We start from the raw sequence: 288,358 nt of genomic DNA on the forward strand, positions 1-288,358 counted from the left end.
ACAGCCAGTCATCGATCTCCTTCAACGTGAAGGACACCGTATTAACTAAGTGGTGGCCATCTCTTATTCATACGCCGCTCGTCACTTATCGACACCCCCTCTCACTCCCGTAGTCTGATGGGATTTTCACGGTTTATTTATGGGATAGGACGATAGAGAGAAAGATGGAGGAAGGACGAGACGAGGTAGGGGAAGGTAAATGAGGGGGAGGGGAGAGTGTAAATAAGATACAGAGATGAAGAGGTAAAGTGAGGGATACAGGAGAAGGTGAGAGATGAGTGAAAGCCAAGAAGAGGCGAAGAGATGTGTGGCGGCTAAATGATGAATGGAATGTCTGGAGGCTTCAAATCACACAAAAAACACAAGAGGCAGACTGAGAGATTAGTCCCAATGACCCACTTAGCAGGAGAGAGGCAAAAATGGCTTTTAGTTTACACAAATGAAATCGGAGTGCGAGGATGAAATGTTCTATTACTAACAGAAAGCAAGCTGAAATCTAAAAGGAGACACGGGCTGGATAAACATTCAACGCGTTATGGGCCTTTAAAAGTAGCTAAAACATTTTCTTAAAACTCCTTTACTTCCAGACCCTGAGGCTTTTTTTTTACCATAATGATAATTATCATAATGGTGATAACTATAAGACTAAACATTTTGACTCACGTATTAACAAATCCAACATTTCTTCAAAAACAATTAAAAAAAATAATGACGATACATGAACTATAACAGACAGCACTATCGTTTAGAGTTTACAAAGTCACGTCACCGCGTAGCCCGAGAGGAATGAACCTGAGTCGACCTCAACCCTGGATTTTGAAATTAATGAAAAATGTCATTAGGAAATGAAATAATCATAAATCAGTTTAATCATCCATTAATGAAACCAGCAGGCGGGTTTGTTCCTCCTTTTTTTTGGCAGGCAGGGATGAATTTGGATAAGGAACAGTGTTGTAGGTTTTTAGCCAAACCTTGTCCCTTCTGATTGTAGAATGAATGAAAGTTTTACTCACATAAGATGAAGACGACTATCCAAATTATTACAAGCCAAGTTCAATGTCCTCCACTGCATTTTTCACTAACAAGAAGTTCTGAATTACTGCAAACATGATCTGTTTGAATCACATTCGGACCCTAATGTCTAGGAGGAAAATGTGATGCAAAAGTCCAAAATTGTCTATTTTTTTTCTTAAGTTTCAAAACTTTAGATTTACATGCAAAACCAAATTTGGTTTACTGTCTAACTGCATCAGTTGTTTGGATTAGAATCAGTTTTACCACGTTCATAAAGAAATATGATAAGACCTCCACTAAGTTAACGAGAAACCATTGATCGATAATACTCCATGTTGCCTTAAGTCCACAGGCTAAAGAGGGAAAACTCACCACCATCACTTGAGATCTGGCGATGGCACCACTGGGTGTTTGTAGCAATGCTGAGCAGAGGTTTGAGAAGGTTGCTGGATGAGGATTTGGTGCAAAGCCATGCACTGTTTATTTGCAGTTTGTACATAAGAAATTGCTCAATTTTTCTGATACAGTTACAAATATTTGCAGAAACTAAGGTTAAGATAACAAACATTGTAATCTCAGTCTGCTTTCTGTATCCTGCCTTACAAATCCAACAATCCCTGATGGATTGCTGTACAGCAAAGCAGGGTTTTTACACTATAGAGGAATTGTTCTCCTCCCCGAAAAAAACAAAATTCAAAAAACGTTTTAGCCAAAGCCAAAGAAAAATCACCAACATCCTAATCATTTAATTCCATCTATCCATCCATTTCTTTGCTTATTCAACATATTTGCTTATCAAATGGACAAAAACAACTATAAAGTAGACTTATTGCATTTACAGTACATGTTTAAAGGAAAAACACAAAATGGGTTTAGAGATTTCAAAAATAAATGTTTAGGCAGAGGTAGAGCAAGCCATTTAAATTTTTCATTTAGTCAAAACAAAAAATACTATATTAAAGACACATGTAGACACCATGCCACACATTTTGAAGCTTGAAGTTTGTTATTTTGGTTTTCAGTTCAGTTCTTTTTTATTTCAAACATATACATTCACCAACATTTCATAAAATCATTCCATACAGTTGTTTGAAAAGGAGTAGGCAGAAGTATATACTTATTTAGCCCTACCCCCTCGGGTTTACATCCTCATCATCTAAATTTGAACAACAAAAATGTATACAATGCCTTCTACTTAGAACATAACATCTCAAAAAAATATTTTCACATGTTCAACTAAAACTATATTTAGATTTGCTAATTTGCAGAAGAAAATAAACATGAGTTTGACTGCTGTCTTGGGTTAATTGCATTTTCTTCATTCTTATACTTATTTAATATTTCTTTTTTGAGTTTTCAGAGACTTGTTTATATGGATCTATCTGAGAAATTGAGAATACAACATGCTGCAAGCCTGTTGCACACTACATCACATCCTGCTTTACTCTTTTTCTCAAAAAATTGATTAGAATTTACAAAATGATCACCGTGTGGTATTAAATAAGGCTTAAAACTACCGACTGAGACCGTAAAATTATCAGGAAAATTAAAAACTAGTTCACGGATGACATAAAAAAGGGACTATTTTTTACACAATTAGACTTTCAAGAACATCCACCGGAGTTTCCCCTTGCTGGCCATCAAAAAGAATACAGGTTAACGATATTTCCACATTGACCTCACCGTTCAGAGCTGAATTTTCCATTCCTCTTTTATACACTTCTCAAAAAATGAAAGAAATTGGTTTTAATCTGAGTATAGCATCAGGTCAGTTAAACGTCTGGAATATTGATCTGATCGAGTAGCAGAGAGGGTTGCTAATCATTTTTGGTGTTATGAAATTATCACTAGGTGTGGGGCAACAAGGAGACAGCCCGCCAACCCACCTCCTCATCATTTCTGATTTTTTCTTCACTAGTTTTTCATTTGGTTAGAGTCAGTGTCACATGAGGCAGGTTAATCATGAGCAAAGGTCTGGAGAAGCCATGGAAACAATACGCTTGTTCATTGTTCAGCGTGACCAGTTTGGTGGTGGGTCAGTGATTTTCTGTGGCTTATAGAGATATTAGGAATAAAATTGTTGGACCCATTGTCAGACCCTAGACTGTGGGTGTAGTGGGTCCTGGGTTCTTACCTGTGCATGACAATGCCTCATGTGAAAATATGGAGGCAGATGCTGGAGAATTAAGGCACTGATACCACTGACTCACCCCCACACTCCCCTGACCTAAATCCAACAGAACACCTCTGGGATGCCTCCCAGATCTGGTATGAGATCCCCCAGGACACCATCCATTGTCTCATTAGGAGCATGCCCTGACAAGGGTCGGGCATATATAAGCACATTGTGACAACAAACTACTGCATCTGAGTACCAAGTTTTGAAAAAATGGACTAACCTTAATTTTTACACTTTGATTTCTGAGGTGTTTTTGAATTCAGTCCTCTGTAGGTTGATAAATTGAATTTCCACCAAATGACGTGGCATCCTTGCAATCATAACACTCTGTCCAGTCCATATCATTAGAGATACCCAGCATGATATATAGTACATCATCAGCTATCGTCAGCAGTCATGTTTTCAAGAACAATTTTCAAATATACAAGTCGAGATTTTTTAAAATGTAAACATTTTCCTTCAGACTGAAGTAATTGCCTTAAATTTATTCCACATCAACAGATATGTTTTTAAAAAGTGTAGATATGCTAATTATTTACTTTATAATTCACTCTCTTGTCAGATTATAACCAGCCACAGACAGGGAAACATTTAAACTCATGACTTGAGCTTCTTCATCCCAGCGCCTGAGGAATAGCGATGACCTCCTCTGCCTACACTCACCATCCACATCATATATATATATATACATTGCAGTGCAGATGTGGGGCAGTAACGCTGTGCGACCCTTCATGTGATGACGCATGTTGCATTCACACACATACACAGTGCACACAGAAGCACACTGGGCTTTGACGCCTACAGTAATTATGTTCTGATGAATCACTGCTATTTCGTTTAGTTATTCCCACACACACACACTCAGCACAGGATCACACATGAGTGTTTTCTGTTTCTGTGGAAAACATGATGAAGTATGAAGCAGTCATTTATAGATAGATAGATAGATAGATAGATAGATAGATAGATAGATAGATAGATAGATAGATAGATAGATAGATAGATAGATAGATAGATAGATAGATAGATAGATGTTTGAGATGCTGATCATCAGTTCAGGGCACTTCGGGTAATGGCCTCTGGTAGCCTCTGTGTGTGTGTGTGTGTGTGTGTGTGTGTGTGTGTGTGTGTGTGTGTGTGTGTGTGTGTGTGTGTGAGAGAGAGAGAGAGAGAGAGAGAGAGAGAGAGAGAGTAATGAATCAGCTCTTTGGGATTCAATAGTCTAATTATTAGTATGAGCGCACTAACAGAACCTTACGGCCTTGACTCTGTGGATGTTGTGAGTGCGTGTCCACTCACTTTGTGTTGCTTCCACATCACGGCCAGCGGTTTGACGTCGTGCTTGGCGTGTTTTCCCTCCTCCAGACACTTCATGCACACGGGAGCCTTGCAGCTGCTGCAGTACATACTGAAGTTTTCCGCTTCGTGATCCACGCACGTCGCCGGTTTCCGCGCGGTGGCGGGCGGCTGCTGACCACCGCCGCCTCCGCTAGCCCCCGCTCCTGCCGCCTTGTTTGGCGGCGGCACCAGTCGGTGCTTGGCGAGGGGACCGCGGGACGGGTGGCATCGCTGCTGGCAGGCGTTGCAGTAGTAGACGTCGCACTGCTCGCACATCACCGCCGCGTCCACCGGGTTGCGGTCGCACAGCTGGCACTTCACCGCGTTGGAAGATGAGGAGGAGGCGCCGCGGGTCTGTTGGTACCGCGCCACGATGGCCTCCAGCAGCCGGTTCCGAGGGAAACCCCGGAGCCCCCGCTCGTCCAGAGAGACGCTCCGGTGGCACAGCGGACAGGTGAGTGTGCACTGTCGGTGGGGGATCGCAGGCGGAAACACCCGCACCCCGTTTGGAGACTTGAGCTGGCACGGCGTGTAGGAGCCGTATCCGCTGTCCGTCTCGCTGTACAGACTCATCTTGTCCATGTCCAGGTAGTCGTAGTCAGAGCTGCCCGAGGCTCGGCTCTGCACCGGGGTCTCCCCCTCCGGGGTCTGGACGGTGATGTTCCGAGCGCATCCCAGGCAGACGTTGTGGGAACACGGAAGCAGGATGGGGTCCTTGAAGAGAGACCCGCAAACGGGGCATTTCAACTCTTCCTCCATCGCTCCCGTCTGTGTCGGTGGACCGGAGAGGGGAAGCTGCTTCTCCGAGAACGCTCCAGCACCGAGTGACTGGACAGCTCCCCACACTACTTTGCGCATGCGTAAAGAGGGGCGGAGATTGTGATCTGGGTTGACTGATCGAGCTAATTTGGAGGATTTGAAACGCCACATATTTTAGATTATTATGGTTGGTAAAGAGGATCTCTGGTCCTTTTCTCAAATTACTTTGATTTGACATATTTAAGCTAACGCTTCAGTTATGTAATTCACTTCTTTCTTCTTAATTTTGTCCACAACATTGGTTTATTTTCTAAGATTACTAGATAGAAAATGATAAGAAGAAGAATTTGATTCAATCCCTGCAATTTTGTAGTCTTTCTTTCTTTCTTTCTTTCTTTCTTTCTTTCTTTCTTTCTTTCTTTCTTTCTTTCTTTCTATGTATTTTACCAAAAAATGCAAACATTGAAATAAAAAGGGGGGGGGGGGGGGGGGGGGGATCGCTCCTTAAATGTGTTATAGCTGGTAAAAACTTAAACTTTCTTCATCTGAGCTTCTTTCTGCCAGTATACAAGGACAGTAACTGCTATCATTATGTCAAATGATAATGCTGAAGCGGATCATTTATTGTGACTGCCTCTATACTCTGCATTTGTTCTGCCTGTTAGTCTGAAACAAATCAAACGTGATAGCAGAAGTACATGCAATCAATAAAAATGGATTAAACTAAGTTTAATAGGAGTTTCCATGCAGGCTCAAAATGGATGAGGGACCATCTGAAGCCACTTCGATCCGGTAACCTTTGTGTTTTTTCCCATTAGTCTTTTGTGTTAACTAAACATTTAATTGACTAGACAGCGGGCATGACTGAAGTCCTTTGGGGAGCAAGATTAATCCGACACACTGGGACAGCTTTTCCATTTATTAGCCCAATTAGCATCCCATTACCTGGGTTTCAGATCTGCTCTGCAGTGAAATGAGAGCGGGCATCTGCACAGCCACGTTAAAGCAGAGATCTCTGCAGATGTGGAACATCCTGCAGTGTCCTTGCCAAGCATAACCTTTAACTATCACCGAAGAGAACCTCACTCCAGCATAATCCATCACGAGGATGTTTACTCTAAAAAATAGATCTTCAGTTACACATTTGTTCTCCAAGGAAGAAAAAAAGGCGAGCACTGCGTTCTTCCAACACTGCAGTCATAAAAGATTTTTTAATGTAAAATTAATCTGAGCTGAATTTTAAGAAGATGAATAACTTGCTTTAATTACTAAAATATAAAAATCAGATTCTTTTTTGTACCACATTGGTGGGAATCATGCTATCAGACCTGGACGGCAGAGTGGAGAAGTGGTTCGCACTGTTGTTTCACAGCAAAAAGGTTTGGGGTTTGAATCCACTATCCAATCTGCCTGAGACCTTCCTGTGTGGAATTTTCATGCCGAGTGGGTCCTCTCCAGGTACTCAGACAGGCAGTTAGTGGGGTTAGGCAGATTGGTGATTCTAAATTAGCTGTAGGGGTGAATGTGAGTGGTTGTTTCTTTGTGTCAGCCCTGCAACACCCCCGTGTTTTGCTATGTGGCAGCTGAGGCTCGAGCTTCACTGTGATGAGTGGAAGAAGATGGATGAGTGGGTGGGAATCACCTTCATCAGTTTCAATTTATTTCCACATTTTCATGTTATCAACAGAGCTACATTAGTTTTTATATTATGTTTGTGGACATTTGACAAATTCGATTTCAGCATTTATCTCAGTTTTGTCCCCCACCAGCTCTTGAAGGAAACATCTGGCTGTTTAATTTGGACAGCAGGTTTCTGTGTCTGAAAGAAATCTGCCTGCTGCTTCAGTTCAAACTTGAGCTATCACTTATTTCAACCACAGTACAGTAACAGTCAGTAGGAATATTACACTTAGATCTCTGTAGAAAGGAACTGTAGAGTTGAGGGTCTCTGTGGGCTGCTCACGTTAATCAACCCAGTTCATATTAGAAATCATTACTTGACCCTTTGTTAATATAAATGTTAATATAGGATTTATAGTTAAGGTTGTACTTGTCACTACAGAAGTTTGTTTCCCCCACTAAAAAGAAAAAAAAATGATCTAAGTCAAAATTCTTGGTTTAATATCAACATTTTGTGTTATCTCAAAATTTTAAGATAAGCAGGTCAAAATTTTACTTAATAGCTGAAATTTTGAGATCAATATCTTCGCAACACCATTTACTGAAAAAGAAGCAAACTATTATCTGTTCGTCTCATGAACTACGTGCTTTGTATTCACTTATAGTTTGACTGGTTGAATTCCCTCAAATAATCCCACCAGCCTGATGCCTCTTCCCTAAGCTGAGGCTTTCCTCGAGCCCTCGATCACATCAGTGATTATGATGAGATGAGCTGTGAAGCAGAAAGAACAATCATGTGCTCAATCGCATCTAAAAATATCAGCTGTCATGTTTTCGTTGACTCTGTGACTGTTGGGAAACACTTTAACAGAAAGAGGAGGAACTGCTCGTCATTACGGTAGTGCCACCAGACCGGCTTTACTGCAGGAGGAAGAGCAGTCAAACAGATTTATGTTCACTGATGTTTCTTGAACACTTTGTCACTGTTGGATTTTAGGATGTTGTCCAGAAACTAAAGTTTAACACTTAAACTGTTGAGCTGTGTTCATAAACGGTTCGACTGCCAAAACTTGATCCAAGAAGCTCAAAAACTGAGTTATAATAAAATCAACTATATTTTAATTTAATTCCCCCTAATTCTAACAGCCACAAGAGGGCAATGTAGCGTAACCCAATGATCAACTCATTTTTTTTTGGTTTAATTTAGTTTACATGCCATAAGGCTTTAGTTTTGCATAACCACAGAAAAATAGATACAGCTGACATAAATCCAGCCCTTCTCTGTATCCATTAAGAAAATCAATCCTTTTTGACCTCCACTAAGTGTATCAAATAAGGTAGAATGGGGTCATATAGAAAAATCATGACTGGTCTGGCAAATACTAGTCTGAGCATGAGGATTATTAAACTACCTGCATCACACAGCATGTTGAAACTGCAGAAATCTTTTGGAGGTGAACAACAGCTGCTGCCTGATGCCTTGGAGCTACAAGTTTAAAAACAGCAGACACACCTAGTATGCAGTATATATCGACATCTATATAACATGGCATCACAGAGGTATATATATTCAAATGGCTGGGGTTGTGCAGAAAAATGATTAGTCCTTTGAATCTTAATGTACTGAATAGTATTTCTTTTAAGAGAGATTTGATGCGAACATGATCTAAAAATGGCAGCAAAGACCACAGAGGGATTTATTAATGTAGTAACTGTAAGCCTTTTCTATTAAAGCAGGCTCACACCAACTAATGTTAAATATTTGTTACATTAATCTGCTTTACATTACTATATGCTAATGGGTACCATTATTATTATCTAAACTTGTGTTTTTCACAAGACTCCCAGCAAACAGTTTTACAGTTTTACATGAAAAGTAAAACCGTTTGCTGTAAGGAAAGGTTGCTGATAGGGAGCGCTTCTTTTATGCACCATGGACAAAAAAGGAAAAGATGAAACACTGCTGAGTTATTGAGCAAACATGCCAGCCAAAATTAGAAGATGAGAAAATACACCATACCGTGTTGCACTCAGTTTCACTTAGTACAGCAAGAACAACACTTCTTTCATTTCATTTCATTTCATTTACTGTTTTACAATTCATGTTAAGATACTTTTTCCCCCCAGTGACACACCATCTGCTTCTTTTAGATGCTTTACTTTATTGTTACAATGAAAATGTTATGCAGATAAATTGTATTCCTTCATAGCAGAAGTAAAATGCTTCTGTGTTGTGAATCTCTACCATGAAACCAGCACTCAGTTTTGCATCTGGGAGACAAGACACCCTCTCTACTTTAATGCTTGGGCTTAAACTTTTCCTTTAGGGTTACGGTCGGTTGGACGCTGGGTGGGGGGGGCTTCCCATGATGCACTGAGCGTTTCTTCTTCACGTGTCTCCTTTCACTCTCTGTGTCCTTATACACCACTACTGGATTTAATCATTACTTATTATTCATCTCTAGCTCTCTCTCCTAGTCTGCCTTTTGTCCGGTCTCTCTGCTCTTTCTTTCCCCATCACCCCCGACCAGTGGCAGCAGATGGCGCCAGAGGTTTCTTCCTGTTGAATGGGAGATTTTTCTTCCCACTGTTGCCAAGTGCTTGCTCACAGGAGGTTGTGGGATTGTTGGGGTTTCTTTCTAATATTGTAGGGTCTTTAACTTGAAACAGAAACGGCCTTGGGCCAACTGTTGTTGTCAATTAATGATATATAAATAAAACTGAAATGAATTAAACATCTTCATCATTGATAAAATGAGAACTCTGTGCATAATGATCTTTATTCATTTCCGTGTGTTATTTTTGAATAACAGAAAACATTTAGCAGTGCATTTCACTTCAGTCATCCCTTTTAATCAAGTCCTTGTGTGCTTGAATACTTTAGTGTCTAATAACGGTCGAATAAGTAGCCTCAAAATTAAACTTTCAAATAAAATGATCTTTAGCCATCATGGTAATTATAGTGTTTGTCTGATCAATAGATTCATCAGCCTCACACAATCATTGCACCTCTTTCAGAAGAGCTTAGTCTCCTTAGTTATCACGTGTCAATAATCACTGTTAATACATTATGCATTTTGAGTTTAGCTGTTGGTTATTTTTTTATGCATGTAAAACATTTGCAAAGTTACAAAAGTTTAGGATAATGCAGGTTATTTTCTCCCACTGCCTGGAGCACATCATTTGTGATCCAGGTTTTCATCTGTGATTTATCTGTATCAGATTAGTGCAACACCTTAGCTATTGGCTAGTGTGACCTGCCCTTAAAAAGAACAAACAGCTGCCTTGTTTCCAGTTCTGGTTGAAATGTGTGTGGGTTTTCTTACTGAGTGTTGTGTCTCTATTTGTAAGGTTATGGCAAGAAAACCATTTCTCATTTTGACTGGACAGGCTGATAAATCAAAGCAGGCTGGACTTTATTTGGAGCCAGTATGAGAAAAATATTGAGAAAAAAATATTGAGAAAAAAATTCTGATGAACCACTAAAACTAAAAACCTATAAATGATTATAATATGGGCACTTTAAGCTGTCTTATTCTAGTGCTATTGTGACTCTTTTCCGTGATGTATCCAGTGATTTCCTGTCCTGCAGCATAAAAACAACCAAAAGGTGCTATGTTTATTTCTAAATTGGGAGTTGAAATTGCAAGAACAGTCATTTAGAGAGTGTGTAGGTGTTTCATGGCCGCCATTCTTGCGCCTCAATTCAAGCCACAGAAGTTCCTGTCGGTCTCAGACCACGGATGTGGTGCTCTCGGGGTTGATTCGTACCGGCCTCGTGCTCTTCCTGAGGTCCTGCAGCTGCTTGGCCGGCTTCCCCACGCTCTCCTCAAACCTCCGCTCAACCACCGGCAGCACGGTGTCGTGGAGGAAGGAGGCATTCTGCATGACAAAGGCTTTCTTCTCAGGGTCCTGCTCACAGCGGAGGCTGTAGTCTACGTGCTGTACGGCCACCAGGATGATCTCCCTCAGGCTCTCCAGCAGCACCATGTGCAGCTCAGGGAAGTAGAGCTTCAGGCCTTCCTCTAAGAAGCTCATCATCTGCTTGGTGAAGGCCACGACGGTATAGCTCAGGTTCACCCAGCAGTCATCACCTGTGTACTGCTCAAAGTTAATGCCACAACTGCGCATCTCATCCTGCACAAAGATAAATATGTTAATGTTGCAGCAGGTAAAGGAAAACAGTGATTTGTGGCAGCTTTCATATGAAATCCTCAGCATTTGTTGTAACAGAAGCTCTAAGCACACAAGCCAAAATCCCTGCCTCCAGAAATTACAACATAATTAAGCATGCAAAACCCCCAAAATATGAAATTATATAAAAAGGAGCTTTAAAGGTTCACAGTGGAAAAATTTCAACAGTTGAATCATTTAAGCAGATTAATACCAGATTATCAAAGCTTTGCTTTCTGTTACTCAATTTAGGAGGTTCTTGGTTAAAAACAATTAAACAATCAACAATTGAAGAAAACAAAAGACTGAGTGAGAAACCGTAAGAACCAAGAGACAAAACAGAAATAATTCAGATCCACCTTAAGTTTAGCCAAAGCCTCAGGAGTCATGAGGTTCATCCTCCTCCACATCTCCTCAGAGTTTCTGTGTTTCGTGGCCTCGATGATAATATCTTTGTAGCTCTGGAGCGCTGCCTTGATGTCTTTGACCAGCAGGGACTGCAGGGTGAAGGTCAGGTCCAGGCCGATCTCGGTGAGCTGCTGACAGTGTTCTTTAGCCACTTTAACGCACTCTGCTGCTGTCGACAGGCTCTCCTTACTGTCGAACACCTAGCAACGAGGAAATAAAAAAATGTACTTTATTAAGAAAACCATACAACCATAAATTTTAACTTGCATGCTGCATGCTCTGGCTGCCATTTAAGAGATCCTCTTGTGTTGCAGCAATGCTTTTCAGTTCTTTGCCCTTCTCAGATGGCTTTTTTTATTACTAAAACAACTCAACTTTTTTTATACACCTGAGACCCAGAAGCTTATCCTCTGTATACCAAAACACATTGTTGGTTATTTGCATATTTTAAACCATTAATACCTAAGAACACCACCGGAACACACAAATATTGCATCATGTCTCAGTAGCTTAGTATGTTTTTAGCTATAAACAATGCAGAATATACAAATGATAGATGTTACATATCTTCTAATCATAGGGGACGTACCTATTACTCAGGGTTTTATCATCTGACATTTTAACTACCTGCTTGCTGAAGGCGTCCACAAACATCCTCATGGCTGATCTGGACCAGACCACGAAGGCAGAATAGCAGCCTGTGTTCCCGGCAAAGTCCATCTGAAATTCTTTGGCCGTCTCCAGCAGGCTGGTGAAGAATATGTTGCAGAGTTTGTGGATGTAGAGCAGCGTGGCTCCTTCGATGCGAAGCTGCCGTATAGCAGTCTGCACTGCAGCAGCGCGGTTCTTCAGAAAGAGCTCACAGGCTTTGGTGGACTGGCCTGAAACACAGATGACTGTGTGATGAGACAGTACAGATGTTCATGGCAATTACATTGTATTTTTGCAAATACATGCAAACTGTGATGCATTATGGGAATCTGAGGGCCTTTATATTTATGACTGTAAATGTACAACATGTGTAGCTATTTCTCAGCTGATTCTGGTACGTTTTTAGTATATGTCTTGAAACCTATTAAGCTTAATGGGGAAAAAAAGTAAACTGGATGGCAAACTCTCCTTGACTACATAAAGAATACCTGGGAGTGTAGTGACAGGAGACAAAATGTTCTCTCTCTTTCCTTTTGATTGAGTTTTAAAAGAGGTTTATACCCTACATACTCCTGCTAAAGGATAATGTTTTGCCCGAAAAAGGTCAAGTACTGAAAAATTGCAAATAAACATGTTTTTGCAAACCAGTCAGTATGTGGGAGTCTGTTTGCAAAACTCGGGCATAATTAAAAATGGATCCACTCGAAGCTGTTCTGCACCAAAGCAAAATACAAATTTCTAAGGTTTTATAACATTCGGTCATTCAAGAACAGTTCTGACAAAAAATAAATAGTAAACTATATATAAACTATCATGAGGTTAGTTCTCTTAGTGCTCTGAATAGGAAAGTTATTTTCTTAATTAAGTAGTTTGAGAATATTCACCTTGACTGAAGATGAGGGGAAAAACAGTGAATACATACAGATCACCGCAAGCACAGCTTATTTGTCTGAAAATTACACTTTAACTGCATCCAAGGTCGAACTCGGACAACAAGCAATTTGAAAGTCAAGTCCATGCAAATGATGGAAGAGAATGAGCTAAACTCCCCAAATAATGAACAGTGAATTGTGGAAACCCTGTGAGAGGGCTGAGCACATCCTTACTGTGAATACACTGAATATAAAGTGAGATCATAGCAGACAGGTGTTATTTGTTTTGGTGATGTGTGCAAACTTGTTATTTTTGATTTTAAAAAAAGGACCTAGTCTGATGAGCTGGGAAACAGCCCGCCGGGTTGCTTTAGGACCGCCACGAAGTGACCGATCTGGAGACAACTCAAACACCAGGACCTCTGTCAGCTGCCGCACACGTTCATCCACCTTCCCCCTAAGCTCTTTAACCTTCGGGGTGACAGGCTGATCTCTGAGATACTCATTGAGCTTGTCCAGCAGGTCAACAGCACCCTCGAAGTCTCTCTGGGCAATGCACACATCCAGATCCTCTGGCAGCTCCTGGATCCACTCAAGGCTAAGATTCACGCTCTCCTCACCATCAACCGTGTCTTCATCATCATCCATATCAAAAGGATTGGTGGATACCTCAGCTCTAACAGGAGAAGTGGGGACCTCCTCCTCCTTCTTATGCCTGTCTTTGGAGACTTTGTTTTTCTTGGTTTCATCTAGGATCTCCAACCACTCTTTCTTAACTTTGCTGTTCTCTGCCTGGAAGATGCGGCTGTCTGGAAACATTAGGATCTTGAACATGTCCTTCATTGGTGGGTTGTCTTTCACGTTAACCACAGCAAAGCTCTCCAGGTCATACAGAGCGTTGTATTTATACTTAACCGTGCCACGGCGGTTAGGCAGCCAGGTGGCAATCAGCAGACAGTCATTCATCAGGAAAGCGTGCACCTTCTGAATGGGGGACATGTTGTCAACATCAAACTCTGCAAGGTCCCCATTGTAGATAAGGTGCCTGCCTGGGGTGTCCATGATGTTTTTAACCCCTTCCACTTTCTCCAGCAGTGAGGTGAGGGTCCTCTGCTTCACCTCCTCAGTCTCTTTGGGAAAAGCTGCCTGCATCTCTTTAGACGTCTCATCCTTATCTGTGGACAGCAGGGCCTGAGTGATACTCTCCATGATGCTCTTCTGTTCAGTCAGGATGTGGCTCAGCTGGTACATTTCGCTCTCCAGATAGGAAATCTCTTTGGCTGTTTCGATGAACTGTCTGTAATTCTTGTAAACATTTTTCTTCAGATTTTGAGCCGTTTCGTCGGCAAGGTTTTGGATTTTTTGTCGGTGCTCCTGCAAATCCCTGTCGCCATCGGACTGCTGTGACAGCTGCTTGACGTAATTTTGCGGGTCGAAATTGGGCGATTCGAGCTGCTTCCGTAGTCGGTTCCCCGTTTCCGACATCTTTTGCCGTGTAACTGTTTAGTTATTGAGATAAATTGTTGAGAAAATGTAGAAAAAACTGGACAGAGAAACAGTTCATCGAGGCTCCTTGGTTCATATCCGCTTGTAGCCTAAACAGGAAGTTGACACCCTGGAACGTCACGGGATACAAAAAAATAATAAAACAATTTTAAAAAATCTAAATGATCATAGGTCGTTCATAATGGGTCTTATATTTATTTTTTAATATAATTTAACATATGTTAATGATTTATATTAGAAAGCCGTGTTGCTTTTATTTATTTAACTGGCGGAAACTACTTGAAATGAACAACACTACAGTTCCCATAATCCATTGCAAAGACGTTGCTTGACTACATAATCGAGTTTATGGTAGTTAGGCAAAACTAAACCGGATATAGCATTTTATGATTGAAAGAATGTTCCATTTTAGAAAAAAAAATATTAGTAGATGCTACAGAACGCATATGCAGATAGTTTGATATTTTAAACTTATACATCAAAACAACAAAGAAAATAGCCATATTGAAAACAGGCTTTTACTTAAAACTTACTTAGTCGTTTAAAACTACTTAATTGTTTTACTTTGAAACCCGTACCGGAATTTATTTTGTCCTATTGTGACAGACTTGACACACGGATCTTCGCACTAGCTTTGGTCTGACGGTTAGTAATATGAAAATGTCACTGAAAATTTCATGACAGAAGTTACATGACAGAAAGTATTTGGACGTATTGGTAATCTGTCAGACTACATTTTGGGACGACGTAATGCTACCGCCTGTTTGAGACCTGTACAAACTGCATTAGCTAGTTGGCGCTGACAAGCTAACTAAAAACAAATAACATAACAACAAATATCATCAAAACAACCACAAAACTTTTCTCTCTTGTCATGGATGAGGATTTCCTGCTCGCTATTCGGCTGCAGGAGCAGTTTGATCAGGAATACCAGGCTTTATTATCTTCATCAAGTGGTACTGTAGATGATAGTTTCGGGCAGAGCAGTAAGAAACGGAGAGTGGAGGTAGCTGGAGGTGGTAGCGATGTTGTTCCCTACTGGAAACCGAATCCCCAGCTTGAGAGGCCAATGTCCATTGTGGACGAGTCCTGGGAGATGCTTGACCCTAACCCCGACGTCAGGGTTATGTTTCTGGAGTTCAATGACATGTTCTTCTGGGGTAAACTTAGCGGTGTGGAGGTGAAGTGGAGCTCGAGAATGACGTTGTAAGTCATGCATGTTTTTGTTCTTGTTAACTCCCACAAAGTTGTCTACACAATAACACCTTTGATTTTTGTGCGGGATTTGGTTTTGCGTGTCTGTAATGTGTCCTGCTCCTCTTTTTTTTTCTCTCTTAGGTGTGCTGGAGTTTGTTCTTATGAGGGTCGAGGTGGACTGTGTTCAATCAGGCTGAGTGAGCCTCTGCTGAAGCTTAGACCCAGAAAAGACCTGGTAGAGGTGAGGTCGACCTGAACACCATTCACATCAGAAACACTGGGAAAGAGCTTGTTGTAGGGGATGAAATTTATACATCTATCATTTTACCTTCCTAACCCCAGCAGTGAATGTGTGACAGTGTGATAGATTAGAGCTTGTAATCCTTGTAAAAGAGGACAATTTTCATGTTCTTAATCAGTTTATTTTTCCCTGGTTGCCACAGACCCTTCTCCATGAAATGATTCACGCTCTCCTGTTTGTGACACAAAATAACCGGGACAGAGATGGCCACGGACCTGAGTTCTGCAAACACATGAACCGGATCAACAAAGCCAGTGGGACCAAGATCACTGTAAGTGTATGTTCTTGAGCATTGAACTGGTAGTCTCATAAGAGACATTTTCAAACTTATTCTGTTTTGTGGACCACGTATACATACAAACCTTCAAATTTACAGTTGTATTCAGAAGTTTACATATAGGCATCATGGGCTTGAATGTCATGGGAATTTGAGGCTTTTAATGATTTGTTTGAACTGCTGTTCAGGGTGCAGTGATTGAACAGCAAAGTAATCAAGAAACATTTGAATTCATTTAGGATTTTCTCTAATCCACACTGGATCAAAACTGCATATAGGCCCAAATCTAAACATACAATCCCACTAGTATTTGGTTAAATGTTCCTTAGCAATTTGCACCTTGAACAGATGTTTTTGGTAGCCATTAACAAGCTTCTGGTGTAATTCTGGCTGGATATTTGATCACTCCTGTTGGCATTTAAAACTCACTTCCTCTCATCTCAGGATGATAGTTTGGGTCTTTTTCCAGACCCTGCCAAAGCAGTGACACATCCAAAGTTGTGAAAATCTAAGATGGAGAGTTATCTAAGTGTCTTGGCCTTTCGTATTGCTCTGAGTATTGGTCAGTCCAGTGAGTCCTGGCAAAGAAAAATTACCATTTGGAGCGAATCGTGATCACTAACAAGAAGTTAGTACATTTATTAAAAGTTAAAAGACATTGTAGAACCTCCACCAGCAATTATTAAAATATTTAAGTGAATGCATGTATATATTTGAGCTTGACACTGAGGATTAGAGGAAATCCAAAATAAATTCAAACTTTGACATCCACTTCTTGTTTTTGAATGCTGTACCATTATTCCATCCTGAAGAGACAACAGAAATCAGTAAAAGCTCAAAATTACATGCATTCATGTCTTCGTTCATTTTCATGCTGGATTTTTATTTTAGAAAACCTTCAATTGTTAATGCTTCTACAGCAATTTTTTGTAAACCCATTCATTGGGGTGGCTGTAGCTCAGAAGGTAGAGCAGGTCACTGCTGATTGGAAGCTTGGTGGTTCGATCCCTGCCTCCTCCAGTCTGCATGTCAAGTATCCTTGGGCAAGACACTTACCCCAAGTTGCTCCCATTGGAATCTCAGTATAGAGATGGTGCTTGTGAGAATGGGTGTGATTGGGTGAATGTGGCATGTTGTATAGAGCGCTTTGAGTACTCCGGGAGAGTAGAAAAGCTGTAAGAATCAGTCAATTTACCAGTCTATTGGGCTGGATTGGTCATGTTTGGCATCCATGCCCATTTTCATAAACTTATGTCTTCCCATCTTTCCTTTCTTTCATCAGATCTACCACAGCTTCCACGATGAGGTTGATGTGTACCGGCAGCACTGGTGGCGGTGTGATGGGCCCTGCCAGAAGCGTAAACCCTACTTTGGCTACGTGAAGAGGGCCATGAATAGAGCTCCTTCTTCTCTGGACCCTTGGTGGGAGGATCACCAGAGAACATGTGGTGGCACATACACCAAAATCAAGGAGCCTGAAGGATATGGCAAAAAATGCAAAAAAACCAGCAAGACCTCAGAGAAGAAGGCCACAGGAAGTGGCAAGCCTTCAAGTACGACTACAGGTAACATGCCCGTACACGCCTGTGTATTAAGCTTTAAAACATTGTACCAACAAACAAGAAAATCTTGTTCATATTTCAAACATTTTAAACCTCAATGAAAAATGTTCTTAATTTTCTGTGACAGCCTCAAAACAACAGTCATGTCATGCTTTTATGCCTGACCGCTTTTAACTGTGAATAGATTGTTTCCACTGAGTAACTTGAGCATGTAAAATCAATTTAAATCAAATGACCCCCTGCTACAGAACATGCAAGAAATATAAAGAATGGTATTTACTGAATTGGCCCCTCAGAGACTCTAGGCTTACCCACTGGACAGCTTTGGAAACATTAAGTGTGTAATTACTACACAATTATTAATAATAATAATAATAATAGTAATAATAATAATATTATTAACTTCTTTACACTTTCAGAAAAAGGAGTTTCACTGGTTAGGCCCACTTAAGATCAAAGTGGACTGTATGTGGTCCATAGTGTGAAAGGAGTATGACACCCCTGATTTAGAGCATCTAAATGAACTGACTTTATTGTCAGAAACTCTGGTCTTGTATATAAAAAGATATAATATAAGAACTGAAATTAAAGAAAAAGCAAACCACGTCCACTTGAACTAAGTTACTGGATTTAAATACATTGCATGGCTGACTCTAAATTGTATCATTTCCTGTCCCAGGTTCGGGATCACAGGATATAAGGAACATCATCCCATTTAGTGGGAAAGGCTTCATCCTTGGGGGGAAGTCTCAGGACTCAACGTCTTCCTTGCCATCTCCCAGGCCACCACTTCCTGTTGTGAAAACACCATTGTCCAACCCTGTCCCCTCCCCAAAGAAGTTCTTCACGCCATCGTCCCTGACTAAAAGTGTCTCCTCTCCTGTTCACTCTAACAAGACCAATGGGATTTCCAACACTTTTACCTCAGTCAGACCATCCACTTCCATGGGGAAAAAGCCACCTGTAAAGAGGTCTGTCGGCAACGCGAGCCACTTTGTCAACATAAACGGTTCACCAGTGAAAATGCCAAAATCCCAGAGCAGTAGTAGCAGCCAAGGAGGAGATAAGATCAAACAGAGTTCCATTGACGACCTTTTTAATAGCACAAGCCTCAGGAAGTCAGAGACCAAAAGAGACTCACTGATATCACCAAAGTCTTCCACAAATGCTGCTTCTGCCTCCTCTATATTTCAAAAACAACAAAATAATCATTTGACTTCCTCTCCCAGCACGCCCAGTCCCAGGCCTGACATAACAAACCATTCCAAGGTCTCATCTGTAGTTACAACCGGATCCCAGGGTAGCACTTCAAGACCTGTACAGTCCAAGTATTTTACTAATTCTGACAGTGACAGCACATCAGCGGCTGTGGGTAGGAATCAGACGCCAAGACAGAGGGCGTGGGATGACCGCAGCAGCTCTGCCAGCATCTTTGACTTCTTCCAGAAGACCTTAGGCAGCGATTCAGCAACATCGAAGGAATCAATTAAGGCAAAATCACCAGAAGTGCTGCAGAGAACTACCAGTGCCACCACCACACCCTCCTCTTCTGCTTCTCTGCAGTCCTCAGCAGGACTGCACAGTGTTGCCTCCTCTTCTTCATCCTCCTCCTCCTTTGCAGTGATGGTCTGTTGTCCAGTGTGCCAAGCAAAGATCCAGGAGTCAAAGATCAATGAGCATCTTGATTCCTGCCTCTCTTGAATAAGGAGGTGATAACTTTTAGAAAGTCAGAATAAGTTTGATGTTGCACTAAAACTTCTTAACTTTGGATGTTCAATAAAATTTTATCCTTGTTTGTTCAGTAAGACGTGGCATAGTGATTTTAATGATTTTGACAATTTAAAGAATGACATTCTCCTACTTTCTATCACACTATGATTACTTCTGCGATTTCACTGCATGACTTTATGTCTGCTGTAACAAAATTCCTCACTGAACTGGACTGCATTAGAAAACTATGACAGCAGTGTTTTGCGGAAGAACGTCAGTGTGATATTACCGGTTATGGTTTGAATTCAGAAACCGTTTTGTCTTAGCCTGCAAAACCTATTTTTGTCTCCTCTGGAAGTGGATATTATTGATTTGTGGTTCCTGCAGTGGGATGTACCCCCACCCCCCAAACCTCAGGTCTGCATCTGCTGCCCTTCAGACAACAGGAGACGCCGTCTGTTCTCTGCTGATCTGATCTGTAGGAGTCAGGTTTCGCACTTACTAGCTATTTATTTCTGCAGGTCATCACATTTGCACTGCACCCAGCCTGCGGGGTCAGGTGGTGCAAGGACATTTGAATTTACTCAGTAAAACACTTCACCAGTGATATCCTCAGTACAAGAAATACTTGGATGACTAAAACGTTACAGATTTCTACCTGAATATTTTATTCATCTGTTTGGGTTTTAATTGCCAAGTAAAATATTTTTATTGGTCTGTTTGACTGAATATTTCAGTGTGGAGTGAATTCAATGCCAGTATTCAACGGTTGTCTTGTGTAATGATTAAATATCCAGAAGAAAGTGGTAAAAATCTAAACTTTGTACCCTTTGAGCTAAATGCTTATCAGGTATTTGCTGTGCTTTTAGCACTGTGCTAACATATACTGATTAGCAGTAAACAATACAGATGAGGTGTGATGTATTATTTGCTTGATGATCAAGTGATGAGAAGACTAGATTAGTGTCTAGACTTAACCCTGTATTTGGACATTGACTATAAAATGCAGTCAATTTCTTTATGAATTTTCAAGATTTTTCAGTGAAAACAAGAAAAGAAAAGTTTAATCATGTTAAGGTAGCAGAAACATAAACCAAACCTTACAGGCTTCCCCACAGAAACCACTGAAGACCAATTTATGTGTCAACAAGTCAATATTTAATCAAGCATGTCTTAGAGTAAATCATAGATTTAACCTGATAGTTGTTTCCTCAGCCTACATCAGACAAATGTCCTTTTGACCATTATTATATTAAGATCGCCAGTGAAAATGTTTTAGTTTTGTAAGACTAACATTATTTACTTAAATGCAGTTTACTTCAGATCACTTTAACCATCTGATCAAAAGTACTCTGGATAGTTTGGGTTTTTTTAAATAGCACAAACGCTTTAGTCATACTCAAGAGAGAGAACGGGAGACAGACAAATGGTAAATGGTAAATGGCCTGCATTTATATAGCGCCTTACTAGTCCCTAAGGACCCCAAAGCGCTTTACATATCCAGTCATCCACCCATTCACGCACACATTCACACACTGGTGATGGCAAGCTACATTGTAGCCACAGCCACCCTGGGGCGCACTGACAGAGGCGAGGCTGCCGGACACTGGCGCCACCGGGCCCTCTGACCACCACCAGTAGGCAACGGGTGAAGTGTCTTGCCCAAGGACACAACGACCGAGACTGTCCAAGCCGGGGCTCGAACCGGCAACCTTCCGATTACAAGGCGACCTCCCAACTCTTGAGCCACGATCGCCCCAGTAGTAGTTCAAACCAGACCAACCAACCAGACAAGTGGGTGTAGCAGAGCTGGTGGGTAAGCAGAAAGACGGAGAAGAGGATGAGGGCAGAGGTCAGGCAGCGTGAGGCCAGCTGCTGATCATGACTACGCCCTCCTGTTCCTGCAGGAAAGACTGGAGCAATGCCAGGGGCGTCAACAAAGCATGTCGGCAGCAGCATGTCAATTACCTCAGTCTGCTGCTGCAGCTTTAATTGCCATCTGGCTCCACAGGCACAGAGGAAATACTGTTGGGAAAAAGGCAAGGGTGGATTTTATATTTGATTCTCAAAAAACTACTACGCTTAAATATCTAAAATCTTGTACTTGAATGCACAACAGCTTCTACTGAAAAATACGGTAAACTCTATTCATTGGGGTGAAGTTTGTTATTGCCAAATTACAGCTGACACTAAAAACACCACTGAAGATGCAACTCTATGCTTTTAGCTATGTAAAAATGATAAAGAAAATATACAGTAGTTCAAACCAGACCAACCAACCAGAATTAAGAAGAAAGGCAATTTAAGCAACTTTGGATGTGGTGCCAGATGGTCTGGTCTGAGTAATTCAGAAACTGTTTATTTACTGGGATTTTCCCACACAACCATCTGAAGAGTTTATAGAGAATGGCTAGAAAAAGAGAAAATATCCAGTGGCAGAAATGCTTTGTTGATAACAGACATAAAAGGAACATGATTCAAGCTGATGTGAAGGCAAGATTATCTCAAATATGTTGTTTCAACCAAGATATGCAGAAAAGCATCTGTGAACATGCAAGACATCCAACTTTGAGTGGTGACAGTAACAAAAAACCACACTGTGCACCACTCACGTCAGCTAAGACATGAGTCTTAGCTGACATAAGTGGCACAGGGTCACCAACAGAGGACAGGAAAAACATTGCCGGTTCTGATGAGACTTGGTTTCTGCTGTAAGATTCAGATGGTAGGGTCAGAATTTGGCATAAACAACATGAAATCGTGGCTCAATCCTACTTTCAGACTGCTTCTGGTAATGTAAAGGCGTGGGCAAGTTCTGGGCGCATGACGCCTATTTCCAGCAGGATAACATCAAATGGCCTGGAATCTGATGTGGCAGAATGGGAGATCTGCGGCATGGACATACACCTGACAAACCCGGAGCAACTCTGACACTATCGTGTCAATATGGACCAAAATCTCAGAGGAACGTTTCGGGCACCTTGTTGAATCTGTGCCACGAAGAATCAAAGCAGTTCTAAAGACAAAAGAGGGTCCAACCCAGAACTAGCAAGGTGTACCTAATAAGGTTAAGGTGATCTAATACTTGCTCACAGTCCTTTCAGCACTGTCTTGTTTTCTTCTTAAATCCTTCTTAAATATGATTCTTTGAGTGTTTATATATAATGAAAATCTACTGATATATACAAATATCAGGATCTTTTACATTGAACTCAAAAAAAACAGAAGCGTGCAAATGTTACAACCCATAAATACACGAAACTATACAACAGTTTTAGCTGCTTGTATATACTGCTGGTTTAAAGACACTTTTGGAATTTGGTCTGATTTTTAAGTTTGTTTTATTTTATCCTTAAAAGTGAATTTGCCAACTGCAGTGTAGGGGTTATGGAAGATCTGAAAGCAGCACTAAGAAGTCATATTAGATTCACTGTTTCCTGTCTTTGTTAGAACAGAAAGAGGCTGTTTAATCACTCTAGCAGCTCCAGAACAGGACGATGTAGTGTAAACAAAGCTCAGCTGTGGTATTATCCGACCAGCCTTTGAGTTTTTATTGCTATTTATTGCTAATGTGGCTTCCAAACCTTTTATAATTGTGTGTGTTATGTGTGTGTGTTTAATTTATAATACCACTGTGTAGAATATTGCCACTGCAGTTACTGTAATTCGGTCTGATTCCATTCCCGTTTGTCACAGGGAGGAAACAGTCACCCCCGTCCACCGCAGAGGGCCTCTGAGCAGAGGAAAAATCCATGACAGCAGTTGTTAGTCCAGGCCAGCCCTCTTTCCTGAACTTCTGTACATTGACACGCTATAGGGAGCTGAATTCCTGCAAACACACCCCCACACACACGCACATTATTTCCTTTCAGGTCTGTTGTTTCTCCCTGACAGTGATGCATTCCAGACAAGCTCCAAGTTCAGTGCAATGTCACCCTGTTGGCTGCTGTTTGTTTAAGAGCTATTGTTTCATGTAGAGGTGCAAGTAATCCCTCTGCAGAAATCAAATCTGTTTAAACTTACTCTTGAACTGCTGTTTTAACAGCTTTTGCCATTTCATCAACTGTCACTTAGAACTTCTGTGGTTAAAAATATTTCATAATCTCAGCAGTGACAGCTTGTCCAATGTTCTGAAATGTACTTGTTTCCGAGTTAAATACACTCTTTTAATATATTTCTATTCTTCATGATGCTAAATCTTTCTAGTGTAGGGACACATGAGTATCTTAATAAGTTAATTTCTTAATGTTTTCATATATATCGCATACATTAATATATAATATATATATTGTATTGTATACCTATACTGACTGCTCGGTCTAGCAGGCGCAAAACACCAGCAAAACACCAGGTAGACTGAGCAGTCAGCTAAGTCTGCAAGACTAGGCTGACCAAGCTGTGTACTCTAAGTACAAGATCCATTGGGTTCTGGGGTCTATCACACCAGGCAAGACCCCAGGTGCAGGCAGTGTAAAGATGCCCCTGAGACAATTCAGCACATAACAGAAGGGTGCAAAATGATAGCAGCCAGGGCATACATGGAACACCATTACCAAGGAACATTTGTGCCGAGTGTGCCCTGGAAGTCCCGAGGTCAAAGTGGGCGACACCCCCTAGGGTGGTGGAGAATGACTGAGCTAAGATCCTGTAGGACTTCCAGATATAGAAAGACAAAATGGTAATGGCTATAGTGGTGGTAGAGAAGCAGAAGAAGACGGCCGTAGTAATCGATGTAGTGATACAGAATGGCAGCAACATCAGGAAGAAGGAACACAAGAAACTTAAGATCTCTGTCCAGAAGAGTGCAGTCCTGGGAACAGCTAAGATACTGTGCAGGACCCTCAAGCTCCCAGTCCTCACTGCTCAAGCTTGAGGGATAGACTGCCATATGTCTGTGTGTGTGTGTGTGTGTGTGTGTGTGTGTGTGTGTGTGTGTGTGTGTGTGTGTGTGTGCATGAAATGTATGTATTCGTTAAGCTTAACTAATTTCCTCAATAACAGTTGTTTTAGCGATTTATTGCATAATATCTCATATAGACACAGACCGATATACAAAATGCTTGAAATCTACAAAGAAAAATACAACTGAAAATTTTGAGGGAAAAAAGAAACAGAATAAAGCTCCTTTGGTAGCTTTTGTACTGCCAGCAGTGAGCTCAACATAAGCTGATATCTTTAGACCATTATTAGCTGGATCCAGTAAATGATGCAAACTCATTGTGCTTTTCGAAAGGCAGATTAACACCACCCTGCTGGTTACATGCCTCCCTAGGGGGTTGCAATCATATGCCTAATCCTTTGATCTCAAGAGGTAGTGATGATGATGATGATGGTGCTGCTGCTGCTGGTGGGAGCTTATAGAAGGACCTGTCTGTTTATAAAAACCCTGGACAAAACAGATTGTCTTTGATTGGTCTAAAAGGCTAAACTGTACAGCTGTGAACGATCAGCTGATGGCTAATTGTTGTAAGAGCAGGGTTTCGGGGAGGAGGACAATGAGGACAAGGTTTTCACAAAGACATCCTGTGTTGTCTCAAAGTTATTAAATATGAATATACAAATATGAAGCCTGATTTAATGGCTCTTAGCTTTCTTATAGCCTCAGTTTCCTGTTCTTAGCTGACAGTAGTGGCACCTGGTGTGGTCTTCTGCTACTGTAGCTCACCTGCTTCAAAAATTTGACATATTGTACATTCAGAGATGCTCTTCTGCATACTTTGATTGTAAGGAGTAATTAATGGAGTTTAAGTTGCTGTCTTCCTATGAGCTCCGTTCAGCCTATCTATGCTCCTCAGACTTTGACATCAATAAGACAGTTTCACTCAGAGAACTGCAGCTCACTGGACATTTTTCTTTTTCGGAGATGGTTGTGAGGGAAAATACCAGTAAACAGGCTGTTTCTGAAAAACCCAGAGCAGCCTGTCTGACACCAATAACCATTCCACATCCAAAGTTACTTAAATTGCTTTTCTCACACATTATGATGCTTTATTTAGCCAGCTTTAATCTGTCACATTTTAACAAGGATGTATGAATATTAGAAGGATCTAAAAATTGTGTTTGTTTGCTTATTTGTTCCCATTCTCCTGGTTATTTTTAATGATGTCCTCCATGCAGGGCTTAATATACTGGGAGTAGTGAATTCACATAGGTCTTTCATCTTACCTCGGCTACTAAATGTTATATGTTATAAACTAACATAAGGCTGATATCAGTCATTGTCACAAAACTTGAAGCAGAAAATATTTCTAAAAAATGTTTAATCTAAAGTAACTGTCGGGTCTATCAAAATACTTTCAAATTTAGCATACTTTGAATAGTTTTGAAAGTAAATGTGTAGCAGAACGTTAGAACCTCATACATATTCACTTTCTGTGCTATACAACGTGCCAAGAGAAGCACAAGTTATCATAAAATCAGCATTTTTGGGGGGCAACTTGCAAGCAAGTAAGTTCATGCACAATGAAGACCCTGACTGAGTCTCATAAGGGCATTTAACACTTTTAATGGTTATTATAAGAAGCACATTAGCAGAAGTAGAGAAAAGAATCTTAAGATTTCATTAATTTCAGTACAGCGAATAGGAATACAGGGCTTCAGGCTTCATCCATCTGCCTGTGTGTGTGTGTGTGTGTGTGTGTGTGTGTGTGTGTGTGTGTGTGTGTGTGTGTGTGTGTGTGTGTGTGTGTGTGTGTGTGTGTGGCACAGCACATGCTTCTTTCTTTCTTTCCGAGTAGCGTGTGTGATGCTTTTGTGCTGATTTCATGGTTATTGTTGTGTTATTGTTGTGATCGGGCTGCAGGCTGGGGGGTGGAAGTAAGGCCCACCATCTGTCCTTTATTCGCACTATTGTCTTTCACACACACTACTATCACGACCTTCAACCCCTCTGCCTACAATAGGTCACCTGGACACACTCTTCAAATAAACCAACGGGCAAACATTAAAGTTTAATGCTAAAAGAAAATTTGGAGTAGACATATTTACACACAATGTGTGATTTCTTTTTAAGTGTAGAAGCAATTTTTTACATATGTGAAATTTCTAAGATTTCTTTTTTCAAATTCAGGGGTAAGCAGTTGTTCAGTGTTTTTAATATAATCGCGCAATTTGTTGTATTAGAGTAGATTGTGTACAAATGTACATTTAAATGCCATCTCATCTCTTGTCTGTTTAAATTGTATTCTTTGTATCTGTTCAAAGATCTGTTCAATAAGATACACGATTTCCTATAAATATATGTGTTTTAAATAAAAGTCTGCATGTTTTATGCATATACGTGTTGGCAGGGAAACGCCCAGCAGCCACTGTGTTAAAGGACAGGAAGCGGATTTTACTATTCGGCCACAATCCGAGTTTGGACACTTTACAAGAATCACCAAAACATAACCAGAAGTTCTTTTCAAAGTAAAAGCCGGGGGACGTCGTATAGAAGTTTAATAGAATAGAAGAATGGAATCTCCTTCCACTGTCATTGGACATGTACAACGAAATTCTGGTAACGCCACACCAACTGTTCAAGGATTAAAAATATCAATTGTATGACAGCAAGAATAAATAGCAGACCAGAGGAGTATATACAAACAAGATGAATATATACAAAACTAGAAGGCATAAAATAGAGAGGCACACATTAGAGGACATGGTTGCAAAGTGCTTGAAAGTAGTGCAATGGAGAAATGGAGAAAACACCCATATGATTGTAATAGGATCTCTTAGAACAGCATTTAAACTTTGATTATTGTTCCACGTTTTTATTTTGTTTCAGTGCATGTGTTCTGTTGAGTTGTATGTTTGTAAAAGAAATACTTGCAGGAGTGATTTTTTTTTCTTGAGAATGGTATAAGATGTTATAATTATGATCCTAATTTATAACATAAGGGATACATCGTAATAAAAAAAAAGAGGTGTGAGATGCAAAGCATCCACCTGTGGGAGAATTCTGCAACAGAAAAAAGGTAGTACAAATATAACTTCTAGTAAAAGAAAGGCTTCTATTAATCCTGGTTCGAAGCAGGACAGCATGGTGGTGCAGTGGTTAGCACATTTCAGATATGTGGTTGACTCTTAAAGCCAGCTGTGAGTGCTTGCTCTCCTTGTGTCTAGCTTGTATTATCCAAGTGGTCTCCTCCCAAAGCACCAAAACATGCTTTTCATGTTAAATGATGTTTCTAGATTTATCAGTATCTAAAGGTTAAACCCTACAATGGACTGGCGATCTGGGATGAGAACGTGTTGCACCCAGTGACAGCTGGTATGGGTTCCAGCCCTTCTGCAACCCTGAATTGGATAAGTGAGCAAGAAGATGGATGGATATTACAAGGCAAAGTTTTCACGCTTCTCCTTATAATATTACGGGCAGAAAAAAGCCAGTATGCTTTAGCAATTATTGTTTCTGTTATTTTTGTTTTTCTCTCTTCCCACGTTCATCACACTTTTTTTAAGCTGATGTGATTTTATTTTGACGATCATACCGGAATTCCAGCGGCTTCACTCGGGATAACTGAACGTGGCGTCGTTGGCTACCCTGGGGTGAGAAAAGCACGGCTGTTGCTCGGTTTGTTCAGTGTGGGAGACTGCTGTGTGATAACAGTGTTTGTGGCGTCTTTGAACTGAAAAAAAAAACAGGACTTTATAGACACTAGCTCTCCCCGCTTCGTAACACATAAGACGATGAATGGTAAGTCAACGAACGGCACGCTGGGGGGAATGGCCTGCATCGAGGGTCTACCGCCGCTGCCGAAGAGCCTGAGCGGGTTGCTGAACTCAAGCGGCGGCTCCTGGAGAGAAATGGAGAGGATGTACGTGAAGAAAACCATGATCCAGGACGACCTGAGCAGAGGCAGGAACAATGCCGATAACCTGCTGGCCAACAAGCCGGCCAACCTCGATGCAGCACTGGCTCTGCTGCGAAAAGAGATGGTAACATTTTCAGTGTTTTCCTTTATTTGTCGACAGGAAAGTGGTCCGTTTACCACTGCTGGTTTAATCCTAGCGATTTACATTCACAACCATTCAACCAAAATCCCTAAAGAAACTGCAGAAGTTTTCTTTTTTCGGCTTTTGGACAAACTTGTGTGCATTTTAGCTGAGAAATTAAGACTTTTTGAAAACAATAGTCTTTTGATTGATTCGGCATACAAAATTAACCCGTTCTGCATTATATAAATAAATTATGAAGTTAAAAATATTGATTTATGTCCTGTCTGTTTGGGATTTTTGTTCAGTGAACATACAAATTATGTTCACTGTTCATTGTTATCACTTCTGTTAAGTGTGTTTTCTCCTTGCTCTGTTTATTAAAGACTCGCTAGTTAATTAACTTAACATGCCACCCAACCACCTAGAAGCACTTGAGGATAAAAACGAGATTTTTTTTAAATGGACTCTGGTGTTAATAACAGCCTATATAAGAAGAAGGAAAAAAGGGGATCAGGAACAGCTTTGCATTGGATGAGACAAATTAAGCCATTAGGCTTGTGCTGATTTGGATTCTAAGCTCATTTTAATACCTTTTAGCTTCAGTATAAAAGTTTCTATTGTGACATACAGAAACCAACACAAAATCCTTCAGTGAACTAATACCTGCTATCACATTTGCAGAGATGTAATCAGAGTGAAACTCTTACTGCACACTGTTTTACACTCCCTTGCCAGCAGCAAGGATTTTCATACTATCACCGGACCAGATTTCATTATTGAGGTAGATTCCCAGCAATCTTGGTTAATGCTTAACAATAGCTTGTTTTCTTATGTGAAGTCACGTAGCTGAAAGAGGTTAAACTGCTGCTGAAACTCTAGGCATTTGGATTTATTAATTTTTTTCCTAAATCTTTCTTTCCTAAATCCCACTGACTCTTTATGTCCTTTAGCCTTGGCAGAGTAGGTTCCTAATGTTAGCCTTATTGCTTTGCTGCTGTTAATGTATTACTGTGGGGTTGTTGTAGTTAATAAGTTGTCAGTGTCCTATATTTTTAAAGACTCTAAGCTTGTCCCTGTGCAGTTTTAAAGAGCACAGTGTTTGGTGTGCGTTTTAGCTGCCTGTGTTATGCTTGACCACTGAGTGTGCCGTGCCTCTAAGTTCAAACTGCACTGTCAGCTCAGCCGTGAGGTCAGCAGCAAAAATGCCCTTTACACACCATCATCGTGGCCTTGACACACCGATGTCACAGAGTCAGCTGAGGCCACAGGCGAGGATTATTTTTATTACTTTCTTCTCTTTTTGTTTCTTTGTTAGAGGTTAAATTTAGTGACTGTTTAGGTATTTTACTTGAATAATTCCTTTACAGTCACTCTTTTGTTGCTTATCTTTCTGTTTATGTGCTAAACGGTTGAGAAATAAATCAGATTTTCACTAATGCCAAGTTATTAAGGTGATTTGCCAGACAGATGTTTTTGGAGCTAAAACAATGAATTCATTCATCTATATTTTAAAAATAAATTGGCTATTATGCCGGTAAAAGCCCCACAGGCCCATTTTATTATTAAATGGGCCTGTGGGAACCCTGGAAGATTTACTTGCTATAGAAAGATCCTGGTTACTGAATGCTCAGAAGTATAAGACTGAGCTTTTATTTGTAGGCAATATTGGCCACTGAAGGATGGTTGGAGAGTTTAAGTGGTGCAACTGGTGTAAATTTCATCATTTAAAGGAAAACTTGCTAGGCTCCATGTTTGTGTCCTTACACCCAGCTTGTTGTGGCACTACACTATAAGGGCACCTGCTATGCATATGTCCGTGAAGTAATTTAGAAAATGAAAGCAGAGCCGCTTGTTCGTGGTTCCTGTAGCTGTTTGTGTTCATGTCAAGCGATTATAATCCCAGGTTATTAGACAAAATGACACGTTTAAAAAATTTGTAGAACATTATCTCTGGGTTTCTTAATTATTAAACTGTGAACAATTAAAAAGGCAACAAGCTGCTGAAAAATAATCTAATAAGCTAATGAGTTAGCTGCAGCTGTACTTCCCTGGGTTTTTTAATGCTAATCCCTATACTGCCCCCTGCAGGTGGGTTTGCGTCAGCAGGACATGTCCCTGCTGTGCCAGCTGTGGTCGCTCCACGAGTCCATCCAGGAGTACAAGGGGAGCTGCCAGGACCTTAGCGCAGCCTCCAGCCTCAGCATGATGGAGAATGGCTACTTTGACGAGGATGACGAGTATTACCCGGAGCCTGGTTCCACTCCCACCGGGGAACAGCCGGATGGAGACATTGGAGATGGGATGGCAACAATGGGGGCAGCCAAGAATGGGAGCGGCAGTGGCAAAGGGGACAGCTGGGACTCCTTTCGCGTTAACATCTGAGGCCTCGTTGTCAGCATTTTTCTTAGTGTGGATGCATATTTTTGGGTTGACAGACTGGATTAGGCTGGAGGAGAAACCTTTTTGGCCTCCAGGGAGTGAGTGGCTGGTGAGAGACAACAGACTATGGCGTCTCGTGGAACTGTAAAAATCCAGCTACCTTAAACACCTCCTCAGGTCTAACATCCGCCTGCTTGTGTTGCAGAACGTTGTTTCTGCAGCGTGACCAGGAGCTTCATCAAACTGCAGATCTGAGCGATCAGATATTTTGAGAAGTTACTCTCTTAACAACCTCTGAAACACTCAGGGGTTGGGATCAATTGTATCCAGCGACTCGATATAGTCAAAATTCGGCAATATACATATATATATATATATATACACACACTTCTTTTTGTAAACAGCTTTATTGCTGCTTCTATGTCCGTTTGTTTTGTTAGACAGTCACTTTCTTTTTGGCTGAACTTTTTTTTTTTTTTAATTTACATATACAAAAATATATGAACAAAGTTTTATTATTTATTATATAATATAAATAACAAAATATTTGCTTTCCTGTTACTCTGACATTTTCTACTGCACCATTCCTCAGCATTTACTGGTTGGAAGGAATCCCAGAAATCCAGAGCTTTGCAATCAGCATTGGTGCAAAAAGATGACTGACTCTGTGGACATATTAATGGAGACAGTGTGTGTGTTTCTTCTAAGTGGTGAAACCATTAATTTACATCAACCCCTTGGGGTCCAACCAGAAGTAGTAGTACGGAGAAAGAGATGAGGTCCTCATATCCACTGAGTTTGTGTGCAGGTATGAGGTCTTCACCGTCCTGCCTTTAGGTGGAGCAGATATCTGCTCAGGAAATGTGAAATCTTCAGAATGCTGGAAACAGTTTTAACTGTTTGCAGAGGTGAAAAACCCCAAGCCCAGCGTGCTGTGTTGCAGATATAGTGCTTCAGCACTTTACAGGCATATCAGACATGTCTCTGTTCTCAGACTTTGTAGTGTTCAGGACACATCTGCCTGAATTTAACTTTCTGCTTTAATATTATCTATCTTTAAGAAACATTTACTTAAAGATTAAAACAGAACTCAGTTTATTTCTGGATCTTGGTTTCATTGTATTTATCAATTTAAGTGGGGGTCCGCCCCAATCAAGGGTTGGCTGGTTCAAACACTGAACATTCAGATATTAGTTTCTTGAGGTCAGTATTAACATGAATAGAAATGCAAAGACTACCTAAGTTGAAACAAGAATTATTCTTCAAAATAATAGAATTATTCTATTATAGATGATAATGAGCATTAAAAGAAATTATGAAGCCACATACAAATATGGCCAAGAGCTGAGCTGTGATCTGGTAGCTGGAACATTTTTCATTATGGAAACAAAAAATAAAAAATCTACACATTTTCTCACTTTTTCATGGTGCAGTTTGTTTTTAGACACTTTTTTTTTTAAATGGGACCTATTGTGCTGATATCACTTCCATGCTGGCTTTGTATGATTCACAGTTTACAGTAATCTTTCTTTGAGTTTAAAAACAAACAAACAAAAAAAAAAACCCTTGCCCTTCATGGGGATTTCTTACTGACCTCCTTTTTTTATTGATTGATTTTGTTCCTTTTAGAAACATTTTTGCATAATAGGTCCCTTTTAACTTTTTCTGGTCCCAGTGGCCTTCAAATATCACCTACAGTGTAAATAAACATCTGTAGCTCTAGACCTAGTAGCAACTATCACATGAAAACCCGGTGCTTTATACTCTTATGCATCGAGATCTTAACCAATCTCATTTTAGCGTCATGTGCTCTGTTAAGTGTGACAGATGCCCGTGCAGGATTAAGCTCATTTTTAAGTCATCCTTGAGGAATATAAATCTGATTATATCAGCATTTGGTCATCTTTGCATACGTTATAGGGGCTCTTTAACGATCTCTGCTTCCATTACAATATGACGGTGGTCATTAATTAGATTGTAACAAAAAAAAGTGCTTTTGTTTTTGCTTTGGTTGGTTTTTTTTTTTAATCAGAAGAACTTGCCTTCATTGCCTCATCTATAATAAAAAAAACAACTAAGTTAAAATTCCTTCAATCTAAAATCTAAAATCTTGACTGTTTAAGACTTTTGGATGTGAAAATCCTCTTTGTAAACACATGAATGGTCTACTCAGGCTTCCTAAGTATCTAAACTCTGCAGCAAAGGTCTCAGCTCAGCCTGTAGCATACAACACAGCTACAGACACAGCACAGCAGCTGTGCTGTCAATCATAAATTGAGTTTCTGAACTCACCATCGCTTTGAGAAGATATCGAGGGTTCATCTTTGCACAAATGTGCTCATATTTCGTCACCTGTCTGTACGTCAGTCCGCTATTTGAACACAAACCAAAGAGAGTACGCCACTCAGCATTGTATTTGGTTGACGTTGCTGATGTAGGCGGGATCTGGCTATGTTGAACTTAAAACTTAACATCTGGTGTCTTGACGAATGTCGTTAGGAGTTTTTTGGAGCTGATGAATGAAGGACATTTGGTTGGCCTTTTGAACAGTTGGCCGCCTTCTTCCCCACTCAAAGACCAGCGTTTTCAGTTGACTGAATTAAAATGTCACCGACCAGTGAAAGTCTAGAGGATTGATTTATGACAAGTATGTGAAGAGTCAGATGTGTCACAATAACATGTGGATATGAAACCATGTTTCCGCAAGCACAGTAACCCTTGATCTTCTAACTTCTCTCTAAAATCTGTCGACATCAAGAGTTTCTGATTTAACCGGAGTAGTCTGACATTTTGGGAAAATGTTTCAGTTACATACTTCATCTGTTAAACGTAAAGTCAAACCAGCACAATCACCAGATGGGGAAGTAGCTAGCATTACTATGTCTTACTGCCTCCATTTCCCAGACATGGATTAAGCTGAGATAGACCATAAACTTTTTCCCCTGGAGGTCCTCCTAGGATTTAGTCTGGGAGGAGGTTTAATCCGTGTTGGAGAGTAACAAAATCCACTGGCAAGCACTTTTAAAGTTGCCACTTTGACATAGTTTTGTTATCCATATAACCTGGACCTGGTGTGTGAAGTAATTTTAAACATTACCATCACATGGGGACACAAAGTGAACAATGGTTGATTGTTTTTTGAGCAGGATGAAGTTTGGGGTGGAGCAAAGCTAAACTCTGTTGTCACCATAAAAGGATGCAAGTTCTCCTTGAGGTTTATCGTATTGCTTTTTTTCCTGATCTAAGCTTGGACAAACATTTTTTTGCCTCTTGCATATGTAACTACTCACTTTTATTCTGAACCTTTCCATAATGCATTTGCAACTTTCTGACTAGTCTTATTATTTAACAGAGTCCATTGACTTTGGTTCCAGTGTTCTGATAAGTTGAAATGATTGTTCTCTGTTTCTCTCTGTTGCTTTTTATGATCCACATTTAATGAAACTTAACTTTGTCTGTGAAGTACACCTGTATGCGACTGCTGCCAACATTTCTAGTCGGATTACACATTTAGGGTCAGGTAAAGCACCTGTTTTACTACTGCAGTCTACTGCTAATCTGAAGCCGAAAGCACGTTTGATTAAACGGTTTTAAACCACTGACGTTTAGGACACGAGTCACATCTTGATCCCAGGATTTCTATTGGATGTCTACCCAATTAGTGCCTTTTTATAAGATGTTCAAGATGGGAATGAACATATACCATAAGTCATATGAACTGATTGGCCTGTACTTTGGTTTTTAAAGCTGCTACATGTGGAATTTGAAACATAATGACTTTAGCAATCTCACAAAACTCATTCTGAAGCTGTGCCAGAAATAAATGAATGTCATGCTGACATGTCGCTCTCCTCCAACTCCAACGAGTCCCTAATTTGGATCTGTTGTTAATTATACTCTTCTCTGTCAAAAGATTGTTTGGAATTTTATTGGCAGGGATGCAGCTGTTGGGAACGGTGTACTGCTGACACCCACTGAAATTTGAGTTGCTCTAGCAAAAGTGAGACATCTCTCTTCCTGTTTTGGTTGATGCTTAGAAGAAATTGTACACCTCAAAATAAAAGGACCCTAATGTATGGCGGTTATTTCTTCAGAATACAACTTTAAAGTACACGTAGCAATTTTACCGTCAAGAACTTGTATCAGCCTTAAAGTCAGCTGAGGCATTTGCAAACCGAGCTAGGTGGTGCACTCCTCACTTGTTCTTCAAGTCTGTTTTTTGCACTTGTTTGTGCCTGTTGCTGTGTTAAATCCCCAAAAATACGACTACCTGACCCTCTTTGAGTTTGTCACTACTACACAGGTGCATGGTGCTCTTTGTACGCTTACACTATTGTAGCTTAACCCAGCACAAGAGAGCTAAGAAGAAGCTTTAAATTGAACACCAGCAAATTGTACTTAATATTGTACCGTTGCCACGTGTGTTGCCTGTTCTGTAGACTAAAATATGCCCCTTTTTCACATGATTATTGGATGTGTAACATGGAGATTTCATCTCAGGGTAAACTTTAAAAAAAATTGTTGGTTTTTTTTGGGTGGTTTTGACTCCTGACAAAATAGCATACTTCCCTTAAACAATGGCTCTCGAACTAAAGGTGAACAATGCTATGTCACACCCACTTACAGTGAGTCATAATTATGATTCAATGGTTTGGTGCAAGTCTCAAAATCAAAGGGCAAACTTTGCACCAACTTTGAACAATCAGGAGGCGAAGACGCCAAGTGCAAAACAACCACAAAAGCTTGACATAGTTTGACTTAAGTGCGGATTACCCCTGCAATCACGGTCACGCCTGAGCGTTCACACCCATGCTTTAGTGGTTGTGAAAAGCGTTTTGGAAAACCTAGTGAGGGTTGTGGCACTTGAATGGAGAATAACTTGAACATTACTTCCAATGAGGAAAAAAAATAGCTGAAGGTGTGTAATGTGTGTGCGCCTTTTCTGCAGCTGACCAAATCTGACCTGTGTCCAAACCTGGGTTTGAAAACATGATTGAGCCAAGACAGTTCATTATTTTACAAGTGACATGTTTATCAGTAGGCCTGAGTATGCAGATGTAACCTATTGAGGAAATCAGAGAAGTAAATGCAATTTCATTCGTGTTTGTTCTTTATATCTCTTATTGTAATCGTTCATTAACTTGCTTTAGTGAAAAGAAGGATTTTATGTATTGTTTTTTTTTGAATAAGTAACATTTGGAGAACACGTGAAGGCTGTGTTGCCGCCATCTATCATTCCTCCTGTTCTCTTATCCATGAATGACCACACTGCTGTTTGTTTGGACAGTACTCTCTCATAGTTATACTGTTATGAATTTAATAAAGCGGTTCTGTACTTTTCAGGTTTTTAGAGTGATGTTTTTTTTATGAGGGAAATATTGATCGTGCCTTCAGACTTCTAAATTAAACTGACATGAATAGCAGATCAACAATTAAAGCACAGTTATGTTTTAGTAGAATTTAATTTGATACTTTGGGGAGATATGAGATCTATGGGTATATTAATGATTGTACCAGATCCAATGACATCCTCTCCAGGTGTTTCTGAGATAAAGCATTCATAAGGATTGTGAAAGTGAGCTTATAGGAACCACGTCCTTAGTTCCATGACACAAGTGGCTGTAGATATTATGCTCTTGGTTGTGTTTTCTATCGATCTCTATTTTCATCTTATAACTGAAAAACATCTGGAGAGCATTTCATTACATCTGGAATAAACGTTCACTTGGACGCAAAAATCAACAGGTCAGGTTCATCAAAGGTCAAATCTCTCTCATTTTTAAGTTATTTCCCAGGCCCACCTAGAGGGATTTATGTATATTTTTTTAACATCCAGCCCAAAAGTTAATTTGGACTTGGGGCTGAACTGATTAGATTTTGGTCATCAAATTTTACTATGACCTCACTCCCGAGTGCAACTAGAGAGAATTTCAGTACATTTGGAACAAATGATTTTGGAAGTAAAGGTTCGGATATTTCACCTTCTTAATCTACTTACTTACTTTCATGTATGTAAAATTTAATGTTCTAATGAGATTTATGACCATTGGTCAAACACATACCTCAGGAACAGAAGGAGGATTGTGACCATATTTCATAATTGGTATAGTTCACTGAATTGGTAGCACCAACCTTCACATTATACATTTCATTTGGACAGACTGGCTGGCAGACACCTGTAATGTGATCATTCTGGTTTGAGCAGAGTAGCCAGCAGCTCTGTGGGGCTGCAGATGCTTTGAGTAAAATGCAAATGTCAGCATGCTGACAACAGCAATGCTAAATCTCTCTTATCTAGCATAGTATTTTAATACACTATCACTCAGCATAAAGCCCTAAGCACACAGTACAGGTAAAGTTGTTGAGGTTGTGTTTACAATAAAATTTAGAGTATGTATTTAATTTTGTAGTGATACTTTTGTTATTTTTATATATTTGTTTTTGCTTCAAAACCTAAATTGTGCTGGTGAAACATTTAATGTGCTAATGTGTGCACAGATACAGCCTGCACCAGGAGATTTTCTGGAGAGCAATTCATTTCAAGCTTGGTGGTCATCCTAGGCTAGGAAACATCCTGTGGTAACCTCGAACATGTGTTCCAAATACTGCTCTAACCTAAAAACTTTAATCCACTTGTGGCACGACTGGATAAGTAAGTTGCTTGGTCTTTAATTATTATCTCAATCTGTTTTGAAGTTGTTGAGACGTTTCACTTTCGATCACTGTTACTGGCAACCTGGCAAACTAACTACTAATCATGTAGGTATGCCACAAACAGGCTAAAAAAATAAAACCTTTACATTTGCACTGTTTACACCCAAAATCTTAAAAAAAAAAAATCCAACTAATACTCTAGGAGAAACAGCTCTTTCACACCAAACTGTGCTTCCTTGCCATCTCCCTGCTGCCCTACTTATTTCTTGTTCTCAATGCATCTCACTCTGACCTGCATTTAAATGCGCCAATCTGCATTTTGGTCTAGAGTAGCTGCCATGCCTGTGCAGTTCCAGTGTAATTGATCATTACTGCAGCAGGATGTGGTGGCTTTGATGTAGCAGCTTCTCCTGCTGGGAGGTTGGGATGAATTACTGATGATGATAACACTGTTTATATTTTCATACTCAGAGTCTCTATGTAAATTCTCACCAACCTCCCTGAGAGACTTAAGAAATGGGTCATGCAACAATATCTCGGTTTCATACAGCATGTGCACCATTTTTTTCCCGTTACCTGTTATCACAGTTGCTGTGTATTTGCCCTGTGTGGTGTTTATCTAAAAATTACACGATCTGACAAATCTGATGGCTACTTTTTAAAAAGTGGACTCTAGATTTTAAGACATTATTTCAAACATGTTAGAATAATACAATTAAAGCACCAAGAAAATAATGATCAAAGTGAATTACTTGATGTGTTCACAAAGGAGTAAAAACAAGCATATGCTTATTTAATCCTACCCTATTCTGCACTCGGTAATCACTTTACTTCCTGTTTGTATCCTGCATTTATTTGATTTTATAAACCCAGATATATGTATTTACAGATATATGCAGATGTACACACCTATCAAAAATAAAAAGTAACAGGTCAAAGCCTTTTCCCCCCATTACTTCAAAAAATTGTCATGCTTCCATTCATCACTCAGTCTGTTTCGCAGCTTCACTCCACATAGAGAGATCAAAAACTTTCTATTACATACGAACACAGAGATGGTTTAAATATAACTCCCCCCCCTCAAATATTATCCACCATCCCTGTAAAAAAATGTTTTGGATATTGTGAGGAACTAAGTAAGTAGGAAGTATAGTTTATTGTTTTATACAGAATTTGTACAGTGTGAAAATGAACCACACTGGTGAATTTTATTGTTTTGGATTTTAAGGGTATAGTGTTATAGATGATCCATGATATTTTGTAACCATTATTATGGATTATCCTTCTGGTCCTTTTTTGCAATATAAATAATTATGCTAGTAGTATTTATAAATATTGCTCCAAACCTCTAAACAGTCATCTGAATATGGTGTAACCAGTGAGCAGTAGAGATTGTAGTAGAGTAGTGATTTCTGGATTTCTGTGTTTTATTTTATGCAGTTTTGAAACGCTTCTCAAAACCTCACTATGTATATGTTCTATCTGAGATTTCTGACTTCGCCTGTTATCACATCAAGAAACTTATTTTCACGAACTCTTCAGTGTCCATCCCATGTTTTATGAATCAAGAATGGTGTATTCCTTTTACAATTCACAAATATCAGAATTTTACTTTTACTTACTTTACTTTTTTTTTTTGTGCTGTCAAACCACTTTTGTACTTTGCACATTTTCTTTAAATTTGCCAGGTGTCCCCCAGGTGTCTGTACTGGGGCCAAATCTTTTCATAATTTATGTAAAAGATATTTGTCAGCAGGCTCTATTAAAAGGATTTTTTTCCCCCAGATCGTTCTTGTATGTTCTTGGGGAAATTTAAAGGAGCTACTAATAAGTGATAAACTAATTAAACAGTGCATTTGACCAACAAGTGATCGTTTGAGGACTCTTATATTTGCCTCGATGTTTTCCATTTTTATTCTACAAAAAGAAATACTTTACTTTTCTCAACACTGTCCTAAACTAAGCAGTGAAGTACATTTTACTCAGTCACCCAGCATTACAAGCAAAATGATTTACATCTGAGTGCATTAAGGAATGATAATCCCGTACAATAGAAATCATATTTTAACATTAGTACAAGTTATTTCATACAGTGAGTTACAGTATTATTCATTCTATCCAAACTGAAAGTGCAGTTTATTACTGATACATGCTGGTGATGGTTTAACCTTTGAATTTCTTGATTTTATTAAAAGTACATTTTATTGTCTCTTTCTTGTACTATGCTGTGTTTAAAGTGTCTTATAATTAATTTTGCCAGATCTAATCTCAGGTCTACAAAGCATTTGTCATTTAGCAAATCTTTGTGAGAGGTTTAGATTGTTTGGCACTTATCCTTTCGTGTCCATGGCCTTCGTGCGCATATCTTTGACTACAATTGCTGGAAATTCCTACATGGTATAAATTTCCTTTATACAGATTCCAATAAAAGGCAGAAAAGCTCAACAATTCCATTTATTGGAAAAACAGACATAACACATGAATGTGACCACAGTTCTAACAGAACAGCATTTCTGATATTATTTATTTATTTAACCACCCAATGTAAAGGTAAAAAAAACAACAACTGTAACATTTTGGGCTTTAAATACATCGATCCATATAAACCAATGGGCCAAAACAATACAATTGCATGCAGGTGACCTGAATAGCAGACTGTGCTGGAACAGACATGATCCAGAGGCTCCATGCCATATCCCCTTGAATCTGTTACCAGCCTCCTCTTGTCAGACACCTCAAAAGGTCCTGTCTCAACTGTGATAGGTCGGAGCTATTGTGTGGCGTGAGGGCCTGCTCATATAATGCCAGGCATTTGAGGACTGCCACATTTACTTTAGTAATGAATTTAGGGGGGGAAAACAGTTTACTTCCACCATTGCATGATCATATTTTGTTGTCATTGTAGCAGCTCCCACAGGTAAATGGTGTAGTTGCACACTTATGTTAATTAAGTAATGATGAAAGTTTAGTGAGTCATTTCATTATTTTTACAGTGCTATTTGATGTCCTGTTTTTCTGGTGTATTTTCTCTGTGAGCATGCTCTGCATATACCGGCCTCAGTCTGTATCGTTCGAAGCTCATGTTGTCTCTCTGTGCTCTGGTCTTGTGCAGGCTGTGTGAGCGTCTGTTAGGAGATTACAGCAGATTAACATAATCCTGATTGAGAGAGCAAATCCAAGATGCGCATCACTCTCTCTACAGGGAGGGATGAGGCAGATTGCCACATCAGTGGGATCGACACAAGGCCAACAAACATCGTGAAAGCTGTGTTTATAGTGAATATTGCAAACTAGTGGTGATGTTTTTGAGTTAAAGTTGCCAGTTGGTATTTTTTGCTTCTAATTCTGTAATTCTGTGTTGTAATATGTGTTTTTCTTTGCGTAACTGACGCCCACAGAGTTTGTTTTTGTTATACTGTGCTCCTGTGCACTCCTCCTTTCCTTTGTGTTGCTCTTTTCAGTCCACTGATCCCAGTGAGGCCAGTGCATACCACACTTGTTTGTGTTTCTGGCCTTGCTCTGTCTTTTTGAATAAAAAGCAAATGACTGCAGGTTTAATACACAGCCTATTTCCTGGTAATGTTGTATTTCCTCATTTGAATATGCATAGTGGACCTCATCCAACTGTTCTGCTCCCCACTGACATCAGGATTTCTCCTGAGTTTCAGCTCTTGTCTCTTGGATGCACTGAATCTGAATTACAATTTCATGCAAACGTTCCAAGCTAGATCCTATCCTGGCTTTGGTGATTTCCACTGTGAGGCTAACTTTGTGATCTGCAGTGATTCGACAGATTGCCGTGGAATTTAGCATATTTTCCTCTGGAAGAGAGCTTCAGTGTCTTTCAGCCCCAAACTCTGTCTCATGGAGAAATACACTCAAACTAATGACACAAATATCTGTCTCAGCTCTTTGTGTTGAGTACTAACAATGTAACAAATATGCTAACACAGTTAGCTAAAATAGCAATGGTGACAGGCACTATAGCAGCTAACCCAACGACACACAACCTCAATTCAATAAAAGTCAGGAGCCTGTGAGTAATGTAAAAAAACAGAACGTAAGGATTTATAAATCCCATAGAAAACATATCAAATGTTTAAACTGAGAAAATGTATCATTTTAAGAACAATAGTTCATTTTGAATATGATGTTAGCAACGTGTCTGCAAAAAGTTGGGCCGGGGGCCATGCTTACCACTGTGTAGCCCCTTCTTTTGAAAAGTCTGTAAACATTTGGGAACTGAGAAGACCAGCTGTTGGATTTTTTAGGAGATGAATATTGTCCTATTCTTAGGACTAGTCTGATGGAGGATTCTCACTGCTCAGCACTCCTCTTGGTCTTATTTTTCATTTTCTGATATGCCAAATGTTATCAGTTGGTGAAAGATCTAGGCTAAAATTCAGCACACAGACTCTTCTACAGCCATGCTGTTGTAATACGTGTAGTATATGGATTAGCATTGTCTTGCTACTTATGCATAGCATTCCCTTAAAAAAAAACATCATCACAATTGTAATATATTGTACTCTAAAACTTGATATACACATGTCAGGGTTGATGGTGCTTTTCCAGATGTGCAACCTAGTAATTCCATAGGCACTGATGCACCACTATAGCATCAAAGACAGAGGCAGAGTGTTAATAATAAACCAGATGGTCCCTCTACTCTTTAGTCTGGAGGATTGCATATATTATTTGCCTATATTATATTATATAATATTTAATATTTTGATGTAGACTAGAAATTGATGTGAAAAAAATCATGCACCATTCATTTCTTATAAATTTTATTTTGTACCAGGCTCTAAACGTGATTTCAGGCAAATTAACATGGAAATCGATGGAGATTGACTAACTCCTTGAACGGCATTTTCTTTCACTTCTATTTTGTTTCATTTGTGCAAAAAAAACCACAACAAAAATCACATTTAAAGAAGCACAAAGTTCTCCTAAAACAATAATCTAACATAAGGAGGTTTCCAACTGATCAGCTTAGATATTAAATGTGCCACCTTTTTCATTTATGGATGGAGGAATCCGCTTTAGCCTCAGTTTATACCTTTCAGTGCAGAATTAGTTTTACTTCTCCATATTGTACCTGGCAGGTAAAATGACTTCAGGCTTACTACTGTTACAGTAATCTGATTAGTAAAACTCAGATTAAACCACTGCACACCACAGTAAGAGACCAGCACTTTCCACCATCACACAGTCAGTGGTTTGTTCACAAAGATTTTGTCCAAAGGTCAGTGACAAAGGTGTGTTTGTGTTTATTTAGGATTTTGTCTTCTTATTGAACTTAAATCTAAAGACAGAACAGGTGGATGTGGCATTTTAACAACATGAACAGTGTTGTGTCTTTTGTGACTTTAAGGATTAGAATTTGAGATCAAAACTTGGTCATGAGGTAAAAGCAGAAGCAGGCCCGAGCTTCTGTTTTTATGCAAATAACGTATAGACTACAGGGTGTTTAAGTTCATCTGGCTGACAGGCGACACATTGTGAATGTCTTACATGGCAGACGTAGTGCATAGGGTGCAGCATTCATAAAACACAGATCCACCCTTGGTGAGGACACTTAAAACATTCCACATCAGTGTGCTGTCTTTCCAACTATTCAGAGGCTTGTAACAACAAGCAGAAGCAACACGTATACAAACAGTGAAATATCTCATTAAGCTCTGGGTGAAATACAGCATATATAGAATAGGATGTCTTTTGTGTAATGGTTTTTATTTGCAATTATTTTGTCTTTTTATACCCCAATATGACAAACACTCTAGAGAACATGTAGTACAAAAACAAAGTATCTGCATGATGTTTCCTATGCACAGTTTTGCAAACTCGCTCTGCAAGTTTATTCCACATGATTTATTACAGAAGCATATGCTGTCTGCCTGACAAATGTTAAAGGGTTTAATGTTGCGGTTGAGCTGGAGATTGTTGCATTTGGCGAAAGGTTGGATAAACCATGGAAGGGTCGCCACTGTGTCACAGTGACAGACCACCATTCACACCTAATTTAGAGTCATCAGCTAACCTAACCCCACTAACTGCATGTCTGTGGACTGTGAGGGAAAGCCAGGGTACCCACGCAGACGGTGAAAGAACATCAAACCGCCCACAGAACGACTCCACCTGGCCAGTGCATTTAAACCCAGAATAATTACGCATTTTAAATCTCTGCATTCATCATGTGAATTTTGCGCAAGAACTAAATAACTGTTTGAGAGGCAAAGAGAGAAAATACGTCCTCAGTACTTTGAAATAGCTGGAAATGAACAATTATTAATTTATAGGCGCTGAACTGAATTTTAAGACAAAAAGAAGAAACAATTCCCCTTGTGAGGTCAGCACAGGGGTTTGTGCCTTAATACTGACAAACAATAAAAGTTCAAGTTACAAAAAGCTGCTGAATTTTTTAAGTGGAAGAATAAGTTTTATGGCTTGCTGTGGCAAACATCCCATCCACTGTGAATGAAACTCGAATTTTTTTTACTAGTATCCAAAATGTTAAAGTTTAAAATGCACAGTCCAAAAACCCTGTGGCTATATCCATCTTCTATCTACAGTCTATGATACAGCTAAGAGTTCAGACTCTATTGTGTCTCCTCTTCTGCTTTCAGTAAAGTAACACAAACAGCACTAAAACAAAAAGGAGAGAAAAGCTATTTTGCAGCTACTAAACTGATTCTATTTGTTTGTGGTAATTGTATCTTTAGACCTTACATCATTGAATATCTGTCACATTATCTGTGACTTTGATAAGGCGGCATCATTCATCTCACACTCACAGATGTATCTCTAAAGAATGCCCGATTGCTTTTCCCAGGTTCAGATCCATGTTTACGCACTGTAGGCAAGTGTGGTGAATAAAGTCCACTCAGTTCACAGGTGCGCCGTCTCATTTCAGAGTTTGTTTTATTGATTTAACAACAGAACACACAGAATGTGTCTGGAATGTGTCTGTGTTTATTTCCAGACACATTCCAGCGACAGTAGGCGGAGGTTTTGTGGAGCGTTCCAACTGCAGCTGGTCGACATGTTTTTATCATCATTTCACATCACACGTGTGATAGCAGCGATCTCCTGCAGCTTGATCTCTGAGGATTTCACATTCTGTGCGTTGAAGCCACATGATTCAAACATCGTGCATTTAAATTTAATGACACATATTTTAAAATGCAATTTCACCGGCTCTGTCCTCACAAAAGTGTAAGATTCGCTTCTAGTATTGTTTCTAAATGATTACTTGGGGACATTGGAGTGTTGATCAGATCACTCACATCATAGTAGGCTCTGAACACATGAAAGACATTTTCAATATTGTTATTTAAAAAACACCATTAAAAATCTTTGCTATACTAGTCAATTATGACAAAAATCCCAATAATGTCATCAAAACAAAATACTGGATCTTGGTTGGAACTACATGAGCAGTTCTCTCATCAGCAACGCTGCAATAAATACCTGCAAAGTCACCCTGTTCCTGTACACTCCCATATGTGTGTTTAGGTTAATTTTGGCAAACAGTTCACCAATTAGCTCAGGAATGTGAGGACTGCTGCGTGCCCAAACTGAGAAGTAGCTGTTGTCAAATTACAACCTCGGGGTCTGTGTTTGTGTCATTCCTCAAGAGTGGCTCAGGAACTGGAGCATGTTTAACAGGAGCTTGGATCAGGAGACGTCTGAGTATATTTAGTATACACATCCAGAAATGCATACACTATTATATATTGTACATATATTTATTAGTTTCAGGTTGGCCATTCTTGTATTTTGCTCGTTTGTGTTGTTGTGTTTGCACATCTCTGTTGCTTGTGGGGCTCGCACACAAGAATTTCACTCGCATGTGCTGTGCCAGTGTGCCTGCACATGTGATGTGACAATAAAAGTGATTTGATTTGATTTGATTTGAGTGACATTCGTCTCCCTCTGTGACTTTTTTTGCACAACGTACCCCAGGTTATCCATATTAAAACCAAATGAAAACATTTCTCCTGTATGAAAATGTCTCTTTGCCTCTACGGAGAGCACAAATTCTCAGTCTGTCATGTTGTATCACATAAACTCAACACGGATCTGGCCTTTTTTTGACATGCAGTGTCAGTCAGGTTTCTAGCACACAGGAGGAGATGTGTTTCATACCTTTAAATAAACACAAAACACATGGCTGGCATTACTAGCCAGCAAAAGCAAAACAGTTGAAAGGAACTTGAAGAATTCAGCTTTGAACATTTCCCCTCTTAAATCCCATGTGTAGAAAGTCCATGATGTTGGTCACTCATTCCTCCCTGAGACAGGTGACACTTCCATCTCATTAAAATGTCAACATGTCCTGGATGCTCCACGAAAGCTTCTTACAAGCCTGAGCCACGCAGGTCTCCGACAGCAGGCCAACACAAACGGCCATCAGCGACAGACGTCTCCTGCTGTTCAGGATCACTGGAGAGGAGATCAAATTATTAATGCACACCCTTTTTACATGCTTGCTGTGTTATTGGAGTAATCTGGAGTAACACAGAGAATGTGCAAACCAAAATAGTGTGAACTTAAATGGTGAGAAGCTGAGAAGGCACCTGTTATGTAAAGAAAGGAAAAACGGCCACACAAGCTGGACGTGATGCGAAATTAAGCAGTAAGAAAGGTGAATTCGATACTTTGTTCACTGCTCAGAGGCTCGCCGCCAAACACGCAGATTTTTGTTTCCACAGATGCTGAAGAAATAATGACATGAAAACCAGAAACATGGACCTGAACCTTTGTGTTATATAATACGTTTATCTTCAAGTGCTGGGTCCTCTGAAGTCAGGATCACAGCAGCAGGGAGTAAGCTGCCAACTGCTGATGCAGAAGCAAAGAGGGCAGAAGCAAAGCTATTTGATCAGCAGTGGATCTCTTACCTCTGATCGCCTGTGAATTTGAGGTGAGCACAAATAGTTTGATGAGGCCCAGGCAGAGCGGGGAGTAATCGTGCTCCCAGATGACAGCGGGGATGAGGAGGACTTTGCCGTAGCACGATAACAGCAGGGCTCTGAGGAGCAGGCAGAGCTCCATGGTCTCACCCTGCAGGCAGCAGACCACCACCCAAAGGAAACACAGCACTCCGCCACAGAACGCTGACAGCTCTGAAGGTCCAACAGAGACACATATATAAGCCAGATCATGTAGCTTATATACTGAAGATACATGAAACAGGAGTCAGTATGAGAAGATGGAACCTGGGTACTCAGGTCAGCCACAATCAATTGGGACAAGTAGGTTACCCATGTGACACAAAAATATTTTCCAGTAAATAATATAATTTTATATGAATTAATGCTGATGACACTAAGTTGGTGTCAGTGATGAATTTCACACAGCTTTTGGTTGTAATCATAGATGTGTATCCTCATATCTGGAAGTTTTCCATATAACATTAAGTGCTTATAAGCTTATAAAAGTCAAAGAATAATTCTCTTTGCAGTTTTGGAAAATAATAGGCAATCTAAAGATGTCATATCGGGCTCTGTGACATTATGACGACTATTATTATTTAAGTAATAATTTAATACTTTACTCAACTTCCAGACACCGTTAACCCTCACGTGCTCCTATTTCATTGATGTTTCCTTTGCTCTGTGATAACACACTGATAGAAACTGTGTCTTATCATCTTACCAAGAGCAGCCAATCCAAACATGCCGTAGAATTCCCATTCCTTTGTGTATCTGATTATATCAGCAGGGTCACTGCTCTGCTCGGAGCCATGGAGCATGGACCACCTGAGGTAGGCTTCACACAGCAGGGAAAACACACACAGCTTCCAGTGGATCTGCAGAGGCAAAGATTAACATGTAGAAACACGTGCATGCTGGTCAGAAGTCATGATAGCACCTGCACAAACGAATACGTGTAAGCCAGGACACACAAAGCACAAATCTTTAAAGTTATCACTCGTGCAATAAAGATAAAGGTGTCATTTCATCTGAAACTATCACATTTTAAGAATTTTTTTTTGCTCAACCATCTCTTGATTTGCCTAGAATTGTTTTTAAATGTGTATGTGTGTGTGTATGTGCAGTTCCTTTTTTACAGGCCCGTTCACTTACTTTTAAGCCTTTTCCCCCACCTTGTAATCTAAGGCAATACTTGAACATGTATATCCATTAGACTATTAAAGATACAAGTCACTGGTCTCTCTTACCATCAAAATGAATCAGGATCTGTAATTTAGGACAAATACCTAAAAAGCCAGACTATTAACCAGTTAAAATGTGAAAACAAACAAAAAATAAATAAAACGGAAGCCTTCCATTAAAGTTCCACATTTGAACAAACACTAATAAAAAAACTTCAAACTACAAAAGACAGCAAGTGATAATTTATTAGACTCTTCTAAGTCTTGAAATGGTAGATACAGCAGGTCTTGACAATGAAAAATCTGAGGTATTGTGAAATTAAATTATATACCATAAAGAAATTGTCACTACTTGTTTTTTGCAATGTGAAGGGTTTTTTTTTTTACCTGTAAAATGAAAATGCTTGATTTTTTTTCAATTATTAACCAACATTGAGACATTTTAATGTGTCTGTAATCTGTTTGTTTGTGGTAAGAGAGGCCACTGAATAATATTTTATATATGAAGCTAAAGTTTCCCAAACTTTAGATCATAAAGTTAATATGCAGATTAAAGATGGTCAACCAGAATGTCCATATTGTTTTGCGATGGAATGACCCATAATTTGCTTACATTTAGTCTTGTGTTGAACAAAATGTGCCTGAAAGCCTGTGTCTTGCACAAAATGGCATCGATGAGGATGATGACTGGGTCATATTCAATGTACTTGTCCACTGGCTTCTGGCAGGACTCCTGGAGAAACACACACGCAGAGTTTATGTCAAAGCCCTGCTATAATGTCTCTCTTTATATCACCTCCCAGATCTACTTTAAGAAGCACGCAGTCCATGTTTAGAAGCTGGCTCCAACTAAGGCGTGATGGTGATCGCTGTAATTAACATCTAAGACATGAAGTCCAAAGTTTGCTTGTTTACTTGCTATTCAGTAAAAAGGCCAGAGATCAGTGCACCTGAGAGCAAGACCTCAAAAAGAAAAAAGCAGTCACCATTTCGCTCATAAACCATTTAGCAGACAAGTTATTTCACTACAAATGTGTCTAGTTGCAACAGGAAAAGGTAGGAAGCTGTATGATATCTGGTAGGTAGCATCCTCATCGCACAAACGGTGTGACTTTCCAACGCACACATATTGTTATCTTCAGGATCCCGTTGCTGTAATCCCTGTGGAGTTCCGCTGCTTTTTCGTTACATTCAATACATCTAAAATCATCTTTTCCCATCTTTCATCTCTACACAGCTACGAGTAGCATGCTAGTACCCGGAAGTAAACCGGTAATAATAATGATTCTCAATATTTCAGTGGAACTCCTTCAAAATAAAAGTATGTCTTTGCCAGGTTCTGAAGGAGTGTCAAACGCCACTGAAATACTGCTAAATGACCTTGCAAAAACAGGAAAGAAAAATAGGAATTGTGAACAAGTAAACCTGATAATAAAAAAGCATCAATGGACACAAACCTATTAATATTATTTGATAGATTGGTAAAATATATTTGATTAAGATGTCTCGAGATAAATAAGTGTGGTTTTAACAATGTATGTTTTTTCACATTTACTCCGTATGCTGTCTTTACATGAGCATTGCAGTTTGAGATCACAGTGGAAAGGCTCAAAACCTTCAAAGATTGTCAAACTTAAAAGAAGACCATTGTTTATGATTCAAACAACTTTTCTAGATTTAAAAATAATTACATTTCCCCCTGTTTAGTAATGCTGGATAAACATGAAAAGTTAGTATTGCATCAACTGAACTCTAGCTGTCTTCAACACTTTGCATCCAACTCATTTGGTGCCCCAACCTATATATACGACACTGCTTTTCCAAGTTAAAGTGCAGCTGACAGTGTGTGTTGGAGTGAACCTGTTTTCACGCATGCAATATATGTTTGTTTTTGTGTTTTCTGTTTTACAGAATATGATTTTACTCTGTCCAGAGGTTGAATGTATATGGGTATATTCACTGCAGATACTTTTAAAAGAATATACAAAGAATTTAAGCTCTTTTCTCAATATTTTATGTTGATCAAGCATTTTATGTGGATGTGGACAGGACTAAAAATTAATACATCAGCTGGACAGCTCAGACTAAGCAGTTTGGAGAAAGATTTAGAGAGGCAAGGCACAGCTTGGACTAGACAGGAGAAGAAAAAGCTGTTTTCTCAACATAACTGACCAAATGTAAAATTAGCTCTACCAACCCTCTACCCCTATTTAAGTACTTAAATGCACTACTACTGTGCAGCTGCCCTATGAATAGCTTTTATTCTGATTTGTTTCATTGCACTTTGAGACAGAAGAGAACATTATACTATTGCCTACGATGTCAGAATTGGTTTATGAAGACAGACTGCATACTCATACTGTTGCGAGTTGCGACTAACCTCAAACCACAGATTCAGCCCATCACAATGTCATACGATTACCAGTTATTGCATAAAGCTGTGGATCATGTGAAAAGACTGACGTCTTCATTTCATGCGACATTGCTGTCTGAAATAGTAGAAGTTGAGAGCTATATACGTGACACTAGACCACAAGGGAGTCTGATGGGGTGTAAATTCCTCATACAAGCTAAACTGGATTGGGAAGACAGGATTCCACCCTTTACAAAGGCATGGCATGCAGGTCAACTGGTCAAGAAGTGGAGTACATACATAATTTAAAATTTTAAAAAACAAATTTAGAAAAATGTAAAAAAAATAATTCGCGTTGTCTAACCTTAAACATTTATAAGTTTATAAGTTTATAAGTCTCCTTTTGATGAACAAATTATCCTAGAAAATTGCCTATACTTTTATATTGAATCTCATAACGGAAAACCGTGATTTCTGGCTTGACGCTCGCGGAACCGGTTTGACAGCCGCGGAGGGTGTTGGGAAATGTGGTTTAATAGCTCCCTCCGTTTTGCGGGCTTCTTGTTCGCGTCCCGCAGATTCGCGCGTGAGGGGGGCGTGCCCGTTTGGGTCGAACTGCGGCAGCTTCCGCCCCGTGGCGTCACACATGTAGCACAACATGGCCCCTGCCAGCCGGGCTGTTGTTGTGGTAGCTCTCTCACTCTTGTACCTGTGCCGGGCGATTTTCTCCACCGAGTTCTTCTCCACTCTCACTTTATTCAACAACGACCTCCACAAACAGGGATGCAGCTCGCTGTCTGAATGGGAGGACTACGCTGCTGACTGCGGTAAAGTCTGCCTTTTCGCTGTTACTTTGCCACGTCCTCTCTGATACAACTGTCACTTGGACCCGGCTAGCCCAACCGTTTAAAGGCTAACGTTAATACGCCAATAACAGTAAGCGGTGACAGCTCGAAGGGATCATTAAGAGTAGCCTTTCCTGCCTCAAAAATAGTCTTTTTTTCCGCCAAATATGAAAGAAAACAGAGTTCAAACACAGGAAGTGGAGTTCAAGTGTAAATAACTGTAAAGAAACTTAAAAGTGCTTATCGAAAAGCTCACTTCAGTCAGCAAACTGTATGTTTTACCTTAAACAAAGAGAAGTAAACCATACTCCAGCCAAAGAACGTGCAATTTAATGTCGTCTTCTGCAGCAGTAAAATAAATATTTAAAGAGGAAAACTGAAAAGTTTTTTATAATTACAATGTCCTTTCGCTGCATTCGGCATGTCAGTAACTCACCCACTTCTATAGTTAGACTGACCAAAGCTTGTTGCAGTAACTATAACTGAGTTAAAAACCTATACAACGTGTGAAAAAGACATTTTAGTTCATTGAAATATTAATTAAAATTAGAATTCTGAACAAAAAGACAACCAACTGTAAATGTGTTACTTTCACTTGCTTAAAAACAAAATAAAAAGGAACTGACGTAAATTTACTTAGATTTGTCATTAAAGTGTTTTGTGTTCAATCGACTCTTAGTTGTTTTTTGTTTTTTTCCCTACAGTCTTTAGTTTACCAATACAAGCCTTTCATCTCATTGCCTGTTTAGATAGTTAAATGTAAGGAAAAGCAATGCGTCACCTGACTGGTTTGTTTTGCATGATGGCACGTCTGACTTTAGAAGAAGCTAAGATAAAATCTGTCTGTATGTAAATGAAATGCTTGTTTACTTTAACGCAGCCTTTAAATTTGGCAGGTTTCCTGTAAATGTTGCTGCAGGCTCGCAGTAGCCACCTCATCTCTCTCTAGCAGCAACACCTGCAATATGCAGGGGCGAGTCCTAAACATGAGCCCAGCATGTACTCCACTAAGCTTCAGTTACTCATTATTTTTATATATAGGATAATAAAAAATTATATCTACTGATAACATGTGCAAATTGATAATAGAAAAATGTAGCACGTTACATTACATGTTAACTCAATGTGCTTAACATGGAATATAAGGCCCATTAAAAATATACAAGGGACCACTAAGAGCCTGATCTGCTGGCTGCTGGGGGAAAATGTTATGTTTGATACCAGTTAAGAGTCGCAACAGCTGAATACAGGCGTGTAGAGATGGGGATTTTCTTGCCTACAAACCAAACCAAAGAAGCTCTGCTATACTGCTGAAGGAAATTTAGCGGAACTGTAGCAAAAATATTGTTTAGTGCTTTTAAAAAATGTGTCTTGTTTTCTCAAGCATAAAAATATTGTTTTTCTTCATCTAGTGTCCATATTTAACTGAAAATTAAGGTAATGGAGACTGATATGCTGAACAATGCTTACATACGTTTTCATACATCCAAGAAAAAGCCTATACACAGACCATTAAAAAACAACTTTAAATGCTAAACTCTTTACCTGCATAGTTTGTGTGTGTGTTTCTTAAGTTAGATTCACTAAAATGTCAGAATGCCTTTTTGTAGTTGTAGCGTGTACCAAACAAACATACTCTTTGCCCACGTTTAGTTTGTTGGAATTATTACGGACACCTCTTGTTTTCCCTGTGTCACTGCATTTAGGACAGAAATAATGAGAGATAATATAGTTGTACAAGTTGAAATAAACAGATTCTTAATGATTTGTGAAATATGAACCACGACATTGTTTCTTAACTTTTCACAGTGTTTTGCTTGCTTCTGATTCAATCAGAAGATTCAGTTCTTCTCACCGAAGGGCTCAATGTGGTGGTTGCTGTTACTGTGAAAATTACACCTAAAATGTACAAAACAAAGTAAAATAACACAGCGGCTTTACACCCCTAAGTTTATAAGGAACCATGCTGCATGCTCTTTTTATATGATGGACAAAAATGGTTGTGGTTAGTATTCATTTTGTACATTTGCAGCACTTAAAGACTGTCACATGCACATCATTGATCATCGTCTCATGATTTAAAGCTTTTGCCTTTTGGTCTGAGGGGCTCCGAAAATGTCCTGGAGAGCACTTTGTAACAGGCTTCATGAGTTTGGATTTCAGTGTGTGTCAGGTCAAGCCTGCTTAACTTCTCAGATACTTTTCTTTCTTTGAAACTTTACAATGTTTAATACAATTTAAAAGACATAGTAGCGTAATGGTCTGAAATACCCTGCCATTATGAACCGTTTTGTTTCCAGTGATAAATACTTTGAATCTTTGTCTTTTCAGAGTCTTCAATTTTACAGTTGGAAGACCCAGACTGTGAGGAGGGAAGCAACCCGCCCTGCGAGTCTGTGTTCTCACTTAATGCAGAGAAGATCTTGGTGAGATTTCAAACACTAGTCTAGATCTAGAGCAGCCATGGCCTGTAACGGTTTCCTTTAGAGTTAAAAAAAATAGTATATTTTATATATAGTCAAGTATATATAGTCAAGGTTAAACCACAAAACACAGGTGTGTGTAAGCAGTTTATAAACCTTTTGAAATCTGTGTTCTAATGTTTTTTTTATGTTTTTTCCAAAGCAAGACATTCTGGTTATGTTTTAGTTTTACACACATTTTCTCTTCAGCGAGAAATAAAAAATCTTAAGTTTCAGTGGTGATCAGATACTTAAGCTCACAGTGATGGGTGTGGTTGCTTTTGGTGCTTACACATGTAACCACACCCTAAGGTGCTGTTGGAGTGTGATACTGACACCCTATAATTCACCTCTATTTCACTGCTCCAGTGTGTGAAAATAAATGTACACTGCAGGGCTTCAACTTACCATTTAAAAAGGCCCAAATTTAATGACCTGGTGAATTTTGCAATAGAATGACATTCACTGATTGCAGTGATCATATTGGATCTATGTATCCCCCCCCCCCAAAAAAACAAAAACAAAAAACAAACAAAATGCAGTTCCTATCCATGAAAAAAAAAACACACAGAAGAGTACGGCACAGCTCATGGTTGGTGCTCTTCACCACAAGCTGCAAGATAGATAGCTTTTTGGGGTTGGTGAAAGTGGTTAGTGAGTTGATAGACGCAACGTCTGTGCTAAAGACGTTGTGACACACACACACAAAATTGCAGGTTGGCATGCTAGGTGCAGAAGCAACTGAAGACAAAACCTGATCTAAGGGATCTGTGATGAAGGCTGCAAGATGTTTAGGATCAAGATTTCTTTTTTAGGGCGTGGGGTGGGAGTAGTGCAGTCCCACAGTTTTATGTTAGGTGAGATTTGATAAGGATCCCCAATAAAAGGAATGGGGCAAGTGCATGCCTTGTCAGTTGCCTTGTAAAATGCTGCCGCAGCAACATTTCCATGCTGTCCAATTTGGATACAGTAATTCCACTGCAGTGCTGCCGTTTGGGTTAACATAGCAAGTACAAGATGGAAAAAAAGAAGCATTGTTGTTAATGCAGTAGTTTATTTTGCACATCGAGTCTGTGGTTGAAATTCCTGTATGTGCTAAATTTCCAGTTACAGGTCTACTTTGAAATCTTTATGCCTGCATTTGGAATTTGAAATAAAAAGTTGCTGAGTTGTTCTCTGTTCAGCAGTAGATAATTCTTCAGAGTAACCCTGAGATATTCAGCAGGGCTCTTAAAATCGCTCGTAAAAATATCCTTGAAAAAGCTGTTAACAGTTATATTGAAAATGTCATTTTACGCAAATTGTCAACACGTTCTAAAGCTCTCCAATGAACTGAAAACACAGGTGTCGACAGCATTTAAGTGTTGTCTTTTGTTTTTTCTCCACTCAATCGAGTTGCCTTCACACAGGAAGGAAATGATTATTTTGTGCCTCTCTTGACATTTCTAATTTGTCCTTCTTGTCTTTTTTTTTTTTTCTTCTTGTCGCCATCTCTTACAGAATCAGGCCAAATTGTTTATAGAACAGAAAAAAATACCTTTTCCTGTAGATAACCAAAACACAAATGAAGAGCTTGGTAAGTCAGCATGTTGTTCAAATGCTGTGCAGCTAAAATGCAGCTTTTCATTGTCACTTTTTCTGTCATTGCAGCTATAGGTTATGTTCTCATAGGCAATGGACTTTATGATGAAGCCATTAAACACTTTTCACTCTTACTGCAGGTATGTGTGTGCATACATGTTACCCAATACGGCTCTGCAAAAATTACCTTTCAGTTAACCTTTGAGAGATGTAGAAATTCTTTTGATGCCAAACAAAACACCTTTCTTTGCGTATTCTGAACATTTGTTCTGTTTGATACAGGGTGACCCAGAGCTGGTCAGTGCCATCTACGGGAGAGGGATAGCTTATGGGAAGAAAAGTCTGCAGGTAAGTGGCAGCTGTAGAATTCAGCACCAGTGTAAGACTTTATCACCCACAAATATGAGTCAAACATGTTACTGGTTTTAAGCAAGCCTGTTGTCTATAAATTAAGCGATTGAATGGATCTTCTACATATTGAACCTTTTTATATGATGTTTTTGTTGTCTGGATTTCTACCTGCCCAAGAACAAATGATGCAAATTAGCATGTGGCTAACTGGTTGAAGTGTGTCTTTCCTGCAACAACCCAAAAAACTACAAAGCAAATGTTTCTTTCCCAGGATTTTATTTTCCTTTTATACCATCTCACATTTTTATGTATTATTTTGTTGCACTTTAAAGGTGCTGTAATAATACAATTTACTTATTTATTTACTAGCCATTAAAATGCATTTAAAGTGGGCCACTGGTTATAAGCAACCTTACTGGCGACCTGATATCCAAGTGGTGAAAGCAGAGAGCACGTTAAACTCACAGGTAAATCTCTCTTTGTGTGCATGTGCACTGTCGCTTTCCACTAAAAGAAACAATGCCACAAAATGAGCTTAAAAAGCAACTTTTCTTGTATTGTGGGATACAAGTCTCAGTAGCAGAGGTTTCAGATGTAACCGCTCTTGTTATTTCCACAAAGAGATGGGGAGTCTGTGAACGCATCTGAGGAATACTGCTTTCAGAAAGAGGGAGGACTGTTTTACACTCGATGTCAGATCTTCCTTTTATCCTCAAAAAATTCCCAGAGTCCCTTAGGCAATAGTCACACAGGCCTAGAGACCTGTTGGCAACTATCTGGACAGGAGAACTTACATGAGGAAGACATAATTTCCCTAGAGGTTGCCAGGAAATATGTAAATGATTATGCATGAAAGATATTGAATTAAAATATAAGCAAATAATGTTTTACACCTAGTTTGCTAGGATGCCCGTCATAACTCCCAGCCTCTGAAATGTTTAAAGAGCTCCAGCAACAAAGTAAAACCCAAAGCCTGTAACCAGAGCAGATTCTTTTTAAATTCTTTCACTATAATTTTTGGGAAACAACTGTCTGCAATGACTAAATAGGTGAATCAAAACAAAACTGCATTTCGTTGCCCTGTACCTGTGCATGTGCAATGACAATAAAGTTGAATTCTATTCTATTCTAAAACAAACACTACTAATATTCTGCTTTCAGTGTTATGCAAAATGGTTTTTAATGCAAGCTAATCTGTGATTGAAGCATAATTTAATGTTGCAAGAAGGGAAATAAACCAATAATATAGTGTTTTCATTACTGAAGCAGTTATCCATCTGCATATCATCTTAGTCATAATATATTTATGAACTGTCGTAAGAGATCATCAACGGCTGTGGCTTAGGAGGTAGAATGAGTCCTTTGTTTAATGGACAGCCTTTATTTGCATTTGTCAGATGTTGAAATATATTTATTCATATTCTCGTTTTATGTTCTGCCAAATTGTTCTCAAAATCAAATTTAAAACAATTCTGACCTCCGCTGAGTTCGGGCTGCACAGAGAGTTGCTGTGTGGATGTGTTTTGTTGGACGCCTTTGGGGAGGTTTGTGGGTTTTGTTTTGGTTTATTTGTCCTCAAATAAAAAGAATCCTGTATTTTGTTGACAACAGCAGTTTCAGGTAAATGCAGAGTGATTCAGTGTGACATTCAGTGAATGCCAATTCAATCTGCCAGGATGCTGCGGTTATGGTAGTGTGCCCTCCAGAATAGGGGGGAGAAGAAAACTGCTTAGAGTAGTTTTTGTGTTTGGTGTTGTTTGTGGCTTTGTTCCAAGTTTTGTGCGCAATATGTTAAAGTTTATGGCAACAAAATGTAAGTGCCTCTCTCCTCTTGTGTGTCCATGCCAGGATATAAAGAATGCCGATTTGGCATTGTACGAGCTCAACAGAGTCATCACCCTCGAGCCCAGCTGGCCAGAGGTCTACGAGCAGAGAGCAGAGGTGAGAGGTGACTCTGTGGCAAATGTGATCTATTATTAGTGTTCCTCAGCACTGATATATTTTATGGCTTTCAAGTACTGCAACAAGCTAAGACAACAGTTTAACCATAAACAATCAGGAGAGTCTGTTCAGTGACAGGTTGCTTCTCCCCAAGACAAGAACTAACAGACTTAAAAACTCCTTTGTCCCACACGCCATCAGACTGTTTAACTCCTCTCTGGAGGGGAGAGGGAGGGGAAACAGGAGGACAAAGGAGGGGGGAACAACTAAGCTGTAGTGCCTCTTCACCTCACTGTACAATACCTTGTGCAATACTTTTTGTAAATAGTCAACAGTGCAATAGACTCAATACTTGAAATGTGCAATTCACTTGTATTTTTATTTTTTATTCCTATTTATTCTATTTATCCCCTTCGTATATTTTATTTATATTTGTCTCTGTATTTATGTGTGTGTGTGTGTGTGTCTATCTATCTATCTATCTATCTATCTATCTATCTATCTATCTATCTATCTATCTATCTATCTATCTATCTATCTATCTATATATCTATATATCTATATATCTATCTATATATCTATCTATCTATCTATCTATCTATCTATCTATATATATATCTATCTATCTATATATATATCTATATATATCTATATATATATATATATATATATATATATATATATATATATATATATATATATATATATATATATATATATAACAATTCTGTAACTGTAACTTCGGTCGTTGCTGTGCTTTTTGGAAGTCGAATTTCCCAGAGGAACCCACCCGAGGGATTAATAAAGTTCTATCTTATCTTATCTTAACAACTGTTGGTAGCAGTATAATTAAACTGATTACATGTAGTTGCCTTCCTCCTGTTTTGTAGCTAATTTTTCTGCTTCTAATTGTCAAGTTTCGGATTAATTTTGAGCTTTAATGTCTAATCAAGACTAATCTAATCAAGCAGTCAGAAGTTGTACTAAAGAGAATTCGTGTTCCATGAACTTTTTAGGTTCAGTTTTCAAGTGGAGTTGGTGACTTTTAAAATGCATCGAGCTGTGTTGTTTTGGTTTTTTAGACTAGAAAATACATCACAGCCAAATGAAAAAGATCTGCAGTCAGTGAGTCATCAGCCAGACATAAAATGTGAATGAGCTACAAATGTGCTCCAAGCAATCAGTCACCTCTCTCCAAGTCTGATGAGCTCCTCCTGCTTTGATTTTCTCCCAAATGATTTATCTTGACTGTTGAAGTTGGATCAGTTTGGAAAGCACAGAGTTTTTTTTAATCATAAAACATCATTTGCATTATTCACAAATAACTCCCCCAAACAGGTTTTGTCGATTTCATCTGCTTTCACACACACTGCATCCTGGAACTTTTCTAGGCATTACCCAGCAAGATATACTTGATTATGCAAATTAGCCTGGCAGCTTCCTACTGCAAAGTCTCTGTGATAGCCGATTATTTTGATGTAAGACTAGAGGATGTTGAATTCGCAGCTAGCGAGCTGCTTTGCCTCCTGGACATTTTACTCAGCCTGCACCTAAACCACACTGAGTTTTTTTCAGAAGTGAGAACGTGCCAGGCACAGACTACATCCTGTTGTGCACAACATATGAGAAATGGTGTCTTTATACGAGTCTGATTCTCTTAACATGTTCAGAAACGGCTTGAAACACATCCTCAATAAATGTTAGCAACTTTTCATATAATCATGGTTACTGATGAAGGTGATCTCTTTATATTTGGACAACACATATAGAAGTAGTAGCAGCTGCCTTTTACTACAAATAATCGACAATGCATTGTCATTTTGAAAGAGGCAAAATATAAATTTTAAAGTGAATTCAAATAAGTTTTAAGCTACAGTATAGCAAATAATATTAGGCAACAGCAATATTCAAAAACAGTTGGGCACATAAACAGTCACCAGACATGGTTAGAGTTCTGGCAACTCTCACAAGATTAAAGAAAAGAATTCCCCCACTGCAGGTTTCACTCTGCTGTTTTATTTACCATTTCCTCTTTGGGACTTTTATACCATTTGAATTTAAACACAACACAGTGAAAAATGTAAATAAAAACAGAATTAAATGCTTTGCAAATCTCAAAACCCATAAACCATATTTTTATTAACAGTAGAGCATAGAAAACCTATCAAATGTTTAAACTGAGAATAATATTAGTTTGCTTTGTGTTTGATGGCAGCAACATCCCATGTCTCTAAAAAAGCTGGGAAAATGTCATGTTTATTGTTGTGTAGCATTCCTCCTCCTTTTAACAAGAGGCTGTAATCCTCTGGGAACTGAAGCAGTCCCGAGTCCAGATGTGTCAAATGTTTTCAGTTGGTGAAAGGTGTGGGCTGCATGCCAGTTCAGGACCTGGACTCTTTTTACTATGAAGCCATGCTGTTGTATTAGCTGTACTGTGCAGTTTAACATTACCTTGCAGAAATATGCAAAGCCTGTCCTGAAAATGATGTCATCTTTTGAGCACTGCAGTGACTGAATCATGCCTGTTTTTCATGAAATAAAAACAACAAACTTATCTTTATTCCCCCCAAATGTTCTTTCGATGCGGTGTAAAAGCAAAGAAAATAATTCAGTTCATCAGTATTTTGCAACAATAAAATTAAAAAGATGAAATGTGCAATTCGGTGCTTGTGTGTTTAGATCCTGTCTCCTCTGGGTCGCATCAGTGAGGCTCTGAGTGACCTGACAAAAGCCATCCAGCTACAGCCCTCAGCTCGTCTCTACAGGCACAGGGGAACGCTGCTCTTCATTTCAGAGGTTTGACAGTCAGATGCAGCATGAACGTACATATATGCCTGTATGTTTCCATGTGATGACTCTGTGCTTTGCTCTCTGTTCAGGACTATGTGGCCGCTATGGAGGACTTCCAGCAGTCTTTAGAGCTTAAGAAGAATCAGCCTATTGCCATGCTGTATAAAGGCCTGACCTTTTTCCACAGAGGCATGCTCAAGGTGAGCTGTTCACAGTCTCATATTCCCAGTATGGCCTTGTCCATATCAAAGATAAATAAACAATGTGATATCACTCACTGGTTAATGAATTACTGTTTGGAAGACTCGTGGCCTCCACCATCACATTTTATTGTAACCAGATATGACCACAGATAATGACATAGTGCACTGATTAGCTGTTTTTTTTTTTGTTTTTTTTTAGCAAAGTGTATCTCTAATTCTTGTTATAAGGAGTATGGATTCCACTGTATGTTATAGCATTATCAAACTTGACAGTCTGGAGTTTTGCTCTTGTTTTTTTCTACAATCAGATATATCAGAATTTCACTAACAGAGTTTTTGTTGCACAAACATCCTGTTAGTGCATGATTACACCTCATTTGTGTATCCTGTCTATATTTATCTTTTCACTTTTAATTACCAAAATATTATTTGAGTCAACAACATCAAAGAGGATTTAATTTAATGCAAACTAACAGGGTCGTTCTCAGCTCGCTGCTGGAAACACAGTCACAGAAATGTATTCAAATGTCAGCTGACTGTTTTGTTTTTTTGTTTGGTTTTTTGGGGGGGTTGTTTAAATATTATATTTGCGACTTACAGTGTCAGGAGATGAAGGGAAGGAGATGAATAGCTTAATACAAGCTCAAGCTTATTGGGTTTCATGCATATTGTGTTCTAAGCTTGTCTGCAGATTTAACTTATTTACATATATGCAGCTGTGAAGCAGATGGAACCACATGCTTTGGTAAAGTTATTCAATTTGCTTTAACAAAAGTCAACTTTGTTAAAGTTGACTTTTTTTTTTCATTTTCTTCCTGGCCTTTCTGACGGATGAGATTGTTGCTGTGTTATACCAGAGTTTTCTGCTAGCTGTTTGTTGTGCTTGGTGATGTTTAGCACGTTCATGCTGAAAGTGTCTCTTAATGCTGGGGTAGCTGCTTTCGTCTTTGATAAAATCCGCTGTGCACCACAAGGGAAGTAAAAATGGTAGATGAATGATAAGATGTTGCTTAACTTCTAATTACTATGTTAATTTAAAGTCTGCCCAAGCCAAGTGCATTTTTATTTCCCACACACTGACTAATGTGTGCAGAGCAGCACTTGAATCTACATGACATGTAGATGCTAAACATAAAGGATTTCCTGGGGGAATCCCAGCTGCAGCTCCTGCAGGCAGCTGACAGTTAACTGCAAACAACAACATTAGCGCTTTTAATGATAGTTGCGAATGTGATTGTTGAACTAATTGCTTACTCTAAATGAGAGAGTTGTGCCCATTGGTGGAATCTGCTTTTTATTTGCATGCTATGCACTAAGGTTGGGCGATATGTACATTTTTTCTAACTGACATTCATCGGTCCCATATATGACGATAGGCGATATATCTGCACAGGTGACTTTTTGATGGGCAGAGCAATGTAATCATGCACGGACTGTTTTGCACGTTTAGAACACAGAAGAAGTCCAAACTTGGAGGAACTAGTTGTCCAAAAAAATTGAAAGTCAGCAATTTCGGATTTCTTTGACTTTAAACTGGATTAAAGAGCCAAACCTGAGGATGTAACCGCAACCACCGCTTGTGCAGATGTATAGTTAAATAAAATGTTTTGTTTTCTATTTCTGAACATAGGCTGCTGCCTTTCTTTCTGTTATGAGTTTGAGTAAATAAATCGCTCCATTTGGGGGCAGTCTGAGGAGGGTGCATTTGCTCCCAGCTGGAAGAGGATGACGTTAAAACAGCCCTATTTTTTTTTTTTTTTTTTCCTTTTTTTTTTCCCCCCCATTGACTGCTTCTTTTAGCTTCAACTGACATTATTAGCAAACCTACTCATGGGCAAATAAATAAATAAAACGACCAGTGAAAGGCTCAACCTATCGTCGATGGTTGATAAATTCGTCCAACTGTCCAACCTTACTATGCAAAGAGTGGCTGGACCAGGCTGAAATATCTGAACAGTTCTTAGTTGGCTTTCTATGGCACTTGGTGTGAATAGTCACAGATGGTGTCTGATGATCCCCTGTCTCAGTCTCTCTGTTGCATCACTATGATACTGATTTCTTAAATATCTCAGTTGGCTGGCTTGCCACAATATTTTGTAATAACGTTGTGCTGAACACCTAAAACTATCAGCATTACTGTCACCTTTGTTTGTAAAGCTAGGACTGTAATTATAGTAAACAGTTTAACTGTTAAACTAAGTGTTAAACAGTTACTGCTACACTCCAGCATTTAGCCATGTCCACACTGGGGTTACATAAGACAAAATCTGAATGTGTTAAAGTTCTGAACCACCTGCTGACTCAGAATTTCTGGTCTGCGTGTTCCTTAATGCATTTCCTCTCAACTGTGTTGTCAATGTATGTGAAAGGTTGCTTTTTTCTTTATCAGGAAGCCATTGAGACCTTTAAAGAAGCACTGAAACTGAAGTCTGACTTTATAGATGCCTATAAGAGCCTCGGACAGGCCTACAGGTACAAGCACTCTGCAGCATGCTTTCTTACTCCATGCATAAATGCAGGATGTCACTTTGACATAGGGTATTTAGCCAAATATCAACAGTTGCTTTTCCTCTTCCTTCTCCCAGAGAGCTTGGTGACTTTGAATCAGCCATGGAGAGCTTCCAGAAAGCCCTCATGCTGAATCAGAACCACATCCAGTCTCTCCAGCTCCGTGGCATGATGCTGTACCACCATGGCTCTCTGCAGGAGGCCATAGGCAACTTCAAGGTAGAATTATCCACAACGAAGTAAAACAGGCTGTCCTTACACCCCTCTCTGCAATTTTAGGAATTTTTAATTTACACAGGGTTTGCTAGCAGCAAAAGGAAAGAAGTGGTAATGGATTCACATGCAATGTAATTCTCTTGTTTTCCTCAGAGGTGTCTTCAGTTGGAGCCTTACAACGAGGTGTGTCAGTACATGAAGGGGCTGAGTCACGTGGCCATGGGGCAGTTTTACGAAGGCATCAAAGCTCAGACTAAAGTCATGTTGAACGACCCTCTGCTGGGGCAAAAAGCCAGCTCTGAATACCTCAAAGTTAAATACCTCAGAGGTGGGTGGGTCTTTATATATATATACACACACACATGCATACACATTATGACTGATCGCAGATAAAGAGAAGAATGCTGATTCAAGATCAGTCTTATTTTACAGGGTAAATAAAAAGTCTGCTCTCCAAGTCAGAGCTCTGCCTACAGGATAAACTGGCAGATGAACAAACCTCAGAAACCAATGACTGGGGTGATTTATGGCAGCTACAACTGTCAGCTTATAAGACTGCCGCTAACATGCTTAGGATACCGCGTGACACCTGGAGACTTCCTATAGAGTCCATTCAAGACATGTTTTCAAAGAACCTAGAGCACAAGAGTTGTTCAGGCATAGGTGTGCAGTCTATTACAGAGTCTATACTGAATGCATTATTACTAATTGTTTTAACAAAAAAGGAAACGGACAGTTATATTTTAGATTCTCCAAAACGTCACATTGCTTGTTTTTTCGTGTATTTTTCATATTTTCAAATGTTCAGAGTTTCTTTGAGCATTGGAGGCTTTCATTAAAACAATTGTTAAAGTACAAAGTTGAGGAAACAAGGGGGGAGTGACATGCAGCACAGCTGAGGTCAAGGCCACCAGATGTGACATACAGAGGAGTATTTCCAGTGTATTACTTTTGCATTAAAGAATAGCATTTTCTTCTGATTTAATTTTCAGGAGAACTATTGCAATTTTAAAAAACCCAGGAATGTTAGAATTTGATGGGCTTTTTAAAAAAACAAACAAAACAAAAACAGGAAATTAAGGCTTCTGAATGTCCTCCTGGTTCATCAGAAGAAAGCATTCATTCATTCAGTCTCATTTGTGCTTGTGCCCTTTTTGTATTATTTGGCCATGATAGACTCTTCTGTATACCTTAACCATGCTTTTTCTTTATTTTTAGCTTCAGTATCCTTTGACCTAAACCACCACCTCATAATGCACCACCTCTGGTCTATTTACTTCTCACATAAAGGTCCTGTTTACTTGATTTCTTCCAGAGTACTCTCGTTACCTGCACTCCCACCTGGATATCCCAGTAGCAGAGTACAACGTGGACCAGGACTTACCGGGAAACTTTAAGAACCACTGGGCCAAGAACCTGCCTTTTTTAATAGAGGACTATGAAGAACAGCCTGGCCTGCAGCCACATATCAAGTGGGTTTGGGGGACTGTTAACTCTGACCATAACGATCAACTGTAATAATGCTGCGATGATGAAGTGATTAATCTAGCTATTCTTTATATAAATGTCAAGCTTTCTCTGAGGTCAAAGCAGAAATTATTGTGACAGATTACATTTATTTTCACATTTCAATCTGAATTTAATTTAGGATGCCCTACGCTTCACCTTAAGTCTGTCATCATAAGAAAATCTAGGAAAATCAGGACCATCATAACTGTGGTTTCCTGAGCTTCAGTTTGTAGCAGTTTTCATGAGCTAAAACACGAGGCAGCGTTTTGTGGTTGAAAACCAACACCTGCCATGTTTTCCATATGACACGAAAGCTCCTGTGTTCATCAAGTAGATGTTTTTATGCATGCATGTCAGCAGGCTCGAACTACTTCATCTGTTTTGTGATATTGTAGAAGGTTGACAGCCAGTGTCTAGGAAAAAAAAAAGTGCGTTTCATGAAAGCCTTATTCTCCACGTCTTTCTGGTTGGCAGAGACGTGCTGCCACAGAACTTCGACAGCTACAGCAATGAAGTTCAGAAGCTGATCTGCACGGCCGACCATCTGGGGGCACTCATGCAGTATGACACTCCTGGTTTTCTACCCAACAGAAGAATACACAGAGGTACCACAGAGACAATGCCACAGTTTGAAAAGATCACCAAGTGTTAACAAGAGCCTAAAAATAAAGAGCTGTCTGTGCTTCTTCAGCCATGGGATTAGCAACCTTAGAGGTAATGCAGGCCATGCATCGGACATGGAGCAACTCCAAAGTGCGAGTCAACGGCAAAACCAGGCAAATGCAGTGGAGAGACATGTTTGACATAGCAGTCAAATGGAGGAGGTGAGAAACACACAAAATAAAAAGGACTTTGTACCAAATTTATATGAGATCACTCAGATCAAATTTATGGAGGCACCATTATGTTTGACATCTGTATTTCCATTGGAAAAGAGTGGCATAATGCAGAGACTGTAGGGAATTAATTTTAGCATCACTCTTTTAAGTGCATGTTTAGCTTGGACAGACATTAATGAGTAAAACACCTAGAAAAATGTTTCTTTCTCATTCCACAAGAAATTGGGTGTTGTGAAGAGGAACTATGGGATCCTAATTATCTCCAGGAAATGACTCTAAAACTGAAAACTGAAGGAATAGGAAGGATACAGATGCTGACATATGATGTTTCAACTGTCCTGCATTGCAAAATGAAGTCTAGACTGAAGCTGACACATGGCTTAAGTTTTTACCGTGTGAGCACTAGAAAGAACTCAGCAGTCAGGTCGTTTTTCACATTTCACTGTGGTTTACTTATCCTGGTAACTAGCCTGTTCTCACCAATTCTGGCCAAATTCAACAAGTCACTTTCCCACTAGAGTGTTTGATGTGTGGTTAATTAGATTGCAGTGTTGAAACACTAAACGGGCCTTTCCTGTACTCGTAGGATCGCCGATCCAGACCAGCCAGTTTTGTGGTTAGACCAGATGCCTGCCAGGAGTCTCAGTCGAGGCTTCAACAATCACATCAACCTCATCAGGTAACAACTTGGCCTCGAAGACGGCGTCAAACACTCTCATGGGTTACAGGATTGAATTTCCATATGGCCTCACCTTGTAGTGCAGAAACATTTATTTCAATTTCTTGGAATATGACGTATCTCTATCATTCTGTTCCCTTTGAGAGCCTCATTCTGAGAAGCTCCTTGAAAAGTAGTATATTGAGGTCTGTTTTTTCCCTCTTTATTTGTCCAGGGGGCAAATTATCAACATCAGATACCTTGCCTACTTTGACAACATACTTGACTTCATCAAAGACAGAATACTGGTCTACCACGGGTAAAACCTGAATCACAACTCCAATGACTTTGCAGAATTCCTTGAAGCATCATCTATGGCTTAATTATTCTTGCAGTGTTTTTGCTGTTTCTGTAACCAACATGTTCTTATTGTCTGTCTCAGGGCATACAACCCCAGAGGCCTCCTGGAAGTCCGCCAAGCTCTAGAAAATGTGAATAAAGTAGAAGATTTGCTTCCTATAATGAAGGTAAGAAGGATATGAGAGAATCTAGTTCAGGTTGCACTCAAGGATTCAAGTGGATATTAGTTTTAGTCTACTAGTAACACTAGTGATGTTCATTACTTCCCAGTTTTGTGTGTGAACTTATATCTATAGCTTAGATCTGGAGCCTAGATCTATATGCTGTTGATCCAAAAAATCACATCAAACTTGACTGACAGAAACTGAATTCGAAAAAAACATAAAAGTTTAAACGCATGTATTACATTTTTCCATATTAAATTTAATCAATATTTGGTTGTCATGTAGTTTAAAATATATTTTGATATTGATGAATGTTTGCCCATAAGAGACCTTTTAAAGCAGCACAACATCCTGTTTTGTTTTTGTTTGTTTTTTTTGTTTGGTGTGTTTCTTCCTGAAGCAGTTCAACAGTAAAACCAGAGATGGCTTCACAGTCAACTCGAAGGTGCCGAGCCTGAAGGACCCTGGGAAAGAGTACGATGGCTTCACCATTACCATCACTGGAGACAGGTGCAGTCTGCCGTTCTCTGTGTTCAATATTCTAAAAGAACACTTTCTTCAACACTAACATTTCATATAAAAATTAAATATAAATATTTGAACAGGGGAATAATAATCACAAGGATCTCCTAGAAGGTATATTTCATGAACAGTAAAGTATTTACATACGTAGGTATGTGTACAACACAAAGGTCAATCAAAAGGTGCTAAGAATATATTTCTTGTGCACAGATAAGGAGCAGTAACTGTCAGAATTTCACATGTTTTACAATCAGCATTGGGAGCGCTGGATTTTTGAACTGAATTAGAATTATTCAGGTCATTATAATAATAATAATAATAATTATTATTATTATTATTGTTATTAGCCATACCTGCACAGTTGTCTCTTTCCACTGGTACTATTCATCTTTTGTAGCTCCCCGTGACTTTGTCCTTTCACTTTGACTGAAATCAAATTTAAAAAATGTCAGAAACAATGGGAATTTTGTATCTCTGAAAAAAGTGACTACTTAAAAAAGGAGGGCAGTTGAAATTTAATGTTTTCATTTAATATGTGCAGACTCATTACTGCAAAAACCAGTAACACCTGTTTTTTAACATGTGCTCCACAGTTTTTAGGTAGATGCTTTACACTTCTACACACATAACCAGATATTTCCAAGTTTTACCCTCTGAAGTGTTTAATTTTCTTTTATTTCAGGGTGGGAAACATGTTATTCTCTGTAGAAACGCAGACAACTGAAGAGCGGACGCAGCAGTACCAGTCAGAAATAGAGTCCATCTACAAAGACCTCACAGCCAAAGGAAAGGCATTGATGTTATCAAGCGAACTCGGGGTAAGATTCCTGCTGGTAATAGAAAGCAGATGGTGGTGCAATGTGAAATATCCATTTCTGGACAGCTTTAAGTAGATGACATCTTAAGTTAACAAAGGATGTTCCTTTCTCTAAAGCAATACCTGCAAATAAAATGTTGTTTTTGTATTCCAGCTTTGGTTCTAGTTTTTTTTTCTTGCGGTTTCATATCTCTGATATTGTCTCTAGTGTCTGGGGTTTGGACATTTGGCAAAAAGATTTTTTTAATATATTTTCTGAAGAATAAATAGAAAATATTTACAAGTTGAATTCTGTTCAAGCAGTATCTAGCAAAAAGGTTTTGTATCGAGCTAGAAACAGTCACAGCTGCAGGAGAACAGATGGATCTGTCAATATAAACATAAAAACACATTAAGTCGTATTTATTATTTATTAGAGTAGCAAGGCTGTTTACAATCTCTTTACATAAGAGATAAAAGTCACTTTAGAAAAGACAAGGCAGTGTTCAAAAGCAAAACAAAACATAAGCCTCATGTCTGTTTTTTCCTCAGCGTCTTCCTCTCCCCTCTTATTCCCACTCTGGCCCTCTCTACTGGAATCACATATTTTACTTGTCTAGACAAGCAAACTATGAGTAGAACTGATTAATTCTCTGTCACTGTTGGATTTAGCTGAGTTTATTTGCTGCCATTCATTTCTGTTGATGGTTTTCTGTCAAACTGCCGGAATAAACAGAACAAACCATTTAAGCAGTTTGTCTTGATTAAAAAATCTGTGCCGGCAGCCTACCGTGACTTGTCTGCTAATTTATACAGACAGCACAACAGTGGTCCTGACTAAACAACTAACAAACAAGAACTAAACAGGATGTTCTCACTCCTCTGTAACAGAGACCTGGAACAATGTGAACATCCCTCCTGGCTTTCGCTCTTTGTTCTGTTTTATTATGTCTGCAGCCTTCTCTGCTTTCACCCCGTTAAGATAAACCGTAACTGAAGACAGCACACAGTGCAGCAGAGGTCACGACTACATTAAGCCTTTGTTCACAACTGAACAGCTGATTCTGTGATGATCTTTGTTCTTTCAGGATGCAGATGCAGTGTGTAACCTGATCCTCTCCTTGGTTTATTACTTCTGCAACCTCATGCCTCTTTCCAGAGGATCCAGGTAATTTCAAAGTCAAAACAGCCCACAGGTGCAATATGAAGCATTTCTACATTTGAATGATAAATGGGAGAGAGAGTTTCTTTGTAGCTGTCATCTTAGTTTGGAAAAAACTCCCAGAAACAATGGCCTAGTAAGACTGAAAGATAAATGCAGGATAATAATATTAGTGTTATTTTAGTCTGTGGTCTTGAAACTTGAAACTCTTGAAACATGTCAGAGGAAGTATTCAGCTAATGAAGCATCACTTTCTCCTCAGTGTGGTGGCTTACTCAGTGGTGATGGGGGCACTGATGGCCAGTGGGAAAGAGGTCATTGGTAGGATCCCGAAAGGAAAGGTAAATTAATGTGAATCTTACTTCAGTAGAAGAATATATAGCAAGTTTTTATTGACTTAACACTAATCTCTATGACATTTGTTATATATGGAAGTAATGCATAGGACCAAATGCAATTTTTTAGCAGATAATTAAATATTTTAAATGTAATTTTTTAAAAATGGGTAACAAAAATTTGAAAGCTGTCCATTGTCATTTACACTGGTGCTTACTCTACCATATGTTATGTAAGATTACATTGCTTATACGGTCTAGAATGTGTTTCTAGGTCTCAAGTCGTGTTTAAATGAGCACTATGTACATGTAGGTGCTGATTTACCTGGTGCAGAAGGACTGCAGACTTCATGATTTCCTCTTGCAGGAGTGGTGCAACATTCAGAGATTACATTTTTTTTGGTGATTTGTGGTCACTTCATCTTCTGTACAATTTTGGACCATCATCACTTCAGCCAAAGTCCAGATGGTTTCAGTGGTCCAGAGTGGCAGCAGAGCAAAGGTTCAGTCTTCAAAATAACATATAATCAGACTGGAAAACTTTTTCCTCATAAGAAAGAAAAACCATTAGCTCTGCAGCAACCTCCCTTGCTGACATATTTGATAACAGTCCAGGATAATCGGTTTAAATCCGTTTAGTTCTTTTTGCCTGATTAGTGATGACATCAGTGTCTGCTGCCTTCACCTGCTTCTCATATGTTAACTAATAAACATGTTTAATTAAACTTCAGGTCATAGTTTTCTTCAACTTTGCAGTGCTTTTTTGGTACTTACTTTAATAATTAGAGATTACAAGTGCTGGGATGTATCCGCTGAATTGAAAGTGGGCCAGGGGTCAGTCCTTGTCTAAAATCAGATGTGGTCTTTCATCTATGATACATCCTGGTATCGCTGATCTCTGTCTCCTGCCGTTTACTGCATGTAAGAGAGGATTGTTCGCGTTCCTTGTTCGTGTTCAAGTCGAGAGTGAAAGCAGGTGTCTCACAGATGGTATGAACAGTTGGCAGCCCTGCTGTGTTTTTCTTCATATTGTTGCTTCTTAAGGAATTTTCCAAAACCCTTCATGATTTAGTCTGACCACATTGGAAAGAAAGCGGGCTTCTCATTTTTGCTACACAGCGTTTAACTTCTATAAAGTTATCTGTCAATTTTTAGAAAAGCTTTCTTTTTTTGTAAATCTGCACTGCAAAGAAAGAGCAGGAACTGGCTTGTTTAACTTCAAGTGTGTCTTGGAAAGCATGGTGCTCAGGTTTATTTACACGTCTCTTTATTTATGGAAATGTGGCCTTCGCTTCAACTACTGTACCTATCCTTTAAGCTGGTTGCGGTTGTGTGGGAGTTTGGGGGGGTTGTTTGTTTGTTTTTGCTTGATTTAAATATATATATATATATGTATATATCTTTTCAGCTGGTAGATTTTGAAGCCATGACCACACCCAGTCCAGATAGCTTCAGTAAAACAGCAAAGAGCTGGATGAATCTCAAGAGGTACAAAGAGTAATAATTTCTCTGGTGTGTTATTTGTCTGCTTCAGAGGCACATTATCTGACATTTTCTCTTCCTCTCTAGTTTACCAAGTTGGTACCAGAGTCTTCCATCTGTATCAGAGTCCTTCCCGACAACCAGAACAATGATTGAGGTCCTCAACACAGACTCATCTTCACATTGTCCAAAAAAGTCTTAACACGACTTGTGCACTGCAGAGAGGTCTGTTTAGGAAAGTCTTAATAATAAAGCTCCTGCACTGGGTAGAGCCTAAGGGACCGTCATCTTCTACATCCCAGTCAACACTGGACTGAGATCGGCAAAACCATCTCGGCACAATTAATTAGGAATTAATTATTTAAAATGTAATAAGGGTTTTGGCAAAGTAGTAGTGTGAGCTCTTTTTGAACCTTGAAGGAAGTGAAAGGCTTTTAATGCAAATTCATGGGATTGCTTTACTCTTTAAAGAGGTGACCTCTGTTTTAATTTACCAAAAGTTGATCTTACTGTTTTATCCAAATCTTTGTTGCCTGTTGTTTCTCCTTAAATCCATGTAAAAAATCAGCTTCTACTTAAAAAACATGGTTTGAAGGGTTTTCAGAAATCTTAGGTTGACGTGCTAAGTCACCTCTCTGCCACCTGTTTTAAGTTCTTCAACCTCTGTTGTCAGGCAATTCAACATTTTTCTTTTCTACTTCTTATAGCACAACCTTAACTCACAGAACTCTAAGGATAAATTTAGGTGCTTTTGTTATTACTGGCCGATGTTAATTCCTTAGATCCACACTCTGTGTTTGTGGAAACGATACTGGATGGTGAAAGCAGGATGTTTCAGTTTGTTTGGGATGCAGAAGAGATTCTGTCCACCTTTTGCTCTTTCTCTGCTTTATAGGCCTCGTGCCTCAGACACCCAAAGCACAACCAACGCCATCTGTCCATCGGTCGGTATGAACAAGCTTTCTTTGCAGAGTCATGCCGAAATCTCTTACTTTAGGTTACCAAGAATGTGAAATGGCACTTTCTGGTTTTATTTAACATTAAAGATTGTAATTGACACTTTAAACATTTTCTGTTAAACCACTGCTGTGCACGCACACAGAATCCAACCTTTCAGCAGAGAATGAGTCTGGGGGGTTTTAAAAATATGGAACAAAATTTTCAGGGCTATTGTTTGTCAGCACTTGAGCAAATATGATTTATTTTATTATTTTCTTTTTGTTAATGATGAATAACAGCAGTCAGAGATTTTAGAGAGCTTTCAGAGCCATTTGGTGCTTTTTGCGTAAAATATCAAACATTCACCAAATCTGCAGGTGTCTTGTCGTTATCAGTTTTGAATCTACAAAAATTACAAAAAGTCAAAAAGTTTCTTGACTTTTTCTCTGGTCTTTTATAAGTTCAATCATTTTGGGGGATTTTTTCATTACAAATGCATTAGACCATCTGTCATTAAAAACAAAAAAACTCTTAGAAATCTCCCCAGAACTTGTTTAAAACAAAAAATTAAATACACAAAGTTTAACCTGGCCCAATCAAGCATAACATTCAACCACTAAAACATTTTTCTTCCATGGAGCAACAATGGTAAATGATTGCAATTTGGTGTTATAATCAAAAAATAATTGCTTTACTATTTTATTGCTTGTTTTTGTAAACCTACATTTACAAATTGATGGATAATGATAATTATTTATATTATTTTGCATTAAAAGTATTGAGCATTAAGTATTAAGCTCTTGATTAGAGAGCTTTTGCATTCTGGTGATCGAATAAATATGTTAAGCACATGTAGCTCTAAATGGCTAACATAAAACAATTTCACCGTAAATAAAACCACAAAGAAATCAGACTGGCTTAATGAGAAGACACTTCTTTATAGTTTCAATCATTAGCTCTTAAACACTACATTTAAATTTTTAAAGTTTATGAATGTAATCGGACTTACCTGACCAGAACTTCAGATGATCGTCCTCTAACATCTGTGACTGTTGTGCCTTTAAAGATTCATTATGGATGGAGAAAAGCACACCGCATTTATTTCCTTCCTGTCTTCCCTCGAACTTGCATCAGCTGCCTCTCTTACATCGAATATTAGCTCATAGATTCAGTTTGCTTCCTCATCACACCTGAGAGCAATATCTTTGGGAGATAAGGGACATGTCTTAAAGATTAAAATATTGTCTTTGATTATTTTAACCCCCCTTTTTATTACATATGTAACAAGTTCTTGTTTGAGTTTTTGATATCTGGAGAAAATCTGGTCTGAATTGGAATGTACTTCAGTTTAAATAATAAGACTGATGGTGTGGTCTTTTTTTGTTTGTTGGTTTGTTGTTTCAGAAAATCTGGGTGAATCCTGCAGGATTTTTTTTCACTTAGGTAAAATGTAAACATGCAGTAACCTATGGAAATAAAATTTAAGCACAGTGATGAACAAAATGAGAAGGTGTGACTCACCTGGACTAATCTATCATATTCTGTGGCCTTTGATGCTTAAAGACACACCATTAATAGTCATATCAATACTGCAGTAGTTCTGTTTTTTGAATGTCCACAACAAAGCAGTCTCTCCAGTGTTTAATTGGTTTTCGCACTTCACCAAAACGTCAGGTCCTTTGGGGTTTTTTCTTATCGATGGTTATGCTAACTGGTTGTTATTTTCTTTTCTGTGCTGGGTGTCCCAGTCATTTATTTCTGCAATGGGCTTTAGAGTGAGGAGTGCACAACTTATCTAATGTCTTCAGACTTGAAGGAGGGACTTTTTTATGAAATGAATGTTCAGCAGTTAATAAAAGTGTTTGACAGTTTTAACAGTTTGTGGTGATTTTTGTTTTCCTCACAAGAAGTTCACAAACAATAATTTAGTCAAGAAGAAAGAAAAATGCATTCATGTTTTGGTGTGGCAGACCGTCAGTTCTGTCCTTACAACGTATATATATATTTAAATTACATGTACCAAATGAAAGTGAAGTCAGTAAAGAAGTGTGCGTCTTCCTTTGGCTGATCGCTCTAGTGGTCACCACAGCAGATCTGGTTTTCCTCTTTACCTCCCGCCTGGCAGCTCCATCTTCAAAATCCTTTGTCCAGTATATTCACCATCCCTCCTCTGCACGTGTCCAAACTATTGAACATTCACATCTCACAACTTTGTCTTCAAACTGCTCAACCTGAGCCGTCCCTCTGATGTACTCCTGTCTAATCCTGTGCATTCTGGGCACTCCCAGTGAAAATCTTAACATCTGCATCTCGGCCTCCTCTGGCTCCACTTTGTGACTTTTTGTCAGCATCACTGTCTCCAAATACATCATACCTACCGTCATTGTTTTAATTCTTGGTGCTGTCCATCTGTCACAAATCAGCTCTGACATCCACCCACTCTACCTTGAAAATACTCTTCTTCACCTTCTCTTATGTTCGCATGCTCATTTTCTACATTTATCAGCTCTTCACAGGACTCTCCCACCTTCTCAGCACACTCTGACTTGTTAGCACATTTCTATTTCTCTTTGATCACCCTAACCTTCTGTTCTTTCTCTCGCTGATTTTGAATTATGACTGTAAAATATCTGATCTGCTAGGTTTAAGTTTACTGTTATTACAATTATTTAAACAAATACAGTTAAAATGTAGAAATCACTCCACTTTCCCTTGAGAAAAGTATGTCATTATTGTATTATCTGGACTAAGAAGTATTTTCTTTACTGCAGTTCAATTTCATTCACTTAAATTTGTTTTTGGTAGCGTATGTGGGCTTCCATATAGGGTGGACAGGTCATGCTTTGTAGGCTCAGTTTCGTAGACACGGATTAAGCCTAGAGACAGGATAAAAGAAACATTCAGGGAAGTTCTCCAATGAAAAAAGGCTAAATCCATGTCTGGGAAACCAAGCCTGAGAGATTTGCATTCAGATTTAATGAATGCAAAACTCTGTTTTTGCACTGAGGCTCCTGCAGTGTTGTGCATTAAGAGTCATTTCACACCCTCATCATTGTCAAAATCTCTGATCATGTCCACAATCCTGGTCGACAAGCCAAGTCTATCGAGCATGTTAGGTCCATTATGTCTGTTTACCTTCAGTCACATTTGAACCATCTAAACGAGTAAGATTACTGTTTACCCTTTGCCATGTTGCCCCCTAAAAAGCTGCTTATTAACTGAGCCAGTGTCATCTAAGGATTTCATCACTATCACCGACTGTCAGCTGCAAATATCAGAACCTCAAAGTTCTGACAGTAAACACTCTTTACTGTATGCCCAGCACAGACAGCATTCATAATTGATGCTGAAAGTGGCCAACTGAATACACCTCCACTGACTGTTGGAGCTTAATGTGGCTGATTGACTGGCTGATAAGAAGGAAGATGTTTGTAAGAACAACAAATGAGCCAGTGATTAAGTATGTCTGTGTATAGAACTGAAGAGCAGCTCAAATTCATCTGCAGTTAATGTTTAGTTTTGTTGCACAGCTGAGTAGAAAAGCTTCTTTCAGAAATTACTTTCTCTTGCAAGTCTCCCTGCTCACCACTAGGTGCTGCATAAAGGTTTTCAGAGTCAGACCCACGTGATTTTGTCACATGGAAGATGTAGTTTGCATAGCATCGCTGCATTATAGTGCAGGTGACTACAGATTAGTTGTCAGAGTGGCTGTGGGCTGATGTGGTGATCATGGCTGAGGATGTGGCCGTGTCAGAGGAGATCTTAACAGATGGTCTCACTCTGCTGGTGAACATGGGCAAAGTTCTCCTGCAGAACGCCAAGGAGGAGGCAGCAGGTAGGGCTGATCCTAGTCGCAAACCCTGTTGAAAACCTTTCACACTTTAATGTGTGTTGCTACCAGAATATCTAAAAACTTCCTAGAAATGTATGTTTATGCTTTGTTAAAGTTTTGTTCTGCCTCTTTTGTAATTCGGCATATAAAATATGCAAATTATCATTTAACTTTTTTTTTAATGGAAACTTTATTACTGGGTAATAACCCTGTGTGTGTGTTATGGCTGTTTTACAAAGAAGTAAAACCACACACAAAAAAACAAAAACAGAACAATAATTATGTCTATGTTTGTCTGCCGAATTGAAGAAAAGATATTTTTATAATAAGCTGATGCTTTATCTTCGTTGATTAACTGCTTTATAACAGTCCCTAACCTTAAGAGTATAAGAATGCAAGAAATTTGAATGAAGTCTGGGTTTCCTATTGAATATTTTATAACTTGGCTTCTGGAGCCTTGTTACTGGATTAAAGGGGCCTGCTGGCATGAAGGTGGTGTAATGTAATCCCCGTCATGCCTATTGCCAACACAATGACATTGCACAAACAGCTTGACCCTGTAACTGTGGCCCTTTGTTCTGATGCAGACTCTTTGGAGAATTTTGTCCCACATAAAATCACCACTTTATTCGGCCTGATCACAGCTGGAGCTAGATTCTACAGCAGGTAGGATTTGGCCGTAGACGCTTAAAGAAGCACATTTGTCTGTGTCCTTATGAGAAAAATAATAACCGTTCAATCTGTTGAGCAGCATTGAAGTTAAAAAGAAATGTGAAGCGGAGGCTGTTTGGCAGAAGTCTTATCAGTAAGTATGTTTAAATAGCAAGCTGAAATAAAATGCCATTTATATTTTGTGTGGGTGATATAGAATTTTTCTATCCTTATTCCTTCTAGCATTTGAATTCAATGACACCATTATGCCATATTAAATAAATTTAATAAAATGATGTTTATGGAGGCAAACGTATGAGGTAGACCGTGATAATCCCAATACACTGTGGAACAACTGAGAGAAAACACAGATGATGAAACTCTTCTTTTGTCCCACTTGTAACTGAAAACGTTGCCAAAAACATCCCCAAATTTTTAAGACTTCTCTTTTTTGTTATTAAGTCAGCTTCTACTTCACAAACCGCAAATGACGAAAGGCTCTTCACAGCTATGGTTGCCAAATAAATCTTTAACAGCATTTAGCCACATACCAAGCTGAAGTTATTGCTTTACTAGTTTACAACATTTACATCATGTAACATTAATCACCTACAAGTGATCTCGAATAAAAACAGCTGGAGAAAAGAATAGCTCTTATTTACTTTAAGATAAATCCATCTGCAGACCCAAGATGTGTCAGTAAGTGTATGTTGCTTCATTTTTGTTAATGCTGAAAAGTCTGGCCCTTTGGGAAACTGCTGTATTCTGCAATCTACAGTCTTGAGCAACCCCTCATGTTTATATTCTGCTGTAACCTCCTAGGACAGGAGTCCCCAATCCCAGTCCACGAGGGCCGGTGTCCCTGCAGGTTTTAGTAAATGGTAAAATTTGTATAGCGCTTTACTAGTCCCTAAGGACCCCAAAGCGCTTTACATATCCAGTCATCCACACATTCACACACTGGTGATGGCAAGCTACATTGTAGCCACACCCTGGGGAGCACTGACAGAGGCGAGGCTGCCGGACACTGGCGCCACCGGGCCCTCTGACCACCACCAGTAGGCTACGGGTGAAGTGTCTTGCCCAAGGACACAACGACCGAGACTGTCCAAGCCGGGGCTCGAACCGGCAACCTTCCGATTACAAGGCGAACTCCCAACTCTTGAGCCACGATCGCCCTTTAGATGTGTCCTTGATCCATCACAGCTGATTTAAATGGATAAATTACCTTCTCAACATGTCTTGAAGTTCTTCAGAGGCCTGTTAATGAACTAATCATGTGATTCAGGTGTGTTGATCCAGGGTGAGATCTAAAACCTGCAGGGACACCGGCCCTCGTGGACTGGGATTGGGGACCCTTGTCCCAGGACCTGGCGTCCACATATGTGGACATCACATTTTGGGTTATTTAGACCAAAATTTTGCTCTACAAGGGCCTGATATCCACTTATAAGGACATTACATTGCCACTGTTCTATCGAAATTTTAAACGAATATCCTCATATGTGGCTCTCATTTTTCTTAGAAACAAAAAGTCAGGTAAAAAAAAAAAAATCTGGTAGTTCTTTGTTTTTACATTCATCGGGCCCCAATCAGCCCAAATATCAAAGAGAAATTAAAAATGCATGCCGTGGAAGAGGTCAGGTCTTAGGAGGTTAAAGCAGGCAGACTCTCCTGTAATGTTTTTCCTTTAGACATTTTCTTCTTCATTTTCTCTCATTTTTAGTCCAGTTGTTGCATCTGACCAGTTTCAGAAGTATGTTTAAGCAATTTAACTTTCAATCATAAAAGGGTACATAACAGATGAACCATTGTTGTGTCTACACACAGTAGAGAACTTAGTAAAATAAATAAATAAATAGTGTTTTTAGGCACTTTGTTACATCTTTATAGGAATCTGAAAAATGCCCAAAATAACACAGCTTAAAGAAATTCCAAGAACGCTGCCTAAGAGAATTCAGGCTGTGTGAAGAAAAAAGATGATCATATCACAGATTGAGCTAATTAAAATTGTAAAAACTCTGTTTTTGCTCATACATTTGCTTATATTTCAATAGACTGATGCACCCGTTTGACATTTTCCTAGCAAAATATGAAAAAATTAGGATGGATTTAAGACTTTTGCACTGAATTGTAACTCCTTAGAGCATCATGTATAAAACACGCAGTATTAGCTCAGCTGCACTCAGTGCTGTTATGATGCTGACTGATAGATCTTGGATGAACGACAGTGGTGCTGACTGAAGCTCTATCACCAAACTTGTGTGTTTTTCCAGCCATGCAGCAGTGAGAGAGCAGGTGCAGGAGCTTCAGCAGCTGGAGGTGTGTACAAGTGCAACTGTTATTTCTTCTTATTGTTATATTATCCTTATTTATTTATTTTTGAGCTACACAAACTTAAAATTAAGCTTATCTGGTTGAAATGAGTTTAAACTAAACCCATGACCAGTTCCTTTTGAACACTTTAAACTGTCTATTTCTTTGTGTGTGTTTGTGCTTGCAGAAAGAGTGGGACTCTTTCCTGGAGAGTGTGGACAAAGATCTGCAGACAACAGATGTGCAGCTGTCTGGAGGAAAGACGGCCGACAGTCTGAGCCCAGAAACTCTATTCACCGATGGAAGAAGTGGAAGGTAAGTTTGCAAACCCGGCCTGAATGTGGTGCACCAGCAAAAACCAGTTCAGAGCATCAGCTGGTTTGAGGTTATTGTTGTGTTGTTTTTTAACTGACCAACCTGGGAAGACCATGTAGGTTTTTTTGTTCCATGAAACCAGAGATTAGTTTCATTAAGATGTGTTGTCTTGTGTTGTATTTAAAGGAGTGTGACTCTCAGTCAGTACCTGGGTCAGGGTCAGAACCTGCTGCTGGTTCTCCTCAGACATTTTGGATGACTGCCGTGACGAGACCACGTGACCGAGCTGACGGCCAATCAGGTCAGCGTACCTTTATTCTTATTCCACTAGAAAAAACCATCGCCATACTGAATGAACTCCAACACTGAAAAACCACAGGCACACAAAAAACAAAAACACACTGTTACTTTTTTATGAAGACAGAATTGGAAATTGAATTACTAATTTAGTCATTTAGTAATCCACAAATTAATTGTTAGGATCAGAACAGAGAAAGCCAAGATTAAGGTTTAAATTCATGAAGGCCAGTTTGTGATGTTAATAGTGGGTTTAAGGTGGGCGACAGTGGGAAGGAAAAACACCCACGACCCAAGTTCGCTCATAATATTTTACGTCTTTTTATTACTGCATCTTTTTTATAAGCACTTAGTTTACAAGGACGAAATCTTTGCTGCAAGCACTGAGATCCCAATGAAGCCACAAACAAATCTTTTCTTAGCAAGACAGCCTATAACGTTGTGCTGAAATACCCCTTTTACCTCTTTGAGGCTTCATTCTGTCTACAAAAGATTCTAAGATGTTTTTCCATAGTGGCTGTCTTCACTTAATCTTGCATCCAAAACTGGTTTAAAACTTTTTAAATGTGTAAACAGTGTTTATCAGTAATTAACATTGTATCATCCCGCAGGCTCTGCTGGAGGCTCGGTCAGTGCGGGTCTTGGTAGTTTCTTTTGGCAGCGTCGAGGGCGCTCAGCTGTGGTTGGAGCAGACTGGATGTACCTTTGACATTCTGCTGGATCCACAGAGAAAGGTTAAGAATTTTTTTCCCCCCCGCTCTGATCATCTGATTCAAAAACTGTAACTTCTGCTTTAAAACAAATTCAAATAAAAAAAGTCAGTCCGTCTGCACATTTTACTACATTTTATATTTATATTCAGTGCTGGTCGGGAGGTGCATAAACTCTAAATAGGCCACTGTAATTTATAGAAAGTAGATTTGGCTGTGACTCAGTACAAACAAACCGAGGGACCCGGAGGATTTAGCAGCTGTTTGATGATGTGTCATAAAAGCCCAGCGACCTCAGCCTCCAAACCATTTATTCAGAAAAGTCAACCACCAGATGTTAGCTGGAGTCAAGTGGAAATAACCAAATATGAAAACAGAACATTTTCCACATGCCACACAAGCAATCCTCAGTCGCAAAAAATGCGACGCTGATGCATGCTACTGACTGTATAAACCGCATGTGTTCTTAAATGTCTCTTTTCTGGCACAGGTGTACAGAAGTTTTGGCCTTGGCTCATCCTACGCCAAGGTGATGAAGTTTGGCTGCCTGCTACAATACTCAGACTACGTAGTTGCAAACATAGACTTCCCAGATTTCCCCCATCGTCTGCTGGAAGACAGCTACCAGGTAAGAATGCACAAGTCTGTGAAAACCTTTGACGAGACTCTTGTGATGACACATTGAAGAAATCCTAGAAATCTATCCAAGGATGGATTTACATGCACGAGTATCTCGCATCCTTCTTCTATCCCTTGGATATTAGCAAAATGAAAATCCAAGTTGAGTCCCTGAAGTCCTGTGAGATTAATATTTTTTATCTTGTATGCAGAAGATCAATGTTGAACATTATAATTAACAGTGTGCATAGAAATAAAATGAAAAAATGCCCTAACACCCTCAGATGCACTTAGCCACCTTATATGGAGACAGCTTATGATTAAACTGAACAAAAGCACTGTAGATGTCTCTTTGGTTGAAGTCTATCTAACTGCTTTGGTAGATAAATGTGCTCTTTCCAGCTTCTTCTATTCAAACCTGACCATGATGTAACTGAGGACACTTTACTTTAAAAGTGAAAATTAAAACGAGGACAGAGGTGAGGCGGTGAGAGTGTCAGTTTGTAGAAGTCAGGATATGGATCAGATTCTTTTCTAACAATAACTTTAGAGATAAACATCCAGTGCCATCATTAAGTCCTTCTCTGCTTCAGGTCATTTTCATGTTCTTGGTTTTGTATGTGGCCCTAATTACAGGCTCATGTCTATATCTGTCTGTGTAGCTGCATCAGCCTTTTAGAGAACACGAAACCTCCGTGATCAGGGTTGGGAAGGCAGCGAAAAATCCTGTCTTGCAGAACACCAGAAGAATATTTTCTGTTTCTTAAAGCACTTTTCACAAACTATATGAGAGCAACTACTACTACTTAGTCGTTGGTTATAACCAGAAGCGCTTGGGAGGTCTTTTGGTCAGTTAAATGCATCAGGCGAGACATAAATGCAGGTCATAATTTGCACAGAAAACAATAACATATTTATTGTGTTTTGTCCTTTGGACGAAGAGGGCATGTATAGTATAAACTATAATGTTTAAGCTGAAACAGCCGGGGTTCCTTTAAAGGAAAAAGTAATTTGGGGCTATTTATGGGACTCCACAGGGTTCAGTTTAAAACTGCAATACGTTTTTATACCACTTGGGGGCAGTGACACATTCATATTGTCCTTTTAATTCAACTTTACTGATTAAACAGTTATTTATTTATATAGGCGGTATGTTATGGAGCAACATGTTCATTATTTTTACATTATTGCTACTTTAAATCCCCGGGTGACTCTTTTGTTTTAGAAAATTAATTTTAAATACTCCATAACAGACAGGACTACCACATCCACCGTAAAAAGTCAGACTGACCTTCAAATTTTACAGATTTAACTTCAGGAGTGGTGATAATTGAATAATGTGTGTTTGTCTTTTCAGCTAGGAGGTGACTTTTTGCTGGACAGTGCAGGGAAGGTACTTCTCTCTCATCCATCGAAAAACCCTCTGGACAGGCCGACCGTGGAAGACGTCTTGCAGTCCGTGGACTCCGCAGGACAGTCCACTAACTCTGCTCACAAGCAGAAGCTGTGAAATTCATTCAAACACAGCCTCAGGGGTTCAAGTCGCTAAACGCATCGCTGACTCCTCACGGCAAGCGCAGCTCTTTGGCTCGCGTTCATGACGTCACACCTTACACTCATGACATCATGAAGGGGTGCGACTGATGTTCCAGCGCGAGGCAGAGACATCTGCTCTTCTGTGTTGCGTCAGCATGGCGATGCAGCATTGCAAATAAAGTAGTGGATTTGATTAAAACAGAATTTGACAATATATTTGTATTATTTAAATTTAACAAAGACTGAAGATTTGTTTCAGGAATTTTACCTTTTAAAGGTGCATTTAACAGGTTTGGATTTTAGTGACCTCAAGTGACAGTGAACGGTAACACAGTTTGAATTACATCATTACCCACAAATCACACAGTGATATGAGACTACTGCAAAAACTTTTTTATTACATATTACCTATGATCCATGAGTAGTTTGATGATAAAATCACTACCCAGATAAGGCTGAGCACTAAAAATATGATGAAAAAATATACTGACATATTAATTTATGGTCAAGTATGTGCCCTTGCTTTATATTTTAAAAATGTGACATTTATATACAAAGTTTCTGTGAGAATTTAAGCAAAATTTAACAAGAACTATGACTTATTTTGTAGCATAAAAAAGGAATTTACCTCTATATTTCTAAACAGTTGTGATATTGCAAAGGTTTTGTCTTGGTATGAAAATGAAAACTCATTTTAGTCCACTGATTTAGTAGTACTATTTAAAAAAAAATGAAAAGTACCACTCCTTACGAGTGAAGCAAATCTCCCTTTTACCTGTTGAACATGTTGAACAAACTATAATCAAACCATAATAGTAAAGTTTTTAAAAAAAACATCCAGGCTTTTATCTACACTAGTTTTCTCTTTTGTCTTTATGCATGGACTCTGGTTCAGGATACATTTGCACACAGTGATGTGTCATTTTAAGGAAGTAAAAGAGGGTTCAGGGTGGGATTGCAATAACAGAAGTCACACCCAGCACTAGACTTTGTTAAAACATCTTCAGCATGAAACATAGAAATGCTGCTTAATTCCACTTTAGCCAGAGTACACACTGATTCATCCCTTCAAGTTCAGTATGTGCTGATCCTGAGAGAAAAAAATAACTCCAGCGTTCCATTTTTCTCTTTTTTGGAAACTTGACAAATATTTAGAATCCCATGAATGAAATCACAGCAGAGTCCAGACTGGCTTTAACTCATATTACTGCTGCTGCATGAATAATGTAATATTCATAAGTCTGATAAAGCCTTATTCAATCAGTACACATCTTGTATAGAAATAAAGGATTTCTGAGACATCGCTGTAAAACACTTTAAATACTATAAAGTATTTCCATTCAGCAAGAATCTACTTAAACAAAGCTACAAAGTTTTAAATGAAAATAAATTATTAGAAAATTGAAATGGGCTTTGTTTTCTAATGATCTGCTGGTGTTTAATGTCATAAAGAGAGGCTGTTTGGAAAAGGTTCCTTTTAAAGAGCCACCCTGTCATCAAATTCGCACATATAGTTCATGGTTCGATCGCAGTAGTGGTCCCACCAGTCGCCATCATCTGACGACATCGCCACGCAGTTCTCTCGCCTCCCTCCATCTGGCTGGCTGGACAGGAAGTGCTTACGCCACTGGAAGTACGTGACCCGAGTTCCATCGTCAAAGAGGTACAAGCCCTCAGAGCGGAGGTCGTTGACTCCCAGCCAGACCGGCCAGTTTCCAGGGTGGAAGAAGTTCTTTACGTAGTCAGCCAGGGCCTCTTGCTCCTTTCGATCACGGGGCATTGCCATGCGTCCTCCACGTTCTATGCACTTCCTGGATGCTCCGGCATAATCTTCCAGGCTGTTGTACACCAGGTAACACTTGTATCCAATCCGTTGTCCCTTCTCGCAACCTTTGAAGCAGAGAAAAAACAAGACTGGTGCATTTTCAGACATTTACCACAAGTTTCTGAATTGGCCACTTGAAGCGGACTCTAATAGAAATAAACATGTAACATGCATGGTTTTGGTCTCTATGGCTAATCTTCCCCTTCATTGTAACTGCATGGAAGACCGAGTTTATTTATTTATTAATTTTTTTAAATTGTGGTATATCTTGAACTTATGGACTATTAGGTGCATGGCTGCTTTGAGTGGTTGTGAGTAAATAAACTAAACCTCTTGGCTGTTTGTGGAACTTTTTAGAACATTTTTAAAACAGCTATCCACAATCTAAAGATGCAGCTTGCTAACATTAGCTGCTAATGTAGCATGCTATCGTGTTGTCAAAATATGACCACTTCTGGTTAAGGAAACAAAACAGGAAAAAAAAAACACATACAAAAACATGCTTTCTTTTGAAAGCAGTCGAACAATTTGTTATCCTTTCATAACCTTAATAAGTCATTGTTGAAAACATGTTAGCCGGGAGAAATTAGCATGGCTCTGTTATCTCCATTTTTAGCTGAATTTTGGTCTCTACCGTCTCTTAAGGGAATCTGTGTTTGCTGAATTTTTCAGCTTTATGCAAATGTTTTTGTATGCTGGTTAGTCTGAACAGGGAGCATATGTGGGTTTATTTTCCAATGAAAATGGTTACCATGCAACCAGAAGAGTGAATCAAAATAGATTCATAGCCTGAATAAAAACATGCTAAAACAAGCCAGAGGAGTGCGGGAAAAAGTGGTGAGTGTTCTCTCTTTGAAATGCTGGGTTTGATTTCAGGCTTGAGAACTGATTGATCTTCCTCTTTTGTTTTTTGTTTTTTTTAAGAGGATCAAGTCCCAAAACCAAACCAAACCAATGTCACGCCTCTTGTTATTACAGCTACTTGGTTGATGCCTGGAGTGCTGAGCCATCAGCACGATTTTTAGTTTAAAGGCACGAGTGCACCTCACGTACCCTTTAATTTTGCTCAGAGTTGACAGAAATGCTGTAAAATTTCAACACACCTCGTTGATACAAACATAGGCGTATTTGCATATTACTGAACAGTTGATATGTTAGTTCCTGCATGTTGCATCACGTGTCCATGTTGCCATTCAACCTTCCCTTTCTTTGCACATATCCACTGTCCTTCTCTGGCCTTCAGATTTTATTACCCCTGTTAATTAGTATTTATCCTCCAATGAAATTTTTAGGTGTATTTTATATATGCTTTTCTCACTATTTTCTCATTACTGATAGTTTAACAAATAATTTAACGCTACAAAACATAAAATAGAAATTTATATTTATACAATATTTAGTCTGCTATTTTAAAATGCCACAGTGCAGGATGGGATGCTTGAAGTAGATCTAAGGAAAAATGATACACATGTACCTTCGAGTCTTCCGATCTCCTTGCGGTTGTCCTTGCTGTGTTGGTAGACCTCCTGGATGCTGTCCTCCAGCTCACCGACTTTAGCTGCCATTTGAGTGATGAGGAGCAAGAGAAAGACGGGAACATAAAAGTAGGTACAGCGAAAGGCTTTGTTCCCATTAGATCTAAATCGAAAATAAAAGCTCCCGTGGTACAGCATTAATACCCCTACTCTCAGTTTCATCAACACCATCACCAGTCTTACCATCCATCCTGGAGAGACGATCCATCAACTGGCTGACTTTAACATCCAGAGTGTAGTGACCGACATTCAGCTTGTGGATGGCTAGGTCCATACTGGCCAGTCTGGATACTGTGGGCCAGAGTAGATTGGAAGTGAGAGCACAGTATGATATTTTATTTTTTTTAAAAGAGAACACACAAAGGAAGGCTACCGGCATACAGATATGTGACTTTCCAAAATCTGGACACTTCTTACTCCAGAAACAAAACAGAAAAGCCCTTAATTAGCCTGTCAAGAATGTCCAATGATACGGCCATCAGTCTGTGGATGCACTCTACCAACCAACGTTGGTAGCATAACTTATCTCTGTACTCTTTTTATTTTCTATTTTCTATTTGGGTTCCCCACCCACCCCTATAGTTTCTTTTCTTTTTATCTCTTTTTTCTCTCTGTCAACTCTTGAGGGAGATACCTCGCTGAGATGAGGCTTAAAGTTATCATGATGGTGAGTGACATCACAGATTTCTGACTCGTATGACCAAAACCAACACAAATTTCAACATTTCTAAAATAACGTACAGACATAGTTGTATGAGTTCTCAAAGTCCGATACTGGGCTGGTTGGCTCTGCTTCAGGTTCTGGTAGAATATCGGGAACATCGCCTCTTGTCCTCTTCACCTCTGGTTCATACGCCTGATGGAACACACACACACATAAAACTCCCAATCCATCACATGTAAGTGTGTTTAGTGTCTTGGCTTTAGTGGTTAAAGTAAAACAAAACCCAACTTCCATTTCTTCCCAAAACAAACTTATTAGGGTTGTATCCAAATTCCAGTTTAGACACATCTGGAGCTGTTTTACATTCATATTTTCCTTATCGCAGAAAGCAGAAGCATTCAATATCAAGTCAGGCCAAGAATTTTACTCCTATTACACTTATAGAACACAGAGGAGCTCAACCAAGTTTATCACTTTATATTTAGATTTAAGAGCTCAGTGGATAAAAATGTTACCATTTAAAAGTTGAATATCTTAGCTGGAAAGCACATGGTGTAGACTTTGATCGACAACAGCAATATATTTACAAGTATCAGCACGTTCCTTCAGTGGCTTATGGCATGGTGGAGGGAGAGGGGTGCTTTATTTTGAAGTCAAACACACATGCAGACAAGTCCAATGAAAGAAAAACCTGTCGGGTTGATCTGCTTCTCTGGGTGTGTCATCATCAGTTCTTCACATGTCCTTTCCATTACATCATAACTTATAGTAGATAAATCAACACAGATTACATCATGTTTTCCACTTTATTCTTACATAAAGATAAAGAAAGAACAACAAAATCTGCCTTAGTGTGTCTTAATTGCCTCATTCACTGAAACACTCACAGTCACTCATATACATTTACTACATATGAAAGGGATCAGAGTCTCAACCTAACAAACAGGCATGGCAGATCACAGTTAAGAAAATGCACGACAGTGAGAGCAGCCTCTAATAGAAAGAGCACATACAGCATATGAAGTCCTGACCTGTGCTGGTGCAGCGCTGCCTGTCCCCATAGGAACACACACTCCCAGAGAACATAAACACAGCAGAGCGAGCGAGGTGGCAGCCGGTCCCATTTTCTGCTTCATAGTAACTCTGCTTTTCCTTCAGCAGCAAAAACTCCCTCTGTACCTCCTAGTCTCTCTGTCTCTCTCCTTCCACTGTCTGGGTTTCTCTCTCTCTCTCCTTCACTCCTCTCCTACAGTAGGAAGCCAGTAGGAATCTCCCTTTAGATGTGTGAATGGGAGCTGGTGTACAGCCCTCTTTAAAAAAAAGGGGGGGGGGGGGGGGGGTCACAGGTATCAAACAGGAAAGTCAAAATAAAGCCCCTGTTGCCTGCCTGCTGCCCGCTCTTCTGTCCTCCTTCAGAACAAGAACTCCTTTCAAACAAAGGAAAGCTCTTTGTTTTTCCTACTACCTCCCATTTCCACTCTTTGTGTGCACACTGTGGAGTTACAGGTCTCTGTCCGGTGGAAAACATGTACAGTATGTCTAAAACGTAAACAGTTCACGAACCGTGAAAAACAGCTTTGTTACCAGCTTTGCATTAATGTATTTGAGGATTTACCAGGGCTTTTATAACATACTCAAACTAACAACAAATATATGGGATCATCCAAAGTTTATGATTGAATTAGGTTAAAATAAAAGCTTCATTCTTCCTGTCTTTTCAGTAACTGCTTTTTTCCAATTTTCCTGTCCTTGAGTTAGTGTGCAAGAAATGTTTGATTGGCCAGCAAAAAAATGGGCATTTTATTTCAGTCCTTGAAAGTGTAAATAAAAACAGAATGCAATCATTTGAAAACCAAATTTTTTAAACCTACAAACACAAATAACACATTTGTGAAATGAAAGTTAGGATGGGGATGAAAGAACACTGTAAAACCAAACATCTGGTGGATTATCTGACATATAAAAAGAGAGATGGGAGTTGGGCAGAAACCGAAACTGAATGTTTATGATGTTCAGGCTCTCGTGCAAAGCTGCATCAAAACCAGAAATGATTCTGGAGTAGAAATCTTTGGCACGGGAACATTTCTGAAAACCACTTGTCTTTGGACTGAAGATGAGGCGCACAGTTTGAAATCGAGCATTTGTGATGCTGTCGGCATGCTCGTGGCACGGGAGATCTGCATCTGTTCAGAAGTTCCATTAATGCAGAAAATGAAATATGCAGGTTTGCAAGCAACATGATCGTTAGCTTTCAGGAAAGATCATGAAAACTGTTATGTCTGCTGTCCAAACTTGTCACGCACTGAAAGCATTTGGAGGATAAAGAAACACAAATAGAGCCCCAAAACTGTTGAGTGACTGAAATTCCATATTAATGGAAGAAACTGGTTGCAGACTATACTAATAATTGAGCTACCAACTACCCAAATGCTGCATTTCTATCCTTGAGATGCTCTTCTAGGACTTTACTGCAGCCACCTTCAGCTGCTGCTCATTTGTGGGTCTTTCTGTATTTCGCAACTGAACTGTGCTTTATGGGGTTGAGATCAGGTGACTTGACTCGGTAATTGATGAATACCCCTTTTCTTTGACTTAAACTCTTGGGTTGCTTTTGCAAGATGCTTTTGGTCAGTTTTGCAGCATTTTTTTAATCAGAGCAGCGTATCGGCTCAAACACTTATAGTCGCAGCTGCTTCTATCAGCGGCTCTGTGATAGGCTGGCAACTTGCCCTGTGTGTACCTCAGGTTTTCCCATATGACAGCTGGGATAACCTCCAAGGCCCCCCTGCAACCCTGAACTGGATGGACGGACGGATGGACGGACGGATGGACAGACGAACTTCAAGCAGTCACCTACAAACACTAGTGATCTGGTTCCACTGGCAGTCATGTTTGAACATGACATAACGCCGCCTCCACCATATTTGACAGATAATGCGGTATGCTTCAGATCCTGACCTGTTGCTTTTCTGTTATCATTCTGGTACAACTTTTTCTTCGTTTCATTGATCCAAAGACATTTTCCACACCTGTGCAGCCTCTGTTAGATGTTTTCTGACAAAGTTTAACCTGGCCTTCTTGTTTTATCGACAGATTACACCTTGTTGTAAATTTGTATTTTTATTCTCGAAGGCATCCCTTGATTGTAGACTTGGACAATAATATTCTGAGCTCATCCAAAAGTGTTCCTGACTTTGTTAGATAATGTGAAGGGAATTTCTTGACTAAGCAAAGAATTCTTTAATTGTCTTCCGTGGTCTTTCAGGCCTTTTGTTGTTGCTGAGCTGGCCACTGCATTCCTTCTTTTTAAGGACGTATCAGACTGTTGATTAGGCCACTCCTAAAGTTCCTGCTATGCCCTCATTGGGTTTATTTGGGTTTGTGAGCCTAATGATGGCCTCCTTCACTTACTTCAACATCTCTTTGGACCTCAAATGCAGTGGTCCACTGGAAAGCCACCACATGCTAGATCAGCACTTGGAATAAACTTCAGATCTTTTATCTCCTTAATTTTTTCAATTAAAAATAATGAGAGAACAGACATCACCTCACAGTCGACTGCCAATTAATTTTGAGCTTCTGAAAATAGGGGACTATGCATAAAAATAGTTGCAACTATTAAACAGCTAATGGAAGATTTTTGCCAAACAACTTGAATTAAAGCTGAAAATATTACATAACGTCTCGAGTGCTTGATTTGAGACCTGTTTTCATGATTTAGTGATATTATGGTATCACATTTAAAATTCTTATGGACTTAACTATTTTTAGCTAAGGGTTTTACAGTTTGCAAGTCATACTATATATCATATCTACACAAACAGTCCTTTTATGAATTTGGCTGAATGTGTATAATATAAAAGTTGGACAGTTTTCTAGTATAATTAAATACATTGGTGGTAATAGAAATATAATTTTGTGAATTTGTTTAGGAAATTGTGACATAATGACGAACCTGGCACTGAAGAGAAACCTTATGTAAGTGGCCATGTGTGCGTATGTGTGTGTCCATATGTTTGGGCCTGCAGCAGGAGGTATGCCAGTTAAAATGCCACAAGAATCCAGCAGAATTTCCAGGGAAGCGAATGAGGAAAGGCTCTGCGATGTGGAGACTGGGTGGAGCTCAGACGGGGACTGTGAGGGACATTCGGGTCTGAGTCGGCAGGACAGCTGCACATGCACAGCTGTTTCAGTAACACAACTGATTCCAGACATGTTTCCAGACCTCAGTTTTGAGTGGAGCAATGGTCTGGAAAAATAAATGAGAGCAAGAAAATCCTTGCTTTGACCTCATGGTTCCTTATCGCTGGTTTATAGAAACATTGAATAAAACACAATGTATTCAAATGCATCATTAGAAAAATGTCTTCCTTTTTGCCTCATGGAAGATTTTGAAGCACACACTTGGGCTTGAGGAAATTGTCACTAAAAAGTTTTTACTATATTCTCAAAGGCCAAACAAAAATACCAAAATAATTCTCTGTACTAACAGTTCTGCAGAATAGGACTGAAATGCAAACATTGCTCACTTATCATGGAGTATATCAGCAGTAAAATATCTGGATGACTCAGTCAAATTTCCACCTAACCCTGTCATGTTTGACCTGGGAGGGAAAAAACATCAGTCAGGAACAACACTAACAGTTACTAGATTATTTCTTTTGGCTCATAAGACATAAGGTAACAAACTTTACACAACAAGAGTCCTGTTTCTGTTTTCGTTGTAACTTTAATACCATTCAATGATTTTCATTCACCCAGATTTTTGATGAAAAAATACATCTTCACCCAAACATTTCCTGAACACAAAGCAGCCATTCAGGGTCTGGAAGCACTGGGTGGTGCTTCAGTGAGGCAGCCGGACTGGACAGAGGTGCCTCAGTCCAGAGTGTCCACAAGCACTCATAATACATAATGTGATAAATGAGCAATATAAGATAGTTATGAGTCAACTCTGACCATTTAATATTAATTAGTTCTTCAGTCATTCATTGTAGTCTAATTATAGATAACATAAAAGTGCAGATTGAAATCTGCTAACCAGTCTGAGGGAGTAGCCGACTACTGCTGATACAGCTTTTTTATGACTGCACAGGGAGCTGTGCAAAGACTGAAAGTGCCTCAAGTGATTTCACCTGACTCAGTGGGACTGAATGTTCCCCAGTTTTGCTCAACTCTGCTAGATGCCGAGCGGCATTCTGGGTAATTCTGGTGCCAAATTTTGACTAGGAGGACGAAGCAAAAGCAAAATATCTCTGGCTCTGCACATGTGGTAGAGAGTGTTATCTACCATTTGGAAGATTGGTGGTTTGATCCCAGACTTCTCCTGTTTAGAGTCACCAATCAATCAAACATGCCTGGCTTTGGATCATGGGAGAAATTTCTGAGTTCTGAGACAGAACCCACACAGGCACATCGGCAACATGCAGACTCCACAAAAAGGTTCCAGCCGACTGGTGGATTCAAACCACCAGTTTGTTGTGGTTTGGCCTGACAGTTCAAAGTTTCAGATACTATTTTTGGATAGTAGTATATTTCAGATACTATTCAACAACTGAGGTGGTTCAGGCATCTCACTAGGATGCCTCCTGGAAGCCTCCAAGGCAAGATGTTTTGGACATGTCCTACCAGTAAGCAGACCCAGGACTTGCTGGAGAGATCATATCTCTCAGCTGAGAGGAGAGGTGGCTGGAGTGAGGGAAATCTGGGCCTCTGTGTTCATATGGCTATTATTTTATTTATTTACTTTTTGGTCTGTCCTGTCTGGCACTGTTAGCAATCAGAATTATTGCCTAAAAGCCAAGAAAAATGCCCAACAGATTTATTTTCCCAAGTAGATTGTACAGCTTTTGCTATACTGGTCCACTTGATTGTCATATTTTATTCTACCTTTATTATTAACATTATTATTATTTATTTATTTATTTATTTCATGAGTTATTGCAGTCAGAATGGACAGGACCGGAGGACAGGAAAGAGAACGAAAGGTTGGGAAGATTGTGAAGGTTGTGGGGGGAAATAGAGGAGAAGAGGAATATAGAGAGCAAAGACTGAAAATCTGCTTGATCACCTGCTGAGAGAGAGAGAGAAAAACAACACAACTTCACAAGTTCACAAAAATGGACAACAGTTGCAGACAGTAGATGCCCTTTGTGCAGCCGTCTTCACCAGTTGGTGAAATGTTTCCACTCACCTTATGGAAATGCTCGCATCAGCAGTAACAGTGGAGCTACTTGTTACTGAGTTCATGTTCAGAACTTTTGATCAGCTGTAAAACAGCCTGTTTCAGTTTAAGAGTTGTTTTCAATAAATTGCATGCTCAACAAAAATCTTTTGTCTCGCTCCCATTTCTTTTTGTTGCATGTTGAAGCTCTACTTGGAACCTTGTTAAGATGCAATCATGCAAAACATAATTTCTGGCCATTTTTCAAGGGCTCTTAAACTTTTGATTAGGATTGTATGTTTAGAGGCAGCAGCCAACCAAGATAATGTGTGTCTGTAAGTACCTGTTTGTACACCTGTGTGTGAGCGCAGTTATGTTCAGAAAGTTTCTCCATGTAAGTATTTAATTGTGGGTATGGGGAGCCATAGCCCTGCCTTCCAGGTCATGAAGTAGGCATGGAGGAGACATGGGCCCAAGATATCCAGAGGCCCCCCAGAGCACAAGAGCCCAAGGAGGACCACCGCAGGGGCAATCGTGCCACCTACCTAGAAAAGGGCTGAAGAGTGTCCCGGATGGGGGTCACCTAGCAGCCACTGTGCAGAAGCCACAAGGGGCTGCAACAACGAGCCCGCAGGCTCCACCAGCAGCTGACTACACCAGGGCAGACCGAGCCCCAGGCCTAAAGACCCAAGGGCCCTCCATGCACCGGAGGAGGCCCAACAGAGCCAGGGGGACCAGGGGCTTTTTCTCATCTAATATTAGTTTATTTTAAGTAAACTATAATAACCATGCTTTTTTGCCTAACAGCCTGTTCACTTAATATAAAGATTTTTGAAATCTATAGAAATATGCCTTAATGAAGCTTTAGATGACCATTGGACTAAAACAGGAAAGCAGCTTTACATTTGCTGTACAGACTTTACTTAAGTTAAAAAAAAAAACAATTTAGGTCCATCAAACCCTAGCAACACTGACAAATGTTACTTTACCTCAGTGCGAGAGAGCTGAGCAGCTATGCCTACACCAGCCCTTCACAACATACATAATGCATGAAACAGAATATCGCTCTTGCTTTCCTAAAATACACGCTGCATTGTGGTTGCTTTGCACCCCGGAGGGAGATGGTAGATTTAGGTCTAATGATTCTAAACGGGGCTGATGAGATGTTTTATCAGAGCAGCACAAAACTTCCTTCAACTGCAGCATCCTTCTCTCTCCTTCCTAATGACATGATGGATTAGGAATCATAGATGGAGAAACACAGAGTTCTTTTTCACCACTTTTTCTGTTGTAGGTTTTTACTACCATAAGCTACTGCAATGACTCCTTCCTTTTCCTCCACATGGAAACTTTCATCATCATGGTCTTTACTATTTGAGGAAAATATATTTTTGGGTGTCATGGAGGCATTTGTGATAGAATGAAAAAGATAATAGCCAGGTTTAAGTACAATTTGTTTATTTCCTTCCAAACTGTGACCCCAAAATGCATGAATGTGATGCATGTGTGTAACAGAAGATACAATGAGCAGATAAATATAGAAAACTAAGCATTACATGTAGATCTGACACAAGTGCCACCAAACACTATAAGCCTGCCCATTTACCTACGACACAATAGTTGAGTGTGAATCATTTCACACTATGCACACTAGATTTGTTCAGCATTATTTTGAGGTCAAAGGTGAAAGCTGGGAGGTGTGAAAGTGTTTCCAAGTAGCTGAATCCATGCAGGACATCTGTAACTGGTTCCCATAGCAGCCCGGACATACAGCCCATGACTTTTCCATGACTAAGTCTGAGCACTTCCCAGTTCTTCCCTCCTGTGTGTTTTTTTCCAAATACCAAACAGAACAATGCTGCGGTTTCTATTTAGCTACATTTAAACCAACCATCTATTTCTATGTATGTATAAAAGCTTTAAATACATTCTGCAATAATAAGAGATGTAACGGTAAAATCCCAAGATTTTTACTGTAGTAATTGCACTGTGTGGGTCAGGACTGCAACATCACGCACTACTCTAAATTTCTTAGGTTTACAGGAATATATAAGCATAAATAAAAAGAACATGAGCAATAAAGAATAACAAAAAATATTAACTTAAACCTGGATATGGGTTTAGTGTTTTGTTCCATGTTGACGAATAAAACTGTTCATTTGATAAACTCGTGTCTAGGAGCTACGTGTGAAATCAACTGTGCATTCACAGCACACGTACGCAACAGAATCATCAGGTTACTGCATGCAGCAGGATTATGTGACCAGCGTGTACATCAGATCGATAAACTTATTGATTTCAATTTTTCTCTGAGTGGATTTCCAGCAGACTTCATATCAAGTGGTAAATGTGGAAGTGTTTGGCAATTCTATGGACTCGATCCTATTCTGAGAAAGGAGAGGGGGGAAAAATCCACCAGGAAAGGAGCAGTGAGATAATGTCTTAACTACCCACTGAAGACGATTACAAGAACATAATGTGGTTATTTTAAAAAAATGGTGTCTCCTAAATCTAGACGTGGATGTCTGTGGTCATGGTAGTGTGGTCCTTCTTTAAAGTTATGATGAGGATGACTCATTCAGAGCAGTGACTGGGTCCTGCTGTGGTTTACCAGTTGTCTAGGAAGTCGAATCCGGTCTTCAGGATGTTGCTGCTTGTATTAAACTGAAAGGAGAGAAACAGAGAGATCCTGATAAATAGCAGTGAGGCAGAAGACACTGTACAGACTGCGTTTGTGCTATTATTGGGCTACCAACGAAGAAGTCATAAAAGACAAAGACCTTGCTTGGTAATGCCCCTCCCACTGTCCTACTCTTGCTAAAGACTGGCTGACACGGGAGGCTTGTCAGGTGACATGGACCTCACATGGGCTATTAAAGCTTGGGACTCTTTCTTTAATTGCACATAGCATCAGCCCTCTTTAGGGTTTGTGTTTGCCTCATGTAATTAAGCCAGTTTGTGACAGTTTGTCTATCATATTTTTTAATCATCTCTGTCCTGTTCAAGCCATTCAGTATTCTACCTGCACTCTTCATTACTGTCACTGGGCTTTGCATTTTTGGCTTTCTTGCAAACTGCATTGTCAAGCAGCTAAAGTGCTATGTGATTAGGTTCCAACACAAGACCATAAATAACATATTAGTCTTCTGTTACAAAGGAAACAAAGGTGGTCGTGTTGGAGAAAGGCCAGGTTTGAAAGACCAGTGATGTCTCTTGGCAGAATAAGTCGTACACTGTCATTGTGGCATCTGCGTTGATCCTGTAACACATCAGTCTGAAGCCTTAATACAGAAACACGGGTCAGTAATAGACTTTAGCCACTATGTCCAACACCAACAAAATGAAAATGTAGCAACTACATGTTAACTCTCAGCTCCAACGTTATGACACAAAATGTCAAGGTTTGCTGTTAATATCCAATATTAGGTTTCATCCTTATCAATAACACTGAGTCCTCCCTTTAATGTAAAACTTAGTTTCTCTGTGTCAGTACAAACGATAATGAAGCAAAACTAAAAACATAACCATTTTGTTAAATTACGTTTAAAAAAAAAAAAGAAAAAAAAAAGTTTTCTAAACTATAAATGTAAACCCGACCTTTAGAAAGCTTGGACCAGGTCAAGAACCAATATTATCATGGGCCTGTAAATACTGGGATAAACACATACGGTATGACCTTTTTAAAGCATATCTCATGCCCGGTCACCATCAAGCAGCAGGTACTTCAAAGAGCTGGGCCTTTTATTCTTAACTTTAGCTAGTGTTTAATAAAATCCAAAGCAAATGCTTAATTCAAATGTACTTAGTACTTGCAGTCTCTGAAAAAGGAACTTACCTGGGTAAAAGTGGGGCTGACGTCAATATTGGCTGAGCTCTCTTCCTCCTTCTCTTTCTCCTTCGAGACATTTGAAGGCTTGGACACCAGGTTGGAGGCGAACATTTCATCGACCGTGTTGCTGACGGATGGCAGGGTGCTCTGAGATCTCTCCCAGCCTGCATTTGTAGATGGGACGCTGATAGGTGGGGGCGGGTTTGGAGAAATGGAGATGGATGCCGGGGTTGCGCTGACAGCGGTGGGGATAGGAGGTGGTGGCACAGGAGGCTTGGGTGCTCTATGCTTGGTGGACCTAGTGGGAGCTGGAGCATGGTGCTCTGCAGTTTCAGGCTCCTTGGCGCTGACAGAGCTATCCTGTGGGAAAATGTAAAGAAAGCAGCATTGAAGGATAACGTTCAGAAACAAACCTGGCATCAATTTTACATTTTCTTTTCTCTCCTTCTTAAACTGTAGCTTGTTTACATTTGCCATCTGCTTCTACTCGTGGAGGCGTCACTGATGCCAGATATTGCAGTTTCAGGCTAGGTTCTATTTTAAGACACAGTCTGATAACACATGTTAAGGCTGGAACTTTCCATCTGTTATTTATCAGAAACTTTACAGATCATAACAAATGTTTTTGCCTGAGAATTCGGCATCATCCATAACTTTTTTTGAAGAAGTTGCAACCTTCAGATTGTAATCAGTAAATAGGATGTGATGGTATTTTTACATGCGTACCTGTCGGAGGTAGGATGGGAGGGGTTTCTCTCCTTTCTCTATGGACTTGATCTGGCTGGGGGTCAGGGACTGGAAGTCAGCTTGCTCACCCTCCAGCCTGGACCTCTCAGCACTGATCTTCCAGAAAGATGACTCCTCTTCTGGTCTCCGGCCCTCGCTGACCGACACCTTCCCAACCACACAGAAACAGTTATGCACACAGTCCTGCATTCTTAAGATACTATGAAGCGAGGCTTCTCGGGTAAAATTCCTAAAACCTATTTTAGGTGATCTACTTAGCTCTTTTTAAAAATGTGAGCAAAGGTGAAGGTTTTTCAGAAATAAATGTATCTGAAAACTTTTTTTGTGGCTACAACAAGCAATTGTTCTGTGAAAAAAAAAAAAATCACAATACCAGTAGTCAGGCATTAACCGTAAGAAATACAAAAAAAAATATACAGTTAACATTTCTGCCATTTTTACACAAAATTAAACAAACATCACCACATCCACTTTATGCTCGACTACTGCAAATGTTTCACTCATTTTACAGTCCTATTACAACAGCAAACACTTCCCTTCCAAATGTGCATGCTGAATCTCTGCTTCAAACATGAGGCCCCACCATACCTTTGTTCCTGCTGCACTCTTGCCAATCTGACCGGAATGAGTAACCTTCGCCGCTTTTGAGTCAGACTGAGAGGATGATGAGATCCCCTGGTCTACAGGGCCTGATGTCAAGCTGAAATCCATCTGACTCTGAAAGATGCGAATGACATGTAAGGGAGGATATACTTTATGTATCCAGAAAACAGACATTCCTGTTAATTTATTTTTACCTTTGTTTCCCACGAAAAAGGTGCAGAATGCTCATCCTGCCAGGTGATATCCTAAACACAAACACATGCTGTGATTAGTTTCAGCTTACACAGTCATTGTGCTCACTGCCCGTATTTAAGGGTATTTATACTAGGTTAGGTGGCTAAAGTAACATATGATGTGTGTATTTTCTATAATCTAGCGCCAACAAATACCTTGTCTATTGTAAGACTTCCTTTTGATACACTGGTTTATCGGTTAAAAGGCACCAAATGATACTTCCTACCTGCCAGTTTTTCTTAGGAGTTAAACACTTGTCAAAATCTGCTCATAGCAGCCTTGATATCATTTTTTAAAAAGTGTTGCTGTGAGCTGATGTGTATGTTTTGATGCTTACTATTATAAAACAGTAAATATGTTATTAGTTACAAGTATTTAAAGCGCATAAAAGGCGAACTGTCTTTGCAAACTACTTTTTTTCTGCATTTATCTTTTACAAATCAACGATTACATTAATAATGAAACTCGCATAAATACAGTGGCTCTTACCATATATAAAGATAAAGCCAATGTCATTTTAAACCCTTTAAAATATAAAATGTTTCACTCTTAAATATTTCTATTCATTATACAGTGACACAACACCATATTTGTCGCCAGCCGTCTCGCCACAGTGACGTTTACCAACATATTTTCGAGGCTACGTGGCTCTCGTTAGCAGGCTTTTCTTGTTAGCGGGCTATCCTCGCCCTAAAACACACCTTAAACACACAAAATCCAAACTCTAATGTCTTTTAAGTACCTCTTCTCCGAAGTGAACTATCTTCTGACCCGTTTGAATGAGCATTTTAGGGTAACAGACCACTTCTTCACGCTCAACTCTGTGCATAGCGTATCGGGCTCGGATATGAGGATCCATCATCCAGTTGTCGATGGCGTTGTCCTGCTCTTGCGGCGTCATTTTCTCCCAGGACGAGCCGTGCTTGGCTTTGATTTTCTCCCTCTCCTGCATTATTTTCTTTGCCATGGAGTTGATGGAGGAGAAGTACTCCAACTTCTTCTCCTCCATCCTGTGGGCATCGAGCCCCGCCACGGTTGCGACGGCCATCTTTAACTGGGGCCAGCTGTTGTTATTGTGAGAAAGAGGAAGCCGGCGTCGCTGAGTGGGCGTCACCATAAAATCCACACGGCACCACTGCTCAGATTTAAGGGCTAATAGCGCCATCTAGTGTTATAGTGTACGTGTAAATAAATATATATATATATATATATCTGGCAACCTGATACATATATATGTATTAGGTTGCCAGCCATACATACAGGGCCAATACATAAGAGCTTTGTAAATTACTAGCTATATTAAAATGATCAACAGGGATTAGCATAACATAGCATAAAGGCACAAGTTGCACTGGATAACATAAAGAGGAAGATAAAGAACATTAGTGGACAGGGTAGTCAACATACCTCATTGTGAAAAATGTTTATTTCTTATAAAACAAGCTGTATGGTGATTTTAATTGAGGATTGCCTAGGTAACACAATGATATTTTTCACCCGTGGTTCTCTTTTATGTGGCTCATATAAAATAACAGAGTAAGAACACACAGCATGACTTATCTAAGTAGTGCTTTTCCTAGTCCACCTCTTTTCAACACAGTAGGCCCACAGCAACAATTCTCATCATTAAGAAGGCCTGTGTAAGTATAGTTGGTTAGTTGAGTACTTTTCTTTTCCTGCATCCTTATGAATTCTGCGTCATGTCTTTCCTCAACCTCATGAAGTTGTTTTGGGGGCTATTCAAACGCTTCATGTGTCCATTAAACCTGTTGTGTGTTGTTGACCACTCGGGGGCAGTGGGAACAAGCTTTAAAAGCTGGGCTTTATAAGTTGTGGCCAAAAATTTCTTTTTTTTTTAAATTTCCTTTATCTATTTACCCATCTTATTTTCCACATACTGCTTATTGTTACACTTATTTGCCTTGTATGTCTACTGTACAAACTGAACTGGAATGACTGACTGTTAACTTTCATAATTTCAAATAAAGTAAAGAATAACAATTTTAAAAAAAGTTGTGGCAAAAACGTCGACAAACTGCTGTATCTTTACTCCTTTAGCTGCTATGCATTGATTTTAAGAACTGCAAAGTTAAATCATGTGCATGCTTTATTCATCTAATCCACATGGACAAAAAAAAGAACCACAGAGCTGCAACAGTCATTTGCATCATCTTTGTAAAGTTACAGAACTTCATAATCACATACTACTTTTAATTTGTTCTAATAGTCTACATCTGAGTATTGGTATTTATTTCTCCTCACAGATCTGAAATTTGTCCTTGATGTTTTACTTCTTCTCAGTGAGTCATTTATAATAAATCAAATGAAAGAGTTTCCAATACAAAGATAATTAAACATAAACAGAATTTTAAAACAAAATTCAAAACATAAAAAATATTTTTTTCTCAATAATATTTATTAAGATTACACGAGGTACAAAGACAAGCCACATGAAGTCACATATATTAATATATAAACATCAAAGCAAACCATTTTAAATGACATAAATGTACATTTCCAAAACATCCATGTCTGTAAAATCATCAGTACATCAGAGAAACAAAGAAAAAAGACATTTATAAAGCAAAGTAGTGCTAACAGTCATACCTTCTTAGCGCTACAAAATGGCTTTTAGTAAATGCAAACTGCAGCAGTTAAAACATATCAGCAGTGGGTTCAGAAATCTAGTCTTTAGATATTTAGCCCATGTAGTCAAAGGCCACACATCAGACTTTTCAACTAACACCAAAACATGCACCTGTAATATTATGTACAAAACCAAAAGTAAGTTAAAAAGAGACAAAAACAGTTTACTCCAGTGACAATATACCAAACATCAGATTGTTTTAGATGTTTCAGATGTGTGAGTTTATTGCATGAATTTCAAGCATTTAAAATAAATAGCTGTGAAAGACGTTTGTTTTCCCTTTTACAAATGTGTGCCAAAGCTTCTTGCAATGTATCCCTATTAGCCTCTTTGTTATTTGCCCTAGTTAACTGTTCAAATACTGCACATTGGATCAAAGCCGCACTTCTCAGGCTGTGCTGTTACTGACATCATTGAGGCTAAGTTTCTGATTTTTCAACATGGTGTCACTGGTGAAACGGGGGTGAAGGGGAATGGCGGTCATCGGCACTGTTTTGGCCTTTCGTCTGGATGAGCGACAACACAGCAGGTAGAAGATCTCAACCACGTTGAGCACAAGTGACAGGCAGGATGCTACCATCATGAACATGATGAAGATGGTCTTCTCAGTGGGTCGAGACATGTAGCACTCAACAGTGTAGGGACATGGGGCTCGGGAGCATTCAATTAGTGGGTCCATGACGAACCCATACAGATAATACTGCCCCACAATAAATGCTATCTCCAGGAGGATCCTGAACACTATGGAGACCATGTAGTTTCCCAGCAGATTACCTTTAATCTGCACCTTTCCTTTCTCGTTTGTATACTTTGGAGCTTTTGTTATTTCACTGCTAGAGTGGGTCTGTATATATTCTCTCAGCTTTTTCTCTTTGTGGATGACATGCATGACATGACCGAGGTAGATCAGTGTCGGTGTCGAGACGAAGATGATCTGCAGGACCCAGAATCGTATATGTGAGATTGGGAAGGCGTGGTCATAGCACACGTTCTTGCAACCAGGCTGTTTGGTGTTACAAACCATCTTGGACTGTTCATCACCCCAAACCTGCAATGTTCAGATGACAGTGTTTATTATTATTATTAAAAAAAATAAAAATAAATTAAGGTATTACATTTAGTCACACAGCAGCACAAATCCTATACACTGAAGTGCAAAATCAATGTCCTAACATATAGTAAGCAAGCTGATTTAACTTAACTTTCATACTAGTTTTATAAATGAACTCGTTTTACAGAGTTATCTGTGCTTTTTTAATTGAATAACTGGTACACTTGATTTGCCTGAGTATGAACAGTGCAGACTGGTAGATGCAAAGAGTCACAGACCTGGTACAACTTAGGTTAAAATAATTGATTTGGAAATTTTCTTAGCTTAACCAAATTTTCTAAGTGCATTTAACTTGTTCAGTATGCATATGTACATATAAAGACTATAATATATTTAACAATTATGAAGTTAATTTGAAAAATTCTCATCTTAACTATTGAAATAATCAAATTATTGCAGACCACTGCCTTGCGTTTACACTTTTAAGACAACAAACCAAAAATATATTGTATATTTTACATATTTTGTAAAGTGTTACTCTGTACAATGACCAGGCTATAAAATAGAATTAGGCTATATATCTATAGTAAGATCAACTTTAATAATAAAACTTCAATGTACCAAACCAGTGTTTTTTCACTGTCAGTGCAACCTAGCAAATTTATATTGAGAAAAACGTGTAATTCTCATATCCACTGTAATCCACTGTTTGTGAAGAAAATTTACTCTATCAAAGCATTATTTGAATTTTAGTTTCAACACTGTTTTTATGTGGACTTTTGTTATACCCACCAGAGGGCGTTTTTTTTGTTTGTTTGTTTGTTTGTTTTTAATTTGAAAGGCCAAAACTCACAAAAGTACCTAAGGCATGTGAGTTATGTATAATTCTTTCCCTCAAAAGATGAAAAAGTAGAAGCGGACCTTCTCTGCTCCAGCTCCAAGGATCATGATCCTGAAGATGAAAAGCACGCTGAGCCAGACCTTCCCGATGACCGTGGAGTGGGACTGGACCTTATTCAGCAGCGAAGACAGAAATCCCCACTCACCCATGGTTTCTGAAAACAAATAAAGATCCTTAATGACTGATAAGATGTGAATAAATTCAAAGTTTCATCAAATCTAGCCTTCGGCAGATCATTTAGAAAATAAATGTTTTGCTGAGGAGATCATAGTTTGTTTATTTAGCTGTTGCATATGCAGTACACTATATTCAAATTATATCTAACTGAGACAAAACCCTGAATTAAACTTAAATTTTAGAGTCAAATGACTAAACTGGCCTCAAATTTTGAGTCTTTCAAACTTATAGATTGAAGTATCTTATTATTTAAATTATTAACTTGTAGTTTGTTATAATCAATCAGTGGAAATTGTTAAACATCACCAGAAGCAGCAGAAAGTCTGCCCTGCTTCTAAGACAATCACATGTACTACTATCCCCAATAACTGTTTAGAAGTTAAAGTAGGAGCTGTGGAATAAATATATTTGATTGGATTTTAAACAAGAATGTACAAGCAACGGATGTTTGTATATGGCTTTCACTATATTTTTATCATATGAAAGAAAAGCCCTTTAGTGCATTAACAGCATAATAACTGCATATCACTGATTTATCCAATCTGAGAAAATACAGAAAAATGTAGTTAATCAGATGTTTACTGTCACAGATTATGTATAGTGTGTCATTTTGTCTCACTAACATACACTCCCTAATAATAATCAGTGCTCATCAGTCAACACATGACAAGATGCATCTTAAGATACCTTAATAATGAGAACATGACATTATTTGAATCTTATTCCAATATATTAATTAAAAGTTTACCCTGTTTACAGTTTATAATTAAAAATAAATGCCTTGTAAATGAGGAGGATTTTTAAATAGGTCATTCTGTAGCTTACCTTTGAGTGTAACAGCTCTTCTTGCAGGCAAGCGAATCAGTCACCAGTTGTAGAGCTGAATGGCAGCGAGCGTACCAAACCAGACTTGTCTATGATACCTTGAACTTTAGATTAGATGGAGTTGTGCAAGCGTGTGAGCTGTCATGTTGTCATGACATCTGGAAATGAGAAATCTCATGTAGACAAAATTGGGCTGAACATGGAAAATGTTAATGATTGCCAAACTTTTAACCGCTTGTACTTGATTTTTTCCCCTCTGTATTGGTTTCATAAGATGATACAGTAGTAGTTATCACTGTATGATAAGCTTCTTTAACATTTTGAATTCAACAACATTTGTCAGTTATGCATTTTTAGTCAAACAGTAACAGAGTCAACGACTAAACGGTGCAAACAGATTACAATGAACATGAACGCTGCTGCATTTTGTGAGGACTCATGTTCGTTTTGTCATTAAAAAAATGCTGAAAGTCCGAACAAACTGAGTAAGTTTAGTATTATAAGCTTCACAAAGACTGAGATATTGAACTGAAATATGCTGAGCTGATATATTTGATCTATAATGTTCCACTTTCTTTCTTTTTTTTCTTTATGTTTTTTTTTATGACGATATTCTCATTGTCTTTAGATAAACTTTGAAAGTATAGCGCGATCGATTACCAGTCAACCTAACAGCCGCACCCCATTCTGAAGAAATACCAGATTATAGATGGAAAAATTAGTCAGTCGCCACATGATTCATTTGTAACAACCTTGTATTAAACAATTATTTACATAAGTTTAGCAAAATGTAAAATTATTGCATTTCAAAATATGTTAAACAAAACTATCAGCTATTATCACTATTATCAGCTCTGGGAGGCTTTGACTGTTGTTATTTGCCAGTTTCTACACACTGTCACTTCAACTAATGCCACTTAAATAGTTTAATAGTTTAATTATTTATATAGCACATTTAATTACAACAGGAGCATTGACCAAAGTGCTGTACAAGAATACAACATACATAATAAAACAACTTAGAGTATTAAAAGCAAACACCAAATATGAATTAACAAACAACTCTCATGCTGTATTAAAAACCAGTAAATAAAAATGCGTTTTAAGATAAGATTTAAAAAGATTGACAGTAGGAGCCTGTCTGATGTGTAGGGGTAAATTATTCCACAGCTTAGGCGCTACGACTGCAAATGCTCGATCACCTCTATGAACCAGCCTCGACCTTGGTACAGCTAAAAGCAAAAGATCACTTGATCTAAGATATCTAAGGGGGGTATAAGTCTGCAAGAGGTCAATGGGCATTGCACTAGTTTTGCACAAACTGTATATAGTACTTGTCTTAAATTCTCTAAATATTGAATACTTTTTTCTCTTTTTTCCTCTTTATCATAATTATTACCGCTATTTTCTGTTATTTTCTTCTTAATTTAACTGCACACTTCTATATGCTCATGTAAAGCTGAGGAGCACGAGCCAAAGAACTTCATTATGGGTAAATGTGGCTACACTGTTTATCTGTACATGACAATAAAACTTGAAACTAGAAAAACCTAAAAAACTAATGAATAATGAAAGTAATTATTAGTTGTAGATATGAAGTCACACAAAATGTGTGTAAATCATGGTTTTTCAAAATAAGGGCTTATGAACTGAAAAGTGTGAACATCTAAAGACAAGAGATTGATAGAAGCAACGTTTCTTCAAGTTCAAGTCATTTATTTCAAACAAATAAGTATACAAAAAAAGCTGCTTACACATAACAAACAACATCATTTTTATCTTTCAGTAGGTAAATCAACTCATAGAAAATGAACAAGACAATACCATAACTTAGAGAACATGACTGGGCATACAGACATTTTTTCTCATTAAACTGTTACAATTTTTTTCATGTTGTCAGCAGAATACTGATGGCAGGATTACTAGTAGTTTACTGTTTATTTGACAGTTTTCCTGCTATAATCTACTTTACAGTAAGTTGCTGTATTTGATGATTTGCAGGATAGAACTGGCAGCTAAAGTTTGCTCGTATAATATAAATATGTTAGTATTGCACCTTTTAGTAATAGATTTTCAGGCATATACAAAGGAATGGAAGCAAATGCTAGAAGAATATATAAGTAAAAATACAACAATGTATTATGTGAAGACTTTTCTAAGCACATACTAACATATTAATGCAGAATGACAAAGCTTTTCTATTGTCTTTCAGTCCCTTGGATGTATCTGAATGCAGACACCGAGCAAGATAATACATTTTAATTGTCACAGACATGGTTTTTAATGACCGCTCAGGAGTCGTTTCTCATCCTTTGCCCCATCCAAGCTCCCTGCAACACTGTGGCTGGCTTCAAGATCTGCATTCATCCTGTTCTGCTTGAGGGCTTCCTCTGCAGTTGGCCACCTTGGACCTGAGAGGCTAGCAGGATATTCTGGAGAGGTAAACTTATGAGGGCGACGTCTACACCTGACCCTTTTGCAAATCAGGTAGAACATCTCAATGACGTTCAGAAACAGAGAAACACAGGCCACCACCAGCATGAAAATAATGAAGACGGTTTTCTCTGTGGGTCGAGACATGTAGCACTCAACAGTGAAGGGGCAGGGCTTTCTAGAACAGGGGAACATGGGGACCATGACGAAGCCGTACAAATAGTATTGTCCCACAATGAAGCCGGCCTCAATAACTATCTTGACCGCAAGCTGGGTCAGATAGCTCCCCAGTAGATTCCCCTTGATTTGCACCTTCCCCCTTTCATCTGTGTATTTGGGCCTTTTGCACTGGGTGCCACCAGGGCTGGAGAGCAGCTCCCTCAGCTTGTTCTCCTTGTGGATGATGTGCATGGCGTGGCCCAGATAGATGAGTGTTGGCGTGGAGACAAAGATGATTTGGAGCACCCAGAAACGAATGTGCGAGATGGGGAAAGTATGGTCGTAGCACACATTCTCACAACCAGGTTGCTGAGTGTTGCAGACGAAATCTGACTGCTCATCACCCCAGACGCTTTCAGCACCTGCACCCAAAACCATGATTCTGAACAGGAAGAGGACGCTCATCCAGATCTTGCCAATCACAGTGGAGTGTGACTGGACTTTTTCCAGCAAGGTTGACAGAAACCCCCAGTCTCCCATCTTTAATGACAGTGTTTAGCCTCTATTTCTGAAAAAAGAAGGCAAACGTTGTAAAGACATAACACCACACCTTATTTCTGAAACATTAACTACAACTTATTCTTTAATCAATAAACTCCTGGTGAATGAAAAGAGCTTACAGCTCTTTAGATAGATCATTTTATCTCCTAAAACCTGAGAAGGAAGAAGAAATTACAGTATTCTGACCCTTGAGCTTTTGGATCAATATTTTCCACACATAATCATTAATCATTAGAAAACGGAAGAACAAGAGACACAGTGTCATCAGACAAATGAGTAAAAGTGAAAAAAAAAAACTTTAAAAAATGTTTCTTTTAAAATAAGTACATGCAAATTTTTATGCATACAGAAAATTAAGCTATAATATGATTAAAACTATACCATAAATAAAATTAACAAAGAAATCTGATGCTGTTAATGTAATCAAAAAATAGTAATTATAACTGAAAAGTAAATTAACAACCAGCCATGTACTTACGATAAAGTAAGAAATGAATCTTTAGTGTGAAAAATTCCAATATAATAACAATTTTCTCTAATTGATAAAATGATCGGTTATCTAAAGCAGAGGAGAGAAACCGTTACATCTTACCTGTTGATCTGCTCAGAGAGGACTGAGTCTCGTTGAGAAAGATCACCAACTATAGTTGGACCTTGGATTTCTGGGCTCTGATCAGTGGCTGAGTTACGCAACACACATCTGTGAGCTAACAAGAGCAGGAAAAGTTTAAGAAACACCAGACCAAGAGGGCAGCGGGTGTAATAATTGACAAGTGTTCAGTTCAGTTGTGTCAGTGAACCGCCATTAAAGTTTGAAAATAAATAAAATAGGAATGTGTGTGTGTGTGTTTTCATGTATTTACATTTTTTGTGTGTGTTATATACAAATGAGGAAGAGGAGGAGTAGCATGATGAGTAACTGTATTTGTCTGAATTGGGAGGTTAGTTTGAAATTTGCACTCTATGTGAAACCATTAATCATGAATGTGTCAGAAGAGAAGAAGGTCTTCTGTCAGCTGCACAGTCGGCGAGCAAGAGATGTCACTTTAAAATAGCACTGGAAGTTGAAAATAAGGTGCATGTGTTCAAAATATATGTATTTATCAATTTCATTTATTTGTGTATTTCACACACAAATGAGAACTATGCACATGGATGATGAAGTACTGTGTAATTCCCAGTTGGGAGGCTAGATTGGAATCCGCGCACCTTGCTAAAACATTTGTTGATTTAGTCAACAAATGTTTTAGTCATGAGATTGTAGATAAGGTTCAAGTAGATGAACTGGTAAGTTTTGTGACTCACAGTAACATTCATAACCAGCTGTTTCCTGCCAGAATCATCAAAACATCACGCCCTGCAACCAGGAAATTATTCATAATCTGTGGGATTAGAAAAACTGTTTACTGTCACTTTTCTTATGCAGGTCAAAAGCTAAGCTAAAGCTAAGTGGTAGTAAATTAAGTTTTGTTAAGTTTAGGCAGAGATAGTTTAGCTCTAATCTTTTTTCTGTTTCTTATTGTACATTTTTCTGATGCTATTAACAAATGTGGCTGCTGTGGCTCAGGCAGTAAAGGAAACTGCCTATTAATCGCAGAGCTGATAGTTCAGATGTGCATATAAAGACACTGAACTAACTACCAAATACAAAAGAAATTGTCCGTTACATTTTAAAGAATAAATTGCATATATTTTTTCATTAGATTCAATAAACACTAAGTTTTCAAAAAAATTGAATTTTCCGGCTTTACAGGGTTAATATATTTTAGGTCATTATCCAGATCCAGATTTCATCAGTTTTGTAAGCATTACACAAATGTTAATATTGTGTTTGTGTATCTTTCTAAGAACTGGCAACCTCTCCAGAGTGCAACACCACCTCTTATCTCATGACAGTGTGAATGAACGCCAGCTACCCATGATGCTAAGATAGATAAGGGATTGAGAAAATTGATGAATGGAGGTTTTGTTCATTTTAAATTGAGGAAATTATTGTATGGGACATTGCACATAAAAATTATTTGAACATTTATTATGTATGTTCCATTACTTTTACATACAGGGTGGTTCATAGCATAAGAACAGGACAGTGACATTTCAGTCACATCTGGGTCTTTATTGAAGGTTTATTGAATCAGCATTAAACATTATTAAATGTATTAAAAGTGGAAAGCAGTTCACTACAATCATGTAATGCATTAACAGTAAACTCCAGTTGTCTATTGTGAAAAAAATGTAATTTTCTGCAGCCCTTTGCATGTGACTGAGTCTTGTTTGCAGAAGCTGGCCATTTCCCTCCCACCTGCTCTATTTAGTGCACACACAAACACACGTCTCCAAAGCCTCCAGAGCATACAAATACTGCCAGGAACCGCATGTACAACCTATTGCTGGGCTTATACATCAGATGTGGATCTCCCCCATGTTGTTGTTCTCAGGTGATCCATTTCTAGGAGCCTCACTGACTCCACTCGTGATGCCGTTCACCCCTAACTTTCGTCCTTGCAGCTCCAGCTCCAGGTTGACATAATTCTGAATCATCTCGTCCCGGTTTTTAAAAGCCTTCCTTTCTGAGGGTGGAGGAGTCACTGGGGTCACAGTGTAGTCCTGTCTCCTCGCCATGCATTCCTTCACCGCTTTCACACACAGATAGAACAGCTCCACCAGGCTGAGGACGAGGGAGACACAAGCCGCCACCAGCATGAACCAGATGATGACCGACTTCTCTGTGGGCCTGGACAGGAAACAGTCCACCTTGTGCGGGCAGGGGAAGCGGGTGCAGACATAGCGTGTCTGTAGGGAGAAACCATAGAGAAGGTACTGACCCACGATAAACAGAACCTCGAGGGCAATCTTGGCCAGGAGATGGAGGACGTAACTGCGCAGGAGGCGGCCACGGATGCTGATCTTGCCGCTGTTTTTGGTGTACTTGGGAACTTTATAGGCCCTCCTAAGGAGCAGATTGGTTTGGTCATCCAGCTCTTCCTGCTTCTTCATCCTTTCCTTCATCTTGGATTAGAAAAGCAAGAACACAGAGTTAGACATTTTCCAGGAAACAGATAAACCTTAATTCTGGCAGTGTGAACAAACTCTCACAGTTCCAAAATGTTCTGCCAAAATATGGCTGAACAGTTACTCCAAACTGCCACACTGTTCCAAGCTGTGTTTTCATTAACATTTTGGCTAAATGTATGAGCACAATATAAAATATCAGAGCAATGTTAGCATATGGTGGAACAGCTAATAATGTGCGTTGGAGAAGCACTGAGAAGCTTTTTTGTTTCTTTAAACTAGCACTAGAGATTTGTCCTGCTAAGAAAACTCCTTCTTAAGCCATCAAGAAATGGTTTGACTATCAATCCATTGTCTTCCGCTTCCAATTCAGGGTTGCGGGGGTGGGGGCCTGGAGCTTGCCCCAGGTGTCCACCCGGGACAGGTCGCCAGGCTAACATATAGAGAAGCTATTCACATCTATAGGCAATTTGGAATCATCAATTAACCTAACCCCACTAAGTACATGTCTTTGGACTGTGGGAGGAGCCAGAACTCATGCAAAAACAGGGAGAAAATGCAAACTCACACGGCACAGGCCTGGCCTGATGCTGGAACTGAACTCGGCACCTTTGTGCTTTCAGGCAACACTGCGCCATCATGCTGCCCCATCCAGAGTGCACCCCACCTCTCATCCTAAGGTAGCTGGGATAGACTCTAGCACTGCCACCCAGTCCCATGAATGTTTGGCCACCAAGGTGAAGAAAACATGAAATCAAATGTTGTGTTTACACTGGATCATTTCCAGCAGTGCTTGTAATATAAGCCCTTTGCAGGTTCCTTCTTTCAGCCAAAACAAAAGCTTTGGAGACTTGAGTCTACTAGCTGCACATTACCAGCAAATGTTACATTGTAAGTTTGGTTTATGTTTGACTTGGTTAGCCTGCAAAAGTGTCCAGGTCTTTATTAGCAAGTTATTTACTCTAATGGAAACCGGAAATATGGACAAAAGCACTGGACCACACCTCTTAATGTTTGAATTTTCACTCCAATTGCCACAGGTGTATAAATTCAACCACCCAGCCATGTAGTCTGCCTTTACAAACCTTTGTCATTCTAAAGAGATCACTGAATTCAAGTGTAACTGTAACAGTATACTACTGTTGCAACAAGCCAGTTGGTGAAACGTCTTCCCTGTCCGTATTCTTGCGAAATAGAAACAGACTCAACAATAAGTCACCAACACTCTCACTTACTCGATAACTACAGAGCTTCAAACCTGGAGCTGTTCAAACCTCTGGCATTAATATTGCAAAAACTGTGTGCCAGGAGCTTCATGGCATGGAGCAGCTCCTGTAGTCAAAATGTGTTGATGTCCCAGGGCTTTATTCCAAATATTGTTGCCATGTTAAAGCACACATAAATAGACATACTCATAAGGTGGAAAGAATAAAAGCTGTTATGTCTGGGGTGAAAAATAATGACGCAGTCTTGAGCTTCCTCTTTAAGTGATAAACATTAATGCTAACGATGGCGCAAATTAACTTCCCATAAAGGGTGCTAAAAGGATCTTCTCTTCCATGCAATTGCCACTCCCTTATAGGTGTGGCATGCATGACAAAAAGCAGTGATACAATTGTACTGCACGTACTGCAGCGACACACCTTCTTTTCAACGTGGATAACATGAAGGACGTGACCGAGATATAACAGCTTTGGAGTCGCTATTGCAATAATCTGAAGAAACCAAAAGCGCACGTGAGAGATGGGGAAGGCCAGGTCATAGCAAACGTTCTCACAGCCGGGTTGCTGAGTGTTGCACACAAAGTCAGACTGTTCGTCTCCCCAAACCTGAATGAGATCAGAGGAAAATTAAAAATGTTATTTAAAAAAAACACCATAAAGCTATAATCCTGGTTTTCACTCAGATATGTCCTATAAAAACAGCACCAAACCTTCTCAGCACCAGTTTGCAGGACCATGATGCGGAAGATAAAGAGCACCGTGAGCCACACTTTGCCGATCACGGTGGAGTGGCTCTGCACTTTATCCAGCAAGTGGCCCAGTAGATCCCATTCACCCATTTCAATCACCAGCTATCCTGCTTCTGTTAAAGAAGGTACAGATGAAATAAACACGGAGGCAGATAGACACAGCAGTCGAAGGCAGTCATTTCTGAAGGGATGCGTGGGTGATCTCAGATGTGTATATATTATTACAGAGAGTATTTTGTAACCTGACTTGCAGTTCAGGTCAGAACAGACAGCCTCACTCACAAGGCCAACTTTTTATCACTTCTTGCAGCCTTGTGACTGTGCAGATAGAGGCCACGGCTGCTGATTTCAAGTCTCCAAAACATACTTATCTGCTGGACACTGAAACCTTAGCCTTGGTTACCGCCAACCGCCGCCAAGCATAATTCAAAGAATTCCAGAAACTGAGCTTAAACTGTTCATAAAGAAAGTTTTTGCAGAGTTCATTTTAGATGATGATTTTAAAGCTGATACTGTTTCACGCAATATTCGGTGACGCTTCTGTGGCTTTTCTGGCCCACATTGCATTATCTTTGGATTTTAAATTACTCTAAATACATGATTTTTTGCAGCTGGCTTGTTTTGCCTTTGCCAGCTCTGATCCACATTTGCATGCTTACACTCAGTGTCTCATAACAACAACCATTAAATAAAATTCAATGATGAAACGCAGTTATCCTTGCAAATAAAACCCAAGTCATAACAGAGACATACTCCAACATCAGTCCATTAACTATTATTTTTCTACAACATGTACATCATTATCACTGATTTTCTTTCTTTCTTGAATGGTGAAATCAGAGATAGACTGCATCTGTATATAAAAATCAACTTACCAGCTGACCAAACTGAAAAATTGAAAAGAAAAGGTGGCTGAAGAGAGAAGTACCTCAAGAAGATGAGGAGAAGAGAAAGTGAAGAAGAAGCCGTCCTTGTTTTATTGTTCATTCAGCGACTTATCTGGAAGGACACCATCCTAACCACAACAGCAACTCCTTGTCTTAACAACAATTCAGACGTTCTGCTGAAGTGTAACCAGTCATTGGTTTATAATATAATTTCATTTTTGTTGCATTTCAGCTTTGTTGGACAGTGAAAAGAGAACGTGATCGTCTGCTGTACGTTTTCTAATTCTTTTTAATATTGGGAAATAAAGGAAGATTCAGGAGATGAACTAATGCAGAAGCTCGTAAGCATGACTGACACTTCAGGAAAACGGTGTGAATAATGCGGTTAGCTGAAAACCAAAATTAAGAATTGAATCATATGTAAAAGTCCCTTAAATGAATCTTTCAGAGCTTCCTACGCTTTTTCTTACACAAGTGAAACATTTGCTCAAAATCAACAGTGTTTAAATTTTTGTTAGCTTTCCTGTCAGTATTTCACTAATGTCCATAATCCATGTGGTCTTTTTCAAATTATTGCCCCAACTGTGAAAAATTGCACACGAGAAACTGGAAAAAAACTCGATAACCTCTCTGAAGGAATGACCTTTTACCTAGACTTAGCTGTGTGAGTTTTTTTTGCTGTTGCTTATAGTATTTTTGCTTAAGCAAATGTTTGTCTTTTCACCAGCACAGTATTCAGACTCTGGCGTCATATTTAAATCCTACCACAGAAGGGTTTGCACAGCACCGTGTCTATTTACTACAAACCACCACACTGCGGGCTCATGAGGTTTACAAGTTTCCTCTAAGGTTTACTCTGACCCAGGTCATCTGTGGGGGTTACAGACTGAACTCTGGAAGCCTGCATCGTCTCTGCTCTGTAAATAATTTACTCCGTACTTACACTTTAAAGAGAAAAACAAAGCCTGGCCTTCACCTTATTGATCAGTCATTGTATCAGAGAAGACAAACATGCACAAGTAAGGCAGAGGGCTGAGGTTTTATAAAAATATGGTTCAACATAAAAGACAAAAGTTACAGTACACACATGAAAACAACGTCACAAGTGATGTTGGAATGGAGGAGTTTTATTGGTCTGATTATGTGCTACAATAACACACGGATTTCACATTCCAGCAATCAATTAACATAATTAATCTCAATGTGTGTGTCAAATATCACACAAATGATTAACTAAAGCAGACCTATTATATTTTTCCACATTCATTTTCTCATATATGTGCTGTAATAGTTTAGGTTATTCATTCTAACCCACCTGCTGTTCAAATCTTGTGTTTGTGAGGGACAGCCAATTAGTTGGCTTGAAATGAGGAGTTAAAAGTGGTTGAATCAGTAACGAGATGGAAATTAGCATAACAGGTCCACTTTAAGCAAAATGCTCTCATATCAAATGTCTTAAATATTGTTTCTTAATAAAATAAAATACCATAAACTTCAGTACACCTTTAAATTGGAGATGCTTGAATATCACACTTCATTCACTCGTCACACACTTATCTGTATGTAAACACTTATATATATATATATATATTTTGCAACAGATAAACACCACACTGTATTGTAGAAAGCTTGACATTTAAACTCTTTGTTTGATTAGACCAGCAAATCAAAGAAGCCGAGGATACAATCTCGGTGCAAGAACGAGTTGAAATATAAACTATTTTTTTTACTTTCAACAAACATGTTTGTAGCATCTGGATGAGGTTTCCCGTACAGCTTTTTTATACAAACACATTGATGAAAAGGCTATCACATATTATTAGCCTGTTATTTTTGTTTTTGGCTCTGTGTATGTGTCAGATGCGCGTGGTCAGAGCAAAAAGTTTTTGGTTAGAATGAAGTCACATGTTATGTAGATTAATAGCAGATAAAAGCAAACCTTATCACAGTGCAAGTCAAAATACTTTCTTAAATTTATTCTTAAATCTAAATCAAGCCTAACTCCTTAAATTTAGACTTGTGTAATTAGTGAATTTGTTTATACTCGTTTCACTTCGGCTGTGTTTGTATTATATTGCTCTTATTTGTCTCACATTTAAGGTGAGGATTTTGATATTGTCTGCACTTATACACAATGTTCTCTTCCACTGAAGTGTTTTTGAAGATACACAGGAGGTAAAATGAGTTTCACTCGTATAAAATGGTTTCTGTGCACAAGACCAAACAAAGTCTTATTGTTAGGCTCCAATAATAATTGACAAGCTTGTAAATCCAACCCAAACACAGGTCTGGAAATAATTAAGGTTGTCTGGCTTCAAAGTAAACGCTGGATGTCACAGATTCATCAGACCATAATCTAGTAATGCAGGAGCAATGTTGAAAAAATGTTTGTACTTTTACTCATCATTTTAGATGAATTCCACTGCAGGTTCTTTATTAACTAATACCCAATCAATAGAAAGAAAACGGTAGTGTCAGCCTTATCAGAGCATCAAAGTTCAACAGATTTAATAGCAGAAGAAGCTGGAATGCAACAAGATTCGTGTAACAACAAGACCCAGTGCGTCAGATTAAGCTCTTAGCTTGAGCTAATGAGCACTCGTGATCCGAGAACCCAGATCCACTCTGGAATGCATCTCATCAATCCGTACTGCAAAGACAAAAAGAGAAGAGAACAGGATATGGAAAAAGTATTTAATGTTTTCAATTCTGGTTTCACAAAAGCTTTAACAGTATCAGAGATCATCTCACTCAGAGTAATATACTTCACATTTTTTACATTTTCTGTGATGCTGTCAAAATAAAAACTGATGACATGACTTCATTTCAACTGACCTGCAGGGTATGAGGCCAATATCCTGTGGTCCTGTTTGAGACTCCCAGAGTGGAGATGGCATGGCGAGCATAAACTTCTGGCTTTGGTACAAACCAGCCTTCTCTTCGTGATGGTGATGAAGATGATGATGATGGCTGCTGCTCACTTGAGGCTATCTAAATGGACATGGACAAAGATGAAGTTAAGCAGCTTGATTTCATCGATCTCCCTAGTTTGATAGCCAATTTCATACATGATGTGCAAACACGACAAGCCACAAATTAGCATCTATCAGAGTAATAGCAGTGGGGATCGTGGATCCAGCCAGACTTTTGCTGCCAGATTTCAGGTCTTACAGAACAGCTACTGTTAAGATATTTACCTGGAAGGGGAGCAGACTCTGAATGAATATGCCTTTGCTGCTGTACTCAAGGTGAAGAGCTCTTGACAAATGATCCAGGTATCCCTGAAATGTCAGAGGAAAGGTTGCTGTTGTCAGGAAAAAATAATGTTGTTGTGACTGGGACTATAGCCAGCACACAGAAGAAATGGAGATGACAGTTCAAAAACCTACATCATTTACTTTAAAGAGCGGCTTACTCTGCTGATTCTCAAACCTTTTTCTGGCTGACACTACTTTACATACTAAAAAAAAGTTACATTTTTAATCAATCATTAACAAACAATCATGGTTCAAAACTGAAAACAGAAGACTTTCACTTATTTTGCATAAATCCTGTTTGTTCAGCTTAGTTTTACAACATATTTTCCACCAGCAGTGGATCTACTTGCCACAAATCAAGAGCTAATACTTTAAGGGGATAGTAGTAACAACAGATCTTCAAATTGATCAGAGACATCAATGTGCTCTTCATCATATTACAAAGGATCTATACAGGCTATAGATATGTTTTACTGGCACGTCTCCATGCCTGCAGACTGTAACAGTGATTTGTCTCACAGTGGAGGCGGTGAGCGTCACTCTTCCAAGAAGAGGTCTGCAGCAGGCACCCGATGATATATTGACCACGGCACCTCTGCTGCGATCCACCATCCCTGGCAGAACCAATCGGGTCATCAGAGTAGTGACTGCAATGTTCCTGTTCACCAAATCCAAGAGGTGCTGTTCGGGCACTTCAATCAGGCTCTGGGGTGAAGCCAAAGATTCATCGACACAGTTTACCAGGAAGCCAATATCTTTACCCCTCAATGCTTCTTTGATGGGCTTGCAGGCCACTTGGTCCAGGGAGAAGTCAGCTGAGACCACAACAGTTTCCACTCCATAATTCTGGGAGAGGTATGCACTCATGTCTCTAACAGAGGAGGGGTCCCGAGTGACAAAGATGATGCTGATGGCATGCCTGGCCAGCTCCTCTGCGTATGCTTTGGCTACAGGCTCCGATGCACCTGACAAGAGAGATGACAAAGTCATGCCAGAGAGAACAAAAAAGTTTGCAGCAACATTATAGACATTGAACCAGTTACAGTGCTGTGAAAAAGGATTTGTCCCCTTCCTGATTACTAAGCTTTTTGCATATGTTGTCACATTTAAATGTTTCATCATCATACAAATTTTAATATTAGAGAAAGATAACCAAAGTAAATTTAAAATGCAGCCTTTAAAAGATGATTTAGGACATTCTGCTTACTCTATTATGTTCTCTACCAGAAAATCTTGATGTAAAATATCTGGTCATCAGTTCGTACCCTGAAGCTCAAGCATACTTGGGTTATACAGCAGAACAATGATCCAAAACACCAGCAAGTTCACCCCATAAAGGTTTTGAAAGGGCCTAGTCAAAGTCCGGATTTAAATGCTTTGGCGTGACCTTAAACAGGCCGCTCATGCTGGAAAACTCTCCACTGTGGCTGAATTCATACAATTCTGCAACGAAGAGTGACCCAAAATTCCTCCAAAGTGATGTGAAAGACTCATTGCCAGTTATCACTGGTAGATGGTACTTCTTGCTGTTAAGGGGGGCACAACCAGTTATTGGGTTTAAGGGCCAATTTTCTTTTTCACAAAACGCAAGGTAGGTTTGGATAGCTTGTCTCCCATTCATACATGCAACCATGATTTAAAAACTGCATTCTGTATATACTCCCGTTGACTTTGGCTATTGTTAATGAAATAGATTCATGAAATATGAATTTAATGAAATAGAGTTTACTTCAATTATGATATAACAGAAATTAACTCTGCTGCGGCCCATCCTTACCATAAACGACAGCCCAGTCACCATATCTCTGGGTCAGCTTCTTACTTGGGATCAATCTGGGCAGAAAATGCACCCTAACCAACGTGCAGCAGTCGCTCAGCAGGATCACTGCCCTGCTGGCCGTGTACAGAGCACCGACCAGCGCCAGGGTTTCAAAGTAAGAGTTGCACGTACGAGAAATTTCTCTGTACAAAAACTGAAAGCTGTCAACCGCCGCCATATCCCACGCTGGAGTTGATGATATAATTTGCTAACTAAAGCTTATTCGGTGATATAACGCTGGGACCTGTACGTGAATAGGTTAACGAATACTTCAGACGTGTAAATGGAAGCTACAACTAACCCCACATAGTAAAATTACTAATAAAAGCTGTAAGAATTCTCGTTTAAGAAGCAGGTATGTCTCCTCTGCTACACCCGGTGAAAACAGCAAAACATTGGGTCACGTGACAGTGTAGAACAGCAGTGCTGCATTCAAAACCGTAACAAAAAATCCGTCTAAATACTTTTACCTCATGTTGAATGATTTTTAAATATATTCAATAAGGTTGAAATATTCTTTAATTATCACATGACAAACAATAAAAGCAAGTATAAACTCTAAAATTAATCCAAAGACATCCTAAAGATCCAGATTTTTATTAGGAAAGCCAAATTCCGATTATCGTGGAGATACCATATGGGGGTCTCCCACAATGCACCACAGTTAACACTGGACGTTTCCATAGAGATACAGTTGTGGATAGCAAAGCGCTAGCTCGATGAAGCTCTTTTATATGCACAAAGACAAGGTGACTGATTTAAAAAGCTCTGTGCGTGATGGTTTCCGTTTGCCTTCGTTGCTTTTTAGTCCAGCTTCCGTTTTAGTTTAATTTTGGCACTTTTGTTTTTCAGCTAGCAGTGTTTCAATAATGGCAGCGTCAAGCTAACAAGAGAAGGGACACATTCATTGTTGTTAGCAGCAGAATTAAGCCTTTAGATTGCAGGACAAAATCAAACTGATTGTACCGTTATTTTACATTTAATCACACATTTACGTGGTGTACACTGTCATCATTGCTGTGATCGCCTGTTTTTCCAGATAGGTAGCCAATTTTCAAACCTGTTGGTGATGAAATTTTTTCCTCCTCACTAAATGAAACCGAGAAGGGGATAATGATAAAGGACGTACGTTTTAGTAACATGCTGGAGGTAGAAATATACACATGAGCACGTTTTGGTTCGTCTGTTGTTAAGTAACTTAATCTGTTATCTTACAGAGTATTAGTTTATATAGTTTCCTGTTATTTTTCGCCATTGGATGAGCAAATGTGTATTTTATGCTTTAGTGAATGGAAAGAAAAATGCCTCCTTTAGTCTCTTAGAAATCCCTCTGAATTAAAACCTTTTGTTTTTGACACAGCAGTAGCAGAGATGTCTGAGTTTGCTGAGGATGAGGTGGAGTTGCAGTCCTTGGTTAAGCAGTTTCTGAGAAGCATCAGTGACAAGATCTCTAGTGCTCCTTCACCTGAATGTGCTGAAGAGATCCTTCTTCACCTAGAGGAGACTGACAAGAACTTTCACAAGTGAGTCCATCATCAAACACCATAGCATTAAATGTAATGACTGGATCTAATAAAATAGGCTTTGTTATGTTTCTATGGGTATGTGTTCTTTGTGTTGTTTTTAGTATATATTTACAGTATAGGTGTGACTTGGTTACTTCTCTTCTTACAGTTATGAGTTTGTGAAGTACCTCCGTCAATATGTGGAGAACGCTTTAGGATCTGTGGTTGAAGAGGAAACAAACAACTTGACCAGAGAAGATGGACAACATGCAATTGGCTCGGGACACGACACTCTGATTCACGCAGTGACACAAAGGACTAGATACTCAGCTGAGTGAGTGTCTCTGAATATCTTTAGCATCTTTTTCTATTGGCCCATATTCATCATGTTTATTGTGTTTCAAACCTACTTCATTGACCCTCCATACTTTCGGATATACTGGAAAACTCCAGAACTCAACCTTCTTACTAAAAAGAATTTCAAATGCAAAACTTTGTTTTTTCTTTTGGCTGCACCTTTTAGGGTCGCCACAGAAAATCTGCCTCCATCTCACCGTATCACTTCCCTGATACCAGCTATCTACAGGGAGTGCAGAATTATTAGGCAAATGAGTATTTTGTCCACATCATCCTCTTCATGCATGTTGTCTTACTCCAAGCTGTATAGGCTTGAAAGCCTACTACCAATTAAGCATATTAGGTGATGTGCATCTCTGTAATGAGAAGGGGTGTGGTCTAATGACATCAACACCCTATATCAGGGGTGCATAATTATTAGGCAACGTCCTTTCCTTTGGCAAAATGGGTCAAAAGAAGGACTTGACAGGCTCAGAAAAGTCAAAAATAGTGAGATATCTTGCAGAGGGATGCAGCAGTCTCAAAATTGCAAAGCTTCTGAAGCGTGATCATCGAACAATCAAGCGTTTCATTCAAAATAGTCAACAGGGTCGCAAGAAGCGTGTGGAAAAACCAAGGCGCAAAATAACTGCCCATGAACTGAGAAAAGTCAAGCGTGCAGCTGCCAAGATGCCACTTGCCACCAGTTTGGCCATATTTCAGAGCTGCAACATCACTGGAGTGCCCAAAAGCACAAGGTGTGCAATACTCAGAGACATGGCCAAGGTAAGAAAGGCTGAAAGACGACCACCACTGAACAAGACACACAAGCTGAAACATCAAGACTGGGCCAAGAAATATCTCAAGATTGGTTTTTCTAAGGTTTTATGGACTGATGAAATGAGAGTGAGTCTTGATGGGCCAGAGGGATGGGCCCGTGGCTGGATTGGTAAAGGGCAGAGAGCTCCAGTCCGACTCAGACGCCAGCAAGGTGGAGGTGGAGTACTGGTTTGGGCTGGTATCATCAAAGATGAGCTTGTGGGGCCTTTTCGGGTTGAGGATGGAGTCAAGCTCAACTCCCAGTCCCACTGCCAGTTTCTGGAAGACACCTTCTTCAAGCAGTGGTACAGGAAGAAGTCTGCATCCTTCAAGAAAAACATGATTTTCATGCAGGACAATGCTCCATCACACGCGTCCAAGTACTCCACAGCGTGGCTGGCAAGAAAGGGTATAAAAGAAGAAAAACTAATGACATGGCCACCTTGTTTACCTGATCTGAACCCCATTGAGAACCTGTGGTCCATCATCAAATGTGAGATTTACAAGGAGGGAAAACAGTACACCTCTCTGAACAGTGTCTGGGAGGCTGTGGTTGCTGCTGCACGCAATGTTGATGGTGAACAGATCAAAACACTGACAGAATCCATGGATGGCAGGCTTTTGAGTGTCCTTGCAAAGAAAGGTGGCTATATTGGTCACTGATTTGTTTTTGTTTTGTTTTTGAATGTCAGAAATGTATATTTGTGAATGTAGAGATGTTATATTGGTTTCACTGGTAAAAATAAATAATTGAAATGGGTATATATTTGTTTTTTGTTAAGTTGCCTAATAATTATGCACAGTAATAGTCACCTGCACACACAGATATCCCCCTAAAATAGCTAAAACTAAAAACAAACTAAAAACTACTTCCAAAAACATTCAGCTTTGATATTAATGAGTTTTTTGGGTTCATTGAGAACATGGTTGTTGTTCAATAATAAAATTATTCCTCAAAAATACAACTTGCCTAATAATTCTGCACTCCCTGTATATATCCTCCCTTACTGCCATGAAATTCCTCTTAAAATAGAATTGCATTGACTGTCTTCTCCATCTTCAACATCATTTTCCCAACAAATTCACTATCCCACTGGGTAAATGGTCTGGTACTTCTATACTGCTTTTCTGCTTTGTATTTATTTTTTAAATTCATTTTTGCCCCTGCATCCTGTCCAGCAGTGAGGCAATCAGAATTGTTGTCTGAAGGTCAAGAATATTAGAATATTTTATTTTGATTTATTACAATCATAACGAAGAAGACCGGTGGACGGAAAAGGAAAAGACGAAAGAAGTTGAGGAGAACGTTATGGAGAAGGATAGGGAGAGAGAAAATGAGGAGAGAGAGAAAAAACACTGAGAATCTGCTTCAAGACCTGGTGAGGGAAAAAAGTAACACAGCAGAGAAACCACAGCAACAGCTAACATATGCATAAATAACAGTAAATAATGAATAATACATTTTACTGAACAGCACACAGTACTAATAATACAAGATATTTTTAGAGGCAGCAGCCAACTACAATAGTGTGTCTGTGAGTATCTGTTTGTACACCTCTGTGCGTGAGCACGCTTGTGTTCAAAAGGTATCTTCATGGAAATGTCTAGTGTTTGTGTGGGACACCACAGCCCTGCCCCCCAAGAATCACCAATGCATTAGTGGGTGGGGGCACCAGCCACTGGCAGGGCATGTGGCAGGGCCATATAGGCCCCCACACCTGACCTGATACACAAACAAACAGGCATACACAGACACAAGCATGAATTCACTACCATGGAGACACGCTGAAAAAATGAATGCAGTACACACACTCCCCATACACACTTTATACTCTCAGGTCCAGGCACCAATGCCTAAAGAGGGGCAATCAGCCCCTAAACACAGGAGATGGTCCCTTTCGCTCTTTTCTGCTTTAACTGAGCACTTTTTAAGCGTTATCACACACACGCAGAAATCTTTCTAACATTTGCACACACACTCTGATGGAAGCGTATAGGCAGGCGATCAAGCTAGCAGCCTCCAGATTTGCATGTGACTCACTTTACCTCCTGAGCCACAACTACCACACACACATGCGCTCAGCTCCATCTCAGCTGTCCAGCCTCAGCTGTCCTGTCGATGACCTTCACTCTGTCACCTCTAGCTCCACCTCCTGACTTTTCTCTTAGCTACCCTTTCTAATCTGAGCAACATAAGTGGTCTTACTGCCATCTCATACTCTAAACCTACCTTTTTATTAAGGCTGCTACCTTAATTCTCTTCTCCACCTACTCCACCTTACCTGCACACTCTCTCCTTACCTTTTTTTGTGCACTCCCCATTGATTTGGATCATAACCCCACCTCTAGTACCTCTATTCCTTGCATCACCATTCACCTTTCCATTTGCCTCACTCGCTCACACATTTTTTTCTGTCTTGATACCGCTGACTTTCATTCCTCTTCTTTCTACTGCACATCTCCGTGTCTGTAGGCTCTCCTCTACCTGCTCCCCACTCTCAATACAGATCACAATGTTGTCTGCGAGCAACACAGTCCACAGAGACTCCTGCCCAACCTCATCTGTAAACCTGTCCATCACCACAAACAAGAAGAGGCTCTAGTACAAATCTGTGTCCTACATTTTCATATAAAGCTGCCACCGGTGTTTTTGTACACAGGGGACATTTTGGCACTTCAAAAGAGGTTTTAGTGAGATTCAAAAGATAAATGTTAAGAACTGAAAGTGGAAAATGGGACTTAAGAACCTCTGCACATGTCCTTAATAGTAATTTGTCAAATTTGTACAAGCAAATACTTGACTTTCTGCTCTTAGCTCATTTCTCATCCACAGTCTCTATATTTTACACTGAATAAGCCAACTAAACTCCACTGTTTTGAACCTGTCAGTGACATCTTGGGTTTACTGTTTAGAGCCTGGGTGTACCGAACTCTCATGGTGACTTTAAGTAGCAGTTGGATTTAGTTAGTTGTATTTAATTTCAGTTTTAAGAGAACTTACTGTCATGTGTAGCCATCTCCCATAATCCCATTCTTAGCCAAAACCCTGGATTAATGTTCTTTAATAAGAAGCTATCCAAGGCCATCAAATGTATTTGTGGTATTAAAGTTAAGTTGTCAGTTGGCGGTTATTTTAAAAAGTGGATAAATCTCATTTGTATTTACAGTATATTTCTTTCTTTTTTTCCATATTGGATAACTGCACCATCCAATCTCAGCGCTGAATTTCCCTGCTTTCAGCTATAAATTGATGCAGTAATTACCTTTCACTTGAGTTTCATATGAAGCAATGTTTAGGCTTGCTGTGACTCATGCAATCATATTGGTTGACCTAGTTTAGCTCATTCACTTTCTCTCTTTATGACAGGTACCAGCAGATGATACACACCTTAAAAAACACCATGATAACAGTTGTGGAGTCTTTAAAAAACAAGTCTGAGGAGGACCAGCTGAGAAAGGAGGAGACGCACCAAGAGAAGCAGCATAGGCAGTCCAACATCCAGTTCACTGACAACTGCTCTGACAGTGGCTCGTCCTTCAGTCGGGTTAGAGAAAACTGCTTACAAATGATGCCAATAAACGCTTGTTTTATTAATTTTTTGCCTTTATGTTGTATTCTGGCCCCAATTTCTGGATGACATTAATTTCACAAGTTTCTTTCTTTCCATGATACATGGAACGGGGGTGAAAATCAATCTTTAGACATAGAGTGAAGCTGTTTTGAGAGATATTTTCTTTTTGCTTTTTGGTGAGTAATGACGCTTTCCCCCCCATTTCCTGTCTTTTTTTCATTCCCAGAGTTATGGATTCTTTAGACAAGAGCAGCTGCAAATTTTGGCTGAAAAGCTTGACTCCAGCAAGCCCAAAGAGGTAAACAACTTAGACATATCTTTTGGTTTTTCTTTAGGTCACTGGAGGATTCTGTAGCACAAATCCATCTTTCCCAGTTAGATGATCAGGTCTCTTCAAAGAGTTGCAGGCAAGAGCGAGAAAAATGTCCCTTTAATCTTTCCGTAGATTTCTAATCAGGGTTTTTTTTCTTTGTCTTAATCTTTTAACTTGACATTATCTTCACATTTATCCATGTTGGAAAAACTGGAGATAGTCTTGTTTAATTTTGCACTTAAACTGATTTTGAATCAGTTTGAGTGAAACGGTCGCTGTTTGTTGGCACAGTTAGCACTTGCAAGTAGGGTTGCAAGTAGACATTGGTTTGTGTAAAGGGTTAACCAGCTAAAAGGTTACGAACCACTCCTCGGCATAATTGGCAGTGTAGTCCAGGTGCTTGATGTGAGTCTGTGTGTAGGTGCGTTGGGAGGCTCTGAAGGTCCTCTGCCGTGCTCCTACATCTGATGTGCTTAGCTGTGAGAGCTGGAGCAGCCTGCGTCTGAACCTCTGCGTAGCTCTGAGCGAGCCGGATCCCGACCTCAGTGTGAGTCCTGAGCAGCCTCATCTGCACACTGCAGTAAAATAAGTAGCATTAATCATTTATTCATTAATAAATAAATCAATAATAACCATGTTGTTGTTATTAACGATTTTATGCTTTATAATTGAACATTGAAAAACCTGTTCCTCATTCCACGGATCCTTAATCTTCTTTCTGTTCTTCTCACTGAATTTTCTTATCATTTAGAACGTAGGTATCATTGATTGGTTATATAAATGGCTGTGAATGTATGTTCACGCGTGTCATCTCACCTCTGTCAGGATAATGCGCTGCGATTCTTTGCTAAAAGCCTCTCATCCTCTCCTCTGAATGTGACACGAGAAATTTACACAAGCCTGGGTAGGTAACTCTCAATGGACCCTTCTGGGTTTTAATGTAGTGTGCTGGACTGTTGTGTTTGAATTAAACAAAGATGTTTTTTAAAAAGTAAAATAAAAAAAAAAGTATATCTTAAAGGGTCACTTGTTTATTTACAGAGCAAATGAAAAGCAGCTTGTTATTCAGTGACACATGGGAAGTAGTTTTGGTTTTATGTTTAGATGGAAGGAGATGTTTGGTTTGTGGATATTATGGGACGAGGTTACTTTCAGGAAATTTCCAAGCAGAAAATGCAACTGTACTAATGTGATCCATGTTACTTACTGTATCTTTGAGTGGTTGTAGCTCACTGCTATACATCCAAAATCCATATTATCTTGTGTGGCTTGTAATAAGAATTTGCCTTTGAATGTGCAGCTAAATCTGTGGAGTCAAGTTTTCTGTCCCATAAGCTGAGCTTTCCAAGTGGCTCAGCTACCATTGACGTTAACAGGCCTGAGATCAGTCGTCTCCTCAAGCAGGTACAGCAACTTTTCTACAAGAGCTTCTTAACTATATCATGTCAAAAATAAAGTGCACACACTGTTTTTCTCTCTGTGTGTCTTGTTTCAGATTCGACTGATGAATGATTTTCAAAAGGAGGTGACTAACTTCTGGATACGTCATCCAGAGAAGTAAGTTGTCTTTATCTTGTTTCTTGATTGTGTGCCCAACCATCACAGACTATCCAGATGCTACTTTTCAAATCTGATGTATAAAAAAAAGAACACTTAGTACGTTTTTAAATGATTCATTTTAAGAGGGTGTGAAATTTGACCCACAAATACATATCACTTAATATACGTAATTATTTATAGAATGATGGAACGGACTGTGAACTTATTTTGTGTTTTTGTTTCTCGACCTTGCTTATAGATACATGGAAGAAGTTATAGAAAACACCTTTTCCCTGCTGTCCTTCCATCACGAACATGGCTCACCAGGAACTGAGAGAGTCCTGGAACCAGTTCACTTACTGGCTTTACTGGATGTAAAAGCCACTTGGTTTAAAAAGTGGATGGTGTGTATGCCCACAGTTTCAGATTTACACAGACTGAATTTTTGTATGAACCGCTGTGTTTGTGTATTGCATTTTAATGTTTTGATCTCCATCCTCTCTTGTTTATATTGCACTCTGTAACGTATATTTTTTCTGGTTTTCTCCTGGCCTCTGCCTCCCTCTCAGCATGGCTACTACAGCAGGGCTGTGATTCTCAGACTCCTGGAGAGAAAATACAAGTCTGTGGTGAGTGGTTTACTCAATAATAAGGATCTTTCACTGCTTTGTACTTCTGAAAGGTCTGAGACAAGAGGGGAGCAAATGAACATCAAAAGGATTAACCCGAGTCAATACTGGATATTTGAGGACAGTACAGATAGATATTATTAGGGATTTTTTTTTTTTAAAGTCAATATCAAGATATTCTCTCTCACATGCTTTCTGTCCATATATATGCATATAGTTGGAGCTAAATTAAAAGGGAATATATTACCATCTGCTAAGCTGTGATACTACTCTCTGTGCTTCAAATGATACTGAGTGCTCTGTAAACACTGCTGGACAAAATATGTCTTTACAACATTTCTAACTGACCCTCACACATTTCTTTGCTTTGTGGTTGAATAAAAGACATTTTTTTTCTGTTGGTGCATATTTGACAACAAAAATCCTGAAATTATTATATCTGTGAGATAGTGGCTGATAGTATCAGGCAAACATTATATTGGCCTGGTTCTTGGGTCATCCAAAAGGCATCAAAACTTGCATCTAAAACAGACATTGTGCTCATGAGAAAGCAAAGCTGTGATTGGACCAGAGGAAACTGGTGAACTGATGAAAATCTTGGTTTTTCCCAAACAAATCCATTTACCTGCAGAGCCCAAGGGTGACCTGTTTCCATATTGAAATGCTGTAGTCAGCCTCCAAAAGTTGATTCTGTTCATCTGGACGTAGCGTTTTCAGTGGGAGAAACGTTTCGCCACTCATCCAAGTGACTTGCTCATTCTCAGCTGACTGCAGGTTTTCCCAATCTTATAAACAGCACATTTGCATAATGACAGAAAATGCTACAGTCAGCATTTTCTGGTTTGGTTTTTGGGCCTTATTGAGAACCTTCTCCTAAATTCTACCTTTACTAAGATGTAAACTTGTTGAAAAGCTAAAGAGATTTTCCAAAAGACTGGCTGTATCTAACTGCTTCTGACACCTCCTATGAAAATGGTCCTGTTTGTGTCATTTTGTGGGGTGCAGGTGTAAATCACAGCCAAACAGTTCAGTGTACTGGTCTTTTAGACAAAAGGGCACAGAACAGGAGTGGCACTTTGACATTCAAGAATTGGTCTTTTTTTTTTAGCTCAAACCTCCCTTTTGACTGTGACTTTAGAAGAGTTACTGTGGAATCGCCGCTGAAACTTTCTCTAAAGAAACTGCCAATATCTTTCTGAAACACTGTAAGCCTAAACTGCTCTTGCATCGCAGGGCATTAAAATTCCCCACAGTGCTTGGATTTAGATTAAAAGCATGGCTTCTAGTCTTAAATCTCTTGATTGGATAAGAGGAGGTTGCACTGAGATTCTGACTGAATTTTTAAGTAATTGTTCAGTTTTTGGCCTGTTTATGACAGTAGTCTACAAATTTGGCAATGCACATTAGCCGTCGTCATTTTATTCAGCTAATTTAACATGCTTAGCATCCGAAGCAACATGCATTATATCTTTTCTTTCACAGGCTGTAGCAGCTCTTCAGCAGTGCATCAAGTACAATGAGTCCTGTGAACGTTTCACAAATGAGACAACTGAGTCAGGGGAGCAGCGGAGCATTGGCAAGTTAAAAAAAAACAACCACTCCCTAATCTCATTATTTCTTCATTAGGTTTGTGTACTCTCTCAGGCATATTCAAATACCAAACTTCACTCTGGGCCTCTCCCTGTGTGCTAAGCATCAGCACATTTGCAGTAATGCTGATTTAATGTGTCTTGTGAAACAAACCAAAAAATAAAACTCTCAGAGTGAACTACTGTGAAAGTCTAATGAGAAAGTAATGCTTCATTTGAAGCCTTTGAGTGTTCGTACCTAGACTTTGCCATCATTTATTCAGCTTCTTTTATGCACAGACATTAAAACATAGGTGGACAGAGGAAAAATGGTGGAAAGGACAAGTTATAACACTGACAAATTGGCATAGCAACACTTCAGGAATACATTACATATTACATGACGCAGTCCAGTTTTGAATGACGTTCTCAACAATGTGTACAAACAAGAGGCAATACTGGAGATTATCGACAGCCCTTTGCATCACCATTAAGTGTTTTTTTTTTCTCAAATTTTAGGAAACATTTTTTAATGAATTCCTTCTAACTTTTTTACGAAATTATCTGTTTGTGTCAAGTATTTGATAAATTAAAAATAACATGATAATTATAGAGTAACATGGACATGGTGCATATCCATTTGCAAAGCTACGTGCTAAAATGGAATAAACCAGAATGAATACAGGTGCAGATGGGGCATAAGGGAATGCAAGTGGAGCCTGTTATCTCCTGTAAGCCAGCTGGCTCCTTGAGACTGAACATTGTGACCTTGTCTTGGATAAGTTGCGATATGCCAGTTCCCTCGCCACTGATATAGTCCTCATAAAAGACATAGTTTTTTTCCGAGCTGTGCCTCTTTTGGCTTTCTGCTCTCTAGAGACACTGCAAGCCTGACACATTTTTTCACCTGTCAGTCTCATTGTAATTCTGAGGCCTTTGATATGAACAGTGTGAAAACTGTGTCCATCTCAGTGCTGCCACATTTTTTTTCCACATTGTTTTCTTCTCTTTTTCTCATTTTAGTTCCTTAAATCATCTGTTACAATATCAGTAATATATTGTAACAATGTATCACTTTGATTTTTCTCTTAATGTTTCAGGTTTGGTACAGAGGAGTGTTTATTCTGGAAAAGAGCTCGAGTATTGCTGCTTTGTTCACTCTCTGTGTGTCCTAGGGAAGCTCATCATCTACACCAATGGAAAAAAGCTCTTTCCCATCAAAATAAGGAAATACAAAGGTTTGATGGTGCAGGATTATGTTACATAACTCAACATGTCGTCTGTTGTATCATCTTGACACTGATCTTGAGAGTTTATTGCCATGTACAGATCGTCATATCTCCTTTAGTAGATGTAATCTTTATAGTGCAGGACTGTGTCTGATCAGCATGTATAATCCTCCCTCGAACAGAGATTTTAGCCCTCCACCCCACTGTAATTACTAATAAAGTTACATAATAGTTACATTTCACTTAGTCAGTTGATTAAAGCAGACTCATCATCTGACTTTCCTGAACTGTAATTGATTTACTAATTAATAACTCCTCTCAGGACATTCGTGTACAGTCAAATCACCCCTGTTGTGTAATTTTATCCAACATAGGTTACACAACTAGGGTGTTGACCAGCAACTCATGGATAATGACCACATCTTCAAGTGTTGACCTGGATACCCTATCTGTGTGTTATAGTTTATCACCTCCTAAAGCTTTCACTGCAGTTTTTTTAAAAACATGTACTATGACATTTTAAAATCTAAGTGCGGTATTCTACCAGGATTTTTTATTTTTGTATTTTTGTGAGAGCACCACTGACGCCAGGTGTTCACATATGTAGCTGTCTGGAGTCTGGAGTTCAGTATAACTTCAATTCACTGTCCTGCCACACAGTCGCAGTCTGTTCTGCCTTCAGATTTTTAGCAGTATATTCAGTGTTTAGTGTTTTCAGTTTAACATTTTCTTGTTATAGTTATAGTTTTATTTAATATAATGTATATATAGTTATACCATGGCGCTTTATGTACTCATGCTACGACTATACAACACTATAATAATAATGAGAAACCAAGCAATAAATTGATTCCTTATGAGGAAGAATTCGGTGAATGTGGGGAAACAAGAGAATCTCTTTTTTAAGAGTTCTTCAGGTTGTCTCACAGGTTACAGGGGGAGACAAAGATGTAGAGAGAAGAGATGAACATAGAAAGAAAGGACACAGTGTTTGAACTGTAGACCATCTGCACCTATAGGATGGTACTGGGAGATGAATCATTCAAGGTTAATGGCATGAAACAGATGCACAGTGAGAAAAGGAGAGATCTGAATATCTTTTTCTTAGTTTTCTTAAATGTTTTTAATTTTCTTTTTTTTTTTCAGAACAAAGTCCTACTCCCAAATATTTTCTTTTATTTAAAGTTTTAGAAAAGCAGAAGCTCTCTTTATTGTAGTACGTGCAACCAGGAACTGTTGGTGATATTTAGGCTTGTAATGAAATGTCATATTAAGACACTTTTAAAAGTCTGTGGATACTAAAACCCACTGTGCACATAATATGTTAAGTGAACTACACACAAGGGGCTGATCCTTGTCTCTAAGGTTACCTTAACTTTTGATATGGACTATTTCCTTACCCACCTAATATTTTTAGTCGCTGTCTAGACACGGTGACTATCAACTGATTGATTGATTTATTATGTCTATTTCAGATCCTGTTACCCTGACAGACCTCGTTGTCATCCTGCTTAACATAATGTATAAACACCCTAGACCTCTGGACAGGGATTCCTCACACACAGGTAGGGCATGCATACGCACACGCGGGTATATAGTAGAATTTCAGCTTCCTTATTGGTCTCTGTTCAGATAGGAGAATTTCAAATCAACTGCTGAGGTAGGTTAGTGACCCAACGTATGAGATGGAAAAAACTCCTCGGGCCATATCTTTTATCTCTTAACCTTGTACTGAGTCGTGTAGTACTTAATTTGTCTCCTTGAAGACTTTATTGCCCCATTCATTCTCATGAATTACGTTAGAGAAATGTTGGTCCAGTGATCAATGTTGTTCCCCACCTTGACTTTGTCAGAGGGTAATCTCCTTTGGCTGAGACAGAGAGTCATGCTGACTAAGACAGATATTTATATTAATATTTTACCTGCTGTCTGATGCAGATCACATGAAGCATTCTTGAGATTGTATTTTGAGCAGCAATATGATACAGCACAGTGCACTCTGCGACAGATTTAGTCTCGAATGGAGGGTAAGATGTTTGAATTTAAAGCCCCATTAGGCTAAGTTTCCAGCTATAACACAAACATGACTTGTAAATCTTCACTTTTGTAATTTTCTCTTGTTACACAACATTGAACTCTAGTTATACGTGGCTTTTAATAGTCTTAGAGTTATGTGCATGTAGTATTAAAAGCAACAACATTCTTATAAAGATTGGTCCCAGATATTCATTTATGATCCTCACAGACATCATCTGTGTTCTCTGTATCTTTGGGCATGTATTGGCATATATCAGAAATAAAGTGCTTCTCAAAAGCGCTTTACTTGTTCCACAGTTTGTCATGTTAGAGCCTTAGTCCAAAATGGATTCAATTAATTTTTCACCTCAAAATCCTACACATAGTACTCCTTAATGACAAAGTGAAAAAGTTTGCTTAGAGTTCTTTTGTTTATTAAAAATATAATAACAAGAATATACCACGTATTTAAGTATCCACAGTCTTTGCTCGTCACTTTGTTAAAGCGCCTATGGCAGCAGTTACAGCCTGAAGTCTCTTTGGGTATGATGCTACAAGCTTGGCACATCTATTTTTTTTGCAGTTGCTCCCATTCTTCTTACCACAACCTCTCAAGCTCCATCTGGCTGGTTGCATTAGTACACAGCCATTTCACAATAGTTCGCTCAAGGACATTCACACAGTGGTCCAGAAACCACTCCTTTGTTATCTTGTCGTCCTGCTGGAAAATGAACCTTAGACCCAGTCTGTGTTCAGAGCCTTTTGGAGTACGTTATCATTAACTACGTCTGAACTTTTCTTCGTTCATCTTTCCCAGTTCCTGCTAACAAAAAACATCCACACCACCATGCTTCAGTGTAGGGATGTTATTGGCCAGGTGATGAGTGGCACCTGGTTTCCTCTAGACATGGCGCTTAGCATTCAGGCCAAAAACTTTTGTTTCATCAGACCAGATAATTTAGTTTCTCCGGGTCTGAGAGTCCTCCAGGTGCATTTTGGGAAAAAACTCCAGGTTGGGTGTCATGTGTCTTTTACTGACTGGCTACTGTCTGGCTACTATATAGGCCTGGTGGACTGCTGTAGAAATAGTTGTTCTCTTGTAAGGTTCTTCTCTCTCCATAGAGGAATGCTGAAACTGTGTCTGTTTGAGGTGAAACATGAATTTAAGCCATTGTGGAATAAGGCTGTGATATGAGAAAAAGTCGGTGGATATATGCATATCTCAAAATAGTGGAAATACAAGTTCATTGGCCACTTTGTTAGGTACAACTTGCTAGTATTGGCTTGAATCATCTTACTGACATGAAAGCAGCACAAAATGGTCATTGATTGCATATTTAGGTGATCTAAAAGTGTAAACCTAGTGGGCAGATATAATCCTAGTGGGTATTAATGTAATTAGATGATTTCATATGCATTTAATTCAGCTAATTAATGTCGTTAAATGCATATTAATTCATTTACTTTCGGTAGGTTCAGACGTCCTGTCGCCCAGCACCCTTGTGATGGAGGTGCTTTGGATGCTATGTGAACAGACAGAATGCGCTACAGAGTGTCTCTATCAGACTCCAGTTATAGAGAAGCTACTAACTCCTGTTATAGCGCTGCTCAATGGACAGAAGGTCACAAGCATACCTACACACACACACACACACACACACACACACACACACACACACACACACACACACACACACACACCATTTGCAGATTACAAAAAAGGTTTTTGATTCATACAGTTTCAAGTGTAAAGTGTCCAACCATGACTTTCTACTCATAGTAAATAAGCATGTAAACTACTTTCCTTTTACATTTTTAGTGCAATAATTTTCAAATGGAGACTCCTCATCTTAAGAGTAACATAGCTGTCCTCTGCGTAAGGACTTGTCATCGTTCAGCCTTCCAGAAAATGGAATTACAGAGGCTTTGGTTATGAAATGTAGTAGTTTTTTCTTCAGTTCCATTATTGTGAAAGATAAATGTGTTATTTCAGTGTTGAGTATCTGTTCAGGTGCCAATTTTTCTGAAGCAGTTGGTAATTTTGTGTGTTTATTTTCTGTGCTTTGCAGGCTGAGTTAAAGTCTCCTGCAGCAACCCTGAGTCTCATTGCAGATATTCTGGCTCGTATTGCAAACACAGACAGAGGATTAGCGCTCTTCTTATTTGAGAAGAATCTCGTCGCAGCCCACAGTGAGAGGTGAGATGTTGTGATTAAATTCGCAGCGTCGTTTTGTCGTTCTTGATAGTAATGAATAAATTACATTTTCCTAACTTAGCTGGAAGATTTTAATACAGAGTTAAATTTGCATAGCAAATCCTGCTTATTCTGCACCGAGAGCAGATTGGAACATGAGGCTGCTGCTGGTTTGTGAGCAGCTGGGGTTATATTATACTGCGTTATATTCTGTTGCCTGACAATGACTAGTCTGCACTGTAGTTTCCTTCAGTCTGTCCAGAAACACATTCTATTGTTGTGAATGACCAAGAATGTATTTACCAACCACCTATGGCTTCACTTCTGTATGCTAGCTCATTAAAAATGTGAGTGTATGAAAGTGCTTTGGAGACCTCCAGTGTAGGCATGTAAAGCCACAAGTTGAAATTGCTATACTTACAATCTAAAAATCTCATGTTGTGGCTCTATAATAAACATTGTCTTTTTTCACCCTCGTCTGCAGAACCTTTGCTGCTCATATCATCATACAGTTCACCCAGAGGCTGCTCGACAAGGAATTGCCATCGTTGTGTGAATCTGATATGCCCCATTCATTATGTGGAGCCTTTATTTTAGTTTGTCGGCAGATGTACAACACCTGCGAGGGTCTGCAGGTTCTACGACCCTACGGCCTGCACAAAGCTTTAGCTGCTGCGTGGAAAAAGGTACATGTAACTAATTTGTGCTATTTGCAGAGACTTTATTATTTGACGTGGAGCTATTATAGATTCAAAGATTCAGGATTCAAGATTCAAAGTGTCTATTGTCATGTGTTCAAAGAAAAAAATGCATTTCTTTGTGCAATGAAATTCTTTCTTTGCTGTCCACCCACAGATGCTGATTAATATATACAATAGAAATAGAACAGACAAAATACAAATAGTACAAATAAATAAATGAAGACAGAAAAGGAGACAAAATATTGAAGTGTGAAACAGAGATGTGTGCAAAAGAGCTATAGCTTAATAATTAATACAGGTTAATTATTATTACTGTTCAAAAATAGTTCAGCTGTTCAAGAGTCTGACAGCAGTGGGGAAGAAGGAGTTGTTGAGTCGGGATGTTCTGGATTTCACACTTCTAAACCTTCGTCCCGATGGCAGAAGTGTGAACAGTCCGTGTTGGGGGTGTGTGGGGTCTTTGAGGATGGAGGCAGCTCTCCTCTGGACTCTGTGATGGTAGATGCTCTGCAGAGAGGGCAGCAGAATCCTGATGATCTTCTCTGCAGTTGTTATTACTCTCTGCAGGAGTTTGCTGCAGTGATGCAGCTGGTCAGTGTGCTCTCCACAATGCAGCTGTAGAACTTGCTGAGGATCGTGGCCGACATACCAAATTTCCTCAGCCTCCTCAGGAAATACAGCTGCTGCTGCGCCTTCTTAACCAGCTGTGAGGTTTTCAGTGTCCAGGTGAGGTCCTCAGAGATGTAGACGCCCAGGTATCTAAAGCTGCTCACCCTCTCCACTTCAAGGCCCCGGATAAACTGCGGCTGGTGAGGCCTCCTCTTCTTCCTCGTGTCCACTATCATCTCCTTTGTCTTGTCAGTGGTGAGGGTGAGGTTGTTGTCCTCACACCATGACACCAGACCGGCCACCTCTCTCCTGTAAGCCGCTTTGTCCCCTCCAGTGATGCGACCGATCACTGCAGTGTCGTCTGCGAACTTCAAAATAATGTTATCTTTGTTGGAGGTGACACAGTCGTGGGCGTACAGGGTCTAGAGGATGGAACTGAGGACGCAACCTTGTGGAACTCCTGCGTTTGTAATAATGCTGACTGAAGTCCTGTTGCCGATCCTGACGGATTGGGCCCTGCCAGTCAAAATGTCCAGTAGCTAGTCACGTAGGGTGGGGTGTAGGCCGAGTGTTGCCAGCTTGCGAGTGAGTTTGTGTGGGATGACAGTATTGAAGGAGGAGGTATAATCAACAAAAAGTACCCTGATGTATGAGTATTTGTTTTCCAGATGGGAGAGGGAATAGTGAAGGGCAGCAATGATGGCGTCTGACGTAGACCTATTGGGCCGGCGGGCATACTGCAGGGGATCCAGAGTGTCTGTGATGTTGCTCTGGATGTAGGCCAGCACCACTCTCTCAAAACACTTTTCGATGATTGGAGTGAGTGCAACTGGTCTATAGTCATTCAGGCAGGTGGCTGGGCTTGTCTTGGGGAGAGGGATGATGGTTGTGGTCTTGAAGCATGTGAGGACAGTGTTCTGGTTGAGGGAGAGGTAAGAACCTCCGCCAGCTCATTGGCACATGCTTAAAGGGCCCGTCCCGGGATGTTGTCTGGTCCTGCTGCCTTACGGGGGTCGATCCTCCTCGGGGTTTTGTGCACCTGGTCTATTGAGACCACTGACGGGGGTGGGGGTTGGGTGGTCTGGGGGTTCTGGCAGGTCCTGGTGATCTGGGGGGTCTAGAGGGTCTGGGAGGTCTTGAAGCGGGTGTAGAATGTATTGAGATCATCCAGCAGACCGCCTACAGAGCTGATGGTGCTGGTGCTGGTGGTGGCCCTATACTCTGTGATGTGCTGCAGGCGTTGCTACATCAGGACTTGCCATCCAGCTTCTCTCTGTACTGCCTCTTAGCCACTGTGATGGCTTTCCTCAGTCCATACTTCGCAGCTTTGTACTCCATCTCATTTCCTGATCTAAATGCGAGAGACCGAGTACGCAGCATGTGCCATACCCGACTGTTGATCCAGATCTATATATTATTATAGAATAATATATGTAAGATTACAGTAGTGGATGCTCATATTATGGGCAACCAGTCAGAAGAATGTAGGATTAAAAGGAGGATGAATAGCTCTGTAGAGCTGTAGGGGTGCACCAAGGCCCAGTATAAGACAAATGAGGATTAATTTGAACTTTGAATCATGTGAAACTTTTCTGCCCAAACACAAAACCATGTGTGCTTGGAAATAAACCAAACTCTACACCAGCTTTTCTTTAATAAATCTTGCTTTGGTAAAGGGAACAGTTTATAAACACAGTGCAGTGGGGTTTTTTGGATCACAAATAATACAGCAGTGCTTTACTGTATGGAAAGTGCACTCAAGAATTTCACATCCTGCTGTTTTGCTGACTTGAAACAGTTTAAAGAAATCCATTTTATTTCATCAAACATGTTATTATTATCTCTTTTATAAGAGAGACTTGACCCAGGTAGCAGATAAGCTACATATCATAAATGCAACACATAAAACATTATACAAATACCCACAACAAAAAACAGTAGTGTTGTATAAGGAAACCAATCACGTCTTCACCACAATGATACTTCCCTCAAAGTTAACAATAGATGTCGATTTTTTTCATTTCCAAGATGTGATTTAAGAAAATGCTGTTTTCCCAGATATGTTACTTTTAGAGTATAACTGTAAATATAACAAATCCAGGAGACATTTGCTTGACTAACTGAGCCATGACTGGATAAGAGATGATGGCCCAACTCAGTTTCTGAATCTTTTATCTAAATATGTAAAGGAGGGGTGTCTGTATGTAATGATCAGATCCCTGGCTAGAATATGTATGCTGTATTTCATTTACTTGATGAATGCCACGTTCTCGCTTTATTCAGTCAACACAGCTTGAAAAGCACCATCATTTCATGCAAATGGTGGGAATTAACTAACCTTTGTAATGTGCTTCATTTAGTTCTTGGAATGGTGTTTCTGACTCGACACAGCATCAGTTATCTTTAATCTGCAGTTTGTGTTTCAAAGCTAAACCAGAAAATATGCAAACAAAAATGAAGCTCTGCTGCAGTTCATTTACAGGGGCGTCATAGAGAAGGTTTCAGTGGCGCTGTTAGCATCCCTGGGTTTTTGTCCCAGTATGTTGAGTTTTTGGTTGCTTTGTGTATTTTCCGGGTTTTTCTTTATGTATTGATAGTCTAGAGTTTTGTTACCTAATTCTGCTCTGTGCTTTGCTTGTATTCTACTTCAGTTTTGCCCCCTTGTCTCCTGTCCTAGACTCACCTCCGTAAAGCCCCTGTAAATCAGTATAATCTCCATGTTTGGTTACTTTTCTGACTCTGTGTCAGTTTGTGTTTCTGTGTTCCTTTGTTTGTCTAGTTTCTGTGTCCTGTCTCCCCAGTCTGTCACATCTCATATGTAACCAGTAAATGATCGAATCCAATTAAGTCTGTGTTTCTGTTTTTTCTATTTTGGTTCCCGAGCTCCAGCAGTAAAGCTGTCTGAGTTGAATTCGTGTCTCCATGTCTGCATTTTTGATCCGGAAGCTATCAGCCACACCTTGACGCATAACAGGCAATCCTTCTGTCAAGCTGCCCAGTGACTGGTAGTGCCTCAGTAGCTGTGAAAGCAGTTCCGCCCCACAACCTACCTGTTTATTTTCAAAACATCTGGTATAAAAATTAACGTGTATGAGACATTGTTTTATTACTTTATTACTGTCACAAAATGGATCGTGTTCCTTTGAAAGTCTCAAACGCATGCCCATATTTGTTCAATGGAGAAACAAAATGCAGGTTTAATCCTGACTGACAGTGGGATCAGCTGATGCTCCATGTTTACTCACCTTCTTGTTTCATGTTAAGCAAATGAGATCCTGGTGTTTAGAGCACTTTTTCAGTCTGTCAAGAACCAAGTAAACAAATGAACACATTCTGTGGGATTTTGGATTGCTTAATTATTTATTTATTCGTTCTAATTTAAGGATGTAAATGTGGTCTAATATTTCAGGTGATCCTCATGTTCACAAACTCAATTTAATATAGAGTAATTAAAGTATGATTAAAGTATATTGTGTAATAATACTTTTTTTAAAACTTTATTTCTAGACCAGCTCGCTGTCAGAAAGGGTTCAGACTCCAGTACCTGGAGCTGGCGCTGGATCATCTACCCAAGAGCTGCAGAACATGTGAGGCCGCACATCGTAAAATCCAACTTTAAATAATTTTACAAAATGTCTATATTTATTACAGCAATGAATGAGGACACCATCCAGTAAAATACAAGAGTATTGGAGTTCAGCGGTATTTAATCATGTTTTTTTTTTCAGTGTATCTTCAACAAGAAGCAATCTAAATAAAATACTATAGGACACCATGTAAAATCGAATTGTAATACAATAAAGTGACTCTATAAAATGAAATTGCCCCAAGAGTTTAATAAAGCAATATGAAACAAACTAAAAATGGATAACTAAAAGTAGAATAAAAACAACATACACAGAAAATGTCAGATGATATTAAATGGCTCACAGTAAAGTACAGTGGTATCTAAAAAAATGTCTTTATGTGTAAGGAATTGACTCCTAGTGATTTTAATATTGTGTTTCTTGCAGTGGGAGGACAAAGCACCATCATTTTTCTGTCTTTCTTGTTTGTGAACAGGCTCATTTGGGAGGAGACATTATTGGACAGTCTGTTGAATTTTGGTGCCACTCCAAAAGGCCTTCTGCTGCTCCAGCAGACAGGAGCCATTAATGAATGTGTCTCCTACATGTTCTCTCGCTTTACCAAAAAACTTCAGGTAATAATGTACTTAACTGTTCGTAGTTAATTTGTGGTAATTGTCCTGCTTGTGTTTCCATCATACTAATTATGTACAGTAGTGTATCTCCAGTTTGCGCGCATTTTGATTGTGTTAAGCTTGAGGTTTCCTGAGCCAAATGCTCTGTAGCAGCACTCTGCTGCACATTAACACAACTACAGTATATAAGAGTAGCCACGTGGATGCTGCCAAATTCAAATGTAGTCACTGAGAGGCCAAAGTGTAGCAGTGACGAGATCAAGTGGGCTGTTGGGGAGTGGCATTATAAATTGATTTGCTCCATGAGATTCATATTCCTCCAATCAAAACGGTGCCAGCAATGCAACGTCAGATTTAAAATAGCATTCTTTAAAAATTGCACGTGGTCACAAAACGAGTCATTGGGTTATAAAGGCACTGTTAGTAGTTTGAGGTTATCGTCCTGCTTTCATCAGGGTGGGTTTTCATGTCCTGATAAGCACTGCTCATGACATAGTTACATTAATGTTTTATTGCATTTTATGGAAATCCTTTGGCAGCCCTTATTGATCCTATCAAAGTGCCAAAGTAATTTCATGCCTCTCAGAATCTTCCGGGTCATGCTGACTTGAGTTAGAGAGATACAAAATGAATAATCACTGATGAGACAAAAAAAGAGAAAAGAGTGATTATTGGAGTGCGTACAAATATTTGTGCAGAAACTATGGATGCACATTGTATTAAGGATTTATGTTGTATTATTCCCTATGCAGCAGGCATAATCTTTGTCAGATTTATTCATTCTGCTGGCTCATGTCATCAATATCATAATTCATTCTTCACAAGATGTGGTAATTTGTTGATCCTGCTCCTCCTTAAGGCCACAATCATAATTCCCGAGGACTCCTTAGTATTCACAGCACCCTGCTCGACACTGAAACACACTTTCTAAGATTCAAATTGTAAACACACATACACTCAGGCTTGCTGCAAACCTTAGCTGATCCCCTGTGGGCTTAATTTACCGCCATTGTTTACGCACTATTGTAATTGCTTCTCTAGTTTAGCATTTCAGTTTAATTATGGCATGTAATTATATTTTGTCTATTTTTAGTTGTGGCATTGTGTTGTAATTAATGAACGGCCTGCACACTCCAAAATCAATTTACAATTTGATTTCTCCACAGCATGTTTAGCTACATTATGTTGTGCCTTTCCAGAATCCTAGATTTACTTACACATCTCCCTTTATCATACATTAGCACTACATTTGACCTAAACCTTTTCCATCCTTTTTCCAAACACTCATTCATTTTTTACCTGATGAGCAAAAACTACAATAGTGAAAGGCTGAAAGATTTCTAGGGGTATGAGATTTCTGTGTGTTTTCTGTAGGTGAGCAGCTGCGAGAAGTTTGGCTACGGGGTGATGGTGACACAGGTGGCAGCAACTGCTCCGGGAGTTGTGGCTCTGCACAGTTCAGGTATTAATGCAGTTACTTGGACACAACAAACACTTGTCAGCTGTGATGCTCAAGGCTTATATTATAAGTTGTTGTTTTTGTGTTGTCGGTATAAAGGAGACTTCAGGCAGCTTAGGGAGAAATGTATTTGTCAAACTGTTTTTGTCTGGGTAAGAAAGAGTAAGAAGAGGCGTTTTCTTTTTTTCTTTTTGTTTTGGAAGGATTAAGATGGTGTGTGATGTGAGCATCATTCAGGCAAGAGAAAATGTGATTTTGTTGTCAGCAACACATTTACAAGTAGCATGGTGAATCATAGATAAATGGATTCACATATCAGTTGTATACTGATACTAGGTGTATCCATATGCAAAAGGCTCCAGGAAATACCGTACTCTTGTCAAAAGAGGCCAAAAAATGAAGCCAGTGAACAAATATTTTAATCCTGCATTCTTTCTATGGGCCAGAAGGGGCGACTCAACTGGTTATGGAAAAACAAAGTCTGATTTCTTATCAGCCCTTCGCATATAACAGCACCGCTGCGCTCTGAAACCTATTCTCTCTAATGACTTTAGCCACGCAAGAACAGTTCCCTGCTGTGTTGAGCAGCGCTGGCTGTGGAGCACTCATGTGTTCCATGATGTGACATACGTTTGTGCCATCGATAAAAAGGCTGACTGACAGAAAGAAGGATGACCTCAAAAAGTGATATAGTCCAGGCAGAGCTTACAAATTATGGGCCGTTTGCTAAGCTTTCTATGTGAGAGAGCCATTCTGTAAGAAAAAGACTCTACTGCTGACTTGATCTATGACCACTGAAAAACAGTTTATGATTTCCATCACTATTCAATCATTAAATTTTTTTGTAACATTATCTTTTTGTAGATAATGTTAACCTTCCAGTCAAAAACAATACTTTAAGGAAGGCCTGCAGTGTCATTTAGAAGTCTACATTCACCCCCAGCTTGTCACCAAGACCCAAAGCATCTGCTTGAGGTTTCAGAACTGGACTTCGCTAATCAATGGGTGCTGTTAGGGGGCTATGTCCTTGTTTTATATACAATACAGTACATTCCCTGGGTTATACAGCACTGATATGCAAAGATTAATTGTATATCTGTAACTCTAGAACTGCAGTACTTGCAGTTTTCATAGTTTAAATTTGTCATTGTACTCTGTTTGCATATTCTTCTTCTAAGTATAAAATCCCTTTTGTTATATTTGTCTTGTTAATTTAACTGAAATACACTGAAAATTGCTCACAAATTAATGTTTATGTGTCAATACAAATGCAGCTTTTGTTGCTGGGAGCTTCCCGTGATGCACTGACTATTTCTTCTTCCATGATACTAATGTTATGTCTTTACTTCATCATTTATGTACTGTAGTGTATCCCCAGTTTTCCAGTGAGGGCTGCATACATTTTGGTTGCATTAATGTTGTTATCCAGCCGTTACGTGCAAGCTTGAGGTCGCTGAGTCCAATGTTCTTTAACAGCAGCACTCTGCTGCACATTTAAACAACTACAGTGGAAAAATATAGCCAGTCAGAAGCTGCAAAAATGTAGTTACTGACAGGCCAAAGTGCAACAGAGAAGAGATCAAATGGGATCAAAGTGAGTGGCATTATAAATTTACTTCCTCCCTAAGATTCAAATCCTCCAATCAAAACGGTGCCAGCAATGCAACGGCAGATTTAAAATGCCATTCTTTAAAAGATCGCACACAATAACAAAGTCAGTCGTTTATTTATTAAAGCACTGTTAATAATTTTAGTTGCTGCGATTTAAAATAAATGTTGGTACAAAACATTTCTCCATGTTCTGTCTCAGGCTTTATACGGGCCCTGGTACTAGAGCTGTGGTCTGTTCTTGAGTGCAGCAGTGACGACGTCAGAGTGGTCCGTCCCAAACCAACTCCCATTGACCCCATAGATAGGAGCTGCCTTAAGGTATTGTGTGTGTGTGTGTGTGTGTGTGTGTGTGTGTGTGTGTGTGTGTGTGTGAGAGAGAGAGAGAGAGAGAGAAAGGGAGAAGGAGAAACTTCCTGGAGCCCAAAATGCCCCAATTTTTAGATATCTACATGATAGTACAGACACAGATTTCTTAGAAGTTTTGCTTTTCCATCATGTTTTTAGCTCACTGGTTACAAAGGTGTTTAAATTGATTAAAATTAAATTGATTCCAATTATTATTGACTCAGAATAGTGGTCCATGTGTTGCTGTGATACCAGCAGCCATGTAGAAAACTGACTTGTGAATATTCATATTTAAGAAACTGGCAATAGTGATTTTGTTAACAAGAAAGGCTTTTTTGCTCAGAACTGATTGGTTTATGGGTGTCTGGGAAAATAAGCCTTACTTTCATAAGACTGCATTTTTAGTTATGTTTTTGGCAGAATTTCTCTCAGGAAAGCTTCAACATTTCATTTGAAGCTCCAGTGTGCGCCTGTCTGTGTGTGTCTGATGCTTGGCCTCTGACAGCAGCCAAGTCATCTCTCTCAGAGAGACTAGCCAAGTGAATACGGACAGCCAGTGATGTGTAAACTGTGTCCTGCCACAGGCGACTTTAAAGCCTGCCTTATCAGTGGGTTATACATATATGCTGAGCTCAAAGGAAAACTAAATATACACATACCAGTATTTTGGTGAATTAACTCGAGTCTTTGCTTTAATCTGTGCTAAGTACAGTAGGAGGTTTGGTAGTACATATGAAGATAAGGAAGTACACACATGCACAGAAACATCAGAAGACACATGAAAGTATAGAAATTTTTATTTTAGAAAAAAAAATCCATCGTATGTTGTTTTTTTCTTTACGTTTCTTTGAAGCTGTTTAATATAATCTAAGTTGTAGCTCGTTTGTGCAAATGACTGTTTTTTTTTCCTTTGATGCTTTTGATGATATGTTTTCCCTCTTCCACCAGACCCAGTGAAAAGCGCAGGGAGCTTTCCTGTAGTTTAATATTCTTCAGGCTGCAATAGGTTTCTGCTCAACCACTCTGCTCAGAATTGTGTATATATGTCATATTCAGTTTTGAGAGTGTGGTAAACCATGTTTTATCTTTGCAATCATAAATTCTTTTTACATTTTGTTTTTCTTTGAATACTACAGATAGTATTTGTCATATTATCTGTAGTGTTTGTAGTTGAATAGTGTTATATTGTTATTATGTGTTAGGATTTGATCAATCCATGACGTGCACAAATGCATTCACAGTGGTCTTTAAAAGCAAATCCATTTTTCTCTCTAACAGCTTCTGTATCTGTTTTACTTTCCTCTCTTCAGTCCTTCCTGTACTTGGTCAACCTCCTCTCTTCTTCCCAGTCGGTGTGGGAGTTGCTGGGCCGGCAGCCTTTGGCCAACAAAAGCGAATACACCCTGAGGGAGATGCCAACCTCCATACCTGTAAGCGTTTTTTTTTCTTCTTTTTTTCCCCACACACTGCAGTTCTTTTTTCATCCATCTGAGGGCATGTTTGCACTTTTTATTTGGCCTCCAAACACCACCCACACATTTGTTTTACTTCAAACGCATTCAAATAAACCCCCCTCACACTGAGACTGATATATGTTCTCCACCTTACACATTGTAAATTCCCACACTGTTTTCGTTTTGCACCCTAACTGCTGCATTCTTGTTCAAAGCCTCTCATTTTACTCCACAGGATTTGATTGACAGACTGATTGCCGTGAATTCGGATGTGAAGATTCATTCTCTCTTCCGCTACGAAGAGAGTCACACATTCGGCCTGAGGTGGGATTGATATTTTTTTTTTCATATTACTTAACATCAGTGGGGAAGCACACGATATCGGATTATCACCTGGTGACTGCACACACACTTCAGCCTCTGGCAATAGGAGACTGGCATGGTTCTTTACACTTTGATTACCCAGCATTGAAAGGCTGATGAAAGGATTTCTCTGGATAAGAGAGAAATAAGCTGGGCTGTGTGTGTGTGTCTGTGTGTGTGCTTGTGTATTTCTATGAGAGCAGTGTGAGAAGGGTGGTGAAGGAGTTGAAGAAATTTATATAAAACGAAAAGGTGTTTCAGATTTGATTTTAGTTTTAAGGTTCAAAGTAGAGATTGGCTTGCAGTAAAGGCTGAAGTTAATACTGAAATACTGAGCTGAGAGGATTTAATAATGCCAGAGAAAATCTGCATTTTGTATCTTATGGGCTAGGTGTGCATTACAACAAAGATGTGTTGTAAATGTGTGTGAGGAGAAATAAAGCAGTGTGTCTGAGCTAAAGAATGCTTTGGTCGTTACATACCCTGGTACATGCGTGTCTTTGCACAGTCCTCCGATGGCAGCTGTGCATCCCTTTTCCTTTTTAAAAGCTTTGTGAATCACAATAGCTTCAGCTTGTTTGGAGTTTCGCTGACTCACTCTGTCTGTGCCTGTCACTCAGCCCACTCCTGCTAACATCCTGAAGCAAACTGAAAGGAACAAGATGCTCTGTTCATTTACCACCTGGACTGATGGAGTAACTGACAAACTCTGTGCTCTTCAGTGGCTTGCTAAATTTGGTAAATATAGCCCTTTGCCTATAATCTGCCATGCTATTATTTAGTTACTAGAGTACTTGCTTTAAATCAGTGACTCTCAAACGTTTTCTCGTCTGCCCTACTGCAGAAGCTAAAAAACTTCAAGGCTTTTAATCAGTGAGCCAAAAGAATACATGTAAATGGTAAATAGTCTGGTTCTTATATAGTCCTTTTCTACTCTACTCTACAACTCATTCACCCATTCACGCAAACAGTTCTATACTTTCTATGCATTGCAACTTGGAGTTAGTATCTCGCCCAAGAATATTTTTGCCTGCAAAGTGGAGCAGCCAGGGTTTGAACCATTAACCTTCCAATTAATAGATTAACTGCTCTCCCTCCTGCAATAAAGCCAGCCATGTAGTAATATGTGTAGTATTGAAGTTTAATTTAAGTAAAATAATATCCAGGATTATAGTTATTTAAGCTGCTTTCACTTCAAATTTCTGCTCTGCTCCACTTTTGGGGCCTCCCCCACAGTTTGAGAACCACTGCCTTAACCAAGCAACATCTGGAAAAATGTCCTATGTTATTTTGTGCGCCTAAAGAGAGCAAGCTCAGTGTTCTTTGAAGTTATGCTCATTAATTGTTAATTAATTGTAAATGTTTGCTTGAGAAATTTGGACAGTAAAAAAAATCGATTCAATCATCAAAATATCTCTAATATAGGAAGTAAAGGCATCTTAGGTAGTAAAGGTTTAAAATATACACACACACACGCACACACAAACAATTGAACCCAGAAGGCTCATTACTAACACATCATCACCTACAATGTGACTGCTTCTGTTTTCATTCGATCTTCTGATTATCCTTTGCCTGAAGGGATATGACAGCGTGGTACATGAATTGTGCTTTATTGATCCCAGAGGGGAAAATTGCATCACTAAAGCAGCATTTACACAGGAGGACACTCCTCTGATTAATAAAAAAAAAGTGTATCAAAGACAGAAAAAAGTAAGAATAAGAAGCATAAAAAGTGGCAGATGAGCATAAAAAAAAAGTTTTATTATATTGTTAGGGCAAAATATATTTAATACAGATATAGTGCAGTATACACATTATTTATGTATAAAATACATGTGAAAATGTCAGCAAAAGCATGTGAGAGGCATTTGAGATAAACAGAATAAAACCATGTGTGAATAAGGGAGAGAGTGAGCTTTTGATAGTCATTATGTAAATGCAGTCTTTTTAGAATTTCCATTTAACAGAAGAATACATATATTATATAAAGTGTTTTCGAATGTCTTCTGGTCATGTCATTGCAATGGCTGATTTTCTTACATCATTAAGTTCTGATCAGTAAAGAAGCAGAAATGACAGCTCAAGTTTTATGTGATATCATGTAGTGTGGTTTGGTTAGATTTAACTGATAGTGGCTTAGCAGCAGTTAATCTACAGCTACGACTGCATGAGATCACAAACTGACACCTGTTTGCTTCAAAGCTGCTGGAAAAAAACATTTATCTCATTAAAATGGGTTTATATAGGATTTTTGTTAGTTACAGTAGTTTCATATTAATGGAGAGAAAGATGATATCAACAAAAAAATTTAAATAAAAATGTTATTATCATTGAGAGAAATCAATATTTGATCCCCAAGCAAAACACGATTTAGTACTTGGTGAAGATACCCTTGTTGGCAAGCACAGCAGTAAGATGTTTTCTTATATTTGGTCAACAGGTTTGCACACATCTCAGTAGGGATTTTGGCCCACTTCTCTTTACAGAAACTCTGTACCGGTAAATCCTTTAGGTTTTTTTGCCATTCCATGACCTTAATGACTTTGTTTTTGAACTCCTTTCTTGCCTTGGCGGTATATTTTGGGTCATTGTCATGCTTCAAGACCAATTAATGACCCATCTTCAGTGTTCAGGCTGGGAGAATGAGGTTCTCATCCATAATTTTTCAGTACATGGCCCAGCCAACTGGCTTCTCAATGCAGTGAAGTAGTTCTGTGCTCTTAACACAAAGCAGTCCTAAAGCATAATGTTTCCACCTCCGTGCTTGACTTTGGGATGGTGTTCTTTGGGTCACAATCAGCATTTCTCTTTCAACTCCACGGATCGAGTTGATGCCAGAGAGCTCAATTATGTTTTCATCTGACTGCAGCACATCCTCCCAAGCCTTCTCTGAATCATTTAGATGTTCACTGACAAACTTAAGGCAGACCTGTACACATGCTTCCTTGATCAGGAGCACACAGTCAGTGTTGCAAGATTTCAATAGTGTATTACAAATGGAGCTACAGACCAAGAGTAATTTAAAGTTGATTTATGTTTTTTTCCATTTTCAAATAATCACACCAACAGTTGTCACCTTCTCACATGCTGTAGGTCTTGTAGCCCATTCCAGCCTTATACAGGCCTTGTCCCTGATGTTTTTTTGAGCCGCTCTTTGGTCTTGGTGGAGAGGTTGGCATGGAAGAAATTGATTCTGTCGAGTTAAGAAGCGAGTTAAGATCAGGAGTATCTGTGATTGATTGGTTGTAATTCATGTGCTACATGGCCACACAGCCAGTCTGGAGCCAGAATTTTGTCTGGGTTGTAGGGGATCAAACATATATCTAATTCAGTGACATGCTCAATCAATTTGTAACTTTGATGTAATGTGTTTTTTCTAGCTTTTTGTTGATATTCTGTTTTGATCTATTAAAATGAAACTACCATACAAATTATGTCATTCCTTTGTAGGTGAGCAAACGTACAAATTCATCAGAGGATTACATAAATACTCAGCTCAGGTGTGCTGGATGAATAAAATCACTGCAAACAATAATAAAAGGTTTAATTTATTTTGCTATTAGCAGATAATAAAAACACCTTCTGAAAATATTCCAATTTAATGATCCATGCATTTACAAATCATGTTCAAGCCCAGGCAGAAATATATCTTATTAAAGGGGTCCATAAAATAAACAAAAGCAAAATAGAACATATTTATGATAAAAAAAAAAACATTTTTAAAAAAATATGTTTCTATATGTTCATATTAGACGTTCTCAAACCTTTAGTGTTTAGCATGGAGTTGATTACTTGCCCAATTACTGTGTGGTGGACAACAACGCCCCCTGCAGTGTAAAGATAATTAAGCTCTGCAGGCTATTCTGAAAAATAAAAAAACTAGTGACAAGAATGTCTGACATGTACATTAATTCACAACACGATTAATTAGCATATTATGCATGTTATGTATTGTTTATGCACTTGTGAATGTCCCTAAGTGTGTATTTCCCATTAGCTGCAGGCAGTTCGTCATAGCATTAAGTTATATAATTACTGGTTTTGCCACCTTTATCTTTTTTCTGTGACTCTTTACAAGGAAGCTATTAGATTCCCTCCAGATATCCAAGGCAAATTTCTTGTTAAAATTTTAATCCTTAAAAGCCTTTGTTGTCATGGCTGGATTATTAAAAAACAAGACTAACCCTCAGTCTAACATTCATACACGATGTGCACTGGTTGTGTTTTTAATAATGTAGCTGCAATAATAGAGTTTTTTCTTTTTTTCAAACCACACAGCAGACTTTATGGGTTCTTCATTGTGGATAGTATTAGCTTTTCTATGCATCAGGTGCACCTGATGGTGTTTTATCTGCTCCAGGTAGCTTTTCTTGCATAAATAGAGTTACAAAATACAGCAATAAAAAGTTATGGACGACTGTCTAAAGCTCAAACTAGACATTTAGATGTTTTGTTTTTTCAATTTTGAGACGCACAGTTTTATTTTGTTTCCTCTCAATTAAAGAAAAACAGACAACCGGGCAAACAACTGGCTGTCTGATTTAAAAAAAAAAAAAAGTTAAATAGATATCCCGAAAGAACATTCACTTAATTTTGTTCTGAGCTCGTTATCAATAGCAGAGAGTGATTATCCTCAGCAGCACCTTTCGCCTTCTGCCTTGTATTCATGAGGTTTATTCATGAGTTTCTTGTCATGCAAACCTTATGTAAACCTTCAGATGAGAAATAGAAACTCTGCTTCACCTGAGGTCAAACGCAGACATATTACCACCTTGTGTGATTATGTGGCCACAGTCGATGAGAGTGTGAGGGGAGCCAGCCTCATTAATGTGCTCAGGTGTTGATATATCACGTATGCCACATAATGAATAATAGATAACACCTTCAGGTGGTTCTTCTATTTTTTTCCAGTCTCTTCTGGATATCCATTCACTTGAAAGGAACATATAAAAAGTTGTTTGAGTTTTGTTTAACATTATTATGAGATGTTGAGAAATGTGCTCATTGTGGTATATTTTATGGAGGTTCTCTATTTTTAGAAGCAGCATATTTGTTTCCTGGTATTCTCTGTTTACTGTGGTGTTCTTCTACTTTTTATATTGTCAACAAGTCTCTCAATACTTTTGAGCTTTAATACCCTGACTCAGTCCAAGCAAAGCAATATTTATACTGAACCCATAATTTTTCCTAAAAAGATATGATAATGTTACTGTGGAAATGTTAGAGAAATGTTATGTTTCACTGCTATTGTGAGCTTCAGGTGTACACGCTGAATAATTATAAAAACATTATAATATTTGGAATTGAGCAAAAATATGAAAACTTTTTATGGCCACTGTGCTGATAGAGTATTACAAACATGACAGAGTTTTTAGATAATATTAGTATAGAATATTTTGTTATATAATTTATAATAAATGTACACCCTTCTATTCTATATTAAAGTATAGAGTAATAGAGATATACTGACCTCCTTAAAGAAACTCTCAGAATCAAATCTTAGGAGCTTATTGGAACTATTACAGCTTATATTCTTGTGCGCTAACAGTTTTAAATCAGCCTCCAGGAGTACAACACAACTTTCGGTTCTTAATAGACTTCTATCACATTCAGTGCAGGTCTGATCACTGGCACTGCTGTCAAGCAAGCCAAAAGAAAGAAAGAAAGAAAGAAAGAAACCACAATTTCCACCCCTCTTGATCTTCACAAGCTAATGAGAGCTAAAATCCCCCAGCCCTTTCCCTTGTTGCTAAAAGCCTCTTTGTTGTCATGGCAACTGGCTCTCATCCCTCTGTTTTTTTTCTCTCTCTGTCTGAATTGTTTGGATGCCTTTATTCCAGTCTCTCCTATTCAAGGCTCTAAACATGCTGCTGTGGAGCTTCACACATTTCAACTGATGTGATTATATTTTAGTATTAGTGTGAATGTGATCTTAAAACTTAAAAAAAAAATGCCAGCAGTGAAAGAAACGGTTATTGGTGTCTTGTAAACTTGCATCACTGACTGTATATATACTTTGGGGACACCACAAAGCTGTTGCTGTCTTTACTGTATCTTGAAAGACTACTAAATAAAGACTGATACATGGGAATCAGAGGTGCAGATTCTCCTAATCACCATCATTTTTAGAATTAACATTATATTTTATTCAGTTTTAGTTTTTAAATTTATTATTAGTAGTTTATTGATTTAGTTAAAAAATCTCATTGAGATTAAAAATCTCATTTCCAAGAGAGACCTGGCGTCATGGCAGCAAAAGTCTAAAATACATGTACCACATAAGTACATAACAATTAAACAAATACAATATCCCGTACAAACATGTTAAAAATATACAAAAAACAATCAATTAAGAGCGACATTAAAAACAATCACACTGACTAAAATAATTATTTTCTCATCAGTTGACCCTATAAACTAATAAGGAACCTGCTTACTGAGTTCACAGACTCAGTGAGCATGGGGCATTTTCCTGTGGACTGCTATATAAACGCAGTTGTTTTTGCAACTTCCAGTTAGTGCTAAAACTTGCTTTCTTTCTATTGGCCTGCAGAGGGCGACTCCTACTGACTAAAAACAGTGTCAATCACTAGTTTGTTTTTGTAGTTTCCTATTAAATCCAAGCTGATCTTGATTTTGTAAATTATAATTCCATCCAACATCACGTGTCTCTTAGGGTGGGCTACCTTGTATTGCTTGCGACATCTGGGTTGCTATCAAACAGGAACCCACGAAAAGAATCGCTAACTGAGATAAATGACCCAAAATTATCTGTTTGGAAGCTGCAATAAGAACTGGTTCATTCCTAAGGAAGGCTGGTTGAGTGCTTCCTGTTATCACCACCTTTAGCAGAAAGGAATGAAAGGAAACCTGTCTCACAATTAATAGCAACACACAATCAGATCGTTCATGAAATAATATCATCAACATGGCCCACAAGTGACACAGATTATACAAATGTCACGTTTTCCATTTCTTGCCATAACCTGCTGATGTGTTTTGAATATTCAGGTAATGTTAAACTCAAAATGCTCTCTAAACCAACATTATGAGCTCTATTACTATACATACTATCATATATTACTATGTACTTCCCCATTAAAATGATCAAAGTGAATTGGTGGATCACTATAGCTCAGTTTGCATTAGTTAAACATGCTGCTTTTTAGCCTTTAAGATTTTCTTTAATTAGCCTTCACAGAGTCAGGAGTTATACTGGATGGTCTCTTCAGCATGAATGAAAAATAAGAGTGGACAGGATGAGAAACTAATCTCAATTTATCAAACCTTTCATTTCACTTTTAAGGTTATGTACTCCCTTATACTTTAAGATTTTAGCCTTGTTAATGAAGTGATATTTTTCACTTGTGGTTCTTTTTAAAAAGACCACCACGTTAGCAACTCATGTGACTTCTCCATTGACCTCAAGGATACAAGGATGGAGTTCTATAGCCATATTATTTCATGTACAGTCTATGGATAAATCCAAAGGAAAACCTTTTAGAGTGTTCTTACCAGAGTTTAAGAACATAAAGGAATAAGACATTTAATTGTTTTTGTACAGTTGGCATAAAAAGAGTCCTAAGGTGGAAAATGCAGTAGAGATTGCTTTGTTTTGTTTTAATGATGGATTAGCAGCTTATGTCATGTTGTTACTGTGACTCATTTGCGGTGCTAAGGGCCAAATGAAGCTGCTAACTGATATTTGCAGGTGTTCAGTCTGTGGGGCTTTCAGAGTGCGGCTCTAATATATGCAGCTCATTAACACGTGTTTTGACTTGTGGAGAATGGGTTAGATACTAATTTTCTCCCAACTTTTCACTGTATGCGCGCAGAAGTGGAAAACTTTGTTTCTGGGACGAGCTAGTTGTTGGTCTACACCAGTCTCTAAGTCTTGCTGGCCACATCTCAGGAGATTTTCTTTGTTTGCTGATTCTTTTGATTGAAAATGTATGAATTCGTTTAACATTTCATTTGGCAGCAGCATATAAATATTGATGTCTTAGATTGTTTGATTTCTCCCTCTGACTTCAAATGACAGAAGTCTCCCAAATAGCACACCCATAAAGTTGACCATTTGCATCTTACCTAATGCATGACTAATCGATCCGTAGGACGCTCATCAGTCATGCTGTCAGGCAGATTACTCCTGGCTTGCTGTAATTGGTTTATACATAAGTCTTGTGATGCATGTAGGTGTGTGGGCACATCATCAAGTAAGCAATCATCTGTCACAAGTGGGTGTTTTTACCGCTCGCATGTCTTTCAACATTAAATGAAGTGTGCCGCAGACGTGGTCACCATCAATGACAATAAGACTGAGGCGTGAGGTGAGATGAATTGCAGCGTTTGAAGTGAACAGATGTCTCGCTTCAAAAAGGGGCATAACAAGTCTGAAATAATGTGGAATAATCACATTTTGAGTGTGGCCATTAGCTTACTCTCCTGATCTTTTTTCTTTTAATTGCAAATTGCAAATAACACCAAATTACTAGTGCTGTCCCACTGCTTCACTTTGTGCCACTAAATAGCCATTTATACATTTCTGTCCTAATTACATGGTTTGGGTTCCTGTGAAGTTAACTATGCTGCTTTAATTGTGGCACGTGCCATTTAAACTGTTCAGTAATGTCATAGCGACCTCCATATAGTGGTTTGCAGGTTCACCTGACAAGCGAAAGATTCCCGGTTTGATCCTGGGAGGAGGCAGCAGTCCCTTTGGGGTTGTGTCAGGAAAAATCATCCAAATCAAACATGCAGAGCTACCTGCTGTGGCAACCCCTAGGGAATAAGTAAGAAGCTGACCACATGTTACGATTAACTAACACAACATAAATGCACTGTCATTATAAATGGCTGGCAAGGGCTTTGTTATGCCTTGTGTTTCCTTAGTTTTAAAGTTTAGAATTGATGTAGTTAACTTTTTCTTTTGTGCATCCTTAAGTTCACTCGCTTTACTCACTTTCCTTTAGAACTGCCTTAATTGTTCATGGCATAGATTCAGCAAGGTGATGGAAACATTCCTAAGGGTTTGGTCCATATTGACATGATAGCATCATGCAGTTTCTGCTCATCCATAATGCAAATGTAAACAGTTTAAACTTCTTCTATCTACATGCCTAAATGCAATGATTTGCTGCCTTGTCATTGGCTAATTATATGTGTACAGGCTCTACTTTAAGGTTATGGTTCCTGTGAAGTATCTACACTGCAGATGGTAGGGATGAAGTAACTAGATATATTTATTTTGCGGAAACACAAAATCTTCATGAGACGGTCTCCCTTAATGAATTTAAGATAAATTTGAATGACCTGGAGGCACTTTTAAGTTGATAGTCTCTGATGTTTCTCTATTTCACATGTTTTTCACTGTGTGGATATTCTTTGTATAACTGTTGTGTAACCACTGCTGATTGGCCTGCTGCCTAGCTTGGCCGGGACAAAAGAGACCGAAATGTCAAGAGTCATGTTTTCCTGATTAAATAAAGATTAAATAAGTAAAAAATACATTTTGTAGCATTAAATTTAGCTGCTGTCGAAGACAGTTTATAAATGATTTATTAGAAAATATTTAGCAACCGCTGAAAAAAACTACTATATAAATAGTGCCTTGGATTGCTTTCTGTGATAGTAAACTGATGTTATTCATCCAGAAGCATGCAGTTAAAAAGACTAATGCGACACCTGGTCTTCAACACACTTCAAAGTGGAATATCAAGTAGACAAACTGAAAGTAGGTTTTGTCCTCCATTTACTTGTTTCAAACTGAGACGAGGTCACAAGGCCCAGTAGACTCTCAGCCTCTTGCTGTGCTGTTGTCTGAAAGAGTGAGTAGAGCTGTCAGTCACACAGGAGTCCAAGAAACTGTCCAGCTGCTAAAAAGGTGGCGTTTCTCACAAGTTCTACAACACTCAAGAGACTCAAGACTCAATATGTCGAGTAATGTCCACAGATACCTGTCGTCTCTGAGCACATAAACACACAAATGCATTTTCAAAATTGAAATGACATTTTGTGAAAAGTGAGAGCCAGACAATTTTAAAAGTCCTTTTTAAATGTTTGAAAATAATTTTGACATTTCTGTAATTTAGTGTTTTTTAATGGCTTATTTTATAAACCTGGTTCACTAAAAGCTCTAGCACTGAAGAAGAAATTCTGCAGTGCAGACTGGGATTATTAGCTAATTAAAACAGTTTCATAAAAACACACTGACATCGCTTTTCTTTTCTTGCATATCCTAAATTGCTGCAGAAAACATCAAAATGAAGGTCGGAGACCTTGTTATTTTATATATGATTAAGATCTTAAAGGGCACCCACTGTTGGCAGTGAAAACGGCATCCTCTCTGGCACTTCACCTCATTATACCGTGTTACGGTTTTTGGCATCCTCTGGCTTTCTGCCTGTTATACCTTGCTATCTTGTGAAGTCTCTTTGTAGTGTAGTCCTCTCAGTTGTGCCAGTATGCTTAAGCATTTCAGTTCACTACTCAGGTATAAAGCATGGAAAATCTCATTTTGAAAAAAACAATTAGCGGGAAATTTAATATGAGAGACCAATTTTGGCAGAATTACAGTAAACATTAACTAGATTGTTATGATTATTGGTGCGTATCCTTGATGTACATATGGGAAAACTCTAATATGCTCTTAAATCCAGTATAATGCAAAATCAGCTTTGGTACTGAAGGGATAAAGTGGTGAGGGAGTGAAATTTGGTATTGGTATTGTTTTTTTCTTATTTTCTCTACTGGTCATGAACCTTGGCCTCAAACACAGAGTTTTCATTGGCTTCTGCTTCTTTACTTTCTCAAAAAGCTCCTTTGAGCAGCCTGTATGAGTCTGGCTTCATTACCAGCAACTGAAAATCAACCATGAAACCTTTCCTAAGGGTTGCTACTTAACAAAGCTTACAATTGGCTACAGCAAGCTGATGGGGGAAAAATTATGTTGGGCAACCTAGTACTTGCAGACATAAAAGGCCGGGGGAATTAGACAACAAAAAGAATAAATGGGGTCTTTGCCTGCACAATTTTACCCTGCTGTATAGTGTGGTAGAAATTACAGCTCGTTTTTCTCTGTGCTGCTGTTCTGCTACAATATCTCAGACTGCCAGGCCTCTCTGTATTTTGATGTCTATGTTTTTGTTTGTTTGTGTTGCTGCAGACTACTTAACGTGCTCTGCTGTAATCTGGACACCTTTCTGCTGTTGGAGAGCCAATATAACATCTGCTCCATGTTGCTGCAGAGTCAAATGCGGAACGTCACTGACCCAGACTCCAGTGAGGGGTATGAACTCATAAACACATGCTTAAAAATTTATGGCAAGTTATTTAAGAGTTTAGTCCATTAATATTTGAATGATAACACAATTTTTGTAATTTTGCTTTTGTACATCAACATCAACAATCAAGAAAGCCAATCATTTTCGGAGGCTCAGTTTACTCCACATTTAACTGAGAAGCAGCTTCAACCATGAGAGGTCTGTCCATTGTTATTCCAAGAAAAATTAAGCAAAATAAAGGCTCTTTAGTCAGGTAGCTGTTGACTTGAATCAATCACTCAAGTCAGTATGAGGTCCCGTGATGTGTTGATTCACATCACTGATTCACCATTGGGCTAGAAATCCAAAATGAATCTAACAGAGACAGAGCGAGTAAGAACTTTAGAATTGGAAAAATATACATATTGTTAAAATTAAGGAATTTCACAATACAAATAGATAATGATCCACAGCACACTGTAAAAAAAAAACACCAAAAAAGAAGGCATAAAAATTGGATGCCCTTCAATGGTCAGTTTAGTCACCCCTTGTCAATCCAAGCATGCTTTTCAGTTATTAAATACAAAACTCAAAGCAGAAAGACCCACAAACCAGCAACCACTTAAGGTGGTGCTGAATTTGTGGGCAAAATTTGGGACAGTGTTAAAAAATGCCTAAAATTTCTAAACTGTCAACTCCAAACTAAGTCTGTACTTAAATCACATCTTGATTGTTTGACTTACAAGACACCGTGGTGGTGTAGAACATTATAAGGATTGTGTCATTGTCTCAATATTTATGGACCTAACTGTTTCATTTTTTTATTGTTCATAATTGTTGATAATTCTCTTCAGTCTTTTTAACAGGTGTTTGTTTAGCTTTTGTTAAACTGAAGTACTAGTTTGTATTTAAGTTAGTAATGATAGAATATATTAATAGTTAATTACTAATATTATTACTTATTGCAGTTCATATACTATGTTGTTGTTTATTTTTTTCTGCGCTTGAAATCTGAGTCAAAAGTATAAACAATTCAGTATTTAAAAAACTAAAACCAACATTTGAGTTAGCTTCTAGTGAGTTAATGAGGCTAGCTCGCCTTTTAAAGTACGAAAACTTTCTCATTCAGAGGTGTAATATAATGTGATTTTTTTTCAGTTACCACCCACATCTCCTTGTTACATAGAATAGAATACAATAGAATAGAATAGCCTTTTATTGTCATTGTATATGTACAATGAAATTCTGGGCGCTCTACCCCAACTGTGCATGGAAAAGAAATATACATAGTAGGATGGCAAGAATAATAACAGACAAGATGAGTATATACAAACAAGAAGAATATATACAAATCAGGAAGAAGGCACACAAAAGGGAGGGACATCTTTCAGTGTTGGTGACACACATTTACTAGGTCCTGAGAAATAATGGTCCTGCTTTAGAGATCTAAAATGTCTACGTTGTGATGCTGGAAAGGTGGCTTTACATCTCATTTGACTCTTTGTGTTTACTTTTGTATGCATTCACTGGTTACATTCATGCGTTAAACACAACTTGGTAAGGTTTAGACTGTTTGTTTAGGTTAAGAAAGAAGTTGTGATTTAGGATTAGAGCATGCACCTAATCACTAATGGGCAGGGTACAGGTGAAAAAGGAAACTGTGTTCATAAATGACATCCCAGTGGACAAAGCAATGCTTACTGCCACCCCAGGACTTGGGAGACGTCACCTCTGGAATTAAAAAATTGCCCTAACCTAAATTCTTTCTTATGGCAAGCAGAGGGTGACTGCTGTGCCATTCAAAACCAAATAAATCTACAAGAAAATTGCATTGTTGCTTTAATATGACCTTAGCAGACATTTTCCCAATGAGCTTACATTCTCAGTCGCTACTTGAAAGCCATGTTTTATGAGCCCAGAATTGAGTGAAATAGATGATAAAACAGTCAGTCAGGGCTCCAAAACAGGACTTTACAAATCACTGAGTGGTGTCACAGTGGTTATAGTAGCCATCATTTATCTACAGTCTATGAGCTTACTGTAAAATTCAAACATACGATGTACAATAATTTCAGGAAAAGCATGTTTACTTGAAATCTGAAGAACTCCAACAACAAAAAGCGCTAATAGCGGAAGTTGTTTCATAATCTCTCTATGCCCACTCGGCTGTCACAGTCACTCTCATATTTGAAGGTTTTTTGTTTCTCTGTGAATCACTTCGATATGACAGAACACTTTTGAAATTAATCAGTGCTCAGGATGAGAAATTGTTTGTTTGCCTTGTGACAAATAAAATAAAATAAAGCAGAAAGAAAGGGAAAAGGCCCTTTCCGAGAGTTTATATTCAAGAGCCCTTTTCTGTTGTTCATTTCTGGCAGAGTCATTGCTGTTGGTTTGAATGGGAATGGCCCTGAAATGCCAGCTCGCATGGCATGTCTGAGTGCTAGCTCAATTTTTGAGAGTGATGAGTCGTTAATTCATCCTTCCATCTCCTGATCTCTTTTCCTCTCTTTTTCTCATTGTTATTATGAGCGTACTATTTCTTTTCTATCTCATTCTCATCCCTTTCCTTCTTCTCCATTCAGTGTCATCTAAACGTAACACATTTTTGGCATTTCATGACTGACTTTTTCTGTTGTAGCTCTTTTGCCCGTCTCTTTATTCATATTTTGCTTCTGACCTTTTCAGTATGAATAACACCAGGATTTATCAATCATTTTCTTTTACTACACTTCTTTTAGCCACGAGGGTGTATATATATATTTTTTCTCGTGCTTAAAAATGTATGCAAATTCCCTTTTGTGCCAAGCAGGCACCCAAAAAGAGCACCATATAAGAGAACAGTCCTTTTTATTACTCATTTCAAGTCCAAATTGCTGCAGCTGTTAGAACTATCCAGCATGGCTGACACCCTTCGATCCTGAAGTGCCTTTATAATTGGAATATTCTCTGATCTAATCGGAATTTGTAACTTGAAAACCCTGCTATCTTTTCTAACTTGCCTCACAGCAGTGTACAGTTTAAGTTATTGAGAGGCTTCAAACTCTGTGTAAAGTACTTCACAGGACTTAAAAACACATAGAGTGACTTCCAGTGTGGTTCCATTTTCATTTGAAGGGCAATCTTGCCTTTGAATGTTATTGGCAGTAATTGCACATGCCATGTGGGCATAATTGGCCAAAAGTTCCTTTTATATTTATATATGTTTTCTCTTTAAGTCATAACTAGAAATACCTATGATATACAAACTACTGAAGATGCATGACATCAAGGCTGATTTCCATGCTCATTGCTGAGCTCTTCTTTAACCTTCCTTTAAAGAGGGTTTGCTAAACGTCCGGAAACTTAACTTGATTTAATAAATGTCAGTAAAATAACCTCCAGTCTTCTCTGTTCTTCTCAGGACTATCATCATAGACAGTCTGTCAGTGGAGAGGAACCATGTGCTGGTTCGTGTTAGTGTCGTTGGAGGACCATCTGAGAGGAGGCTCCCTCCTCGAGACTTGCAAGAGGTGAGCTTTCCTTTGAATTGCATGGAATTAGTCATACCTTTCTACATGCTGATTTGACTGTTGCTGCCACTTAAAATTGGTTTTTTCTTTTGTTTTTTGTTTTGTACAAAACTGGCCCACTGGCCCTGGCTAACCCTTCTCACCAGTTTTTTGTAGTCAGCTTCTGATTGCAGAGTGAAGTCAACAGGAAAAAAAGTTACAGTGGATTCAGGGAAAGAGAGGACCTACTGGGCCAGTAACACTGCTGTTGTTTTTTTATTGTTTCATAGGATCATCTTGTCCTTTTTTTTGTTTCACAGCCAGTAAACAAGGACACCGCAGGACTCAAATACACAACCTGCAGCTAGGAGGTTACAGTTCAAAAAAGGCACACTTTAGTGGGCAACAAAGGTTTAGGTACACAGCAGATCAGACAGGGGAAAAACAGAGACAGGACCCAGGGAGAGCAGGCACAGTAACACTAAATGGCCCGGCAGCTTTGAGTATAAAAAACCATACGAATAATAACAAAGGGACAACATAAGCTGAGACTTGACTTGTTTTTATTTTTCCCTTCACCATTCCTCAAACTCAGTATTCCCCCTGGTCACAATCCGTGCAAAAACCCATCCCTCCACTTCTGTTCTGCACTTCTGCTACTCACAGTTTATTACAGATGAAGTGTCCTACTGATTACCATCAGAGCTTCAGTTGTTTGAAGCCTGCAGGTTTATTTGCTTATTTACTCAGCATATTTTGGGATAGAAATAAATTATTTAGGTGTTGTTTATGCAGAACTGAAAACAGGAACTAATTTATGCTGAGGTCAAGGAGAGGATATGAAATATAATTTGGAAGAGGGGGAAGGTGTAAATTGTTTCCGTCGTGTTTCACAGGTCTCTCTTATGCCCTTCCCCTGTTACTTGTAGAGAATATAAGAAATAGAAAGCTGTTAAATAAGTTCTTAATTTGTGTGAAGTCTTCAAAACGAATAAAACAAGTTTTTTAGAGGCATGAAATTAAGTGATTCACTGTAAGTGGTACAAGTCTACTCCAAATGTTTAGAGCTGAGCCGTATATATTTTGTGTTCTGCTTCTTTAATGTAACAGCAGAGCTAGACGTGTTATGTTGGGATCAGGCCTAAAAACATACTGGCAGCAAAGTTACTTTATAAAATGAGCAGAGAGGTTTACAGTCAGACATCAGTATAAAAGCAAAACACTGAGCACAAAAGCCTCTCTGCAACTTTACTCAGCTGTGCACACATGCAGAGATCTGCAACATCAAACATCAACTATTTTCTTTTGTATCTAGTATTGTATTACATAGCATAACGTTACATTCATTAAAATGCAATGTAATTTAGGATTTTAAAGAAACTGTTTAATGCTGTGAGTCAAATTCCCCAAAAATCCCAAAAAAGCAATAACGAACAAACGAAAAATACAGTTGTATTGTGACAGCCCTCTGCCCTGCCTGCTGTGTGTGTCCATCTGTATTGTTTTGCTTGTTCCTTTAGTTTGAGTTAATTAGCACAACTGGGAGCACCCGGTCAGTCTCCTTGGGGCATTTAAAAGCTGGCTTTTGCTCTCTGTCCATCCACCCAGCACCGTGCTATCTTTTTGGTTGGCTTTAGTCTGATTATTTTAGGTTATACACTCACAACACCACACACCTACCATCCAAACACTCATCCATCTGTTGACACACTGATAAAACTTATAAAGTTAACTGTGATTGTTTATTTTTGGTTGATAAATTGTGCAGTTTTTAATGTGCCTCTCCCATTACTTATCATGGCTCATGAGCCGAACCATGACAGACACTCTGAGGAACCCTGTCTTATACTTTTTAAGAAAGTGACTAGAGGTGCACTCAAATTGAATGTCCATGAATTTAATTAAACCCAGCTTGGTAGTTTTTGTGTAACCTTGCTGGCCAGCAAACAGGATTGAAAACTTACCTCTCCATCAGCTTCCTAATAATGTAAGGACACAGAAATTTAAAGGCTCGCTTTGTTACCTACAGTAACAGCAAGGTCATGTGGGGTTTGTCTCTATGCCTTCAAGTGCTCCTGTTTCCTGTCATATCCCCCCCCAAAACAAACAAACAAACAAACAAACAAACAAACAAACAAACAAACAAAAAATGTCATTTAGCACTTCAGGTTTGGCTGTAGCGGCAACTGTGATCCTGAATAGTTGTCTGTCTCTGTAATTGACTAGCCTGCCAATAGTGTAACAATATCATGCTGCTCACATATTCATTACAAGTTCTCAAGCTGCATACAGATTGTGTGCCATTCCAATTTTTTCCAACATCTTCAGACAAGCACATCATTGAGTGGTAGACTCAAATACCAACAGGGATTATCATGAGTGTAGGGCACAGACAATTGGATAAAGAGGCCTGCTTTCTAAACTTCATTAACATTTAGAGCATATTATTTTGGCAAGTCACATGCTGAGTTATGACCCAAAAGTTATGGTTCTTCAGAAATAAGTAATGAGAAAAATAATGAATGCGGCACTAAATGGCAGTGGGTTATACAAATAAAGAAATAAATGAAGGAGGAAAAGAGGGGGGAAAAAACAAAGAGGGGGCGAAATAAGTGATGGCACATAAATATAAACAACCATTTTATGAAATGCTACCAGCTCAGAGCAAAACAATTGCTCAGTAATGAATTCATCAACACTGTTTAACTGCACTACGCTATTCATAATTTTCCGTGTTTCAGAAATACTGTCACCATACATTATCATCAGAAAGATAAAGTATATTCCATTGAATTACAAACAAATGCTAGCAGCCCTGCATAATAATGTGTCAAAAATTCAGAAAAACAGCCATAAAATAGTCAGAGTAAGACAAAGAGAATAAATGGAAATAACGTGACTCATGCAAGTCTGAAAAGGACTTGCAGTGCTAATCACCACATCTTAATATGTTTTTGTTATCATGACATTGTAACCGTGTGGATTTAAGCGTAACGTATTAAACATTGTGTGGGCATAAGTGGGCATCAGGTTTTTTTTTTTAATCTGCTTGCTCTAGGGAGAAGGAGAACATCCTTACCCCTGGCCCTGGTTTTCATGCTATCCCGTACCTCGCTGCTACACTTTGGATCCACCAGACATCCTACATACCTCACCGGGTAGGAGGAACATTGATGAACTCACTAATAATATCTTAGTGTTATTGTGATTTTTTTTTTCACCTCTAGTCCTTTGTCTGTCTTCAGACTCCGAGATCAGTGCGTTTCTGTCTTCATGGAAAGATCCAAAGAATGACGGAAGCTGGGTGGAAGCCTGCCGAACGTTGTACTGTAAAGTCATGGCGTCAAAACCCAACGTGTTAACTGGAAAGGGTAAGCTGCTGGCTCTCTGGGTTTCTGTTTCTCCCACATCTAGTTAAACGCATCACATTTCTAATACACTACATTGCCCCCTGTGTTGATTGTAGAAGAGATGCTCTTGCAGCAGTTGAAAAAAGTGCAAATTATCTTTTTACGCTAAAAATGTTTCTCTTAAAGTGTGAGAGAATTTTTTATTTTTAAAAAGTATAGAAAAGCTAACTGAAGGGTCATGAAGAGTACTTCACAAACTGTGCTGGGTATGACTGAGCATTACTTCTTGAGGATTGGTGATAATGTATTTCACGCTATTTCATTCAAACAACAGTACCAGAAAGGAGACTAACTTGTGGATTTTAGAAAGAAATGGCTAGTGGTAAGAGTCACACCAATTAGAACATGTAACAGCTACCGATTTCAGAAATACCTGTGAAGAAGCTCGTCGAATTAATGTCTTTTTTGAACTATTTTGTACCTACAGCTTAATTCACGTTCAGTGTATCTGCACCATTTGCTTTAGCTATTTTTCTTTGCCTCCAGGAATGTGGAGAATGATGACAGATCTCAGTATAATTTCTGTGTAAATTTGGCTGCCACATCAGATTTGCAATTTAAAGAATCTTTTTAAAACAAATGACTGTTGTTGTTTCTTAGTTTCTCCTTAAGGAATATTATTTGACCAAAAAGATGAAAAATGCAGGGTTTAAATTAAAGGAGTCAAACAGTAAGACAAAGGCATATATTAACACTGTGCACCCCATGGAGGATTTCTCTTTTTGTTTGAGAGCACCAGAGTACACAAGGAAGAAAAGAGTGTGAAATGCTGGTGGAGTGGATGGTTTGATTGTGAGTGTTTTGTGGATCAGGGATGAGGGGACACATTTAAATTGTAGATGGGAATACCAATGAGCTTACTGGCTGAAAAAGTTAACTTTAAGTTTGTTCTCAGTGGTTCAACTGTAAGGATGTAAAAAATAGACAAAAGCAGAAAAAAACTGCTCAGCAATGCTTCGGTACCGAAGAAGAAGGTTGGAGAAGCAGGTAACTGTGTGTCTCTGTTAGCAGACAATGCTTCTAAGTGTCACTGGTATGTCTACGATTTCAGTATTTGAGATGTTAAGATGGAGAAAGTAAGACACAGAATACTAGGGGAGAAAGACTTTCTCCCCTTTCTCTGCTGTTACTGACGAGTGCAAGAATGCGCGTGTTTTCCCCGTGTTTTAAGCCAAGAGTAGTTGTAATTTATCGTTTGTAGTGAGAAATGGAGTACATAGCCCTGTGGGAGTGAGAATAATGGTGGGTGACAGTGAATTGTCAACTTTAATTGCTTGTGCTCTGCTGGAGAGGAAGTTATGGACCCAGCGGTGCTGCAGTTAGTTGATTACTTAATGGCATGGATTGATGGTAGGAGTAAAGTTTATGTATGCATCTTGAAAGGTGAGCACTTACATCTTCTAATCACATTCAAATAAGCTCTATTGGCTTTCACATAAGCCATGTTGTCACAAATATTTATGTTTCGTTAATGCCAAGGATAGTTTGGGCAAGAACATTTTAAGCCTCCTGAAAGGCTTCATAGATAAATCGAATTCAACTAAGACTAAAGAAGTGACTAGATTTGGTGTTTGCTGTTTTATAGTAACATATTTGCTTGACTGACAGAGTGATTAAGTGACTGTAAATAACACAAGTAATTAGTAACACCACCAAGAGACCACCATCCTGATCTAAGGAATTATTTAAATAAAATAAAAGTGTTATCCTCTTTCCACTGTTCTGCATCTGTGTGATGCAGTTATTCTGAATTCAGTAGCTATATAAATGGGAGAGCTAAAACTAATTTCACTGGTCACTGGGACATGACTAAAGCTCCATGTATAGAATCAAGAGTCAAATCTAATAACAAAAATACTTCAAAGGTTTGGTGACTTTGCCCAAAATAAGGTTTAAAGGGACTTTTTCCCTGTAGATTGTGCTTGTACATGTTTATAGCTTCATTATCAGAGTATTTTTGGAGCAGGGACAGGACAGCATCTTTAGTGTTTAAGAATTCTTCTATAGTCGTTTTTTTTTAAGGATTCTTTGACTCTATATAATAAAAAACACCTTTATTTAACTATCTCCCTCGGATTGATATTAGAGGTCTTGTCACATGATGTCTTTAGAAGGAAAAGAGTTAAATGTACATCCACTAGCAAGGAGCTCAACCCCCAATGCAAATGAAAAATGTTGATTGATAATGAAGCACTGAGCTAAGCCAGAGGTGGCAGTTTGGAGAAACTGCTGTAAGGATTGGCGGTGAGCTTCGCATATCCCTTGATATCGTAGCGAGAGGATGAAAAATTAAGAAACAAAGGAAAGGGATGATGGTAAATCGAAGCAAAAGCAAACAAGTATGAACAAACAGTTTAACTGTGTTAATTTACTTTAAAATCATTTTTATCCTTTGTTTTTTCTTACTGGTGTGTAAGACTTTTTTACAGGACTCTTCAGCAATCTGACACTGTTAATCAGATTTCACTTGATTAGCTGATCATCAACAAGTCTAAACACCTCACTAAAAGCAGAAATTTGGGCAGTTTACTGGTCTGAAGCATTTAGTTAGCATGTTTATGTTCCAGCAAATTCACCCCAAGGTCAGACCCACTCTAGAAATGTGGTCTGAACAATGCTCAGAAAATCTCCAAAAGTTGATTCTGTTCATCTGGACGTAGCGTTTTCAGTGGGAGAAACGTTTCGTCACTCATCCAAGTGACTTCTTCAGTCTCAGCTGACTGCAGGTTTCCCCAACCTTATAAACAGTACATTTGCATAATGACTGAAACCAGCCCACTGAACGAACAAAGGCCTGGGAGGTCAGTTCCTTCATTATAATTATGCAAATTCTCATGACCATTGATCAACAACCATTGATCAATGGCCATGAGTACCATTCACAGAGAGTTGGGGAATGGCTGCAATCACAGCATTGTAAGATGGTGAAAGATGTACCTTTAGGCCCCCTCCTCGATTCAGAGATGGTCTTTCCCTTTTCACGTAAATGGCCTCCTTGACTCCGCGTTCAAACCAGTGTTCCTCCCTGTCCAGGATGTGTACATCCTCATCATTGAAAGAGTGTCCACTGGCCTGTAGGTGTAAATAGACCGCAGAGTCCTGGCGAGACGAGGTAGCTCTTCTGTGTTGTGCCGTCCGCTCCGCCAGAGGTTGTTTGGTTTCCCCGATGTATAAATCCTGGCAATCCTCCTGGCACTTAACAGCGTGCACTATGTTACTCTGTTTGTGTCGGGGGACCCAATCCTTGGGGTGGACCAATTTTTGGCGCAGTGTGTTTTGGGGTTTAAAAGCCACAGAGACCTGGTGTTTAGAAAAAATGCGTCTCAACTGTTCCGATACTCCTGACCAGAGATGGGGAGTAACGCGTTACTGTAATCTGATTACTTTTTTCAAGTAACGAGTAAAGTAAGGGATTACTATTGCAAAATTGGTAATTAGATTACCGTTACTTTCCCGTAGGAATTCTGCGTTACTGCGTTACTAAAACCGTGATTTTTTTGCGAGAATGTCTCATGACAGTGACAGTGATCATATATCGAGTGCGGAGAGAGTATGAGCATGCAGCGTTTAAAGCGTGGAAGTACTGACCTTACTTTGAGTTTGATTCCATAAAAAGTGACAAAAACATTAGCGTCTGTTGTGCGTGGGAAGAAAACTTTTTACAGCGAAAAAAACCCCTAAACTTCCAAGCAAGCACTGAGTGCGCCATGACGTAATGGGAAATTCTGAGTCTTTGACTTTATTTATTTTCTGCTGTGTTTTACTTGCATCTATTTGAAAGACTGAGTGTAAACACAAAAAATATTTTATTTTATGTGCTGGAATGTGTAGAAAATAGGTTTAAATGTTAAACTAATTTATTCAAGTCAGAGAATGTTGCATATAATTTAATTTTTGCTTGATGCATAAAGTTAAAAGATTAAAACTGATAAAGCAAGTTAAGTTAAAAAAAAGAGACTTTTCCATTTGATTACATTTTGTATGATGGATTATGTAGAAAAAGTAGAATTGGGCTGAAAGATCTATCGCTTTATCACCTCTTCAGGTTGTAAATCGTGTTTTTAAAAAGTAACTAAGTAACTAATTACTTTTGAAAATAAGTAATCAGTAAAGTAACGGGATTACTTTTTTGGGGAAGTAATCAGTAATTAGTTACTGATTACTTTTTTCAAGTAACTTGACCAACACTGCTCCTGACACGTACGAGATCACTACAGGGATCACTACAAAATGCTCAGAAAAAAGAAAAAAGAGTGAGAGGGACATCTAAGAACCTACAGGCCTCATTTACTGTAGCAGGATCATGAATATTAAAGTTCGTGACAGTACAACTGGAAAAAGAACAAGTATGGCTTATTTAGAACGGTTGCCTCTTCCCTCTAAAAAGACCTTGACAGTACGACTTAGTGTTGCGAGTTATATTTGAGCAAACCACAAGGCTTCTGTAACAATGTCCTTTGGACAGTTAACACCAGAGTAGAGATATCAGCACAAACTTATCATACCACCTGGTGGTGGAGGGGCAATGATTTAGGCTTATTTTGCTGCCACACGACTTGGGAAACTTGCAGTCATTGAATCGACCATAAACTCAGTGTATCAGAGTATTCTGGAGTCAAATCTTAGGCGCTTTCTTCAACAGCTGAAACTGAGTCATGCAATTGGATAATCATCCCAAGCACAGCAGCAAATCTACAACAGAGTGGCCAAAAAAGAAAAGAAGCAAGGTGTTGCACAGGCCAAGTCAAAGTCCAGATCTTAACCTTATGGAAATGCTGTGGATTGATCTCTGCACATTAAAGAATGCCTGTAAACCTCAATGAAGTGGAGCAAAGCTGTAAGAAACACTGGCTCAAAGTTCCTGCACAATAATGTCCATGTGACTGATAAAGTCACACAGAAAACAATTATTTCATGTTATTGCTGCTAAAGGTGTTTTTACAAGCTGGTGAATCATGGGGTGGACTTAGTTTTTCACAGGACTGCAGTCCTATGAAAATATGACTACATAAACATTGATGATCCAGATTCAGGAGGGAGACCACCTCTGTGTGTTGGATGCACAAGGTCAAATAAATAATCTTTCTTATTGACTTGATGGGTGTAATATATGCTAAATATATTAATAGTGAAAAGAACAAAAAATCCAGATGACACAATTTGAAGGTTTTCAGGTTGTTTTTTTTTTTTAAAATTTAGCCTCCTTTTCTCCTGATTGCTTTTATTGAAATTCAGGTGCACTTCACACTTTTCCTCACCAAGATTACATAAACCTGATGTCCATGAACCTTTTAAGACTCATCATCAATGTCGTTGACAGCCACTGTGAAATTGCACCTACGCCTACTTTTCCTATGTAGGAGCAAATAGCTGTGATTCAACGAAGACAAAAATATATTCAAATGAAGGAGGGCTGACAATCTTGTCATTAATGCATGTACTGCACAGTGATTGCCTCCTTTCATCAGTACACTGTTGAAGCCTGTAAAAGCAACTACTCCACAGCTCATTTGAGGCTTTTCACTGGACGACCACGATCAAGATTTATTATCATTTAGGCTTGTCTTTGCTGTCGAAGTGCTATTTCATGTGTCACATCATTAACCACGTACAACCTGGTATTTCACTTCTCGAGAAACATTCAGTGAAGGAAATGTTTTATCTTTTATGAACTGACTACTAAAGGAAACTGATTTCCTGGGAAGTTTATTCAACAATTACTTGCGTCTATTTCTGAATATGAAGACACTGTGATTATCACTTGTCTTTGACAAGCTTCTATTCAGCTGGATGATGATATTGATTATGCTATCTCTTGGTTGAAACACTTACAATTAGAACTGTTTCACGTTCAATACCTTACTATCTTGTCAGCTTATCAATTCCCTAATTGGTTTTCCTCAGCAGCATATCAATGAAATGCATTCACTCGTGCTCAGAGTTACTGAGCTGTGGAGTGAATAGGTTTGATCAGCCCTTTTAGTCTTCTCTGAATTGGCAGCTTGTGAAATGATTGGAAGGCTGTGCCACTGTGTTTACAAAACACCTTACACTTAGTTCACATATTTAGTAGTATAACAAAAACATGCTTCAAAAAAGGTAAAAAAAAAAAGTATTTTATACCAGGACACAAACAGGAAAAGAATGGACAGTAGGTGGAAAAATGTTAATCAAAGGTAGCTAGTGTGAAATATGAGCCATCCAATCAAACAAACTTCACACAGCAGCAGACAACAGCCCAAGGGACTAGAATCCATCCAGGAATTTCAAGGAAGCTATAATACCTACTTTCCCAAATCCATTGAATCCAGAAACAAAAATAGTGGCAGCTGCTAGTGCTACCCCTCAGCTGCTATTAGATACATGTATACATGTCGACTTGTTTTCAAGTCATCTTATTCACAGAATTTTTTTAGAACACTTGACCTCTGACCTTGAGGTTTTGAGATTTCAACTCCTCCTTTTAAGTAATTGAACCTATGGTATCAATATGGAAAATCCTACGTCGCCTCATTGTCGAGTTATCACATTCATTAGATTTTCAGAAAACTTGAACTCTGACCTTGTGGTCAAAGAGACTGGAGTTTGAACTCTTCCAAGACTTTAAGTAGATGTACCCATGGTATGAATGTAAAAATTCTAGGTGACTGTGTTCTCAAGTTATCACATTCACAAGATTTTCAGAAAACTTGACCTCTGACCTTGACCTTGAGGTTGAGATCACTGAGATTTGAATTTTATCATTATTGTTAACATAAAAAGTTTGTGAACGTTCTCATATTCATAAACTTGCTTGTCCACACCGCCCACCTGCCCAACTGCCTTTTATGGCTGAGGTGTAAAAACTCTATTTGATTCGAATTTGGTCAACATCCTCTACAAGGTTATGGTCCTGTGCACCTCTGGATGACTTCCAATGCTTTAGCCCAATCTTTGACTGCTTGCATTTCTGCACATGCACGTTCACCTCGGATGGCAAACCTACGCAGAGCATCAGCTTTCAAACTGACTTGACTTCATGGCAAGGGTCATGACTGGTGGTGAGTTTTGGATCGAACAGGAGTTTACAATGTCAAAGTTGGCACATCAGATCAGCAATGTGGTGCATACTAATCTTTGACTTTCACAAGGTTGTGCACCATGCATTTGTCCCTCTGGGTCAGCCTGTAAATGCAGACTTCTACTGTAACATCCTGAGGCATCTGAGGCTGAGCATTTGGCAGAAAACGCCTGAACTGTGATGTGTGCTGTGGTGTGCCAGCACAAAGCGCATTGAAAAGACAGGAGTTCTTTGGCCACAAAACAGACTAAAACAAACCAGTCTATTCATTTGGCCTACTATGAGTTAAAACAATAGGTTAAACTCTTTGGCCTGTAGAAGGTTGGTTTTGTATCGTCTTTATTTGCTGTTTCTTCCTACCTCACCACGCTCTTCCTCTCTTATTTCCACAATTAGATCTTCAGTGACTGTGGGTGGTTCTTTGCGCAGACGTGTTAAGTGACACTAAAAGCCATGCTGACACAGTTTACTGAGTGACAGTCGGGGCCAGTGAATCCACAGTTGATACAAGATGTACATTTTTTGTGTTGTATTACAGTGCATGTAATTTTTTCGCTGAGCTATAATTTACTTTGTCAGAGACATCCTTATCCTAGAAGTGAAGCAGGTTTGTTTTTAAACTTCTATTATATATTATCTTTTATTAGTATTTATAATGCTAATGACTTTATGCCAGCTGAGCACACTGTACGTCTTACATGGAAAGTATCTGTCCAATCCACTTACAGCTGCTTAATAGCGTAGAAAACAGGATGGAACCAACAATCTAAAAATAGTTGAAAGCTGACATTTGACTGTTTAAATTGGATTTCCTTTGAACGCAATAGTTAATGCAGACCTGCTATCTTATGATTTTTTATGTGCCTGATCTTTCTCCTCAGTGCTGGCTGACCTTCTGGAGAAAGTTGTAGCCCATCTATCCAATTCTGCTTCAGAGTGCTTCTTCTCTCCAGCTCCGTACAAAGGTCAGTAAGAAGAGCAATACCCCCCCCCCCCCCCCCCCAACCCTCCATTCTTACAGTTTAGTCAAGGAAAATAACTAAAGGGCACTTTGTGGATCAGTGAAGACAGACATACCGAACCTCTGTGCTCTGCTCTGTTTACTTTATTTCTGGGTTATGAAAATTATGTAAAGGTAAATGTTGGTTACACTCCAAAGCATATACAGTACACACTGTGTATAAATGTTTTAACACCTAATTAACACCTTTAGTGCAGTGTATTTCATGTAAGTTTGAACTTGACACTTTGTTTTCTGTTGTGGGTTGTTATTGCCTTCTACTCCAGTCGCTTCTGAAAGGGCCTGTTGGCTCAGTCAGCTGAACTGAAGCCTGCTTGTGCTTCAGTGTGGAGATCTGGTTTGTTAATAGTCTTGGTGAACTGAACCCTGGCGATTAAACTAGCCCTGAGGATAGGAACCAAAGCTGGTGATAACAACTGTGTATAGACGGTATAAAAGCACCATCTTGGTCTTTTGTGACCAGACATGGCAAAAAAGACGTCCCTTTTTTGTCATGACTGGTTACAAAAGACCAAGATCTGATTGTTCAACTAAAGAAAACACACACGCATTGGCTATTAAGTTTTAAATGATGATGAGATTGTATGTCTACTCTGGGAGTCATAAACATCATTAGACCAGTGCACATATTGTCTCTAAAACACTTGGGTGGAGAGATGAGGAAACCTATCAGTGCTCTGTCTTGGTTGTTGAGTTAACTAATGTGGAAATAAAATTTATCCAGCAGTAAACCTGAGTTTGCGGTGAGGGAAGCATCTTGTACAGTACAGCACTTTCCAGCAGGAACTTCGATAGAATGTAAAATAAGACATTTTGTGTATTTTAAAAAGACATTCAGTGTGTTTTTGTTGTTGCCGCACTAATCAACCACTTACTACTAACTGCAATGGTAGTTTATTGGATTGGAAAGTGTGGCGATGCTCGCCACCTGGTCACCCTTCTTGCTTGTTGGTGTGGGCAGGTCTCATTTGTAGGTGCTGGAGAGCTGCTGTGGCTCATTTCCATCAGTGGCACTGGCAATCCCTGGGCTCATCAGTGCACTATAAAGGCCCTCAGAACCCAACTGTGTAGTGGCTCTCCTCCCTGAGAAACATTCTGGATTATAGTTTGGGTTTTTGCACTAAACAGCATTGTGTACACAGTCTCTTCAAGCATGCACTCACTTAAGCCACAGCCATTGACTGTACACATGGTTAGTTTAGGTTTTTCTCTTGTTTCTTTAATTTAAAATAAATAGTCTTTTTAATTGGCATTTGTGTGTGCATCTCCTGTTTTGTCATGGTTGTATGTCCCGGTTCGTGACAGGCTGCATGAGCTCATCTGGTGGGAGTGTAGTACTGTAGTATGTCAGGCATAAAAACGTGGTTTTCATGATAGGAGGAGTGTAGAGTAAGTGTAAATAAAACAGTTTAGAGATGGAATAGACTAAATATTATATTTTAAGAAACTCCAAATTTTCCACTTGTCACAGGGTCTGAGTTGGAAGATTTTGGTAAAGCTTTGTCCCTGAGGTAGTTGAAAAACCCCAGTTGGCTAAAGCGTTGGGGTTTTTTGTTAACAGACATGCTTATGCCTATTTAGTTGGTGTTATTTTTTCATCTAAATTTGTTAGTGCAATTAGCACTTTCAGTACTAATCCATAGCAATGTGTTGTATTTTTCACATTGTCTGTGTGTAAAATACACATGTAAGCATGGATTACACAAAGGATCCTGCACCCCAAGCTGGAAGGCAGGATAAAAATAGAGATCCCTGGAAACAATTCTTTCTGCCCTTAAGAGCAGCTTTTTCCACCACATGCTAAAATGTGTTATGTGTCTCAGATCGAATGAGTGAATGATCTTAGCAGGTTGGAGTATTTAGTAGCCAGTAGGCTAAACAAGCTGACTGATAGCAGTCAAAAAGGCATAATGCTAATAACTAAATGCCGCAACATCTTTCTACCTAGAAAGTCCCTAAAGGTAATGTGCAATAAGTGTCCAATTAGCATATTTATTTGTTCCAGTTTACATGTTTTTTATAAAATCAAGTTAAGTCAAATCATAGGTCATTCATGACCTTCACCTCAAAGACGCATTGCAAAGTTTAACATCATATTTACCATACTAATTGGTGGAAGGATATCAGTTTGAATTTCATCAGTGACTGTATGGCTCTGCTGAAATAATGCAATCATCTGGCACTTAGTAAACATTGGTATAATTATAATAGTGTGTCATTTGTTCAAGCACTCGAAACAAGTGCAGAGAAAGACTCAGAAAGACTCCAAGACTCAGCAATTTAAAATTAAACAGAGGTCCAGTTCTATAGAAATTAGGGTGTGGGGAAAAAGCATGAATGGCTCACACACTCAATATAAATTAAAAACAAGCAGCTGTTCATTACGGAAGCAGATTTACCACATTTCTGATTTGCATTGTTCAGCATTGTTGTTTATGTGTTTTGTTTTTTTTAAACTCACTCGGCCATTGTTTTGCACGGGTTAGAGGTTTTAATTAAGATGCAATTAGTTCAGACAGGCCACTAAGTCAGTGATTCCCAGCAGATCAGCTGATGGTTTTGCTGATACCCTTTGTTGAATATTCGGCCAAGTCTCATATAGGGTGCACTATTTAAGCTGCTTAATCAACCCACAGTTGTTGTGCATCTACAAGCCAGTCTGAAGTGCACCTCCATGTATGCTCCTCCTTTTTATTCTCTGCATGACCCTGTCATTGCTACTGTCTGTGCTGGCTCTCGCTGCTGCTCCCCTGCCGTATTCCTTGCCTGTACATGAATAGAAGGGTGGGGAGGTACAATATCAATTGTTGTGGAGACATTTTGGCCGATTCTTCTTTACGACATTGCTTTAGGTTGATTGAGGTTAACAGCTACATGTTTTTATGCAGAACTAACAAAGCATTTCAGTGGGTTTGGGGTCTGGACGTTGACTGGTCTATTGCATAACCTTAATTCTTTTCTTTTTCAGTCATTGTAGATTTACTGTTGCTGTGCTTGGATCATTGTTGCTGTTGCACAACAAAATTTCAGACATCTGATGGATAAATGGGCTTTTCCACCACCATGCTTGAGAGCATGTCTTTTTTTGACCTTTGAATTTTTTTTTTAACATTTAACATGCTAACTGAGGCCTTTAGAGTCTCTTGGATTTTGTTTTTGGTATCCACTCCCAAGAAAATCATAGCACTGTGTTAACACAGCTGAACGCTCTAGACCAACAAACTGCCAAAACGTTTGCTTTACAGAGGTGTTCACACTTAATCAGGTGCATTTGATTAGCAGCAACTGGCTGCTGCTTGCACTCCTAATTCCAATGAAAGCAGTAACAATGAACAGGAGTTCATCGAGTTCTTTGAAAACTTTCTTTTTCTGTAGGTTGAACTTAGTGGTTTAAAAAAAAGAAAGTGAATCGCAGTCTCTTGTCCTGGAAATCATCTTGGACATTTCATGGACAATATAGTCTGGCAAATGCTTTGTGGTATCAAAATGCTATTTGTTGTGAATGCAGGTGTGTGTGCTCCTTGTTGTTCCTTTCTGATGCCACATGAACTACAGAATAGGGGAGTGCAGGTGGGGAGAGCTGTGTCTGTAAAGATCAAATGGTAAAACTTTTTTCTTCAATAATCTGCTCAGTCAAACGAGGCTTGTATTTCTCTGTGGGAGACTTCTGTCCATAGGTCTCGCAATAATAACACAAACACACAGGCCTGCCACCCATTATTGTGTTACTCAAACACATTTGACTTTCTTCTGCAGCCAAATTGATTTTTATGCGTATGCTTTGTTTATGGCAATAGCCAGTTTCCCATATGATGACAGCATGCACTATAACCTCTGTAATACATTTATTATATTATGTGCAGGCAACTGTTAATACGCATTGTAATTTTTTTTTATTGCTAAAGCTGAAAAATATTATCAGAGGCAGGTCAGAATATTATGGATGCTTTATTTTTGGCAGGTTTAACAAAAGCGTACAGTTTGGCTTTCCATACTGAATGCATACTCCATTAATCATAGTTGTATTTTAACCACAGTCATTGTTTAACAGTAAATTTAATTTCCCTCTACTTAGCTAAATGTGGCTCAATTATATCCAGCAAGGGCACTTAAAAGAAGTGGGTGTGAAATACTGAAATAACATTAACAGTGCATTAGCTATTAATCTGCACTCCAGAAAATTTCGGACAAGTGCTGATTATTTTTACAGTAAAGAGATTTTCTGAATCGTTGTTTGAAATTTTCTGTGGCCCAGAACACCTGTAAAAACACAAGATTTCATTGTAGAACAACATTTTGAACTTTGTAATATTCTGATGTCTGACACTGACATGTTTATTATGGTTTCGTTTTTTATTTGTTTTTCTAAGGACATAATATCAATAATCTTTCTTTCATACACATTTTCTAGAAGTAATTTTCCCACCTCTTTGTCAATACACAAACAATGCACAATTTGTCTGTTCATAATTACCAGAAGATATGACGACATAAGAGCTTTTTGGAGCATTTGGATACACCCACAACCCAGGTGTTGCCAAAAGTATCCTTTGAATTTTAGTCTTGAATGGCTAAATCTAAATTACTGGGAGGTGATCAGATATAAAGCACACTGCTGCTAAAATGTGAATGAAAACCATTTCACTGTGGTCTTCTCTAATGATTACTCAACATATAAAACCAAGATCATGTTGCTTATTTCAAGTGCTTTTCAAGGGACATAAAAAAAAGATATAAGGACACACAGGTGGTATAAAACAATGCAGGATTTAAAATAGAAGATAAACAGAAGATATATAAAATAAAATTGATTATATGGAAGAATATAAAGGTACAAGACACTGCACTATTTGAGTAAATAGCTTCATATTTTACCCGGTGACAGTAAGGTTTTAAGCTGCAGTTTAGAAGAAATGACTTGGTAGAAGCTTGAGGTTTTCCAGGAGTGAGAATCATGTGAAAAAGAAAGTTTTCATAGGACTCTATGCTCTATACCAGTAGTTCTCAAACTTCTCACAATGAGTACCACCTCATAAAACATGTGGCTCTTGAAGTACCACCCTTATGACCGACATTAAGTTACAGTAGTATAGGCTTATTTAACACCATATACAGTTTACACTAGACAATTTTATTTCTTATATGAATGTTATTTATTGTAACTGTCATAAACAGGATGTGACAAGTGACAATAATAACAACTGTACTGCATTAAAACATTCACAGCAGGTGGGATATCCAGTCTTTAAGTAATGACGTATGAACCCTGTTTCCGGGCCCAAACTAATAGTTTATTAAGGTTGTTGTGTTTTTCCCATATGGAAAAGAAATAGTAAAAACTTATATGTGATTACTCATGAAAGTGGCCACTTTCATGAGTAATCACATATAAGTTTTTACTATTTCATATAAGGCTTACATGATTTACTCATGTAAGTGGCCACTTTCTCATTACTTTCATATATTCTTTTAGTAAGTATCCAAAACATACAAATTTCATTATATAATTTTTCAAGGGATCTTATATCTGTTTTCACACTTATATGCTTTTCATACAAACTTTATAAGATTTATATAGATCTTTTCCATATGGGTTAACATGTTTTAATGCTTTGTATCTTGTTCTGTTTAATCTGTACAAGCTCCTAAAAAAGGCAGTGATCACTGTCGGCCTCTCTCGGTTTTTATTACCACTGTTAAAGCTCAGTTTTTAAAACCTTACGATGTAGCTACAGCCCAGCCCATGCAGCAGTAAATTAATGACTAACCTCGTATTGTGGATGGATTATCTCAGTTGTTCTCCTGACTGAAGTTTGGTCCGTCTGCAGGATCCTGCCATGCATTTGTCTCTAACCATTGAGTGGAAAAAAGTTGGCGTTCATCTTCCAGCTTCAGCGTGTTTATATTATGCTAACTATAGCTGTGTAGCTAGCCAATGCATAGCACATCATTATATACGAGCTAGCCCAACTTCAGTAACCCTGTAAACGTCACTACTGTTTAGTTTTCTGTCTTCAAGTGATAGCAGAGCTAAACGTTTACATTTTTCCCGCGTACCAGTAGAGGGAGCCCATGTACCACCAGTGGTACACGTACCACAGTTTGAGAATGACTGCTCTATACTCTATGAAGTAAAACCCATGATTCCCTATGATTTAGTAGCTTGTATGATCTTTGAAATACTTATTTTCTGTATGACTTCATCAGTCTCTCACATGGTTATGGAGAATTTTTAACTCATTCTTCTTTACAATGTTGCTTCTGTTCATTGAGGTTTGCAAGCATTCATTCATGCACAGTTCTCTTAAGGTCATACATGCACTTGCTTTTTGCACAGGGTATGAATGTTTCCAAGCACGTTAACAAACACGTGCCATTTTTTTCCTAAACTGTCCTGCCATGTTCTTTTTAGAGAACAAGTCGGAGCTTTTTTTCTCAGAGCATAGTTTGGCCTTGGGTGAAAATTCTGGGACATCCACTTTTGGCATTGCATCACCTGAATGATCAGCAACCTGTTAAAACTTTGCTTTTACAGAGGTGCTCACACTTGCTGATGATCAGTGAATCCATTACATTTAATCAGCAGCACCTGGCTGCCGCTTACCCTCTAAATTCCTGTTGAAGCAGTAAGGGTGTATGTACCTAATTAAAATAATTTAGAGTGTGGTTAAACCTACAGTATAGATTTGGACGGTTTGACTTGTACAGTTTGGAATTTAACTGTAATTGCCATAAGAATGAACATTCTTCATGCGCGTGGTGTGTCATGCAATAAAAAGTTTTGAAACCGTGTTCAAATTTGACAGACTTTATAAGTAACATCATCCCGAATATGTCTGAGCTTCTAAAGAAAAGCTGTCAAGATAATTCATGAGAGTAAAAGCATTCACTTGGATCTATGAATTAGTAGACAGTCATTTGTGGCAGGGAGACAGCTAATAAAAGGCAGCATCTGTCTGTAGTGCTGTGTCTGTCAGCAAAAAGGCCTCACTTCTCTGGGGACTGATGAAGAACCTTAATTCTGGGTTTTTGTTTTGATGATTTATTTATCTAAATTCACAAACACACATCAGAGTTGTTTGCACTTCCGCTTTCTTTCTTTCATATTGCTTCACATTTTTGTAATACTTCATTTTTAGGATCAGTCACAATCTTATTTGCATAATTTCTTTAACACAGAGCTGTTGTGGAAAATAGTCCACCCACATTTTACATGTCAGATTGTTGATGCTAATATTTTTAAGTCCTTTTCTTTTGGAGAGATTGCAGGCTTGAACTTTGTGATGTTTTTGACACACTTTGACCTGGAATTCACATCTGTCAGAGTTACATTATAAGAGAGAGGCATAGATTTCTGTTCAGGATTTTTATATAAAAATACATACTATGGGTGAATTCAGTAACGGCAACAGCTTCCAGGGTAAAAATAATCTTAAATCTGTATTTTTGGGCAAATATTTTCTCACTGGTGATACTGTAGATACAGTTTTTGTGTACCTATGACAAATTAAATTTCAGTTAATTTATGTAATGCTTCAAATTAATTGGACAGATAAGAGCCTGAAGATATTTTAAGATGGGTTCTGCATTGTAAGGCTTGGTTCTGTATAAACATTGACTAAATACAGCTTCTGCTTCAGTTACAACAGCCCATAAAGGAGACCAGATAGCAGTCAGGACTCTTGTTGAATTCTGCAATCTGCCGGTTACATTTGTGTGTAATTGTCTGCATGTGACATGGAAAAATGCCCAGTGGTGTTTAGCATTGACTAGTCAAAGCCACTCTGCCCAGCTTGACGCTCCCATTGTATGGAGAGAGCAGGCTCATTTGCCAAGTGTTAACTGCTTTCAGTTCACCGTTCAGAGTTGTATCTCATCACCTGCCATGGCCCTGACTCCTGAAGGCAGCTGTCCAGCAATCTCATTTATCTCAGCTTCCTGTTGAAATTGGGTTACTGCATCCCACGAGGAGCATCTTTTTATGTTCCAGAGATCTATGCTTGCTCAGATAAAATAATAATTTAAAAGGATTTTTTAATCCACATCCTCAAACTTTTTTAAGTCTCTGCTTTTAAGTATTGCATGAAAAACATCAAAATTGCATTCCCTTTCCCCCATTCTGAGATGCTGCAAGTTACTGTAAATGGAGGTTAGTTAGAAGAAATTGTTTTTATTATTGTTATTAATCACATGATGCATTTCCCTCTTCTGGCAGTGTTTTAGGTAGATGTCACGGCAGAAACATCCCAGCAAGTGCAGCAGGGTTTGAATGACCTGCTGCAGCACTTGTTGCGTGTAAGGTTCATATTAGAGTTATAAGGTGCTTAAAGGTGCTCTTTGTAGGCGGTCTGACATTTGCTGGCTGTCACAACCAATGTGCTGCTGCCATCCCCAGACTTGATGAGTGTTTGAGTGGTTGTCAGACAGTTAGTCATAGGAGATGTAGGCTCCCTGTACTTAGTTTCTAGCACTAAAATATAGGAGGTGCTTTTGAAACATGAGGTTCTTAAAGTCTTTTTCACGTGTGAACTTAGAGTTTCAGAAAATCAGGTTGTGAAATTTTCCATTTCTGTGTCCTCACATCTATCATGGCAAATAGCCTGCTTCAGACAGGTTCACACAAGTGCAAATACTGGTTTAGGTGAGCCCACTGCCTGGATGGAGTGGGCAGGAAGCAGCGCGCTTGCTGAATGTACACCGTTAGCTGTGTTGTTCTCACACTGGTGCAATCCGAAATCTCGCGGACATGTCAGGTTAAACGTTTGATACCGTTGTGTCTGACTTTTGCATTCTCTGTCTAATGATGTCTAGAAAAGTTAGAAAAGCAGAAAACTTAGATATTTGGAAATTTCTGAGCATGTTAGCGTGAGTTCAGTGATTCATTTTTTATTTTCTATTTTTATTATTTTTTAGTTCACGGTTAATCAAAATTTTCTTGCTTTTTTTAAATTGAGCTTTTTAATTCGGTCCTGCCTTTATTTTTACAGCTGAAGACATTCTTGGATATATTGTCGTAAATGATGTATGCTCATATCTCTAAATGGGTTTCATAACTACCTCTCACTCCGTTAAGTCCTGACACTTTCAGGCTTCTTTATTTTTAATATTACTTTTGTTTTAATTTCTCTGAAGCACAGGGGATTGCACAGAGTCTGGGAACTAAATCAACTCAGAGCTCCAGATTCATGATATTACTCTTCATAAGCTTCACAACTACACCTAAACGAAGTACAAATTGTCATAACTAATCTCAGAGATAAATCAGATGTGCCACCTTTCATAGTGTATCTTGTTAAATGATTGTGATTATAGTTATTAAAAACTGCAAAATACACTCTGGTGGCTTAATGCTGAGGAGAGAGAAATGGGCAGGGAGGGAATAAATACAACAAGAAGAGGATTCATCTCCATTAGACAGTAATTGCCATCAGCTAGAGGTTTTCACAGATTTTAATATATAGGGAGAGAAGAGTGAGAGAAATGACAGAACCAGCTATCCCGGCATAGATTCATGCCCTCTTCAAAAGCCATTTTTTCTCAATTAATCCAAGATTTGATGGCCTGTGATTTATCCACATTGGTCAGCTTTGATATTTGGATGGCAACAATGTTGAATTATAACTCTGATATGTAGATTACAGCTACTGTTATCATCATTTCCCGTGCATTTTTCTGCACCATTAGCCTGTAAATTGAATTGGAAGTTTTTCCTGCCACTGATGGTGTCTGGATAATACTCATCATATTAATTGTTCAAATGTTCTCATCATCCTCCCATAAACTGTCTGAAGCTGGGGATCCATTTGCACAGATGTAATAATATCGGTATTCCCCAAAGCCAGGAAGCAGTGGAAACATCTTCCAAAACAAAATGTTAGTCCTCCCACTGTTATTACTTCATTTATCGTTCTATCTGCGCAGTGACAACTGCAACTCCAAAGACGAATATATTTTTAATGATTTTGGAACAAATACTGGCACTAAGTAAGAGCCCATGAGAGCTGATTGCATGCGAGCTGTTTTTGTTTTCACGACTCTAAAACTGGCCCGTATTTTCAGTTGCTGTAGCCTCACCATGTGACTCACAGAGAAAGAAAAGGTCTTGAGATAAAGAGCATTCCCACTTCAGTTTTCACTTCTTTTTTTCAAAAACCCTGCCACAGCCCTAAACTCCTGAGTTATTGCTCTGCTGCTCTACACTTTCAAAATGCTGCTGTTAAATTACCCATGGCTGACTTTTACTGATATTACCCAAGTCACCTTGATGTCACAATAGCTCGCAAACATCACAATTAAAGCCAAATGACTGTTGTAAAACTGCCAGCTACAAAGTTACCCAGACACAACATTACATCTCTGGTGTCTTAAAAAGTAGCAATTCATGATATGCTGTCATGTTTTTCCATTTCCCATTGGAATAATATAAGCTGTTAGGAATGTATAGGTAGTTTTCCACCCAAACCTTCTTTTATATACCCTCTCATTGAAATGCATTGCTTCGTAACAACCACATCTTTTTTTCATCCTGTTTTATAGCAGAGGAGAAGACTGTGAAGAATGCCGTATTATCATCTGTGGAACAGCTGGGAATCAACACCTGTCTGAAGTATGTAAAGGGATTTTCTTTAGCTCATAAACCCTTATTTAATTAGGCTTCTTACAGCAGAAGGAGAGCCTGCTGCGTATAAACTATTTCAGTAAAGTCTTAGAATTACTCAACTGTGAGCTCCATGGAAGTAACTACCCCAAAGTATCTCTTAAAAAGAGTCTAAATCACTGCGATGGGACTAACGTGCATGTACCTTAATTTTGATTTTGTAGTGTCTACATTCACAATGAATGTGAGGAGAAAGTTACATTTCATATTGGATGGGGAAAGCATAGTTAAAGACTAGAAGCTGTGTCTCACTCAGTTTGAATCTTTTTGCAGTTACTTTTGCTTCAATTAGGCGCTGATGAATGTTGACATGGTCCTAATCAATTGTTTCAATAACCGCGTCTTCATCACTGGGCTCCACATGAAAACAAGCATCACCACTTTTAACGCAGTGGTGTGTTTTTCTGCTCAACACTGACATCTTTGACTTACAATGATAATAGCATGCTGATGTTCAGCAGGCATAAAGTTTACTGTGTTCAGCATCTCAGTTAAGCATGTAAGCATGCGGACGTTGGAGAAATAGCACTAAAGAGAAAGTAGAGCTGATGTTGAAGATGTAAGTTGGTTTGGTTTTAACAGAATAGCAAGGCTCAGTCATTAAAGTGGCCGTCGGAAAGTTAATTGCATAATCTTACCACCCTGAACCTCCTATGACCTGGCTTCAACAAATGTGGGCATCACATTTTGGGTTGTGCACAATACTAAACTCTATAAGGGCCTGATATCTGTTACGAGGACATTATACTGCCATTGTTCTATCGAAATGTAAAACAAATGTCCTCAGATGTGGATTTCCAGCCATTGTAGAGCAAAATCAGGTAAAAAGATAATTCTTTGTTTTTACATTCATCAGGTCCAATCAGTCCAAATAGCAAAGAGAAATTAAAAATTCATGCCATGAAAGAGTTCGGTTCATAGGAGGTTAAAAAAGAGCGATCCCACTCCCTCAAGTCTAAACATTTCCTACTGACAGTGCTTAAATTGAGTCTCCAATTGATTTGTGATATTTTTTTCAAGAAAACGATGTCTCACTTTTTTTTTCTTTTTTCAGTTTAATGTGGGTATAAGTTAATCACTCCTAACATGAGCCAAACTGGTAAAAATTTTCATGCCAAACCTTCAATTACTTTTTGAGTAATCCTGCTGACAAACAAACAGGCAAACAGAACCAATCTACATATAAGCCGCTTGGCAGTGAAAGTAATGGCTTTATCTGCCTTTAGTTTTCTTCGCTATGGGACTCCATCACTATGCAGTTCTGTTTGCCACTGCAAAGTCAAAGGAAAATAAAGTCTTAGAAGAGTGAGAGTATATTTTCTGTTACTTTCAAATTAAGTATGAACTGTTTCCATCTTTCATTTTTCAAAACATCAAACCAATCCTTTGCTCTACACCTGCTAAGGAATTTGTCTGCTTTTATATCTCCATTATAGACCAAATGAATACACTCATACATGTTTTCTTTTGCTTACCCCAACTCAAACCTCTGTAGCTACTCGTTTGTGAATAAGCAATATGCAAGTTTATAGCTCATCTGGTCAAAGGACTGATGAGCTTATGTTGATAATTCACAATAGTTGTTACTCCTACTAGAGTAATAGTCAGATCTTCACCCAAACTGTGCTCAAGGTCAAGGTAACATTTATCGCTTTGTTAATACCCTGTGAATTGTGATGGATTAGGAGCTGGATGAGCTAGTACATCACTGAAGGTCTGGTTTCTCTGTTTAAAACACAACAACTGTTTCACTCTACCTTTTCATTGTATGTGTCACTTTCTTATCTCTCTGTACACAAAGGTGTTGCTTATTCTTAGCACCTACTCTAAAAAAAATGAACAGTAATCTGGTCTTGCTGTCCCAAACGTAATATCACTTGGAAAAACCAAGAGAAAGATAAAAAGGTGGCTTTTGCCGCTTTAACCTATAGCATATTTAAGCCATCTAAAAAATGTAAAAGCTCACTTTCATTTTTCAACAAGCTTGTGAACTCAAAGCCGTAACATTAGAATTCACCTCGGCGTCCACTCGCAACATGAATTAAAGCTGCAAATGTGCACAAAAGTCAAAAAGGGAGAAGACTGAAAGTTTTTTTTGTTTCTCAGTTCAGCAGCTGGAGACACTTTTGTTAGCAGACATTAGGAAAATTGTCAGAGCTGACTGATGTGAGATATATAAGTTGAGTCAGTTTTTATTTTTTACAGCACATTAATACACCCTTAGCTGACCGAAGTGCAGTACATGCTATACTATAATTAACACTCACTAAATCAACAATAAATTTGCACTAAAATACAGAACAAAAACATAAAACATCCTCAAATTAAACAAGAATGAAAACACAACCGTGCTTGCACAATAAAAACTAGGAAATCATGCTCAACTGAAAGCTGGAGAAATTAAATAGGTTTATAATTGTGTTTTATAATGACTGAGTGACTGGGCAGGTTGCCCCTAAATATAGAGGCTAACATCGAAAAGGCAGTGTGGCCTCTGTTTTAGAGTCTGGATCAAGGAACATCCAAGATCAGTTGGTCTGTAGACTTCAGGGCTTTGGCACAAGTGCACTGCTATAAGACTTCAGCTAAGTAGAAAGGCACAAAATGGTTGTGAAAAGCTGATCCTGAAATGGACTGGAAGCCAATACAGGTGGAATGTGAGCGCACCTGTCAAAAAGCGAGCTGCTGTGATGACTGATTAGGGCCAACCTCCAAAGAATTTCAAAAGTCTAATTAAGAGGTAACAATGTTTCAAATTACTCTCTCAAAGTCATGTGGATGGAGGTGGGCCCTAATTTTACTGAGGAGCTTTAAGTAAAAATAACCTTATCTTAACAACAGAGATAGGTGAGTTTAAAAATGCACTTTGTTGAAACAAACATGTTGCAGAATAGACAGGAATTTCATGATATTGCTGCCCTGTACTTGTGCAACTACTTGTTCTGTTCTTTATTTTTCCCACAATAGACCGTCTGACTTGTGTTACTGTTCTCACACTGCTTGTTTCTGCCTTTAACGACACCCCGCTGCTACATTACACAGTGAATATAACTCTTTCTGAGCACCTACTCCGAAGGGGGCTCTGCAGCTGAAAAGTTTCTGTGCCTGTCCAGGAGAACAGAGTGCCACATTTTTTATTCCGGTATCAACACAGAGTGCAAACATTACCCGCAGAGTGGTGGGTGTTATAGGATTAAAAGTTGTTGAACATGAAATTATAATTAATCTTTTACTTGCGACACTGGGCTTCTTGAATAAAGTTTTGAGGACTCCTCTGGGGTATTTACTTGACTTCAATGTTGCTTTATTTCTGAGTTTGATATAAAGTATCCCATTGGGCAATGTGACTTTCATGAGTGATTCTGGGAACTGAAAGAAAAATGGTCATGCTGAGAAATGATCATTTTTTTTTAAATTAATATTTTCACAGTTCATTTTATAGGTTTTCATTTCAGTAATTTAAAATGATGGGGAAATAAAAGAAGAGGTATGAAACAGATGAAAAGTAATAAAGAAGTAAAGTAGTAAAAGCAGAGCTATTATTCCAACAGGATTTTATTCTTGAAATCTAGCAGCATAGCTTTGCATGTTTCACAGTTCCAGATAATTCTTGTTAAAATTTAACTCTGCATTCATTAAACCAGTTTTCTTCCAATTGGTTGCTTCTTACAAACAGAAGGTTTGAACAGCACACATGTGGCGGCTGTACCTCAGTACACTATATTAAGGATATCCCTTCTCACTGACATAATATAGAGCCAAGAATAGAAAAAAAATGAAACAAGGTGCGGTTGAAGCTTTAGCTCACAAGCATCATGTTACAGACCTCATTATTTGATGCTTTGGCCATGTTCACTATAAGAATTAACAATGCAGGAACCCCAGCGACACTTAAAAGTATTAAGAATTATACAGGAGCTGATCAGAAATGGAAACCCGTGCCATGAAGCTCTCGGTGTTTGAGCTGGTGTTAAGGTCAGAGGATGTGTGGAGCATTTAGTGCGACTTTGACAGCACCTGGAAATTTGACCAACTTACTTTAAAAAACAAAGGAAGACTGATCTATAAAAGGTTTGCACTTGAAGATGTGTGTTTCATACATTTCATTTATATTCACAGGTATGGGATTTACCTTGGGCTGCTGAAAGAAGAAGCTGCAAATGACCTAGCTCTGCTAATTAAGCATGTGAAGATCTTCTTGTCCACGCAGAGAGTTGAAACTTCATCAGAACTCAGTATCCTTTACAGAGACCATACAATAAGAATTCACAGTAAATGGACACACTGTGGCTGTAAATGTTAGTCACCCATCTGACAAATGTTCTTCTGTCATAACATTTTATTTTTGCATTTGGTCAGTTCAAAACTCGAATTTGGAAAATAAGAATGTTTTTTTTTAGTTATTTGTGTCTGTTTTGTGTCAGTGTATCACCGAAAGTCTGTTTACCCTTTGGTTGGTGAAATGATGGCCTTGCCCCTCCATGATGTTCCTGACATCATGCTGAAATTAGGTTTCAATGTTTCTTCTTCAGACATAGCGTTCTACACTGTATATGAATATTTTTGTAGAGAGCAGCAGTTTCCCCCTTCTTATTCAGGGTTTTTCTTATAATGAACATATGAACAAAGATTGTAGCAAGTTTTATAGGTTTCACAGCGATGGTCTTTGTAGGACATCTACTGTTCAGGAGAGCAGTCATCCTGAATTTCCTCCATCTGTAAATAGTTTGTCGTTGGGCATAATTCATACCCATCAGTATTTCTTGAGCATAACCTTTTTCTAAGCTGACTTTGTATGCCTTTATTTATATGGATGAGCACCATTGCAACCCACGCATTCAGATTACTGCAGAGTAATTACTGCAGAGGTTCACTGTATGTATATAATGCACTATTATTTTAAATAAGCAAAACAGAAGTTTTGCCAACTCTAAAGATTTCACAAACGTTTTCTTTGTGGCACTCTGGCTACTGAGGCAACACTATATGTGTGTGACTGTAGTAGCAGCTATCTAGTGTCTAGTGTGAGAACGCCACAAGTCGCCCTTTTTAAAAGAAAGAACAAGAAACCGAGAGTGTCATGTCTCACGCTCTGATCAACACAATATAGATTATCTTGCTCCATCTGCTCCTCAGTGAGTAGTTCAACCTTCTTTTGTCCCAAATATCAACTGACAGGCGTCCTTTTTCCTCCAGATAGCTTCCTTTGTAAGCAGACAATTGAAACATGAAAACACAGAGAGAAGATAAAGAGCCCTCACAAATATAAAATGCTGACATTTTGTTTGTAAAGAAGCTACAGTACTAGACCAGACTGACATTTGAGTTGACAGCAAGAAGCTCGTTTTGGGTTATCTTTGTGTTTAGATGGCAGCTGTAAACGTATTTATGCTAATGTTTCTGACACAAAACACAGTGTACCTATTTAAGCTAAAAGAATTAAAAAGTTAATATACTTAAAAATTTGCAAAAACTTTGGTCTAAAGTTTACCCAAAGAACTGAAGTACTTTTTCAGGTAAAAAGAAATCATTTTAAATCTAAGGTATAGATGTTGATTGAGTTAGTATTTTATTTCGAGGATTTTCGGTTTCGTTGATGGTGATTAGGTAATCGCAGATGAAAATGTTAATCGTGTCTTTGGGGTAACTGATTTATTTATAGCTGTCCGTTTAAAAATTATATCTTTACAGAATCCATTACAAATGCATGAGGTCTGTCTGTCAATCACTATCAAAGAGCATGCATTTGTCATTGAGGGTTGAGCCAGTGGTTAAGCTAACCAGCTCACACTGTTGCATTATAATTGTATTTAAGTATTCACACTGTAGTTTAAGCTTTCAACCGCTGTCATAAATTTATGAATAGAAAACAGAGACAATATATAGTTCTTTTGTTTAAGCAATTCAGTGCCGAGCAGAGATGATCAGGAGGATCTGCATAAGTTCAAAGTGAGCATCAGAATGGGGGGAAAAGGGGGCTTTACTGTAAGTGCCTTTGAATGTGGTTGCTGATGCCAGATGGGCTGGACTGAGTATTTTCAGACACTGCTGATCTACTGGGATTTTGCTACACAACCATCTCCCGAGTCTACAGAGAATGGTCCAAAAAAGCAAAAAAAAAAAAAAAAAATTGTCTTAATAATGCCACAGGTCAGAGGAGAATGGCCAGACTGCTTTAGGCATAAACAACATGAAAGCCTTGTATCAGTGGTTCAGCCTGCTGGTGTGGCGTATTGATGTGTTTAAATGCAACAGTATTTCTGCTGTCCGTCCCTATATGAGCACAGTGTGCTCATCTTCTGATGAGTGTTTTCAGATTGATAATGGCACTAATGTCAGTAAGCTTAGATCATTGGAAACTGGTTTCTTCTATGCGACTATTCTATGAGTTGGCTGTTGTCAAATAGCCTCCACAGTCACCAGACCTCAATCCCATAGAACAGCGGTCCCCAACCCCCGGGGCCTCGGACCGGTACCGGTCCGTGAGTCGTTTGGTACCGGGCAGATCTGCAGCAACTGCCATGCTCTTATGTCAGTATGGCCCAAAAATCTGAGAAATGTTTGTTAATTCTGTGCTACAAAGAATTAAGGCGGCTCAAGGTGTAATAATACAGTGGTGATTGTGTGACCTCCAAATATTCTTTAAATAATGAAGTTCAAACCAAGGTTGTCCAGACATTTCCTTTTTTTTTTTTTTTTTCTCGCCTGTCCCATTTGGTTCTTTAGCCATCAGAATTGTTGTCTGAAGACCAACAAGGATACCCAATGGATTTACTTTGCCAAATGGATCATCGTGGCATTGCCGTATTGGTCCATTTGGTCGATCTTTGTTTTTATTATTTATTATATTTTATTTTCAGATGTTACAGACGGGACAGACATGAGTGAGAGATAGGAAAGGGAGAAAGAAAGAGGAAGGAAAGGAAAAACAGAAGGTGAGAGGGACAGTGAGAAAGGGGGGGAGAAAAAAAATAAAAATCTCCTGGATCACCTGTTGAGAGAAGAATAGAAAACAAGCAAAAAAAGACAAAAAAAACAAAAAACAAAGCAACATACTAAACACAACACCATCGCATTAATCTAGCTAAGTGTAAACAGCAGTAAATACTAAATATTCAATGTTGTTGTGCAGCACGCAGGACAGATGTGCTTCGAAGTAGCAGCCAAGAAAGGTGTAATTTGGGTCTACGAGCAGTGAACACCCGTGTGCATACCTGTGTGGATCAGCGCGCTTGTATTCCAAAGGTTTCTCCATGTAACGATCTGCTAGGGAGTGTGGGGGGGCCACAGCCCCGTCCTCCAGGGTGTGAAGCACAGACATTTGTCCAGACATTTCCATTAACAGGATAAGGCAAAATTGGGACAGATTGTACCCATTTGACCACATTTCAAATCCTCACACTTTCACTGTCACCAATAACATGCCTTGCTGACTTTAAAACAGGCTACAAATAAATGCCAAACCACTCCACACATCTAAGCTGAAAAAAGATGTTTCTTCCCATCATGCACTCGCTGACATCTTTAACTGATAATCAAAGCCGATGGAACTATCAGCATGCACAGTTAGTGTCAAGTTTCTGTGTTTCTGTGGATTTGGTCCTCATTATTGAGCTTTAATGCAGACAGCCATCCTCCAGTTCTTTTAACTGGGTATCCACAAAGGAGTCCCGTCTTTGCCTTTTCTTAACAATGATATAAAGAACTCAAATGCTTGTCATTCAGATGCAAATCTAAGGCAATTTCTTCAGTCTGTTACAGGATCCAGTCAAAGCATGGCAAAACACGAATATGTTTCTGTATTAACAATTTTGAAATTGGTCTAAAAAGTAAGACCTTTGGGTTCTTACAAAACAGACACTTTGGGTTTCGGTTGTTTGTCCCTATCTGCTCACTGAACAGAGTTTGCTCAGAATAATGCATTACTGTTTTTTTTTTGTTTTTTTAACAGCTTTATGACTTCTTATCTGTGTTGGCTCAAAGGTTAAGCACTAAATATAAATGTAGTTATTTAAAGAGGTGCTTTATGGTTATTTTGAGCTTCACGTTTTTATTCTTGGACTCTGTTAGAATAGATTTGCATGATACATTAAAAAAAAGCAATTAGAAAGCTGTTGGAGTCATTCAGGTTATGATCTGTCACAAAAAAACATTTTAGCTCCTCAGCAGTGAAGCCACCTGTCTTCTGATTGGCTCCCCTTTGCAAACAGCATTGAACAGCAGGAGGGAGGGGCTTCTACGGTCATAGACCAAGCTGAGCGCCTGAGATGACCAGGCATTATGGCAAAATCCCCAGTTTTGCCACGATACAGAGCCAAGAACAGAAAAAAACACTGTCTGAAATGGAGCATTTAGAGCCATCCGAAGCCTGAGCTTTTGGCTCAGTGGGAATATTTGTACACTGACCTCATTATTTGAAGCTTTGGCTGTGTTCAAAGTGACCGTTCACCACAGTAACAGTGTATATCTGACAAAAAATAAGGAAAACGATCATAGGTACCCTTTAAAACTATTACTAAGAAATTAGAATGTAGATTCTTAAAGCAGATCAAGGCTGCTGTTGTCTTTTTTCTGGCATTGGTGTGAAGAATTAACATCATTTTACAAGATTAATTAGTTTAAAATTAACATGCTGGGAAGGTACATGCTTTTTTCCGTAGAGTTCACAGGAAATGAACTAAAAGTAATAGATTTCAATGTAATAGATGAAGAAATTTGCTAATTTAGTCTTTTTTCTCATTAAAACTTTCTCCTGTGATATCTTTGTGGCAGAAATGTAGAGAATCTTTCGGCGGGAAGATGTAAATAAATCTGTGTACATTTTAACCTAAAGAAAAATTAAACGGTGACAGTGTTCAAAGGGAGCAACTCAACAGAAAGACATAAAAAGCAGCAAGTGTTGATAGGCCTGGGGTTGTTTTCTGGAGACGAGCCAGTTTGTGTTCTCACTCCCGATTAATCGGCCCACAGTTCTCCTGGAACAGGACAGAGACTCGCATATCAGCGCAGTTATTTGCTGCCAGCAGGGTTTGAATGAAATTATCAAACGTCTAAATGAACTGAATTTAATGAGTAATGCTGCAGAGCCTGAATAAACCACTCGAGACGTACTTGATGAAAGGAAGCTTTAACCTTGGAGCCTGATTGCAAATCCTGTTTGCTGTTTTTCTTTTTTTAAAGTATGCTGCTCAGTGTCCGTGCAATGTTGCGTTCACAATGTAAAGCAGCTACTCCTGCTTATTAAGACAAAAATCACAAGAATTATATGTTTGTATCAGTTTGCCAGTGGCTGTGGGTTAAGATTTTTTCATGTAATACCTTCAGAATCTGACACTAGACAGAACTGGGTCTTCACAGTCTGTTTTTTCAGCTGTGACAAAGCTGATGGTGTATCGTGGTTAATTGACTGTTACTCACTCTGTAGATAACACTCACTGGCACCAGTGTCAGCTGACATCAAACTGGTATTAGCTTTGCACTTTATTCAACCCATTATGAGCGCTCGTGTCTTCTGACACAGAGACAATATTTATGGATCCTTTAAAACACAAACAAAATCTCTTAATTTAAGCTTTACAAGTGGTTAATACAATGCACATCTAGTTAGTTATTTGCATTTCTGTTTATTTCTGATTAAAAAATTATTTGTGTTTGTCAAAAATACTCATGTTACCACAATGTTTGCTGAACATGTCTAAGACTTTGAAATCTGTGTATATTTTTTACTAGCCATTTTTGGATCTTTAACTTTGAAACCAGTAACTCACCAGGAAGGTTATCCAGGTCATGACTGGCTAGCCTCTACAGTGTTCCTCATCATGGCCGGAAACATGGAAAAGTCTTTATGTTTGTTAGTCAGTCTCTCCTCCCTGCTCACCTCTGCCTTCATCTGGCCAGCCAGGATACATGCATCGGTGAGTACAACTACGGTAAAGTGAGTACAATTACATATTTAATAGTATTTTAATGTAAATAATTAGGTTACCCTCCAGTGGTGCCTATAGACCGTGCATAAATATGGACATCTGACAAATCTGACAGATCTGACAAACATCAAACATCTACCTTATAACTGACAAACTGTTACAATATGAGCATGTAGTGCCCTTCACTTTTTTTCTCTTAGCCACCCCTCACTTGTCAAAACCGGACTTAGTCTTTCATAATACCACTAATTGTATCTAAAATGTACTCAATGTGCTTTTCTGGTTGAAAAGCAGTGACAAAACATTTTCGGTTCTGATTTTAAGAAAAAAAAGATAAGCATAAATAAGTTAAAGCATAAATCTGTACAATTTAGGAAACTAAATGTAGACACTAACAGGCAAGACAACTGAGCTTTTAATACAAATGTAAAAAATATGTATAAAAAAATAAAATATGCAACAAAAAAACAAAAAACCCCACAACATTAAAAGGTAACGGAGAGTTATTTCAAAATCCAACTGATGTGCCACGGCAAATTATAGAAGCATGGCAGTAGTGGCTTTCTAAGCAGGTCAACTAGATGGAACAGTTAAGGACGCAGTTAATCAGGAAGTCAGACACAAAGAGCAACTAGTGAATTTCTTAACTAAAACACCCCTTTCCCACTTAATACTTCAGTTCTGAAACACTAACATTGCGATTTGTAGCCAGAATTGAGCAAAACCGCACTGCAGATGGATTATCACAGACCAGCACCTGGTGTATTCCCAGGATAAGATGAACGGACCGTCACCTAAAAGCAGCTGGTGATGTAAGTGGTAATTTTTGGAATTTAGGTAGAGAAAGATATTCAGAAAGTTTGCAGCAGGTTATCAGTGTGTGGAAGTGACTCATACAATATGGTGTTGTTTAATTTTAAATGGATGGATCCATTTAAAATTGGATTGGTTTGCTGGAGTGGGTCAGAAAAGTGTGTGTGGACAAAGCATAGCCTCGTACCAGTCAACAACACAGGTCTGAGTTGTGTTTGCTAAATTTAGGACAGATAAGTATGGGTAGGGAAGGGTGAGGCCACAGCTGTATGCCTTCAGAACTACAATTTACATTATGACTGTCTGTAAGCACTGCAGTCAAATTGAACAGCCAGTTAGCTTCAGACAGCTTGTTTAAACAACCCGACACAAGAAAATTTGCCTGATCACTGTCTGGCTTCCTGCATTCTTCCAATACATGCCCTCCACTTTGACATAAATGTCTACATGTAGGGAGGTTTATTCCTCTTATCATCTCTGAGCCTATCTATGCTTGAATTTCTGTGTAGATTCTGTAGTGCGCTTTACATTTAGGTCATTTAGCTACAGACACTGGAACACCTATTAGCTGAAACATGTTTGTGGCTAACAATTCCTAACACAGACTTATTAGCCTAGATCTTTTTAATTGATAGAACATGTTTTAGATCTGTGTTATGTAAACTGCTGCAAACTTTACATTTTGACTTTCTTGGTATATATTTTTCAAGAATTCACACATTTTTCAAGACTTCTTTGACATGGTATCAAGAAGTTTTGGGGCCGCTTTTGGAGTAAATGTAAAACGGGCATTATAGTCTTTTCCTCCCACTTCCAAAAAAGAGGAAAATCACTTACACTATGATTACAAATATTTACATTTTGGCAAGAACTGAGAGGAAAATGACGTCTGTTAAGTAAGATAAGACAAACTCTTTTTTTGTTGTTCTTTTATTCCCTCAGCAACCCCTGCATCTGGGCATTCATTTGTCTGTGGCTTAATTGGGTGACCCGTATGCTAAAAGGCTACTTTAGGTTGCCTTTGAGCCTGGGTTCAGTTCTGTCCAAGGCCATTTCCTGCTTTCGGTCCCTTCGTTCCTGCCTGTGCTGTTATCTTATCATAAAAATAATACAGGACCAAAATAAATCTTTGGGGAAAAAAACCTCCTACAGAAGTGAAGTTCAAACATTACAGAATCATATTTTTGTCTACAGTGATCCCTGTGGTGAATTTCCATCTAAAACATTGTCATGTGTGGCTTTACTGGACATAGTACTCCATGCTGTCCCTGCCCCTCAGTCCTAGTACTCTGGATGAGCTGTGTACAAGACACTGCTCCTTCAAATTTCAAACAGCTTGAAAGGCTGTCTCTGTGTTGTCCTCATTTAATCCCAACAACAAAAGAAAAAACAAACTTGAAAATGAAAACACGAACAAAAGGAGATAAATCATCTTTTTCATGACTTTCAGGTTTAGGCTGCGAGACAGCAGGAAAGAAAAACAGGAAAACAGGATATGAAATAAAAAGCTTGTGTAAATATAATTGAGGGAAAGAGTTCAGCTGAGGGGAAGAAGTTTACAATGAAGTCTAGTTTCAATCATTCAAAATTGCGGAGGAGAGCTGAGGTGCTGAGATTAACTTTGCTATCATTATACCAGCCTCTATCATCTCATCGTCTGTCGTCAAAGTCAATTACGGCACAATGGGATTAGACCGAACGTGTTTTTTTGCTCTCAGTGCATTTGATGTAGATACAACTGCTGAATATCTCACGCAGCGGTTGGCCTTCACAAAGTGGTCGATTTCATCGATATCACGGAAATTTAAAAGGGCACAAATAATTAAGAGGCAGAGACAAATGGAGGAAATGTGGGCATGAATGCACACTGTTAACACGCACACCGGCACATGGCTGTGCACACTGCATGCTGTTTCTGATTGTTAAGAAGACTTTTTCCGCATAGCAGCATTGAATACAAAAATTAGAGCTTGCAAATACTGTTTTTGCTTTTTTTTATATATTTCTCAGTTGTGTAAGTATGATCTAACATTATTTCAAAATCATTACCAAGAAAAGTCATGACATCAAGATGTTTTTGTTGTGACAGATCCATTTTTCTAAGGAAGTGGCTGAATCAGGAATCCCTCCTGTCTACTGGTGCACAGCTCACTACGTGGAGATGCTGCTGAAAGCTGAAGTTCCTCTAGTCCACTCTGCCTTCAAGATGTCTGGTTTCACCCCATCACAGGTATTATCTGTAACACTGGCTACATTAACAAATTTCAAAATTCCCAGTTTGATCCAGCACATTTGTAAATCAGCATGTTTTCAGTTTCTTGATTTTAATTTTTATTAAAACTAAATGTCATAGTTTTATGACATTTAGCAAATTCACACATAATACCTGATTAAAATTTGTCCAATTTCCCCATAAAGATAATCTCCTTGTGCACCTTATTATTTTTAGAGTGATATAAAAGTAGAGTGCCATAGGATCACAAGCAGAATTGCTCCTCATAGAGGTAGAAAGGGACATTTATCTACTATTTATCTGCCATCTACAGATTTCACTATTGGCTTACTCTGCAGGCTTATGTCTGCCAATTCTGCTTTAGGGCCTTCAGAGCCTCTGAAACACACAAACCAGACTGGTCATTAACCAGAATGACTTTGCAAACTTTGCAGCTTAAAGGTTTAACTGATATATTTGAGGGGAAAACTAAAACCATTGCTAGTATAATTTCAGTCTTTTGTTTTAAAACACAATGCATATGTAATGTTTCAGTGGCAAAAAAAGATCAGTTTCCACTGGATTCTAAATATGACAGCTCAATCATTGTTGGTGAAGCATGAATTTTAAATTATGCTCTCTACTCATTTTCTGCTGTATTATGGGTAAATGTTAAAGATTAAATATTCTTAAACTAGGAACAAAATCTTGCACACTCTCCCTGTGACTTGCTCTCACTTTATTAACAGTATTATGCATTCTGCTAAGACCTGAAGTCCATATAATTTAAATGTACTGTAGCAGTGGCATGTTTAGCATTCCAAAACTAGTTTAGGTGTTTATTGTGTTCACCTCTGTTGGTTTTTATTCTGTCCCCTAACAGCTATTTAACTGTATTAGTTTTTACAGTCTGAGCTGTGCACTGCACACTTGCGTGGTTTCCTATCAAGCAAACCTGTTGGGAAGGAAAAAAATATGTAACTATCAAAAATCCACAATGATATCAGATACACACTGCGAATTGTTAAGGTCATACAAACCCAATGAACACAACTGATTTCTGTCATAAAATTCAAGCAGCAAAGTAGAGAAGGTTTGCTTAAAAACTGCTGCTTGTCATGTTTCGGCCGTGTGGCAGGCAGGATGAGGACCCAAATTGCAAACTCACACACACGGGGGATAAACTCAAAATGCAGCTTTATTGCTGATAAGTGATAAACAATAACGATGATACAAAAAGCAATACAAAACTACACTAAACTGGGAAAAGCTAAAGTAACATATACTGGAAGACACGGGGAGAACCACACACGGCATGAGGGAGAACGCGACACCGAACAGAGGAAGACGCAGACAGAAATACACAGAGGGTTAACGAGGAAAGTGGGAACACACGGGGAACACAGGTGACACAGATAACCATAACGAGACAGGGCGGAGTGAACATAACACTGACGGGTACAGGCACAGAGGTTCAGACAGGAGGAGAGAGAGCACGGGGAAAACACAGACATAACAGGCTGGGGAAACATGAAACAACCACAAAGGGAGACGAGGGCTCATAAATATATAGAGGGCACACAGGGGGGAGAGAGCACGGGGAGAACTTAGACATAAAGGGCAGGGGAAACATGGAATAAAACATAAGGAGAGACGAGGGCTCACAGATACACAGAGGGGCACACAGGGGGTAAAAGCCATGAAGGGAAAACACTTAGGGAACCACACAACAGGGCAACTCAGAAAACACGGTCTAAATAAGGAACGAAATACAAAAATACATGGAAACTAAGAATACTGGGCCCACATGGCCCAGGACCATGACATCACCCCCCCCTAAAGGGCTGGCTCCCGACAGCCCAAACCCGAGAAACAAAAACAAAAACAGAAAACAACCCACCCAGGGCGGGAGGCGGGGGACCAGGACGGAGGGACCAGAACGGGAAACAAAACAAACAACAGAAAACACAGGAGCACATGACCATAGTCAAAATAAAGTTCAGGGGGCCGACCCAGAGCCCACAGGCACAAGAGTTCACGGGTCACACGGTCGGGGGGCCGACCAGGCGGGTAGCACAGGTGGCAGAGCTGGTCCGGAGGCCGGCCGCGCGGAAGGCAGCGGCGGCGGCGAAGGAGACGACGGAGCAGTTCAGGGGGCCGGCCGCGCGGAAGGCAGCGGCGGCGGCGGAGGAGACGACGGAGCAGTTCAGGGGGCCGGCCGCGCGGAAGGCAGCGGCGGCGGCGGAGGAGACGACGGAGCAGTTCAGGGGGCCGGCCGCGCGGAAGGCAGCGGCGGCGGCTCTCCAGTGTCAGGCGTGCTGGCCATGGCCCGGTGGGCACAGGACCAGACGAAGCACAGGCTGAAGGCTCTGAGGCTGCTGCAGCTGACGAAGGCTCTGAGGCTGCTGCAGCTGACGAAGGCTCTGAGGCTGCTGCAGCTGACGAAGGCTCTGAGGCTGCTGCAGCTGACGAAGGCTCTGAGGCTGCTGCAGCTGACGAAGGCTCTGAGGCTGCTGCAGCTGACGAAGGCTCTGAGGCTGCTGCAGCTGACGAAGGCTCTGAGGCTGCTGCAGCTGACGAAGGCTCTGAGGCTGCTGCAGCTGACGAAGGCTCTGAGGCTGCTGCAGCTGACGAAGGCTCGGAGGCTGCTGCAGCTGACGAAGGCTCGGAGGCTGCTGCAGCTGGCGAAGGCTCGGAGGCTGCTGCAGCTGGCGAAGGCTCGGAGGCTGCTGCAGCTGGCGAAGGCTCGGAGGCTGCTGCAGCTGGCGAAGGCTCGGAGGCTGCTGCAGCTGGCGAAGGCTCGGAGGCTGCTGCAGCTGGCGAAGGCTCGGAGGCTGCTGCAGCTGGCGAAGGCTCGGAGGCTGCTGCAGCTGGCGAAGGCTCGGAGGCTGCTGCAGCTGGCGAAGGCTCTGAGGCTGCTGCAGCTGGCGAAGGCTCTGAGGCTGCTGCAGCTGACGAAGGCTCTGAGGCTGCTGCAGCTGACGAAGGCTCTGAGGCTGCTGCAGCTGACGAAGGCTCTGAGGCTGCTGCAGCTGACGAAGGCTCTGAGGCTGCTGCAGCTGGCGAAGGCTCTGAGGCTGCTGCAGCTGACGAAGGCTCTGAGGCTGCTGCAGCTGACGAAGGCTCTGAGGCTGCTGCAGCTGACGAAGCACAGGCTGGACCAGGCGTAGCAGAAGGTGGCTGGATGGGCTCCTCGGGCCCTCCAGCTGGTGTGGCATGGTGCTGGACGGGCTCCTCGGGCCCTCCAGCTGAGACAGGAGGCTGAACGGGCCCCTCGGACCCTCCAGCTGACGTGGCATGAGGCTGGTGCGGTTCTCTCGAACCCCCAGCTGACGAGGAAGGTTGCTGAACGGGCCCCTCGGACCCTCCAGCGGAGACAGGAGGCTGAACGGGCCCCTCGGACCCTCCAGCGGAGACAGGAGGCTGAACGGGCCCCTCGGACCCTCCAGCGGAGACAGGAGGCTGAACGGGCCCCTCGGACCCTCCAGCGGAGACAGGAGGCTGAACGGGCCCCTCGGACCCTCCAGCTGACGAGGTAGAAGGCGGCGTGGGAGCCGCGGAGTCCTGGATGAGCTCATCCGAGCTCCCAGCAGGAGCCGATGCAGAGCCAGAGAGACCTGAGACCCCCGGCCGAATGCCAAGCTGACCAGCGGACCGCACCGCCATCGGGGACTGGGCTACAGGAGCTACTGGAGCCTGCGCTACAGGCGGCACTGGAGCTACTGGGGCCTGCGCTGGGGGCGGCACTGGAGCTACTGGAGACTGAACTGGGGGTGACACTGGAGACTGAACTGAGGGTGGCTGCGAGGGAGCTAACTGAACTGAGGGTGGCTGCGAGGGAGCTAACTGAACTGAGGGTGGCTGCGAGGGAGCTAACTGAACTGAGGGTGGCTGCGAGGGAGCTAACTGAACTGAGGGTGGCTGCGAGGGAGCTAACTGAACTGAGGGTGGCTGCGAGGGAGCTAACTGAACTGAGGGTGGCTGCGAGGGAGCTAACTGAACTGAGGGTGGCTGCGAGGGAGCTAACTGAACTGTGAAGGGCTGCGCTAACGGAAGCACAGGAATGTCAGCTACGGGCCGGGCTGCTAACAGAGCTAACGACCGAACTACTGACTGAAAGGCATGCAGTGGCGATGGCGGTGTGGGTTGTAGACTGAATTCTCCTGAGCCCTCAGTAGAAATAGGGACGGGTGTAGGCACATGCCGGACACTAGCCACTCCCACCCGAGGAGTAGGTACGGGTGCGGAGACGGGCTGTATCCTGGCTGACCTCACCCTGGGGACCGGAACAGGCACCGGCAACGGCTGGGCAACTGCCCTTCCCACCCGAGGAGCTGGTACGGGTGCAGAAAGGGACAGAGCCTCAGCCGGCCTGGAAACCAGAGCGGGGACCAACTGGGCCTCAGCCTCCCCCACCCGAGGAACTGGTACGGGTGCAGAGGTACGCTGGGCCCGAGCTGCCCCGGGAGGAGAAACACGAGCAGGAAAAGGAGCAGGCTCAGAAAAAACAGTCTTAGAAACAGCAGGCTCAGGGTCGACAAAAACAGATCTATCAAAAATGAACCCGCCGTCCACTTCATGTTTTGCAGTCTTAGTATTAGCAGTCCTTGTTTTAATAGTTTTTGAAATCCTTGGGTTGACAGTTGTAGAGTGAGCTGACTTGGGGATGACTGAACCGGACCTGACAAAACCCGAACAGACGGAACCGGAACTGAGTGTGTTTGACCTGGTAGAGTGGTTCACGGTTTTCCCTTTAACAGCATTTACAGCCTTTGGCGAGTGCTTATTGTTTGTGATTTCTCCCTGTTCAGAGGGAGCAAAATGAAAAAACTTCTCCCAGTCTATGTCATCATCCAAAAGGGAGACTCCAACCGTGTCTGGGGTGAATTTATTGTCCTTTTCAGTTACGGCTTCAGGTGGGATGTGTGAAAGGCAGTCATTATAACTCACCACCGGGAGTTGCTCAGCAAATGAAAAGTGACGGCGGCGTGAGCGTCGCCTCCTCTGAGGTGAGAAAGCTGACGGGGCATACAGCTGAGCCTCTGACGTGCGGGACGGCAATGCAGAGGCTGGAGCGTGAGCATCCGAAGAAAAACGGAGCACTCCCACCCGAAGCGGCCGAGGCTTGGGTGCGAGCGGGGCAACAGGCGGAGGATTTTGGCAACTTCGGGGACCTCCAAAAGCCAGCCGAGTTCCGCGGAATAAGTGCTCATAATCCGGAGCGCGCCACGGCTTCCAGCGGAGCTCCTCCTCCAGCTGGGCGAGGGCTGCCTCCTGGCGCTCATACAGCTGAGAGCGGTTTGCTGGGTCCATGTAATGGTCGCGTTCTTCTGTCATGTTTCGGCCGTGTGGCAGGCAGGATGAGGACCCAAATTGCAAACTCACACACACGGGGGATAAACTCAAAATGCAGCTTTATTGCTGATAAGTGATAAACAATAACGATGATACAAAAAGCAATACAAAACTACACTAAACTGGGAAAAGCTAAAGTAACATATACTGGAAGACACGGGGAGAACCACACACGGCATGAGGGAGAACGCGACACCGAACAGAGGAAGACGCAGACAGAAATACACAGAGGGTTAACGAGGAAAGTGGGAACACACGGGGAACACAGGTGACACAGATAACCATAACGAGACAGGGCGGAGTGAACATAACACTGACGGGTACAGGCACAGAGGTTCAGACAGGAGGAGAGAGAGCACGGGGAAAACACAGACATAACAGGCTGGGGAAACATGAAACAACCACAAAGGGAGACGAGGGCTCATAAATATATAGAGGGCACACAGGGGGGAGAGAGCACGGGGAGAACTTAGACATAAAGGGCAGGGGAAACATGGAATAAAACATAAGGAGAGACGAGGGCTCACAGATACACAGAGGGGCACACAGGGGGTAAAAGCCATGAAGGGAAAACACTTAGGGAACCACACAACAGGGCAACTCAGAAAACACGGTCTAAATAAGGAACGAAATACAAAAATACATGGAAACTAAGAATACTGGGCCCACATGGCCCAGGACCATGACACTGCTGAAACCAAACACACTATGTAACCAACTGAAGTGATAATGTGAACACAGACTCACATCATTAGGAGTCACAGAAAGTTAAAGTCAGGCTAATGAAGTCTGTGAAGATAATATTTACTTGGCTGCAGTCTTTTAGTTTTCAAATAAGGAATAGTTTGGTATCTTGGAGTAATAACCTTGGTTTTCTTAGATCAACAAAGGATAATCATGAATATTAATGGAAGGAATAAAAGAAACTGAATTTGGAACAGAAATGTTCAGTTTCAGCTAGACTGCAACTATCTACAGCAAGACAGACAACAGTCTGTTAAGTTTTTTGGATGCTGTATATATTTAATAAATCAGGTTGCAAAACCTTTCATAACCATACTTGTTCTTGCCCTGTAATTGACCTCCTTTTTCATTTTGCTTTGACTTAAGTCGAATTTAAAATACCACAATACAGCTTTGACATTGAAACCTTTTCCCTTTGTTTTTAAATACCAGAGCAGTTGAAAAGTTAGAACTCTTCTCCTCCATGCTGCTTTTCTCTAACGCAAACAACGAGGTACGAAAAGCATTTTCACCTTGAACGCTCTCATGTTTGATCTCGTCTTCCGCGTGTCTCCAGTTGACAGTGAAGGCTCACACAATGAACGCGTGCTTATAAAAGTCGCCACATTTGCATCAAAGATCTGAATCCGTCGTCTCCGGGGTGGAGTAATGCGTTAACATTCAGCTGGTCTCTTTGCTGTTCAAGGCAATAATGGGCTCCTGTTCTTCAGTGAAAAATGGAAAACTCTATTTCAAAAGTTTGAACTTTAAAATCCTGACAAAGCAGCAGTGGCAAATGAAGCATTAAAAGCCTCTGACGATCATACAGTAAAGGGTGTATTCAAATGTCTGTGTGTGAACGTGGACACAGAAGTCATTCAAAATCCATCTGCAGAAGGTTTTAACGTTTGAATCGGGAGTGTTTGTGACAGGTATCATGAAACAAAGCATTAGTAAGTGTCTTCAATTTTAAAAATGAAAAATAAAAAACATCTTCTAAGGTCATTCTGCAGAGTGAAAATCATGTGCAGCAAAACTACAGAAAGTTGTGACATGAATCTGAAGCTCTCCTCAGTTTCACAGAACTTTATAACTATAAGGCAGAAAACAGGCACAGTTATCCACACCCTGGTGAGCAGAATGGCGCTTGCTCCTCCAGGTATCACCTCTGGAGTTAGTTGACACCCAAAAATTGAGCTAAAGGTAGAATTATTCCCCAAACACTTACAGAAACATGACCCCAAATACTTAACAATGTTTTCCCATAAAGGCTAGAGGTTTTAGAAGACAAGTTAGCTGAAACACTCCACTGTAGATGGAGTGCAGAAAAAAGAAGCCATAAACACAACATTGACATAAAATGTTAGGTGAATGTAAGACACAGAGCCGGATTAATTGGATCACATTCCTGTTTCCCTCAAGAATTTGAAGTAGTTGTTCTCATCTCTCTGTTTCTCGGTTTTGGTATCTACCAGTTTGCGAGGCGGATACAATGTTGACATTTTACCTGCTACTTTTAAAATCTCGTTGTAACAATAAAATTAAACAACAAATTCATGAAAACTCATTCAGAGCAGTGATGTTAAGGGCATTCAAACCAAAACATTGATCCTAAAGATGGTAAAACAGAATTGCAACACTATTCAAGGTCTTCTGTGCATCACTGAATGGAGACCCCTGTTAGCAGATATTTGCAATGCTTACTTTTGGTTGGGGTGTTTCTGACTCTGTGGCCTCACTTGTAGTTGTCAGTTCAGATATTTGGGAGAAGAAAGGTTAAAATAAATGAATAAATAAATAGATTTACATTCACCTTATGCTCTCGAGTTTGGGCTAAAAGGAAATAAGATGCACTTGGAAAACCTTGGATAGATTTACAGTCGCAGTAAGAACACTGTATTTGTCTGTTTACTTGTTTTCCACAAGAGTGTGTAAGGGCAGCATGGAGCCAATCATTCCTTGTTGTTATTACAACACACAAATTAGAGTGTCAGTGTTTTGATTAGAGTTTAGTGGAGGAGGGAACAATTGTAATCTGGTTTATGGGGCATAGGTTATGCATTTCTATACGCTTGAGCAGAGTTATGTTGTTTGTGAACATAGTGGCTAATTATTGCACAGTTTGTGAAACTGGATACACAGTGAGGATGTCTAGTTCAGTAAGGCTAAAGGCTGCTAACAATATCCCAGTTGTATTCAAGCACAGCAGAGCTGAGATTAAGGTTTATGAGTTGAGGATATGTAAAGTCATGTGGACTCTTTGTAGTCATGTGAAAAACTAACTACACCCCATGATTCAGTAGCTTGCAGAACCACCTTTACTAGCAAAGACCTGAAGGAATCCTGACTTTACATCATTGCAGAGGTATATTGTCATGCTCAGGATTTGCAGGCATAAAGTTTAATATTCTTCAAGTTAACTGAGGCCTGCAAAGTCAGTTTCTTTTTTTGCATTGCATGAGCATTGCACTAATTGCATGGGTGAATTTGCTCGAACATCTAATCCTGGGAAAAATAGCAATTGTTTTACCTGTTTTCCCACTTGAATTTTAAAAAATTAGCAAAAACTACCAGACAGGCCCGTTATTAGTGATTAGGTAATAATGAAAATAATAATTATTATTTGCTTTTTTTTTTCCCTACATGGTTCTGCAATTTGATTTTTAATATAAATCCAGTGCACTGCTCTTCTTTACAGTTGTGTGTCTTTGCTTCATCCAAAAAGCTAAAATGATGATAGACAGATGATAGACAGTGAGCAAGTACTGACTGGAACAGAGGTGCTATTTGTTTAATTTCTTACATTTTCTGTGTCTGGGGGTTTATCCCATGTCAACACATCTGTGGCTACTTTCCAAGTTCTCCTATGGTGGGGAAAAGCTTTTTTAATTTTCAGTTGAATTACACTTAAATTTCCCAATTCCTTTTTTTCCTCTTTTTAAATAGATGCATGATTTGTTTTCCCTCAAAACTGACAAAAATAGTGATTAGCATAATTGAGTAACCGCTATTCCATAATGCCTCAGTTTTTCAATCTTAGTAGTTATAATGTTGAATGGAGCCTATCCCAGAGCGGTGAGAGGAGGGGTACACCCTGGATAGGTTGCCAGTCTGTCACAGGGCTAACACAGACAACCATTTGCACTCACATTCAATCAGCACAGATGGGCCCTGGACAAATGCTGGATTCGTACCCAGAACCTTCTTGCTGTGAAGCAACAATGCTAACCACAGCACCACCGTGCTGCTGTTGTTCAGTATATATTTACTGAATTTAGGGACTCTGTTAAGATTTGGAAAAATACACTGCTGTAAATATATCTAACTTTTTAAAATTAACATTCGGCCTATGTCATCAGTTGGTAAACACGCTCTTTTCTAAAGATGATGTAGAACTCTGTGTTCTTTTCACTGAGATCAGGTGGGAATCCCATCATGAACCACTGCATTAAGGTCACTAATTTTAACTCAGTCATCAACTGGAGAAGTAAACATTAGCATGCATCTCCATGTCTCTTTGTCCCATAATGCAACCTCAGTATTAATGTCTGCAGAGAGTTTGTGAATATTTTTTCACTCTCAAAGTAAACATGTTTCCTGGAAGACTCAGAAAGCTGAGCAAATGAAATACATTTAGACACTTGCACAAGAAATGTAAACTCATTGTCCATAAACCCAACCATGCAAATGTGTATTTTAAGAGATTATCAACCTTTTTTTTTCACTTTGTGTGTAAATAGAAATTTAAACAGGTTTTCAGCTTTATAGTAAATGTAGTAGAAGCTGTTGTTTATTAGACATGGATGTGCTGAATTGCCTAGCACAAGTGCCTTTTTGTAGTTATTGAGCTACATCTTGTATCCATGTGTTTATATTAACATACCTTTTGTTTCATTGCAAGGCAAAAAGAGAGAAATAACCTGCAATACGAACAAAGACTAGTTAGTTCCCAATGATGATATTCAGATCTCACAAACGCACATATATAGTATGAAACAGATAACTTTAGATAATTGTAGTAGATGGGTGCCATTTCAGATAAACATGACTTAATATTTATCATTTGTGCTTCCATGGTTTTGTAACTACATGTAAATATTTTTCTGTGTTTGCTTATCATTTATGTTCTCCTTATTTACATTTAATTGTCTGGTGGATTTATACCAGTTTAATTAAATGCTTGAACAAGCTCGGTTCAGAAACGAGATACTGTGCAAAGTTATGTGTTAAGTTGGTTTGTTTTTAAATATTTGATCGACAAAACTAATTAAAGAAAAGCTGAAAAGATATTAAGGATGAGATGTCTGAGTAACATATTTCTTTTTTTATGTAGTTACAATAGCTGCCAAACTCATAGTTTGCTGTTGTTGTAGAGCAGAACACTTTTAATTACATGTGGGGTTCGCGATTTGTCAGCTTGAAATCCTAATAACGTTTGTTTTTTCTCTTTTTTTTCCCACTACAGATGTGCCTCCATTGGCTGACTCAGTGTTTCTGGAACTACCTGGACTGGACAGAGATCTGCCACTATATTTGCACCTGTGTGGTGATGGGTCCTGACTACCAGGTTTACATGTGTGTGGCCATATTTAAGCACTTGCAACCAGACATCCTGCAGCACACACAGTCCCAGGAGCTACAGATCTTCCTCAAAGTAAGATGGAGTCAGAACTACAATATACATGCAATATTTTACTAACAGAACATACTCAGATTCACCTTAAATCTCTATGGTAGCCTTGTTAATTACTATATGTAGGTATGTCAAAGAGGAACAAGTATCCAGTTTTCTGTAGTTTTCCCTCAAAAATCTGTGTTCTGTGAAACCTCGAACACCTCTGCAGGTAAATACACTTACCTGCTACTTTGTTCCATCTAATCAGAAAAATCAAGTACATTTGAATTCATGTAGGAAGTTCTTTCGGGCGATCGTGGCTCAAGAGTTGGGAGTTCGCCTTGTAATCGGAAGGTTGCCGGTTCGAGCCCCGGCTCCAACAGTCTCGGTCGTTGTGTCCTTGGGCAAGACACTTCACCCGCTGCCTACTGGTGGTGGTCAGAGGGCCCGGTGGCGCCAGTGTCCGACAGCCTCGCCTCTGTCAGTGCGCCCCACGGTGGCTGTGGCTACAATGTAGCTTGCCATCACCAGTGTGTGAATGTGTGTGTGAATGACTGGATATGTAAAGCGCTTTGGGGTCCTTAGGGACTAGTAAAGCGCTATATAAATACAGGCCATTTACCATTTACCATTTTTTGCTTTGATAAAGACTTTCTTTTCACTTTCGGTATTCTCTCACTCTGCTTCATATGTATATTAATATTTATAAAAAATGATCTTTGTCTTGTGTTTCTTAGCTTAAACACTTTGATTCTTGTTGGTCTCTTTCACTAGTATTGGTTTATTTGTAGCAGTTTGAGGGCCAAATTCTTCTTCCAAAACTTAATGATGAGATGTGTTTGCTATTTGAACTCTGGGAATCATTGATGTGGGCTCTAATCTGATGTGCTGTTAATTGGCGATTTCTGAGGTTGGGTAACTCTAATGAACTGATGCTCTGCAGTAGAGTGAACTCTTGGCCTTACTTTCCTAGGAACGTTCCTCGCGAGAGATTCATCACAGTGTTTGATGATTCTTGAGACTGCAGAGACTTTAAACACATTATTGAAAACTATTTGAGGTAAAGAAGGTTTTTAAGAATGCAAAGTTATCTTTTCACTTTTTTCAGCAAACATAATAAAGAGCTTTGACAGGTCCCTGGTTTGTTTTTGTAATCATACCATTAGATCTGTGGCCATATGTCTCAGGTGAAGAGAAGAGCAGAGCTGCTAATCCCCTGGTGGTAGGGAAGGTTGCTAGACAGGCTTCGAGTATCCAAATATATAGTGAGATTGCATTTGGAATGACCTCCACAGGCCCCAGTCTGCAAAGATCTTTAATGTCCACCCCCAACAGAGCTGGGCTCATCAAGTCCAACATTAAGTCACAGACTTCAGCACTTGGTTTCCATGGCAAAGTCTATGTCCGGGTTATGGACAGATGATTCCACCCATCAGTCAAACTTCAGATCCAGGAGGAAGAACGCTGTGGGCAATTTGGGATCTATAGCTCGCTGTGGTCCCTCCAGTGCCGTAGTGAGCGCTTTGTTCGTATTTCCATCAGTAAATCAGACCCATTCCAGACCTTTGGGAATTAGGCAACTCTGCCGGGGCTGACCAGTGATGGATCCACTGATGGATGGATCAATCCATTAATCGTGATTGACAGTGACAGTATAGCCTGATGTGCACTTTGCCATAAATGTAACTATACATCACAGCTAACCATGCCACACCACCTTTGACTGGAAGATATTGATTTTTGTAAAGGTAATGCTTCTTTGAAAGAAACTGCAATATATAATGAGGCGCAAATGTATCTGGCTTGCCCCTAATTCATACCGAATAGGCAGTACTGCCAGCATAGCAACATGCCGTTTTCTCATTTTCGTAACTCTACCCAATCCGGTCTTTACTTGATTGGTTCTGACATATTCTCTTTTTTTTCAGTGTTGCAACAATTTCACTAAAAGTAACTGTTGTTAAACATTTATAAACTCAAACTCCAACCTGGTCAGCTCAGTTTCATTCTCTATTGTTTGAAGTAGACATCAAACTCAACACAGTGGCATAGAAACTCCCCTACCAGCCACTGTAGACAAACATAAACTATAAATGCTTACAATGACGTCAGCCACCTGCGTAGGCTACCGCATATATTTCAACACAGGAATACAAATGTAAGTTTATACATTTGTCATTGTGAATCTGGTAAAGTGTTATAAAGGTTGTCCATCAAATGTAATCATTCATTTCCGATTCACATATAATAAATAATTCATTTAAAAAAACTTCACTTTTAGAACATGTTCACACATCCTCCCACTGTGTTGTATTTCACTGAAACAAAGTCTGTTCATTAAAATGCATTCTGCATGGTGGATTGGATGAACTTTATATTGCAGAGCTTTCACAAAAGGTCTAACGTCACGGTCTCAGAGATACTTCTAATATCCAAAGCAACATGGGCACTGACATGAAGTACTCATCGTCATTACTCATTAAGCATTTTGATCCATCTTGTCTCTGCCTTATAGCTCTGATGTTAACACCGGCATGAGCTGCCGCTGACAGTTTTTCTGAATAAAAGATCAGTTATGGAAGCTTTATCTGAGGAAGTTCCTCTAATGAGCTGTAGCATCAGATACTGCTGCAAAAGGCGAGCTTTGAGACAGTCTGTGTGTTTGTGTCTCTGCATGTTTGTGTATGTGTGTGTGTGTGTGTGTGTGTAAGAGAGAAATTTACTATTCCTGTCCTGAGCTGAACTGTTAAAAGTTTTGGACATGCTGGTTTGCATCCAACGGCTTTATCTTTCTTCTTTTCCTCTGACTCTCTCTGTGGGAACAATGTAAAGGGAGTATTTCACACAGACAGATGCGGTACTAGAGGATTTTTAAAACATTCACGCACACTTGCTCTCCTCTACACTCATCCTGTCTCACTAGGGGGTGTATCTTTATTTCATCTAAATTAAAATTTGAAGAGGCAAATGACTTGTTACAAATGCTCTGTCTGGCTAGAGTTAAACTGCAGTGATGCTGAAGTGGTGAGTGGAAAAGCAGACAGAAAAAGAAAGACTGTTTGCCACTGACTCAGAGACGACATGAAACTGCCCATTCATATGTGTGGTATTTGGGGAAATATGTTTCTGCCAGCTGACATCTATTGGTGATATCAGTCTTACTTTGGTGCAGACCACAGTAGTATTTTCTTTTTTTTTTATTGACATTTTAGAATCACTATACAATGCCATCAACTTCAGCTATCTTTCAGTACATATATTTTTTTCTTTTTTTCTATATTCAAACAACTGAAATATCCATACAATAAGAATGAAAGAAGAAGAAGAAAAGAAAAAGAAGCAAAACAGGAAACAACAAACAACATAAATAAAAAATACATAAGGAAAAAGAAAAAGGAAAAATAAATAAATAAATAAATATAGGGAGTGTGTTTTTGTTTCCCTTAATATAACTAATATTTCCTCTAGTCTTCTAGTAGTTAACAAAGTCAAAATTATAAGCAAAAACTGGCCTGCGTTTTCTAATATAGTCCATCCATTTCTTCCATCGTGATACAAACAGGTCCCTCTTGTAGTTCACATCTGCTGTCATTTTCTCCATTCTGTAAATGTCCAATGTGATGTTCATCCACATGTTCATAGTTGGGCTCTCTGAAGAAAGCCATTTTTTTGTGATGGCTTTTTTGCCTCACAGTAGTATTTTCATGTTGCCTACTCATGAACCTGCTTCTCCTACATTTTAGGTTTCCCTCCTGTTTTATTATGCATTTGCATTTATTTTATACTGCATACAATTTCAAGACACCTGTCAATGCAAAGAGTGACAAATTGTGTCCAGGTCAGGGACAAATTGCGTCCAAAGTACATTTTTAAGTATCCCGGCTGAGATCCCAGTTAAAATAAGCTTCTCTAAAGGCTGGCTGGCTTCTCCTTCAGAGATGAGGTGAGGGTTTTGGTCATCCAGGTGGTTGGGCATCAGACTGGCATGCCTTCTAGGTGCCTCCTGGATAAGTTGTCCTACCAGTAGGAGGCCCTGGGATAACCTGGACATGTTGGAAAGATATGTCTTTCAGCTGCCCTGGGAACCCCTGAGTGTTCCCTCAGATGAGCTGGAAGAGGGGGTTGGGTAGAAGATGAGCTGGGCTTCTCTACTTAGACTGTGCACAGACAAGAGAAAAGAAGAGAGGAAATATAGATGGATGTGTTTATATGCAACCTGACAACCCAAAGCCTAAATTTCGGGGGGTGTGCAGCTGCTCTCTAGAGAGGCAGTCTGTTCAAAATACTCAAAGTAGTCCACAAATACATGCAACAGGTAATTTCAGTCCAAATCTAGAACCAAACCTCAACCACCTCTTCAATCTGTTGATTGTACATCCCATGGTACATCTGTCTCTAGCAACTCATCTTATGGGGCAATCATCCTGAAATATTCATGGTTTCCCCTCGTTTGTGCTCTGACACTCACTAATTCTCAGCTCTCATTTTCCAACCCTCAGGGTGCTAGACTTTGGGTGGAAATCTTTGTGCATTGAGAGTTGTTTTCATGTCTCGACCTCAGTGTCTGTCTCCCCCTGTGGCCAGGTTATCATTCCAACCAGTAGGGCTTATGTTTTATTCATACAGTTAACTGGATTCTCAGCACCCGTCTTACCTACTGAATATGTTTGGCTATTAGGGGACCTTCTTGCATCTTCACCATGATTCCCTTTGGACTGTGGGACACTTAGACACTTGTAGTTGTTTTGTATTTTCGATAACTCCACCTATTTAGTCTTGATCAGCTTGATAGCTTTACTACCATTCAACCACAAATATTCAGTCCTCTTCCTGAAAAAAGTTATTGGGCCACTTCATATATTTCCAAGCACTTCAGTTTGTCTTGTGGGGATCCTTCCTGATCAGGATTATTCTGGCTCGTGTCAGCTAGTCTTCCCATATGGAAAAGAAATAGTAAAAACTTATATGTGATTACTCATGAAAGTGGCCACTTTCATGAGTAATCACACCCCATGGATGGGCGGTATCAAATGACGTTTACTCTTTAAAGGTCTTTTATGTTTCATTAAGTTTCATTATATAATTTTTCAAGGGATCTTACATCTGTTTTCACTCTTATATGCTTTTCATACAAGTTTCACACAAGACAGATACAAACTTTATAAGATTTATATATATCTTTTCCATATGGGTTGTTGTTAAACAAGTAGGTAGCAGCCTGCTAAATTAAGTAGCAGTATGTAGCTTCTTCAGCCAGCAGGTGTTTGATGTTGCTTGGATCCATTTCTTTTTAAAAATGATTTTTTTTCTCAGCTGGACTATTTTTCTTTCAGTTCTCACAATTCCTTATGAAATCCAATCACTTAGTCTGGTATTTTATATTAAAGTTTGGGGGTAAAAGCAACACTAAAATCCAGAGAAAACACCCAGAAGAACTCGTCAAAAGCATCTATTTGCGATGGCCAATCAGAAATAAAATGAGCTACAAAGAATCTCACAGAGATGTGACTGTGTCACAGAATAAAAGACCTTTAAAGAGTAAACGTCATTTGATACCGCCCTCCAATCAAAACTACATCAGCCTTACTTTGAGAGCAACCAGCTGAAATGCTTCTATTTTTTAAACTAAGCAATAAAACTGTGTGTGCACTGCAATGCATTCCTGTTAATTTCACCTTCTGTGCATATCCAAACTCACATTGAATATTAACATCAATTCATCACATCAGTGCAAGATTAAGAAAATATAGAAATCTTTGGTAATTATTACATTAATTATCCTACCTAATGATCTCATAAGTGCAAACGGTTAATAAACCATTAAGATTATGTGGAACATTAAGCAGCTCATATTGCCTGTTAATCATGAAAGTATCCACTTAACAGCTCTGAACACTGGCATAGCAACTATATTCTGTGCAACCCTTTTTAGTCAAAATAGAAAGTGAGCATCAATAAAGTATTTACCTTTCTTGTTCATTATTCACTGTTCTTAAAATATCAAAACACAAATACTGCTGTGTCAGTGGTTGTTTGTCATTACAATAAATGAACAAGCCAAATAGCTTCAGTTTAGATGATTCTTTAGGACTCATTTCACTGTTCACTGTTCAAAACCATATACCTCCTGTCTGTGTGCATCCACAGTAACAAAACATGGATATAATAGATTTAAAATAATATAGCTGGTACTGCAGACTTATCATTTATGTCTTGTTTTGTGACCTGTAAATCTAAAGAAGATGTAATCACAGCAAGCCTTTATTGTTCTTTTAAAGCTTTCTCAGACAGAAATGCAATGCTTCCTGGAATAATCACAGAAGCAGGGTCCTTCATCAGACTGAAAACTCATTTCTTCCTGGCGGTACTTACTCTGAACAGTCACTCCTCTGAAGTCACTTTATTTTCTCCTTTTAAATTATAGAAATGTATTGCTCCATTTGTTCTTAATCTCTTTCTCTTCTTTGCACTTCAGTACTCGGTGGCATTTCTACAATCACAATAATATTACTTCATAAAAGACATCGGAGCCTAAATGTTATACAGACTGTTTTAGTAGATGGTTATTAAGGGTCACAAAATGACTCTGAAGAAGCCTGAGGTGAGCCCAAGGTGATTTGCAGAGTAGTAGATGATGGATACAAAAGAAAAGAACTTTGGTTACGTAAAAATTATGCTGCTCTTTTCCTCCTATTGTTAACCGCTACACAATAAAGCAATAAACACAAACACCTTACAGAGGGTGACAGTCAAACCAGGGTCCTTTTAGAAGCAAGTCTTTAAAGTCATCATCTTAAATTGCATATAAGCACTTATTAGCACACTTATTCTAAAGTATTATCTAAATGAACTTTGAATGCCACATCCAGCTCTTGGCCAAAAATTTGTATTGGAACATCTCAAGCAATGGCACATTATAACATTATTAAATTTACTCTCTTAAATTGCAGTACTACTTAGCTCACTATAGAGACAGTGGTGAGTATTTACAGTTCTCTGTAAACACAGAGAAGATTGGAGAAAGTTTGTTTACATCCTCATCAGTATGATAAATAAATGATTGAGAATTAGTGTGCAGTCTTAACCCATGTTTGCAGTCACTGAATGTGTTTTTACCTACAAAAATAAGAGAGAATTAAGAGAGTGCTGAGCAGTTCCAGAAGTCATTTAAAAGTGCTTTTTTTCTTTTTAAGTTCCCAGCCTGGATACTGAAAGGTTGGGAACTTAGACTTTTGCTCTTTGTGTGTGTTATTCTGAATGCAGATTGTCTTCTGGGTGCAGGTTTCCTCAGGCTGCTAATTGATGATGCCACTCACAGCCACAGTTGCAGTGTTTGCATTGCCCATGGGGTCGGGTGTTGCCATCACAGATGCATACTTAAGCTCAGGCAGCAATTATAGCAGCTGAAATTAAAATCCTGACTGAACAAATGAGCCAAATAAATGTTCTGTTGTCTGGTCTAATACACGTCTCTCTAGTTAAGATATTGCAGCTTGTTAATTTACATTCTGTTGTGTGTGTGTGTGTGTGTGTGTGTGTGTGTGTGTGTGTGTGTGTGTGTGTGTGTGTGGGGGTGGTGGGGATGGTCGTAGTTATTAAGATATCTATGCAACCCTGTTTGTTTCGCTTTTCCAACACGTAAAACCTCATTACCTGAACACCGAGCAAGCATGTTGTTTACTGGCGCGGTGCAGCATTCGATTGCCAGAGATTTGATTTCCGCTGACTTTGAAACAGATTGAATGTAAAACATTTTAATGAAAAGGTTATATCAAATTATCCACACCTCATGTCCTAACAAAGTGAATGACGATAAAGCAAACAACCTTCTGCCTCCAAAACACTGTCTAACTGCACCTCTTAGGACACAGACTTTTGTGTCTTTAAAACAATATTAACTGCAGTTTTTTTTTTAAACAAGTCAACTGATGGCAATTATAAGACAACAGTCTGCTCTTTAGAAAGTACTTTAAAACTTTTGATTGCCTCGTTTGTACTTTAAAGTGGTACTCTGGCGATATATTCCACTAGCAAGAGACAAAGGCCGTCTGAAGATTGCTTTCTCATTCGTTCGTTAACTACTGCCTATATAACAGTCAGTTAACTCTAATGAGCAATTAAGTGTGATTTTTGGACACTTTTAAATCTGTCCATAACCTGCAATAGAGCGCACATTTCATGTTGAGGGTGTCAGACGACACACAGTAAATGTACAGTACAATGAGCAGTCAAAAAGATCAACCATTCCACTCATAAAAGTACATCTTAAATTAATTGTCCTGCTGTCCCTCCCAAGGTCTTGTCCTTGTTCTTCTCAGATTCCTCCTTCATTGGGATCACTGTCTGACCACTCGCTTGTATACATTTGCAAGCACGAGCATAAAACCTTATGTCAGATTGATCAAAAAAACATTTTATCAGAGGAAGATTCTGCAGTTTCCAAGCTATAAGAAGCCGTAACAGGTCAGGAATGTGACCTGACCTGCTGCATGCTGGTCCATCCCTCCATCGTTCATTGCTGTGAGCACTCACCACCCATGAATCCCCCAGGGTCACTGTCAATGCCAAGTCAGAAACCTCGTCAACATTCTTGGACAGTGACACTACTTTAACCCAGTATAAAAGTCACTTTGTTAGCTTTCAGGTTTATATATAGAATTAGTTTTAAAATCATTCTATTAGTTTATAAAGATCTCAGTGGTTTGCTCCCTCACAGTACATCTCTGACCTGTTTGGTATCTTTAACCTAAGATGACCCCTCAGGTCATCAAGTAGTTATGCCCACACATGTGTGTAATAACTAGAGATGGCACGATACCACTTTTTTATGTCCGATACCAATACCGATATCATAAATTTGTATATCTGCAGATACTGATATGAATCCGATATAGTCTATTTTTATAATAAAAAAAAACCTGTTTTTTTTTTTTTAAATATCTTGCTGCATTTTGAAAAGTTCATACTACAATTTAAAAAAAACAAAACACTAAAGCCATCCTATTACACTTTACACTGCACCCAAAATATTTTGCAGTTCAGCAATACTGCTCTTTTTATTTAGATTTAAAGTTCTGCTAAAAGTTTAAATATTTAAAGTAATATTCCAAAAGTAGTTTAAAATGCAATTTTATGAAGATTTCAAAAAGTCTTTGGTTCTGAAAAAAGAAGGGCAATATCAGCACAAAACTAAAAAAAAAAAAAAAAAACAGGTTGTAGAATGGACCCTTTTATACTTAAAGCTTAACATAAATAGACATCCAGAGTGGAAAGCAGTGTAAATAAATGCAAACATGGTTTCACAACACTTTTATAAAGATGGATGTCAGTGTAAGCTGTTTCTATCACATTTAACCTGAGACTGAATTTTGTGTCATTTCTATACAAGACTTAACACAAGTATGAAAAAAAGTGTTTTTCATAGTTTTTTTTTCTTCGAACCACGAAACTGTTTAGATTATCGGTATCCCCGACATAATTCTTCCCCCCTGCGTACACGCTAGGCTCTCTGAATCACAGGCAAACAGTATCCCACATTCTTGATTTTTAGTTCAGAAACACTTCTTACAACGACTAACTACTCCTGAAACGTTGGAGGTTTTAGCTCTTTATATAGTAAAGTTAGAGGAGGATAAAAATAATTATCAGGCAAAGTGTCCTTTGTTTGTTCAAATAATCCTGTCCGATACCACTTGAGAACAATAAATATATAATATTCTGTTGTAACCCTCAAACTGAATGGTAATGTAACACACTCATTTTTACCTTTTTCACAAAACTAAAACATCACTACTTCCACATCTAATTGTCTGTAATGGAAGCGGAGTAAACTGGATCTGCACTCTGTGCCCAACAAATGCTCGCGGTGCAGGGGGAACAAACTTTTCGGAGATGCCTACCTTGGCACAACACCTGGTTTAGCAGCACGTAGCAAGGCTCCAAATGCGTTCAGTGTGAACTCTACACCGCTGACAGGTCTTGCACACAATTATCACGTGACGCATACTGCTCCTAAGGTCGTGCTAAGGTCACTACTTGGATGCCTTGATCGAGGACCCATCAACCAGGATAAATGCTCAAAGATTGACTCTAACTCTAAATTTCTTCTTTTCTACCTGCAGGAAGAGCCAATCCAGGGCTTCAGTTTTACCAACCACCTGGAGTTTATGGGTGACCTGGAGCACAAATACAGGGACATTGTTCTGGCTGATATGAAAATGATTTGAAGTTAATGTCACAGTTTGCCGAGGCAAACTGCGTGGAGTGTGAAGAGTGGACCCAGGTGCAGACATTGTAAAACTCAAACTTAACTGATGAGCTGTTTATTAAGGCAGACAGAACAGTACAAAATAAAAGAGCAAACAATGCAAACTAAGCAATAACCTAAACTGGGTAAACTAGAAAGGAAGCATGAAAAACCCTGGCAAACAGAAAAACAAACAAAACTCTAAACATGGCAATGATGATGTGTGTATATATATATATATATATTAGGGGTGCAACGATACACAAAATTCACAGTTCGGTTCAATACTTTGGTGTCACGGTTTGATATTTTTTCAATACAAAAAAAATGTTCATGCCTTTTTAATTTGTCATTTATTAAAATTATAAATATATATTTTAACTCAAAAGTACAGTTTTTAAATTTAATGTTGCTGAAACAAAAAAGTAATAAAAAAAATAACTATATCTCAGGGCTCGCAAAATTTCAAAATCCCTGGTAGCCCTTCGGGCAGGGACTCTTCCGTTTTTGATAGCCCAAAATAAATTTAAGTAGCCCGAATAAAAAAAGAGAGCAATTTTTTGATTGATGTTTTGTTTCCTGTTTTGTTTCCTTTACAATATTATACATTAAAGTACAATATTGTAAAGGAAACAAAAACATTGCGTCCATATAAAAGGCACTGTTTTTGTCCGCTAGAGTGCAATTTTCACGGCACATTCTGCACCACATCTCTGTGCGTTCATCATTTGTTTGAAGCCAGCTCACCTCCTGCAACCACTTTACCGAGAATACGTGCTTCTTTTGTGGTTCGGACTCCTTCTGACATTTCTTTGGAGGTGAGGGAAAACCAAAGTAATTGCTTAAAGGAGCTTGCTTCTTCGACATCTCTAAGAGTTCTAAACAAATGTCTGTCCTCCAGAAAATCTTATGTACGCATACACGCGTTGAAACTTCTTATCTTGTGCGCGTTTTTTATTTTGACAGCGAATGCGCACCTGCGGACCACTTATGTGCAGCCCTGGTTATTTAGCTCGTCATATTGCAGCCACAGAAATTTTGTCCATGAAACCATAAAGCTGCACTTTCTTTTTGCCTTATAGTCTGATTTGTCATAACTTTTCCGTTTTGTGGTAAGCTTTTCTTTGGCTGTCACTTCTTCACCCTGACCTGCCTTATTTGGCTCAGCAGAACTAAAATATATATCCTGCTGCTTTTACACACGCACTCACATAACGCTCAGTGATTCTCTGTGCGATCAACCTCTCACATGTTTAAGCTTGCTGCGGGAGATTTCACTTGTCATGTTTGCATAGTAAGCTAACGATTGATAAGACGATGTCAGAGGAAATGATCGTCACTCACCAATCAGTACTGTCGCTCTCTATACACAGTTCGCGCGATTGCAAAGTGAAAGCAAAAAACAAGCGCAAATTCAATGTCACATATTGACAGTGGCTCACCGATGCCAATGACATAATTACCCAGCTACATTTCCAAAACAATGCAAAAGCATTGTGTAGCCCAGCTAGAAAAAAAGAGCAGTGGAAAGTAGTTTTTTTTCGTGTATGATGTAAACAATTTAGTCATTTCTTCTTTCTTTTATGTTTAAAGGAAGATGTGGACAAATAAGATTATCTGTTGTCATTTAACTTGGCCAATCAGCAATGAGCTCCCAGTGACCCTTGCTGTTGACCTTGATCACATGATTTCCTGTGTTGCCATTTCGTTCCTGTTCATACAATGCCATGTGCCAGAGAAACTAATGTTCCCAAAGTCGAATCGCTAGGAGTTAAAAGCAAGACTGCTGCAGTTGTTTTGGTCGTTCAGAGTGTCACCCTGTCAACGGTGAGTACGAAAAGTGGGGAAAATCTAATTTGTTAAGGATAAAAGGGCAGACTTAACGGGACGGCTAAGCTAACAGCTAGCGCTCACGCTAGCAGAATTGACTGTTTCTGTGTGTGAAATGGCTAGTGACTGCAATCATATTACGTTTAAGGGAAAAAAAAGAAAGAAAAGAAACGAAAACGAAAGAAATGGTGCTAATCAGTTTTATGTGTAACAATTTAATTCAATTGTACGCCGATTCTCAGATTTTCAGTTGTGTTCTTTGAGTTGGTTATAATGTACAAGTCTGAGCTACTGTGAGTTGCTGACTGCAGCTACAGTGTTAACTCTAGAAGCTGTGTTTTTGTGAACATTGTCAGCCTGTCAGGTTGATAAAATTATAGCTCACCTAAGAGGATATGATGCTGCAGTGATATAATTTTGTTGTACAACAGAGCTAGCTGAATTAAGATATAGAGTTACACTAATACTTATTGTTCATTTTGAATGTTTTAAGTAAGTGTGGCTGTTTCACAACGGTGTATGTGACTATATGGACCTGTGACCTGTTTATAGGTCAGGTTTTTTTGTTATCTGGTAAAAGGATGACTCGACAGACGGACCCAGTCTGAAGCAAGCCCCATCGAGGAGCAGCGATTCCACAGTTCCAGTTAACTGGATGCCGAGCCAACCCAAAATTGAATAGGATTTGCCGAGGTTTTATTGAAGCCAAAGTTTCGTTCCCATTGAAGCTTCAGATACCTGCAGGACTACGAACTTTCTTCCTTCATCGGAGTGTGGTAGGACAAACATTAAACAAACTGAACGGGCCCCAACGATCCATCAGTTACCAGACATTATCCACTTATATAATTGATTCAGAGAAAGCTGTATGCGCGCACTTTTATTTAGTTTGGTATTTTGGGGGAAATATTTTGTATTTTATTTTATTGCTTTCATTACATTGTTGCAGCTGCTGTGTGTCAAATATAACAAATTTGTGAACAGTCTATTGTGGTGTGGTCTCTCCTTATTGGTGTTTATACCTTGGGCTCCTGCCGATTCTAGATCTTCTGATACTGGCTAGTGGGAGTTCGGTCATTAATAATAATAATTCGTAAGTTTGGTTACAATTGGCATATATTTTTCCTTCCTATGATAGCCCGACGGGCAGGGCAGAGATCGATTTTGGTAGCCCGACTGGAAAAATCGCTAGCCCCGGGACGTCGGGCTAGCGATTTTGCGAGCCCTGTTATCTGATTGAGGAATCACTCATCTTTGGAAAAGAGAGTTTATTACAGAGAAATGGCTCTTTCCAAAATAAAAGCTATACTATACGCTTCTTCTGGGCTATATTCTCAGCAGCATATTAAACATATCAGGTCCCCATAAGGAGAATCATGTGCTAACGGCTGTCTAAATGACTCGGCTAAAGTTTGTAGCATGCATGCTTGTTGTTTTTGTCTTCTTCCACTTTTCTTTGCACTAGGATGATGTCGGCGTAAATGTGCAGTCATATTCGTTGTGCTCCCACTAGTGCTGTCAGCGTTAATCTGAAATGACGTTAATGCCACAACACGGCAAATCTCCGTTAACGAGCTACTGCGGATCGCTTCGTGCGTGGGGCTGGACGGCCAACACGTTAACGAGCTAACTATGCTAACACACTAGTTCCCACCCATGTAATTGAGCATTGCGTGGCACATCCAACACACTGTTTTACTTTAGTCCATGACGCGCTTACCTTCAGGGTCATGCGTCACATGAAAACCAAAATAGTTCCAAACGCCAGATCTGAATGAGGGTGGGGGAGGTTCAATTTGCCATGTTGCAAGGAGAGCTTAACTTCTGTCTCGCTAGCTTGCCCTGCGCTCAGTGAATCTGCGTTCGACCACTCCGCCTAGGCTGCACTGTCGAGCGCAGATCCACTGAGCGCTCAACACAGACAGCATCGTCAGAAGGAAAGTTGATAAAATAAATTAAAAATTTTGTATTTTTCGATACATATGCGTACCGAACCGAAAGCACTGTATCGAACAGTTCAATATCGATACGAGTATCGTTGCACCCCTAATATATATATGAAAACCTGAACGCAGGACTTGGCATGGGAACAACACAGACGATCCGACCAAGACTGAATGAGAACGCACAGACTAAATACACACAGGAGGCTAATGAGAGAAGTGGGAACACACGGGGGACAGCTGACACACATGAACATAATGATGTCACAGTGGAAGAGTAAAACTAAACACGATGAACACAGGAACACCAGACCTCTTCAAAATAAAACAGGAAACATAAGACGCAGACATAACAACCTGAACTTGAAAACGTAAGACACAGACATGAAACACATGAAGGGGAAGGGAGACTTGACAAGGGTGGAAGACATAAGGGGAATCTAATAACAAAGAACTAGAACAACCTAGGCATGATAAAAAAATGAACTTAGAAAATCTGAAGGGCTTAAACATAAACTAAAACGCTGGGTCAAAAGATCCAGGATCGTGACAGTTAATTTGAAGGCAAGGGAAAATTATTTGATTGCTATCAAAACCCAGCATAGATCAACTGTTAAAAGTATATTACTGTCAAAACATCACAAAAAACCCACTAAAAGTCAGGCGTGTTCAGTAAAATTAGTTTATAAGGCAGGTCTTACTGTCACTAAATCTCATGAAAGTCAAAAACCACCAATAAATGTTTCATGACAGTGTCATTTACATTGACTCAGTGCCTCATACTGTCACGGTGGGGTGCGCCGGTGTGTTTTTTGAAACAGGACCCAAAAGCAGATGTGGACGAGGAGTTGCAGGTTTAACAGAAAGCGATCCTTTATTTGGATGATTGCAGGGGTTAAACAAGGAACCCTAAGCAAACTAAAAAACACTAAGAAACAAATAGTATGAAGTTCTATGACTATGACAATGACTATGGTGGAGATAACAGACGACCCGACAATGACATTCAGAAAACAGAGGACTTAAATACACACATGAGGTGATTAGGGGAAGTGGAGACACATGAGGAAACAGCTGACTAGGATAAACATAATGATGCACAGGCAAGAGTAAAACTAACCACATGAACACAGAACACAAGACCCTTTTCAAAATAAAACAGGAAACATGCAGACTTAGACACGACAACACAACTTAACAGGCCTAACACGCATGACAGACTAGACAAGGAACCAAACATAACCACACAGACATGACACATGAACCAGGGAAACTTAGTACAGGGGAGATGACATAACTAAGAAACAGGACTACACAGTAATCTAGAAATTAACTAGGTGCACTAAGCTAAGGCACAAAATAAATACAAAAGATACATAAACTCAAACACTGGGTCGCTTGACCCAGGACCATGACACTTACGGCATCCTGGTAACAAAGAAATTCACTAGTACACCAAATGTGTGACAGTCTGCTGCTGAAAATTCATTTCATTTTCATTCATTTATTTGTTCATTTTCAGGCACAACAATACCTATATTGAACATAAAATGCACAAAACAAAAAACAAAAATTGCCTGAAAAAGGAGTGGGACGAAGAAAACTTATTAAATCCCACCCCTATACTCACTCATCAACAAAAAACAATAAACTTCCCGCAGCTACGCCCATCATTGCATACAGACCCATCAACAGCCCCGGGCACATAAGAGCATCTCAACGGCAGCTCGCAAACAACAATTAGAGCCTTCATAACTGAATACAGAATATATAAATTATAAATTGCATTACCACAGGTAACAGGCAGTAATAATTACAAGTAACAAACACACATACATATACATACATATATATCTACACACACATGCACGTATATATATATATACATACGCACACTCTTCTTTATTTATTTATTTATTTATTTATTTTTTTCTCTTGGAATCCATACCAGCAATGGTAAGAGAACAGACATTACAGAGCACACTAAAAACCATCATTGAGTATACTGTGACCAGACCAACTGTTTGTAGAGGAATTTAAATCTATGAATATTTTTGCATTGTTTCAATTGTAAACTCAGACTGTTCCAGATTTTCACACAACATACAGACACACAAAAACCTTTACGGGTTGTTCGAGTTCAAGGTAATTTGAATTCTCCAAAGCCTCTCACATTATAAACCTTTTCTCGAATTTCAAATCTAGTTTGTAAATTTGCCGGTAGAAGTTTAGTAAAAGCGTTATACAAAATTATGGATTTATTGTAATTAACCAGATCCTGGAATTTAAGTAACTTTGCCTGAAGAAAGAATTTGTGAGTATGATCTAGATAACCAGCCTTGTGAATAATACGCAGTGCTCGTTTCTGTACTGTGACTAATGGATTAGTTGTATTTTTATATGTATTTCCCCACACTTCCACACAATATGTAAGATATGGAAGAACCAGGGTACAGTACAGAGTACGAAGTGCATCTTTATCAAGGTATGGTTTCACTTTGTTCAAAACTGCGAGGCTTCTGGAAATTTTGGTTTTTATGTGTCTGACGTGGAGTTTCCATGAAATTTTGTTATCAATTACGACTCCCAAAAATTTGTTTTCACTCACATTATCAATTGGTACACCTTCAATGATAATTGGTAATTCTATATTATATTTTAAATTTTTCTTTGTCCAGCAGATGATTGATTGCTTGATTGATTGATACAGAAAGCTACAGCAACCACAACAAAACAGGTTTTTCTGCAGGTTGCAATTGTATAATATATTTTTGTTTATGAAGTAAATAATGTAAACAGCTGTTGGAAGATTCAGTAATTGCATTTAGGAAATGTTTGATGCTTTTTGGTTATTTATTGTTTTTCCAACACTATAAATATATCTGAGTATTTAAGATCGTTTGTATTTGTTCAGCAAGAATCTCTTCTTCTGGGTTATTAAAGGTATCTCATGTCACAATGGCAGCTTTGTTTCTGTTTTTATTTATATAGTCTAGTATAAATTGTGTTCTCTCAGATACACTTGGGAAAAAAAACTGGGGGATAAGGAAAGAGGAATTGTCTGTGGCCACCAGCTGTAAAAATCTTTCCCTTTTTGGGGGTTCTCTTGTTGTTGACCCTCCAGGGCACCTGTTGTCACTTTTATTTGCTCTAAAGCAGTTTATTTAGAGTTACAATGGTTTTAGTATTATTAGTAGTAGTATTATCAGTCTTTGGCTCTTGTCCACAGCTTGTGTTTTTTGTTTTGTTTTGGGGGTTTTCCCTGCCTTCCTCCCCTCACAATCCACCAGTCATGACAGATGGCTGCCTCTCCCCAAGCCTTGTTCTGCTAAAGTTCCTTCCTGTTAAAATGAGTTTTTCCTTTCCGCTATCACCAAGCGCTTGCTCATAGAGCCCCTTTTGCATTAGTACCTACTCGGGTCGACTAGCCACAGTTTTCTAGGTTCTCCATTAGATCATAGTACCTGCTTGGCCAGAGTTCCAGGCGATCTTAGCAGGTATTAAAATGCAACGTTGTTAGACTGCATGCCACCGATTGGCTGGTCAGTGTAGTCACTCAGTGAGCCAGCTTATCATTCATGAAAATCAAAACTGCGCTTTTTGAAACCCAGCAATAAGTGAAATGGCTTTTTAAAAAAACAACAACACTGTGGTCCCCAAGTATGACAAGAAGCCACAGAACGAGCAGCAGGTACATCGTTGTCTCAATGTCCACCTTTGTTTATTTCACATACTAATTGCGTCATAGAACGCTCGGCCGTGTTACTATGACGACCATGCACATTAGGTGATACTTGATTGTAATGGAAAACCAGTCAGTCCGAGTCGAGTTTATCCGATTGAGTACTAATGGAAAAGGGGCTATAAAGCACTTTGAATGTTGTTGTCATTTGGGGCTCCATAAATAAAGCTGAATTGAACTGAACTGACTTGATTTGAATAATCCTTCCTAACTGGAAAGATCACTTAAGTTTAATTGAATGTTTTACTGTGATGATCAAGTGTTCTCTTAATTTTTTGAGCAGTTGTGGTATCAACATGACTGTTACTTTCTGACAAACTGACAATGTACTTTTAATATGCACTAAACAAAGAACATACACAGTCCATCTGTCCATCATCTTTTCCACTTATCAGTGCTTGAGCGTATCCCAGCTATAACAGAGTACAGTAACAGGTGGAGTATAACAAAGGCTTAACAGAGAGAGACGCAGCCACATTCATGCTTAGTTTGACATCTGCAGCCAAATTAGAATCACCAGTTATACTAACACAGACTGTGGGAGGAATCTGGAGTACCCAGAGAGAACCCACACAGACACGGAGAGAACATGCAGTCCCACACAGGAAACCCCCAAGCAGCCTGTGGATTGGAACCCAAAGGAGACACTTGAAACCTGACTAGAGCACATGGCTATCATGCATAGCGTTAGTATGTTGGGTATCAGGTAAGGCTCTCTATTCACATTCTGTTTAGCAGGTATTTTAAATCAAAGCGTATGGAACTCCTCCACCTGCTCACTCGGTTGAGCAGGTGACCCTTATGCTGTAAGGTTATTACCAGGACTGCACACAAGTGGTCCGCAGGTGCGCTTACGCTGTCAAAATAAAAAGACACGCACCAGATAAGAAGTTGCAACGCGCATTTGCGTACATAAGATTTTCTGGAGGAGGACAGACGTTTGTTTAGAACTCTTAAAGATGTCGAAGAAGCAAGCTCCAGAATATGCGGCATATTCTGCACCACATCTCTGTGCGTTCATCATTTGTTTGAAGCCAGCTCGCATCTTGCAACCACTTTTCCGAGAATACGCGCTTTTTTTGCGGATCGGACTCCTTCTGACATTTCTTTGGAGATGGAGGAGCACCAAAGTAATTGCTTAAAGGAGCTTGCTTCTTCGACATATTTAAGAGTTCTAAACAAACGTCTGTCCTCCTCCAGAAAATCTTATGTACGCAAACGCGCATTGCAACTTCTTATCTGGTGCGTGTCTTTTGCTTTGACAGCGCAAGCGCACCTGCTAACCACTTATGTGCAGCCCTGGTTATTACAGAGGCCTGGGTTTGAATCTGGCCAAATTGAGTTAACTGATGCTCATTCCCTACTCTTTCTTCTCTGTACTGTCCTTTCAATAAAAGGTAAAAAGCCCAAACCAAAGTCTTTTAAAATTGAAATGTATAAGGAACACTGACTTCCCTAAAAGAAAGCTATTACAACTTTCCTTTGTTTGTACAATTAATAACAGTAAACTGAAAATTGTACCTGCTACTTGTGTTTACTGGTGAATGACCTTCCCGACCTTCATCTGAGCAATGTAAATCAGGTCGGGCAGGTACACCCTGCTAATGTACCTCTTTTTCTTCCAAGCCTAATATCTACCAAATTACGACTTATATTCAAAATGACCAACAACGCTTTGATCAGTGAGAGTGAGCAACAGCAACTACTTTCAGTGATGTGGCTGTGGATACAGACAGCACTGGTTTAAACCTGTCTGACACCTGGAACCACAGAGAGCAACAGGAACGTGGAGTCTAGCACTCCTGTGGATATGACACACATCATTTATGCACAGACATCAATGAATGCATCGCGCAGCCTCTCGTGATGTGTACTTCTGCAGGCCTTTGTATGAAAGATGCATGAGGAAGGTTGAATCATTGTGATAAACCCTCATTAGTAACCACAGCCTTATCTGTCTCTCCCTGCACTGCGGTCCTGTTGTCCCTCTTCAGACACACTGAGGCCTGAATAATAAATGAGCTCATCACATCCATCCATCTCTCCCACAACAATTGTGTTTACCAGGGGAATGTGCTGGGCACAGCAGAGGTGGTGTCTGGCTCACGGTGAGGAGGAACGGATCAAATGTTTACCTCAGAAAAAGACGGCACTTCACACAGAGAATTTCACCACTGAGTCTGTTCATAATGCATTGAACCCCAAATTGAACTTTAAAGCTGCAGCAATCAATTTTTGGCCACTTTGGGGCCAAACTCCACAACAAGATAAAACACCACAAACGTGTTTTCAATATTTAAGCCTGTTAGAGTTCATAGGATTAATTTGTCAGTAAAACAATTGGCTAATTTACCTACAGCAAACTTTATAGATGAGTCCAAACAGTGAAAAATTTAGCCATTATGGATGTATCAGAGGGTCCAATTTTTTAAATGGCCACTTGAGGCTGACTATAGGGGAGTCAAGCTATATACACTATCTTGCCAAAAGTATTTGTTTGTCTGCCTTCACACGCATTTGACCTTGAGTCGCATCCCATGCTTAATCCATAGGGTTTAATATGATGTTGGACCACGCTTTGCAGCTAAAATTCAACTCTTCTGGGAAGGCTTTCCAAAAGGTTCAGGAGTTTGTTCATGCAAGTTTTTGACCATTCTTCCAGAAGCAAATTTGTAAGGTCAAACAGTCTCTGCTTTACTCGGCCCCAAAGGTGATCTGTTAGGTTGAGGAAAGGACTCTGTGCAGGCCAGTCAAGTTCTTCCATACATACCTTGCTCATCCATGTCTTTATAGACCTTACTTTGTACAAAATCATGTTGGAACAGAAAGGGGCCATCCCCAAACTGTTTCCACGAAGTTGTGAGTATGAAATTGTCTAAAATATCTTAATTTACTGAAACATTGAGAGCTCTTTTCACAGGAACTAATGAGCCGAGCCCAGCTGCTGAAAAACAACCCCCACCATAATCTCCCAAACTTTACACTTGGCATAACGCAACCACCAAACCCAGACTTGTTCATCATCAATTGTCAGATGGAGAAGTATTATTTGTCACTCCAAAGAACACGTCTCCACTGCTCTACAGTACAGTGGTGGTGTGCTTTACACTCCTTCTTCCAATGCTTTGCATCATGCTTGGCGCAGCTGTCTTTTTAAGCTTTGGATGCAGTTGCAGAGCCATGAAAGTCCATTCTTGATTTTACCTGTGTCCATGGAAGTGAATGAACACCTGAAACAATTGATTTGGATGGGTGAGTGAATATGTTTGGCAATATAGTGTAGATTCCTACAGTAATATTTCAAGGTTGTGCATCAGATGGTGAAAGTGCGTTGCAGCTAGTTTATGAGCACGCATAGTCTGGTCATTTAGGGTTTTACAAAAGCCAATGACCGTATCCTCCAACACCTTTTCTTGCCAGGTCTAAAAGCAGATTTTGCTAAATTATGTACAAACAGGTGGAACCACCCGTTCCTGTCAAACCCATCCTCGCAGTTAGTCGGCCTTTTGACCATGTGATTGTTGATTAGGTGAGCCCACTGCTAAAAACAAATTATGGTCATCAGATCCCATTCATCCAGCCCATCCCTTCCCACAGTTCATAACAACCAGAGTCACGAGTTGCACTAGAGAGGTAGCATTAAAAAAAAGAATGACATCATGTTCAAATACACAAAGCAGCAATCTCTTGGCTTTAGGTTTGCTAAACTAGTGTTTAGTCATAGTGTGTGAGGGTCACTTCACCACCTCAAACAAACAGCTTTGATTTCAACAGTTCTGGGAACATTTATACTGTGCTTGTTGCTTAGCCAAAAAGACCCATTTCTCTTCCCAGGGGCACACAAAAAAAGGTATATGATAGAAAAGTTGTTCGGTATTTTTCAAACCTGATGACAAGGAATTAGTTTCGACCCACTCAGCACAGTTTGGAGGCCCATATGTAGTTAAAAGCTGGGTGAATGAACCTGACACCATTATCAACACTCCTGAGCAGAGGTCCCAGACATGTCTGTTTCATGTTAATATGCTAAATCTGTTTCGCTCCAGGGAAGAGGACCTTGAAGACTCACATCAAAAGAAGAAACTCCCTGAGCCCGCTCCTACTGCCTCAGTTTACCTGGGATCTGTCTCAGCAGACCATGGTGGTGGTTTGAAACTATGTAACACCCAACAATGTGGTATTCTGCCCAGTTAATCGATGCTCAACAGTCTGTAGAACTACCTCTCACATGGCCAGAAATTGCTAGCAACCATGGTTTAATGGTGCTTTTCAACTTTATCTGATCATTCAAAGTGCTTTGCACAACTTGCCTCATTCACTCATTCAAGCACTTTCTTTTCTATGCTCTTTTTGAGCTTTCTATCGAACGTTCACATGCATTCATACTCCGATGAATGCGTCGGAGAGCAATTTGGGGTTAGTATCTTGTCCAAGGATATTTGGCATGCAGACTGGAGCAGATCGAACCACCAACCCTCCGACTAGTATTAGACCTGCTCTACCTCCTGAGCTACAGCAGCCCCAATGTACAGCTCTTTATTACACCAACTTTAGTAGTCAGTGCAAAATGAATGAAACAATATAAAAATGTTGTCCAATGTCATGGGTACATGTCAGGTTATTTGCCAATAGTCTGCTGGCAGCAGACAACACCAATATCAACTGATACCAGTGTTTGGCCAATCAGCCTTTCTCTAGAAGCATTAGTCGACAGTAGTTTTTTTTTTGTAAAGACTGATAGGTTTGTAGCTTGAACCCATCCGCTGGAACGTTAAAGGCAATATAATTACACTGCAAAGCAAGACACAAGTAGGCAAGCTTCTTCATGTTTCTCGTGCACGGGAGAGAACCGGACAGGCACCGTTCCTTCGCTTGACCCCAGTTGCTCTCGTCCGTTCTCCCGTACCACTGTTCTTTTATTGAGGTTACATGAATATGCATAAGTGCATTAACATATGACGTCTACATACACACAAAGAGTACCTTGCCTGTGTGTGTGTGTGTGTGTGGGTGGCCTGCAGACTATCAAGGATCAAAACCTCTACCAATCTACAACTAATTACAAAACTCTAAGCATATATAAGTAAATATTTCTAAGCATAAATGACAATCAACAATACAAATCTAACATTTCCCCCCTTTTTGACCTTTATGCTTGAAAAGTTCCCAGGTATGAATACCTCATGTCTGACAGTTTCAATGCAAACATTTTTATACTTACATTTTTATACATTTTTATACTCAAATCACCCTAAATTACTGAAAAATACACAGTTTAACAAATGTATTAGCAGTTATCCCATTCCTCATTGATCTCATCTCATGGCAACCTGCATCCTACAAGCAAACAAAGAAATTGTTAATTTAATAGTGAAAATAAGAAAATAACATTTTCAAAAACATCTCAGCTTGGTGGTGCTTCCTCTGGGTGTGCAAATCACATGTCTCTCTGCAGAGTGGTTTAAGTTCTGCAGGGCGTCATGAATGTCTCTTCCAGTTGTTTCCATCACTGTCCATAGGACCAGAGTCCAAATGTATGTAGAATAGACATTCAAACATACCAGTTGGTTTTGTTGTTCGTCAACATGGGTCTCAGCTATTTCCAAGCTGCAGACTTCTCAGCACTCTAGTTTTATGGCCTCTACCAACCCCCATCACCTCACTTCAGGCCTTCGTCCTGTGAGGGGGATATTTATGACTCCTTAATTGTCCACGCTCTGCAGAGAAGCTCTCTGTGGAAAGGGTGCTGGGTTCCGTCATCTTACTGCTGTTATGATCCCAGCAGCCTTCAGAGTGTCATCGTATGCACAGTACAGTGGCACAGCGTTAGGTGATGTTCATAGGAAACTGCTGTTATCACCACCATAGCTTCTGGTTCCTGTGCTTTTCACAGAATCATGACGTCATCCTCGAACTCCTTCTGCGCTGTCGATGGAGCTTGGCACGTTCCCCTCATCCCTCGAGTTTTCATATCCCAACGCTGCTGAAGATTTAAGGCAGAGCACGTCGTACACCTTAATTGTCTTTCTCAGCGTCAATATTGAATGTTTCATTTTATTTAACATCTTGCTGTGGGAAGTCTCCTCTTGATCTCCTGGAAGCTCAGTAGCACAGCTCTCTGTGTGATGTCTGCTGTGCTGAAGATGATCTCTGATCCTCCTGAAGCCTCTCTCCTGGCCTCAGCTCCCATCCTGTGGACGATCCTCTCAGGCACTCCTTCTCGTCATGCATAGTCCTGATTTTGAGCCTGCTGGATCTGTCTCTCTTAGGTGAGAGTTGTCATGTGTCCATCTCCTCTGCCTTCCTCCTGGTTCAGCTGTTTCCGGCACCAGCTGGGGTCCTATAAGGATGAGCGTCGTAGTCAAGGTAACCAAGAGGGTCCTGGTCGCACACAGGTCCGTCACGCCTCGCACTTGGTTGCCCTAGAGTTGATCAGAGGCTGGAGGTTGAAGTGCGAGCTTACCCTACGGGGGCTCAATCAGCACTCCCCCCTCACCACTGAAACAACCAAGTGTGAGATTTCTCTATTGTGCTGTCTTGAGGGTGCCGGGGTTTCCTGGGACCTCGACCTCTTGCAGTGGCTCTGATAAATCCAGGAGGGTCTCTCGCTATTTTGCAGGCAGTTAAAATGGTCCTTGCTGTGGCTCCAAGGTCTGATCTCATGATGGGCCCCAACCAGCTTGACCTTTGACCTCAACCACTGCCTGGTCCTGTCAGCTATGCGCTTCTCACTGGGCCTCTGAAGATTTCTCAGGAGATTACTGCTGCACCTGTATTTCCTTGCTAGGAAGACAAACTATTTGGAGAGCATGTCAACAATCATCAAACCACATTCTTTAGTTCAGTGAACTTCACTTATAGGCCATCAAAGCCTCATCTGAACATGGGTGCACCACTTGCATAGGTTTAATATTTGTAAATAAAACGGCTAATCACACAAATCACTGCAACAATAATAGTAAACATTGCTTAATGTTACTCCTTGGACCCCACCTCTTGACGCATGGACACACCCATGCGCCAACACACCAAACCTGGATTCCTGTCTTAAAGAAAAAGATTAGCTAGATCATATCCCAGGCAACATCAGGGCATCTCCTCCCCTGGAGCAGCACCACCCTGGACCTACAATCCTGCAATAAAAATGTTAGTGTGTTTTGCATATTAAGTATGCTTAACACCGGGCTCTCCCAGGAGCCTGCATACACACCATCATGGCCTGGAAAGCAAAATCTGGAAGTAAAATCAAACTTCATACCTGTAAACAATTGTATCATAAGAACAATAAAGCATTCAACATCAGCAAGACAAGTGTCATGTGCAGGTTTTCTCAAATCAGTAAACTACAACTATTACCCTAATTTGCCTCAGACATGGATCATCCCATGTGCTCAGTTAACATTAATGTAATCGGTGACTTCCCTTAAGCAAAGTAAACATCCCTTATATATTTTTCTCATGTCACTTGTCCGCTTCTGCTGAATCTTCTACATGCAGTTTCAGAAAAACAAACATTAGCAATACACATTGACTGTGGTCAGACGCAGGTCAGACACAGGTCAACAGGTTCCAGAGGTGCCATAAAAAGACCATAAAGTTAGCCATCTCTAGCTGTGGAAAGAATGTCATTCACATATAAACCCAGAAATCCTATAGTAGGAAAAACATTAACTAATCCTCTTATAAATCACATGATCAAACACATGAAAAACTGTAATGCTGTAGAAAAGAAAATACAAATGTTAGCGCTGCACACGTGTGTACACACTTTATCACCGTTACCTCTGTAAGCAACACAAGGTAGGGAATAGCACCCTTGGTAAATGCACAGACACAGAAAGTGGCACTTAACAGATTAAATCGTCATGCAACCTCGGATGTTGCTGTCATCTTTCTGCTCCTGTAAAAGGAAACACACATAGATTCATCTGCACCTTTGTCAAGTGGGGGCTAATCTCGCACAGTCGTGTTACATCAGTAAAGTCTTGTCAGCTTTTGTCAGCTTTTACCAGTCAGTCAGTTTTTTTATTTTATTTTATTTCCATTCATTCATTCTTTGTTTCTTTGCTGATAGTGGAACCTATCGTCGCATTTAGTTTCCACTCTCAGCAAAATGACGTCATTTCAAAAAGAAAAAGAAGAACTTTAGTTTGGATTACATCGCTGAATCCTTTTTGGACAGAAATTTGTCCCAATAAGTGGCTTTCTCCAGAGCCCATTTTAATGTGGAGAAACTCACTTGACACAATTTTCTCGACGACGTGTAGCGCTTTTAATTCCCGACGTGCAGATCTGCTTAAAGAACAGAGATTATCAAACAAAACTTTCAGTGCACTGTGAAAGTATCAAAATAAAAAGGCCTTGTTAAGTCATGACACAAGCTCCTCATCTCAGGAGGGTAAATCATACCATTAGCATGGTTCATCAGCTTCGAATCCCGCCGATCGCCATTCATCGAGGAGAAAGATAGACCGCGAATCCACAGGAACTTCCTGGCTGACGTCAGTCTTTCAGCGTGCCTCTCCCCCCCTCGGTGAATGCGATTCCAGGGCTCCGGCTCGAAGGACCAATTAATGATAGGTTTGTAGCTTGAACCCATCCGCTGGAACGTTAAAGGCAATATAATTACACTGCAAAGCAAGACACAAGTAGGCAAGCTTCTTCATGTTTCTCGTGCACGGGAGAGAACCGGACAGGCACCGTTCCTTCGCTTGACCCCAGTTGCTCTCGTCCGTTCTCCCGTACCACTGTTCTTTTATTGAGGTTACATGAATATGCATAAGTGCATTAACATATGACGTCTACATACACACAAAGAGTACCTTGCCTGTGTGTGTGTGTGTGTGTGTGTGTGTGTGTGTGTGTGTGGCCTGCTGATCAAAGGGTCAAACATCCTTGGTCAGGAAGAGGGTAGCCTCCCCCTCCCCCTAGATGGTTCATCCTAGATAACACGGTGAGGAAGTCCTGCAGTTCATCTAAACAAAGAGCACTTAGACTAGAACAGACGCAACTACGTTAATCCTACCATAAAACAATAAGACACGGTATGACCTCTCATGCTCCCAGAGTGCTGTCTAATACACACAAAGTTTGCAGACTATCAAGGATCAAAACCTCTACCAATCTACAACTAATTACAAAACTCTAAGCATATATAAGTAAATATTTCTAAGCATAAATGACAATCAACAATACAAATCTAACAAAGACAAATCAATGAGCAGAAAGCTGCCAACAATGCAACTTATATTTTCTCTGTGTATTAATTAGTATAAGCTTATGCTAAAACTGAGTCAGTTGACTTATTAGTTCCTACAGCTTTCATCCATTTTAACCATATATCAAACAGCTTCTCTCCACAGTCTTTGTAGTCTCTTGATATTTTGCAGTTGTCATGATAGCCATCTGTCAATACATTTTCTTCCACTTATCCAACTGGAGGATTGGAGCCTATCCCCCCCATAGGAGGACAGGCAGGGTACACCTTGACAGATTGCCAGTCTGTTGCTAACACATAGAAACAGTCATTGACTGCTGTGTTGACACCTATGGCCAGTTTAGAATCAGCGATTAACTTAAACCCATACTCATCTTTGGATCAGAGCATTTTCATTCCCAATGTGTAACATACCACCAATTTGTCATACCCCTCGGCGTCTCGTAGTAAAGCAAAAGGTACCCTTCCGCGTCCTTATGAAACGCTCTGGGTTCTCAAGGGAATAGAACGACCATCGCGTTCTATTGCTTAGAACAGAGGCTACAGCCATCTATTACCACCATAACTATAACCTTAACCCTAACCTTAACCATTTTGAGTCTTTTAAGTGGGCTTTCCAAGTATCTGAAAGTAGTCTCAGAGACGGAGAGTGCTTGAGCTGCTGTGCTCAGGAAGAGATCTATAGATAATCTATTGCATATTTTCACACATTAATTAAGGTGGATAAGATTAAATAACTGGGGTTAACCACCAAAACAACGGAAAGTACACAAAAGAGACAAAAAAGAGAGTGCAGGCAGGAAGAAGTGGGTGGAGATGAGTGTCAGGGGTTGGTATATGACAGAATGATAGCAGCATAAGTGAAAGGGAAGGTTTGCAAGATGGTAGTGAGACCTGCTATGATGAGTGGTTTAGAGATGGTGACACTGACAAAAAGACAGGAGACAGGGCCAGAGGTGGCAGAGTTGAAGATTTCTATTGGGATTGACCAAGATGGACTGCATTAGAAATGAGTATATAAAAGGGAGAGCTCAGACTGAGATGTTTGGACATGTGCAGAGGAGGGATAGTGGATATACTGGGCAAAGGATGTTGAATATGGAGCTGCCAGGTAGGAGGAAAAGATGCTAAGAACAGGGTGAGATGGAAGCAGATGATTCATTTTGTGAACCCCTAAGCAGTGCAGGTGAAAGAAAAAGAAGAATATATATTCAGACTTTTTGTAATTTAGCACAGAAATTGACATGGGCATCACCAAGGAGGTAAACACTTGTAAAACAGCAATTTGGGGGCAGTGTTATTACACAGAATCAGATTTTTAAAGCCAGGAAAATGTGCTAGGAATTCTAGATTTGTTTATAACTGTGTATGGAACTGAGATAGAGTAGAGTTAAGGTGAGTTTATCTTTAGCTATAAAGTGACAGGATGATGTTTAAATTTTCTTCTTTTTCATAGAGGCATGAAACTACTCTGCAAAGTTCAAAAGTTGAAACTGAAGCCTGCAGCGTATACAAAGTGACAGCAAAGTTTTCTTGAAATTTAATAGAAATGATTACATTTTAGAGTTAGCCATTATTAGTGATTCTGGAGGAACACGTTCTTGCTGATGTCGAGGATTTATGGTCTCCGCTTTAAGTTTCTCACAACAACAATAAAATTTAATTACAACATAAAGTCTGTTGCATTTTCTTTTTGTGAAGCTAGCGTAAATGCTGATGCTCTTTGCTGTTGCATGACAATTAAGGGCCATAAAACAGGTGATTTTCACATCACTCGTTTTCAGTGTGAAGTGTCAACATCCTCCTTCAAAACAATCCTTCTTTTCTTGTATCGCCACACTAATTTTTTTTATTTTTTTTGTCAAAAACTGAAACAAAGAGTGGTATACTAAGATCTGTCCTAAAGGCTGAATGTTTCTCTTACAGTTTTGGCCGCAGATATAAAACGTCTCATAAGAAATGAGGATATCGGATAAACATGCAGATGCCAGGCAGCTAACACGAGTAAAACGAGGCTTAAATTTGATTCACAGGCCGACTGAGAGGCAGAACACATAACTGTAGTTCATTTGTGCTCTCGCTTAACAGGCAAAGAAATGAAACCCCTGGAGGCAAACAAATAACACCGGCCTGTCAGCTTAAAGGAAATAAAGTGCATTTGTGTATCATGTATCATCATTGGCTTTTCTGTGTTTTGATGAAGTTGCAGACATGAAGTGAAACCATTACTGAATTACACGCGAGCACCTCAGCCTCTCTGGAATGAACTGTCGACAGTGCATTTTTACTTCATCACTTGTTTTAATAATTGGACGGTGAAATCTCAGATGCTTTATGTCCTTTAGGTTTGATCGATTTTTATCCCAGTTGTGCCGCAGCACTCGTCAGTCTGCTTTATGGAAAATTTAATGTCAAGCTGTTACCAGGTGTCACTGTTTGCTTGTGAGTTTGAGTGGAGAAGATGCCAGAAGTGGGAGCACAAATCTCACTGTCATTGCTGGTGGGAGTATGATAGGGTCCATATTAGAAATGTCTGTCAGCGGAGCACAGTGTTTTCATCAGCTGAATTCATGTGGATGCTGCTTCTATTGAACAGGGGTTGTAAGAGAGCGAGAGTGGTGGGCTGTACTCTGTCAAAGCTGCGGGGATCTAGAAGGTTTAATTTAATTTAATTTAATTTTTTTCTTTAGGACAACGTGAGAGCTCGACTTTGCTGAGAGGAACTGATGTTCCTAGCTGTTGGATGGATAACAGTCTTGGCTCACTTTGCAGTTTATGAAACTAACTGAACAAACTTCTGTGGAGTTGGGGGGGACATCTGACCCCATTTTTATAAACTTGGACAGGCCTGGCAGTGTACCAGCCAACACAGGCTGAGGGGACAGCTAACCTTTTAAAGAAAAGGGAGATAAAGAAGTAGAAGTGTCGTCTAGAAAGCGCTACTGGAGCATTTTTTGTACATAGCAGGATCAACAGAGAAAAGCGGGATGACAATAGAGAAAAGACGGTTCAGTATGAAAAATAAATAAATCCAAGAAGACATAAATAAGAAAAAAAAATATTATTGCAATTTAAGAATGTAATAAAGTTGATATGGGTTACTTTGGGGTAAACTCTGGAGACACTTGTGTGCAGCTTGACTGGGGCGATCGTGACTCAAGAGTTGGGCGTTCGTCTTGTAATCGGAAGGTTTATTTATTTATTTATTTATTTAGGACAGTGCATGTTAATGAACGTAAATGTAAAAAAAAAATTACATGAATGTAAACATGCCAGATTATAGCCAAAGGCTAATTTCCATCTGTTGTCCTTAAACATAAAAAATAGACATAATAATTCATAAAAATTCATCATTCATTCATAATAAAAACTCCATCACCAAACTTACACATACACACCATTCTGTTCCCAAATAAAACATTAAAACTATACAACTCATACATGATCACACACTTGATTTGTCCATAACCAGTTTTTAACCTTTGCCTTAAACAAATTGAATGTCGAGCATTCTCTAATGGGTTGAGGAAGACTGTTCCACAGATGGCCACCCTGGACAGAAAGGACGTTCTGCCCAAATGCTGTCCGTCTGTGGGGTATAAACAAGTCTCCTCAGATTGTAGCTCGAGTGGTCCTGTCTGAGCTTTCTTTATGCCTAATGAACTGTTTTAGTGGCGGTGGAGCAAGGGAGTGTAAGACTTTATATATTAAACACACTCTTTTAAGTTTCACTAAGTTATTGAAGTTCAGTAATTTATGCTTTTTTAAACACATGACAGTGGTGGTGGGAAGTCGGTTTTTTGTCAAGTAGTTTTAAACTTCTTTTATAAATGTTTTCAATAGTTTTAAATGTTGTTGGACAAGCAAGTGACCAGGACGTCAAACAATAGTCCATATGAGAGATGATCATTGAGTAAAAATAAGTTTTTGCAACATTCATATTTAAATTATTACGTATATGATTAAAATTTCGATTATTAAATTTAAGTACCTGGGACACTTTATTTATGTGACTCTTGAATCATAATGTTGGGTCTAGAATGACCCCAAGATATTTAAATTCTGGAGCTAATTCAAGCTCTGCTCCATCCAGGAATATGTTTGACTGCTTCAAGGTTGTCGAGCCCCAGCTCCGACAGTCGACACAACGACAGTCTCGGTCGTTGTGTCCTTGGACAAGACACTTCACCCGTTCCCTACTGGTGGTGGTCAGAGGGCCTGGTGGCGGCAGTGACCGGCAGCCTCGCCTCTGTCAGTGCGCCCCAGGGTGGCTGTGGCTACAATGTAGCTTGCCATCACCAGTGTGTGAATATGTGTGTGGATGATTGTGTATAGTGTAAAGCGTTTTGGGGTCCTTAGGACCAAGTAAAGCGCTATACAAATACAGACCATTTACCATTTGAACTGCTGCTTGTTTGTGGGTCTTTCTGCATTCATTTTTGTCTTCAGAAACCGAAAAGCATTTAAAAGCATTGAAGAAGATCACATTTCTTTACCTTGAGAAACTCTTGGTTGCTTTTCCAGCATGCTTTGGGTCATATATCTGTACTGTGGAGATGTGTATGCCGTTTGGCTGAATGTGAGACACTAATAAAGCCCAGTCAACTCCCCACTTCATCCTGCTGCTTCTATCATCATATTAGCATGCTGCATTAGCATTCTCAGTACAGTTTCAATGAGCACTAGCATAGCTCATTTCTTAGCAATTCTTTACAAATTTCTACTGTATGTAATTCCTTACAAACAATAACATTTTCAAAGATATGGGAGGATGGTCACCTCCAGCTCTTAACATAATTAATGCTTCAACAGGCTGTCACCTTCAAATCATTGGGCATCAATTTTCTATGTGCTGGGTTAATTTTGTGATGTTGTAAACAAGCAAGGCGGAAACCAAATCTTTCATGATGCTGCATTTTTGCATAGCTTGTTTTTCACTAAGCACACAGAAGGATTATGGGAATTCATCCAACCCAGAGGCAAACAAGACACACTTGCATGCAATCTTCCAAAGATTTAAGTGGTCTGATTGTTTTTATCACTTGGTTTCCCTTGACTAAAATGAAGCTATTTGTGTATTATGACACCTGATTTCTCTGCCTAAATAACATGTAGATGTTAGTCTGCAAAACTCTGTACCTGCCACAAAGGATGTTTCTACTATAGAATTTGAACTATGTCCCCGGCTAGTGTTAACTTCCTCATGAGTTCCATTTCATAACCAGTTTGAATTTGGAAACATAGAGAAAGACAGTGGAGCAATAGCTTAATGTGATTGATTAAAACGTGTGATGTTGCCAGTAAAAATGCATTTAATCCCACCACTGCTGACAGTCTAGTCTATACCTTTTTAGTGTAGTCTATAGTCTTATACAGGACTGGATTTTGGATCGTGTGATGATGTAGGATGGCAGCTGGATTTGGCTCCAATAGTCAGTTTCACTTTAGATTAGACTGATTGTTAATTGGTAACAGTATAAATGGATTAGCTAAGATCCCAAGCTAAATCATGATACTTTTATTTTTAGAAATATGCAAAACATTAAGATAGCTGTCTCCTCTTTTTAAGATAATTAACTGTAACAAATTAATGTTAATGCCTGAGGTTAGTTGTCATGAGGCCAGAATGAAACTCAGCTGGTTAATGACCTCTTCGCAAATTGGTATCTGGACACAGCCAAAGATCCCCTCTGCTGTCTCACTCTATGGCCTGTTTTCAGACATGCACTGCAGCCCTGGGCTTTGCAAGACATTACCTGATGGAGCTGTATTTGAGAATGCAAATACTAAATGCAGAGAGATCAGAAATCAGAATCTTTTGTTTTAAAACAATATTAAATTAAACACAACTATACCCGTGCACCTTTCATGGTGATGGTCAGAAAACACATTTACTTTTGGCTGATGTAAAACACTATGTATACTACAAGCTGTCCTGTTATTCTATTGTGGAAGTGATAAGCAAGTGGTTACTGGAGGTTGCTGGGTGAAATCAAAGAGGTTGGTGTACCAAAAGTTTTTCAGTCTTGAAATGTATATTTTTTCCACCAAATTTCACCTAGGGAATGCCAGGAATGAACCTCCAGCAATCACTCAGCAACTGGTTGGAAAATATACAATTTTCTCTAGCAACATGTGGTTACCAGGGAGTCACTGACCAATCCCTAGAACTAGAACTGCACTGGGTGCACTGGGGTCTGCTTTAGAGTTACTCTCTATGTCTGTCTTAACTATGCTTTTCTGTGGCTCCTTTAGGTTGTCTTCCACTTGTTTTGCCTAGGGTGTGCCACAGGGTTCTATTTAAAGGCCCTTATTGTTTGTTATATTTGCTGCTTCTTCAGCACACTTTAAGCACTTTTTAAAGATATTTTATATCACTGCTACGCAGATGACATTCAGTTATAAATCTCTTTCAAGCCCTACAATGTTTCTACACTATAGATTCTGCAGAGGTGCTTAGTTTCTATTAACAGTTGGATGGCTAAAAATGTGTGTGCTAATTCAGTTGCAGTGGTTCTCCATTAACTTTAGAGTCCATTTATATTTTTTGTTTTTTGGACTTTTTAGAGCACCTGTATACCTCAGTCAACTTTTACTTCCTTATGTGCCCTGGTGGTCCCTAAGGTCATGTGATCAAGGCCCGCTGTGCATCATGAAGGCTGAGAAATAAAAGAGACTTAGCTTGTACAACAAGTATTCCCCAGAACTCTGGAACTTACGGAGCCCCGCAAAAGTTTTAGCCGCATTCTTCCCGTTAGCTCGAAGCTAACGGGAGGTCGAGACCTACTACAGCCAGGAGGAACACCGCTTTCCCGGCACATCGTGCCTCGACCTCCCGGTCGGCTACGAGCTGGCGTCCGAAGAATGCGGCTAAAAGTTTTGCGAGATCTCGCAAAAGTCCATCTTAATTTTTTTTTCTCCCATGTCCCCTGCGGGGCTCCGTAGGAACTCCCTCTGCAAAGGAGATCTTTTATAAAGCAGCTGAAAACTCATCTTTTAAAATCTGCTTTTCTGTAACTTTTTGTTTTAATGTTTTAGCATTTTTGCTGTTAAGCACTTTATGATATTTATATTCAAAGTGCTACATAAAAAATGTTTTTGCAGAGGTATTGCCTAATCTGCCAGTTCTCAAAATAACATTCAATGTTCAATTGCACCCATGTGGGTTCAATTTACAGTGAGCTAATTATTTCCTCTTGTGTGCAACATCTAAAAAAAGGGCGAATACGAACACTGACTTAATGTTCCCAGCATTTTTCAGACTCCATGTGTGAATGGCTCATAATCATCAGGCAAGTGTGTTTTTAGAGCTGAACAAAGTGCCAAGTGCTAGTGCAAACCATCTGGTGGCATTAAGATTGCCAGTCAAACATGTGTTAATGAAATTATATGAAATCAACAAAATAGCCTTGAATTGTTTGGCTTACTTGCATCCAAAGGTAACCACCTGTTATCCTGGTCTGCATGATGCATAACCAACATTTCACACAGTCTGTTTGTAGCTACGAACTGAAAAAATAATTAGGCTCTCACTCAAAACTTAAAAAAACAAAAAACAAAAAAACAATGGACAAAATTAATTTGTGATTTTCTTTTTTGTTTTTAATCTTAACAGACATGGTATCCAGAGCATTTAGTTCTGATAATTAAGTTTGACTGACACAAAGGATTGATTTATATTCTGTACATATGATAACAAACCTGAATCCAAATTTCAAGCTTATAAAAACGAAAAAACAATTTACCTCCTACGCCATGTACAGAAGCATCCTGCTTTAACTGTAATCATACAGTAAAAATCTGTAATTCTGCAGAGTAATCTTCTGTTTTGGCCAGATCAAGGAAAACAAATGTGAACATGGCCTCACTCAGCAGTAAGCAGCATGTATTGATGTTTTGTGACGTATCTTCAGAGCTCAGCTAAATTAGACTCTCTGATATGCTGTTTCCAAAGTGGTCTCCTGCTGTGCCTCTGAGAGTTAGCACAGTAAAATGTAAAATCGTGTCCTGTGGGACATCACTGCTGCCTACTGAGTGATGAGGAGCTTAATGCAAGACTGTAATATTTTGTATTACACTGGTTTGTTCCCTTTCTAATTTCTTGGGGGGGGGGGGTTGGTTTTTTTTTTGTATATCTGTCACACTTAAATATTGCAGCTCAAACTAATTTTGATGCAAAATGCAGTGAGTCATGATATAATATGGGTACCTTACATCTAAAATAAAAGCTGGATAATGAGATCAAGGACAAGCTCAAAGGAAATTATCAAGGAAATTATCAAGGCATTTCATATGCCTAAACTCAGTCACAGCATTATCTATATTTACACATACAGTACATCAATGAACATTCAGGAACATTACATGCAGGAAACTACCCACTGTAGGTCAAAAACATGCAACAAAACCAACAAAACTCGGACTGTCCTGGTTTGCATAGTAGCTGCTCTCCATCTCCCAATGAGGGGTACTAATTAGGATTTTCCATCAAGTAGTAAGTACATCACTGCAATTACATGTATATTGGTGGTGGACATCAGAAAATGTTTGTAAGAAATCCTATAAAGTCACAAAAAAGCACAAGAAAACACTGAAAATTTCCATAAAACCTGGTTTACTTGGAAAAACAGACAGGATTGAATTCAAGAGATCAAGATGACATTATTATGAGTGGGCACACTGAAGTAGCTTCCTCCTGCATGACATTTGAAATGATGCAGATGCTGCTACAGGAGAAAAGAGGAGGCCGAACTGTGTGAACAAAAGTATTTTTAGCTCATCTTGCTGGTTGATATCGAGGCTTGAAATCACAACGCATTGCTAAAGTGTGATTTATCTGATGCAGATGATGTAACTGGTGTTTGCATGTTTTACTCCATTTGCTACGCATTAGTACCACTTGCGTATTATTGCGTAATCCTCTCTAGGACCCCCAAAACAGCTGTGACCCACTGAGGCATAAACACGGGTCCTCTTGGGTGTCCTGTGGCGTCTGGCACTGGAATGTTGGCAGTGGAGTCTTTGGGCTACAGCCGGGGCAGGCGCCAGCACCCTCTTGCTCTCCATGATGGAAATCAATAGCACTTAAATACATGCAATATTCCTACTCCCAACATTGACCCAGCACGGTCAATGTTGGGTGTAAATCCATCTTATTAAGAGAGAGGTCAGATGCATTCTTCCAGATCAAAAAAAAATCTCAGATGAAAAAAACTTACCTTTGAACAAGTTAAAAAGGATAAAAAGACAGTAACAATTTGAATTTTAAACCTAAAAACTCGCAGACACGGTTACACTTTTCTACCTCTCTGTCCCACTTCACGTAGCTGTTTCGCTTGTCTGATCATTGGCTCTTTAGTTTGACCTGCACTTTTATCGTGTGGAGCCAATCAACTCCTTAAATTTGACATAATTGGCTGTTTATTTCAATTAGCTTGGAAAACCTCATTAGCGGGAGCTGACTTGACCTCAGAAGGAGAAGCGGTTTAGAGATGATGACTGTAATGGCAGTATAATACAGTATAATGATCTGTTGTGCTGTTGATCTTGATTATGGACTTTTCAAACTGACAGCAAGCAATTTGAAGGAGATAATTGGTGATAATGAGGCTGATTAGGCATCAGCGAGGACACACCTTGCTCAGCTCGGAGCCTGAAGGTGTCTGCAAACCTTTTCCTGTTATCAGCTGCGCCTTGTTATCTTTGTTGCTCATTCTCATTTGTAAGTGTCACTGATTCCTTGATTATACAGAACTATTTTCATCCCCCTTCTGTGATTTTAATCTTTAACTTTCACATTTACTATAAAGGCTTTATTTTCCTCTTATCAGCTTCTTATCTTTTTTTTTTTTTTAATCTTATGGACCCATATTCAGTTTTGGCTACCGTCGCTGCTCCTTATTGTTTGCAGCCCCTGTAATACTTTTGTTTGCAGATTTTCTACAGCAGCCCAATTTCAGCAGCCAGAGATGTCATATTTTGATCACTGTGTATGCACACGCTGCTGTGTAGGAACAGCTCTGTGCTTAAGGGAGTGTTGCATTAGCATTTCCATTTGCTATAGTCAATATTTTCCACAATGGAGTGAATTGTTCATTGTGTGCATGCAAATCAGATGACTTTGGGGATTTGGAGCACAATGATACAGACTGTAATTCAAAGTGTATTGATAAATACTCAATGCAGAAAAGGTCATCGGCATGTTTAATAAGGATGCCATCAGACCTTTGCATTTCCTTTTACTGCCTGTTTTTAATGAGCACACAAACTCCGAATTATTTATTGATCCCAAAACTGCAATGAGTGATGATGGAAGCGCTCCACCTCCTCTTTGTTTTCCTCCGTCTCTCACAGTGCTCTGCTGGGTCTTACTTTAATTTAAAGTGTGGCCTGGTCTTGTTTGGAATGCATGCTACAAGCCTTCCCTGAGTCCCTCTGCCCAAACCCTGCTGCTATCAACTCTGCTGCATGTCAGACAGTCTGAGACGGTGGAGAGACGCAGAGAATTATAATTCCCATTCACACTCCTCATTGCTTAGGCACAAAGCACTGCAGAGACTCAACTTTAACTTCTCCCTTCCATTCCGCGGATTTGTGGAGCAAAATCAAGAGTTGGTTTCCTAATCCTCATAAGTCCAATCATATCCGGAGTCTACTGGTACATGAAGTTGCCTCCTGTCCACAAACAAGGGATCGGTTCAATGTGGAAATTACTGTGGCTCGGATAAGTCTTAAGTCTCTGCCTTGTGAAGAAAATTGGCTTCAAGGATCGACTTTGCCAAAGCCTTGAAAGTAATCAGTACAGTCTGCAAATTACCTCCAAAACTATGGGCAGCCAGTTTAATTTCATACAAACAGGGACACATTCATTAAGTTTCCATCCAAGACCTCAACATAACCAGGAGCCATGCCTCATTAGGTCGGACAGTATGCCAATATTATATACCAAGGTCCTGGCAATAGCTGTAAAATTCAGTGATTTAATTAACATTCTCTTTTCAAATATTTTAAACTGTGTCTGCTGCTGCTGCTCCTCACAGCCTGTCTGTCTAACTGTGAAGCAACACCGAGAGGGAAAGGTGATAGAAATGTTTGATTCCAGTCAGACGAAACCAGAAAAATGATGTGGACCAAGTTATAAACAAATATAGCTCAGGAATATTTGGACACGGAGCAGAGGTGGAAATATCACACACAGTTCTTTCCACTGATGCAGAGACTCATAAACAAATACGTGTTCCTTTGTACCTTGTCTGACCGTCGTCTCTGTTAGGTGCTTTCGCTTTATTAGTCTTTTCGCCCTCGTGTTTTGTATTTAGTTTACATCCCCCGTCTCATTCTTTCTGTTTAGTTTCAGCTATATTTTTTTTCCCAGTGAGATGCTACATCAGAACTTCCTATTTCCCAGATTATGATATTTCCTTGGCTTTTTTGGAACTGATTCCTTTGACATTCACCAAGAAAAAAAAAAGCGTGCCCTTTGTGGGGGAAAATTTCAGCTTTTTTTGAAGTCCCAGTATAAAGAACCTAGAATAAAGCTTTAAATAAAGTTTAAAAAAATGCAGGCTGACTTCAGTCCAATCCAATCAGCAGTTTAAAATCTTAAGGAATACAGCAAAAACAATGCAGGGCCACTTTACAGCTTCACTGTATCTTCACCTCTTAGTGGCCTATCAACCTACTGTCAAAGGTATTATACCTAATCTCTGTTAATCCGCTTTGCAGCTAAGCTGCCATTTAGAGGGCCGACGACCAGAGACATTTAGTCAGGGAGCTCTGGAGAGTTCAGTGTTTTCACTGCTTGATTACACACTTAACAAGATTAATGTACCAACAATATTCATTATTACCGCAGACACATTCGATTAGGTCTTGAGAACTTGTTTGTACAATTGATTTAATTGCATTGATCACTTATGCCTTATTGTTTGCATTATAATTCAATCCAGCAACAACTCTATTAAGTTCAAAATTCTTTGCGTTATCACCTCTACTTCTGCTTACCAAGGAGGTTATGGGTTCAGTTTAGGTTTCCCCATCAGGCAGGAAAACTCAAAAACTTGTACATAAAGACTTTACCAGAGGTGAGGCCTAGACCAGCTAATGCGATGTGGCATGATTAACTTGTGGAGATGATTTAGATCTGGATCTTTCTCATATGAAGTAAAAAAACAAATAAATTGAACTATAAAAATGGTAGACACTAACTAATCTGGATCCAGGGACTTTCATCAAGGGAGGAACTGTCAGAATTGGCCTGTGGCATTATAATTACAGCTGCATTTGTTTCAATCAATTCTCCCAATTTGTCATATTTTTGGAATACAAGATCATTTATAACCTTCACAGTACTAACTGATGGATACATTATTCCACACTGAAACTTCAGCATGGAATGAATAGTAAGCTACTGCAAGCTGATGGCAGACTTCAGCACATACAAACAGGGGATTCAGCTGTCTTATGTCTAAAACAGAAACCTCACACTCAACCATTTATACTGTCTGTCATAATACACATAATGACAGGCTCTTTTAAACAATTTACTTTCTTTTAAATGGTATCAAGAACAAATCAAATGCCATCCATTAGTGACACAGGAACTGACCTCCAGCACACTAAAGAATAAATCTAATGCTAAAATCCCATTAAGATGTGTTAAATGGACCTAGAATGAAATATCCAGCAGAGGGAAGAAGTAAAAGAAGTTTTAGCTTAAATGTATCTCAAAAAGATGAGTTATGACCCAAAACGCAGAACATGAAGTCGGTTAGCTAATTTATCATGGCCTTTGCATGGCGGAGTCAGTTAAATGTTATTTATATAGGGCAAAATCAGAACAACTGTCATCTCAAGGCCCTTCATATTGTAATATAAAGACTTTTCTATTCTTTTGAAAATGGAGCAAATGGGTGGGGTTAAATGTTGTTCATACAAATATTGTGTGTGCATTTAAAATACATTTGAAAATACCTTCAACCCAACCAGTTGGCATGAAGGTTATCCCAACAGTAGCATAATTGTTTTTTTCTTTTAGACAACAGATGCACTTGTGTGTCTGTAGTTTGTATGTTAAGTGCGTCTCTTCAGAGGGCCGCCCCTTCCTGAACCTGGTTCTGCCTGAGGTTTCAGCCTGTTAAAAGGGAGTTTTACCTTCCCATGGTCACCATGTGCTTGCTCACAGGAAGTCGTCTGATTGTTTGGGTTTTCTCTCTATTGTTGCAGGGAATGGGTGCCCAATCCCAGTCCACGAGGGCTGGTGTCCTGCAGGTTTTAGATCTCACCCTGGGTCAACACACCTGAATCACATGATTAGTTTATTACCAGGACTCTGGAGAACTTCAAGACATGTTGAGGAGGTAATTTATCCATTTAAATCAGCTGTGATGGGTCAAGGACACATCTAAAACCTGCAGGACACCGGCCCTCGTGGACTGGGATTGGGGACCCCTGTTGTAGGACCTTTACCTTATAGTACAAAACACCTTGAGACAACTGCTGTTGTGATTTGATGCTATATATGGTGAACTAAACACAATTGAACTGAATTTCAGTCCACACAAACCAAACACTATCATCCCTTATGTCATGCAATGTCTGCCAGGTATTTTTTCTAAAGGTGGACATACAATGTGTAATTTAAAGGAAACAAAACTGAATAAAAGATTAATGAAAATAATGCATATTATTGGTTGTAGCACCATAACTTTCAAAGTTAGCTGCTGTAATGATCTTGTGCCTAAACCCAGCCAGTGACAAAACTCAGAAATTTCACAAATTTAGGTTAATCGTTTAGAAATTTGAATGCAGCTTTGATCAAAATTCTTCAAAAACCAAACCAAACCAAAAAAGGGCAAAATAAAAGCACATAAATGGAATACCTGGCAGTAAAACATGCAAATTAAAATATCTTGGGATTCCAACAAGCTTGTTTGTATGATAGGTACTGATGATCCTGCCAAGGAGAGCATAACACTGAAAGAAACATCGGATCCAATTCAATTAGTATTATCACTGTGAACATTGAAAAATGTGGATATTGTGGATGCCTGAAGAGGCTGCTAATGCTGTATTTTAAGCCAAACCATGATCCTTTAAGTCACATAAACTGAACCAAACTATGGCTGAAACCTAAAATTAATATAGTAGAAACATTTTTTTGTCATAGAGCCTGACTAGAAATGTGCACCACGTAACCTAAAATAATGCAAGTGAAAGTATTTTCTGGCAAAATGAAAACTGGCAGAGAATCTGTAGCTGAAAGGTGGTTGAACATATTTTCCAGCAGCAGCAGCAGCAGCATTGTTTTGAGACAGTGTCATGTCTGGGGACAGAGTTGCGATCATCCCTGACATTCCCCTGGTGGCCTTCCTAGCCTCTATGTCTTAGCCCAGTGGAGGAGGGAAATGAAAAGGTGCAGAGGTAAAAATGGCACAGAGCAGCAGTGGCTGCAGTAGTTAATCCACAATAAAGATTTCTCTAAAATCTTCTGTTTAAAGCTTTTTTTTTTTCTAGTCGTGGACAATATTACGGATGGATGTGATTTGCTTTGTGAGTAAAAATAATTTCAAAACAAAAGGTGGGCAGATAAGTTGAACAAGCACCGTTTTTTTGTTTTTACTGTTTACTGTTTTCACTCTCCTCTCTCTTTCTGCTGCTATGAGCCAGAAGAGTTATTTTCTTAATAAAGTGCAACAACTGTTTACAGCCAAATATCTGAGCAGATCCAACTGCAATTACTGTTTGGCTCCATTAATTAAACCTTGCTGAGTAACAGTATGCATTACAAGTAGATTTTCTATTTGGATTCCCTGGAAATGAATTTATGTGATGTGTTACGGGGTCTCAAAGTAATGCTGGATACATCGTGCCACACAAAATCCTCACTTATAAACTGTGCAGTCTGTCGCACATTTTAGGAATGAGTATGAGGATTTTATTATTTGCTTCCCTTTGTAATTATAAACTTAGCCAAGTACAACACATTTTTAATAAGAAATTCAAACATGCTCAAATAGTGTTATGTTTAATGCCTCAGTGCCACATGTTCCCTCTAAGTATTTGGGTTTCTTGCCACATTGTAAGCAAGTGAAAAACAACAAAAAGAAGAAGACTATTGAACACGTTGTCATAATGCAATATTCTTAAGTTGAGGCATTCCCGTATTACATAAACACTGTTGTAGACCAATAACCAGAGTGAGAATGCACTGATATACTCTTGCGTAGCCATGTAAGCAAACTAAGCTTTCAAAATTGATGCAAATTATTCCAACATGTGTTCTAACATTTTGTTAAATACATGCAAACTGTCTGCATTTACAAAGGAGGCGCTGCAATAACCTTTGTTACTATAACCTCTAATGGATTTTTAAGATAACACTATGGAAAACAGTACTGTATACTGCAATCAGAATGATGAGAAAAGGGTAAGTCGTAGTAGCAGACTGTGGTGATTTTTAATCTTTTTCTTTTAGTGTTAGTTGCCCAGTTTTGGAGATATGGCATATTAAAACGTCTGTCATCACTTGAATATGATGAAAGTAAATTGCACTACATGTGAAAAGTTTCAATAGTATTTGTTAAGGTACATGCACCAGTGATATCAATCACATATCATGTGCTTTTACCTGAGATGAGAAGTTTGAGGTTGTGATATTTTGATAGGATGTAAACACTGATGGCATCCCCAGCGGCTGAAGTGTATTATTAATTAGCTACAGGTTTCTTTTAGTTTGGTAAAAGGCCAGAATGCTTGTGATAGGTTTGTAGCTTGAACCTATTCGCTGGAACGTTGAAGACAATATAATTACACAGCAAGCAAGACACGAACACAAGGAGCACAAGTCCAGAACGGTCCACAATAAGTTCAGGGGACCGACCGTGCACACGCCAACGGCGGGCAAACAGTTCAGGGGACCGACCGTGCACACGCCAACGGCGGGCAAACAGTTCTGGAGGCCGACCGTGCACACGGCAACGGCGGCGACGGGCAAAACCAATCAGGAGGCCGACCACTTGGAAGGCAGTGGCGGCCACTGAGCAGGTCTGGAGGTCGGCCGCGATGCCAGCGACGGCGACGAACTCTTTTCGGAGGCCGTCCCCGAAGGCCATGATGCCAACTTAGAGGCCTGGAAAACGGCCGGCAGAGGCGAGGCGGAATAGGTCGAGCGGGCTCTGACGGCGGTGTGGCAACCGCAGGACCGGACAAAGGCAGGACCGGACGAAGGCGGAGCTGGGGCAGGACCGGACGAAGGCGGAGCTGTGGCAGGACCGGACGAAGGCACGGAGGCTGGACCAGGCATGGACGAAGGCAACTGTGTAGAAGTCACAGGGGATGATTCAGCAGGTGGTGGCTGAACAAACTTCCCCGGACCGTCAGCAGACGTGAGGATGTGCTTGCTGGGTCCTCCAGGACCCCCAGCAGACGTGGCTTGAAGCTGGACAGGCGATTCGGGCCACGTCAGCTGGAGCAGATGCAGGAACAGAGGCAATTGGGACCCCTGGCTGAGGGTGAAGATGAGTGGCTGACTGAGCAGATGACAACGCTAATGAGTCCTCCACTAACTGAGCTACTGACTGGGTTATGGACTGTAACAAAGCTTGCAGAAAATCCGATTGTGGTAGCGACTGAGCTATGGATAGCGGGGGTGAAGACTGAGCTATGGGTGACTGAACTTGAGGTGGAAGTGGTGGTGGTGGAGTTGGTGACTGGGCGGCTAACGGGGCTACAGGCGGCTGCTGATCAGAAAACACTGGAGACTGAGCTGAAGGCGGCTGCTGATCAGAAAACACTGGAGACTGAGCTGAAGGCGGCTGCTGATCAGCTAACTGAGCTGAAGGTGTGGAAATGAAAACAGCACCAGTCCATACTACAGGAGAGAATGGAAGTGTGGTTGGGTGATGACGGCGAGGGTTGCATTTCTTCTTCAAGGATGGATCAAACGATTTGGCAATAAACCTTGGCAAAAAATGCTGCTGTCGTTGAGAGTACCAAGTGGCGAGGGCCTCCAGGAGAACTACTGAATCCTCTTTCCCTGGGCTGCCCATGCCAAACAGTTCAAAACTTAGCCTCACTCTTAGAGCTGTTATTATTTGTTTGAGTCCATTTATATTTAGAAAACTGACAGTGGAGGCAGTGGATGACAAAAAAATTATCAAAAAATACTACCTCCAGCTGCCTCTTGTAGGGGCTCGCGGCATGGACTACCCTCCAACAGTAATCCCAAAGGAGCGCGAGATTCTCTCCCTCAGAGGCGAAGCGTGAGTCCGCTGGATCCATTACTGGTCGCGTCGTTCTGTCAGGGCTCTGTGTGCGGGCAGGCGGAGAGGAGGATCCAAGCGCAGGACTCGAACACAGAATTGTAAATCAAAACCTCAGCTTTATTGCTGACATGAAAACCAAACGTGAAGTGCCGTGAATACAGAAACCAAAAAACACACAGGCATAATCTGAGGGTACGACACAACACTGGGTTGAGGACAGCACAGGGCTAATATACACAGGGTGGTAATCAGGGAATGGGTAACAGAAGGGAGACACAGCTGGGGGAGATCAGGGCTAACGAGACGGGGGAGCTAAGCTGCACACACTAACATAAGACAAAGACTTTCACAATAAGACAGGAAACAAGAAACCACTAAACAAAGATGCAGACACGACACAGAGACAGACTAGACACTGAACAGGAAACTGCAATACACATGAGAACCCAAAACCTAAGAACTGATACCTCACCAAGAATAACTGAAACAGATCTATAATGATAGTAATAAACAAAGCACCAGAACATCAGAAAATAATCCATAATGCAAAAATAGACCAAAATATAAGAAAATCAAAATGCTGGGTCAACACTGACCCAGAACCGTGACATTGGGACCATCAGTCATGTTGTGCAGAAGTCAGGTTGGTACACAGCTGACAGCTCTGTTTGACAACTGTTAGAATTCATGTTATGGCAGGAACCAATCAGCTAAGTAAAGAGACACGGCAGTCCATCATTACTTTAAGAACTGAAGGTCAGTCAGTCCGGAAAACTGCTCAAACTTTGAATGTGTCCCCAAGTGCAGTCGCAGACACCATCAAGCACTATGAGGAAACTGGCTCACATGAGGACCGCCCCAAGACAGGAAGCTCAACAGTCACCTCTGCTGCTGAGGATAAATTCATCCGAGTCACCAGCCTCAGATATCGCAAGTTAACAGCACCTGAGATTAGAGGCTGGATAAATGCCACACAGAGTTCCAGTAGCAGACACATCGCTACATCAATTGGAGACTTTGCAAATCAGGCCTTTATGTTCAAATAGCTGCTAAGAAACCACTTCTAAGGAAAAGCAACAAGCAGAAGAGATTTGTTTGGGCCAAGAAACACAACAAATTGAAATTAGACCAGTGGAAATCTGTGCTTTGGTCTGATGAGTCCAAATTTAAGAACTTTGCTTCCACCTGCCTTGTGTATGTGCGACGCAGAAAAGGTGAAAGGATGGTCTATACATGCATGGTTCCCATCGTGAAGCATGGAGGAGGAGGTGTGATTTGCTGCTGACACTGTTGGGAATTTATTCAAAATTAAAAGCGCACTGAACCAGCATGGCTACCACTTCATCCTGCAGTGACATGCATCCTATCTGGTTTGCGTTTAGTCAGACCATCATTTACCTTTCAACAGGACAATGACCCCAAACACACCTCCAGGCTGTGTAAGGGCTATTTGACCAAGAAGAAGAGTGATGGAATGCTGCGCCAGATGGCCTGGCCTTCAGAGTCACCTGACCTAAACCCAGTCGAGATGAGATGGAGCTAGAGTGAAGGCAAAAGGGCCAACAAGTGCAAGACTGTTGGACAAACCACTTCAGGTGACTCTCTCATATATTTGTGGATTTTTATCTTTAGAAGCACATGTCTGACACATACAGTGGGGCAAAAAAGTATTTAGTCAGCCACCGATTGTGCAAGTTCCCCCACCTAAAATGATGACAGAGGTCAGTAATTTGCACCAGAGGTACACTTCAACTGTGAGAGACAGAATGTGAAAAAAAAAAATCCATGAATCCACATGGTAGGATTTGTAAAGAATTTATTCGTAAATCAGGGTGGAAAATAAGTATTTGGTCAATAACAAAAATACAACTCAGTACTTTGTAACATAACCTTTGTTGGCAATAACAGAGGTCAAACGTTTACTATAGGTCTTTACCAGGTTTGCACACACAGTAGCTGGTATTTTGGCCCATTCCTCCATGCAGATCTTCTCGAGAGCAGTGATGTTTTGGGGCTGTCGCCGAGCAACACGGACTTTCAACTCCCGCCACAGATTTTCTATGGGGTTGAGGTCTGGAGACTGGCTAGGCCACTCCAGGACTTTCAAATGCTTCTTACGGAGCCACTCCTTTGTTGCCCGGGCGGTGTGTTTTGGATCATTGTCATGTTGGAAGACCCAGCCTCGTTTCATCTTCAGAGTTCTCACTGATGGAAGGAGGTTTTGGCTCAAAATCTCACGATACATGGCCCCATTCATTCTGTCCTTAACACGGATCAGTCGTCCTGTCCCCTTGGCAGAAAAACAGCCCCATAGCATGATGTTTCCACCCCCATGCTTCACAGTAGGTATGGTGTTCTTGGGATGCAACTCAGTATTCTTCTTCCTCCAAACACGACGAGTTGAGTTTATACCAAAAAGTTCTACTTTGGTTTCATCTGACCACATGACATTCTCCCAATCCTCTGCTGTATCATCCATGTGCTCTCTGGCAAACTTCAGACGGGCCTGGACATGCACTGGCTTCAGCAGCGGAACACGTCTGGCACTGCGGGATTTGATTCCCTGCCGTTGTAGTGTGTTACTGATGGTGACCTTTGTTACTTTGGTCCCAGCTCTCTGCAGGTCATTCACCAGGTCCCCCCGTGTGGTTCTGGGATCTTTGCTCACCGTTCTCATGATCATTTTGACCCCACGGGATGAGATCTTGCGTGGAGCCCCAGATCGAGGGAGATTATCAGTGGTCTTGTATGTCTTCCATTTTCTGATGATTGCTCCCACAGTTGATTTTTTCACACCAAGCTGCTTGCCTATTGTAGATTCACTCTTCCCAGTCTGGTGCAGGTCTACAATACTTTTCCTGGTGTCCTTCGAAAGCTCTTTGGTCTTGGCCATGGCGGAGTTTGGAGTCTGACTGTTTGAGGCTGTGGACAGGTGTCTTTTATACAGATGATGAGTTCAAACAGGTGCCATTCATACAGGTAACGAGTGGGGGACAGAAAAGCTTCTTACAGAAGACGTTACAGGTCTGTGAGAGCCAGAGATTTTCCTTGTTTGAGGTGACCAAATACTTATTTTCCACCCTAATTTACGAATAAATTCTTTACAAATCCTACCATGTGGATTCATGGATTTTTTTTTCACATTCTGTCTCTCACAGTTGAAGTGTACCTCTGGTGCAAATTACTGACCTCTGTCATCATTTTAAGTGGGGGAACTTGCACAATCGGTGGCTGACTAAATACTTTTTGCCCCACTGTATTTGTTCCTTTTAAGACACATTTACTCCTTTAAGGCATAAATATGTCATGAAAAGTTAGTTGACTGTTGCTGATAAATATGTGAATGAGTTGCATTAGGTAACTGGTCGCATGGCTGTAGAAAACCATTGCAGAGACTGATATGGCAGCACAGCACTGTTCACACATCATCTGGTCCTTAATTCTGCAATGAGAAAGGTCAGCGAGAGGAGAAGTATCATTAGCTGAGCCCTGACTTCACCTCCCTACCGACGTGAATAAACTTGGAGACAATGACAGAGGCATGGTGAGAAGATGATGGATGGAGGAAGATGAGAATATAATAACCACAGTGTGACATTGGAGCCCTTTACTCAGGTTTTTCATTGTGTGTTTGAACAGTCTCCTCTCTCTGCATTGATTTTCTTTTTGAGAGTGTCCATTTTGTCAGCGAGAGCTTATCAAACACCAAAATGATTCATTTCCCTCTAATGAATAGTTGCCTGCTTGCCTTAACTTTAGGTACCAATGTGCTGTGTGAGCGCTGTATAAAATATCAGACTTTGCTTTTTTTGCACTAGTGGCTTACTGTTCTGTCCTTGTTGCAAAAATGAACATTTGTTTGAACTGTTTTGGCGATTTTAATAATTTGTTTCATACTGCAAAATAAATAAGTTGACAGATTTTTTGAAAGACTCCCCCAAAATGTATCTAACTTTCTATAGATCTTGTTCAGATTGCAATTTCTTAAGCTCAAAGATTGGGACGAATTAGTTTGATTTTTGATCCTATCATGTTAAAACTGCACATAAACACACCATCACGGCTGGAAATGAACCTGATAAAGTGAAGAAGAGATTTTCAGATAAAAAATTTTAAAAGACCTTTTCAGCCCTAACAATTAAAATACTGTAGTTGTTGAGACATCTATGAAGAGGGGCTTTTACTAATTAGCATTTGCCCTCTCAAACAAAGACTGCTGCTGCTTCCATCAGGATCACTTAACATACATTTCTAATCCAACTATAATTGAAAAGCTACAATAACTTAATGTACATCAACTAAAACGAGCACATTTTTTCTTTAAATACTAATGCAGACTCATGCTATATTATTTAATTTGCATGTATTACTCTGGGCTTAACTAAAAGACTTTACTAAAAGCAGTGCATGTACTTCAGCGATATATAATTAAATGACCATCAACATTTCAGCACTGATTAAAGTGACATTTACCTACACTGCTATTTAAGTACTCTACTAATGGAAGGATTTCCACTTAATTAATACGATAATTAGTTGGAACAAGCCATTGGCTAACCTTGAGGGCAAATCGTAAGAAACACATGCACAGATAATGTGTGACATGAATAATCCTCGTTGTTTAATTGTTTCAGTTTTTCATAAATTACATGTTACTAATTTCTATCCAGTCTGAGAGCGTAAAATCTGGTCTTATCCGTGTCTCCCCCACATGCTATCAAAACCTTTACATAATTATGCAGAAATCAACTTTGTAAGGTGCCAGAGGGTTGAAACTACATGTAAGAGTCAGAAATGTAAGAGTGTGTGAGTGGTTTATAAATAAATGTTCTGGAAGTGGTCAAGTTTGTAGTAACAGTCCCTTCATTCAACTGCTGCTAACAGAACTGATCACAGCAGGTGAAAGTATTAAAGCTCCTTGACATTTTGAAAGGCTGGTACTGACTCTCCTGTTAAAGTTGAACATTTCTACTTCAATTTAAAAAATTACCTGTGCTACAACCCTCGTAGAGCTGCCCCCACTGCAGCACCACAAATGTACAAATGCATAATTTACATAGAAGACATAAATAATTTCATCCCATGAATATTTACAAAAACTCTGAACGTCAACTAATGTTGTCAGAACAATTATGGTGAAAACTAGGAATACCCAGCTAAAGGGGGCTGAACTAGAGTTTAACTGATCTCTGGGTTAAAAGTACACAATATTTAGTCCTCACGCTCCCTTTAAAGCTACCTGTTGTGTAGCCCTAGAGATTAATATAATTAACGATTAAACGCAAAGTGGTGTATAAACACAAATTGAATAAAAAAGGCGAGTGAAAAAGAAACACTGATGGTGAAACCTAGTAACGATGGGAAGACCCCAGCAGCCTAGATTTTGCAACGTAACTAAGGGAGGATTCAGGATTACCTTGTCCATTGCTAACGATATGCTTTGTCAAAAAGAAAGTTTTAAGCCTAATCTTAAAAGTAGAGAGGATATTTGTCTCCTGAATTTAAATTATGAGCTGGTTCCACAGAAGAAGGCCTTGAAAGCTGAAGGTTCTGCCTCCCATTCTACATTTAAATAGTCTAGGAACCACAAGTAAACAAGTGCAAGTCCTCTATAAGGTGGTATCGCACTATAAGGTCTTTAAGATAAGATGAGGCCTGACTATTCAAGACCTTGTATGTGAGGAGATAGATTTTGAATTCCATTCTGGTAGCCAATGAAGAGCAGTCATTATATGGGAAATATGCTCTGTCTTTCTAGTTCCTGTAAGTATTCTTGCTACAGCAGTTTGGATCAACTGGAGGCTTTTCGTGTAGTTTTTAGGACAGCCCAATAACAATAAGTTACAATAGTCCAGCCTCAAGTATAAGATGCATTAACTAGTTTTTCAGCATCACTCTGAGGCATGAGGTTTGTGATTTTAGAGGCATTGTGCACATGCAGCAAAACAGTCCTATATATTTGCTTAATATGCACATTGAAGGTCATCCAGGTCTTTATGTTTTTAAGATATTCCTGCATTTTAACTGAATTGCGTGTGTTATCTGGCATCATGGATAGATGGCTCTACGGATCATTTGCATAGCAATGAAAATGTATGCTATGCCTAAAAATGATACTGCCTAATGGAAGCATCCATAATGAAAACAAAATTGGTCCTAACATGGAACCCTGTGGAACTCCATAACTAAAGAAGAAATCCCCATTGGAGTTGAGATAATGTTTAGAAACCAATATTTACATTAACACAGTTCATTTGAATAAAATAACTGAAAAAAACATATGCCAAGAGAGAACTATGGCACTTTGAGTTCAGTTTGTTTATCTAAAAGTTCCACTCAGATGCATGAGGTATGAATGGTTATTTATTTAGCAGAAATGGGGAATTTTCCTTTACAACCAGCCAACACTCTACCAGTGTACCAGCTTAGTTTTCTACTTTCAGAAAGTTCAAGAAAACACCTTGTAGAACTGCGCTATCTATCAGTGTCACAAGTTTATAACTTTTGGTGTCTTTACCATTTTTATCATTTATGAACACCTTTGCATTTCTCTTTGTATTTGTACCTATACGTCTTTGTATGTATGCACTGTAACAGAAGAAATGTATCTTCATTCCTCTATATTCTCAATAGTAATGCTAACAGGACATTGAATTGTACCCTGACCTTGACAATGCTGGTTTCCTCTTTAAAAAGTAAATAAATAAATAAATGATTTTTTAGCTTTGCAAAGTTTCTTCCAGACATCATATAAAACTTCACTGGATAAGCTGAATTCCTCACAGCAAGTTAGCGAAACTTGATGAGTTGAACTGGTGGGGAATCTTTTTAAATGAAATAAGATGTGTTTTGCAGCCTTTAACCATTTTGGTGACCACTAAAAAAGCTAAAAATTATCTTTGCGGGGGGCATATGTGATGCATTTTTAACAGCTTCCGGTCAGAGACAGAGGCTAATTTCAAGTCTGGCTGCAATCTCTGGCCTCAAATCCCAGCCTCCCACTGTTAACTACTTCCTGAAATTCCTTCCAATCCACAGCACTCAAACCTGTTCAGAGATTGACTCTCTAACCTTGCCTGCTTGCTTAGTGTATCTAAGCTTCTTCCTCCATCTACCACATCACCTCCTCATGGCACATAGAGTTATGCAAGGTTTAATGGTCTACAGAGTACTGGACCACCAAGTAGGCTCCTGAGTTGAGAGGGGGTTCGGTATCTCTGTCGGCCATGACTGCTCACACTCTTCTGAGCCTGAAGTCAATCCCCGAGACAAAGAACTCTGCTCTGGGAGAAGGAAAGGCTAACTTTGCATCCTGGCTGAAGATTTAGAAGAGCTGGAGTGTGTCAGACTTGATGTTGGACTCAGTTTTAATTATTTAAATCTGTTACATGAGATAAATATGTTCTTATAAATGGTTAGTAGTCAGAAAAATTAACTTCTCTTAGACTTTAATAAATTTGTTAATAATTTGTAAATTGACAGGTATTTATTTCTGCTCTATTATAGTGCTCAAAGCATTGCAAACCCACCTATACAAACAAACACATATAGTTATAGTGTAGTTGTAGAGTAGTCATAGTGTACAACAGGAACTGTATTAACAATACTATAAAACATAGTATTGTTAATAGCATTAACTGTTGATCCATAGGCAACAGCTAATGCTAATTTCAATTTGTACACACAGTTGAAAGATCTGTCTGCACTCCCTCCACAATAAGAGAACTTATACCAAATATTTCTTCCAAGAGTAATACTTCCACCCACAAAGAGGCAACTGAATACTCCTGGACATTTTGTATGGTATTTATGTTTTGTACGGTCCCCTGTGCTTGCATACATGCCTGACAATGTCGGGGCATGCTCCGAGACAATGAATGGTGTCCTGGGAGATCTCCTCCCAGTTTGGACCAGGGTATCACTGAACTCCTCCAGATTGGACTACTGTAACTCCCTCTACTCGGGCCTCCAACACTCCTCTCTCTGCCGGCTCCAGTTAATTCAAAATGCAGCTGCGCGTCTTTTAACAGGTACGAGAATTCATGAACACATAACTCCAATTTTAGCCAAATTACATTGGCTCCCTGTTAAATATCGTATAGATTTTTAAATTCTTTTGTTCACTTTTAATATTTTGAATAATTTAGCGCCCAGTTATCTTTCTGATTTACTCCACTCATACAATCCCAACAGAGCACTTAGATCGTCCAACCACAGGCTCCTAGCACAACCTAGGACTCGAATGAAGTCGCGAGGCGACCGGGCCTTTGCATCCATGGCACCCAGACTCTGGAATAACCTCCCCGTTCATATTCGCACTGCCGAGTCTATCCAGTCTTTTAAATTACATCTTAAAACTTATTTTTTTTACTTTGGCTTTTGATTCTGTCTAGTTGGCTGTTTTAGCTTGTTGCGTTGTTACCTATTGTCTGTTGTCCTCTTTTATTGTTTGTTTTAACTGTCTCATGTTTTTATTGACTGTGAAGCACTATGGTCAACACTGTTGTTTTAATATGTGCTATATAAATAAATTTTGATTAGATTTGATTTATGGTAGTCAAACTCTATTGCCTAGCCTGGAGAGATCTGTGCGTTATTCCTCCCCAGTCTATCTCTGACCCAACACCAAACCGGTTGCGCTGAACGATGTTACAGGCAGCACAATATTTCCACGGCTTCTCCAGACCCTTTCACGTCTGTCACATGTGCTCAGGGTGAACCTGCTCTCATCTGTGAGAAGCACAGGGCACCAGTGGTGGGTCTGTCAATTCTGGTATTCTATGGCAAGTACCAATCTGGCTTCATGACCTGATTTTTTCTTAGATGTTTATTTCTTAACCAAGCACGCTTTCACCCTAAAACTATGACTTTGACTGTCTCTTATAAATATTTGATGCTACAAGAAATATCTATATTGAAACCAGTTTCCTATAAGCTCAGCTCAATGTGAAAAATTATACTCACTACTCATTATTTATAACGTAATAACAAGAAAACAGAATATACACACATAGCATAGCTTAAAATCTGTTTGTTATATTACATGACATCTGAATTACTGCTGAATTTATTATGTTTTAATGTCTATTCTGCAGTTAGATAGACTGAGCCAATTACAGCTTTGTACAATGAACTGCTGAGCACCATGTCGGTGCAAAGATAGCTCGCTACCTGGCAACATTCATGAACAACAGCGTGAAAAATGGCAGTGCAATGGCGATGGAAGAAATGCAGTGGTTACACATGCATATTACATCTTTAGATATTTTCAGAAAACCACTAAATATTCAGCTTGAAGAATTGATTTATTAGAGATTTGTTGAGGTCAAACAAAACAATCCGTTCACGTGCCGCCAACAGGAAACAAACATGACGTGATGAAAAATGTCGACCAAAGCAAACATTAAAGGAGCGCATGTACAATTTCGGCAGCTTATCACCCAGAGGCAAAGATGTTAAAGTATAAATGCAAAAGTTAAGAGAAAGGTTGACTGAGTTCTTTGTGTAGAGGAGAAGCTTGGGTAAAAAAAAATCTACTCAGGAAGGCATAATCTCTCAACTGTATTGATGTCTAAAAATATCTAAAAGTGTAACTTTATATATTTTGTTATGTTTAAAAAATGTTCTTAACTTTAAACTAAGCCCAGGTTGTTTCTTATATCTAATATCTTGTTGTTATAACCAAATTGATATGCTAATCAAAAAAGGAATGCAATAAAATCTATTGAAAACACAGACTTTCATTTCTTTAACTTCTAGTGGAGAAAAAAAATGAAAAGTAAGGTTTATTTGGCTTTAAAAATAAAGAGTTAAAATTATTAGTTTAATGTGACTGCATATTTTTTTAAAGTTATTATGGCTGTTCTGTGCACTGCCAGATCCTTTTGTTAAAAAGATGTAAAACATTATTTATTTGCATATCATCACTTGCTCAGATGCTGCTGTATAGATACTGTATAGGAGTCCGACAGCAATGAATGGCTTTATGCACTTCTTTACTAGATCCAAAGCTACTAGTGCACTGCAGAATCTTTTTTTCTCTGAATCTGGGTGGCTGACAGTGACTCTGAAATCTCACAAACACACACACACACAGTCACATACACAGAGGCTAAGCAGGGAAGCAGTAGGAGCCAGCAGGAGGGAAATGTCAGCACAATGTCAGGGTGTTAGCTTGGCAAGGCACGGCAGGGCTTGCCTCTGAATGTTTCTGAATGTCACCACTCTGGAGGCCAGTGGAGCAAACACACACACAATTAGATCTCAAACAGAGAGAAGAGCAAACAGAGAGAAGAGGGAAATCTGTATTGCCCCGAGGCAGCGGTCACGCCAGGGGAAAATGACCGACAATAAAACGTATCTCACTCCTTTTATAAGGTCATATCTGAATGCCACTCAGTGATTATTAAAAACAATGCAGCAACTTGGGTCATTTGAGTGTGCATGAGCAGATGTGACGTCTGCTACTGAGGTTGTGGAGACACGTGACGTTAACTTGTCAGTAGTTTGGACGTCTGATAATCAATATGGGATCAAATGAATGGGTTCCCTGTGCATAGGTCTGGAGACAGCTAGCTAAAACTTCCTTGTGACTGCCTTGGTTGTAGCATGCTGCTGCAGTCATACTTCAAATGGAAGTGAAGGACTTGTCTACAAACACTGTCCAGCTACTCTCTGAGGTAAAGTGAAATGGAGAATGTTTGCATTCAGCATAAAGGTTGCTTTAAAACATATTTACTGCAGGCTCAGGGACAGCTTTTATTTTGAAAACAAGACTTCTCAATTCCTAGTTTGTGTTACACTAGTTGTACTACCAGTAGGCTAGTAGTTCATCAGTATTTGGAGACAAATATAAAAAGCTGCAGGAAATCTGCTAACAACTAAAAGCTATTAGTAGGTTTTGGTTCAGGAACCAGTCATGAAATACACATTTTCAATCAAAAAGTGGTTGTACCAGGTCCATCATGGTAGAACAACTCTCACGTAATATGCACACTACTCTGCTAACACTGTAAAAATAAAAAGACTAAAATAAAACAAAAGAGAGAAGTCAGTTGTCTCCGACTCAGAGATCTGTTTAGTAATTCAAATAGCTGCAGTGTTGTGTCCTTTAATATCTCCAAAAAGTGGATTATGTTCATCTAGATTTAACGTTTTCAGTGGGAGAAATGTTTCGTCACTGTGACTTCTTCAGTCTCAGCTGACTGCAAGTTTCCCCAACCTTATAAACAGCACATTTGCATAATGACTGAAACTAGCACCACTAACGAACACTGGGCTGTGAGGTCTGAAGAAGTCACTTGGATGAGTAACTAAATGTTTCTCCCACTGAAAACGTTACATCCAGATGAACACAATCAATTTTTTGGGATTTCTTTACTCGGATGATTGAGTGTGCACCAAGACTCCTTTAAAGTCTGTTTCCTGCTGTGGTAAAACATTTCATTCAAACACGTTTTAGCAGATAGATTTCAAATAGAAACTTTGTTTTCATCCATAATGGTCAAATTAAAGTAGTCATATTACAGCTGTACTTGATATTCAAGTAAGAAAAATGCACAAATCAGTCACAATATTAAAACCACAAGTGCCTAAATTATGTAGGTCCCAGTGTGCTTTCAAATCACATTTAGTGGCTTATTGGTGTGTGCCACTGGCTACTGCTCAGATATAGACCAAAACAAACTAAAACTGCCAGTCTCAAGATCGACTTCATTAAATGAAGTGAAAGAATGTGACACTTCAGTGTCTTATCAGTGTGTTAATTGGCCATTTTGTCAGATGCCACCTGCGTCTTCATCATCCTACACCAGTTATGTCTCAAGCCTTTGAGTGATGGTGAACTGTTTTAGATACTTGGAGTATCTTTAGGACATCCAGTGACCTAGGTGCCAGGAGTCCATGATTTGTGCCCTCCTGGCACATTTTTGTTTGTTCCTTTGTATGCTTTTTTATTTGCTAATTTGTTGTTGTCTTTTACTTGCTGGTTTGATTTTAAAAATCACTTAAGTAGGGTTAGAGTAGATACAAAAAACTACGTGGTTAGGTTTAGGAAAAGGTTTCGGGTAAAATAGCTGAGAAACGATGAGCTGGGTGTGGCAGACCTGTCTCCTTAATGCCACAACCAGGAGCATCAGGTTTGCCATCAAAGTGCGTGTTGCATTTTAAAAGAACCACACAAGACTTTGAATAGAGGCTTGCTAAATTAAATGAAATAAAAACACATGCAAAAGTTGCTGGTGAGGCACTGATATTCCAAAGATAAGACTTTCTGGTATATGCAGACCGAGCCATCAAACCCACAGTCAATACAAAAGTAGTCCCTTAAATAATTAGTTGCAGGTTAAAAATGAATTCAACAAAAAATAAATCTTTTTCCCTCAACCTATCAGTCTTTCAGGTGTTTATCTTGAATCAAAGTCAGAAACAAGGGGTGTTCAGTATTAAAAAGAGATGCCTGTGTGACACAGTAGCTGCTGGTTTTCTTTGTTTCCTGAGACAGTGGTAGTTTATTAAGTTGTCAGCCAGCTAAATCATTCATGAAAACAAAGAAAAAGTTGCAGTGACTTATGACTTATCTATCTCAGAGCTGAGCAAAAAAATAAATAAACACCGTCCTTTGCTCCCTCTCACACACCTACGTCTACAGGCCGGCATTGTGGGAACCACAAGAAGATGTTGTGAGAGATAAATGAGGAAGATAGGCTTGTGTTTGGCTCTGCTGTAGTTGGAAGCTATTCAAAAGGGCAAAACTAAGAGGGCAGATCTTCATTGATCACAATGACCCCCCAGAGACTAAATAGACAATAACTCTTCAACACACACACACACACACACACACACACACACACACACACACACACACACACACACACACACACACTTCTAAAGGTGGTTAAGACAGTAACACTACAAAAGAACTGCATTCAGTGCAGTTTCTAAGTTGCACATAAAAAAAACCCCAAATGGTAGTAATCTCCATTTCTCAAGTCCATTTACCAGACTTGTGAGAACCCTCATCAACAAAAGGTATCATCAAATGTAGTTGATACCTTTTTCAGCCATTTAACACCCAGCTCTTTGAAGAATCACAGACCAGAAAACAATTTTTCAGTTGCAAAACCCACTTGGTTGTCACTGGGCTTAAATTAATTTAATTTCAGTTCTTCCCAGGAATCAGTGCCAAAATACGTTTCTATTCGCCAGGAAAGCACCTGCAGGATTCTGGGCCTCAGTTGTGCTTTTGTGTCCAGGTGCAGCTTTGTGTAGTGTACCACAGGCTTTATAAAGTCAGGTCCAGGACTCCCTCTTCCTGGGCATTAACTCCTGGAATTAAGGAGGATAACAAAGTGTTTCTAGGCCGGTTGAGAAATCTCAGCTTGTCCTGGATCTCCTCAAGGATTTCTTCCTAGCTGGATATGACTAAAACACCTCACCTGGGAGGTGTCCGGGAGAGATCCAGATATCCAGACAACCTCAGCTGGCTCTTTTTGATGTGCAGAATCAGTATTGCTCTGAATCTTTCTCATAAAATTGTGCTCCTCTCTCTATGGCTCTAATCCTGAGCCCAGATACCTTCAGAGGAAGCTCATTTGTGCAGCTTAAAATACACAATCTTACCCCTTCAGTCACTGCCCACAGCAAGTGGAGATGGTAGGAATATAAACTGACCAGTAAATCTGTAGCTTCACATATCCACGGTCACCACAGCAGATCACCACAGCATCTGCATAACTACAGTCGCCCGGATCAACAAGGTCCGCGTCAGGTGTTGAGGAACCAGGGCACCCTGACGAGAAGTGGGCTACTGGAACAAGAAGGCATCGGTGGGCAAGAGACGAAAACAGGGCGTTGTTGGAAGGCTACTACGCAAGTAACCCTGGCGGAAGGGGTTACGTGAATAGGATGAGGGACCTATGGATTCTTCGATACCCAACATCCACAATGACGGCGAAACAACTAGTAGCTCAGTGTTCCAACATTCGAAAGAAGGGACTGCTCTCACAGCTAGAGATTGACGAGGTACAACATAAATGCTACGGCAAGGGGGGAGCCAGTACGCCAGGTCAGGGGGGAGATATCATCACCCCCACCCGAGATTGCGATAGGAGAAGGATTGTTGAGTGCGAGAGGAACTGACCTGAAAGATAGGATCATGGCCAAGCTTGAAACCTGGACCCCCCGTAGCTGGTTACCAAGATTACATGAAGTACCCTCAGAAGGTCTGCTAGATGATGTTAATGCAGCACTACGGACGATACCTACAGCCACGATTACCGACACTAACAGCTGATCTACAATACGGCAGCAGTGATCAGTGAGATGCTTGGCTACAAGTTGAACAGCCACAAGGGGCAGTACCCTCCATGGAGAAGGAGGCTAGAGGCTAAGATCAAGGTAGCACGGAGAGAGGTTAGCCAACTATCGGAGTTGCAGAAAGGCGCGATGAGGAAGGTGCCTAAGAACCTATGGAAGCTGTCCATACCTGAGGCCTTGGAAACTGCCAAGCAACGACTCAGCCAGCCGCTCGAGGAGGTACACCAGAGAGATAGAAGGCAAGAGAATAAACCAGCTGTTCTCCACGGAACCAATATGAGAACAGCACCACCAAGGCTGGAGGCAGAACAATACTGGAAGAGCATATGGAAGAAGGATGCAACCCATAACGGCAATGCTCAGTGGCTAGTGGATCTGAGGGCAGACCATCACAGTGGCAGATATATAAACACCCAGCACGCCCCTGCGGGCGGTTTATCCTTCAAGCTCGAGTCCTCTACCAGAGGCCTGGGAGCTTGAGGGTCCTGCGCAGTATCTTAGCTGTTCCCAGGACTGCGCTCTTCTGGACAGAGATCTCCGATGTTGTTCCCGGGATCTGCTGGAGCCACTCGCCTAGCTTGGGAGTCACCGCACCTAGTGCTCCGATTACCACGGGGACCACCGTTACCTATTCATGTAGCGTAGTAGCATTCCAACAACGCCCTGTTTTCGTATCTTGCCCACCGATGCCTTCTTGTTCCAGTAGCCCACTTCTCGTCAGGGTGCCCTGGCGGTTGTCAACATGCAGACATGTTGGACCATACACCCTCAAGTATTGAAAAAGTAGCTTAGCAACTGCAGGACCTGAAATCTTGCTTTGTATATTTATTTAGACCCAAACCCAGGCTAGTTAGTTGCTCAGTTAATTTCTGGTTCAATAATATTCTGCAAGATAACATATGGTGTGAGCTGTGAGATGGAAAAAAATGATTTAGGAGAATTAATTTCCCATTAAATGGCTCTCTAAATTCCAAGAAAAGTCTATTGTACAAATTATTTAAAAAATGTATAACTGTCTCAAAAGCCTGAAGAAGAAAAGACGTACTATTAGCATTTCCTTTTCTAATATACATAGTCACTGTGATTTATGAATGTTGGAGCAGACACTGAAGTTTAAATCTATGGTTTTTCTTCTCTAGTCTCAGACTTTCTTCTTTTGTTTGAAAACTAAATATCCATCAACCTGCTTATGCTTCTATGATTTATTCAGTCTTATTCAGTATTTTCGGGTGTAGTTGTAGTTGGCTGACCTAATTATAAAACATTTTTGTTCATTAATCATGAGACTACTTCAACCTAAATCCTCAAAAAGGTAGACTCACATGGCTTTTTACCCGAGGAAAGCATCTTTGACCTCTAAGACTAGAGCAAAATCATAATGAGCACACTGAGCACACTCTCATTCAGACATAAAAATTTCCATCCAAGAAGAGATGCAAACTCACACAATCTATTGTATTACACAAATGTGCACAGACAAACACACATGCACACAAAGAGAGCACTGAAACAAGTGGCCAGTGATGCAGGCCTTCCACGGAGATCAGTCTGATAATGGAGCACGGCTGTTAAGTCTGGAGATGAGATGATGATTGCCAGACGGCCCAAAAACAAATTAAAGCATTAAAGCCCCAAGCTCATTTCTTTATTAATGCAGCTAAGATGAGATTCTACATTAATAGATGAATGATTAGCCACTCCAGGGTTTCTTAAAATTCACCCAAACCTGACTGGAGCAGAGATTTCAAGGGCTGTTAGATCTGAAAACAGATGCTTAAAATTGTGTTTCAACACATTGTGCTCAGCTCAATTTAACTTTAGAGACACTTAACTGTTCGGAAGACTGCATAAAGACGGTAGGTTATATACCCAGAGTCTGGTTGAATTGAATGCTGTTTTATCAGATTATACGGGGAGGATTTTAAGTAGCATTTATTTCTTTTCTTTCTATATACGTGATTTTAAAAATAGCACACTCTTTGAGTTGTATTAATTCATTTAGTGGTTATTATTAGTACAACAGAAGTGCATGGATGCAGGCTGACTTAAAAACCACATAGTTTAGCCAAGTAAGCAAAACTTTAGTTCAGTGGCATTCTATCGCAACAAGCAAGGCAAGCAGTGCTTGCTTTGTCACATTAAAACATGCCAAAGTAAAGCGATCTCCCTCCTTTCATCTCAAGCAGCCCCTTGCTTGTTTCCATCCATCTTTTCCATTATTGCCATCTTGTGGCTGCAGTTGGCTATTGTTGCTGGAAGTGCCGCTTGTTTTATAGTTATAGAAGACTGTAGCTCTTTCCATTTTCAAGTTGTGGCTATCTGCTATTAACATTGACTGAAGATGGGAAAGAAAATATTTACAAACAAGCTGTGTTATTGATTTTAATTAGAAATTAGTCAGCAGACAGCCTGCTGGAGGCATTTCTCAACCAGGCAAAACCTAGTGGTGCATTTTATTACATTTCTTTTAAGAGTGTTTTCTTGCATGTAAAAAAAAAATTCTACTATATTGGACAACTATTAGAATCTTTTACACGGACAATGATTTTTTTTTTGTTACCTTTCTTTGCTGTAAATAACACTGACATTGCAATCTGATTTCTGTTAGGTTTTTTGTTTTGTTGTTTTATCTTTTATCACTCTCTTTTTAAAATTTTGGTTGCAAAACAAAATGGTAATTTTAAAAAAAAGAAAAAGCTACTCTTTAAGGCTTTAGGGCTGCCATGATTAGTCGACTATCAAAATCGTCGACGACTGATTTAATAGTCGACGCGTCGTTTGAAGCTTTGTAAGATCACAAAAGACGCAGGAATAAGTAGTAGGATTTAAGAGTGTAATAACGGACTGAAACAGAAGATGGCAGCAATGCATGTACAAGGATGCCAGCTGCCGTTAAACCCCGAGGAAGAAGAAGCTCTGTCCCAGAATTCATAGCGCAGCCCTGTGTTAGGTGCGGGCTGTGTGCGGACAGAGATAAGACCCAAGGTGCAGACTCCAGAGACAGATGTGAACTCAAAACCGCTTTAATGTTAAACTCTAATATAACATAACTGGAAACAATCAAAATAAACTAACACCAGAGGACTGACAGAACACACAGCTTGGTAAACGGTAGATCGCGACACGGACACAGAGAAACACAGGGCTTAAATACACAGAAGGAGCAATCAGGGAATGAATAACAGGAGGGAAACACAGCTGGGGCAAATCAGAACTGACGAGACAAAAGGAAGCGTAAACTGAACACACTGAGATAAGACAGAGACCTTCAAAGTAAAACAGGAAACACATAACACAGACTCACATGCAGGCACTACAGAGGGAACAGAGACGTGGGACCAGGGCAGACACAAACACTGACTGAACACGGGGATATAGGAACTAAGGATACACAGAGACGCGAACTAGACAAGGGGATACAGGTGATAGGGGAGACAGAGCAACTAAAGAAGACAGAGACATAAACCATAAGACAGAACTCAAAGAAACCAAAGACTAAAAAGTATAAATAATATAATAAACTCAAATACCCTGGGTCAATGACCCAGGCATCCTAACACCCTGCTCAGTTTCCAACAATGGCGGCAGCTAGTTAGTTTTAATATTACTCTTATTATTCTTTCTGGGTCACAAAATAAATGTTTAACATATTTTCAGGCGAGAATGTAGCTGTGTAAACCTCAAATATCTGCTCAGTTTATCAAGACACCACATATTTTCAAAAGCGCTCCGACGTTTTCGGAGACGTCTGTTACCCACTAGCTCGATAGCTAGCCGGGGGCAAGGCTCACTATAGAGCCCGTGAGAACACCGGACTCCCGGCAAATCGTTTTCAAACCCACCGCCGTCTTTCGCTACTCAGGTTAAACATATATGAGTCACTTAGATAAATTAAAAATGTTATTGTTTGGCTTTTTTTTAATGTTTTTTGTTCCTGAGTAAATCAGTTTGGCTGAGATTAAAGTTATAGTTTTTACACAGCTGAATAAACGTCAAGCAGACAGCTGATTATCAGAAGTGTGAGATGCTCGAGAATATACTCCGGTGTCCCGTTATTTAAGATAGCAAGGAGTTTATTAAAACTCGATCCAACACAGCTGATTTAAATGGCTAAATTACCTCCTCTCCAGAGGCCTGGAAATGAACTAATCATTTGATTCAGGTGTGTTGACCCAGGGTGAGATCTAAAACTTGCAGGACATTGGCGCATGTGTCACCCCTCCTTTAAGTCATGCTGTAAATGAATGAATGTCACAGAAAAAGGTAAACTTATGTCCATTTACTCACACATAACAAAAGAAAATATTTCATGACTATTTCTTGTTTTGCCATGAGACTAGGTTGTTTTGTAATTCTAAAATAAATGCTCACATGAAAGCTGCATATATATCATTTGGCAGTAATCCCAAGATTATTATGAGACTGATCAGCTTCCAGACAGCAGATGTGACGCTATGGCCGTATCAAGCAGAACAAAACACATCTGAATGAAAGCTGCAAATGAGGTCTTAGTCAGTGTATGTATAATCGAGTGTTCAGCCTCTGCTTACAAATTGATGATGAACACATTGTGATCACATATTTTTGTCAGTAAACAAGGGAGTCAACTGCCTAAACCCGGAGCTACAACAGTATCCCTGCATTTAACACCATCATTATTCCCACGTCTTTCCAGCCTGAATACACAGTGTACTAGAATATCTCTCTGCAACCCGTCAGCTTAGATGTGTATGGTTTTTAGCACTGTTACTTTAGATATAAAATAATAAACTATTTATATGAGTGGCATGAAACTAAAGATCCACTCTGTATATTTCTCCCAGTGGTTAATTCACTCTTTACATAATTTATTCACCCACTGACTGCATTTTGGTCACACAATTTATTTGTCCATTAATATTAAAAACATTTGTCCATAGCAGAGAAGTATGGTCTGTGAGAATGTCAGTTGCATATAATATCTGTACTTTCAAGCATGCACACATTAATGTGATAAATCCATGTGTCCAAGCTTCTATGTGGTGTACCAATGTATTCATTGAAACACATGGGTGAAAATGCAATAAAATAAATGTATGGGTGCATACCGTATTGTCTGCTATACATTATTTAGATGAGATGGCTACACGCACTCAGCCCACCCATCGCCAGTGATTTCCCTTTGAAACAGTCTACCCTGCAATTAACTACCCCTGGAAAGTTCACCCTCCTCCCACTGCTATTGATCTAGTGGTCAGTTAACTAGGCAGAGGAAAAGGATGGTGTGCATTCAAGTTTATTTATGTGTGCTCCAGCAGAGCACTGTGCAAGCTAAGACTAAACTTTTGACTGTAATTGTATTTCATCTAATTTCATCAGTTAGTTAATTTGTTTAATTAGCGCAGTTTTTCTTCTAGTCTAACGATACATTAGGATATATAACTAAAAGACTAAGTAACCTGAATCTGAACTTAAACATTGACTAAAAGGAACTAACATTAAAAATATGAATTGAACTTTGTTTTTGCATCACACTATATAAAGAACTGAACAAAAAAATACAAATAGTATATATTTTGTATACTATGAAAGTCTTGAGCCCCTCCTCATTTGTTTATATTTTGCTTCCAAGAAGCCGGGCTTTTTTATCATTATTAAAGTAGTCTCGAGTGTCACGGTCGCAGTGGCAGACCGTGTGGAGAGTGTGTTGAGGACTCAGGTGCAGACACAAGTGAGGATACGGGAGTGAACTTAAACAAAAGCGAGCCTTTTATTGTGGCTGAAGGTCACAAAAGAAACAAACAAGAATGAGGGCAGCACAAGAGCAGTAACTAAACCGAAACCTAAACTGGGAACAAACTATGGTAAGGCTATGGCTGGGGATACAAAAGACTGGGCATGGAAACACGGAGGGTGGGAACACAGACGACGCGACACTGACTACATGAAACACAGACTAAATACACATGAGGGATGATCAGGGGAAGTGGCCACACATGGGAGCACAGCTGACACAGATACACATAACGAGACATGGCAGGAGTAAACAACACTGACGGGAGACTGTCAAAGTAAAACAGGAAGTACACAGAGGTTCAGACAGGAGGAGAGAGAGCACGGGGAGGACACAGACATAACGGGCTGGGGAAAACATGGAATAAAACACAAGGAGAGATGAGGGCTCACAGATGCACAGGGGCACACAGGAGGTAACCAAATAAGGAACATCTTAACTAAATAACCTAGGAACCAAGGCATAAATAGGGAACAAAATACAAAACACACAAAAACTAAGAATACTGGGCCAACAGGGCCCAGGACCATGACACTCGAGTAATAGTTCTCCAGGCTTTCTCAAGGTCTTTCAGAGTTGTTTCTGCTGCTGTGGAGTCGGGGCGGTCTGCCTCTCCCCACCGCAGGGAAAAGGGTAATACCACCTGGGTCTGGGTGCAGTTCCCCCCTCCAGGGGCAAGGGTACCTAGACCCGGTTCGTAGAGTACGCTTGGGGAGTGTGATCGTGTGTACAGCGTCTCTTTATGTCTGTCTCCACGTTGGTTGAGTGTGGAGTAAGTGCATATTAGAGCATCGGGGTGGGAATGGATGTTTGTGTCTGTGTGTGCCTGTATGTCTGTGTCTATATGTCAGGTTGGGTATCAGACGCCACCTCTCTGGGGACATCTTAGGCCCTCCAAGGTTTGGAGGCCTATCTCCCCCCACCACCACTTCCCCTGCCAGTGGCGGACTCCCTCAGACATCGGTGCGTTGGTGGTTCTTTGTGTCTGGGGATGGGCGTCCGGGTACACACCGGCTCACTCCTTGGCGGCCGCTTATCGGGGCCTGGAGCCTGGGGCTCGCTCGGGCCACTTCGGAGGTGGGGTGCCCCCGGCCTCTCGGCCTGGGGCTCGGTCACTCAGGCACGGCTGGCTGCCGGCGGAGCTCACGGGCGCGTCACTGCAACTCCCCCTGGCTTCTGCTCCGCGGCTGCTGAGTGAGCCCTCATCTGGGACTCTCCTCAGCTCTTTCTGGGACAGTGGCGCGGCTGCCCCTCTGTTGGTCTTCCTTGGTCTCTTGTGTTCTGGGGGCCTCTGGATGTCTGGAGTTTTGATCTCCTCCATACCTGCTTCATGCCCTGGAGGACGGGGCTGTGGCCCCCCCACACCCTCTAGCAGATTATTACATGAAGGAACCTTTTAAAAAACAAAAAACAAGCGCGTCCATGCTCACAGGTGTACACACGGGTGATCACACCCACAAACTACACCCTTTTTGGCTCCTACCTCAAAGCACACTGTGTTCTGTTGATCTTATGTGCTACACAATAATGTTTAATATTTAGTATTTACTGTCATATTCCCATATATCATTGTGATGTTGTTTATTCTATTACTCCTCTTCTCTTCTGCTTGTTTTCTTTTTTCTTTCTCAGCAGGTGATCCAGGTGATTGATATATGCATTTTTTTTTTCTCTGCCCGTTCTGTTGGTTTTTGTCTTTTGCCCTTCTCCCCCGTCCCTCTTCTCAGCTGTTTCTCTTTCCCTCTTTCTTTCTCCCCTTCTTTCCCCCAGTCAAGTCTGTCCCGTATTCAGCAAGTGAAAATAAAATAAACAATAAAAGGTGAATCAAATGGACCATTATGGAAAGCCTGGGATGGTCAATTTGGTAAAGTAAATCCGTTGGGCATCTTTCTTTGCCTTTAGACAATAATTCTGATGGCAAAAGAGCCAAACGGGACAGGCAAAAAAAAAAAAAGAAAAAAGAAAAAAAAAGAGTTGTTTCTTAAGAATGAGTTGCTTTTTTAACTAATTTTCAGTCAAGTCATTGTACCTGACCATTTTCAGAGAGAAAAACAAGAAGTCAATGTGTCTTTAGGGACTTTGTTATTATTAGCCTGTCACAAAAACACATCACTTGTTCCCATTTTTAGCTGAAACTATGAAAAACGCTAAAGATAACACAGTTTGAGAGGCACAAAGGAGCACAGTGTGTCTTTAAGTTGGAGAACCTGGAGGACGAAACAAGGTGCGACAGGCTTAAAAAACAATCTATAGCAGATGAACAGTATATGAAAGTCATGTACTTAAGAAATAGCAACAAAAATCCAGCAAAGATCTGACACCAAGCCTGAGAGATGCATTTGGCCTCATCAGAAATGGTCTCAGTGAAAGTGTAGCTGTTAAGGAACCATTATTAAGAAAGGAAAACAGAGAAAAGGCTGAAGTACGACAAAATACACACTAAAAATCAGTGAAAACCAGTCTTAAGGAGTGATGAATACAAATTTGAAATTTTTGGTTCAAATCATCGTCAGAACTTACAAAAGGGGTCTGGAAAGTGGTACAATAGTGTCTACAGGAAAATCACACACAGCACAGACTGCAACATTATTGAAGCAGTGTGAGATCATCTTGACAGAGGACGGAACAAAAGGCATCCAACATCCAAAGAGAGGCATTGAATGATACTGTTCGAGAAGCCTGGGAAATTAATCCTGAAGGCTACTTTACAGAAAAGTCCCATATTGAAGGGAGTTAAGGAGACGCTGAAGAATAAAGGTGATCATACCAAATATTTTTTGGTATTGTCTTTGAAGCTCAAATTTTGAGCTCAATCGAATTGTACAAATTGTGTTTATTTCTCATATATTTTCATGTATATTTGCACGTTTCAAGAAATCACTCTAAAAGAAGTAAAGGGTGTCTAAAGACATCTAAGTGACTCGGTTGCTCAATTCATTTTTGAGGTCATGTTTGAGCTCATGGTACTCTGTGTAGGATTTTGGGAAAAGGACACCAGGATAATAACAAAAGTTAGTATACCCCCTAAAATTGGCAATACATCTGATATTTATACCATTCTTCTCATTATTCTTTGTACACCAACAACAAAATGTTCTGTTCCACCAGTGACCACAACATCTCCCATGAGGTTACAGCAAATTACAAATTACAAATTGCACAGTCCTCAATGTGACTGAGTTGTATTCTCCTCCAAAAATATGTGTTGGCATATAGAGCGAAACTACAACAGCTATTTGTTGTGAAAAAGGGGAATTATACTTTCTGGAGACATGCTTTTCATTATAGGGTGAGAGATCAATAGTGAAGACATTTATTAAGTGTCAGTACTTTACACTAAGCCAGTGTGCTGAACCACTCTTTTCTGGCAATAAATTCGCAGAAGTACTGTGATATTGTTTTCAGGATGCTTCTGCTTCATCATTCTCTCTGCAGTATGTGCAAACTCAAAGACTCTCAGCTCCAAGATGTCTGCTAAGAGTTTAGGTCTCAACAACAAGCACAAGTTCGTATTTTTTCAGTGAATAATGACTTTCCACCTATACATCATTGCATGTTGGATTTGAAGCGGTTTAACATTACCGTGATGCAATAACTGAAGATTTGTGGAGATACGCTTATCAGTACCCTATAATAAATAAATGTGATTTGACCTGGCAGGTTGCTTTGCTCGCAGGGTTTCTTTCTCATGCAGCAGAAGAGCAAAGTAGTATGTAGAGAGCAAAAGGAAATTAACCTGGAAATAAAGGCCCTGGAGAATGCATTCAGCTGAGCTGAACTTAATGCAGGTGGAGGTTGGGGTGGAGAGGATTCTTGGAAATGTCTGAAGCAGTGACAGCAGCAAGCACATGAGGAGACTATAAGAACACAGACCTTTAAACAGGGTAGTGGATTACTGCTGTGCAGACACTGATGGTGACTATATGTACAGTGTGTGTCAGCTGGTGTAAGAGACCCAGCCTCATTTAGGTAAAGAATCCCCGGATAGTGTCAGATGAAGCATAAACACAAGTTATTAACTTCAAACATCCCTACAAAATCCTTATAAACAGAAATTGCTCCATACTGACAACTTGATGCGCTAACACCTCTGTTATACTGGTTTCTTTACATATCTGTGCTATGTGCATTAGTTATTTATTGTTGCTATCTGTGAGCAGCTGAGAAGCTGTAACTCTTCTGTTGACTTTATTTCTAATTGTTTGTAATATTTTTAAAACATCCTATCCAGTCGTTAAGAGATGACGTGACTGTTGGTCCCCCTTAGACTCAAAAAGGAGGCCAGAATAGAGTATACATCACATTACATTATATTATACATTACTACATTAGAGCAGGCCTATCCGGTCGTTAAGTGATGACGTGACGAATCCTACTTCCGGGTCTAAAGTAGTCTGCGTTTAATATGGCTTTTGTGTTGTTAACATGTTTAATGTTATGTATTTTCTTCTATTTAATCTCAAGAAGCTCCTAAAACAGTCAGTGATCACTGTTGACCTCCCTCTGCTTTTATTACCGCTAATCATTTATTTAAGCTCAGTTTTTAAATCCTTAGGATGTAACTACAGCCCAGCCCATGTAGCAGTATATGAATGACTAACCTCGTATTGTGGATGGATTATCTCAGTCCTGGCTGAAGTTTGGTCCTTTTACAGCATCCTGCCATGCAATTACATTTGTTCCTGACCACCGAGAACACTCATGTTAACTTTTATCGAGTGGAAAAAAAGTTAGCTTGTTTATATTATGCTAACATTGCTGTGTAGCTAGTGGTCACGTAGCACATCATTATATACCAGCTAGCCAAACTTCAGTAACCCTACAAACGTCACTGCTGTTTAGTTTTCTGTCTTCATTTATGTTGGAAGTGATAACAGAGCTGTACGTTTTAATTTGTTTCTAAAACCCCGCAGTCAGGACATGCTATATTGTATTTAGATAGAAGCTAGCGAGCTAACTTCCTGCTAACTTCTAACACCGTTAAATGTCATAAATTCCGTTTTCATGGATGCCTGGATGTTAAACTCAATTGTTACACCTGGTAGAGCAGAATGCTGATCATTTTATTAAAGATGAAAGACTTTAGACAGTTTTTCAACTCTCAGTAATGCCATAGTGATCGTTTGATATATGGACCTGCAGCGGAGTTTAGGCCCAGACACGGCTAGTGACGTCAGACTTAACAACCGGATAGGCTCTACTTCCTCTGTTGCATAGAGCTTATTATCTATTAGTGATTAAAGACAAATCACTAAGCTGCATTGTCAGTCTTGGGTAACACATTTCTTAATTACTATTAAAGTAGAAGTAAACAATCATCTGAACAAACTATATTACATTATATTACAACACTAAGGGTGAAAAACCCCCATTATCATTCTGTTTATTTATTTGCAGTGGAGCAAAATGAAATTTGTTGTGTTATTTATCAAAAGAACCAATAATCGCTTATACATTTGAGAAGAAATAATTAGGATAATAAATAAGTGTGGTACAGCATATTTTCAGGTGAGAATCAATAACAGCATTGATTGACTTTAGTAATGATAACAGTATTGACAGAACTCTTGACATGTCCATGCCTGCTGTTATAGAAAAGGGAGACATCAATACAGTCTGACTGGATGTTATGGTTAATCTCTCCTCTGTATGGACTTCATCTATTGATTCTTTTCAGCAAGAAATACACAAAACATAAACTAATAAAATCAATAAACAAATACAATACAAAATGAAACAAAGAGAATCGGAGAGGATAAACTCTTGATATAAATAACGTTTTAAAATTTTCACAAAATACACAAGATCATGAAATTAGATCAAATAATAAAGTGGATAATTTAAAAATGCAGCATATGTAGGCATGTGCGAAGATGTCTGGTACCCCAAGCTTTTGGGTTTCCGTTCGATTGCTGTCAACTGATGGCATTTGAGCAGGCTTTGCTTGCATGCAGGTAAACAGTTGATGTAAAGAGTAAATGATGGGTTCAGATACTTTTAAACCTGCATTTGTAAACGATGAATGGTGGACGTCACAGAAAGACTCGGAGTGGATATCTACTGGCTACTCTGGTGTTTGGTGTGTGTATAAGGTTATATATAAAAAAGCACTGTTTCTTTAGTAAGTCTGAGTACACTGAATACATCTGAAAATAACAAATCTAAAAATAAATTTCTAATAGGCTTTTATTGCATTTTACTGCAGTGTGCACTATAGATGAGCTATCTCCACAGCAGTAATGAAGGTGCAGTATTGGTGCAGTATTTATGCCTCTCGGTTTTTGAGAGACTGTTTGAATATTCAACAGCTGCTGCGAAATAGAAAACCCCTCATTTTGCACTCGAAGATATGGACACAGCTAGTAATTTGGCAGAATTAATTAGATGCAAAGAGGAAGAGGGGTTGCGCGTGCATGTGTGAGAACATGCCCACGTTTGTTTGAGAGAAATACTCCAGCAGTTGCAGTAAGTTCAGCATGACTCACATATTAGCTTGTCTTTAATTAACGATACTGGTCTGGAGCTGTCACACTGACACATCAAATAACCAATGATGGCGAGCTAAATACAGAAACAAAGAAAATCATGAATGCCAGACTGTTTTTAATCTTTCCCTTCATCTCTTTTACCTCATGAAAAATCAATTTTCCATGAGTGAAAAACTTAAAACCTCTATTATTAAATAGAGACATACTTATATAACATATAATAGGTAAGCATAGACACGTATTCTCAAGCGTGGCTCTGAAACAGATTATAGAATATACACAAATAACTTTTGTGTTGTGCATCTTTTCAAATAGCTTTGAAAAATGTTTGGGAACCGATGCATCTAAATATGTTTTCCATCCTCCTTTCCTTCGTCTTATTGTCGTCCTCTCCCTGAGTGTCTAAGCATAATTGAACTCAGGCTTGCAGAAGGTTATTTCCTCCACCCACACTGAACCAAATGCAACACTTTTTTTCTCCTTCTTCTTACTCAAACCCCGTTTTGTAAGAATGGAAGGCAGGTTGCAAATGCATCACTTAATGTGTCAACCACTACATACAGATTACACATTCTTCAGACTCTCTGATTGGCAAGCAGCACAATATCAGTAATTAGTGGTGGGGTGGATGAAATAGAGGGATTTCAACAAACAGAGGAAGGCAGACTTAAAGGCAGCTATCCGTCTTGACTAACGAGAACCAGCTACAGATGTTTCAGTCACATGTAAAAAACCTTTTGTCTTATCCTCATGTCATAATTCTAGTGCTAGTGTCAACAAATATTTCTGCTTTTATTTTAACTTTCTATTATGTTTAAATTTACTGTCTTCTTGACAGCTTAAGATTTGGTTATGGTTATGAAAATAATGGTTATTAAGTTTAGTTCTTTATATGTGCTCTGTTTGATCATTAACATATCGTTTTCATACTGAAATAGAAATAAATCAAGCTCATAGACTGTCTACAAAAGATGGCTGTAGCCCCTGTGACAACACACACTGTTTTTTAGACTCAACATACCATTTCTGCCTTTGTCATTTTGCTTTCTGACCTCTCCATATTTAGACATAGGCTGGAGCACTATGTTATAATCTACCAATAGTAAGCTTGGTTAGCAAGTTGCATTGAGGAGGCAAGTTGCTGTATTGCTGTAAATATTTATATTTTAGCATGGGTGTCTATGGGGACTGGGTCAATATGGAGCTAACCTTTAGTGGTTAATAGAATAACACAAGTTTTTGCCACTTTTGACTGTTTTAGACAGAACCACAGCACTGAAACTGCTCTGACCAAAGTGTTTAATGACATATGTCTGAATACAGACAGTGGAAAAATGTCAGTTTTAGTTTTACTGGATCTCAATGCAGCATTTGATACAGTTGACCACAACATATTACTCAAACAACTGGAGAACTGGGCAGGTCTTTCAGGAACTGTACTAAACTGGTTCAAACATACTTAGAAAACAGGAAATACTTTGTATCAATAGGTAACTTCACATCTGAGCAGACAAGTATCACATGCGGAGTTCCCCAAGGTTCCATCTTGGGACCCCTTCTGTTTAACATTTACATGCTCCCACTGGCACAGATTATAAAGAACAACAAAATAAACTGTTGGGTCTGTGTTTCCACAAGCCCCGCTAATTCTAGAGACTTATTCGTCATGAAGAAAACAAGACAGTCGATCGATCGATTATTTGCGCAAGGGAGGCCTCGTCTGTGTCCACCGCGAAAATGACCCCCAGATCTGACCTCCTCCTGCTACCTTTTATTGAGAGACAGTTCACACAAAACACGTCAGAACAAAGCCATGCCCCCTTGGTTCTAAGACAAAGCATTTTATGTATATGTGTGAACTTCTGTAAGTGTGTGTGTGTGTGTGTGTGTGTTATGTGAGAATGTGTGTGTGTGTGTGTGTGTGTGTGTGTGTGTGTCAGACCTCCTGCTGACCAAAGGGTCGTAAACCCAGGAAGCTTACATCAAAAGAAACAGATCTTTCAGATAGGATGTATCTACAATAAAACCTCCCCCAGCACAGAGTGGTTGGAGAGGTGGTCAGGATCAAAGGAATGGCTTGGATCCTACTGCTTGAACTAAGACTGTACAAATTTAAGAAACACAATGGCAACATTCAACAATTAGACTTAACATAAACTATCATAGCTATGCAGATGACACACAAATATATATCACAATGTCACCAGGAGACTGAGGCCCTGTACAGGCTCTTGGTAAATTTATTGAGGGAATTAATGACTGGTTGTGCCACAATTTTCTCCAGCTAAACAAAAACAAAACTGAAGTAATAGTCTTTGGTGCCAAAGAAAAACGATTACAGGTCACCAGAGAACTTCAATCTATACACCTAAAAACCACAAACCAGGCGAGAAATTTGGGTGTAGTGATGGATGCAGACCTAAACTTAGAAAAACACATTAAGACAATAACAAAATCAGCTTACTATCACCTCAAGAATATTTCAAGGATAAAAGATCTGATGTCTCAACAGGACCTGGAAAAACTAGTCCATGCATTCATCTTTAGTAGGCTTGATTACTGTAACAACAACTTTTACAGTTCTACCTAAAAAATCAGTCAGACAACTACAGCTCATTCAGAACTCTGCTGCTCGAGTCCTCACTAAGACCAAAAAAGTAGACCACATCAGTCCAGCTCTGAGGTCTTTACACTGGCTGCCTGTCCGTCAGAGGATAGACTTTAAAGTTCTGATCCAGGTCTATAAAGCTCTGAATGGTTTAGCACCAAAATACATCAGTGACCTCCTGACCCAGTATGAACCTTCCAGATCCCTCAGGTCATCTAGATCCATTTTTTTTAATCAGTTCCCAGAGTCAGAACCAGACACGGAGAAGCTGCATATGCTCCATATATCTGGAACAAACTCCCAGAAAGCCTCAGATCAGCTGAAACACTCAGTTTATTTAAATCCAGGTTGAAGACTCACCTGTTCTCAGCTGCATTTGAATAAAACACCAAATCCACACTTTTAAGCTTAAATTTCAAAACTTACATTTTAACTACTGATTTTATCTACTGTTCCTTTTTTTTTCCATTTTAAATCATGCTTTTTATTTGTTTTTGTTTTTTAATGTCTCTGTAAAGCACTTTGAATCACCTTGCTGTTGAATTGTGCTATATAAATAAACTGGCCTTGCCTTGCCTTGCTTGATCAAGATAGTTCTTCTTACACCAATAGAATGCAGATACCGGTGGGTGAAATGAGCTTCCTCTGTAAGGTGTCTGAGCTAATCTTTAGGAAAATTCATGGTAGCATTGTTCTGTCCGTTTCTGGGAATGCAGCCTTTGCGGATTTGTATGCAAAAGTCCTCCAAAAACCCTAAAACCAAAACATCAAAAAACAATGTACCATAGCTTGGCTTGGGAATTCATTGGGGCTTCCAAACAACTTTGAGGTGGTTTTCCACAGACAAGGAGGTCTGCTGTCCCCACAACCCAGACAAGCAGTGGATGTGGAGCATCAGAAAACTCTGTTTTCCACATAAATCATGCACATTCATCCCAGTTTGATTGCATAATTTTACCCGGGATCTCCACACTCCTTAATCCCCTTAACTTTTAGTGGGCCTGTGGTTTGAAACTCGAAGGCTTAATCCCTTCAGTCCAGGAGAGCTGAATCCACTGAGGCAAAGTGAACAAACATTTAGACCACAGATGAAATGTGGTATTAATTTTCCCTGGAGAGTTATAACCTTTAAGCCCCACTAGAGAAGGCAATGTTGGCACAAACAAGCAGATTTCAACCATAAGTTTATTCAACAACCCTCAAAGGCTAAAGCATTTTGCTTTGTTGTCGTACCAACCTTCATTTTTCTTTTTATTTCCTTTTCTTTTGTATTTCTCCTTGTCATGTGCACACTCTCATAGTCTTCCTGTTACACCCTGAAAGTTTGGTAGGATCTCACTGTTACAAAGTTTCCACAGCCATTTGTTTTATGGACTGACACAGACACACTCCCACAGAGTTTTATTAGGGACTCAGCAGACTATCTCCATTACAGACATTTATCTGACTGACAGTAATGCACCAATAAAAAAAAGGACAGGAAGAGGGCACAGACCAGCAGATGACCACTACACACACTCCAACACACACTACACACATTTTTCTCTCAGACAAATGTAATCAGTGTATAACGTGTTCTGTGTTCCAGGAAATATTCAGTGATGAAGTGTTGCAATAAACAGTTTTGCTAGTGATTTCATATATTTCCCAGAATGCTTCTGTCATGCCACAGTAGGGTTGTGTACCTTGAGTTAAGGCAACAGCCTCGCCTTCAGAACAACAGTTTGCAATAACAAATACTGTATCAAACTTGGCTTAGTTACAAAAGAACAAATAAGGAAGGAATAGAAAACAATCTGACAGCTGATAAGTGAGACTCTAATAAGCTCTTGGAAAAAGTGGTCTCAGTAGAGTCACTTTCACTGTATATTTATTAAGTTTAACTGACAGTGAGTTTGCAGTTACTGTAGAACTTCTGGATTTGGAACACAGCTCATGTTGCTCTTAATGTCCTAGCATTGTCTAATTAGCCCTGAACACAAATTACATTTGAGGCTGATATAAATGTCATTAGTTTTGCTGGTATTTAGGTCATTAACTAAAGCACGAAACATTAAATTTTTAAACTAATGATGGGGCAAGATTAAAAAGGGGGAAAAAGCAAATGGATATTACTGTTATGAGGAACATGAATGTCTCTGTCAAGTCTCGATTTCTACTTAATGATAAAAAAAATAAAACAGGCTCTTGCTGTGTGATTCTCAGCGAATGACACAAGACCTGAAACTTTATCATCTCCGAGTCTCAGCAGGATTGTTCAGGCTTGAAGCATTTTTCGATGTTGTCTCATTAAGTTTGTCTGTTCTTAGAATATGCTTCAACACACACAGAAACTGACCTTGCACAGGCGATGCAACACAGCTGCTTGTATAAATGCTACTTTAGGGAATAACTTCACATCTCACAACTCTCTGTTCTATCTATCAGGCATGAGTGAGAGATAGAACAGGTTCATTTTTCAGGGAGCTTATTGATAGAAAGCCGGTGAACAAGAGGAAAAACAAACTTGAGCTCTTTTCAAACATATATTTGGGTTTTTAAAGGGACCTAAGTCTAAAGCACGAAATCCAAAAAATTTTTATGCAAGACACAAAAACTGTCACAACATTTTTATCCTATTGACTGGAATAATAGTAATATAATCCAAAACAAGATGGCAGAATGCACACCATAGATCAGTAAAAAAAAAAGAAGAAGAAGAAAATGGTGAGTTTAAAAAGGCAAGTTTATTGTTGCATTGACCAGTTGCACGTCTTACTGTGTACGACACAATGCTCATTTCGTAACTGTTGGTCCCCCTTAGACTCAAAAAGGAGGCCAGAGTAGAGTATACATCACATTACATTATATTATACATTACTACATGTAGACCATTGTCAATTAATCTCCTCCCTGCCGTGTGTCCTCTACAGTACAGAATTCGTTCAGCTTGTCAAATTTACATAAATCTTCGATTGCTAGCAGTGTGACTCTGAAGTGCTGTATGCTTGTAAGTATTCTCCCCAACAAACGCAACAATGTTGACGAAATGTTTTGCACTTCCGGAGGCTCCCAGAAGGCAGAGTAAGATGCTAACCATTGCACAAAAAGTTGGACTTCTGGACATGCTAAAGGAATGTAGAAGTTACCGTATTTTTTGGATTATAAGGGGCATTAAGCAAAACAAAACAGTCAGTTAAGTCAAACTTTACTCAACTCATTCTTCTTGCTTCCTCTACTTCCGTACCATTGATTCATTAATGTTGAATTCTCTCGCAGCTTCCCACGTTCTGGACCTGAAAACAAGGTTTGATCTTTGGTTTCATTCTATAATACTGGACTTATTTGTCTACGAAGGTTTGAACTTTGAGAGTGTTTAAACAAGAGAGAAAAGTGTGAAAAGGAGAAAAGTGAATAAAGTGTGTAGTGAGGGGTTTTACAGCCTTAAAACATCTATAATAACTGTAAAAAAATAAACTTCCCGGATTTCACCTATCGCGGTTTATTTTTAGAATGTAAGTCCCGGGATAACCGAGATTTTATGCTGTATAGCATAAAATCACTATGATACTTGCCCCAATGTGCTATATATCGTAAGGTAGCGAAAATATAATAATACACAGAAAACCCCAACAATCAAATGAACCGCTCTGAGCATGGACGGCAACAGTGGGAAGGAAAAAACCTGTTCTGCCATTCTACCATTGTCTCTAAACCCTAGAGATGGTTGTGTGGGAAAATCCCAGTAGATCAGCAGTTTTTTAAAAACTCAGATAAGTTCTTCTGGTACTAACAACATGTTGATAAGATGTTCAAAGTCACTTAAATCACCTTTCTTCTTCTGATGTGCACTTTCAGCTTCACCAAGTCATCATGTCATGCATGCATGTAGTTGCTGCTATGTGATTGGCTGATTAAATATTTGCAAGAGCAGTTGAACAGATGTTCAACACTGGCCATTAATGATGAAGTGGCCGATAAGTACAGTGGCGTTGTAGGTGAACACCCGTGGTCGCTGGCAGTGAAGCTGACACCACAGCTTCAGTGCCAGTGACCACAACATAAAAGTGGTAGCCTCACTCAACCAGACAATGGTTTAGGTGGTCAGTTTCTTCTCCATTAGGCTGTTGTAGAAACAACTGAATCAGTTGTCAGCGTTAAGTGGTGAATGAACATAGCCATTTTTTGATAAATGTGCTGACAGCTGCTGCTGCCATTACAGCTTCATCTATCATGGTAGACTGGTGTGCTCTCGCAGGGTCCATTACTTTCTGTAAGGCACGCACACACACACATATGGAAGAAATGGGTGAAAGCTTCAGAAATGCTCAACAGTCTGGAGAGGAAAGGACAAGCCGTCTTGTGATTTAATGGCATGAAACGCTTTATTCTGAAAGACTGAACAAGAAAGAGTGATACTTTTATGTTGTGTGTGTGCGTGTTCATGTTCAGCACTCTTTTCCCCTTCAGTAACACCCCCATCCCATCCCACCCCACCCCCCTTCACTTCAGCATTTCCTTCCCTCTGCTCACCCAAGAAGTGGAAATCTTGACAACCCAGGCTGCATAGCTAAAACAAACGTCAAACGCCACCAGCTAGCAGTAGCAGTCGGAGCATCACTGCTGTCTGCTCACTCTGTATGTGTGTGTAGGTGTGTGTATAAATGTTTGTATCATACAGTTTGTCTGTCGCTTGTATGCTTTTCCTTTGGTTGATATTTCTTTAACACACTCAAGATGTGACTGTAACGAGCAGAAGAGTGAAACTACACAGACATCTGCTGTCCTCTCACAAATGTGTCGGATTCTTTGCAAGCAAATAAAAAATGTTCTTATTTATGAGCCTGATGGTTGTAAAGAGTCTTAGTAATCATTCTCATTTAGCTTCTGAAACTTTCATGAGAGGCTCCAAGATCCACATCACTGTGATATCCTCTCTCTTTCTCTCTCTATAAATACATAGATCTCATTAACATTCTTTGAGTGGCATAAAGTCAAATGCCAGCAGTCACGGTCAGACTTATAATAATGAACACAGGCTCTTTGTCAAGTAATTCAACCTTCGCTAATACAAATTAGGTTTATATGCAAATATCATGAAATACAGATTTCAACTCTGTGTCAAAGATCAGTACTACTCTATTGTAAGAAGTTTGTATAATTAAGTAAATGGTCTGTGATACTATTACTGAGGATGAAATAATGCATGTGAAACTTGTGCAAATTGCCTTTGTTATAGGAATTTTGCTAGGCTGATATTGAAGAATGAGAACTGCAGGACAAAAGACAACTGGGCACCCTTTATCTGCTGAAGATTTCATGTGATTTATAGCTTAAGAACAACAATTGCCAGTCCTTTGGGTGAGATTGTTCTGCCAACCATTACTTAGGTTGTGTTGCTCCTCATCCAAAACCATAGATGCAAAAACTCTAGTGTGCAAGTTATCACGTAAGTCACTGTTTTAAATGATTAACCAACAAGGGCCATGGGGAGGTATATTCTATCCCAGCTGTGGCAGTCAGTCTATCACAGGGCTAACACCCAGAGACAGCCAATCATTCATGCTCACGTCCACACATATGACCAATTTAGAATTACAAATGACATAAACTAAGAAAACTGGAGCAGCAATCCCCTGCTGGAACAGATGAGAAGGTTCTAGGAAAACGCTGCCGATGAAGGATTTTCTGACAATTAGAATCCATACGATTACAGCACTGTTTGAGTTGGAACCTCTGCACAATCTAGTGCTTAAGGCAACTGTGTGGGTATAGTACAGGTCCTAGATTTGTAGATAAAATGAATGCAACTGCAGCAATGGAAAAGATAATGCACAGCTTTTAGAGTTAACTTTAACGTTCAATATGTATTAGTAATATAAAACATGTGAACGCAAAAAAATCCTTTAATAGTTTCCAACAGTGTCATTCACTGTTAATACTTAAAATGTAAATATACAGTATATTCCTTTCTATAAACCCAAGAGAATCACCACTGTTGTATTAAAAAAGGTCTTGATATCCAATCACAAAAGACAACTTAAACTTAAATAATTAGAAATACACAAGTCTGCTAACCTTTACTGAACTGAGTGATTATGCTTTATGAATGGCCATGCTCCCAAAAGCATAGATTAAGACAGAAAAACCCCCAAATTCCTGCACGCTACTGTTTGTCATCGCTCTCTTTGACAGGCATGTGCTGTTTTCTGCTCGTTATTAAGGTTTTTAATATATTTATCCATATGTATCAAACAGAACAATAGTTCTGGCAGGTCACAAAGCAAAACTCATCTCAGTGCTTCTGCACATATATTGGCTCATATAAGGCATGTGATGTACTTAATCCTGCCCTCAAGTGCTGTCTTATCTGCGTGCCACTTTGCAACCCACCTTCACCACAGCTCCTCCTTTCATGCTGTATCTGACTTAATCAATGCATGGAAGAATGAGGCCTGAATAGAGTTTAGATTGTACATGCAGAAGTCCAGGGACCCTGAAAGCCTAGAGTTGCAGGTTGCTGTGATGGGATTTATCCTAGTGTTAACCAGGCGACTAGAGACCGCTAGAGGCAATCTGTATCATCTATGGAGTGCATTTAGTTGTCGTTTAGAGTTATGTAGGTTTAGTAAACTGACTATACATAAACATGAAGCAGTAAGCATAATTTAGACATGGTGACTTTGAAAGTTTTCTTTTGATGTTGGGATTTTCTGTACTGATGCTCTTTAAAAAAAAACCCAACAACAACAACAAAAAACAGCCCCCTGTCATCACGACATGACAACACTCCAGCTGTGAAGACCAAATGTAAAAATGCCAAATGCAAATGACAGATGGCAAGTGTCCTACAACATTATGAAGGACATGAAGTGGAAATAACAGAGAGCGCTGTAATGATGTAAGAGTCTGTAATCTTATCTCCACCAAACACTACAACTCTAGGGTGCTTTTCAGTGTTATTTATTCAGTTGTCATCCATCCTCTTTTTCTTTAAGTATCATCTGTACAGCTAAATATCACCCCCTGTCCCTCTTTATTCAAATATTTTATTTACTGAAAATATTCAAGGATTAAAAAAATCATTCTGAGGATAAAGACACTAGCATAAACATCCCCTATTAGCCTTTGGTTGAAGCTGTTTGTGAAGCCATTTCTTTCTTTTCCTGGAGGCTCTCATGATGTCCTCTACCTGTCATCCAGATATTGTTTCTTAATGAGCTCTGCAGTTTAGTCTGTGGCAGCATTTTCATTAGCTCTTTGACCACGAGCGTCTTTTCAGTGAGTCTTAAATTTCCTCCCGTCCTGACATCTGAGCTCCTGAAAACTTGGTGTCTTTAACTGCCAGTATTCCTGCCTGCTCTGGTTTTTGATGTTTTTGGGTGTCATAACCCAGTTAATATCTTTTATGAGTCAACATAATATCTGAGAAATTCCAATCTGGTTTTAGGGCCCCTCAGAGCAGAGAGACTGTTCTCCTCAGAGAGATTGATGACCTTCTTTTTAATGGCTGATGCTGGAGAAAGCTCCATTTAAATTCTTTTAAATCTCACTGCCGCCTTGAATATTGGAGTGAAAATAATTTTATAGCAGCGCTTGAAGGCCCATGTTCAGAGGACTTTATGGGCAGCGCGTCTCTTGGAAAGACACCTTGAAAGTGCAAGACATTGAACTCAAGATTTGTGACTGCAATTCTACCATTTTAACTGGACTTGAACCCTATTTGTTTAAGTCAGACATTTTAATCAACTACGTATATGGTCTTCTTCCAAGTCTCAGATCTTCATTATTGAGGGCTGATTTTATTACAAAATCAAGAAAGGTTGAAAGTTGCCACCATGACATCAAACACTTTTTGGTTCCTGATTTCTCAACTTTAGCTCGATGGCTGTGGCCATCTCCATTCTTTAAAGCCAGAAGTGACGATATTTAGATGAAGGCCCGTGCATTAAGTGAACCTTGCTTAGCAAGCTGGTTCCATAAACTGTGTTTGTTACTCAGTACTAAGTAATGTACAAATAAAATGCCTTTTATTTATCAAAACTGATGATGTTTTACTTGTCATTTTATACCACTGAAACAAAACAACTTGACAATTCTTAAAACGTCAACCCTCTGATGATCAGTAACGTGTACATGTTCACTTCATATGGGTAAAATTGGCATACATTCACAGAGGTGCCATGTTCATGCAGTTTCTGGTAAGCAAAAATGTTCAAAAAAACCCTATACTTTTTTATGTGAAGTAAATATTTTAGTTAATCGCCATATAATCTTGGTACCCTAGATATAGGCAAAGGTTTTTTCAAGATTCAACCAGTTAGGTTCAAGATTTTGTAGCAAACGTATCAGTATAATACACATATCATGTTGATGAGGATGTGATTTTTTTGCCTAGTGTCCCAACAGACTCCAGAATCGCCACTGATCAATGTTTTTATGTGTGTGTGTGTGTGTGTGTGTGTGTGTGTGTGTGTGTGTGTGTGTGTGTGTTACAATGACAAATAGAGCCCTACAAGAGCACACAAGTCTAAAATGATAGATGAACCTTTAATGGAAAAAAAAGATAGAAACACACTAGTAACAACAACGCCCCTAAATTTAAGCCTGCATTCAGTTGTTTCAAAGGGGTAAATTACCTAGAGACAAAAAAGATTTTTTTGCCAGGCTATAAAAATGATTGATTCTGCTCAATACTCATGCATTTTACCATTAAAGTCAATGGGTATTGATTCACTTAAGTGAACCGCTTGGTTTTTCAGTCTCAGAAGTTGCTTCTTAATGAAGATTCAGTAATTTTGGGTCCTTATTAGGGATTAGAAACAGCAGGAATTTGCCTCATATATTCGTCTTATATTCCTAGTATTCCCAATAAACTCCCACACAGCCTCTGTAAAACAGATTTTGCCATTTTAGGTTTTTCAAATGATATTAGATTTATTTTCCTTTTTCCCAAAATCATTTTTAAAAAACTGTAAACTCATCAAATGAATTAAAATTAGCTTAGCCTCACTGAGAACCTGTGGGATGTGCCGGAGAAGACTTTAGCAGTCCAACTCTCCCATAATCAGTACAAGATCTCAAACTGAACATAACCTTGTAACTCTTGGGGTTTGACTTGGGACCAGTTTTTGAGGTCCTGACTAATAGGTGGAAAACGACTGATGGTTTTACAGATTTTTTGACAAAGAGCAAAATGGGAATAAAAGGTAGCATAGATTGATGTAAAATGTCCTGAAAGTTTGTTAAACCACATATTTTTTTAGGTTTCTAGTATGAGACTGCATACTAAATCTGGGTGGAACACACATGTTGTAGCATCTTTATATTGTGGCTCCTAGGTGGCTTCAAATCAGATCAGTCCGGAAATTACAGGCCTACCTAGGACCATAAAAGCTGATCTCAGATCAGGGGAGACCAAGATCCTGTCTGAGTTGATGCGCTCTAATATTTTCCCCTTTAAAAGTCTTTCCCATGGGGTTTATAATGGCCTAATCTGTCCTCACTCTGGCCCTCTTCCCCCTCACTCCCCTTATCTAATAAAATGAAATATGAATACAGGAAGGGGCCAGGCCATATGAATACTGATTCTCCCAATGGCAGGTGAGTGAATGAGCGTAGTCGCACATTCGAATGGAAATGCATGCAAAAAGCCATTTCACACCAAGTGCCATTTCAAGCTGTTGCTAGGAGTAACAAGTGCATCCATATTTCTCCTGGATAGGTGTGATTATGTAGCATTTGTCATAGGCCCTCTGCCATGAAATGGGGGCAGTGCAAGGAAAAAAAATAGCTCAGATGAACTCTTTATTGAAATGGAAAAGCGTGCTGATAATGGTTTCCAATAGATTTCCCATCACAACTCACTAAAGGCCCTGTGGATCTGCTGCCGACTGTCACAGGGGGCCGTGCAGCTGCACTCTCATGCTCCCACCCACTCAGACACTTTATACCTGATCAGAGTGGCCGTTTCTGCAGAGTGAAAACTCTCAGAGTATCCTGACTGAATAAGGAGCTGAGTCCAGAATTTTTTTTATCATTTATAAAGCTTCATTAAAGCTGCATTAAGCAATACTGGGTCTAAGGTAAAGCCTGCTGGCACAGGTGTGGACTTGAGAAACAAGTCCACTAACATCAGACTTGACTTGATAAAACTGAACATATGGAACTCTGGCCACGTGACATTGGATTAAAATCATACCCCCCTATGTTAAAACTTTAAAAAGCATGTTATAAAAGTGTTCTGTGAATCAGCTGACAGTGGATAAAAGCAGCCGACAGACACGCAGCAGATAATCACATTGTATGCAGGCAAGGAGAATTCTGTTTCTGGGCACGAGCAACTAGCTGACTGCTAATGCTCGATATCTGTGACAACAGCCTGAACAAGAAGCCAGAAACACCTTTTAACTCAAAGCTCTTCTGTCTTTTTGCTTCTCCTCAACACAACATGCACGAACAAAAGCAAATCTTTAAACCTCTGCCTCAGAGGCTCAAAGAAGCTGCTTAAAATACATAGCTGTAGCCTACCAAGGAAAACAGAACGGGGACATCTGGCTGACAGTCTTTAAACCTACTGATAAAGCCTAAAGATAACACCGAATGTCTTGATGTGGGAGGCAGAGGTATTAATAAAGGCTCAGTAGCTCCCTAAAATGTAATTGCTGCCAGATGCAAAAACTCAAAATTTATAAATGATATTAAC

The 288,358-nt window shown here is 39.5% G+C and overlaps 13 protein-coding genes across 20 annotated transcripts in view; 5 read left to right on the plus strand and 8 right to left on the minus strand.

The window, feature by feature from the left end:
- Nucleotides 1–5,536, minus strand: part of trim67 (tripartite motif containing 67) — a 58,277-nt gene extending 52,741 nt beyond the window's left edge. For both annotated transcript variants that reach the window (XM_082504933.1, XM_082504932.1), the window contains exon 1: nucleotides 4,493–5,536. In XM_082504933.1, the coding sequence (XP_082361059.1) occupies nucleotides 4,493–5,461 (969 nt within the window). In that variant the 5' untranslated portion in view covers nucleotides 5,462–5,536. The remainder of the gene's footprint in view (nucleotides 1–4,492) is intronic.
- A 4,124-nt stretch (nucleotides 5,537–9,660) lies between these two features.
- exoc8 (exocyst complex component 8) lies at nucleotides 9,661–14,625 on the minus strand. The gene is made up of 4 exons (XM_082506820.1): nucleotides 13,347–14,625; nucleotides 12,119–12,372; nucleotides 11,443–11,691; nucleotides 9,661–11,047 (listed from the first exon to the last, which is right to left on the minus strand). Exons 1-4 carry the CDS (start codon nucleotides 14,497–14,499, stop codon nucleotides 10,643–10,645), a joined length of 2,061 nt encoding a protein of 686 aa, XP_082362946.1. The 5' UTR covers nucleotides 14,500–14,625; the 3' UTR covers nucleotides 9,661–10,642.
- A 235-nt stretch (nucleotides 14,626–14,860) lies between these two features.
- Nucleotides 14,861–20,296, plus strand: sprtn (SprT-like N-terminal domain). Its single transcript, XM_082505809.1, has 5 exons — nucleotides 14,861–15,726; nucleotides 15,859–15,958; nucleotides 16,161–16,289; nucleotides 17,578–17,860; nucleotides 18,537–20,296. Exons 1-5 carry the CDS (start codon nucleotides 15,395–15,397, stop codon nucleotides 19,556–19,558), a joined length of 1,866 nt encoding a protein of 621 aa, XP_082361935.1. The 5' UTR covers nucleotides 14,861–15,394; the 3' UTR covers nucleotides 19,559–20,296.
- A 7,747-nt stretch (nucleotides 20,297–28,043) lies between these two features.
- On the plus strand, nucleotides 28,044–36,208 carry fam89a (family with sequence similarity 89 member A). The gene is made up of 2 exons (XM_082504442.1): nucleotides 28,044–28,489; nucleotides 30,578–36,208. The coding sequence occupies exons 1-2, from the start codon at nucleotides 28,241–28,243 to the stop codon at nucleotides 30,869–30,871; spliced, it is 543 nt and encodes a 180-aa protein (XP_082360568.1). The 5' UTR covers nucleotides 28,044–28,240; the 3' UTR covers nucleotides 30,872–36,208.
- Nucleotides 36,209–45,446: 9,238 nt separating this feature from the next.
- Nucleotides 45,447–48,926, minus strand: arv1 (ARV1 homolog, fatty acid homeostasis modulator). The gene is made up of 5 exons (XM_082504881.1): nucleotides 48,770–48,926; nucleotides 48,259–48,378; nucleotides 47,186–47,339; nucleotides 46,429–46,653; nucleotides 45,447–45,970 (listed from the first exon to the last, which is right to left on the minus strand). Exons 1-5 carry the CDS (start codon nucleotides 48,863–48,865, stop codon nucleotides 45,846–45,848), a joined length of 720 nt encoding a protein of 239 aa, XP_082361007.1. The 5' UTR covers nucleotides 48,866–48,926; the 3' UTR covers nucleotides 45,447–45,845.
- Nucleotides 48,927–50,576: 1,650 nt separating this feature from the next.
- Nucleotides 50,577–73,536, plus strand: ttc13 (tetratricopeptide repeat domain 13). 4 transcript variants are annotated; one of them, XM_082504662.1, is made up of 23 exons: nucleotides 50,577–50,825; nucleotides 53,175–53,269; nucleotides 54,806–54,881; nucleotides 54,956–55,026; nucleotides 55,169–55,234; nucleotides 57,086–57,178; nucleotides 59,858–59,974; nucleotides 60,058–60,168; nucleotides 62,561–62,643; nucleotides 62,757–62,898; nucleotides 63,049–63,223; nucleotides 64,211–64,367; nucleotides 64,879–65,009; nucleotides 65,096–65,228; nucleotides 65,830–65,922; nucleotides 66,137–66,220; nucleotides 66,344–66,428; nucleotides 66,829–66,935; nucleotides 67,630–67,765; nucleotides 68,832–68,911; nucleotides 69,168–69,246; nucleotides 70,649–70,728; nucleotides 70,810–73,536. In XM_082504662.1, the coding sequence occupies exons 1-23, from the start codon at nucleotides 50,657–50,659 to the stop codon at nucleotides 70,922–70,924; spliced, it is 2,478 nt and encodes an 825-aa protein (XP_082360788.1). In that variant the 5' UTR covers nucleotides 50,577–50,656; the 3' UTR covers nucleotides 70,925–73,536. The 4 variants fall into 4 exon arrangements, with proteins under 4 accessions (XP_082360788.1, XP_082360789.1, XP_082360790.1 ...); XM_082504661.1 differs by having other exon boundaries at nucleotides 50,578–50,825; nucleotides 66,826–66,935; XM_082504663.1 differs by lacking the exons at nucleotides 70,649–70,728; nucleotides 70,810–73,536 and adding an exon at nucleotides 69,554–70,618 and having other exon boundaries at nucleotides 66,826–66,935.
- A 1,777-nt stretch (nucleotides 73,537–75,313) lies between these two features.
- Nucleotides 75,314–82,200, plus strand: selenol (selenoprotein L). The gene is made up of 9 exons (XM_082504957.1): nucleotides 75,314–75,496; nucleotides 76,081–76,159; nucleotides 76,245–76,298; nucleotides 78,421–78,466; nucleotides 78,648–78,775; nucleotides 78,962–79,076; nucleotides 79,684–79,806; nucleotides 80,273–80,410; nucleotides 81,758–82,200. Exons 1-9 carry the CDS (start codon nucleotides 75,391–75,393, stop codon nucleotides 81,908–81,910), a joined length of 942 nt encoding a protein of 313 aa, XP_082361083.1. The 5' UTR covers nucleotides 75,314–75,390; the 3' UTR covers nucleotides 81,911–82,200.
- A 106-nt stretch (nucleotides 82,201–82,306) lies between these two features.
- Nucleotides 82,307–87,586, minus strand: clec11a (C-type lectin domain containing 11A). 2 transcript variants are annotated; one of them, XM_082504958.1, is made up of 5 exons: nucleotides 86,974–87,586; nucleotides 86,038–86,152; nucleotides 85,480–85,587; nucleotides 85,236–85,319; nucleotides 82,307–83,826 (listed from the first exon to the last, which is right to left on the minus strand). In XM_082504958.1, exons 1-5 carry the CDS (start codon nucleotides 87,094–87,096, stop codon nucleotides 83,414–83,416), a joined length of 843 nt encoding a protein of 280 aa, XP_082361084.1. In that variant the 5' UTR covers nucleotides 87,097–87,586; the 3' UTR covers nucleotides 82,307–83,413. The 2 variants fall into 2 exon arrangements, with proteins under 2 accessions (XP_082361084.1, XP_082361085.1); XM_082504959.1 differs by having other exon boundaries at nucleotides 86,992–87,578.
- Nucleotides 87,587–93,564: 5,978 nt separating this feature from the next.
- On the minus strand, nucleotides 93,565–98,628 carry cUnh1orf198 (chromosome Un C1orf198 homolog). The gene is made up of 6 exons (XM_082505810.1): nucleotides 98,279–98,628; nucleotides 97,497–97,547; nucleotides 97,288–97,416; nucleotides 96,679–96,846; nucleotides 95,959–96,312; nucleotides 93,565–94,787 (listed from the first exon to the last, which is right to left on the minus strand). The coding sequence occupies exons 1-6, from the start codon at nucleotides 98,582–98,584 to the stop codon at nucleotides 94,731–94,733; spliced, it is 1,065 nt and encodes a 354-aa protein (XP_082361936.1). The 5' UTR covers nucleotides 98,585–98,628; the 3' UTR covers nucleotides 93,565–94,730.
- Nucleotides 98,629–99,749: 1,121 nt separating this feature from the next.
- Nucleotides 99,750–106,997, minus strand: LOC309689801 (gap junction Cx32.2 protein-like). The gene is made up of 4 exons (XM_082506463.1): nucleotides 106,883–106,997; nucleotides 105,420–106,297; nucleotides 102,156–102,316; nucleotides 99,750–101,231 (listed from the first exon to the last, which is right to left on the minus strand). Exons 2-4 carry the CDS (start codon nucleotides 106,267–106,269, stop codon nucleotides 100,572–100,574), a joined length of 1,671 nt encoding a protein of 556 aa, XP_082362589.1. The 5' UTR covers nucleotides 106,270–106,297; nucleotides 106,883–106,997; the 3' UTR covers nucleotides 99,750–100,571.
- A 1,308-nt stretch (nucleotides 106,998–108,305) lies between these two features.
- LOC309689709 (gap junction Cx32.7 protein-like) lies at nucleotides 108,306–112,296 on the minus strand. Its single transcript, XM_082506326.1, has 4 exons — nucleotides 112,150–112,296; nucleotides 111,236–111,387; nucleotides 110,946–111,131; nucleotides 108,306–109,299 (listed from the first exon to the last, which is right to left on the minus strand). The coding sequence occupies exons 2-4, from the start codon at nucleotides 111,362–111,364 to the stop codon at nucleotides 108,694–108,696; spliced, it is 921 nt and encodes a 306-aa protein (XP_082362452.1). The 5' UTR covers nucleotides 111,365–111,387; nucleotides 112,150–112,296; the 3' UTR covers nucleotides 108,306–108,693.
- A 976-nt stretch (nucleotides 112,297–113,272) lies between these two features.
- Nucleotides 113,273–117,650, minus strand: hsdl1 (hydroxysteroid dehydrogenase like 1). The gene is made up of 5 exons (XM_082506963.1): nucleotides 117,196–117,650; nucleotides 115,938–116,383; nucleotides 115,359–115,442; nucleotides 114,997–115,152; nucleotides 113,273–114,811 (listed from the first exon to the last, which is right to left on the minus strand). The coding sequence occupies exons 1-5, from the start codon at nucleotides 117,413–117,415 to the stop codon at nucleotides 114,740–114,742; spliced, it is 978 nt and encodes a 325-aa protein (XP_082363089.1). The 5' UTR covers nucleotides 117,416–117,650; the 3' UTR covers nucleotides 113,273–114,739.
- Nucleotides 117,651–117,907: 257 nt separating this feature from the next.
- On the plus strand, nucleotides 117,908–222,081 carry tbc1d32 (TBC1 domain family, member 32). Of its 3 annotated transcripts, none has more exons than XM_082504913.1 (34): nucleotides 117,908–117,986; nucleotides 118,601–118,760; nucleotides 118,912–119,076; nucleotides 123,265–123,442; nucleotides 123,696–123,767; nucleotides 124,204–124,329; nucleotides 124,608–124,686; nucleotides 125,083–125,186; nucleotides 125,278–125,339; nucleotides 125,581–125,725; nucleotides 125,891–125,950; nucleotides 127,433–127,526; nucleotides 128,619–128,756; nucleotides 130,223–130,312; nucleotides 132,237–132,385; nucleotides 132,833–132,960; nucleotides 133,442–133,643; nucleotides 137,775–137,854; nucleotides 138,330–138,468; nucleotides 139,843–139,930; nucleotides 141,738–141,856; nucleotides 143,194–143,313; nucleotides 143,573–143,661; nucleotides 154,868–154,990; nucleotides 158,368–158,476; nucleotides 161,514–161,613; nucleotides 161,701–161,826; nucleotides 169,807–169,890; nucleotides 180,483–180,552; nucleotides 184,723–184,838; nucleotides 190,363–190,517; nucleotides 193,432–193,572; nucleotides 204,098–204,286; nucleotides 214,369–222,081. In XM_082504913.1, the coding sequence occupies exons 2-34, from the start codon at nucleotides 118,609–118,611 to the stop codon at nucleotides 214,471–214,473; spliced, it is 3,897 nt and encodes a 1,298-aa protein (XP_082361039.1). In that variant the 5' UTR covers nucleotides 117,908–117,986; nucleotides 118,601–118,608; the 3' UTR covers nucleotides 214,474–222,081. The 3 variants fall into 3 exon arrangements, with proteins under 3 accessions (XP_082361039.1, XP_082361038.1, XP_082361040.1); XM_082504912.1 differs by having other exon boundaries at nucleotides 117,910–117,986; nucleotides 118,598–118,760; XM_082504914.1 differs by having other exon boundaries at nucleotides 117,910–117,986; nucleotides 118,598–118,760; nucleotides 180,486–180,552.
- Nucleotides 222,082–288,358: the final 66,277 nt, after the last annotated feature.

Source organism: Aulonocara stuartgranti, assembly GCF_965226115.1.
Source record: "Aulonocara stuartgranti genome assembly, chromosome: 15".
NCBI classification, from domain to species: Eukaryota; Metazoa; Chordata; class Actinopteri; order Cichliformes; family Cichlidae; genus Aulonocara; species Aulonocara stuartgranti.

Bases quoted from the DNA above. Each gene is read 5' to 3' on its own strand.
- exoc8 (XM_082506820.1), bottom strand. From the start codon at position 14,499: ATGTCGGAAACGGGGAACCGACTACGGAAGCAGCTCGAATCGCCCAAT. The intron at 12,373-13,346 runs GTCCTTTTTTTA...TCTGTGTTTCAG, and splicing joins TTCCCAGCTCATCAGACTAG to GCCAGTCCACCAAAGCCTGT. The intron at 11,692-12,118 runs GTAGTTAAAATG...CCTCGTTGCTAG, and splicing joins TGGACGCCTTCAGCAAGCAG to GTGTTCGACAGTAAGGAGAG.
- sprtn (XM_082505809.1), top strand. From the start codon at position 15,395: ATGGATGAGGATTTCCTGCTCGCTATTCGGCTGCAGGAGCAGTTTGAT. The intron at 15,959-16,160 runs GTGAGGTCGACC...TGGTTGCCACAG, and splicing joins CCAGAAAAGACCTGGTAGAG to ACCCTTCTCCATGAAATGAT. The intron at 16,290-17,577 runs GTAAGTGTATGT...TTCTTTCATCAG, and splicing joins CCAGTGGGACCAAGATCACT to ATCTACCACAGCTTCCACGA.
- fam89a (XM_082504442.1), top strand. From the start codon at position 28,241: ATGAATGGTAAGTCAACGAACGGCACGCTGGGGGGAATGGCCTGCATC. The intron at 28,490-30,577 runs GTAACATTTTCA...TGCCCCCTGCAG, and splicing joins CTCTGCTGCGAAAAGAGATG to GTGGGTTTGCGTCAGCAGGA.
- arv1 (XM_082504881.1), bottom strand. From the start codon at position 48,865: ATGGGAAAAGATGATTTTAGATGTATTGAATGTAACGAAAAAGCAGCG. The intron at 47,340-48,258 runs GTAAGCAAATTA...TTGCCTCTGCAG, and splicing joins TGTTCAACACAAGACTAAAT to ATCCACTGGAAGCTGTGTGT. The intron at 46,654-47,185 runs GTAAGATGATAA...TTGGACCTTCAG, and splicing joins GTTTGGATTGGCTGCTCTTG to AGCTGTCAGCGTTCTGTGGC.
- ttc13 (XM_082504661.1), top strand. From the start codon at position 50,657: ATGGCCCCTGCCAGCCGGGCTGTTGTTGTGGTAGCTCTCTCACTCTTG. The intron at 57,179-59,857 runs GTGAGAGGTGAC...TTGTGTGTTTAG, and splicing joins TCTACGAGCAGAGAGCAGAG to ATCCTGTCTCCTCTGGGTCG. The intron at 60,169-62,560 runs GTGAGCTGTTCA...TTTCTTTATCAG, and splicing joins TCCACAGAGGCATGCTCAAG to GAAGCCATTGAGACCTTTAA.
- clec11a (XM_082504958.1), bottom strand. From the start codon at position 87,096: ATGAAGCAGAAAATGGGACCGGCTGCCACCTCGCTCGCTCTGCTGTGT. The intron at 86,153-86,973 runs GTATGTGCTCTT...GTGTTCCATCAG, and splicing joins AGGTCAGGACTTCATATGCT to GCGTATGAACCAGAGGTGAA. The intron at 83,827-85,235 runs GTACATGTGTAT...TCTGCTTCAAAG, and splicing joins GGAGATCGGAAGACTCGAAG to GTTGCGAGAAGGGACAACGG.
- cUnh1orf198 (XM_082505810.1), bottom strand. From the start codon at position 98,584: ATGGCCGTCGCAACCGTGGCGGGGCTCGATGCCCACAGGATGGAGGAG. The intron at 97,417-97,496 runs GTAAAAATAAAT...CGCATCTTTCAG, and splicing joins CTTTTTCGTGGGAAACAAAG to AGTCAGATGGATTTCAGCTT. The intron at 94,788-95,958 runs GTAAGTTCCTTT...CTCTCCTTTCAG, and splicing joins TCAGCCCCACTTTTACCCAG to TTTAATACAAGCAGCAACAT.
- LOC309689801 (XM_082506463.1), bottom strand. From the start codon at position 106,269: ATGGGAGACTGGGGGTTTCTGTCAACCTTGCTGGAAAAAGTCCAGTCA. The intron at 102,317-105,419 runs AAAAACCATGTC...ACATCTTATCAG, and splicing joins ACGACTCCTGAGCGGTCATT to TCATTAAGGATCTTTATTTG. The intron at 101,232-102,155 runs GTCCGCTTCTAC...TGAACATTGCAG, and splicing joins TTGGAGCTGGAGCAGAGAAG to GTTTGGGGTGATGAACAGTC.
- LOC309689709 (XM_082506326.1), bottom strand. From the start codon at position 111,364: ATGGGTGAATGGGATCTACTGGGCCACTTGCTGGATAAAGTGCAGAGC. The intron at 111,132-111,235 runs GTTTGGTGCTGT...GATCTCATTCAG, and splicing joins TGCAAACTGGTGCTGAGAAG to GTTTGGGGAGACGAACAGTC. The intron at 109,300-110,945 runs GTGTGTCGCTGC...TTCTAATCCAAG, and splicing joins TTATCCACGTTGAAAAGAAG to ATGAAGGAAAGGATGAAGAA.
- hsdl1 (XM_082506963.1), bottom strand. From the start codon at position 117,415: ATGGCGGCGGTTGACAGCTTTCAGTTTTTGTACAGAGAAATTTCTCGT. The intron at 116,384-117,195 runs GTAAGGATGGGC...CTCTCTTGTCAG, and splicing joins TGACTGGGCTGTCGTTTATG to GTGCATCGGAGCCTGTAGCC. The intron at 115,443-115,937 runs GTGAGACAAATC...CTGACATTTCAG, and splicing joins TGACGCTCACCGCCTCCACT to GGATACCTGGATCATTTGTC.
- tbc1d32 (XM_082504913.1), top strand. From the start codon at position 118,609: ATGTCTGAGTTTGCTGAGGATGAGGTGGAGTTGCAGTCCTTGGTTAAG. The intron at 132,386-132,832 runs GTCACAAGCATA...TGTGCTTTGCAG, and splicing joins CGCTGCTCAATGGACAGAAG to GCTGAGTTAAAGTCTCCTGC. The intron at 139,931-141,737 runs GTATTAATGCAG...GTTCTGTCTCAG, and splicing joins TGTGGCTCTGCACAGTTCAG to GCTTTATACGGGCCCTGGTA.